Source organism: Melanerpes formicivorus, unplaced genomic scaffold (assembly GCF_026170545.1).
Source record: "Melanerpes formicivorus ecotype bairdi unplaced genomic scaffold, bMelFor1.0.p_v2 SCAF_47, whole genome shotgun sequence".
In the NCBI taxonomy this organism is placed as follows: Eukaryota; Metazoa; Chordata; class Aves; order Piciformes; family Picidae; genus Melanerpes; species Melanerpes formicivorus.
This window is the reverse complement of record NW_027142399.1, coordinates 1,811,035-2,054,827: the sequence shown is the minus strand read 5'-3', so window position 1 is coordinate 2,054,827 and position 243,793 is coordinate 1,811,035. Positions and strand designations below refer to the sequence as shown.

At 45.1% G+C, this 243,793-nt stretch overlaps 1 long non-coding RNA gene across 6 annotated transcripts; it reads left to right on the top strand.

Moving 5' to 3' along the window:
* Window positions 1-5,888: 5,888 nt before the first annotated feature.
* On the top strand, window positions 5,889-175,835 carry LOC137451986 (uncharacterized). Of its 6 annotated transcripts, XR_010989929.1 has the most exons (19): window positions 5,889-6,130; window positions 10,086-10,134; window positions 50,738-50,809; window positions 79,740-79,818; window positions 80,483-80,588; window positions 86,192-86,294; window positions 96,361-96,488; window positions 124,329-124,390; window positions 135,227-135,258; window positions 141,909-141,989; window positions 144,400-144,467; window positions 145,296-145,494; window positions 157,760-157,910; window positions 158,773-158,987; window positions 160,657-160,779; window positions 171,109-171,254; window positions 171,924-172,112; window positions 174,452-174,529; window positions 175,061-175,835. It is a non-coding gene; the product is annotated as an uncharacterized lncRNA (long non-coding RNA). The 6 variants fall into 6 exon arrangements; XR_010989927.1 differs by lacking the exons at window positions 124,329-124,390; window positions 135,227-135,258; window positions 171,924-172,112; XR_010989930.1 differs by lacking the exons at window positions 5,889-6,130; window positions 10,086-10,134; window positions 50,738-50,809; ... (3 more) ...; window positions 96,361-96,488; window positions 171,924-172,112 and adding an exon at window positions 118,033-118,819.
* Window positions 175,836-243,793: the final 67,958 nt, after the last annotated feature.

The window sequence follows — 243,793 nt, the reverse complement described above, 5'->3', positions numbered from 1 at the left end:
GATCTGGGTCCTGTGGGGCAGTCTCCTGATAGGAAGCCCACACTGGAGCAGGATTATTCTGAAGGACTGCAGCCTCTGGCAACCCATGATCTTTTTAATCTGATTTTTACCTACCCCCCATCCCTCTAAGGAGGAGGATTGAGAGAGCAGCTGGGTGGGCATTTGATGTGGGGCTAAGATTAACCTCCACAATTGGCTCTTAAAGTCACCCCTGAATTCTCCCATGTCAGCCAGACCATCCCTGGATGCCCAATAGCCTCTCATGGGGCTGTTAAAATTAGAAGTGGAAAGGACTGGGTGTTTCTCCAGACACTCAGAGGCAGAACATGCTTTTCTGCACTTCCAGCAGGAATCTGGGAACCCAACTCCTGCTGAAAACCAATAGACTTGAGGCTTCTGAGTCACTTAAGTCCTTTTGAAAAGCTTCTCCATAGCCAAAAAGCTAACATTACACTTAAGAAGAGCAGAAACGGAGCCCCACCCTTTATGGTCTTTCTTTAATTTGTCCTTTCCCACTAAGAATTGAAGGATGGAGACATTTGAACACCAAGAACAATGAAGATGAGAACCAGCAGACAAGCACCCCTTGGGAAATCCTGTTCTTTCTCACTGGAGTGCTTGGGGTGGCCACGAGGAATCGTCGACAGGTAGGGCTGAGCTTGCCATGGAGTAGCGCTGGCACATGGAGCACTGCCTGCTGCTTGCATATGGTGGAAAAAGCAGGATGAGTCTCCAATTCCTCTGGGCAAAGAAGATGCTGTAAATAGCATGGCCAAGTTTCAAGCTCTCACAGTACAGTGGGAAGCAATCCAGGCTTTACTGGTGTCAGGAAGGAGAGCAAAAATGCATTTTATGCATCCTAGGGGGAAAAGAGAAGCAAAGCTCTCCCAGCTGGATCTGTTAGCTCTGGGAGGGGCAACCATTTGGCTCTCATTAAACGTGGCATTGCCTGAAGTAACAATAGTTCCCTGTTGGATCTTGGTGAACGTGCGTTGGTGGGCTCTGTCATTCACCCCAGGAAGGACTGATGCCATGCCAAAGCCTGTTTCAGGTCTGAGCCTTAGGGCACAGCTTACTGGGTAAACAGAATGTGCAGGCACCATCCCAAACTCCAAGTGGTTTCTCTATCCAAAGCCTGTACAGATCCTTGTAGGCTTTTTGCTTACCCAGGCTTCCCCCAGCCCTTGTCCTGATGCCTACAGGAGACTGTGTTCCCCTTTCTCCATTGCTGATGGTCCATCTGGGAGTCATTTAATAGCTTCTAGGCATAGGACATTTCTCTTTTTAATCTGCTCCTTTGCAACCCTGCCCTATTCTTCACTCTTTAAAGGCCCTACTTGAGAACCTAAAGGGTGTTTAAAGATCTCATTCCCACTTCAGTTCAGTTTGCACTGTCACCTGGTAGGTCATCCTTCGAAGAAAGCAGTAATCCTGTGTCAGGACAGAATATGTATCACAGGATCACAGAATTGTTTTGGTTGCAAAAGACCTCTAAGATCGTTGAGTCCAACCAGCAACCCAACACCACCATGGCCACTAAACCATGTCCCAAAGTGCCATGGACAAAGGTTTCTTGAACACCTCCAGGGATGGTGACTTCACCACCTCCCTGGGCAGCCTGTTCCAATGCCTGACCACTCTTGCAGCAAAGAAGTTGTTCCTAATCTCCAACCTAAACCTTCTCTGGCGCAATTTCAGGTCATTTCTTCTCCTTCTATCACCTGATACTAGGGAGAAGAGAGCAAATCCCACCTCACTCCAACCTCCTTTCACGGAGCTGGAAGCTCTCCCCTTATCCTCCTTTTCTCAAGGCTGAACAACCCCAGTTCCCTCAGCTGCTCACCAGCCCTGTTCTCTAGACCCTTCCCCAACTTTGTTGCCCTTCCCTGGACACACTCCAGCAACTCAATGTCCTTCTTGGAGTGAGCTGAGCTCACCTTGAGGCACAGGCATTGCAGCTTTGGCACACACTGCTCCATGTAGTTTTCACATAATTCACAGGAGGGAATAGTTTTGTGGACTGGGATGCCCTGTGTGCTTTTTCCTTCCAGAAGAAAACTGGAGCTGGAGTGTTTTCCATTTGGACACAGGACTCGTCTGAGAGCTAGGCCAACACTGTGCTAAATAAATCATCGTGCCAACTGCTTATGGGTAATTAGGCATGAAGGGAATCAGCAGTCTGCTCCCTCTGTAGTGACTCACAGACAGCATATTTGCAATGTGCCTTTAGCTTCCAGGGCTGCAGTGCTGTGATGCTTGCAAGGAAAATGGATCCTGAGCGGCACACAGCAGCCTTCAGTCACTCAGTAGCTCTATCAGCAGTATTATGGGGAGGACATCTGTGGTTGCAGCTTGAGTGTCTGGATAAGTGAAGTTCATGGAGCAGTTCTTTTGTAAGTGCCAGGGAGGGCTGAAGCCATGGTCTAGTCATGAGGTCTGTCGTGACAGGTTGGACTGGATAATCTTTGAGGTCTCTTCCAACCTTGGTGATTCTGTGTGATACTGTGTGATTTGTTCCTTTTGTGGGTACCTGTGATGTTCAGGCTGTGACCAGCAGGTTCCCATCACAGAGTCATGCCATGATGATGAAGCACACATAGAATCATACGGTCAGAGAATTGTTTGGGTTGGAAAGGACATCTAACAGCATTGAGTTGAAATGTCAACCCAACACCACCATGGCTATTAAAACACATTCTGAAGTGCCATGGCCACGGGTTTCTTGAACACCTCCAGGGATGGTGACTCCACCACCTCCCTGGGCAGCCTTTTCCAATGCCTGACCACTCTTGCAGGAAAGAATTGTTCCTAATATCCAACCTAAACCTCCCCTGATTTCATTCAATTTCAGGCAATGCATACTCCTAAGGTGTTTCAGTGCTTTGTCCATTAGTCTGGTGTCAATTCAAGCTCCTGGATGCTTTGTCAAAGTAGGTAGGTGCCTTGTTCATCCTTGTGTCTAAAATCACTGCAACCCTTTGCTCAGTGAACCTTGGGATCATCACTTCAGAGTTTCAAGGAAACTCCTTGCAGTCAGGAATAAGTTGCACCATCCACTTGCTTTCAGTGTCTCAGGCTCAATGGACACCTCACTGGTTTAGAATAGAATAGAGTAGAATAAACCAGGTTGGAAGAGACCTTCAAGATCATCCTGTCCAACCCATCAACCAATGGCACCGAGCACCTAAACAACTAACCCATGGCACCAAGCACCCCATCAAGTCTCCTCCTGAAGACCTCCAGTGGTTTAGTTCACAGGAACACAGCATGTCAGGGGCTGGAAGGGACCCAAAGAGATCATTGAGTCAAACCCCTTGGCAGAGCTAATGAGAGAGAGTCCAGAGACGGTCCAGAGATAAAATTTCAATCTAGTTGCCTGTTAGGAAATTCCCCTGTTAGGGACTTTCCTGACCAAAGGAAAACTTTGAGTATGAAGGGGAAAAGTACCATAAGGAAAAGTTTTTTGGTCAGTGCATTTGGGTTTAATTAGCCCACCAGGGCTGCTTTTCTCAATTTGCAGGAAACTTTCTGTGGGGGATTTCCAACATGTCTTCAAGTTCAGTGTGCTGGAAATACAGCACAGCTTGGGTTTGTCATGCAGTCCTGGCACTTTTCCTTCTGTGATCTCGACTGCACACAGGAAGAGCAGGGATGTGTGGGCAACAAAACTATTTTTCAAACACCCAAACACTTGGTTGCACTTCAGAGAAAAGGACCCACAGTGGTTCTGACACCGCTGTGCGCTGATGACATTTGCAACCTACATTGGCTGTAGATTCTGAGAGCCTGTGCCATTTGGAATCCAGAGATTTGAACAGCATCAGAATAAGAGGACAGAGTCTCAAGCTGTGCCAGGGGAAGTTTAGGCAGGAGGTGAGGAGAAATTTCTTCCCAGAAAGAGTTATTGGCCACTAGAATGTGCTGCCCAGGGAGGTGGTGGAGTCACCATCCCTGGAGGTGTTCAGAAAGGGATTGGATGTGGCTCTTGAAGCCAAGGTTTAGTGTGTCAGATGTTGGGTGATAGGTTGGACTTGATGATCTCTAAGGTCTTTTCCAATGTTATTGATTCTATGATGATCTCTGCCTCTGTCTGTCCTGTCCAAATCAGGACCCACAGCCTTGTGAATCATAGAACTGTTTTGGTGAATAAAACCTCTAAGATTACTGAGTCCAAACAACAACCTGCCATGTCCAGGACATGGAACTGCTGGAATAGATCCAGGAAAGACCATGAAGATGATCAGAGGACTGGAAAAACTCTATGGGGACAGGCTGAGGGAGCTGAGACTGTTCAGCCTGGAGAGGAGGATGCTGTAGGGAGACCTTAGAGCAGCCTTCTTTCTAGTACGTGAAGGGGGCTACAGGAAAGTCAGGGAGAGACTTTTAACTAGGGCTTATTGTGACAGGACAAGAGGGAATGGATTGAAGCCTGAGGAGGGCAGATTTAGACTGGAGATGTGGTGGTGAGACACTGCAAGAGGTTGCCCATGGAGGTCAAAAATACCCCTTCCCTGGAGATGTTCAAGGCCAGGCTGGATGACACCTTGAGCAAGCTGGGCTGGTGGAAGCCCATGGCTGGTGGGTTGGACCTGGATGATCTTGAAGTGCCTTCCAACCCAAACCATTCTGTGAATTTATGAATCTGTGGGCATTAACCCAGGTCCCAAAGTGCCATGGCCACACATTTCTTGAACCCCTGAAGTGAAATGTGAGGTTGCTGGGTTGCTCAGACACTGAGGTCACAATTGGCTTCTAACCTATTTTAAAACGCAGAGTGATATTCATTACCTTAGAGGTCTTAGGACGATAATGACCCATCCAGTGCTCCTTACTCTCACAATATTATGGCTTTTGTTATTTCATTGTAATTCTTACAGCACTTTGTGTTCCTCTGAAGGCTGTGACACGGCTGCTGGGGCCAGCACAGACTCCATTACAAAGAGGCTGAATTGCTGGTCCTGTCATGGAGGAGAGCTGAGAGTTAAGTGTGACCTCAAGGAAAACAGCAGGAAAAAAACCAACTTGAAATGTAATGAAAAGCTTTAAAAATAACAGATGAAACTTGGTCAGATTGCTCTTCTTCAGCGAATGCTGTGAGGAGGGGGATTTCTGCTGCACAGCGCTGGAACACTCAGACGCAGCAATACCGTCGACTGCAAACTGAAGTGCCAAAACCAGTCTGTCCTGTACAGGTCACTGAAGTAGACACAGCTCTTGCCTGCAAGCATTTGTAATCTAAAACCCCAGCACTATTCCCACTGAAGGCAATGACAAAACTCCACGAGGTTGCAAACGGAGCAGGATTAGGTCCCTAACTAAAGAAAAGTCACTTCCCCCCCCTTCCCCCTCCCCTCCACCCCTACCCCCCTCCCCTTTTTCATTTTGTCACCAGATACTCCTTACCTATGACAAATCCAAATAACTTTTGTCCAGGAATCTAATGACCTAATTTTGTCTGGAAAGCTTCTTTCTGCAACGTTCTTTCCTCCCTTTAAAGTGGGTTTGGAAAGAGAAGATTTGCAAGAGAATTCCCATCTGTTATTGAAGCATTTAATCATTCTTTAAAAGCCAGTGCAGTTTTATTTTCTCTGGGGAGCGAGTAGCATTAGCTGAAGCATAAAGCAAACTATACCAAGTGGGGAAAAAACTCACCCTGATGTCCTGTTTGACAAACTGACCTGCAGGTCACAACCTGAGTTTATTGATCTGTGGGGCCTTGTCTGGGTGTCGGGCATGTTTTCTGGACTTTGGTTTCAGCTGCATTCCTCACTTCTGAAAGAGTAGGGGGTGTGGATTTCTACTCGGAGTAACCACTGGGAAGGAAGTAATGTTCATTAAGTGTGCAGGCAGTGCAGGACTAAGCATGCTCAGTGAAAAAGCTTTTCTCCTTTGCCTGTCAAGCCCAATGTTTGAACTCATTCCAGGATGCCGGATTTACTTTCCACGGAGAAACAGTACCTGGCTGGACTGCATTTTTCTCTCCCTCCTTAGCCACCGGAAGATCGGAAACAATATTCTTTTGATGCTCAGTGCAGGCTCAGTAATGCAGTGCGTGCCTGCGTGCAAGTGTGACTCCTGCAGTGGAGAAGGAAGACAAACTTTGCTACCTTGTGAAACGAAGACTTCTTAGGTCAGTAAGAGGGTGCAGAGAAACTAACTTTTCCCAGCAGCTTTTGCCTCCTAACTAACGCTTTTGTTCCCTGGCTCTCCGATCCTTTAGCGCAGCTGAACTTTGGGGAAAGTTGAGCAGCTTTCTGATTGCTCAGCCGCCCCGGGAAGGTGAAGTTGTTTTAAGTGAAAAATGTTAGGGGATTTCTAGCAGCTGAGCTGATTCTTTTGGATTATCTGAGTTACTGGGCTGATAGAGGTTTGGTTTCTTTACTTTTTCTTTTCTTTCTTCTTCTCTTCCCCCCCCCCCCCAAAGTGGTTTCTACAAACTCGATCCTTTGCTTCCAGCGTGTTGTGTGTGCGTGTGTGTGTTAAAAAGACTGCTCCCCCCTTCTCTCCCCGCCCTCCCTCCCCCTTTTAGAGCTGAAAATGAGACTTGTTCTTGAATAATAAACTCTGTAAGTTATCAAGCAAATCTTGTGGCTTGCTCATGTGATCACTTCCAGCCTTAGCAGAGATGTTTTTGCCTTTTAATATGGTCGCAGTTCTTGCTGCAATGTGAATTGCCAAAACTGTTAGCAGAGGAGTGGGAGAAAGCAATTTTAGTTTGATCACAACATGCTTTAATGGAGCAGACTGTTGCACTTTCAAAATTTTAAGTGCTGTCTCTCTCTCTCTCTCCTTTTGGATTTTAAAGGCATGTTTAGAACTCCTGTCTCTTGGGGCTTTGAAATATTCCCAACCTTGGAGGGGCTTTGTGCTTGCCTAATGGAGATTTTTCTGAACCTAGGCCAAATGGTCAAGAAACAAAATGACCACGGAATAAGAAGTGAAATGGACTCCAAGAATTAGAAACTGGCTGTCGTTAAGGATGGCTTGGGGCAGGTCAGAACCATTTGGCAGCTCCTGGTGTTAAATTTTGTCCCCTGATGTTCTTCAGAATGGTTAAATTGCTTATCAGAAGTTAGCATTGGATTTTGTGAGTGCAAAGGATCTGCACAGCCTTCAGTACCTGATTGGCAGGAATTTTGTGACTTTGAGATAACTGAAGCCAACCCCAAAGCAAGCTCCTTGTGTTTAAAAGCTCTGCATTTGTTATGTGCTCGTTTTAAAGTGGAAGTTGCTTTGCCATGTGGAGGATCTCCGCAAGGAAAAGAAAAGGGCAGCAGGTTAGTCACGATGCATGCTCCCAGTTGCAGGCTTAGAAGTGTGTAATATCTTTGCAAACTACAATAGGTCATGCTGCTGCTCCCCATCCTCAGCTGAAAACTCTGCAGAAAACCCTCCTCAGCATCACTGCTTTGCAAAGGGTAGGACAAGAGCAAAGTGGAAGTGGCTGGGTTGCACCAGGTCTCTCTGTTGATTCCCACCAGGGTTACCTGCCGTGTGTCCATGGAGGGATGGGGAGCAGCTAGGCCAGGCAGAAGGCATCTGCAAACGACCAAAGCTGAGGCTCTCTGATCTTTCTTTATGTTTACTCCCTGAGATCCAAGGGAGTTTTTGATAAGAGAAGTCTGGGAAAATGTCTTTGCTTTTTCCTTCCCCCTTGCCTTTGATTTAGCAACATGCAGGGGATTATGGAGGCAGTCAGGGCTGTGCTGCAGATGGACGTTGGCTTGGTGTGGCCACAGCTTAATCTCTCCCCTCTTTGCATGCAATACCTCCATTTCCTTAGCTGCAAAACAGGGAGGGTGACCAGGAGGGTCTTTTGTGAGGTACTTTGCATATTTATGGCAGAAAAATGCCTTATACATTCAGAGAAGTGATAAGCCCTGGCTGCAAAACTGCACATCCTGCTTGGAGAATTGAATGAGAACTTTTGGACCTCAGACCCACAGATTTAGATCCTTTTAGTTACAGTAGAAAAGCAGAATGTTGTCCTTACCCAGGCACAAGCAACATGGCCTCCTCCATCCTATTGTTCATTTCCAGGTATCCAAATCCAGCAGCTTTGTAGGAATTCCTTTCACATGTAAAATGTCATTAGGGAGAGGAAATTTGGGGGGGAATTATTTCACTTCCTGTCCTAGGGTTGAGATTTTGCAATTTATAGGCTTGCAGAAGCTATGAGTGGAAAACAACTCTTGGGCTACATAAGCCCAGACCTTTACAGACCTACCTGTGATGTAAAGTCCATTCAATGAGTATCAACCAGGTTTTGGCCAATCAACCATTTAACCTCCTGCTCATCTTTATCATCACCCTTCATCTTCCCAGCTATTCCCAATACAGTTCCACTGCTGTTTGTTGGTTGAATTGAAATCCCTCTCTATTTATTTTTGAAACAAGGGAGGGAAATTCCATGATTCCTGGAAAGGCACAGATCTTTCTAAGGTCTCTTTTACCTCCTGTTGCAAATGTGTGCAGCATAGTTTTCTGTCTTTCATTTGTGTGCTGAATCTTGGCTTTTTGAATAATTTAAAGGGGGGGGGGGGGGTGGGGGGAACTTAAAATGCATCTCTCCTCTCTGAGTTCCATATGTGAGCCTGCTCTTTGAAATGGAGGCACATCATCTGAAACCAGCCATGATCAATAGGGAGAGCTGAAATTTGAATAGAGAAAGCAGGAGATGCAGATTTGGGGTTGTCTTGAAGCTTGGCTGCGAGTCTGTCTCTGTCCTGGGATGTGCAGAGCAGAAGCACAATCATCTTGGGTTTTTAGAAGAGTTAATTGTGGCAGCTTCCTTGTTTCAGTGCTTACACAGAGACATCCTGCTAGGGCCTTTTTTCTTTTTTTTTTAGTGAAGATGGTGCTAGTTCAGAGCATTTTTAAAGTATCAGGATGTCAAGACCCATCTGAAACACCCTGGCTAAGTCACTTGGAAAAGGAAGCCAGCTGGTATCCAGCACTGCTAGGGAAAAACAGACCCCAACTGGGTGTATCTCTAATGGGTCATTCTTGACCTGCAGATGCTAAATGTGATCTGCTCAGATAATGTGCTCTTGTGATTATTGGAATGGTCTCCAAAGCTGGGCAGGACTTTTCCGTATCACTAAGGGCAGTGAAGTCTAAAACAAAGAGGGGATGATTTATTGTAGAGAAAGCTGCACTAGGTGACATTCTGTCTCTTTTGAGGAAGCACAGGGTTTGCACTACATGTCAAAATGCACAACTCTATTTTTTCCTGTCTGGCATAGAAGTGCAAGGCAAAAGCTGATAAGGGTCCTCCAGGCAGTATTTTAGAGTATCTCATGCAGCAATGTGGATTCTTACCCTGTGCTTTGGTCCTTGGGAAGAGGCAAGGAACAGCAGAGCAAGTCATTGTAGCCCCTTCTGTTTAATATTTGTTTTAAGGCAGATGATCTTGGTCATTCTTGGGAAGATCTTGAATGCACCTTTCTGTCCTCACTTCCACCCTCCCCAAGAGTGCCACGTGAAATTAGCTGCAGGGAACGAGGCAGGCAGGAGCTGGAAGTTAAAAACATCTTTGAAAGTTCATAGTAAAACTGTTCCTCTCACCTGTAACTTCTGGTGGAGGTTGCATGTCTACAAGTAACCTTTTCACCAGTGGAGATTTTTTAACTCCACTACTCTGGTGGAACCACATCTGAACCTGTCCCCCTGGTTACCTCTGTTTGAGGTCTGTTACTGAGCCAGTCACAGCCACACGTAGAGCATCAGTGCCCAGGATTATTGCAGGGCCAGCTGAAGAGCCAGAGGTCTGCTCTGCTGAAGAGCTGAAGTAGTGCCTCTGCCTTTGAGCAAAGTGGAGCAATCTCTGTGCACTGGTGGGTTTAAGGAGCCATCCAAGGACACAGAGGACTTCAGAGCAATGACACAAATGTTTTCTGAGGGACATTTTTCCTCAGGGTGTTGATTTTATTGTAATTTTCCCTACAAGGCAGAGAGATGCTGCAGGTATTGGCACGTCATTGCTGTGTGTTTGAGACACAGGGCAGTGACTGCAAGCCAAAGACAATCCTTCAGTGCAGCTCTGGTATTAATGGTCAATTCCTCCATGTATTTTTTCTTTACAGGTAGCAGTGGAACTGAAAATAATTCTCTTTGTCCACAGACTCCACAAATGTAAGTACAAATACAGTTCAAAATGACACTGGGTTTCACCCAGAGGTGGAATTGAGAGTCTTATGCTCTAAGAGCAGTGTGCCTGCTAATGTGGTGTGGGGTTTCAGACAAAGCAGACCAACAAGGAGGCTATGGGAAAGTTAAACATATTTGACATTTTCTTGCTGGCTTTGCACAAAATCAGGGTTCATTTGCAGCAGATCTTGCTGCATTTGGGCCAAAGTTGTCTCTGGAGAAGTCTGGGAGGGACAGAAGAGGGGAAAAGCTTTTAGCTCTGTCTATGGAGAAACCTCCTGGGTAGCAATTTCAGAAAGTCCTGAGGGACTGGGGAGTCTAATCCCTATTTTAAGAAGTATTGTGGGACCTTAAATCAGGCTTTAAATCTTTTTAGGAACCTGAAAACTTGAGTAGGAACCCTGTGGGAGCTGTGCAGTGCCTGAACAGGTTATGTGCCTCACTCTGAGAGTTAATTCTTAACTTGCCATAGGGGCACTGGTGAAAACCATGAGACTCCTGCATGGATCTTCATACATCTTCATAAATCTTCTGTCACCTCATTTCTGAGGAACTGTGATTCATAAAGCCTGAGCTGAAGGTTCTCAGTGGACATAAGTGATTTTGAATCTATTATCCATTGCTTGAAGTGAAAGCAAGGAATGCAACACACAGTATCAGTGTTTCTTGTTGCCTTGTGGACTCTTTGCTCTGTTCACCAAAGTTCAGGGGACATTTTAGTTTGGGGCTTCAGTTTCTGCCACTTGAGGGGCTGCAAAATCGAAGCTGGAGTTCAGTGCAGCTTCTGATCTCTGTAAAAGTTTGTGAGAGTTGTAACCTGCAGCAGAATTCTGCGTCTGGAACTCCTTCCCGGGCAAAGACGCGAACAGGCAAAACTTTTCTGCATCGAAATGCAAATTCCCCAAAGAAGTGGGGGCCTTTCTGAATTGCCTCTGTGTTGCTCTTGGGGTTCAGGTGGTTTTAAAAACGAGCTTTGTGTTCCCAAGGCAGCAGGGACTGGGGTTTCTCCAAAGTGCCTTTGTTTGGGTATATGTAAAGCTATCAATGCGTCATTCTTTCTGCTTCAGCTGTTAGAGACTCCCATCTTCTCTATTGATTTTACCCAGAATGCTTGCTGCCCTTGAAGGTGTGACCTGTACCTCAGGCTAATTTATTTCTGTCATGGCTGCAGCATTTTTTAGAGGGCAGCGGGGGTAGGAGAGAGAACAATGAATTCAACATGGAATATAAATCCCAAGTCTGTAGCCTTCAGACATTCCAGTACATAGCCCTCTCCATTCTCCCATTTGGCATTCTGCACGGTCTTGGATTAAAAGGGAGGGGGGTGGGGTGGGGGGTGTGTGGAAAAAGAAGCAGGCATTTGTCTAACTAATCAGGTGAGCCATTCTGGAGTAATCCCTTTGGTCACACATACTGGCATGGATATTAAAATTTTGCCAGTGTTCTAAACCATTTACAATGATGTCCTGGTTTATAAAGCCCAAATGAAAAGCCTCACCTTGATGGTCTTGGATCTGAGCGCTGTTGCTTTAATCCGTTGAAATCTGTGCTGTGGAATGTGGATGGACAAAGACTTGGGGTTTGTGCTGAAAACTTATCTTGAACCTTTTTTGGGGGGGATAGGGAAGGGAGTAATGGACTTTTAAAATGGGTTTTACTTTATTTCACTTTATATCAGATAGTCCTTCCTGGTCAGGTTTTACAGACAGCAAAGTGAAACAGAAATGATGGGGAAGCACAGAAGTTTAGGCTCTACAAACACTGAACTTAAGCACCTGGCCCCTTTCATTATCCTGTTGAAATAAGTGGATTTTATTCTCATGACCTGCCTCTGTAGGTCTTGATCCCTCCTGCCCCTCCAGGGCAAACATGTTGCTTCCAAATTCTCCCACAGAAAAGCTGAGCATCATGTGAGTCAGTGGGCTGTGGAGAACTTTGTTAAACTGGTGCTGTGTCCTCCTCTAGATGCATACAAACACTGAGATTAGATTGGGTGGTGTTTTACAGACCCCCTCCTCCCACCTTGCTTGGGTTTTTGATCAATAGCCACTCAGTCCCCTGAAATTTGAGGTACAAAGTAGTGAACCCATGATGATGATATTGATTTCCTGGACTGACTGATTAGACCCTGCAATTCAGACCAAAGTTTGGTGTTTGGTTTGGAGTTCATTGAGTTCTCCAGCAGAGGAGAGGCAGCTTTAAGGGGCTTTAACAGAACACAAGCTTCACATAAAGCAAAGCTACTGCCTTCCTTGGAAATTTAGGGCTCATGCTTCAGAACAGTTGACCCAGGAGTACCTGGCCAGGGGTTACTGCTGTGGGTCAGGGCAGGGAGGCCAGCTGGGAAGGTCAAGCTTCAGAGGAATGCAGAGTGCTCTGGAGTTGAAGTGTATGAGATTTCCAGGTGATCTGCTGGCAGCCACTGCAGCAGAGAGCACTAAATTAGCCTGGGATAACTGAATTCAGTGAAACTTCAACTGGTCTGGCCTGAATTCAACGTTTTTCATTAAATCTTGTTACTTGCCACAGGATTTGGGTTCCATGTGGGTTCACGTCTCACAGCCCTAAGTGTTCGGTTTTCTTCCCCCAGACATTTTCTGCAGTGAATCACTCAGAAGCATTTTTGCAGCACCTTACTGCTTTGAGGAGGAAAAGTGGGACAGGAGATAGCAGTTCAGAGGAGAACTGGGAACTGAAAAGCAGGTTTCTGATTTATGCAAGGGGCAAAGGGATGCCAGGCCATAGGCAATGAAACAGTCAGTTGGTATGAAATACATCTTGCCACACCTCCACTTTCCATTGTGCCAGATGTGTAGATATGACCTCAGCCAACATATTGCTTATTACTCATGGAACAAAGCAGCCAGGGCTTGGGCATTCAAGCATGTAGTCTCCTTGTGTCTTGGCATCTTTGTGTTTATAGGTCTCACTCTTTTTTTACTTTGCCCCTGCTAGCAATAAAGTCAAACAAGATCCGGTCTTTTCATAGCACTGTCACTCTCCTAAAACAGAGGGAGGGAGGAAAAGAAAGGCAGCTCCGATGCAGAAAAGACCTTGTGGTCCTGTAAATGATTTCTTGGGCCCCCCAAGGAAAACCTGAAAGAGAGAGGGAGAAATACCAATGCTTAACTGAAAGATGGTTTCAGGCACCCTGTGACTGAGATTCAAAGGATTCTGGCTAGAGCCCATCTCATGGTTGGTTGTTTGGTTGGGTTTTGCCACAAATCACCAGAGGAGAGTTACCCAAAATATTATTTCCCCAATTTCCCCATGAGTACTGCATTTTTGGTTGAAATGGGAAAATACTGAGCAGTTTACAGCTCAGAGGGAAGCCTTAAGACTTTGGTATCTTCCACTCTTGCTTAGCCACGATCAAAATGCTTTTGAGATTCAGATATAAACCAATGTGTGCAACTTGGTTACTGTTGTGTGCCTGTCCCTCCATGAAACTCAGGTCTTGACAGAGGTCTTTGGTTTTTACTGCAGAGGATGTCATGGATGGGATGGAAGTTTCTGCTGTGGACAAGTTGGACTTCTTCTGAGGTTCAATTTCACTTCAGCATAATTGTGGGCTCTCAGTTAATTTGTGTTTTCTCCCTGTCATGTGGGATGGCATCAAAAGAAAAATATAATAATTAGAATGCCTAGTACCCTCAGTTAAGTTCAGTCCCTCATTGTGTTAAATGTTTTAGGTAGTGAGTGCAATGAGTAAGAGTCCATGACCCCAAAGACATGCATGGCAGGCAGGAGGTGACAAGCGTCGCACATTACTGTTGCCAGTTTGCAGATTAATATTTGCCCAGGATGCCAAAACCACACAGCAGAGTGAGGAAGGGAAAATCAGATCTTAGGTGGGAAGATGACTAGGGTTTTTGTTTGCTCTGAGCCTGTGACAGGTCACCATCACTTTGGAGTCTGTCACCAGAGTAGGGATGTGCTTGCTGCCTTCTCTGAGTGGTGGCAGTGCCTTCCTGAGGAGCTGCTTTGCACTAGGGCTGTCCTCACAGTATCACAGTACAACTTAGGTTGGAAAGGACCTCGAGGATCATCGAGTCCAACCTATCAACACAGACCCCATGACCAGACCATGGCACCAAGTGCCACGTCCAATCCCCTCTTGAACACCTCCAGGGACGGTGACTCAACCACCTCCTTGGGCAGCACATTCCAATGACGAATGACTCACTCGGTGAAGAACTTCCTCCTCACCTCGAGTCTAAACCTCCCCTGGCACAGCTTGAGACTGTGTCCTCTTGTTCTGGTGCTGGTTGCCTGGGTGAAGAGACCAACCCCTTCCCAGCTACAACCACCTTTCCTTCTTTGGTTTTAGAAACCCCTCAGAACCATCAGCACTGAAACCATATCCATGTCCCATCTGCTGGCTGTCCTGGAAGTTTTGTGATTGTTCATCCTTTCCTCTCTGTCCTGGAGAGGTATTTGTGTGCCCAGTTCAACCCCAGAGGCAGCCACATGTCACTGGAGGGAGAAATGAGTCCCAGGGCTAATGGCAGAAACAGAGAGTAACAACATGTCAGAGAAATACTGCAGATAAGATGTATGAGGTGGAGTGGGAGATTCGGGGAGCGAAAAGCATTCCAGTAATGCAGCTTGGTGGTTAATATTTAATATCTTCTAAACTAAAAACATCAGTCAAGTCTTCCAGAGTGCAAATGAGGGAAAAATACCTAAAGCTAGGTCTGAGAGAGATGCTTTGCAAAGGAATTTTATCTGTGAGAAGGCCTCTCATATGCTTCCCAGATGTACCATCCCATCTGTCTGTATTTCTTCAGCTGATTATGGAATACATGCATTTATAGCTCAGAGCAAAGGGAGAGCTGATTTCTTTCTAGAGTGGTGTGGATATCACTGGGCTCAAGATAATTAACCATTAAAATATGCACACATAGCTCCACCCTGGTGTTTTGCTGTGAGGGAGGGTGGATGTGGCTCTGAGCAACCTGACCTAGTGTGAGGTGTCCCTGCCCGTGGCAGGGGGGTTGGACCAAATGACCTTTGAGGCCCCTTCCAACCCTAACAATTCTATGATTCTATGGAACATCTAGGTGTTAAGGAGTGCATATGTGAGAGGGTGCTGCTTGTGATGCTAGATGGCTTAAGGTTGTCATTTGTTGTGTCCAGTGCTGCAGGTATGTGTGTGAGTAAATTGACGCACAGAGCCACAAGGATGAGGAAGGGAATGGAGCATCTTCTATATGAGGAGAGACTGGGGGAGCTCAGGGCTCTTTAGCTTAGAGGAGACTCAGAGGTGACCTCATCAATGTTAATAAAGATGTAAAGGGTGAGTCCTGGGAGGATGGAGCCAGGCTCTGCTCGGTGGTGCCCAGTGGCAGCACAAGAGGCAGTGTTGGAAGCTGAGGCATAGGAAGTTCCATGTAAATATAAGGAAAAATTATTTCCCTGGAGGATGACAGAGCCCTGGAGCAGGCTGCCCAGGGGGGTTGTGGAGTCTCCCTCTCTGGAGGTACTCAAAACTCGCCTGGATGTGTTCCTGTATGATCTGCTCTAGGTGATCCTGCTCTGCCAGGGGGGTTAGACTTGGATGATTTTTCAAGGTCCCTTCCAGCCCCTGAAATTCTGTGATTGTGTGAAGATGCATCCAAAGAGGTTGCTTGCAGCTTTTGTGCGGGAGCTGTGTGCAGCTGAATCCCAAGAGAGATCCTGGCCTAAGCGTAATGTGTCTTGTACCTTCTGTGTAATTGCTGCAGAGAGCTCACTGCTCAGACTGACAAGACAAAGGGAGCATTATTACAGGTTTCCATGCAAAGAGCTGTGGGCTTGTCTACACTGCAACAGACAGAAGTTAATTCGTATTAAACTAATGATGCATGCACAAAATGCATCAGTTAAACTGCACTGAACCCCTTTGTGATCACTCCTCTGGATGGTGAAAGTGATCTCGCTGCCTTTAAACCTGATTGGCTTCCAAGTGAAACCCAATTAAAGCCACTTTGATTGCAGAGTTACAAAGGTCTATACAGGGATTTAAATGCAGCTCAACCAACTTAGCTCCAGAATTCATAGGTTTTAAGTTTTCTGAGTCTTGTGTATGCTTTATTCATTGGCTTCTGGCAGTGTTTGGATGTATTTTTTGCCTCTGAGCTGCAGGATAATGTGCAAACTTCAACTGCCCTAAAATAGAGTAAAAATGACATGAAAAGGTGAAACAAAATGAATAATAAGAGAAAATAAATGGAAAGGTGAAAGCTAATAAATAAAAAACAGAGTAAAAGGAAACAAAATCAAAGATAAAAGTTAATAACTGAAACAGAGTAAAATAAAACAAAGTAAAATGTAAAATTAAATCAATAAAGCAGAGTAAATGAAAGCAAAATAAAATGTAAAATTAAATGAATGGAACAGAGTAAAATAAGCAAAATAAAAAATAGAATTCACAAAATAAGATAAAACAAAAAGTAAAATAAAAATTAAATAAAAAAGAAAGAAAATGGAAGAAAATGAAAGAAAATGAAAGAAAATGAAAGAAAAAATCAACATTAAAACAGAATAATAAAATGAAATCAATTTAAAAAGTGAAATAAAAGAATGGAATAAATAAAACTAAAATTAAACTAAAATAATAAAAGAAAGAAAAGTCAAAGTAAACTAAAATAATAGAAAATAAAGGAAATAAAAAGTAAAATGAAATAACAAAATAAAAAGTAAAATAAAATAATAAAATAAAAAGTAAAATAAAATAACAAAATAATAAAATATAAAAAAAAGAAAGAAAATAAAAAGTAAAATAAAATAATAAAATAAAAAGTAAAATAAAATAACAAAATAATAAAATATAAAAAAAGAAAGAAAATTAAAAGTAAAATAAAAGAATATAAAATGAAGCAAATAAAAAGTAAAGTGAAGTGAAATAAAGTGAAATCATTTGAGAACAGAGAACATACATGAAAGTATTAACCCCAAAGGTGTCAATATCTGAATTCAAGTCATTTTGGACTAATTTTAAAGGTGCAGCTGCATTGGGAAGTTTGGGTTTGTAAATTCTCGAGATGATGCAGTACCCTGGAGTGATGGATGCTGAATTGTAGTCAGTGTCATAACTGGAAATCTAATCTCTGTGAAATCAAGCTCATGGCTTAGCACTGAGTCATTCCATATGGAGAGGAGAAACCTCTTGGCTGAGTGATATCCATGATGAAATTCAGTTAGGTGTGGGTTTGAACCTGTCCAAGTCCAGTTGAAACTCCTGAGCCTTAGCACAGCCAAGGAACTGAGGAGAATAGAATAGAATAGAGAATAGAATAGAACGCAACAGAACAGTATCACAGTATCACAGTATCGCTGAGGTTGGAAAGGACCTCGAGGATCATCGAGTCCAACCTATCAACACAGACCCCATGACTAGACCATGGCACCAAGTGCCACATCCAATCTCCCCTTGAACGCCTCCAGGGTCGATGACTCAACCACCTCCCTGGGCAACCCGTTCCAATGACGAATGACTCGCTTGGTGAAGAACTTCCTCCTCACCTTGAGTCTAAACCTCCCCTGGCGCAGCTTGAGACTGTGTCCCCTTGTTCTGGTGCTGGTTGCCTGGGAGAAGAGGCCAACCCCTTCCTGGCTACAACCACCCTTCAGGTAGTTGTAGAGGGCAATGAGGTCACCCCTGAGCCTCCTCTTCTCCAGGCTAAACAATCCCAGCTCCCTCAGCCTCTCCTCATAGGGCTTGTGTTCAAGGCCTCTCCCCAGCCTTGTTGCCCTTCTCTGGACACCTTCAAGTGTTTCGATGTCTTTCTTAATCTGAGGGGCCCAGAACTGGACACAGGACTCAAGGTGCGGCCTAACCAAAGCAGAGTACAGGGGCAGAATGACCTCCCTGCTCCTGCTGGCCACAGTATTCCTAATGCAGGCCAGGATGCTATTGGCCCTCCTGGCCACCTGGGCAACAGAACACAACAGAACAGAACAGAAGGAATAGAATAGAATAGAATAGAATAGAATAGAATAGAATAGAATAGAATAGAATAGAATAGAATAGAATAGAATAGAATAGAATAGAATAGAATAGAATAGAATAGAATAGAATAGAATAGAATAGAATAGAAGTACAGAGCATTTGGTGAGTCACCATCACTGGAAGTGTTTTAAAAGAGCCTGGATGAGGCACTTGGTGCCATGGTTTAGTTGATTAGATGGTGCTGGGTGATAGGTTGGACTCGATCTCAAAGGTCTTTTCCAACCTGGTTAATTCTGTATTCTGGAAGCTCCAGCTAACAATAAAACATGGAGCATGTTCCATGGTTTAGTGTGTGACCAACCTCTGTTCCATGCAGGGTGCAGACCTTGGGCTACAGAAGTTGGTATCCCCTTCCCATTAACACACAGGGGCTTTGGAGGCAGCATGGACCCCTTGAACCCGAGCCAACAGGGTGCACTGCAGACTGAAAGCACACACAACATGTGCTAAGGGTTCCTTGGCTGCAATTAAACCACAGATATATGTAGGTCTGTGTAATGGATAGCTAAAGTTTTGCTATTACTGCTGCATTTAGAAATGGAGTTTTTTGACAGACCTGTGATGGGTGGAGGTTTAATAATTCCATATAGATTGGGACCAAGAAAAACAGAGGTCTGTTGAGTTTCATTTCCACTTGTGTCACTGACTTTCTCTCTGCAAGCTTGAGGAGCAAGTAATTTAAGAGCTCTACATGTCTCAGTTTCTACACCTGTCAGCTGGGGGAATTACTTCACAGGGGGATTGGAAGTATCATTATAATGATACTTGCAATGTGCTTTCATATGCTAGGTAGAAGAGTGGGAGCGTTAACATGTACGAGGGAGAAAGAAAAAAGTAGGTTAGCTTGTCTGAGCTTGTCAGGCTTCTACTGTGTCAGCAAACTCAGGGAGACAAGAGAAAGGAGAGAAAGGGAGATCAAAAGAATACATTAAATTAAAAAGTAAACAGAGAAAGTTAAACTTGAAGTGGCAAGTAAGGAGTTGCACAGGACCTGTTCTGGGCTTAGCTGTGTTAATCTTGCTTTTCCGTCACATGCTAAGGCCTTTGGCATCACCAACAGGCCACCAAAACACCACAAATCAATCACTGTGTCTACCATGAGGTCTTGAGCTCCTGTCAGCTCTGATGAGCTGGCCAAGCTGAGGTTGCTCCACAAGTGAACAAAGACTTCTTGAAGGCAGTAGGGAATGATCCCTCTCCCTGTTCTGGTGTGGGACGTGGTACAGCTCAGATGCTTGGAGATCTCCACTTTCAGTAGGACCATTTGTATTTGTGACTTGTGGCACTTCAGGATGTGATGTGCAGTTGCCCCACACTGTGACAGTGACAGCAATAAGGTAGGGGCTGGGTCCTGGCCTTGCACCATGTCACTGGCAGTGGTGATGCCATGTGCTACGGGAAGGACGGTGTGAAAGTGAAGTTTCTGTGTTCTCCTAGCTCTGAGCAAGCCACACTTTAGGGACCCCTCAAAGCACAGGCTGCATCAGCTGCAATGTGTAAAGCTGATGTGGAACTTTTATGTGTTCTTGCTTCTATCACAGACATGAGAGAGTTAATTTACCTTTCTGTGCTTGCAGCCATACTTCTCTGAAAGCTGCTACACTTACACAAAGCAGCAGGACTGGGAAACAGCTTTCAGTGTCTGCATCCCACCCCCCACCCCACCCCTTTGTTGCGGTAGGAGCAAAAAAAGTCTCTGTGTGGGGTAGCTGTTTCCTCTGGGCTTTGTCAACACATTCACACGAGGCTGGGCTTCTGCACAAATGTTTCCCTCAGCTTCAAAGTCCATGTTTAAAGAAGGCAGCCCTGTAATGTGGTACTGTTGTGCATCATGTTGTGGTAGCTCAAGAAATGCTGCTGTCTCCTGCTGGAGGACAGATCAGGCAGATTGATTTGCTGCCTCCCCGTTTCTGTTCCTGCAATATGGATTCGTTTTTGGGAGCAGTGAATGTGTGTTGCAGTCCTTCAGAGCTGCTGCTGCTTCTTAGCATCTTTCAACAAATGTGCCACTGATGTGCTCTCTCAGCTGTTGGGACACAAGGGAGAGATATGGTTCTTCCTTTTATGTCTTTTCCTTACCCTCTGTGTTTTGAAGGTACACTTTCTTGGGTAGCTGAGGTGACCAGACCCGGATTTGAGCTGTGGTTATGTTCTGTTTAGCTTGATATGGTTATTTTCTGTTTAGCTTGATCTTTCTCTCTGGTCATGAAAGGTGTGATAGGATGAGAGGGAATGAATTTAACCTGGAGGAGGGGAGATTTAGAGTGGAGATTAGAAAGAAATTCTTCCCAGTGAGGGTGGGGAGACACTGGAACAGGTTGTCCAAGGAGGGTTGTGGATGCCCCCTCCCTGGAGGTGTTCAAGGCCAGGTTAGATGAGGCCTTGAGCGATCTGGGCTAGTGGGAGATGTCCCTGCCTGTAGCAGGAGGGTTGGAACAAGATGATCTGTAAGATCTCTTCCAGCCCAAACCATTCTATGATTCCATGAATCTAAGAAATAAGCCAAGGAGTCTTCTATAATATGGCAAATTTTGTGCATTGAGTAGCCTGAGAAGATCAAAAAGCATGTGGGCAAAAAATGTGTGACAGTCACATTTGTATAGAATTCTAGGTCAAACATTAGGCTGCTGAAAGCAGCCACAGCAGCTATAATCTTTCACTGTATCCAGTCAGAAAAGATGAAAAATTGTTCTTCTGCCTTTGAAGAATGGAAATACCATTTTCCATATTCCCTTTGCCCTGTTTTACTGCAACAGATTCTGGATCCACTCATCCTAAGCAGAGGTTGATGGAAACAAATTGCACCATAAAGCTTATCCTGAAACTCTGCCTTGTGCCCCTTCAGCAGCTGAGCAGTTGTGGAAGAAGTGGGCGCTCAGTTTGCATCCTAAGCCTCCTCAGACTGCCTTATCTGTGGCAAAGGAAAGGCCACTTGGACCCATGGGCTGGGTGGTGTAATCTTATTTTTACAGCTGGTCAGAGTGTTTTGCTGTGTGCCACCTGAAATGCACCCTTCCTTTTTGCAAACCACAACCAGCCAGCAGCTTCCGCCGGAGCGCCGGAGAACAGGAAGATGTGAAACAGGCCGAGGTGTAAATCAAAGAGTGGCAGCAATGGAAAAGAAACCTCATAGAAAACAAAAGGGAAGATGCCATCTCCCAGAGACCTTAGAATTGCCTATTCCTGCTCCTGAAAATCACCTGTGCTGAGATAAGGCAAGCCACACCCAGGAAGTCCAGCCCCTTTAAATGGGGAGGGCAGGGCTTGAAGCACACCCGGCTGAATGCTGCTAGGAACAGAGCATAGAAAGTGCTTTGGGACCTGCAAAATGATGCCGTGTAGGGGAAAGCAGGAGGGCAGCAGAAGCATTCAAGCTCCCTAACAGCAGTCTGTGTGCCACTGGCAAAGGAATGGGGTATGGAAAGGTAGACAGCTCTCTGTGTTTGTGTTTTAATGCAAACTGAGCCACTTGTATGTGCAGTGGCAAGAATGTCTTGGACCTATTTTTGTGGTGGTGGTGTTGAGGATGTGAATAAGGTCTGTAAAGGGATACAGTGATGAATCATAGAGTTGTCAGGGTTGGAAGGGACCTCAGGATCATCTAGATCCAATCCCCCTGCCATGGGCAGGGACATCTCACACTACAGCAGGTTGCTCACAGCTATCTCCAGCCTGACCTTAAAAACCTCCAGGCATGAGGCTTCCACCACCTCCCTGGGCAACCTATTCCGATGTCTCCCTACTCTCATAGGGAAGAATTTCATCCTAACATCCAATGTGAATCTACCCCTTTCTAGTTTTGTTCCATTGCCCCTAGTCTTACCATAACCTGACACACTAAAAGTCCCTCCCCAGCTGTCTTGTAGCCCCTTTCAGATATTGGAAGGCCACAATAAGGTCTCCTCAGAGCCTTCTCTTTTCCAAACAGAACAGTCCCAACTCCCTCAGTCTGTCCTCATAGGAGAGGTGCTCCAGCCCTCTAATCATCCTCGTGCAAGAGGAGGTTATCCATGTAAGGTTTTCCATACTATTTCTCTGCATTAGAATCACAGGACCTAGTCTAGGTGACCATCATCGCAGACAACAGTGACAGAGGGAGCTTGGCTTGTACAAATGCTCTCTGGTTGAGATAACTTTTCATCTTCTTGCCCAGAACAATGGACTTTCAACTTCTTGAGCCCCAGCAGGGTAAATCTTAACCAGCTATTTGTCAGATATTATGGAGACTGCTTATGCTAAAAAGTTTTTACCTAGGGCTCTTAGTAAGTATTAGAGGCTGCTTTAGTCTAGAAGGACATGGTTGTGCCACAGTTGTGAATGAAAGCATTTTAAAAGACATATTAAAGATTGCATCTGTGCCTTTACTCAATAATTTTCTATAGAAAAATGACAGTTTTAATTGTAAGATTTCGATGTGTTTGCAGGGGAGGGTAATCCAGCACTGACTTAGGGTTCAACAGCAGGATAAGCAAAATTCAGTGTTGACATCTCTAAGCTGCTCTGATTGTGAAGAAGGGGCAAAGCATGGATGGAGAACTGGAAAAAGGTGTGGTATGAGGCTGCTTACTATTGCTGCCCCCATTTTTGTCTCTGTTCTGGCAGTAGGCTTTTAAGTCTGATACTCCTGTAGGTGTTTCTTGTGTAGTAATACAATAATAGCTCTGTTACAATAGAGTGTGGGCTTGTGTTTGCAGGTAGGAAGCTATCAAAATACTGCATAAAATTAAATCTACTACCACGAAGTCCAGCTGCCTAAATCCTTGGAGGTGTTCAAGGCCAGGTTGGATAAGGCCTTGAGCAACCTGGTCTAGTGGGAGGTGTCGTCCCTGCCACAGTATCACAGTATCACTTAGGTTGGAAAGGACCTCGAGGATCATCGAGTCCAACCTATCAACACAGACCCCATGACTAGACCATGGCACCAAGTGCCACGTCCAATCTCCCCTTGAACACCTCCAGGGTCGATGACTCAACCACCTCCCTGGGCAACCCCTTCCAATGACGAATGACTCGCTCGGTGAAGAACTTCCTCCTCACCTTGAGTCTAAACCTCCCCTGGCGCAGCTTGAGACTGTGTCCCCTAGCAGGGAGATTGGAACTGGATCATCTTTAAGGTTCCTTCCAACCTAAACCATCCTGTGAATTTATGAATCTACACTAACAGCATTACTGAACATGAGAGTGATACAGAAGCAATACAGCTGTGCTCATCTTGTCCAGGGGCTGGCTTTCTTGCTGCTAGCTGAGGTGCTGTTCCTTGTTGTGCCGTCCAGACATGTGCAATGCTGTCTAACAGCTCGTGTTAGCCCCCTTTGCTTTTGTCCTACTCATCGTAAATAACAGCCTTAGAGGGGGGACTTGAGAAAGAAGGTTATCCTGAGAAAAAGGCTCTGAGGAGATAAAGGTGACATATCACTTGATACAAACCAGATGATTAATGGTGAGGCTTGTAGCTCCTACTTTGAAATGTTAGCACTGAATGCAAATGTGAGCTACAGCAGAGCAGATAATAATTTGGCTTTTACTTCAGCACTGCATATGGCCAGTCTGTAGTAGCTCCTGTATGAAATAAGATGGAGGCTGAGACACCCTCCCAGCCTCTTTATTTCATGAATGCATTCATTATGGTGTGCTTAGTTGGTTGATTGTTAGTGATGCCAGAAAATAGAGGCTATCTCTGGTGTTTACAGACTTCTACTTGGTTTCATGGTTCCCTGATTACGCTCTGTATCTGCTTACCCTTCGTGCCATCTCGTGGGGATGCCATCATCAGCTGAACAGCCTGATTCTTGTTCCTCTTAAAAGATTTCCACACCCCCCTCTCCCCCTTCTCCAGTGCTTTTGTGTAATCCAAATAGCAGCCAATTTCTATTTTACTAGTGGTACCTAAACATTAAGGAAGGCTGGCCACTAGCCAATTCATTTAAGTCTCTAGAATAATAGTTAGCTCTCTAATGAATAGTCTGGCTTTAAATCTCTCCATTCAATTGTGGTGGCACTCCTGAAGTTGACAGGTACTTATAAGACACTGAGGAAAGGTCATTTGTTGGGTGTGAGTTTCATTGATTTGTTCAGAGAACCTTCTAGTCATTCCCCTCCACTCTTTAAAAGGGAGGGAAAAAAAAAAGGCCAAAAAAACCTCACCCAAAACAAAAAAAAGGGCAGGCAGAAAATGCATTCATTTTCTTCTATGAGTTTCAGAAGTCACAAAAAATCCATTCTAGGTAAGCAGTTCCCTCCTTTGCTGCTGCTCAGTTAGGGTCTCTCCAGTGTTTCATGTCTTGGTGGCCCATTGTTTGTTATTGGTGGTGCAGCAGCTGACCTGGGGGCTCTGGCAGGTCAGCTTTGCAAGCGTATCCAGGAGGAGTCACTTTCTGGCCCTTGTAACACCACTAGCAGTCCCTGACAGGAATTCAAACCCAAGAAAAGGTGGATTGGTTTCCTGTTGTACAGATGGGGAAAGATTTGCTGATTTGCCTGAGCTTCCTAGCTGCCAGAACAAGGACCTGCAGGTAAGGCTGGGAAGTTAGAACCTGAAGAACAGCGCAGGAGAACGTCAGTGAAGGTAAGGAGTGCTGTGGGCAGAGTGGACCATGAAACGAATGGGAACGTTTCCCACTGCAGATAAGAGGAGAGCATGCCTGAGGTGAAGAGTTCTCAGCCCAGGGAAGTTATTAAGTGTCTGAATTCCTGGCGGCTGGCCTGAGGACATTGTTAAGAGAGGAATGAAGTCAAGCGTGGACCCCCACTATGACTTGCCTGAATGATATTTAATGTTTAAGCTTTTCAAAGTGGAGAGCACTGCGTAGGAGCACCTCTTAAAGAGGAACACAAGTCCTTATTGATGAACTGCTTGTGTTCTCCATGATTTTGGTTCAAAATGATACCAGCAAATTAGCTTAGTCTGAAAAGAAGCTTTGGAGAATTGGTGTTTTCCCTCTGATTCACAAGTCCTAATTGCCTCTTTTCTCTCCTCTCTTTACCCACTATGTTTCTGGGGGTTTGGTTTGGTTAGAGGCAGGGATGGCAGAGTCTGTGGCTCTCACGTGTTTGGGGATTTTTTTTCTGTAGCAGTTTTGCTTCCTAGAGTGAAAAGCATACAGTGTTATGCCTGATTGATAGAGGGAAGGGAAGGACTGGGGACAGGAGATGTAACCCAGCAATATGATAGTGTGGGCAAAAATGAAGTCAAGGTCTGCTCATAGGATAGGATAGAATTAACCAGGTTGGAAGAGACCTTTGAGATCATCAAGTCCAACCTATCACCCAACACCATCTAAACAGCTAAACTCTCTTGCTGGAGGGAAATTGGTCAGACTGCAGATTCTCTCCAGGATGCAGAATGGAAAATCTGTTGTAGAAAGTGGTGATTTTTAGAAATCAGACCATAGTGGAAACTGAAGATTATTTTGTAAGGAAACAAAGCCCTGGTCCAAAGATGAGTGAAGTCACTGGAATTTTTTCCATTGCTTTCCCTGGGAGTATATCTTTTTGTAGCAGTGGTTGGTAAGAGGCAAGATAACACCTGATGAACCATTTCCCATCTCAGTCCTCAGGCTCTGCAGTAAAATATGCTTTTCACTTAGAGCAGGAGCAGCCGTTGGATTTCTACCCAGAACATGGTCAGTAGAGTTCTGCTCAAAGGAGGAGGGAAGAAGAAATGGAGATGAGGGCAAATTGCAGCAACAGGCAGCACAAAAGTGAAAGAAAGCGGAAGCAGAGTGTATTTACTTCTCACCTGCTACAAATTATCCTGCAGCACAATGCCAGCAGAACGCAGGGAGGAGGAGGAGGAGGAGGAAAAGGAGGAGGAGGAGTGGTGGGACAGGCTGTGGTGCAGCCGGCATGCAGGGAACAAAAGGCTTTTCTGTCTCCAAATGCTGTGCACCGAGGTGGAAGCTCTGTGCTCACGCTGCAGCTCTGTGTTTCTCAGGGCTTTGGTTTCACCAGCCAGACAGGTACTATGGAAAGGTTTGGAAAGGCTGACCCACAAGTCTGGCAGATCTTTTGCTCCTTAATGACGCTCAGCCTGTGTCCTGCTATTGCTGGTCAGCATTTTGCTTGCAGGCTAATGTTACAGTGGTACCAGAACTCGTTCCATATTGGTGTTTGATCCTGGGAGAAGGGGAAAAATCTGGTCAATACGGTTCTCATTAGCCAAAAAAAAAGTTGTAACATGCTGGAGCCATTAGTAGTTTGTTGATTGAGTTAACCGTGCAAGGCAGGCTGCAATTGATCATCTACATTCTCATTAAATATGCCACAGCCTAGGAGAGTTTGTTATGAAACTATTTGGAGGACATGAGGAATCTTGCTTTCAGCCAAGAGCAGCAGTTTCAAAGTGAGAGCTTTTAAAGCTCCAACTGTGTAATGAATATCAGAGATGGGACTGAGGTGCAACAGAAAAATACTCTTCTTCCAAAACTGTTGCTGCACAGGGTTTTGTTTCAGCCCACCATGGGCAGAGAGATTGAGGCTGAAACTTGAATCTAAACTTTCTTAGTGCTGCAAGAGGCAAGAGATGAGGATTTGTGGCTAGACGACTTCCATTTGGAACTGTCTAGTAGGTGTTTAAAGGAAGAAAGCATACTTGTGCTCCAGTTGAAGATAATGAGGTAAACTTCAACCAAAAGCCAAATCCACCTTTGTGTTGCTTATAAGATAGGCAATAAGTTAATAAGATAAAGAGAGAGAGAGGTGATATAATTTCCCTTTTAAGAAATGGGTGAACAGGAGTTGCTGAGGAGTGTTACCTTGAAAATATATCATGATCACTTTAAACCTTCTCCATGTCTTTCAGCTTTTGAAATGCTGAAGATCACATCTTGAGGGAATTTGTTAGAGCCTTTGAAGTATTTTTATGTTAGGCCCCTATGGCAGAAGATTGTACAGATCAAGAAAGCACGGCGTAGATTTATTCACAGCAAATGCATTTAAATTACCCAGCTATAGGGGCACACATTCTTCATTTATATCCTGGTGTCTGGGCTCTGAAATCCTCCCAAGAATTGAGGTCATAGAATTTGAAAATGAGCTTCTGTACACCATACTTCTGGCCTTTCAGATGTAATGCAGTCAGTACTGTGTGGTAAATTGGACAGAATTCAGAGAAGAGCAACAAAAACGATTAAGGGAGGAAAGGAACTGACTTACATGGAAAGATTAAAAGCTTTACAAATTTGTGGCTTGGTGAAGCAAAGGCTACTGCAAGTCATTGGAAGTTTCTGGAGACAGGAATGCAGCTTCAAAATCCCCAGTCTTGCCTAAACCTGTTTTTGTTTGTGTGCTTCTTTTAAAGCAAAATCTTTTTAGAGCAATATCCTCCTCTGGTGTAACTTACCACAGTTCCAGTGAAAACAATGGAGCTGAGGGATCCCTGCCAAATTACACTGTCTAAAATTGTGCCTGTTTGAAACTGGTAACAGCAGGAGTGGGAGCAGTAGTTTAGGGAGACAACTGGTGGTTTAACTCCTGCGAGCTAATTCCTGGTATATTCAGTATGCAGAGTGGTTAAATCCAGAAGATATTTGCACATCTTTCCAGGGAAGCCTTAGAGCATCCTTCCAGTACAGGACAGCTGGGGAGGGACTATTTTACAAAGCCTTGTAGTGATAGGATGAGAGGGAAAGGATTGGAGGTTGAGGAGGGGAGATTTAGACTGGAGATTAGAAAGAAATTCTTTCCAGTGGTGGTGGTGAGACACTGGAACAGGTTGCCCAGGGAGGTTGTGGATATCCCCTCTCTGAAGGTGTTCAAGGTCAGGTTGGCTGAGGTCTTAAGCGTCATTTCCATCCTCACTGAGTTGATCAAGATGATGGCCACTCTGCAGACACAAGGAATGAATGGTTCCTGCTGGTGCATGGGGATTGAATTACAGGGAGACTGAGCCATTAAAAACATGGGATGAGTCTTAGGAAGATGAAGTGTGAAGTTCTTCATCCTGTGAAGCAGTCTCAGAAGGGAAGTGATGGAGGCCCTGCTGCTTTGGATCTGGTACATTTTCTAAGGTTGGAGTGTTAACTGAAGCAATTATGGCCACATTTCAATTGAGAAGTTAATTTCTGGCTCCCTTGCATGCTCTTAATTTCAGCTGAGTAGGGAGTTATCCTGTCCCACGGCTAAGATGTGGTGCTGGCTGCACATGGAGTTCAGAAGGTGCCACCTTGCACAGGAGCGATCACTTTTATTAGATGGCTGAAGCTGCCAAAGAGCAGAGGAAGGAGATGGTAGTGCAGTAGCTTCTGGATGGAAGATGCTGCAGATAGCACTTTTCAGCATTATTTGTGTGTGCTCTTCACTGAGAGGTGAAAGAAGCCAAACCTCTATAATATCATTAGGACTAATTTTCAGCCTTGCCAAGTTGCACCAAAGAAAAAAGCAAAAGCGCTGTGGAGGCCATGCTGCCCTGCTGCCTTCATTTCCCTGGGTCAGGAGTGGGGCAGAGTGACCTGCTGGACACCTCATCACTTTGATATCCAGCTCAATGAATGAAGAGAAAAGAAAGGAGAAAGCAGAGTCCTCCTGAAATGAGTGTGTGGGAAATGGTGATTTTGGGGTGTGTGAATGAGACGAGCAGTCAGACAGGAATACCGAATGTGGACCGAAGATGCCAGGGGAATTGTTTCCATAGAAACACAGCCATGGAGGCTCACATGGCTCCCCCATCTCAGACTTACAAATTCATATGATTATCTTAATGGTCAGCATAATGGATTGAAAAGAGGGAGGTGATTAGTAAAATTTGATCCGAGTTTGCCGCAGATGTGGGGAGCATTGTGCTGAAGTCTCCGTCTGATTGCAACTTAGAAGGGCTCATATGCCGAGCTTGTACCCCTCTGATTCGCTGCAGTAAATCAGGATTAACTCCTGAGCAGTGAATGGTACCCTACTGGTGTCAAACAAAGGGAATCAGACCTAGTTTCTTTTAATTAACTTGAAGGGAAAAAAAAAAAGGTCTGCATTTGTTTCTTCATGCATTCTTCTGTCACCTTTGTTGTCCAGACCTTTTGCGTGGCTGCAGACATAATCTTCTGCATGTAAATCAATACCGTTCAGAAATGCCTCAGGAAATATTGTTCTGAAATGTGCTCAATGGAAGCACATGCCTTCCTGGGCCAGAATTTATGAGGGGCCCTGGGAGCCTGTTTTCGCCAGCTTTTCGTGTCCTTGGGAAATCCAGGATGCTTAGTGCTAATTTATGTTGCTCCAGCCCCTTCAGAGAAACTTAACACCTGAAAGTGCTGGGATTGCATTGTGCTGTTAGGCTTCTGAGTACACTGTGTTGGTAGGGTTCTGAGTGTAATACAGATGATGCCATGTTCAAATGACTAAGCTTTGATAACATTAATAAAGGACATTTAACTTGCATTTCATGAAGTAAGAGTGTTCTAGGCTTTTGTGGTTCATTGCATGATCTGATCTGTCTTCTGGTGTGGACAGTGTTCCCAGCTGAGGTTTTTGTGTGGTACTGTTGACACAGGCACAAGCAGAGTGGGTTGCTTCAAACCTTCATGAGCAGCTGAAAAGATGTGTCTTAGGAAGGCTGAGAATCATCCTGTGGGAATTTCTCTCCAAAACATATCCTGTTAGCTCCCAAACAACCCCAAATGCAACATCCATAATGGAGAAGAGGCTAAACCCTCTAGTCTATGCCTGAGCATCCCCAAATGAAACCCCAAGGTTTCAAACCATAGTTCAGATATGTGGCTTGGGCTCCTCTCTGTGAAAACCTGCAGTGGCCTGGCCCATCTCTTGTGATTCCAGAGTTTAAACTGGGCTGAGCTGACCTGGTAAACTAGCTAAACCCATGGCTGTCTGATTTTTAAAGCAGCCAAAACTTCACTACCCACAAGCTTCATGTTTAATGATAGTCATTTGTGCTCTTTTTAGAAGAGGCTGTGTGGACAGGGAGAGATGAGCAGGAAGTGGAGGCAGGACAGTTTTGTACACGATTTCCAGTAACTGCTGTTTGTGAGGAACCTTCCCATTATCCAAGACAGAAATGTCTCTACAGCAAGAAAAATAAGTAGTGTTATCTTTCTGGGTGCATGTGGGGGGAAAGCAAAATAAAGTCTAAAATTATGTGGAAAAATTACTCCCATCTTCCTTTTAGTTTCCTCTACCTCTCAAAACTGTCAAAAAGTTGCTAAAGACCCTCAAAGCCTCAAGACCAGCCCAGCTCCAGGCTGGTGTCTTGATAAGCATACATAATGCTCCTGCAGCTCCAAGAGGAAAACAACCGAGGTTTGGGAAGGGTCAGCCAGGAATGACATAGCTGTGAGTATGAAAGGAAATCAAAGAACTGCAGGGTTCCACCCAGGAGAGGGGAGAGTGCAAGAGGCAACCAGGCCAGCCAAGGCTGAAACAAGATTAACAGGAAGAGACACCCAGAGAGAAGCATTCTCCTCTCAAACCTCACGTGTGTGAATTCAGTGCTAACCTTGACCCATGCTTGCAATTGCCTCGTTTGGAAATGCCCTCCCTTGAACTAATTAGTGAGGCTGCTCTCCCAGTGCTCCTGTGCTGTATGTTTTTGTGGTGAGTTGAGCAATGTTTGATATTTTTCTTAAGAACCTGGATTGTGGAGTGACAGGATGTGTCAGTAGCATTGAGGTGCCCTAATTTCAGCTGGGACCACTTCATGATACTAAACCCACAGAATGCCAGGTTGGAAGGGACCCCAAGGATCATCTGGTCCAACCTTTTCAAATGAAATTCAAATACAAATGAGAATGACCACAGCAAGCCCTAGGAGGAGAGGCTGAAGGAGCTGGGATTGTTTAGCCTGGAGAAGAGGAGGCTCAGGGGAGACCTTATTGCTCTCTACAACTACCTGAAGGGAGGGTGCAGACAGGAGGGTGTTGGTCTCTTCTTCCGGGCAAGCAGCACTAGAACAAAAGGACACAGTCTCAAGCTGTGCCAGGGCAAGTTTAGTCTGGAGGTGAGGAGAAAGTTTTTCACAGAGAGAGTTGTTAGCCATTGGAATGTGCTGCCCAGGGAGGTGGTGTAGTCCCCATCCCTGGAGGTGTTCAAGAGGGGATTGGACGTGGCACTTGGTACCATGGTCTAGTAGTCATGAGGTGTTGGGTGACAGGTTGGACTTGATGATCTTTGAGGTCTTTTCCAACCTTGGTGATTCTATGATTTACAGAAGGGAGTGGAAATGTTTCTGCATTCCCACACAGGAAAGCTGTGAAGTGTTATGATGCAGGCAATAGATTCATTCCTTGATGGTATTCCTCCATACTCTGAGTCTCTTTTCCATGCTGTAGCCTTCTATGAGTCTCCTCTTTGCTGAGAGCAGGGTGGCATTTACAAGAGTATGTAAATGACTTGGACTTCCAAGTCTTATTTAAAAAAAAGTACTTAAGGGCCAGAATTTGGAAGATACTCTGTTGGTAATGACAAGAATGGGTTGAAAATGAGATAAAAGCAAACCACAGAGCAAAGCCTTGGTGTCTAGTGTCTCTTGTAAGAAATGGAAATTTAGTGTTGCAGTGTTGCAGAAGATTCAGTTAGGTTTCTACTACTATTTTTAGGATCCTAAATGCCTTTAAACTGCTGCTGACTTGTAAACCTATGTAAGCATTCCAGGCTTTTTCAATTTTCTCCCTTAAGCTTTGATGCAGGAGGTAATCAGCCTGCCTAACTCCGTGTGTATGTCAAACCATCCTGCATCAGGGATGTGTGTGTGCTGGTTGCGCAGGCAGTATCACAGTATCACCAAGGTTGGAAGAGACCTTGAGGATCATCGAGTCCAACCTGTCAACACAGACCTCATGACTAGACCATGGCACCAAGTGCCACGTCCAATCCCCTCTTGAACACCTCCAGGGACGGGGACTCCACCACCTCCCTGGGCAGCACATCCCAATGACAAATGACTCGCTCAGTGAAGAACTTCCTCCTCACCTCCAGCCTAAACTTCCCCTGGTGCAGCTTGAGACTGTGTCCCCTTGTTCTGGTGCTGGTTGCCTGGGAGAAGAGACCAACCCCTTCCTGGCCACAACCACCCCTCAGGTAGTTGTAGAGGGCAACAGTACAACAGTGGAGGCACCCTGAGCTCCTGTTAAGCCTGCTCTTGGCACAAGGATGCTCAGCTATCCTGCCTCTGGTGCTCTCATCTGTTTGGAACAGTCAGAGGATGAGGAGGGGAGTGTGTGTGCAACGTGTGGGTGGGGAGGTAGTGGGGACTTGCTAAGTAGCCACTCCTGATTTCCCAAAGCAAGGAGACCAAGGGTGCAGCCACTACCCAAATCCTATCTCTGAGCAAACATCCACTCTATTATGAAACCCTATTGGCAAGTAGGATGTTGTTAGTTTACAGAAGGTTTTTCACTCATCAGTTAGTGAGGAGCATAGGTTGGACCAGCTTTGTCTAGCCTTTAATCTGGGGGGACTTTTTATTGCTGAACTACCTCTGCATACCAAATGTAATTGGTTTGCCAGCTCACACTTCCCTGACCCATTTCCAAAGCGATTTCATTTGATTGTGTAGGGTCATCTTTCTGAAATTATTTCTTGATTTTTATCTGAAATCCATTGATAATGGCTCCTTAAGTTCTTTCTGTGCTATCTGGTGGGTTTAATTTCAGGGAGTACATTGGGAGAGTTTAAGTGTATGTTAGTTATCATAGTGATGGATCAGCCAAACAAGGCACATTTGGAAACTCACATGTTCCTTTTCATTGACCTGTGATATTTGAAAGATAAGCCTTTTGCATGCCATTAGCAGTTTGAACATCTATAAACATTCCTCAGCATGTTTAGATTTTGGGTTGGAATAGTTTGGGTATGTATATGTGGGTTTTGTTTTCCTTTAATCCATCCAAGAATATTAATTGCCTGTTTGGTTTGCAGTTTGCCATTTATTTAATAGCTTCCCTTGAAAGCAGCATTGGTTTAGCTTGTGCTGAATCCAGCACACTGCTGAAAGCCAGTACTGCACTGCAAACTCACCTGAAGGCTGTGGATTGCAGTCTGACACTGACACAGACATGATTCATAGGATCAATATGGTTGGAAAAGACCTCAAAGATCATCAAGTCCAACCTGTCACCCAAGACCTCATGACTGCTAGACCATGGCAACAAGTGCCACCTCCAGTCCCCTCTTGAACACCTCATGTCCTGGGTCAGGCTGTGCAGCTCTGAATCTCACTTCATGCAACTCTGGAAGGGTGAAAGTAGCAGCGCCTGCCCCTTGTGAATGTGTGAGACTTAAAGAGTACTGGTACAATATGCTTTTAAAATTGTGGTGCTTGCACTTTATTAAAGGCAGAGCTTCATGCATTTGAGTGGGGCTTTTGTATAGGTTCTTAAGTATCTGAATTATTATTCACAGCTTTGTACTGCTGAGCAGTTCTGTTGCTGGTCAGAACTGGGCATCTGAACATCTTCAAAGGGGAAATGATCCCTTTCTATTGCTGGCATGTGTTTGAGCATCCCAGGTACATCACTGAGGTCATACAGTGGAGGTACAGAGGATGTCCTGGGGGTGCACCTGCCTTTGAATCCCATGCATGGCTCTGTGACTGGATGACAAACCCTTTGGTCTCCAGCTGGATGAAGTGGCGCCGTCTGTTGCAAGTTGTTTCGCCTCATTAACAAGCCTTGTATCTGTGCCAGGCCTTACCCTATTGAGTTTGGATACACAATCAAACTTTAACTATGTCTGGAGGACAGAAAGGAGTCAAAGGGTTGTGCTCTGATGTGACAAGTGTTCAGCTAAAGGGCTTGAGCAAATTTCATGTGCAAGTTCTGTTGTGTGTTATCATATGGTGAATCGGCACATAAACCATCTCAGTTTGGGTTTGTGCTGTTCCACTAGCTGAAGCTGAGGATGTGAATTGACAGTCTAGACATCTCTCTGCCACTTTTAGATGTGACACATTATCTTGTCTCTATACCACAGAAAAATAAATTGAAGTTTGTAGACCTAGTGCTCTACTTCTGCTAAGGCAACTCCATCGATTCCCAGCTTGCATAGGGGTGGAAAGGGCCCTCAAAGGTCATCTCATCCAACCTTCCTGCAGTTGTGCCAACTTTGGCATGAAATAATACCCAGTGGAAGCAGGAACAGCATCAGCACCTTGCTTGTGAGGCTGCTTGGGGTTGATACAGTGTCTCCAAACAAATCAGGAAAAGCAAAAACTGTGCTTAGAATCACCAAAACTAGATATGGGGAAAATTCAGTCATGTAAGTCATCCCAACTGCAGATAAATGCATCTGCCTGTCTGCCTGGCTATCTGTCTGTGTGTTTTCCATAGATACATCAGCAGGTCCTGCCATTGCTTCTAAATTGCAGCTATATGCTCCACTGTTACCAAACCATGCCCTCTATGGTCAGATGTGCTCTCAGTTTAGTGTCTGAGGATCATTTGACACAGACTGCTTTCAGCATGTGTGATTTTTCCACTGTCACCCCAACTTCTTTCAGCTTCAACTCTGTAAGCTGAAACTGGTTAAAACTTGGTCATGAATTGCTGACGATGCTTGATCCAAGGACATCTCTCCACTCTAACTTAGGTGATCCAGATGAGGAATCAATAGAATTACATTTATACCCTCTCCAAAAGCCCTGTGAGGCTCAGTTCACTAAAGTGTGCAAAAAACTTTGTGATCATTGGGTAAAAAAATAAAATCCAAGCGCACAGAGCTGTAGGAGAGGTAAAGAATATCCTTCTCTTTAAAACTCCACAAGCACCAAAGGTCTCCCTTGCACTGCATCCCTGGATTCCCAGTATCTGTGCTACGAGTTAGATCTGGCCCTCTGGCAGAGAGTTAATCTGGACTCTTCTTACAAAACACATCTCTCAAGTGAAACTTTTGCCTATATTTTTCCCAGAAGATTCTTCTCTTTCAGTCCAGAATTTTATCAGCAATTCTTATGCTAACAGGGGTCAGGAGATGAGATGTTTCTCACGTTACACTTGAAGCTTCTCATGAATAATGGCCTGTATCACCTCTATTGTCTGTCCAAAACATAAGCAACCAGACATAAGGCCAGAGGAGAAATTTAAAGAGTGCTGAATAAGCCAGCAGGACAGACCAAGAACTCAGATAGTCAGAGAGTGAAACAAATACAAGGTAGAGCAGATGGTTATTTGGGGAAATATCTGAGCAGATTAACTACCAGGCAGCTAGAGAATGAGTCAGTCCCTAGTTATAAAGTACCCTGAAATCTTCAGAGCGAGATTAGCAGAAGCACAGATGAAGATCACTGTAGCCAAAATAAATTAGAGGTCATTCCCTAGTGAATTTTCTTAAGTGTTAAGTAGAGCACACCAGGCTTTTCACAGAAATCTGGGGAGGAGGGGGGGAGGGTTGCCATACTTAAGACTATCACTTGCTCCTGTGTAAGGGCAATCTGTCCATTTGGAAGCAATTTCCCCATCTTTATTGTCCTCCTTTTCTTTACTCAAATGAATCTCTTTGCCCTTTTTTTCATGTATATATCTCTGTGTGTGTGTGTATGAGAAAAAAAATAGTATTTGCAGTTAGAGCAGGACGATAATCCCCAAATACATGGCCTTGGAAATTGCCATCGTGGAGAAGTTAGTTACCCCTTAGCCCTTCAATCTTTTTGGGCTTTTTGGTGTTTTCTGGGCTATTTTTTTTCTTTCCCTCTTCTTTTTTTTTTTTTCAGTAAGACTGCAGCTGCCATCTGATTTATATTTATATATGCTCTTTGTAGATATTAATGCAATAACAGATTAAACCTAAAGGAACTGTTACCACACAGAGAAATCTCAGGGTCTGATCTCGCAAACGCTAATGCCTCTGAATAACTTTAATCTTGTGCATTGTAGATTTGAATTTAATGGGGGGACTCTCACATGCCAAAGTTTCTCACATATGAGAATGTTTGCTGCAACTTCAGACTTCCCCCATATGTTGATGTCAATTTGTTTTTGCAGCCTCAAGACGGTTTAGAAACCTAAGGCTCTGATCACGGTTTGTGTGTGCTTGGTTCTTTGGGGGTTTATTTGTTTGTTTGTTTGCTTATTTTCAGTTCCACAGGCAGCATTGTATCAGATCTTCAACAGGAAAATAAACAAACAAATAAATGGTTCAAAAACTTCCCCACTGCTAGTGAAACCAGCAACTGATACCAGGCCAAACTTGCAAGGGGTTCTTCAGGCGTTTTCTTTGAGGGCTGAGCGAACTCATAGGTAAAATGGGTCAGAGAGTGGTAACCCTTTTTGAGGTGTCATCTTCTCACCACACATTCTGAAGGGGAATTCCTCCAAGAAACTGGATTGTAAAACTGGGGGGAAAAAAATCATATGATAGCCCAGTAGCCAGTTTTAGTGCTTGTGGAAATAGCTGCCAGTGTCCAGGGAACAGGCAGCGGAGTTGTATGGAACTTGCCTAGCGTAGCTGGCCTCTGATCTCTGTGAAGGGCTCAAGGTAAGCTGCAGAGTCCAGCTTCACTCTGTTTGTGCTGCAGGATCATCTCTTCTGGAAAGTGTCCAGAGAAGGGTCATGAGGATGATCAGAAAGTTGGAGTACCTCTCCTGGGAGGACAGGCTGAGAGAGCTGGGGTTGTGCAGTTTGGAGAAGAGAAGGTTTCGAAAAGTCCTTATTGAAAGGTCACAATACCTGCAGGGGACCACAAGAAAGCTGGTGAGGGACTTTTCAGGGTATCAGGTAGTGATAGGACTCAGGGAGAATGGAGCAAAACTAGAAATGAGTAGATTCAGATGGGATGTTAGGAAGAAGTTCTTCCCCATGAGGGTGGTGAGAGCCTGGCACAGGTTGCCCAGGGAGGTGGTAGAAGCCTCATCTCCGGAGGTTTTTGCAGCCAGGCTGGATGTGGCTCTGGGCAACCTGGTCTAGTGTGAGGTGTCCCTGCCCATGGCAGGGGGGTTGGAACTAGATGATCCTTGAGGTCCCTTCCAACCCTGACAGTTCTGTGATTCTCTGTGAGGGCTTAGATGCCAACAACTCTTTAGAGGATCTAAGTTTGATCCCATTTCCACTAGACTATCAAAATCCACTAGTTTTAGTGACTTTTGATAAATCCACTTTAGATCCTATCTGGTTGGTTTCAGAATACCTGGGGAGAGCCAAAATCCCTGTTTCTCTTGAACTCTAATACACAGGTATTTCAATTCATGCACATCCTCCAGTGTGCCAAAGCAGCATTATAATCCTTGCATTCTGCCCCTGAAGGTATGAATCGTACTCACAGTGCACGGTCAGCCTATTGTAGTCTGCTGCAGAAGGCTGCTGAGTTGAAACACCAGTGGTTAGTTTTAAGTTCAATAATAATGGTAATTTTCCAGGCTAATGCAAGGGTAATCAAGTTTTCTATAAGGCAACTACTGTGACCATCAGGAAAGTTTTATTTCTCCAGGTTCAACAGTTTACATGTGACTAATGCACTCCTGGAGAAGAGGTGACTTCCCTTTAAAACATGCAGCAGCTGACTTACAAGAGCACTGATAGCAGTTAGCAGTTAAGGCTTGCTAACCATTGGCAGAAAATCTGATAAGAATCCAATAGTACCTCAAGTTATTCCACTTCTAAGCTTTGGAGTGAACAAGACTTATTTCTGAGCCCACAGAAATGTAAATAGATGCTTTTTTCTTTTCTGTAACCTGACATTATGCAAGATTAAGCTCCTTTTTCTAAGGGTTATCTCCATTGCACAGAATCACAGAAACATTCAGGTTGGAAAAGACCCTCAGGATTATCAAGTCCAACCAAGAATCTTACTCTACAAAGTTCACCCTTAAACCACATCCAAATCACCTTTCAATGCATCCAGGGTTGGTGACTCAACCACCTCCCTGGGCAGCTCACTCCAATGCCTGACCACTCTTTCTGTGGGAAAAAAATGTCCTAATGTCCACACTAAACCTACCTATCAAGACGAAATGTGTGTGTGAATGTAGGTACACAGGCATAGCACAGGTAGAAGGACAAAAAGAAGGGGAAGACCAAGGTAAGAGACACAGAAAATGATGAAGCCCTTGAAATTAAGAAGCAATTTACCTAAGTAGCATAAATAACATTGTCCAAAACCTCTTGCTGACAGGTTGCCACTTCTGGAATGTAACAGCCTATGTCAAAAAGTTGTGTGGGACAGCTTAAGATATTGACTAGGGCTTTTGAAATGTGCTCTTTCCAAATGACATAGGATGTTCAAGAGTGTTATCAATTTTATGCTGCTGCATCCCTGTAGGAAATCCCAATGTTAGTCAAATACCTTTGGAGAGGATGATCTTGAAGGTCTCTTCCAACCTGGTCTGGTCCGGTCTGGACTATTCTATTCTATTCTATTCTATTCTATTCTATTCTATTCTATTCTATTCTATTCTATTCTATTCTATTCTATTCTATTCTATTCTATTCTATTCTATTCTATTCTCAAATGCCTAAAAATTACTGGTTTAGGGCTAAGCTGTCCAATCAGAATCTAACAAGTGGAGAGAAGAGTCCAAGTCCAGAGAGTGAAGGATGGTAGCTAGTTTAGATCCTGTGTTAGGAAGAAGTGCATTGCCTGTTGGAAGTGTTCCTCTTTCCACTCATAGAGGGAGACTCTGTGTTTTGGCAGCTGATTTTGGTTTTTACATCAAAAGTTATATGAGCACAGTGTCAGCCCTAAACATGCAACACTGATATGTTACAAGTGGTTTAGCTGTTGAAAGATGCAGATGAAGGCCCCTTGGATTATTATTTTGTTGTTGTTGTTCAAAGAGAGTGCCATGATTGGATGTTTCTGATCATCTTTATAGCATCCACAGGCACCTGCACAACTCTTGAAAGTAAAAAGAGGCATGTGCTCATTCTTCCTTAAAGACAAATTTACCCTACTGAATTGTTGGTGTTAATTAAACAACTGAGAACACACCCCTGGTGAGGAAACAAGCACTGATGATTTCTGTCTGGCTGATGATGGACTATTGGCTGCTCCTTTCTGAGCTGGGTGGGACTCAGCAGTGTGTAGGGTGGTTCTTCTGGCTCTCTGCTCCAGAGCAGCCTCCAAATTTCGCTGCCTCACAGGGCAGCTGTGAGTCCTGCTATGGTTTGGTCTTCCACCTCCTCTGATCCACCTCCAAGACTTTGACTCCAGGAGTCGCAATGGAAAAACAAATCCATTGGAGAGCTGATCTCACCAAGTCCCATGGCTTTGAGTAGATTCCAGCAGGAAGATTAAGAGCGGCCAATTAATAAACTCCTTTCTGTGTCTGTTCCCTCCGTGTGTGTTCTCCTCCTGTTTCAGATGAGCCTGAGGACCAGAGCTTGTCCTCAGAACACCACACATACTAGAAGCTGCATTTTTGTATAAATTGGGAACAGAACTGGCCACCAGAGATTGAAAATCTGGCAGGCAGAGCTGATTAGACGTGCTCAGAAGAGCTTGCAGTTTCACTGCCGCATACCCTTTGGTCTTGTGGTGAAAAACAAGGCAGGGAGCTTCCAATATTTGTATATGTGATTCCATTGTTTTAGCTGAGGGTGAGATCAGTCAGTGGAGAGAGACCAGAGCAAAACTCAAGTGCTCTTTTTTATTCCATGGCATCATGAGGAATGTGAGGCTGGGATCACCCTCTACCCCACCCCGCTCTTTATGACTCTATAAACAAGTGCTCCTCAAGCTTTATCCTTCCAGTGGCTATAGTTTCATACAGACCCTGTGCCTCATTTTGGTGCCTCTCTTGGAAATCCCTACCCTTACCTGTGAATGGCTTAGGTTGGAAAGCACCTCACAGATCATCCACTCCCTACCATGGGCAGGGACACCTCTTGACTTGGCTGCTCAAGGACACATCCAACATGGCCTTGAACACCCCTCGGGAGGATGCAATGATACCACATCTGACCTCTTGCAACTTTGTGATCCTATATGCATCTTCAGAGTATTTTGACACCTAGATGACCTTTAAAAGTCCTTTCTAAACCCCAAACCCTCCTTGGATTCACTTACTTCCAGGTTTTCCTTTGATTTTCTTCTCTACCTTTCAATAACGTGGGGTTGTCAGATAATTACTTGTAAAATGAAATATACCTACTTTTATTCTGATGGCAAAGAGCAATTGCAGCATTTGCTGTGGTTTCAATGAGGATTTGGAGAAGACTAAGGGTAAGATTTCTAGATAAGGAGACACAGGGGAGGTTTTATAGGTGGTGGCTGGCCAGCGACATCCTTGCTGAATTGATTGGTTTAATGCTGAAATGTAATTGTAGTATTAATCACATGCTAGAGCACCAGGAGCATTGCAAAGGGGTCCTTTTGTTTACCATTTCAGCAGGAAGGAGGAAAGTGAATAATGACTATTTAAATATTGTGATCTGTAGGGACTGTACCCAGGAGCTTGGTAGCTGAAGCTCCGTGTTTCTGTAGCTACGTTTCCAGAGGTGCTTCCCACCTCACGGGGCAAGGCCTGACTCCCAGAGCTTAGATTTGATTGTGACTTTGAGCAGCCCAGGTGGAGTTTTTGTGTGCCTGCCTGTATGGCAACAAGACAGGTATCTGGCTTTTTCTGTTGACAGGGTCTAACAGAGGCTCCACAGCTTTTGTAGACAGATGCATTACCACAAGGCCAGATGCTGCCTTTGCCGCAGCCACCGAACGAGACAAACAATTACAGAAGCCTTCTCTTTATCAAATTCATTTGCAGTGGTTGCTCCCACAGCTCCTTTGAGAGTGATGAGGAAAAGAATCCTGAGAATACCTACTAAAAGCTTGTCCATACCCATTACAAAAAAACAACCAAACAACAACAACAGAACAACAGAAGAAAAACAGCTTGAAAAAGAAAGAAAATATCAGTGTGTGAGTCTGTCTACAGCTACAGCAGAGGGAAGCAGATGTAAGCAAGCCTGCCCATGCCTTCTGAAGCTCTGTTAGTTCCTGGAAGGCAGCCAGTGCTGAAATAATGGCTCAAGGCGGCACCCCTTTCTCCCCTCTCCCTGACCTACTAGCAGACAAGAGATTTGTATGTTATTAGGCTGTGGAGCACACACTGTGCTCTGCAACTGGACAGTGCAAGGCACTGTTCAGAGCTGTAAATCTCCAGTCACGTATTCACTGTGAGCATCTTGTATAATGTCAGAAATATTCCCCCTCCTCCCCAACTCCTGCAATGTCCCTGGGCTTAAAGACACCTCCCTGTTTATAGATGCTGACAAAAGCTAGTTGGGGTTATTGTTGGTGTAATAGGTCCTGTAAATCAGGAGAGGTGGTCTGGGCTGACTTCTAGCCTGAGTGGCTAGTTGTACCATGGAGGTTACCAAGGTATATGTGCTGCATCTGTGCTCTGAAACCTGCCTTTTCTGAAATGTGGTGGGATCCTGAGACAGATATGATGCTATAGAGAGGGAGTAGGATGCAGTGATGTGCTAAATAAATTCTTTTCATTTGTCTTCCTAGTCAAAGTTCCTTTCAGTTTTACAGGTTTCTCATCCTAGATTGCTTTTTCCCTGTTTCTTTAGCCCACGTTTTATCTTTTTATAAACAAATTGCCTTTGCTTCTTACAAGATTTGTTTATTTATTGTTCTTTGTCTTCCAGTGAATGAGCATCTCTCACTGTGCTATAGTTGCAATTGTTTTGCAGGTCAGCTCATGGGCATTATCTAATTTCACTCATTGCCATGGTGCTTTTGGTTCCACTCCTAGGCCTGCAAGCTTTCGGGCCATGTCTGACTCCATGTGTGGCACAGGTGGATACATTCAGATGAGGCATTACCAAGGCTTTTTTTTGTTCTCTTTTCCCAAAGGTACTGCTGAAATTTGGAATTGCAAAATTTGATCATAAAAGATACTAAAAGGCAAAGCTAGGAACCGTCCTTAAGCACAGTCTTTGGTATTTGAAGGGATTGGTGAAGAAAACCAATCCCGTGTTTGCTGTTGCTCCATTTCTTGTTTTCTCTCATGAAGATTTCTTTTCCCATTCTGAAGATTCCAAAATACACAACCTCACTGAAAGTCCATGGCTCCCAGAAGAAGTTCTTTTTGTAGGTTTTGACCTGGGTCCTATCGCAGCTGCAGCTCTTTGCCTTTGAGGTGAAGCCAAGGCTGCTGAAATAATTGTCAGTGTTGGAGACTGAAGGCTTCATCTGCTCCAGAGGAAGGGGTTAATGTTGACAGAGGCAGCCCAAGTCCAGTTTCCTGTCCAAGGCAACACAAGGGGATCTTTCTGTATGTGAGATGTGTCTCTCATTGCCTGTGACCCACCCTTGTCTCGTGGGAGGTCCTCCAAATCACTCCTTCCTTCTAAGCTGCTCATCGGCCTCAAGGTGGTAAAGCCTTTTGGGCTGGGTTCTTGTTGCCCTGTGTGACCCAGAAAGGAGAGACTTGGCAGCTGTGTAGGCAACGCAGGGCTGCACAATATTCAAAGGGAGGGCGTTTTGTAAGTCAGGCATTTTAAGGTCAAAAAGCTACCTTTTGAAAGAAAAGATAGTTCTGAATTAAATGCTTTTAATAATCACCAGGTTCTGGCTAACCGCAGGTTGGCTTTTGTTGTGTTGCTGTTCTTTTCTGTAGCCTTCGGCTCCTCCAAACAATATCCACAAGGTCTGCAGTAAGGGAATTGAAATGTGCTTGGCAGCTCCATTCTGCAGAGCCTCCATAATTTTTGTCATCGATCCAAAAATCTTATGCCAGCTCACTGATGTGAGGTCACTCTAATTTCATCCCATGGTTGCTGGTAGACTTTTTTGTTGTTGTTGTTGGGGGTTTTTTTTTGTGTCCCGGCTGCCCTCACCCCCTGCCCAGGCTCTCTCCCCCACCTCATTTTGTTGGAGGTTAATCACTGCGTGAGGTAACTCCTTCCTTGGCATGTTCTGTGATCTGGAAATTTTGTCGCTAATTACTGCCTGTGCACCGGAGAACAGCTCTGCAGAGTCCTGCCCTGCAAGCCACCGCGCTTGTCCCTAGCTCAGATTGCACAGAGGACGTTTCTGCCTAACAGGAGCCTGGTGGGGGTTGACCAGTCTGAGCCTGGAAGAAAAATGGACTCCTTGTTATAATCTAGAGTGTCTACCTAGAAAACACTTAGCGCTCCATGTGCTTAGCAGCAAAAGAGAAAATACCTGTCTGGAAGGGAGACTGTCCTGCTTTTGAACAATAAAGCCTGTGTGATTTTCTTTCTTGCTTTGAGCGCTCAGGACCTGGGGTGAGACAGGAATGTAGGAGCAAGGCTTGTACAGAGTGGCTTAAACATCCTTCCCCCACCACCCCACCCCACCCCCCCAAAAAAAAAAAATCTTGCTAGGAGGATGAAATTTTCTTTTCTTTTCCCTTTCTGGTCACGTTTTAGCACTGGAGTTACTCAGCGAATTAATAGGTATAGAAATGCAAAGCTCTTTTCTTATTACACGCCATCGATCTGATTGCAGTGTCATTAATTGAAAGACTCGGGAAATGTGATGGATGGTTCAGTTCAGGATTCCACATTCGTTTTGGCATAGCCCTGCAGGAGAAAAGCTGCATGAAGCTGATTGAAGGGCTCTTTTTGTCTGACATGAATTATTCTTTCATTGTCAAACCTTGTAACAGCATTCAGACATAGGGAGATTTACAATGTGAAATCCTAAATGGGGTCTATTCTTAAAATAAAATTAGAAAGGGGAGGAAAAAAAAAGGAGAAGGGGGGAAAAAAAGGGGGGAAAGAAGAGAGAGAGAGCGAGAGCTTTATCTTGCAATGTTGAAAATAGCTAAGTTAAAAAAAAAAACCACCACCCCACAACTATTTCTACAGATTGAATCTCTTCTGCAAAACCCAAGGGGCTGATGTTTCTCACTTAATTTTAAATTATTCCAATGGTAAGGCCTTAAATGAGCAAAACAATTGCTTTAATCACATAACTGTTGTCAACCTTTTTATTACATTCAAATGTATTTGTTTGTCGGAGAGGGTGTGTTTGTTCATGCCACTGCTGTCATTTACCTAGCCAGACCCATTTGTCTGCTAATCTCTGAAGCCTGCCTGTCCTGGAAAATAAGAGGAGGGGGGGTTTTCTTCTTGTTTTCTTTGGGGAGAACCTAGGTGGACATTGTTTAAATGCTTGGGTTTTAAGGAAATCATTCTGCGGTTTAGGAAGCATAAAGATGTGTCTCTCTTGTATGCCAACAAGATTTCATCTTCCAGCTTGTGTCTGAAGGCAGATCTTATCAGATTTCCCCCCTCCCCACCCTGCTCTTAATACTGATCAGTTATGTTGTTAAATTCCTGTTGCTCTTTTGTCTGTTTAAAAATTGGTGCCGTGCTCCGAGAAGTGTCTGCGACGTTCCGAAAGGTAACAATTAAAGGAGTGGGAGAAGGCTGCGGGTCGGCTTCGCTTTTCCACCTGATGTGGTTTGCAAAGTTAATGAAGAGTTTTGAATGCAAAGTAGCCACCCAACTCGTGGGCTCATTTCAGAATAAAATACTGAAATAACATTGTACGAGATCTGAATCAATGTCATGCCTATTACAAATGCTGGGAGCTGGTAGAATAGCAAGATTACACAGCCTAGACAGATTAGATGAAGAAGAGCATTCGATTACATTACATCTGATTAGTGAGGTCTATTCATCTGGGGGGCTTTGGGAAGAAAGCAGAATTATTTTCTCGGAATGCGGCGTGTTTGAAGGAGCGAAGATGCCAGGGACTCGGAGCAGCAGCTAGAAGAACTGGACGTAAAATAGAGCAGTAAAAACATCCAGCACTCTGCTTTAACTGCCTTCTACCCTCAGCTCCCTTGCTGTCTGCCAGACCTGCGTGCCCAAGTGGTGCTAGCAGATAGATAGCCACGGGAGCGATTCCAGTCTGTGCTATTCTATTTAACCACTTTTCAACCCCAGATAAGTATCGAGCGATTAGTTTCTGTTTGAGCTCCTAAACAAATGCCCCCTTCCCACCTGAGATGTACATTTGCAGGCAACAAGACTGACCCGATAAAAGAGATGAGTAATTCACATATTAAAGTGGGAAAGAGCCTTTGCGGAGGCTAAGAAATAAAAACGCATTGATGGGAAATGTTGTTCTCATCCCCCCCTCTCCTGCCCCTCCCCCTGCCTGTTCTGCATGTAATACCCTGGCGTACGTAGATTTTAAGGTCTCATTGTTCAGCGAAGGGCGAGATTATTTTGTAGTTTTTGTTATGCTTTTGTCTGCCTGCTAGGACCTCTGGCAAAAGGGACGGCGAGAGCGTGGTTGTCTCTGGTGGAGTTGCACTGCTCTTGGTGTTGTGCTGGTCCTCTATGCGGTGTCTTTTCCTTTCAGGGCGCCTAGGATAAACTCAGCGCTTGGCACGTTGGAAATCTTCCGTCTCCATAGCACCTGCAATTCCCAACAGCTAAGTTTTGGAAATGAGACTGCATGGCGGGGCAGCACAACACCCATTTAGCACCGCTGCTTTTGAAAGCCCCTTCTTGCTTTCTCGAACGCTGTACAAGTCAGCTCTGGGACGCTTGCACTCAGAGGCTTCTCTGGGCAAAGAGATTGTTTTACTTGCAGCTTTTCTTTAATCTTGCTTCATTGTGAGCACCTTCAATGCCGTTAGGCAGTGTGGCTGGCTGTAATCTTCTAGCCACTAGCTTCGTTCTTTAAAAGGTGAGGGAGCTGGGGAGCTATTGCTTTAAGGAGGGTATTTCTGTTGTTTTAAATGTAAGGGGGTTTATATTCCTCTCTTTTCCTTCATACTGTTTAAAGATAAATAAACTGAACAGTTTCTTGGTGCCCCAAATTTGGGAGAATGTTTTTCCTTTGGTGCCACTAATTAGCTTCCCGTGGAAGCTGATAGAAGTAGAAAGAGAGCTAACGGTAGAGGGTTACGCAGCGTGCATCCTTGCAGGACTCTGTGAGGATATTGTACGTGAAAAAATGCTTCCCTCTCAGCAACAACAACAACAACAACAACAAAAAAGCCCAAACCAACTTCTTTCTGTCAAACTGCTTTAATTTTCAGAGTTTCCTGCACTTCCAAACGTGGGGTGTAATTCCTGCAAATTAAATTACGGTTCGGAGCCGTAGCCGCGCTTATCAAATCTGTGTAAATAACACTGTCCACAGAACGTGTTGTCACCTCTGAAATGCTCTCTGCTCATGGATAGCAACCTAGCTCTGTCTTTTCTTGTGGTGGAGTCAGGGTGGTGCTGGATTTTGGAGCTTTTCTTCTCGTTGTGTTGGTTTGGATTTTGTTCAAGGCATTTTATTGTTGTTGTTGTTGTTATGGGGGTGTTGGGGTTGTTTTTTTTTCAGTCCGTTTTGACTCTGAGAGTTTTGAAAGGTAAGGCTGATATTTTTTTGAGGTTAAGAAGGAGGAGAGAGTAAAAGGTATTGTATCTTTCTTCTTAATTGTTTGGCTTAAGTCTGAAACATCTGAGGGGAAGAAAAAAAAACAACCAACCAACCAAAACACCCTTAAAATGAGCTTAAAAATGATAGTTGCTTAATTACAAGAAAAAATTTAGCTTACCCTTTTTTATGGACTTAACTTCACAAAATTAGGCATCCACTCTGTCTCCTCTGGAATAATCAGTTCCTTATCTAATATATATGAACTGACCAAATACATCTCCATCGTTAGCATCTTTTAACTCAGGAACAGTTGATCAAAAAATGGAAGCAGGGCTACAGATGAGAGAATCTTTACGTTTAAAGCCTTGAAGTCACCATTTGTTTCCATCTAGTTAAGCTTAATTTCCTTTTATTGTGTTGTTCAAATGAAAATATACAATGCCATGTCTAATTGTGTTAGTATTCACATTAATAACCTGTAACTTTACATAACAATGAGCAAGAAGCATCGAAAAGGCAGAAACAGATGCAATTATTTGTTGCTAGCTAAGTTACTGTACGTGACCCAGGTGCTGTAGTACTATTTGCATGTGTTTCTCACCTTTGTTCACCCAGACACATGGGGATCTCAAGCTATTGCTGACTAATTGATAGTTGTAGTAACTGCTATAGGCTCCTTAGATTAGAAATGCATGCAGACGTGTGTCTTGATTCAAACATTAAGGAACACACACTCTCACTTACTTACATGGGCAGAAAGTCTTCATACTATTAGAGGTGTGTGATGGAGATAGCAGGACATAAAACAGAAGAGAGAGAGACACAGAGAGAGAGAGGGAGAGAGACAGAGACAGAGAGATGGCATGCAGCATATATACCCCTACAAATAGTTCTAAAATGCGTTTGCAAATGCAGAAGTCTTCAGAACCATCCAACAGTTCAGCACACCCTTTTTATCTCTTCTCTGCGGGACGTCTCCATCCAGATTACTCGAAAAAAGCAGAAAAGGTGAGAGCTCTGCCATCTTAGCTCTGAATTCATCTGATTTCCTTTTTTTTTTTTTTTTTTTCCCCTTCCCCTTCTCTCTCCCCCCCCCCCCCCCCCCCTTTCTCCCTTGTATTCCTCATGCCATTGTCCATTCTTATGATGGCAGCCGCCCTTGCTCTTGAATGCAAGTGTCACAGCGGGAGCAAAAAGGGTTCAGGGCTGCATTGTCAAAGCCATGGTTGCCTATTGTTTCTTAGCCTTTCACTGCTCTGCTTTTCCGAGCCTCTTTCCCTATCAGTGGCCCCTGTCAAGGGGAGGAGTAGGGAGAAAATTGCAAGAGTTAGTCGTCCTTTTTATTGCACACTGTTATGATAAACAGCCCCAGCAATACATCCCACAAAATTAGGAATTATAGCAACGGGACGGGGGGAGAGAAAAAAAAGAAAATTCTTTGTAGGTTTGTGTTTTGTCGCTGCCCTTATGTCAAAAGCTTGGTTTCTTAGGAAAGACTTTTGTATTGGTGTTTTGCCCAGCAAAAAATAGAGGCAGCTGCAAAGTGAACAGTGAGCTATTTAGCCACAAGGTAAAAATTTCCTGTTGCTATTTGGATACTGATGCTTTTCAATTTTAAAGGGGGGGGTGTGTGTAAGTTGGGAGGGTGTGTGTTTGGGGGGGGGGGGGTAGGAAGCATGACTGAAAGCATTTCTCTAGCTGTCCATTCATTCATCCATCCCTCCATCTCTATTTTATGTTTTCAAGCCATTGAAAATGATTTTTAAGAAGGCCAGGGAGACCGTTTGCAACTTGGTTTTAGCCGCAAGTATCTCAGCGTAGCATGAGGTTTGTGTTTGAGACGATCGAATCTTGTGCTGGGAAACGAAGTGTGGGGGGGGGATGATATGACTGTCCTGCTTCTTGTGCCAGAAAGTGCTGGTTTGTCAGGTCACCTAAAAGTAAAACCTTGTCACAATTTCTTCTTTTCATGGGGTGGGGGGGTGTGTTGAAATAAAATTCCTACAGGACTTTACTTGAGATTTAAGTATGTGTTTGATTGCCTTGTGTGAACAGGCCGGATTCTCCGGCGCTCAAAACTTTAGGGAGGTTACAATGTCACAGCCTCAAAAAGTTTTTTGGGTTTGGGTTTTATGATTATAATTATTATTATGTGGTGGTGGTGGTGGTTGTTTTAGTGCACTTGCTATTGAATTATTTAGAAGAAGAAATCCTTTCTGAAATGTGGCATCCAAGAGGAAGGAAATCATACCTGATTCTAGTTGTAAATAATCCTGTCACTTCACTTCCACTAGCTTGGGTTTGTTTGGGTTTTTTTTTTGGTGTGGTTGTGTGGTTGTTTTTTTGCTTGGTTTTGGTTTGGGTTGGGTTTTTTGGTCTAAAAAGATCAATCTAACAGAGTAAAAGAAAAGCAAAATGCAATTTGCTTTATGCTTTTCGACTTTTCGTGTGTGTAAACGTGAGCATCTTCTCAACCCTTTAATTTACAGCTCCTCTCCTAACTGTACAGTACATTTAGCAGTTTTGAGATGTCCTTTTTTCCCTCTTTTTTTTTTTTCCTTCTTTTTAAAGCCTCTGATTCCATCATTCTGACTGAGCTATTCCACTATCAGCTATTATAAAAAGCAAACGCTTCAGCCCGTTCGAATATGTGCTCCTTGAGTCTGAATATCTAAGTCATTGCAAATGTCTAGTGCTATTTTATCATGTCTAATAATAACAGGCAAAGTGCTTTCACAGATGCAAATGTGGCTGAGATGGTAAAGAAGCTTGCAGAGAAATGCTCCTTAAACTACTGAACACTGAGGGTCCTGTTTTGGTTCTGCTTCACAATCTCTGGTTGTCTGGTTGTCTAAATGTTTGTTGGGAATTCACTTTGAAAGAATCAGGGGAAGGTATTTCACCTGAATTAACTTTTAACTCTCAGAATGCTGAAACAGAAGCAATTTGATGAAGAAATTCTCTTCAGCTGTCCTACAGACAACTTGCTTTACCTTTTACTCTCCCTATCAGTCTGGGTTTTTTTTTTTTGGGGGGGGGGGGTTTGGGGTTTTTTTTACACATATATATCCCCTTGCATTGCCAAGTTCTAGGTCAACTCTGTGTCTGTTTGGAATATCTTTAGATTGGAAACTTTTTGAAGAAATGATGAAAGCACTCTGGCCTTGTTTTAAATCAAACTCCGAACGCAAGCCGAGGCCACCCTGGGAGCACAATGTTTCATTTCCATTCGACATCTGCCTTATATTTACCATTGCAGCCCAGTGTCAGCCTGGAAGGGGCACTTATCCTTGATAAAAGTTTGGTATCTCTTTTGTCAGAGGTTGTCATTTCTGGTCTCTCAATCTGGGCTGTCATTTTGTGAAATCTTTTGTCACTGGAGCTGAATGGAAAACCTGGAATGTGTGAGAGATTATAGCAACGAGGAGGAGGATTCAAATGGGATGTGTAGAGCAATGCTGGGCGCTTGAGACTCACAGGCAGATGGTGCCTAATCCTGATTTTCCTTACTCCAGTGTAAATACTGAGCTGTCCCACTGAACCCACCGCTGAATACTGATGCAGCATCAGAATCAGGCCTGGCTCATTTCTTTGCCTTTTCTTCAGACTGTGGTCTCATCTTGCAGTGCTTTATGCACGCAAAGCTCTCATTTTATACTTCTGCTGATAGATGCCCACTGAGTGACTTCATGCTGATGGCAAACACACGAGTGTGGATCCTGAGTTTCAGCCATAACTGCAGACTCCTGCTTGTAGAAGTCGTCTCAGGCTGACCTTCCAGAATCCAGGAATAAATACGTGAATAACCTGATGTACTTCCTTTGAGTAGGTCTGGATAGGGAAATATTATCCTCTCCAAAGAACTGAGATGGAATTTCATGTGTCTGGACATTCCACAGTGTCAGTGGGAACATGCTGGTGGTGACTGAGATGTTAGGTCCACCTGAGAGGAGAAAAAAGTTTGTTCAGGGCAAAGGCAGAATCATTTGGCCTCACAGATGTGTTTTGCTGTAAAAAGGTGGATTTAGGAGGATTAACTGGAGAATTGTTACAGCCTTGAGATTAAGAGAAAAGAGAAAACTTCACTCTAGGCTTGATTTTTAAACTGAATGTTTGCTCTTTATTTATGGAGACAACTTTTGTTCAGCTTGCTTTTAATATTAGAAAATAAAAAGCTGAGTTCCCATTCCCCTCCATCAATCCTAATCTCTTCTGTAATCTGAGTTTAAAGTGCTCTGTGTACACTGTCAGCTCAAGGCCCAGGCCCCTCTTCAACTTTCCCCTGTGGGATTTAAGTGAAGTACAACCCTTACAGGCATAGGAATAAAATTCTTTCTTTCTTTTTGTCTCCCCTGTAGGATTAACTTGATGATTCAGTGAGACTGGCTCATAAACAAGAAAGAGAAGGGGTCATCTGGGTTCTTCTGAAGGTAAGAGTCAAGGCCAGAAGTCTCCCTGAAAGTCCTACCCAAGACACAAGAAGAGGGTCTCATCTACTAAATGAGAGTACTAGATGAGTACCCATCCTGCACTGAGATCTAGGCAAGTGTTGGTTTTCCCTTGATTGGAGCATCACTGGTGAGGCATTTGAAGTGCTAGCTTCTCAAATGTATAAATGTTGTCAGTAAAGTTTTGTAATGGCTCAGAGGGCAGATTCTTGTACCCCAGTGTGTCCTTTCAGACCCTGCCCACTGGCCTGTGTGACATTACATGGTGATGAATACGGGGGGTTAGCAAGAAGAGCTACTCCTAGTGAGCTGTGCTAGGAAAAGCTGAGCCATCGAATCCTTAACCTTTACTACTTCTAAATCCATATCCTGTTACCACCTGAGATGCACATAGGTAGAGTAAAGTCACTTGAAATCACTGATTAGGTGACCCACTGCATTTACAAGCATCCTGAGTTTTACAAACCACCAGCAACAAGCCATTGCAATGAATTTTGTATCCAGGTAGGCTTTGCATGTCATGGGCAGCATCTTCCCCAGGGACTGGCACTGGTTTCCATGTGCTTGTTTATAGAATTAGGTGTTATTCAAGAGGAGCAAAGCTATTTGAGCTTGACAGGTAGAGAACAGGGTGGTCACAGCCCTGTTAAAAGTGGAAGCATCTGAAATAAGACATGGAAGAACACTTTCATCTTCCACTGGGAAAAGCCTGCTTGAATGGACTCATTTAGCCTTGGGAAGCTGGGAGAGAAGTGTGGAGTGAAAGACTAGCCAGGCAATTATTCTACTAATGGGTAAGATTATGTTGGTTTTCAGTAAATCAGTGCAAATCTGTGGTAAACTCTGTCTGTTGAAAAGATTCTGAATACAGAGAGTGTAAGGGGACAGACCCTTATCTGATGAAAACTGCCACAGTGTTCACCATCCATTGGAGATCTGCTTTGGCTGCAGGATGTGAGGCAGATTGAAGTCCTTCTATGAAGCTGCCAGGGACTCTGTCTTGCTTGGTTTGGTCTTCCCTGAGGTTGAGACAGGGTTGTGCTGGCAGATTTCATTCTTCCTTACTCAAAACATGTGACATAGTTTAGCAAAACCAGAACTTTGAAAGCCATTAAGTGTGTCAGCACAACAGAAAACTTCCATGTGACAATTTTTGGCAGGAAAATAAGAAAAGAATGACTTAATAATTATTGCTTTTCACTTCTAACTCAGGCCAGTTGCTGCATTTTGATGCCTCACATGCTCAGATACGTATTTTCATGCCTCCTATGCTCAGATGTGTATTTTGATGCCTCACATGCTCAAATATCAGCCTTAATTCAGCTTTGCCACAAGGTGATTTTGGTAGGAAAATGATTTGTGGTACAACTTCAGTTGTGTTTAGGCCTTTGAAATCTACTCAGCTGCTTTCTCCAACCTGTGTGTGGAATCCCTACTTCTGTTTATTTAAGTGCATTTTACCCAACCAGGAAAGTCAGTGTGGAAATGCTGTATGTGTGTGCTGAAAATTGTGGACATTATTTTGCTTCTTTCTGATGACCTTGACTGTGATGAAGGACTTAACTCTGGGGGTGAGTTAACAGGTTTACAAAGAGCAATGCACAGGTAGTGTTTCCACCTGCCACTTGTTCCTTTGGGTGTTCAACATATTTTTTCCCCCATGGTTTGAGAAGGGACTGAAGTGTAATGGAAGGCACTTGCCACCTTTTAAGTCTTGGTCTGTTTTTTTCAGTAGCTACAGAACATGCAGTCATTACTCTGAGGTCCAGAGGCCTGATCAAACTTTTATCAAAACAAACAGCAAGCTCTGCACTGGTAGTTGTTGGACAGGCCGGGGTTGGTCTCTTCTCCCAGGCAAGCAGCACCAGAACAAGAGGACACAGTCTCAAGCTGTGTCAGGGGAGGTTCAGACTGGATGTTAGGGAGAAATTCTTCACAGAGAGAGTGATTGGCCATTGGGATGTGCTGCCCAGGGAGGTGGTGGAGTCACCATCATTGGAGGTGTTTAGGAGGAGACTTGATAGGATGCTTGGTTGCATGGTTTAGTTGATTAGGTGGTGTTGGATGATAGGTTGGACACGATGATCTTGAAGGTATCTTCCAACCTGGTCTGATCTGATCTATTCTATTCTATTCTATTCTATTCTATTCTATTCTATTCTATTCTATTCTATTCTATTCTATTCTATTCTATTCTATTCTATTCTATCTTCATCCTCTATTACTTGCCAGAATGATGTGGGAATGTGATTAAGAGACTACATAATGTGCTGTGTAGAGGGAAGGTATTATCAGCTGAGAGGACACTGAACGCAGGTGTGATCAGGCCCCAAGTGCCTAAGGAAAATTCCAACCTAAGGTTTAAATGCTGAGAGAGCACTAAACCGTTGCAAATCATGCTCTTTACACAGAATTTACCTCAGTCTTTGCTCATGGTTCTATCTCCCTCCATCCTGCTGATGACACCTACCCTGATATCCCTCTCTGGCTCATATGCTTGCCTGTGTGTAGAAAATCCTTCCAGTCTTTGCCAAGTCATCACCTTCTCAACATGCAAATCCCTCCTAAAACCTCACTTTTCAGTATTGACCATATGGGGTGATTTATTCTTCTAATATATCAGCATATTTGTCAAGGCTCTGGATAGATTAGCTGGGCAGTAGGCACATATCTAAATGAACTGCATGATATTTTTCACTGTAGCCATGGCTTTCCCCTCCCCTTTCCCCCCATTTATTTATTTAACTTTCTCATTTTGCTTGGTTTGTTGTGAAATAAGCTGACAAACTGCTCGAGTTAGGACATGGTGTCAAGTTGTTTCATTTCTTCTTGTTCTACATTTTGAATCCTGAATAAATGAAAGATAAGTGGTTAAAAAAAAAAAAGAAAGAAAAGATAATTAATTCAGGTGCAAGCTGCAGCTCAGAAAAATGCCCAGTTGGCATTGAGCATTCAGCAGCAGGCAGTGGGCAATAGAAATCAAACAGTGCTGATGATCACCAGTGGAGGATTGCTGAAAGCTACAGAGTGGATGAGGGCGTTGGTCTCTTCTCCCAGGCAACCAGCACCAGAACAAGAGGACACAGTCTCAAGCTGGACCAGGGGAAGTTTAGGCTGGAGGTGAGGAGAAAGTTCTTGACAGAGAGAGTTGTTAGCCATTGGAATGTGCTGCCCAGGGAGGTGGTGGAGTCCCCATGCCTGGAGGTGTTCAAGAGGGGATTGGACGTGGCACTTGGTGCCACGGTTTAGTTAGTTATGAGGTGTTGGGTGATAGGTTGGACTTGATGATCTCTGAGGTCTTTTGCAACCTTATTGATTCTATGATTCTAAGGTGTCCCTGCTCGCTGCAGGAGGGTTGGACAAGATGACCTTTCAGGGTCCCTTCCAACCCAATGCAATCAGTGAACCTGTGGATGGGGCCTTGAGCAACCTGGTCTAGAAGGAGGTGTCCCTGCCCACGGTTGGAACTAGATGATCTTTGAGGTCCTTTCCAACACAAACCATTCTGTGAACCTATGAAGCATGCAACATTTCTTCATTGTAACAGTTGCCTTTATAACATAGCTAAAGCCTTTTAAAATTTAGTTTTATTTTACACCTGCAGAAGCTGTTTGAGAGGAGAAATGATTTGCCACGTTGTAGTAGTGGATTCAGTCTGAGCCCATGATCAAAAATAAGACTTTAATTTAAAGCACAAGCTGTCCAGGAGTTTTGCAGTAATCCATCTTTCTAATGAAAACTATAATGGGTTAGTGAATTAGATCCTGGAAGAGATTTTTTCCCCCCACCCTTCTTTTTAAATATCTTCATGCAAAGAAAGGGAGAAAAGTTCAGGTCTGCTATGTTTTAAAAAATGCTGGGGGGGAAAAACACTAAAACAGAGAGGGAATGGAAGAAATGGCAGCATGAGTTCAAAGAATAGTTAATCCAGTGTGCATTTCAATTCAGAAGTTAATAAAGTAATGTTGTGAGTGTTCAGCAGTCAGATATGTATGGAAAGGGAACACCTCATGTAACATAAACCCTCTTCCTTGAGTGCTGATGGATGGGTGTTCTTTGATGTTTATGTTCCATATATTCACAGATTGCATCAGGTTAAAAGGGACCCTCAAAAGTCATCCTGTCCAACCCCCCTGCAGTCAGCAGGGACGCTGCCAACTACGTCAGGATGCCCAGGGCCACATCAAGGCTGATCTTGAATGTCTCCAGGGATGGGACCTTGACCACATCCCTGGGCAGCCTGTTCCAGTATGTCACCACTCTGATTGTGCAGAACTTCTTTCTCAAGTCCAACCTAAATCTCCCCTGCTCCAGTTTCAAGCCGTTGCCCCTCATCCTATCCCTACAAACCCTTCTAAACAGTCCCTCCCCAGCCTTCCTGTAGGTCCCCTTCGTATACTGAAATGTAGTTCTAAGGTCTCCATGGAGCCTTCTCTTCTCCAGGCTGAATAGCCCCAATTCTTTCAGCCTGTCTTTGTAGCAGAGGTTCTCCAGCCTTCTGATCTTCTTTGTGGCCTCCTCTGGACCCGCTCCAGCAGGTCCTGATAGTTTCAGGCATTAAGACAATATTTTGTTTCTGAGGACACAGATCCCTCTTTTGGAAGCCTCCATTCAGAAGGCGACAGAGAAATCTAAACCCTGGTAAATGATCTTTTGGGCCATCTGCTTCTTACTTGTTTAGAAAGCTGCACTCAGAGGAGTAGATTAGATGAGGGACTCGGTGACAAACCTTCATTGTTCTGAGGTTTAAAATAAACTTGTTGCGGCTAAAGCTGACAGTGTGAGTTTCCCAGAATGCTTGTTGCCATTTCAGTGCAGTCTGCTTCACCAGCCAAGCCGTGATTAATTGCAGCAGGGGCCGCTCACAATTTGAACCAGACATCCAGTGCTAATCTTTGCCTCAATGTACAGATCAGATGGGGGCTGGCTGCGCTCACAGTTCGTCCTTCATCCTGCAGTTGCTGCTGCACACTCCTGTGACTGTGCTCATGGGAAGGGGCCAGTTGAAGCCACTGAAACTCCACGTGAGTCAAGGTCTGTAACCATGTGTTTGTGTAACCCGTCGGTATGTGTCTGGTGTGTGTCCTGGTTTACTGGCAGCTTAATAAGTGCTGCTGACCTGTGTCTTGCCCTTTCACGCACTTAAGCAGGCACACAGAAATACTAGTTTGTCTGGCCTGTTGATCAGCCAGCCTCCCCAGGGACCAGATTTTCTGCCTTGTGAACTGGATCTGGCCCCTGAACTCACCAGCTGGCTATTCCACTTGGTGGGTATCTGCAACCGATACCCAATCAGAGGACAAACTGCAAAGGGGTTAGTTCAGGTACTCAAAGCAGGACCAGCCTGGCTGATGCAGAGGCTAATTGTGCCAGGTTGATGTGGCATTATATTTTTTAGGTCCAGCTCTAGGTCAGGCTATAATTACTTGCGTGTCCTGGCCAGCACTGTACTCATCATAATTAGCGGAATCTCGTCAGAGGTGCCCCAGGCCAGCCTCTGCTGTTCAGAGAAGGGTATAGTCTGTGGGTTGGTGTGTGATGTGCATCCCTTGAGTGCCCACATCTCACAGGAACTGGATCTCTCTTGGCTCTTAGACTTTGACCTTGAAGCTCAGGTTGTAAAGAACTATTTGTTTAACAGTTCTCATATGAAGGCAGGCTGAAAGAATTGGAGTTGTTCAGCCTGCAAAAGAGAAAGCTCCAGGGAGACCTTAGAACTGCATTTCAATATCAGGAAGGCTGGGGAAGGACTGTTTAGAAGGGCTTATGGTGGTAGTTTGAGGGGCAATGGCTTGAAACTGGAGCAGGGGAGGTTTAGGCTGGACATCAAGAGGAAGTTCTGAGCAATGAGAGCAGTGAAACACTGGAACAGGCTGCCCAGGGATGCAGTTGAGGCTCTGTCCCTGGAGACATTCAGGATCAACCTTAAACCTGGGCATCCTGATGTAGTTGGAGGTGTCCCTGCTGACTGCAGGGGGGTTGGACAGCATGACCTTTGAGGGTCCTCTCTGACCCAATCCAATCTGGGAATCTGTAACTTTGGAGGTTCTGGATGCAGTCCCAGGACAGCTGAGCAAGGTAGCTATGATAAAGCAGCCAGCTAAAAAGCCCCAGGCTGCACCTATGTAGATAAAAAACATAGGAACTATCAGTATGATTTTGTTTCTGTGACATTAGAGGCTGACTACAAGAGGAGAAGAGGTGACTTTAAATGTGTTCATGAACTGATCCACTGCAAAACTGGGCACTGATTAGGATGCTCACTGGTTTTATTACAAGAGAAATGGAAAGAGTAAACCTAATTCTCGTCTCTCAGTGCTTTGTCTCTCATTGTAACATCATTGCCATGCAGGGGGATTCTCCACTACAGGCCATAAAACAAGGACATTAGAGTGGCTGCAGAAGTATGTGGGATATTATGGAAAATGGATCAGAGTGACACAGAAAGTCCTCCCCGCCCCAAGGTTGTAGGGAATTGGCAAATGAAGAAACAATCAAAAAGAGACTGGATTTGGTGCAAACTGGCATAGGGCAGTATAAAATCCCAGCTCTTTCATCAAGGAGGAATGTTACACATTCATTCCTCCCTGAAAGCATTTAGCTGAACCCTTCAGCTAAAAAAGGCAGTGCAGATTCTGCTCTTCAGCTTCCGTGGCTATACCTGCCATGTGAACTGGTGAACCAAAGACAAGATGCTCAAGTTATACAATTACTGTAAATTATGAAATTACTGTAAGTTATGAAATTACTGTAAGTTATGAATCTGTTCTTGATGTCTCCTGGATAGAGTTCAGTGAAGTCCAAAGCTTGGTGTGTTTGTTGGGAAATTATTTTGGCTGCCAAACACCAGCAATCAGTGCAAACTAAAAGTAAAGAGTGGGCAATTTATGTTCCAGTGTCTCACCACCCTCTCTGTCAAGAATTTCTTCCTAATCTCCAGTCTAAATCTCCCCCTCCCCAAGCTTCAATCCATTCCCTCTTATCCTATCACTGCAAGCTTTCATTGAAAGTCCCTCCCCAGCTTTCTTGTTGTCGCCTTCAGGTACTGGAAGGCCAGCAGAAGGTCTCCCGGGAGCCTTTTCCTCTCCAGGCTGAACAGCCTCAACTCTCTCAGCCTGCCCCCACAAGAGAGGTGCTTCAGCCTTCTGAATCCTAGCAATCTTTAGTAAATACATTATTTCCCTCTTAAGAGTTTTAAATGAGAAGGATTTAACTTCATGGTAGCTGATTACACAGCCCAGAAGCTGGCAGAGGTCTTCAGGGAGCTCTGATAGATTTTGGATCAAACTTAATATGTAGGTTATCCTATAGCTACTATTTAGAGTGGAGTTTTCACCCCTCTAAACAAGGAGCTGCTGGCTGAAACCAGCCACCAAATGGTACAGAAGAGCACTTCATTAGGTGGTGGATTCACCATCCCTGGAGATGTTCAAGAGGGGACTGGATGTGGCACTTGGTGCCATGGTCTAGTAGTCATGAAGTCTTGGGTGAGAGGTTGGACTTGATGATCTTTGAGGTCTTTTCCAACCTTATTGATTCTAGGATTCTATGATTATTTTAAAATGCACTGGGCTCTTTGGAATACTCCTCAGTAAGCTGATCCTGTGTTTTGCAGCACTGTGGTTCAGACAGCCTCTTTCAGCTACACCAGGAAAGTCACTGTCAGGTCAACAGCGTTCACTTCCTACTGAGTTTTCCTGGAGAGTTGCACCACATCTCCGATCAGTCCTCAGGACCGCTCACAGGAAGAGCTGCAGGAATACCTCAGCCTGTTCCCTGGGTTAGTCTGGTCCAGACAGATGGCAGTTAATTCACTTAGCACTTAACTGAAATTATGAAGGACTTTCTTATTATTTTATTTGGTTTACAGAATGACCTCAGTGCCGCTAATCCTCTGAGCTCAGGGATGGGGCTGATTTGAACAAAAGCCCTCGAGTACCACAAATGTCCCCTCCTTCCTCTTTATGGTTTCTTCTAATGCTCTTCTGGTCCCCTTTGGCTCAGTAGCTTCCCTACTCTTCAGAATTACGAATTAGTCTCGTTGATTTATTTCCCTGTTTCAGTGGCACTGGAGACAGATTAGAGCAGCCTGGTTTAAAAGGCAGAGAAGGAACCTACAAGCAAAATTTGTCCCACAATCTGTATTACCATTCTAGTACTTATCCAAAAGGTGAGGATTCTGACAAAAGGCCCTGATTAATTGGTAATGATGTTATTTTGCAATCATTTTATATAGGGTGAAAATGGGCTCATTATTCCTTGCCCATGACATCAGTCTTGGCCCAGGACCTTAGCTGTTGTTTTCTGAAGCAGCTGAGATCTGGGTGTGGTAGCACTGCAGTGCCTGTTCTCCGTGGCCTCAGGCAAGCCCCTGAATTTGAAGAAGTGATTTAGGAACCTATTATGTTCTCAAAAATAACATAGCTTCATCTCAGAGTGGTGCATTAATTTGAGGCAATTAACTCTCATTGCTTTCAAAGTTTTTTAGCCTCCCAGTAAATTACCCCTCAGTCACCCCTCCCACCTTCTGCATGTGCAGTAACAGAAATAACAAGGCCTGGATATTTAGGGAATGGGTCACAGGGACTCTGTGACAATTTTAGAGGTCATGCTCATTGCCTGTGCTGTATCTTGCTCAGGCAGAAGCCTTTGCTATCACCAGAACCTGTGTCTCTGCTCAGACTTCCTGCCCTGTTGCATGGTGTACCTGTGCTCACAGGTGTACAACCTTCCCCTTGTTTGCTGTTGTAGCTGCTGCTTTTAGGTGTTCAGTGTGCAGCAGAGTTACTATTTTGTTCTACCTGGCCTGATGTCAAGGACATATCAGCTTGGGCTTGAAAACAGCATTACTGTTTTAGTGGGGAAGTCTGTCCCAATTGCTAAATGCTATTTCTTTTCAATGCTTTTTAATCTGGCTGGTACCTCCTCCTAATCAGCTGTTTTCCATCCACTGTGTACTGGGCTGGCTGTAGGCTGAAAGTCAGCCTGGCATCAAGTGTCCAATATACGTAGACAGAAAACTCTCATGGACACTGGCTCAAAATGACACAACAAACTGCTGCTGAACCCAGTGACCACTGTGGAGCATCCCAGAGGGTCACCCTGGCTTCATTCCAAGAACAAAAATATCAGTGGAGATTTGAGGACAAAAGGTCACCAAAATGTCCTGCCAGAAAGAGCCCAGGAGAAGATTGGAAAAGCTTTCTGAAATCATCCAGTCCAACCATCAACCCAGCACCACCATGGTCATTAAACCATGTCCCCAGGTGCCATGGCCACACATTTCTGGAACACCACCAGGGATGGGGACTCCACCACCTCCCTGGGCAGCCTGTTCCAATCCCTGACCACTCTTTGCATAATGAAATTTTTCTTAATCTTCAATTTAAACCTCCCCTGGCACAATTTGAGGCCATTTCCTATCCTATTCTATTCTGTTCTGTTCTGTTCTATTCTCATAGAATCAGTCAGGGTTGGAAGGGACCACAGGGATCATCTAGTTCCAAACCCACTGCCATGAGCAGGGACACCTCACACTAGATCAGGCTGGCCAGAGCCTGGTCTTAAACACCTCCAGGGACAACCCACCTCCCTGGACAACCGATGCCAGGGCTTCACCACTCTCACAGTGATGAACTTCCTCCTCACATCCAGTCTGAATCTCCCCACCTCCAGCTTCATTCCATTTCCCCTAGTCCTATCACTACCTGAGATCCTGAGAAGTCCCTCCCCAGCTTTCTTGTAGACCCCTTCAAATACTGGAAGGCCACCTGATACTAGGGAGAAAAGACCAACCCCCACCTCTTTGCAACCTCCTTTCAGGGAGTTGTAGAGAGCAAGGAGGTCTCCCCTCAACCTCCTCTTCTCCAGACTAAACAACCCCAGTTCCCTCAGCCATTCCTTGTAAGATTCATTCCCTAGACCCTTCTTGCCGGGCAGAGCTTCAGCTGCAGGAGGTGGAAGGAGCTGAAAAGCACCAAAGTCCTGGAACAATAACTTGTTCTGCTTAAAAGGCAGAGGGAGAAAGATTATTCACTCTGATCTGCATCCAAGTTGTCTCTGTTTGCACATATTAAATGGCTGTGTTTGCTGTGGTTGTTATTTCAGGTCGGTGCTGTCTCCCTCTGTACAATGACAATTTTTTTCTGTGGGAATGAGCAGATCCTGGTCCCTGCCGAGTGATAGCAGCCCTAACCATTTGTAGCCCTGACTCCTGCCACATGAAGTGCTCTTACCAGCACTCCTGTGCATCTCACCCTTATTATATAGTGTATTAGTGATGGTGGAATTGGGCCCACAATATTATGTCACCAAAGAGAAAACACATGACCCTACACCAGCTGTAATAGCATAATAGGATAAGTGCGAGGGAGAAGCAGCAGGATATAATAATAGGTACTCAGCTGCTTCAGAGATGGGGCCTCTGTATCTACCTTGATAGAAGGAAGCTGGAAAACTAGGGCAGCATAAGAACAGAGTGACAGTGTAAGTGCTCCAGGAGGTGGTTGTGGGTGAATTGAAAATGCAGCAATATGGGATGTTTTATAATAAATAATAACAATAATATCTCTGCTTAGGCCTGCTCAACCTGAAATACTTTGCCCAGCTGCTTTACCCAGCTCAAAGTAGTGTTGGAGCTTCTTTGGTGTTAGCTTTCTTAATATCCTCTCTTCTCCTGCTCTGTAAAAGTCTCTCTGTGGGTTTTGTGCTATGTTATGAGTAAAGGGAAACATTCACCTGCCTTTCTCTGCCTGGAAGACCTGAACTTCAGTTGTGGGGTAGAGAAAACTGCATGAATGACCAAGCCTGGCCATGCTTTGTGATGTCTGAGGGTGGAACTGATGGAGACACCATATCTGAAGGGGACCTACAGGAAGGCTGGGGAAAGACTGTTTAGAAGGGTTTGTAGTGGTAGGATGAGGGGGAAGGGTTTGAAACTGGAGCAGGGGAGATTTAGGTTGGACATCAGGAGGAAGCTCTGCACAAAGAGAGTGGTGAAATCCTGGAACAGGTTGCCCATGGATGTGGTTCAGGTCCCATCCCTGGAGACATTCAAGATCAGCCTTGATGTGGCCTTGGGCATCCTGACGTAGTTGGCAGCATCCCTGCTGACTGCAGGGGGGTTGGACAGGATGACTTTTGAGGGTCCCTTCCAACCTGATGAAATCTTTGTGAGAAATCTCAGCATGTCTTGCCCTGTCTTCTTGGCAGCAGTACTCCATCCTGTATCCCAGGAGGGGTTTTGCTGCAGATTGCAGAAATCTGGGTTCCTGTCTTTGGTTTCTGTGATGGCAGCAGGCCTCTGTGTTGCACTGTATACTCTTTCAGGCCAAGACATGACTTCCTGGCACTGGTTACCATATTTAAGACGTGCTTCCTTATGCCACTCTTTGATGTACACTCTCATCTTCGCTCCTGGCTTTGCAGCTTATCTAAGTTACCCATTTTCCTTTTAACTTATTTGCTGACTTAGGTTGAGATCCTCCTGCTTAAGTGATGAGTCATTTTTACTTGCATAGAAATTTGCATTTTCTTCCACAGAGGCACTTAGGAACAGGTTAAATGAACCATTTAGATGATTGAGAGAGAGAGATGCCAGGGGAAGTGGTAACGTGTGCTATGAAGCTCTTTTGTTACTCTTTGATTCAGATTACCTCTATTCACTTGCTTCCCTAGATGTGAATTGCTGAGCAGTGCCTTCCTCCCCATTGCCTCCTTTTCCTGCATGTCTTGGTTTGAACTGGGTTAAACCATATATATCATAACTCTTCTCAGGTAAATGTAGGTTCTCACCTGGCCTATATAACAGTATTATCAGGGTGTGCCCTATTTTGCTTCTCATAGCGTTCCAAAGGCAGAATGCAGTGCTGGTGTCCTGCCTTACAAAGGGGAAACTGAGGTACAAGGAGACTAAGTGACCTGAGCCAAAGTTAAAGAGAACACAATGACATTTTAGGGACTCAGATGAGGATTCTTTCCCATTTTAGGCTCAGACATTCTTTGTGGCATACTGGCAACATCTGTATTGCTGGCTGAGGTTTAGGCTAAATGTTAGGAAGAAGTTCTTCATAGAAAGAGAGATTGGTCATCAGAATGGGCTGCCCAGGGAGGTGGTGGAGTCACCATCATGGGAGGTGTTTAGGAAGAGACTGGATGGGGTGCTTGGTGCCATGGTTTAGTTGATTAGATGGTATTGGGTGATAGGTTGGACTCTTGAAGGTCTTGTCTGGTCTGGTCTATCCTATCCTATCCTATCCTATCCTATCCTATCCTATCCTATCCTATCCTATCCTATCCTATCCTATCCTATCCTATCCTATCCTATCCTATCCTATCCTATCCTATCCTATCCTATCCTATTCTGATTTGGGTAGGTGCATATTTCCAGGGAGGTGGTGGAGTCACCATCCCTGGAGGTGTTCAAAACACTTGTGGCCATGGCACTCTGGGACATGGTTTAATGGCCACGGTGGTGTTAGTTTGATGGTTGAACTCAATGATCTTAGAGGCCTTTTCCAGCTGAAAGAGCTCTGTGATTCTGTGATTCCCATATGTGTAGTGTGAGCACAGAGACACAAATGCACAGACAGCATTCAGAAGCTGGAATGCACTTCAGTGGTGAGGGGGTGGTTTGGAAGTGGGGTTTGTTATTAAACAGCCTCTTTGAGTGGGCAGTATGAGTGTGTTTCTAAAAAATCCAGTGTCTCTTTGCTCTTCACCCATTTTAGGCCTTCTAAAAGAAAATGAAGGGGGGGGGGGAGGGCAGGGAAAGGGATGTTAAGCATCCATATTCAAACCTGCCTTACCCACGGCTCGAGCTTGAAAAGACATTTTCCCGCAGCTGTGGGAAAACCTCAGACTGCCAGCCCTGCCGTGTCACATGATGGGCTTCAATCAGATTCCAGGCTGCAGTGTGTGGAGCACAGAGGCTGTTTTAACTGCATTTGCACTGATTTGCTCCCTGCAGAAGACACGAAGTTCTTTAGCATTATTGATTCCTCCTGACTTATCGGGTGCATTAGTTGCCGTTGACCCTGGCACCTTGCTGGAACAGACTGGCGCGTCATGTGAGACTGTCTGGCTTTGTCCTTGCTCCCAGTCAATTCCTATTTTACTCAGCAGATGTCTTTTGTTCCTGACAAAGATTGCTCATCCGATTGTTTGGGAGGGGGGTTAGTGGGTGTGCCCCTTCCAGCCTGGGGTCCTGGGGCTCAGTCTTTCCTGGGCTCAGACTTGCCCTCCCTGCCCCCCCCCCCCCCCCTTCCCAGTCTGTACTGCGGCTGCTGGGAACAGCAGAAGGAGCTCGGTTTGCTTTTGCTTTTTTCCCCCTCTCCTTCTCCCCAGGGGTCTGGCTGGATTATTTCTGAAGCTGCCTTCTTCCTTCTGTGAAAGTAAGCCAGTGAAAATAGAATTGGGTATTTTTTTGCTAGGGTATTTTTTTGGGGAAGCACCTGGGGGCAGGGGGGGGGGCACCTTGACTAAATGAGCATGCATGCATCCCTCCTTGGGTTTCATTTTCCTTCCAGGAAGAATCTGTCCCACAGTGTCTAAAGAGACTTTTTTGTTTGGCTTTATTGACTGCAAGGGATAGGGGAAAAGTTGGGGACTGTGGCAGGGGTTTGTGTGGCAGTCTAGAGGATTTGGTTCACGAGTCACTTCCCTGTGTCACTGTAAACCAGAGTGAGAGTCCTCTGTCATTACAGCTGCAAAGCTTTGGGTGCCTTGAGGGCATTAGAGTACCTTGTGTGTATGCTGCTACAGTGAGTTTTTTGGGGTCTTTGAAAAGAGCAGGGATCTGACTACTGTGCAGTGTCCTGGCCTCTCTGAGTTAGGAAAATGGATGCAGGTTGAGGTGACGGGAAGCAGAGAGGGAGTGAGAGCTTATTGCAGACAACACACCACCTAAAGAATGGCTCCTGAGACTGCCACCTGGGGCAGGAAAAGCTGAGAAACTCTTCATTATCTGCTGATGGCTTTAGAGTTCCAGGTCTCTGCCTGAATTCTAAGACTTCTCTTTGGCTCTAGAGGTTAATTTGAAGACTTTCACTGCTCGTGAGGTACATGAAGTCTGGACCAGCCCAGGGGTTGGTTTCTCCTCTACTTCAGATGGTGCTGATAAAGTTTCTGCTCAGCTCCTTATGCGGGCTGGATTGCATTTTATCTCAAAAAAGGAAAATAAAATAAAGAAAAATATCAATGGGTCCAATCTCTGCACAGGTTTACTGCTGCCAGGCTCTGTTCCTCAGCGTTGTACTGCTCCTTCTTTGCAACTTTATGTGTGGAACCTGAATCAGGTCCTGTTCAGAAGCCTGTTACTTTCCCTTAATTACTCCTTTTTCTGTTCCACCATTAATTTGTCTCAGGAACTAAATATTTCCCCTTTTAATTGTTTTTCCCTTTGAATTTATCGAGCCTTAATTTGAACCTACACTTTCCCTGCTAAACCCACAAGAAATTATTGTATTATCACTTTACCTCACTGCCTGCAGCTTTGTTCACATGGCACAGGGATTCTTGGAAAGGGGCGTGGGGGGGATTTTTATTATTGGGTTTTTTTTTGGTCCTTCCCATTTTTCTGTCACCAGTGGGATCTGGAAAGGGGGGTGGGGGGTGGGAGGGAGGGGGAAAAGCAAAATTAAATTAATAATTAAAAAAATCTTGCTAAAGGAAACCCGTTTCTGGTGGCAACCTCACCTTTTGGTCAGCACTGTGTGTGATCCCCCTCTTCTGGAAGTCTGTGGAATTGGCCATGGAGCAAAGCGGGGCAGACCAGCAGAGACAACGGGGTTTTGGCAACGCCGATGGCAGAGGGATCGTTTTCATTACCCTTTTCTTCCTTTCGTTTTTTTTCCCCCCCTCTTTGGAATTATATAGCAGGATGTCATTTTGCTCTGTATCAGATTCACCCTGGCGTAGCTCACTTGCTGGTGGTAAGGGAGCTGAGCTGGTTCTGCCTGCAGACGGATGCTGCTTGGCTATATTTGGCCTGGCTCTATTTTTAGTGTGCCTTGCAGGACTGACAATGGGGGAGAGAGGTTCTCCCCTGTCTGGCACCTGGCACTGTCGTTTGTGCCTCTGAGAAGTCAAGGTGTGAAATGCTGCCGTTCTGGTTTGGTAGTGCTTTGAATGTTATTTGCCTAGCTCAAGCTCGTGATGGGCAGAAGGCAATTTAGAGCCACACCTAGAGCATCCTCAGGAGGGGTTGTGTGAGGCAGGAGTAGACAACAGGCAAAATATTTCACATCAGGTGCCTGATCTGTCTGCCACGGGCAATCTTGGTAGCTAAGAGCAAAGTCATCACTGGGGGAGCGGGGTGAGAAAATGAAATGGAAGATAAGGTTTGAAACTTCTGGGCTGGAAGTCTTGCAATCTTTTTCTGGGTGTAGGTACTGAGATTTTTGTTCAGTGCAAAGCAGAGTTAGGAGCAAGCAACCAACTTTATATCAACATCCCAGCTTCATCTTCCAGAAACTGAATCTAATCATAAAGGTCATTGAGCTACAAATATGTCCCTGACTAATTGTTTAACATCTGCCATCTTGCTCCATCATATTCCTCTCCCTTTTTTTGCAGCAGTAATCACATTGGAGTTCATAACCTCTCCTCAGACATTTTAAAGGAGGCAGGAAAAGTATTCTGGGGAAGGTATTCAATTACAAACTGTGTTTAAATTGAAAGAGAGCTAAAAGCACAGAGCTCACATCATGCTCCCCTGCAGCTTAAGGAAGTAGCATTCCCTTACTGTTAGCCATGCTTCCCAGGCAGAGTGATGAGCTGAACAGTATTCTCTTTCCTTTCCCCCCTCCTGGGCTCAATTTAATGTAACTCCTGGTTGCACATGGCAGAAGAGATGGGACATGGAAGTTGAACCCACTGTTGTGTATGAAATAAGTCAGAGTGTTTTCCTGGAAGAGAGGAATACTCTCTTTTTCCTAGGGCCCTAGATGTCCTGGCTGGAAATGGAACCCTTTGAGAGAAGGTTCACCTGGCTCCTGTCAGGTGTGGAAGTGTTGGACAGAATTTAGTTTCACACTTGTGTCAACTGGGGGAGACATTTTCCTTGCTGCAACGGGAGACGATTTCTGAGTGATGTAAATACCACGTTTTCCAGAATGTTGTAAGGTATCATTGTCCCATGTGCCCAAGGAAGGTGTCCTCTTGGCCTTGGGTAGAAGGAGCTGGTTGTAGGGCTACAGACTAAGTCACCCAGACTCAGGGTGTCTCGGTTTTGTTGCTGATGATGTCGGCACTGTGCTTTAAGTCACCTTGCCTCTCTTTCTTCCTCTCCCTTTCTTCTTGCTGTGTCTTTCAATTTAAATATTGAAATTTGTGCAGCAGAACGGGGCCTGTGTGCCAAATAGTGCCTCTGGGAAATGCTATAATGCCACCAACATCCACGTGACCCTTCAGATTGAACCTGCTGGTCTTAAATCAGGAGCCCTCTTACCTTCAGTGGAAGCTGTGTGGAAGGAGATGAGTCAAAAGTCTGCAGGGGAACTGCAGGAGATGCCTGATTGAAACTCTGGGCTCTGCCATAATGGATCCATCTCCCTTTCTGCTAGAAAGTTTCCGAGGAGTAATAAATTCACTGTAGGTCTGCACTGAATGCAAAATTGATCAGACTGCAGGAGCCACAGGGAATCAATTTTGTGTGTGTGCGCGCGTGGCGCCTGCGCCCTCAGCAGCGCAGTCTGTGCGTGCCCTGCATGTACATTTGCTGCCTTTCTCTGCTTCCTCCTGCAACTGGCCTGCAGATGCCATGGGGGCGGGGGGGGGGGGATGATAATAATTAACAAAATTATATTTTTTCCCCTTTTCTTTTTATGAAATAAAAAGGTGAACAGTGGCATTAGCCAATTCTGAGCCATCTGTCCTGCCAGGATTCTTGGTGGAGGGAAGGCAAACAGGATGGTGATTTAGAATGATTCACTATTAAAGAGGCACAGAGATTGCAAGCCAAAGATGTATCCTTCTGTTTGAGAGAGAAATTGTCTTTTGTTTTGCCTACAAAACCTGCCAGGAAGCACAGCTTCTCTTTCTCTTTGCACATCCAGTTGCAGGGGTGTTTTGGTTCCTTGCTACCAAAGAGGCTGATCCTGCTGAGGTGCTGAATCGTTCCTGAAAGAGCCAAGCACCTGCACCGTCGCCTGCATACAGGGCACATGGCAGCTTCCGAGAGCCCCTGAGATGCAATCAGATATGTCTTTAAAACTCCCCCAATGCAATAATCTGCTGAAACAAAGCAACAGATGCTGAGTCAGGACCCAGCACTTTTGTACTGCTCTGTTCGCTCAAAGGAGCTGGAAACCTGTTGACTTTCCTTGCCTCGGGAAGTAGGAGAGGACAGGAGGGTATGCAAAGATCTGGGGACAGAGTAAGGGGGTTTGGGTAACCTCTGTACTGTTTGTGTGTTTTCCAGCACTGGTGTGTCTTTGAGCATAGATTTTATTTATTTTTCTCTCTTTTTAATTTTAATTTCTCTCTTTTTTTCCTTGTCGTTTTAATCTTAGATTGGTTTAGTTATTGGGGTCTTGCTTTTCCTTTCTAAATTGCCTCAGATAATGGGGTTCGTTCTTTATTTTTCCCCCTTTTCTTCCTCTTTTCCCTTTCCTTCCCTCTTTTTCCTTTCTTTACCTTCCCTCTTTTTCCTTTCCTTTCCTTCCCTCTTTTTCCTTTCCTTCCCTCTTTTTCCTTTCCTCCCCTCTTTTTCCTTTCCTTCCCTCCCCTCTTTTTCCTTTCCTTCCCTCCTTTTCCTTTCTTTCCCTTCCCTCCTTTTCCTTTCCTTCCCTTCCCTCCTTTTCCTTTCCTTCCCTTCCCTCTTTATCCTTTCCTTCCCTTCCCTTCCCTCTTTATCCTTTCCTTCCCTTCCCTTCCCTCTTTTTCCTTTTCTTTCCTTCCCTTCCCTCTTTTTCCTTTTCTTTCCTTCCCTTCCCTCTTTTTCCTTCCCTTCCCTCTTTTTCCTTTTCTTTCCTTCCCTTCCCTCTTTTTCCTTCCCTTCCCTCTTTTTCCTTTTCTTTCCTTCCCTTCCCTCTTTTTCCTTCCCTTCCCTCTTTTTCCTTTCCCCTATTTTACTGCAATCTACAACCAGGTTTTCAGCTGCTGCCATAGTAGAGGACATTTCAGAATCACACCATGTACACAAACTGCTTTAAAGTAAAAAGAAAAAGAGATTCCACTCTAGCTCTTCTATATTCCACTGATGCTCACTGTGCCTTGAAGAAACCACCAAGTTTTTCGGGGGAGAGATTTGACTTCCAGCCTGCAAACCGTGCTGTTTGGCTTTCCAAGGGGCGAGCTGCATCTTCCTTTTCTTATTTCAATATTGTATCATGCTGAAGAGCCTCTGTTTTGAGATCATGTCAGAGATTACAAAGCCCCAGAACCCTCTTCTTCCCCTGAAGAATCAATCAACCTAAACTAATACTTTAATGACTCCTTTCCCTACCAAGGAAACAAATTCAGGCACACACACACACACAAACACACAAAAAAACCCTCTCTCTCTCTCTCTCTCTCTCTTTTTTTTTTAAAGAAGCTAGGGGCTGAGGAGGACCTCGTCTGGTCAATGAAAGAAAGAGACGGATGTCTGGTGCCATGGCAATGGAACAGGGATTACTTTGCACTGGAAAATAGGTTCCTATTTTTTTTTCTCTCTCTCTCTCTCTCTCTCTCTATTCCAGTGTTGGTTGGTTGTTTTTTTTTTTCCCCCTCTCTCAGGCAGCTAAGAGTTGTCACCGAGTCTGAGAGGCCCATTTAGAGGAAAACGAGCCTCTGAGTAGAATTGAATGCTTGCTTTCACCGGCTGCTGCTTGAACAGTCTGCTTTGCTTTTCGGGCAAGTCAGGATGCAAACACCCATATTTGTTTAGAGCACTTTCACAATCCCAGTGTGTGTGCATATGTGTGTGTGTACATATCTATACAAAATAAGAGGAACTGGCTACAGACTTGGGCTAGAGGAACATACACTGTGCAAACATTGGGTTGTAAAACGTATCTAACGCGGCCAGATGCGTGCTGCGTGGCGCTGTGTGAATCCAGCGCTTTACTGCCAGGGGTGTTGTGTCTGATCTGGGGGCTGGTTAGCGTTTTGTTGCCATTAGGTTAGGTTCTGTCAGGGATTAATTGATTTCCTTCAATGCAAGTCAAGAAGTTTTCAGGCAAAAGGCGGTTGTGGCGGGAAATGCTGCTTTAGGGAGTCTTCTCATGAGAAGCACTTCGCTTCTCTGCTCCTTCCCCTTTACTCTCAATTCAGAATGTTTTCTTTTGAAACAAGTGACAAAGTTTCAAACTGAAGGGAAATATTTTGGTCAGGACAGTGGTGTTTTGAAATTTCATCTTACGACCTTAAGTGTTTTACAGAGAAATTGACCGATGGAAACCTGCCCAAGTGACACTGTTTGCAGCATGAGTGGGTTGGGGTTTTTCTAACTGCACTTTGAGATTCTGTACTTTCTAGAGACTTTTAGAGGGTTTGGGGGTTTTCTTTGTTTGGTTTTTTTGCCCCCTCCTGGGGTGAAAGAAAGACTTGCTTGCAAGTGTGTACCAGCCAAGGCACGAAGGTATTCTCTGATCTGACCTGGTTTGTAGTGAAACCGCCTGCTAGCCTCAGAGAAGGAGGTACTAAAGTAGACCTTTTACAGCAGGTACAATCATAGAAAGGTTTGGGTTGGGAAGGATCTTAAAGATCATCCAGTTCCAACCTCCCTGCCACGGCAGGCAGAATCATACCACTTATACAAACTGCTTTGAAGTAAAAAGGAAAAGAGATTCCACTCTAGCTCTTCTATATTTCACTAATGCGAACTATACCTTGAAGATACTGCTGGGATATATCTGGCATGTGTGATGGGAAGAAACACTCCTATCATGTGGGATGGTAAACAGAGGGATATTCAGCAGGAGAGGGAAATAAGAACCATGATCAGGACCCCTGCTCTCACGCAGCTTCCAGTTGCTTCCCTGCTATGGGCAGGGACATTTTCCACTGGACCAGGTTGCTCAAGGCCTCATCCAACCTGGAATGAAAGAAAAGACCTATATATGACTTTTCTGAGCTAGCTGAGGGATTCCCAGATGATAGCAACTGCAAGCTGTGTGAGAGCAGGGGGTCCTGATCATGGTTCTTGTTTCCCTCTCCTGCTGAATATCCCTCTGTTTACCATCCCACATGACAGGAGTGTTTCTTCCCATCACACATGCCAGATTTATCCCAGCAGTATCTTCAAGGTACAGTGCATATTAGTGAAATATAGAAGAGCCAGACATATAACTCAGAAGTTAATTCCACTGTAATATGTGGCCCTGATTCTTCAGTGCTTTGGGCCTTCCCTAGCCATGCACTTTGGAGGGAGCTGGTTTGATCTCTACCATTTTAAGGGCTAGAGAGTGTATCAACTTTGCAGCCATGACTGCTGGGTCATGCAAACACAGGTTTCACTGGCATCAACAATGGCACAGGTTGCAAAATATTTACTTCCTCCTGGATGTTCTGAGATGCTGTTGCTTTTCAGCAGAGTAAAATTGTTTAAAGCATGAGCTGAGGTACGGTTTTCAGCTATGGCAATCTTATTCTAGACATGCCATAGTTGTTTGGTTTGGGTTTTTTGTTGTTGGGGTGGGGTGTGGGTTTGCAGAGCAGGACCACCTCAAAGCCTTTGAAATCTTACTATAATATTTTGTGCTCTCTGTCCTTTCTGGGCTGAGTAGATGTTATAAGCTATGTTGTTGTAAATGGGGTGTGTGTATCTCTCTCCCTCTCTCTCTCTCTTTCTTCTGTCTGGAATGAAAAATAGCTTCTCTCTTTGATCTTCCCTCATTTGCTAAAGAGTAACCCAAAATACCTCCCCCCACCCCCCACCCCTTTATTTTTCTGTGTTGGGGGTAGGTGGTGAAATGTGCCAGGACTAAAAACCAAAATATGTGACCCTCCTATTCAGTGATTACTAACTGTGAAACATAAAATCCCTGTCCAGGTAAAAAATTTGAGTTGTCATAGCAACAGCAGGATGGTTATTTATTTTTGGATTTCCATTTTCACTGATTTATTTAACACATTGACAATCCATTTATAATGAAGAGGAATTCAAGAGGGGGTTTTGTTTCGGGCTGGGTTCAATACCAAACCGAGGTTGGGTTACTTTGCTTCGCAGAAAACAAGCAAAGATAAAAGGGGTAAATAAAAAAGAAACCTTGTGGCTTTCAGGGGCTTTTCATGCAGACAAATACAGGTGCTGAGTGGTGTATGGGAGACCAAAAAGGGGAAAAAGACTGACTTGTTTATTTTATGTCTTTTAGAAGAACTTTAGTGCTATAAAGCAGAACAAAGATTTAAGTCCAGCGCAGCTGTGAGGCACAGGAGCTGTAGAGGCTGCCCTCCACCTGCCTTTGGTTGCATTCATACACTTGCTGCCAAGAGGTCATCCGAGCCATTGCAAGTGATCCTCCGGCTCCTCCTCCTCCTTGTAGAAGTCAGGGAGTGCCCCAAGGCCATGAACAAAAGGCGTCTTTCTCATGTTGGTTGTGACCTCTGCAGCTATGCTCAGTGCAGTTCAGTTCACTCTCAAGGCTCAGGATCTCAGGATCAGATTTGCCTTCTCTCCGCAGTGTTCATGTGCAAGCAGGCATCTGGACTAGGGCTTGGAAGGAGCCACAGAGCCTGAACACACTCCATGCTTGAGCATGGGTTGGGTCTAAAAGTGGTAAAGAGGGCCCTGTCTCATTTTGGGTCTTTGTGTTAAAACGGGCTGTGCTCCGTTTTCAGGAGTGTTAAATGTTTGCAAGTCCAGTAGCCCTTCAGGAAGGAGATCTGTCTGAAAGGTTTTGTGTCTGGCAACTTGAGCCATCCCTGGATACAGTCAGCATTGGATCTAAGCAAACAGGCACTCACAAAATTAGTGGTATCTGGGAATTTTCATGGGTTACAGCAGTCAAAGCATTTTGACAAGGCAAGCACAACAGGAAGCCAGCAGGTGATCAGAGTGAATGTTGCACTTTCAGTCCACTTTCTGGTCATTTGTGAAGCATGGGCTTGGGTTTGGAGCAGCCACTTCAGGAGAAGGTGGGCTTGGACCTGTGTTAGATAGAATCAAGCATTATTTCTGTGTATGCTCTCGAGTGTCTAGAGAAGAGAATATTGTCCATCAGTCACCGGTGCTTCCCTCATTTATCCTGGGGGAGGATTCAGCTTGCAAATTGTCTTTGGGACTGAGAGTGGGGGAAGGGTGGGAAAACCCAAGAAATCATCTTCCAGACATAAATACAATATGGACAAGTCATAAACATTATTAAAGCAAGTCTGTCCCTGCGGGGCAGGTTTTTCCTCATAATGCTTTCCTGATTACGCTTCCGCAAAGCTGGGGAAGTGAATAGTGAGCTGATTATCCATGGACCATGATCTACATCAGTGTAAAACTGTTTCCATTGTATGTGAGAAGAGAACTTTGCATATTTACTGGAAGGGAATAACCATCCTGCTACTTATTCCGTCTTCAGATTCACAGTGGGCCTGATCCAAAACACAGCTATGTCAATGGGATTCTTTGTTTGGGCTCTTCTTATGTCCTCACATTACCATTGCAAAACCTGCCCTGTTTATCATCTTAAATATACATGCCATAAATGCATCTGCTCTTGACATGGTATGTGATCAAACTCCAGACTGATTCACCAAACACTTTGGAGAATAGGTGGATCAATGGATGGGCAACTGAGAGCTATTTGTCCAAAGGCTGAATGGGGGGGGGGGGGGGGGGGGGGGGAGGATAAGAAAAAAGCCCGACCGAAAAATGACTGACTGTGACATATTAACAGAATTGTCTCTAATTGTTCTTTCTTACAAACCCAAAAGCCTGGAGGGAAATCCAAGTCCTTTCACATAATGCTTTCTTGGAGCCAGACTCCAGTTGTCTGGCTCATCTTTTTGTTAAAGATTTTTACAGCCAGTGTGGCACTGCTTGCCTTGAGAGGCCGAATCTGATCAATAGTCAGCAAGAACCAGCCTCTGCCTAAAGATTTCTGTTGGCAAGCCTGGCACAGCAAAGACCACTCCTGCTTGATAGTGGCAGGGCCTTTTTAAACAAATGCACTAGGTGCATTAGTTTCATTATTCAATTATGACAGATGTTTCCCCACCAGCTTAATTAGCTTTCATTTACCAAGTATGAAACCCATTTTTTTCCCCCCCTCTTCTTAAATGTAAAGATCACTGCTAGGAGCTATACATTCTGAAAGATAATTGCACCATGTAATTCTGGTGCTGTAAGAATTTATACTGAAATGTTGATGGATATGCTCCAACAGTCTCTCTCTCCTTTTACCCCTCCCTTCCCCCCCTTCTTCACAAGCACATTTCATAATCTTTTAAATATCTTCCCTGAAATTTGTAGTGTGAAGTACAAATCCTCTTATGTAACAGAAGTTTAATGCATCTGGCTATGGCCAACCAAACAAAAGTGGCTCAGGCTGATTTCTGCTCTCAGAAATGAAAGAGGTTGTTCATATAAAGTACTGTAAATATGAGTTTGTGAGGAACATGCAATAGCAGAAGGGCATGGCTAAGGATTCTTGAAAAGTTAAGGGCACCACTTTAATATTAGAAGTAGAGAGCAGCTCTTCTGATTTTCATTAGCATAACTAAGAATAAAATAATAATAATAATAAAGAATCTTCCATTTTCAAATAGAAATTTAATGCTAGATGGCACTTTGCATAATCTCCTTAGGAGAGTCACTCTGTACTCTTCCTGGCTGTGCTTTGGTTCTAGCAATGACCAAAGCCTTGGGTAATGAAGCAGAACTGTGAGGAGGTTAGACAGGGGTTGGAGCAACACTTAGTTCAAGTGGGGTTTGTGTTTGTCGTGAAAATAAAACTCTGATAAAGCAAATAATAGCCTTTATTAAGTAACCAGGGTACAGAATATGGTTGTGAGTCAATGCAAACTCTGCAGAAAGTGCTTGAGTTTGCTTTGGGAGGAAACGGTTGGAAGGCTCCAGAGTCCTGAGAGCTCTGCCTCAGGCAGTTGGATTACTTGAGACAGAAGGGTTGAGGGTTTACCTTTAACACTGCTCTTGGTTCCTAGTGTGTGAACAAAAGGTAAACCACAAAGACCTGTGAATTCTACTGAGCATTCCTTGGATTTGCTGCAGTGTCCTGCTCACTTCTGTACTCACAATGTAGTTTCTCTTTCTGATGACCTGGGTGTGTTCTGCTGTCCACTCAGCATGTCAAGCCAGGATGTTTCTCTGCTTATCTGCAGAGCTGTCTTTGCTACCTTTGACAGTATTCTTTCTCTTTTAGTACTTTCAAGCACTATATCTCCTCTTCCTGCATCCTGTCCCATCTACTAAAGAATTAAGCAGGACTTGTAGAGGCAGCAATTCTGAGCCCTGCTAGCTGGCCACTCTGTCCTGGAAAGTCCCCTCCGCTGACAATGAGACATAGATCAACCTTTCTTCCCATTCAGCCCCTGACTTCTTTGGTAAGACCACTAAGATGGATGCTTACTGTGATAATGGTGCTGACATTTGCTCACCAGGAATTGGAGTGAGACCATCATTTCATGTCATATAGGTCTCCAGTAACAATCAAATGCTAATGAGTGCCAGGCCATTAGAAGCCTGGTGTGCTCTGTAGCTAGTGACCTAAATGGGGTGTCCTTAGCCCATTACCCATTGTATCTGCTAGGTACTGCTGCAGTTTGCCCCGTCAGCAGAGATGTTACACAACCCACTAGTGACCACCCAGGGCTATTCTGTTTAGGCTGGGTGCCATCTTTTCTGGGCAAGTGTACAGATCATGTCTTGAGCTGTGCCAGACACGCTGCTTGTGGTTCATTTTCTGCTTATAAGCCTGGCTTAACAAAAAAAAAGGAAAAGGCTGTATGTATATATATATATGTACCAGTAGTGTTCACATTTCATACAATCTGACACCCAGTAGATGGTCCTTGAGGATTGTAATGAGGCACCCACTGCTCTACAGCGTGTTTTGGCAACCAGGAGGGCTGGCAAATCCCCTGCCTGTCTTCCCTTTGCAAGTCTTTGAGCTTCTTTTTGGCACATAGATGCAACGAAGCCCAAGATGCAAATAGCGCCAGAGCTTCTCGTAGAATAGATGACATTTATATTGTTATGCAGTTTGCTGATCTAAACATACCATTGCCTTGCCTTGATAGCCCAGGGCAAGTGCTAATCAGCTTGTTTGGTGGGCACCATGCCATCTGAAAGGGTGAACACAAATAGAGACAGTATGTGCATCATCTTAAGAGCTTTGCAAGAACACGATTCCCAGCTGAGAATATCCAAATGTGTCTGTCTCCTGAGCTTGCATGTTGGCATGTAAAAGAGAAGTGACAGCGTTAAATATAATGCATTTGGAATAAATCAAGGTTATATTCCTTAGCTGCTTCAAGCTCGTTCTCATTATATAGGTCACACCATCAACTGATGTAAATTGGCAGAGCTGCATTGAAAGCAGTGGGGTGCACCGATTTTGATCTGCTGAGCATCTGGCCCCCTGTATGTGTTCTCTGTGAGAAGCTTCCCTTCTCATTTTGCCCTCTAGGGCATCGTCAAAGGCTGTTTAGTCTAAAAGGTAACGTGTAAGATGAGAAGTTTGGGTTCCTATATTGCCTGCACAGCTCTGTTACTAATGCTCCATGCTGGGCAATTTGCCCTCGTGGTATCTGTGTGCCTTGCTTCACCTTGTGCATGTAAGAGTACTTTATTTAATGAGTAATTTGGTATTAAGGGCTTTAATCAAGGTTTGCTGCAATGGCAGGGGTGGCAGAATAGTTCATGTGACTGGAATGTTATGATGGATGGATGGATGGATGGACGGACGGACACAGCACTTCAATGAAGATGCACATGGAGAACAAGGACAGAAGGTTTCCTTTGTGCAGAGGAGTAGCAGTAGCTGCTGGGAGCTTGCACATCAGGATCAGAAGTCCACAAAGAGGGTGTCATGGTGGGCATGTAGTATCATAGTATCAGTCAGGGTTGGAAGGGACCACAAGGATCTAGTTCCAACCCCCCTGCCATGGGCAGGGACAGCCCACACTAGATCAGGCTGGCCAGAGCCTCATCCAGCCTGCTCTTAAACACCTCCAGGGACGGGGCCTCGACCACCTCCCTGGACAACCCATTCCAGGGCTTCACCACTCTCATGGTGAAGAACCTCCTCCTCACATCCAGCCTGAATCTCCCCACCTCCAGCTTCATTCCATTCCCCCTAGTCCTATCACTACCTGAGATCCTGAGAAGTCCTTCCCCAGCCTTCCTGTAGTCCCCCTTTAGATACTGGAAGGCCTGTCCTGTAAGCCACCCAGCTGAGAGGAAGAGTTTAGGAAGGCCTTCTAATAACAACAACAAAAATCTTCTGTCATAGCTGCAGCAAGGGAAATCCTGCCTGGATGTAAGGGAGGGGAACCCAAACCTGGGCGAGTGGTGCAGCAGCAGAGCAAGGCTCCATTCTTAGGGCTTTGCAGAGCTCAAGTGGACTACAGCAGAATCAGTTTTGAGAGTAGCCACATTTTGAGGAGAAGGATGCTTGGGTGACTTGCAGCAGCATTTTATGACCTCCATGCAAACTACCATTTCTCTATAAACCTCTGTGATTCTCATGAGTTAGTTCTGGATTAGCAGGCAGAGAAGGTGTAGCCTCATCCTCAATTTTCCAGTTAGCATCTGCAGCACCCTCAGTGCCATCTCTGTCTGGTTTATATAGTTTATTTCATAGTTTCATTCAGGGTTGGAAAGGACCACAAGGATCATCTACTTCCAACCCCCCTGCCATGGGCAGGGACACCCCACACTAGATCAGGCTGGACAGAGCCTCATCCAGCCTGCTCTTAAACACCTCCAGGGACGGGGCCTCGACCACCTCCCTGGACAACACATTCCAGGGTTTCACCACTCTCATGGTGAAGAACCTCCTCCTCACATCTAGCCTGAATCTCCCCACCTCCAGCTTCATTCCATTCCCCCTAGTTCTATCACTACCTGAGATCTTGAGCAGTCCCTCCCCAGCGTTCCTGTAGGCCCCCTTCAGATACTGGAAGGCCACAATGAGGTCACCTCGGAGCTTTCTCTTCTGCAGACTGAACAGCCCCAACTCCTTCAGTCTGTCCTCACAGGAGAGGTGCTCCAGCCCTCTGATCATCCTTGTGGCCCTTCTCTGGACATGTTCCAGCACCTCCACATCCCTCTTGTAATAGGGGCTCCAGAACTGGACACAGTACTCCAGGTGGGGTCTCACCAGGGCTGAGTAGAGGGGGAGGATCACCTCTCTCAACCTGCTAGCCACACTTCTCCTGATACACTGTCCCTATTCCTTTTTCTGTGCTTTTCTTTCCACCCATTTAGCTTTTTTATTCCTCAGATCGGATTTTTTTTTTACTGGTCAGGTTTTCTTGTCTATTCCATGTAAATAATTACATTTGAAAACCTCCAATGATGCACTGGAAGTGGATACTTGCATGAAATAACAGGGGGGAGGGGCTTTGGATGTACAAGTACAACTCTTAAGAGCTGGCTTGAATTGGTTTTGGTAATCTGGCCTTCATCCCAGCCTTTTTGAAAGACAATCATCATTCAAAGAGAGGTTTCCATTCACTATAGCAAACACTTTATATTTCACTATGTAATGTAACCCTCCATACACTCAAGGAAAACAATTTACAGAGCTAATTGCTGAACTCTGCAGATACAAGCCTTTAAATGGGTTATGTTAGATAAGAGTTGATGTGGGGGAAAAAAAAAAGAAGAGATGTTCTAGAGGAAAATTATTGTTTAGGGAGCATTGATTTGCATGAATTAATGTTTTCACTTGGGCTGGCAGTTAAAAATGGAAACTTAAGCTAAACCACATTGTGAGTGCAACATAAATGCTTCATTAGTGATGAACCCAGGGTGTGAGCTGAAGTCCACTGCTTGGTTGGTTTTTTAAGCCTTCAGTCTTCAGTTGGCATTGGGTCACAGAATCAGCAAGGTTGGAAGAGGCCTCAAAGATCGTCAAGTCCAACCTGTCACACTATGCCAAAGTTGTTTTGTTGTTGTTGTGTTTGGTGGCTTGTTTTGTTTTGTTTTGTTTTAATTGGAAAACCACTTCTAGATAGCTCAGAGATGGGAGGGTACTTTGGAGTTCTCATGATCTGGTAGTGATAGGGCCAGGGGCAACGGTTTGAAACTGGAGCAGGGGAGATTTAGGTTGGACATCAGGAGGAAGTTCTGCCCAATGAGAGTGGTGACACACTGGAACAGGCTGCCCAGGGATGCGGTTGAGGCCCCATCGCTGGAGACATTCAAGATCAGCCTTGATGTGGCCCTGGGCATCCTGATGTAGTTGAAGGTGTCCCTGCTGAGTGCAGGGGGGACAAGATGACCTTTGAAGGTCCCTTCCAACCTGATGCAATCTGTGAATGATTACTTACTTATTCACTTCAGAAAGTCCTCTCCACCCTTCTATCTCTGCCTACTTATCAGTAAAACTAGGGCCAGTGTTAATGATCCTACCTGCCACAGTTATGGCAGAAACTAGCTGATGACTGCCTGGACAGTACAATATTTGAACAAAGGTGGTGTATTGCTTGTACTGGAGAAGCAGCCCTCTGTCACACACAAGCATCTCTCAAATGTAAAGACTGCAATGAATATTTTGGGCCTGGGAAGTTAAGTAACTTTTGCAGAACTCAAATTTGTTGCTGCTGTTGTTCTAGACTTGTTCCTTAGATTTCAATTCAGAATACAGCCCAGCTCTGTAACTGCTGTCAATCACTGTGGCTTTACTGGCCCTGTAGGTTGGGGTTATAGCACCAAGTGTCTATGTAAGACTTTCAGTGTTGTTTAGAAGGTGTTTGTAATGAACTAGACATAATGTTTGAATTTCATTAAAATTCATTTTCTCCCATGTAGCTGAGTGTTGATGACAGATTGAGAGAGAGAAGGAGTAAACCACAGCACTGTGTTTAAAAGCAGCCCAAAGGAACAAAGGGTATGTAGATTTGTTTTCCATAGTTCTCTTGAATTATCTTGTAACTTCTGTCTTGCTTATCTTGATGGGGTTTAAAGGGAGGTGGCAGATTAAGATATATCTGAAAAAGGAGATGATATTCACATGGGTCTGGTTCTTAGCCCGTGAAAGTTCAAGTGTGAGCTGGAGCTGTGGAGTGCTGAGTGGACCAGGGCTCCAAAGGCAAGAATTTGACTCTGCTGATGGTCAGCAGAGCCTTGAGTTGAGGGCTCACAGCTGCTGTGTTAGGAAGCTCTGCTTCTCTAGAGTTAAGGGCTATGCCTAAAGGTCAACAAGTACCTTGAGCTACCTGCCTTCTGCCTGTGTGATTCTGCTGATCTAGGTAGACAAACACTGAAGAAGGCGGTGTAGCCCACTCTGACCTCAGGCATTGTTTCAAGTCAGAGGCTCTGGCTCTTGATTAACTTGTACTGACAGGCACATCCTCTGCAGTCAGCTGGACTCTCAGGCACTCACAGGTGCATTGAAATACTGAATTCTTCAGGCCTAGGCTCACTCACATTTTAGGCATGTATCAAACTTTCAGCATGTGAACAGAGCTGGGCTCTGCAGAAGTCAATGCCTCAGTAAAATGTGGAGATCACAACTAATTGCACTACTGAGTGTGAGTTTCCTTTTCTTTCAGGATCTACCAGCACTGGTGAAGTCCCTTCTGTGAACCACATAACAGAAGCTGCTCTCTCAGTCACTGCTTCCCCCTGGCAAACAGCCTAAGGAGGAGCTGTCTATAGGTGAGATGTTCAGCATCCAGTCAGCTGAAGTGATTAGCTTTTTGCTCCTCTGTATTCAAAAAACCTTACCAATTGTGGCTTGAATTGGTAATTAGGAGCTCAGAAGCCCTTTGCTGTATTTGTACAAAGGTATTAAAAGGCTGAAGTGTATTCCACAAGTCCCTTGCATCTACACTGTTATCTTTTTCTTTCTTCCTCTCTGCTCTGTGCATTTTTATTCTTTGCATTACCTCCTGCCACATCTTGTGATTTGTTGCAGCAAAAATTGATCTCACCTGTGAATTTACCACTGCAACTCCAAAGGCACTGCTGTGCCTCTGAGCGAGGGTCAGCATGGCACTGGCACTTGCGTGGGTCACTGAAAGCAAATGAAGAACAGCAGGGTGGACTCAGTGTTGAACAATCATGTAATGTGGAGGTAATTCACAGACCTAATCAGAGACAGGAATAAAAGGAAGTTATCTTCTGGAATGCAGAAAGTCTGGTAGGATGAAAAGCAAACCTGGAAACAGTGAATCTGTTTTTCATCAGTGAAAGCAGAGGAGTCCTACCTGGGATTACTTTGGCCATTGTCAGTGCTTGGAGCTGCAGATAAGATGAGTTCCAAAGCAACAAACTTTTACCTTGAAATTACAGGGTGTAAAGGTGAATATTAACTAGAGGATGGACTTGAGTTTCACTGAGATCATTAAAAAAAATAGCTTTATTTTATTCTCCACCCACTATCCTGCTCAGAAAATGGACTTATTGCTGAAGTCCTTAATTAAGGAAGAAAATTTAATGTTAGGCAGATGCTATCATTTTCTTCCTACCCCTCCAGCAAAAACCCACATGTAATGTGCTGCACTGGGCTCTTGAGGCTGTAGGATGGGTTGTCAGTGATAAGCAGCTGCAAAACCTGCAGCACATGCCCGGGGACTTGAAGTCAGATGAGTCATACGTTGCATGGGCCAAGTTTAATCCCAGAGAGAATGTTACAACACAGGAAGAAACCCCTGAAAATAACAGGAATTGGTACAGTATTTGGGGTGTAAACACAGGTTAGAACAGTCTGGCTATTTGCTTTAATCCTCTCTGATTCTATTTTGAATTGCAATGTTCCTGCTTGCTAAACCACTTTCCATTTTCGCTCTCTTTCACCGTGGCATAAGGAGGAGGGATATATTGGAAACTGGAAAACTGCCACTTGCACCAGAATGGCATGCCACTAATTTTTGCAGGTTTTCTTGAACTGAGCATTGCCACTCTGAAAGCTCTGTCAGCTTCTTCCTCTAGGATTCCCCACAGAGATCCGCACCCTCCTACAAGGTAGGACATGGCCCAGGTTCCTTTCTCTGCAGGCTGTGCTGTGTCACTTCCATCCATAGCAGGCACTTTGAAATGATGAGCTGAATATCTGAGAGGATGAGGGAGTTTGGAGGGCTTAGCAGAGCAGATGCAGTGGGCCCAAACATTGCCCAAAGATCAGGACTGTGAGTGCATCTTTAGTGTGGACAGGATGAAAATTACTCTGCAGTGTGTCTGGATGCAGTTTAGCATCATCACTGCTGTTGGGGAGGGACTTTTACAAGGGCTTGTAGTGATAGGATGAGAGGGAATGGATTGAAGCTGAAGATTAAGAAGAAACTATCTTCAGTGAGGGTGGTGAGAATAGGTTGGATGAGGCCTTGAGCAAGCTGGGCTAGTGGAAGGTGTCCCTGCCCATGGCAGGGAGGTTGGAACTGGATGATCTTTAAGGTTCCCTTCCAACCCAAATCATTCTATGATTATATTTCAAGCAGAGGTCAAGCTAAAAGTTCCAACCTGCCATGAGGCTACAAAGGCTTTGGCTTTGTTTTCATAGCAGAGAGGTGGCAAGGAACAATCAGGATATCAGGTAGTGATAGGACTAGGGGGAATGGAATGAAGCTGGAGGTGGGGTTAGGGTTAGGGTTCAGGCTGGATGTGAGGAGGAAGTTCTTCACCATGAGAGTGGTGAAGTCCTGGAATGGGTTGTCCAGGGAGGTGGTTGGGGCCCCATCCCTGGAGGTGTTTAAGAGCAGGCTGGATGAGGCTCTGGTCAGCCTGATCTAGTGTGGGATGTCCCTGCCCATGGCAGGTGGGTTGGAATGAGATGGTCCTTGTGGTCCCTTCCAACCCTGACTGATACTATGATACTATGAATCAGTATAGCATATGGGCTGGGATGGAAGAGAGGTGCTTGTGACAGTCCTAGCCAGGAAAATGCCTGATGGTGGATATTTCAGTGGCTGATGTAGTAGCTCATGGCAATGAAACCTGAAAGGTAGGTAAGAGCTGGAGGTGAAGCTTGATTTCTGCCTCCCCCCAATACAGTCAAATATTCCAAGGGTCTTGCTTTGCACAATTGCTGACTTCTGCTGTGCCGCATGTTTGAGTGTGGTTTAGTAGGCATGACAGGTAGCCAAGGCTGAGGGAGACTCAGAAGGTGTGCAGTGCCATAGCAAAGCCTCTTTTATAGAGTGGTAAACAAACCTCACATCTGCTTCTTTATTTTCCTTCCTTTTCCCTGGAGCTGAAATGCGGGAAAGTCATTTCATGTCACCTAGTGAGTTTTAATGGAGGCTTGGAAGGAGGAGGAAAAGAACCCTCCTGTGTGTCTGCTTGTTTCTTAGGTACACCACATTACCCACAGCTAGGCTCACCACTCCCAGAGCAAGTTTGTGTAAGGCCTAAAATAATTTCATTCCACTGGCCCACAAATATTCCCATTTGGTCAGCCTTATATAGAGTAATTACTGTTTAACATGGCACCACAGCTGCCTTAGGGCTTATTTTGGGTTAGGAGATATAAAAAGCTGTTTGTAAAATAAAAAATACATTAAATATATATTAAAAAATAAAATAAAATTAAGGATTGCTCTGTTGCTCTGTCATTCTAAGCAAATGAGTCAAGAAATTAGTTAGTTTGCTGCTGCCTTGCACTTGTTTGGCTTTGAGGGTGAGCGCTGACATTAGGACCAAAGGTCTCCAGCCATCACGTCCTGGCTCGTTTGGAGGTGCCTGCACTTCAGCTGCAAAGAAAAATGTAATTGTTGGGTAGCCAGGTGTTGTGGCAGCACTGAGTGAAGATTGTGGGGTGGCACATGCTCAGGAAAAAGGGGTCAGGGTTTAACTGGTGGAGACGTGGGAAGCTCATTTTCATGAGCAGGTGATAGGTGGGAAGAAGCATCTTGAGGGAAGGGTCTTGGCTCTGTGCTCTCCTCCAAATATGGCTTTGCTTTTTCTGTGCCTGAAGTGCTGCACACAGAGCAGGCAGTTCATTCCCACAGCTCTGATGGGGTGGAATTAGCATGGCTTTTTTTTTTCAGATCATGACAAGTCCAACATCAAAGTTCCTTCTGATTTTAATAACTTTGATATTCACATACATATATGGATGCATTTTCTGTTTGTGCATATATATATATATATGTGTGTGTGTGTGTGCAGCTAGAAAGGAAGTTGGCTATGTATAAGCATGTGCCATTTATATTCTGCTAACAAAATACAGGTGTCTCTGTGGTAAACAAGTTGCTGAGCTGTTTATTTGGCCTTCCAGTACCTGAAGGAGGCTGCAAAAAAGCCAGGAAGAGACCTTTTACAAGGGCTTGTAGTGACAGGATAAAGGAGAATGGATTGAAGTTTGAGGAGGGTAGGTTTAGACTGAAGAAATTCTTGACAGTGAGGGTGGGGAGACACTGGCACAGGTTGCCCAGGGAAGCTGTGGATGTCCTCTCCCTGGAGGTCTTCAAGGCCAGGTTGGATGAGGCCTTGAGCAACCTGGGCTGGTGGAAGGTGTCCCTGCCCATGGCAGGAGGGTTGGAAGCAGATGATCTTTAAGGTCCCTTCCAACTCAAACCATTCTATGAATCTATGAAGTTGGGAGTGTTCTAGTCACTTAAACGATTTCCCAGGCTGGGTTGGTGATTTCACCTCAAGAATTAGCATCCAAATCTGTTTCACAGAGGACCCCAATATTTTTAGTAACCACAAGAAAGAATGCTGTCCACTGGGACAGAGCAAGAGGCTCTGTGGATGAGGCCTCAGGATTTGGTTGTCTTTTTCTACTTACTTTATGGCCTGGGACAATTCTTAGCATTCTTCTGTGCCTCTGTTTCATAGCAAAATGGGGACTCATAACACTGAGTTACCTTGCAGAGAGCTATTTAAAGATTAGATTGAAGTTTGGAGACCTTTTTACTAGCCTTTGGCACCAGAGAAATTGAGCACTTATGAGAAACATTGCTGTGGTTTGGCTTTATTAATGATATGAACTCCTTGAGAAATTGTGCTAATGAAAAGGAGCTGGGGAACAAACCAGAAGCAGATAGTCAGAATTCAAATCCCTGCATGGACTGCAGGGATGCAGGGACTACAGTGGCTGCACCCTTGGATCTTTTCCTTGTGAAAGCCCTTGACATTCACATGGAAAATAGTTTCCTCCCTGTAACAAAACCAACAAGATGTCTGCCAATTCAGGCATTTTTTAAGGTGAGATGAAGCTGAGGAGAAATACCCTGGGAGCTATGAAAAAATCTTTCAAACTGGAAAGCTGAAAACAAAATTGAACCTGGGATCGCAGATTATTGACTCAGAAAGAGCTCTCAGGTTTCTTGGCTCCTCACTCTCTGTCAGCTATGCCAGACAGGTGGTAAATGGCAGCCTGGAAGCCCTGAGGTCCAAGCCTTTGGACCAGAAGCAGATACATCATGATAAGCAGACCTGGGGTGGGGAAACAGAGCAATAGACACAATTTTTCCTAGGATTGGGGTTTCTCATCAGCTCATCCATCACACTATTCCTTACATTCATTCTGCACATTGGCCACAACAACCCCATGCAGTGCTACAGGCTGGGGTCAGAGTGGCTAGAGAGCAGCCAGGCAGAGAGGGACCTGGGGGTGCTGGTCGATGGTAGGCTGAACATGAGCCTGCAGTGTGCCCAGGCAGCCAAGAGGGCCAATGGCATCCTGGCCTGCATCAGGAACAGTGTGGCCAGCAGGAGCAGGGAGGTCATTCTGCCCCTGTACACTGCACTGGTTAGGCCACACCTTGAGTACTGTGTCCAGTTCTGGGCTCCTCAGTTTAGGAAGGAGGTTGACTTGCTGGAACGAGTCCAGAGAAGAGCAACAAAGTTGGTGAGGGGTTTGGAACACAGCCCTGTGAGGAGAGGCTGAGGGAGCTGGGGTTGCTCAGCCTGGAGAAGAGGAGACTCAGGGGTGACCTTATCACTCTCTACAACTACCTGAAGGGAGGTTGTAGACAGGCGGATGATGGTCTCTTCTCCCAGGCACCCAGTACCAGAACAAGAGGACACAGTCTCAGGCTGCGCCAGGGGAGGTTCAGGTTGGATGTTAGGAAGAAGTTCTATACAGAGAGAGTGATTGCCCATTGGAATGGGCTGCCCGGGGAGGTGGTGGAGTCGCCGTCATTGGAGGTGTTCAGGAGGAGACTTGATGGGGTGCTTGGTGCCATGGGTTAGCTGTTTGGGTGGGTTGGATTGGTTGATGGGTTGGACACGATGATCTTGAAGGTCTCTTCCAATCTGGTTTGGTTTATTCTAATAAAGGTTTATTCTAATATTTCTTCTCCCTGTTCCCCCAGGTTGTGCCTGCTAAGCATTGAAGAAGTGCACACCCAGCCTCCTTTTTGCCCCTCTTGCTGAGGCCAGGTACACTGTGGTCCTTCAGGATGGAAGGCATGGCAGGTAAGGGAGCAAACCTCCCTCCCTGGGTGCTGGAGTGAGCAGTCAGAAGTGAACTGTCCACCATAACAGTCACAGCAGTGTAGGTTATAACATCCCAGCTCTGCCTTTCTGTTAGGTATTTCCTGCATGTTCACAGTAAGAACCTAATTATTTTTCCATCTCCAGCAAATCTACCAGCTCCAGGTAAATGTTGTTTAGTTACTAACAGTAAGAGGAAAACAAGTCTGATCCCAGGCCACCAGGGACCGAATATTTTTCATTGTGAGTTGCTTCTTGAATCAGTCTGAAAGAGCTTTCATTTTATTTAAGAGCCTTCTATTGATCAAAAAGGTTTCACGAGTGGCTGAAGCAGGCTTAACTCGTGATAGAAGTTCTTACTTGAGGTCATTTTTTTTCATCTTAGTTGTTAAATTTCATGCTTTTCTTCTCTGCAAAGGTAACTGGGATGGAGGCACATGGTTTAGAGATGTGAAGGGGAAGAAAAAAAAAGTCTAAGTTTCCTTCCAGTCCATTAATTTCCTTTCATGGAGCTCTGTACCAATTTGAGTGTACAATTGGGAGGAATCAAAACACAGACATCTAGGCTATTACATAAGATCAAAAAGAGAACAGATTTGTTTTTGAAGCTGGAGATAATGTATTTGTCCGAAGCCATGAACATTTTTGAGAGCTCAGAGTGTTCTTCCTGTTCAGCCTCAGGATGAAACTTAGATCATACCAACTGAAGAGAGATCCCAAAATATTTGAAGCCATTTAAATAACTACAGACCTAATTCAAAGGCCTTACTGAGTGAGGCCAAGCAGGGATTTGAACCTGATTTGAAATGCACACCCTCTCCTTCTTTTTCCTCCTTTTAACTTGAAGTTCCACTTATGTGGAAGAAACCATCCCCATGGATTTTGTGAAAATGGAATTATTCAGGTCAGACATTTAGATCTGGTTTAACTGAGCCAATGTCTTGTGTCCAACCACTCCCACCCCCCATATAAACAAATAGATTGGCTGTGGAAATTTCCATAGCAAAGTTTCCTGTCTTGCCTCATAACAGGTTGGGCTTGATGATCTTCAAGGTCTCTTCCAACCTTGGTGACTCTGTGTGATTCTCTGTGTGTTTGTGTGTGTGTGATAATTGCATTATTTTACAACAGTTCAATTCTCCTTAACCAAACCTCTTGACAATGTAAAGGAGAGAGGGAGCAAGTGGATTGCCCAGGCTAGCAAAATGTAGTGTTTAGGGGACAGCGTGCATCCAATATGTGTGGATCCAAGAGCAGTGGATGGCTTTGCTGGGTTCATTGACCTCTTGTAGCCTGTATACATGTCCATTAGGAAGAGGCTAGAAGCTGGACTGAGCTCCTGCTGCTGCCAGTCACTTGCAGTCCTGAACAGAAAAGGAAACATCAGTTTTCCTTCCCTAGTCCGGATGCTGACTCACCTGTGTGGTGAAAGAAAATAGCCAAGGGGTTGCTATTTCACCAATGTGCCTGGGGATGTTTCATCAACTGCTTTACTTGGGTGAGTTAAATTGCAAAGCTTTGAGGTCTGAGGTCAGTTCAGTAGTTACAGGGGGGGGTTGGTCTCTTCTCCCAGGCAACCAGCACCAGAACAAGAGGACACAGTCTCAAGCTGTGCCAGGGGAGGTTTAGGCTGGAGGTTAGAAAGAAATTCTACACAGAGAGAATGATTGCCCATTGGAATGTGCTGCCCAGGGAGGTGGTGGAGTCACCATCACTGGAGGTGTTTAGGCTGGAGGTGAGGAGAAAGTTCTTCCCAGAAAGAGTAATTGGCCATTGGGATGTGCTGCCCAGGGAGGTGGTGGAGTCACCATCCCTGGAGGTGTTCAAAAAGGGATTGGACGTGGCACTTGGAGCCATGGTTTAGTTAGTCATGAGGTGTTGGGTGAGAGGTTGGACTTGATGATCTCTGAGGTCTTTTCCAACCTTATTGATTCTATGATTCTACACTCAACTTGGTCACGCACTGGTATGTGGTGTCTGAGGTTTCCATCACCCAGAAGTCAGTTTTATTTCACAGTTGGTTTGAAAGCCATTGAAAAGGTGTAGTTGTTTTGCATTGGGGTCTCATTGATGCAGAGTGTCACTCCAAGCCCATTTTGCTTGTAGCTGGAAAGCTATTCTCACTCATCTGCCTCTTCTCAGTGACAGGACAAGAGGAAATGGCCTCAAGTTGTGCCAAGGGAGGTTCAGGTTGTATATTAGGAAAAATGTCTTCCCAGAAAGGGTTCTCAGGCATTGGAACAGGCTGCCCAGGGTGGTGGTGGAGTCACCATGCCTGGAAGTATTTGAAAGATTCATAGATGTGGTGCTGGGGGACATGGTTTAGTGGTAGTGGCTTAGCAGTAGTGATGGGATTGTGTGCTCTAGGTGAGTGGTTGCACTTGATAATCTCAAAGATCTCTTCCAACCTCAACAGTTCTATGGTTTTCTGTATCCAGGTCCAGGCCTTGACCTGGGCTGTGGTAGGACTGGGGAGCTGTCCCACAGCTGCTGTGTTCCACTGTATAATTAACAAGGATTTGGTGGGGTGGGGAGACCCAAGCTGAAAGGGCTGCTACTAGATGAAGGAACCACTGTTCCCACATTCCTGAAAGCTGGCAGTGAGCAAGCAGTGCTGATTCAGTAGCTGACTGTCATTGGCCATCCTGGTTCAAGCCAGGGAAACTTTCTCTTGCCTTGTGGGGTGTTTCCATGCTCTCTGCCAGCTCTAGAAGGCCTCCAGACACCTTCAGATCAAGCAGCTTTCTGAAAGCTTGCTGGAGAGGACATGATTTGTGATGCTGCAGGAAGGATTTCTTTCCTTTTCCCTTATTTTCAGAGCCAGCTGTCCTGAGGAGTAGATGAGCTTGAGACACTAGTTCAGACAGGCTACCAGAAAGGAAGTTTGCTCTGTGCCTCTTGTTCAGTGCTCAGGCAGGATGCTGATGGTCTGTTTTGCAAAGTTGGGCCCTGAGCTTGTCGTCAGGTAGAGCCTGGCCTGAAGCTCAGGACTGGGAGTGCCTATGCTGACAGCTCCCTGCAGCCACGCTTCACATCTGCGAGCGTGGCCAGGCCACACTTATCTGAATGCATAGCCATGGGCTGCAGGAGCTGTAATGCAAATGTAGCACTGCACAGCCCAGCTCCTTCTCACCAACTATTGATTACGTGTCTGATTTGCTGTCCCCTGATAGTAAGCCATAGGCAGAAGCCAATAGAGTAAGGAGGAGGAGAACCTGTCATGATCAGTCGATGCTGCTGGTGAGCCAATGAGAGGAGAAAGCCTGTGGATTGGGCTGGAAGAGAGCAAAGGTGGGGGAACTGTCTTAGCAACAGCAGAAAGCAACTCTTCCCCCCTCCCACCATGCAGCTAAGCTGGAAAGTTCCTGATGATGTTCCTTAATGTTTCTGTCTGGCTCGTGCCAAGTCTGTACGTGATTTGTGTGACCTTGCCCAGTGTGCCAGTTTACCACTTCTCTCTGTAGTCCTTTGGAAAAGGTAGAAAGGAATTTTTCCTTTGTCCTGCTAAAACCAACTGGTGAGCTCCAGGTAAAGGGATCTGCAAGCCCTAAGAACAAAAGTGAATTTTGTATTGTCTTTCTGGGGTTGGATATCTTCCTCTTGACATCTTTCCAAGGCAGTCTGTTGTTGACACAGTCAATTTCTTAGCAGTCTGTTGTGACAGTGGGAGCTGGACACCTTGACTACACTGTCACCTCTGCTCAAAAGCCCTTATATGAAGCCAGGTGAATCCCTATCCCTCAAAACCCACCTCACTTCATCAGGTTGCTGGGCTCCCTGGTCTGGGAATTAGCAGAAAAGCTTCCTCAGCTGAGCCCTCCCTGTGATCTGTGGCCGGAGAAAAGCCAGTCCAAGGCACCATATTGCTTTGCCTCTTATGTTTTATTTGCCTTACAGCAGGAAATGTCCTTTCTGTCTCTCTGCCTCTCTTGTGGTCAATCTGTCATTGGTTTAACCACCTGAAACTGCAAAGGGCACTTAAATGTGTCCGAACCATTTGAACGTCTCTCGGAACCAAACCCTGGCACTTTCAGCACTCCCTTGGAAATGACCTTCCTTGTCCTCCCCTCACCTGCTGCCTCCTCCTCCTCCTGCTCATAAGCATGCACACGTTTAGCTCACTATTTGCATGCTGATAATGGACATAGATTTGGTGAGTCCTGCATCTGTCGAGACGGCGGCGACGGTAATAGAAGCACCGTCGGGACCAATATATATTGGGCTTAGGAGTGTGTCCAATAATGTCTGGGTCAGGGAGCCTTTAACTGCAGTGTCAGGGAATTTAGTCAGCTGTCATCACTTCTTAATTAAAAATAGCTGGGACTCACTCACATTCCATTGCTGTGTGTTAGCTCATTTGTCATCTTGTCCTCTGCTCTCCGGCAACCCCTCCCCACATCCCCCCTAGACACCTTCAAAACCAGACAATGGATAGAAGTGCTTGCAGCAGGTAAGGAGACAAGAGAGCAGAGAACTCGTACCATAAGCTGATCTTAGGGGCAGGAGAAGGACAACAAAGTTGGTGAGGGGTTTGGAACACAAGCCCTATGAGGAGAGACTGAGGGAGCTGGGGCTGCTTAGCCTGGAGAGGAGGAGGCTCAAAGGAGACCTTATTGCTCTATACAACTACTTTGTTTGCAGGGAGGTTGCAGACAGGCAGAAGTTGGTCTCTTCTCTCAGGCAACCAGCACCAGAACAAGAGGACACAGTCTCAAGCTGAGCCAGGGGAGGTTTAGGCTGGAGGTTAGGAAGAAATTCTACACAGACAGAATGATTGCCCATTGGAATGGGCTGCTCAGGGAGGTGGTGGAGTCACCATCTCTGGAGGTGTTTAGGAGGAGACTTGATAGGGTGCTTGGTTGCATGGGTTAGTTGATTAGATGGTGTTGGTTGATAGGTTGGAAGTGATAATCTCGAAGGTCTCTTCCAACCTGGTCTATTCTATTCTATTCTATTCTATTCTATTCTATTCTATTCTATTCTATTCTTTTGCAAGAGTTCAGCAGGATTCAACGGGGTGGGGCGGCATGGCTCTGCAGTATGAAATGTACTGCATGTATCCACGTTGTGTCTATATAAATATATATAAACCCAGCCCCTGCACAGGCATGTGTCAGGAATATAAATCAAACAGTAACCAGCCTGGGGTTACAAGAATATTTCCTTGTGGACAAACCAACTTCTGTTTTCCCATCTTGAGCTTCCTGCATCTTCCTCTGGTCCAGCACTCACAAAGAGACCTTTTTTCCCCCCCCTTCTTTCTATATGATCCAGTCAGCCCTTTCCTACGTACATAAGTGATTGGATTCCCAAATCCTTGCCAAATGGAATTTACTGGTATCTGTGATTGCTCTCACCTTCCAGTAGATTTCACTAATGTATTTGTGATATTCCTAAGGGGACAGGAAGATTGGAGGTTATGCAGAGGTTCAGGAGCTGCAGAGGGAAATAAATAGCACACTGTAATATCATTGCAGGAAGAAAATGTATCCCTTTCTCCCTGCTCCCTCCCTCCCTCCCTCCCCCACCCCCAAGAAAAATAATTTATTGTGATTCTAGTTAATGCTTGGAGCCAAGGGAAAGCTTTTGGCATGGGAAGAACTTTCCTGGCTTCCTTTTTTACAAGTAAATCAGAGGTGGAAGGGCATTAGACCGACTAACTTCCTGAGCTGGAAGTTGCATCCGGATTACCATATTTAATTGTCTGAGATTGGCCTATCTTCCATGAATTTTCCTAATCCATTTTGGAACCTCTTTCTATATTTGGCCTCCACAGCATTGGGTGATGATGCATCCCACCATTAAATCTCATATTGTTTGAAAAAGTTCCTCCAGGATGTCCTGTACAATGCTATCAATCTGTCCCTGTGAGTTAATGGATGGCTGTTGCCAGGGCTTCAGGTTCCCTCAGCCCAAATTGCTAATTCCCCTTGAGACCACATCCATCCCTTGCACTCAAGGAGGGGAAGCAGCACCAAACCACCAACACCCAACTTGGGGCTGCATGGAACCAGTGTTACTCCCCCAGAGGGCAGCTTCTGCAGTCCCACCTTCTAAATAGTGATTTTTTTTTCTCCTCTCACCATACAAAGTGATTCCCCTCAGGACTGGGTCCCTGCTGACTTGCCTGAAGATTCAGTGATTTTTGATGATGTTTGAAGAGTGTTCTGTTTCCTGTAGAGGAGAAGATTCACATGCAGCTTGTGGGACATGGGAGAATTTCAGATACTCTCTCCAATCCAGGCAGTTGTTTTCTGAGTCCAGTCCAAGAAAGCTCAAAGGGATAAGCAGGGAAGCCCTCTGGTTTGGCTCATTATTGTGTGGGGATTTTGAGGGATTTTGAGGTGTGCTGGTTCAGAAAATCATCAGCAACAGCTCGTCTGAACCCCCAAAGCATCAAGCTAAGGACAGACCTTCATGTTGGCAGAGACATTTTCAGACTGCAGAATTGTTTGAGAGAGCCAATTAAGCTCTGATGACTTCAGCTGCATTTCCAGCCTCTGATTAAGGCCACAATACTAATTAAACTCCTGAATTATTAAAAATGCAAATAGTCAGACCTGTGTGCAACAGCAGAGTTGTGTTTCCATGCTCCAGGAATATTTGGCAGAGTGCTCTGTGGCCACAAGTTTTTTCCTTTTCCTTCTTTTTTGTGTTGGTTTGGTTTGGTTTGGTTTGGTTTGGTTTTAATGGCTGCACTTCACTTGATGCAGAACTCAAAGTGTCAGCTGCTGGGGAAAATGTCTCAACTGCCTTGCAGACAGACAAGCAAGTTTGATTAAAACACAGCAAAAAACAGTTGGAAGGAACTCTGGGTCTCTTGACATCCAGACTGTGGCATTTTCACTGGATGGGCTGTTGGGATTGAAATACCATTTGGTCCTCAGAGAGTGACTCTGCTTTCAGTAGCAAAACTCTTAGAGCTGCAGTTAAGCTACCTATTTTGTTGTCATAGTTCAAGAGCAAGATAAATTATTTAGACCTCTAGCTGTTCTCCCGGATGCTACCCAATGAGTCCAGAGGAGGGCCACAAGGATGATCCAAGGGCTGGAACACCTCTGCTATGAGGACAGGCTGAGGGAGCTGGGGGTATTCAGCCTAAAGAAGACTCCAGGGGGACTTTAGAGCTGCCTTCCAATAGGAATAGGAATAGGAAATGGAATGGAATGGAATGGAATGGAATGGAATGGAATGGAATGGAATGGAATGGAATGGAATTAACCAGGTTGGAAAAGACCTTTGAGACCATCAAGTCCAACCTCTCACCCAACACCATCTAATCAACTAAACCATGGCACCAAGCACCCCATCCAGGCTCTTCCTAAACACCTCCAGTGATGGTGACTCCACCACCTCCCTGGGCAGCACATTCCAATGGCCAATCTCTCTTGCTGGGAAGAACTTCTTCCTAACCTCCAGCCTAAACCTCCCCTGGCATAGCTTGAGACTCTGTCCTCTTGTTCTGGTGCTGAAATACCTGAAGGGATCCTGCAGGAAAGCTGCAGAGAGACTTTTCATGAAGTTGTCTAGAGATAGGACAAGGGGGAATCATTTGAAGCTGAGGGAGTGCAGGGTTAGACTGGATCATGGGAAGAAGTTCTTCAGTACAAGGGTAGTGAGACTCTGGAACAGGCTGCCCAGGGAGGCTATGGATGCCTCCTTCCTGGGTGTTTAAGGCCAGGTTGGATGAGGACTTGAGCATCTGAGTTCACTTGAGAGGTGTCCCTGCCCAAGGCAGGGGAGTTGGAGTAGATGATCTCTGAGGTCCCTTCCAACCTAAGCCATTCTATGGCTCTGTGATTCAGTGCTGCATGCACCTTCAGTGAGACTTCTACCCTAGAAGGTCTGACTGTGGCCTTTCCTGCAGTGCAGCTATGGTTTGGTCACGGCACTACTGAGCAGTAGGGGACTGACTACCCCCTGGTCAGTCTTTTGGATATTGCAGCCATTCTTCTGGTGGGGGGCAGTGGCCTCTGGGTCTCAGAAGTGTCTGTCCCATCCTGTAGCCCTTTTGCCTTGCCTTTTTGGAGGCTCTGCTGGATCTGGCAGTGTTTGCAGCCAGGATCAGCTGGGATGTTAGAGGGATATATCAGCAGGCAGCCTAGTTATAACCTGCCCAGAGGGAAGTTTCTTCCTAGTGCCTATTTAGTTCATAATAAAGACATACATTAAAAAAAAACCAAAGCCCACAAGCTTGCACAAGACACTGTTCAGGTGCAGCAAGTGGATGTCACGTTCTGTAAGTGGTAAGCCTTGCTAGTGTGAAGTGACAACAATTTATTGGAGTCACTTACCAGGTAAAAATATGACCCAATGTCTCCAGTTCAGTCCAGTCCATGGCAGGTGTGATGGCAAAGCTATGCCATTTTTTTTGCTTCCCCTCTCAACTGCCTTCTAGTGAGTTAAAACAGAGCAAGAAGTGGTCATTACTTTACCTATATGAGAACTGATTTGTTGTTGTTGTTGTTTCATCCTCCTGCTCTAATGGGCTGCAGGTGTTTCCCAGGCTAATAAGGACAGACATGCTGGCCACATGCCAAAATTATAACACTGTCCAGGGAGAGAAGAAAAGAAAAGACAAAGGCTGTGGGTGGAGGGGTGGGGAGGAGAGAGAAAAAAAAGAAAGCAGGGGAGTCACTCCATGCTGAGATTTTGTACTTTTGTGTCTCCTGGAGTGAATACATTAGTCAGAAATCAAAGGTTTGAAAAGTCATTCAACCCCTCCAAATTAGAAGGTGAACCATCTGCACGCCAGGATGGAGCTGCCCTCAAAGGCTGCAGGCCAGGGCTGATCTCAGTGAGACCAGGGTGAGCCTGGAGTAGCCCTACCAGAGTTACAACCAGCTCGCCCAGGAGCTCAGGTTCTGGCCTGGTGCATGTGACTTGCTGCCAGAATAGCATTTTGGACCCAGCCCTTTAGTGTTGTATCACCATAGAGACAGGCTCCTCTGTTCCAGAGCTGAGGGGGAATCTCTGTGGGGTAGTCCAGTGTTAATTAATCCTCTTTTAAGCAAAATTTGAGCTCAGTGGAAACTGCAAAGACAAGGCAGCCCATTCAGAGCTCTGCAGCTTCTCATCCTCTTCAGCTTTAGCAATATGTCTTGCTCTCAAGTCCCACATGCCACAGCAAATGCTTTCTGTCTCCTGGAGTTAGAGCCGTGCTGGAGAGTCAGTGGGAAGGCAAGCTGTAGTGTATGAGAATTGAAGATATGCTTGTGTCCTTACAGCTGTACAGATAATGCTCTTGGGAAAGACTGGGTTGTGATGCAGACTTCCCAAGGTGCTGCATTCTTGTGTGTGAGCCAAGCAGCAGCCAGGATAACCCAGCACAAAGGAAGAGCTGGATCTGAGGCACTGGCTGCCTTAGACCATTTGACTTGAATTGCCCTAAGGCATTGTAGCTAATGGTGGGAGATAGGTCTCTAAATGTATCTCTCTTGCTGGTGATTGCATGAATGCCTTGGGGTTGTCCATCACCTGAGCTACCTTAGGCTGGTCCCTAAAGGTAAGTTAGATGTGTCCAGGCCTGAGGGCATGTCCACAGGGAGAAATAGATCCCGAGGCTAGTCCTTCCTAACTACAGTCAGCCATGGCACAGGGTCACAGAGATGCTCTGATCCCAGTAGCTAAATGCTCTTGCTGAATTCTCAGGTAAAACCAACCTGAGTGGATCTCCTTGTGCACTGCTCAATGTTTCTGGGTCTGGATTAGCCCTCTGGAGTGTCCCTGACCCCCAAGCACAGACATAGCCTCTGGGCTGCATCCTGAATGATTACCCAAAACACATCACTCTATCCCCCAAGTGATTTGGGGTCCAGATATCCTAGTAATGGACACATCTGAGGTGAATTTACCTCACTGGATTTAATATGACAGATCTCAACCACAAGTTTCTTATCCAGATTTGGTTGGAGCCAGGATTTGGTTCAGGCCAAGTGTTTTGTTTTGCTTGTTTATCTAAGATTAGGGTTTGGATGTTCAGCAGGGGGAAAAAACAAAAGCCAACAACAAACCCATAACTGATGGATGATAATTATGTTCATTTCAGATCTGCCTCTTGGCAGCTGGCTGAGAAGGGAATGCCACCACGAAGCATTACTGAGGCAAGGCTCAGGTTGTATTGGAAGGCACCACAGGAGCTGTGCATGACACACATCACCACCACCACCACCACAGGTCAGTACCTTCTCCCAGGAGGCACTGTCAGAGCTCTCTGAGAAGCATCTGTGCTAACTCAGTCAGACTCTGCCTGTGGACTTAAAGGTGATAAAAGTGCCACAACTGAAATTCACTTGTTCCAGAAAGGAATGACACAGTTGTAAGGCTTAAATGATCTTAATAAATGGGTTTAGATCAAATGTTTTATGGTAAGCAAAGGACTGATGAAAAGAAGCTTCAGAAAGTGCTTTGCAATGAGGCAGACTGAGATGGCTTTGATTTTTTTGTTTGGTTGGTTTGGTTTGGGGTTTTTTTTTGGATAGCCTTTGGGTTTTTGCATTAAGCCTATTAGATAGTTTGCTTGGAGAAGTCTCTGACTCCAGAGAAGGGCAACAAAGCTGGTGAGGGGTTTGGAGCACAAGCCCTGTGAGGAGAGGATGGGGGAAGTGGGACTGCTTAGCCTGGAGAGGAGGATGCTCAGGGGAGACCTTATTGCTGTCTACAACTACCTGAAAGGAGGTTGTGGCCAAGTGGCTGTCAGTCTCTTCTCCCAGATAACCTGTGACAGAGCAAGAGGACAGAGTCTCAAGCTGTGCCAGGGCAGGCTTAGGCTGGATTTTAGGAAGAAATTCTTCCCAGAAAGAGAGGTTAGCCATTGGAATGTGCTGGCCAGGGAGGTGGTGGAGTCACCATCACTGGAGGTGTTTAAAAAGAGCCTGGATGAGGCACTTAGTGCTATGGTTTAGTTGATTAGATGGTGTTGGGTGATAGGTTGGACTTGATGATCTCTGAGGTCTTTTCCAACCTGGTTAATTCTGTTTTCTCTATTCTGGGTCATTGTGTGCAGAGTGCTGAGGACACTCTGACATCTCTGCAAATACAAATAATAGTGCTAATGAGCAGCAGCTTATCAACATTTGTGTGTATGTGATGGCTTGGAAATCTGTGAATTCTTTTGCTCCCTGCTTCACCCTTTGAAGTATCCTGTGATTTGATTTCTGTCTTTGGATGACAGCAATGTGCAGCTAAGCTCTGGGGCTGTTCCTAAGAAGCAGGATGCTGCTTGCTTTCTTTGAAAGAGTTTCAGGTCCGCAGGTGGTGCTAACCTGTCTTGGGTGGCTGCAGAAGAGGTTATTCCCTAGCCTGGCAGTCAGGGTTTGATCCTCCCAGTCAGAAATTTAAGCTCCTTGAGCAGCTATATGCAGCTTTATGATGGCTTCCTGGTGCTGTGATCATTCCTTTAGTTAACTTCAACATGGTTCATTCATACTCATAGAATAGTAGGGGTTGGAAGGGACCTCTAGTCCAACCCTCCTGCTAACACAGGTATGCCCAAATCAGGTTGCACAGGAATGCAGCCATCTGCTAAGCAAACCAGGTGCCAGTGTAAACCATTCACACTTCTTGCTTGTGGCTTACTTTGAGGCTGAAAACTTTTCAGGTGCCTAGAGTTTTATAGTGCAAATGCTCTGGAGCAACTCCCAGTCTCTTGTACTCTGTGTGCAAACCCCTTAGTTGAAGACAGAACAGAGGAAATGGTCTGAAACTGTGCCAGGGGAGGTTTAGGTTGGATATTAGGAAAGTTTCTTTCCTGCAAGAGTGGTCAGGCATTGGAACAGGATGTCCAGGGAGGTGGAGTCACCAACCCTGGAGGTTTTCAAGAAATGTGTGGCCATGGCACTCTGGGATGTGGTTTAGTGGGTATGGTGGTGTCAGGTTGATGGTTGGACTCAATGCTCATAGAGGTCTTGTCCAACTGAAACAATTCTATGCTTCTGTTATTAGTCATAGAGCTCACAGCATACCTTTGGGTGAGTGGAGAGAAATAAACACATGGAGAAGGCCACTTAGATTTCAGGAAGATTGAATATTGCTCTGAAAGTATCCAACTCTCCTGCTGACCGTGGTGAGAGCTGAAGACAGCAGAAAGAGGACGGATTCAGGATACTGCTGTGCAGGCTTTTAAACATGCTGCAGAGAAAGCTGCCAGATCTCCGTGTGGAGTGTCCTGGTTTGGGGACTGCTGTGGAGATGGGATGCAGAACCACATGTACATTGGTTGGCAGGGGCATGGCTTCATTTTCTTTTCTTCTGAAGCTTATCTGAGGGGAGGAAACTCTAGACATTATCTTTTTCTGAGTGGAAAAAGTGATCTCAAGTACATATGCTTGAAACTAACAGCAGCACGAGCCAGGTTAACTTGACTGGGAGGCCACAAAATCTGACTGAGCCTAATTAGAAACCAAGATGCCTCCCAGCACTTAAAGTCTCCTTTTAAGATTATGATGAGCTGACAAAACATATTAGTGAGAGGTGGAATTGGTATGAGCCATGTTTGGCATTTTACTACTTAGTGGCAGCAACAAGAGGCCCTGCACAGAGATCAGAACCACACGTGTGCAAGCCTGGATTAACTATCCCCACCTGCTCTCTGGTGTTTAACACTGGTGGCTAAGTCACTTGCACAAAGCTCTCAGAGCCAGTGGAGTTGACTGAATCATCTTTGGAGATATGCTGCTGATCTGCTGTGGAGCCCAAGAAGACTATGTTCTAAACAAGGGGGCTCAGTTAACTTGCCTACACCTCACTGGGAACGCAAGCCAAGGTGCACTGCACCCATCACAGTGAGACAATGCACGGCAGGAGAATGCCAGGCTCTCAGGAATGATTTGCAGAGAAGAGACATCACAGCTGCATGCTGCTGGATAGATTGCAAGCACACATGAGGATTTAGAGAGCTGAAGGAGGGCATGGTAGCAGTTCTACATATTTCTTTCCAAGGATTTATTTTGCTTTGAGGCAGTGCTCCCATCACTACTAGGCTGGATTCCTCTGCTCTGCTTGGAGCACATGGCATTAGCACAGGCAGTGCACTGCCCACTGTTGAGCCCCAGCCATCAGCCTGCTGGGGAGATCCAGACAGCCCTGCTGGAGCAGGGCCGGATCACTGTTGTGCCCAGCACAGCCAGGCTGCCAGCGACAGGCAGGGCTGATGGATGCTGCCTGGCAGTGGGACCTATTGCCTGCTAAATGCAGTCCCCTCCTTCCATGCCAGCAGGTGCTTTGCCTGGCCGGGCACTGCCAAGCTTCCTCCTGCTGTATTCTCGTGAGTTCCAGTTTTCCATCTTTGCTTGTGCTGCTGCTGTTCATCCCTCTGCCTCTCTCCCAGCCCTTGGAGTCTGCTCAGAGACTCGGTCTCCTTTGCTGCTGTCCTGGTGCCAGAACTGTAAGTCGGATGCGATGGAGCTGCCTGTGCATGGGGAGGACTCGTGCTCGCTGGCTCCACCGTCTGGACCTGGCCCTGAGCACAGAGCTCAGCAACCCCTAACAGGTCCCCTTGCTTTCCCTCCAAGAATATGATTAGAGGTTTGAAACTGAGCAGACAGCTGGTATACTCTCCCAGGGTAGCCTCTGTGTCTGGGCCTCCATTGTTTTTGTCCAAATCATATCTGATTCCTTTCCAAAAGCGCTTCACTCCATAAAACCAGACCAGGTGCCTTTGGTTGCACTCATTCCTGACATACTAGCTATGAACAAAAGCATTTTGGGTTGGGCTTAATATCAGTACAAAATTAATTTCAACCTGGATTTTTTTTTCTCCCTCCCAGTTAAAGTCTTTGAATCTCCCTTTCTGCTTTTCCAGATAGGAAACTGCCCTCATTCACCTGAATCCTTGGTCTTGTACCTGATTTACTGCATCCTCCTCTGCTAGATCTTCAAAACTGCTCCGTGCCATGCTGCAGTCTTTGAAACCTGACCCCTGTGTACATTCCTTGCACCTTGGCCTCTCGGGTTTTTTACACAGAGTAAAAGTACCAGCAGGTCAGGCAAGAGGTTTTGCAGCAATGTGCTTTCCCATTCTGCTCAGTAATTTCCCAGAACAGTGCAAAAAGCAAAGTAAACCGAAACAGCCTCGATTGGTGGAGGTGTTTAAAAGCCCAGGTGGCCTCTGAGCTTTGGTTTAGTTCTGTATCCCTGTTAACTGCCAAGCTCGGTGCTTTGTCCTCCAGATTGCCCTTTATCTAACCATCTTGAGCAGCACCACTGGCACCAGGGCAATGGAGGGGCTCCTGATGCTGCCAAGAGGATGGGCCCTGCTTAGGAAGCAGAGATCTGCCAACCTTCTGTGCTGGGGAGTTTGCAGACTTCCACAATGCATCTGTTTTGTTTCAGGTCATGGATTGCACTGAACAGTCCCTTTGTGTGCTCGCTCTGCAGCTACTAAAACTGGCTCTGAAGAAGCCAGAGATAAATATGACAGCTACTGTTATAGAGTATCCCCTGGATACTACAGCCTGACCTGTACCCACTGTCTATCTTAACATTGTCAGTATTAATGTTTATATTGCTGTGTCAACTTCATTTCTTATCGTGTAACCAGAGATGGACCAAATGAACGTGGAAAGCTTTTCTGTGCCTCTGCATTCAGGGTCATTTGGAGGTCCACAGATGGGACAGGCACTTTGCCACTGAACTGTTTACTCTGATGAGTGCCATGATATTCCATGTATCATTCAAAGGGAAAACAATACTGTTTGACATGACAGCAGAGCATTACAAGGGTAGACTGCAGATTGGCAAGTCTGCCTGCCCACAGTTTGTGTTGTTACAGAAGGTTTTGCAGAGGTAGGCTCTGTCCACAAGAGGAAATGGCCTCAAGTTGCACCAGAGAAGGCTTAGGTTGGGCATGAGGAATAATTTCTTCCCCAAAAGGGTTTGTCAAGCCCTGGAACAGGCTGCTCAGGGCAGCGGTGGAGTTGCCATCCCTGGAGGGGTTTCAAAGCCATGGAGATGTGGTGCTGAGGGACATGGTCTAGTGGTGCCCTGGCAGTGCTGGGTTAATGGTTGGACTTGATGAGCTTAATGGTCTTCTCCAATTGACATGCTTCTATGATCACCTTCCAGACTTGCTCAGGTTCTGGGTGGTGGTGGGGTGGTTCAGTAACACTAACCACAGCATTGTGTCCTGTTCATGTGCATTGCTAAAGGGGCTTCATTTTGAATTGCAGAAATCCTTACACTTCAGTGGCAAGGGAAGTGGTTTTGTGTACCTGTCACTGGATAAAGGTATGTTTGCTTATGGCTGTATCAACAGCAAGGGAGTGTGAGTGCTCCTGGCATTACCTGCCTGGGGGTGCCAGGTCCCAGCAAAGTGCTGTAAAGATGAGGGCTATTTCATTGCCCCTCCGAGCAGCAGGTCTCTGAGGCCTGAATAAGGGTTTCCTTTGGTTCAATCTTATCTCCAGAGAGTGGGCAGGTTTGAAAATGTGACCCATTTCATTTGCATCTGAGCACAGGAACCAGACAGAAGTGCTTGTGTCTCTAGTACTTGCAGTTCAGTTGCTGGAGTGTCACCAGTTCAAGACATCACCCAGGCAGAGCTACTGGGAGCACAGCTCTCTCGGTGCTGTCTCTGGACAGTGTTTGATTAGACTGCTTTTATCTCTCTGGTCTGTCTGTGGGAGTTGAATCTTTGTACAGAGACTGCATTGCTTGGCATCTAATCTGCACTAGTTGACTCAGTCAGCCTCAGAAGGCAAGGGGGGGAAGGGAGATAAGTAGGAGGAAGAAAGGTGGGAGTGGAAAATAACATATTTGAGGGGACAGCAGGAAGCCTGGGCTCATTCGCATCTTGGGAATTGCTCAGGACATGACCAAGTGAGTGTTTCCTGATCCCCTCTTGTTCTTTGGTCTTGTTTTGTTCCCCTGTGGGCCAGGGAGAAAGGATACCTAGCAGAGCGCAGCTGGGGGAATCCCAACTTGGGTAATTCCCTTAGCAAATGTCACTCTAGAAAGCCAAGTGTTGCAGGCTGGGTGGTCACCTTGACCTGCCAAGGTAGCTCAGTGACAAAGATTTCCTTGATCCTCTTTTCTGTGGTGTCTGAATTTCCACTGAAGATGATCTGTTCAGTCCAGTCCCTGCTCAAGGGGTTCTCTTTGGGGAGGATATTTTTGTTTGTCTGTTATTGTTTGCTTTTGCTCTCTGGGAAGATGAATCGAAGTGGAGACTAAACGAGGTTCCTCGGTGAGGGAAGGGGGAAGTAAGATTAAAAGCCTTACTGTTTTTGGATGAAAGGGATGGGCATTGTTTCAGCCTTGCAGGTTGAGAAGAGAGAGGCCATTGTGGAGGTGGAGCTGTGAAGCAGGACAGGAAGGAGGTGGTGTAGAGCTGTGTTTCTTTTCAAGTACTTCAGGACACTCCAACATAAAAGTCACCACGCAAATGTCAGACCCAGCTATCTACTGTTATTAAACTTGGGGTCCTGCTCACACTTTTAGAGATCAATAATCCCACATTCTCTAAACAGCAGAGCTGAGATCACAGGATGTTCATTGCATGTTCCATGTACTTCAGGGATAGATTCTCTCTTTTCTTTGTCTGCCCTAATTAAATCAATAAGTGGCCTTTATAGTCACCTGTGTAGCGGGTGACAAGTTGAGCTGCTTGAGGTCACCAAAGAGGGCATCCTGGCAGCCTTTGAAAAAGAAAAGGATTTTGATCCAGAATAGTCATCATGTCCTAGTTTCCTACTCCCTTGAGCCAGCTTGTTCCTAGAACAGGGCTCTGAAAGCAGATAGAAAAGAACAGAAGTGAATTGTCTTTGCTCAGGGATGATCTAAGAAATCTGGTATCTCTGTTTCCTTAAATCTCTCCCCTATTTACTCCAGCTGTCACCTGCTCTGTTTCTTCTCTGCTTCCCTTATTTACATGTTAGCAGTGCTGTGATGATTAGGTGAGCAGGGTATGCGCTAACGTTGCGCTACACATTTAGTTTCTGGTTGTAGTGTAGCGACTCCTGGGCGTAAAGGCATTGCTGGGGACTGCGTTGTGCAGGTTGCTCTTTCTCAAGGTGAGACCATTTGAAGTGGAAGAGGGTAGAAAGAAATTGTGATCCTGATTCCTCTGGGCCATCTGGTCGTTTGAAATCCGGATCAGCTCCAAATGGATCCAAATTGTACATGCAATCCATGTTTCACCTCAATTCAGCCCCAGTCTAAGGCTTGACACAGCCTCATTCTCAGAGATGAAAGCAAATGCAAATCCATGTGCCGTGGTTTGTTCTCCTGGATTAGCCCATTTCCCCCTCCCCACACTGATCCAAGGGCATTTGCAGGTGCTTTCTCTGTGGTAGATCTTGTTTGACATGGGGTGTTGGCATGCAGATGTTAGGAGAAGCAGCCACTGTGGCTGAGCTAAGGCTGCTACTCACCAGCAGATTTTTGCCAGCCTCCTAGGATAACAGGGGGTGTGCAGCAACCTCACCCTTGCCATGTCCTTCCTTCCCTGGCACTCTCTGAGGCAGCTCATCACTCCTACAACCTCGTGCCCTGTTGCAGCGCTTGAAGGTTATCAGTATAGTGTAAAGCAGCACCAGCAGGATTGGATTTGGGGGGTTTGGGGGTGGGTTTTTTTTGTTATTTGCTCAGGGGTATAAAAAATGGTATCTTTTAGCTTCTCAGTGTGCATTTACAACACATCTGAGGTTTGAAAGGGCCTGTCCAAAAAGAAACCCAAGGGTAATAAGAGTGTGTTAGGAGAGCCAGTAGGCATTGAATAGTCTCTGTGGTGGTAGAAAAGCCTTAGGCTTCAACTGATTGCTAATTATGTGGCTCTATTCCTTATTAAGAAAATACCAGGCAAGGTTTGTGAAGGAAGTAAAGTGTGGAGAGTTACCAAGTTTGGGACTGGTGGGGGTTGGTTTTATTTTGTTTTTCTTTTTTTTCCCCTCTACTCCCCCTCCCCCCCCCCCTATTTTTCCCCTTTTTTTCTTATTTATAATTTTTTTTCTCTCTTTCCTCCTCTTTCTTTCCTCCTCTTTCTTTCCTCCTCTTTCTTTCCTCCTCTTTCTTTCCTCCTCTTTCTTTCCTCCTCTTTCTTTCCTCCTCTTTCTTTCCTCCTCTTTCTTTCCTCCTCTTTCTTTCCTCCTCTTTCTTTCCTCCTCTTTCTTTCCTCCTCTTTCTTTCCTCCTCTTTCTTTCCTCCTCTTTCTTTCCTCCTCTTTCTTTCCTCCTCTTTCTTTCCTCCTCTTTCTTTCCTCCTCTTTCTTTCCTCCTCTTTCTTTCCTCCTCTTTCTTTCCTCCTCTTTCTTTCCTCCTCTTTCTTTCCTCCTCTTTCTTTCCTCCTCTTTCTTTCCTCCTCTTTCTTTCCTCCTCTTTCTTTCCTCCTCTTTCTTTCCTCCTCTTTCTTTCCTCCTCTTTCTTTCCTCCTCTTTCTTTCCTCCTCTTTCTTTCCTCCTCTTTCTTTCCTCCTCTTTCTTTCCTCCTCTTTCTTTCCTCCTCTTTCTTTCCTCCTCTTTCTTTCCTCCTCTTTCTTTCCTCCTCTTTCTTTCCTCCTCTTTCTTTCCTCCTCTTTCTTTCCTCCTCTTTCTTTCCTCCTCTTTCTTTCCTCCTCTTTCTTTCCTCCTCTTTCTTTCCTCCTCTTTCTTTCCTCCTCTTTCTTTCCTCCTCTTTCTTTCCTCCTCTTTCTTTCCTCCTCTTTCTTTCCTCCTCTTTCTTTCCTCCTTCTTTTCCCATGCCTCAATTTGGTATTACAGACTGGGCTCTGCTATTAAAATGAAGCCACATTCCCCAGTTCTGCCATCCATCTCTTAGAGGCACCATGTGAAGGGCACAAGTTATTCCACCTTAAAAAGAAAAGAAAAAGGTTGGGGGGGAAGGAAAAAAAGAAAAGGAAAAAAAAAAGCAAACCCCACGCTGTGCTGAGAGGGAGAGAGTTACAGAAAGTGGGCCCCCTGCTTTTTTCAGAGGGGGAATGTAAGCAGATCCTGGCTGAAACTGCTGCACTCAGCAGTTTTCAGCTTGTTTTAATTGGCCTGGCCTGAAAGAATGCTGAATGCTGTACCTGTGCCAATGAAAATGCAAATGTTTCCCCGAGACGAGGCACTCGGAGTGCCTGTGCCCCAGCTCTGATAGCAGCAGCAGGGGCATGGAGACATATATGTGATGGGAAATGGGGAGGCCTTGATCTAACTCAGCTTAGAAAACAAAGGGCTTTGGAAAATGAAGTGTGAATAAAGGCAGAGCAGGGCAAGATGTAAAGGACCAACTGGAGCTCCTGCAAAGCCAGGAGCTTTCCTGTGGTGGTCCCTTACCCTCTCACCTGGCATTGAAACTTGATCTCTCCTTCCTTCTGTTTTTATTTGCTTATTTGTTATTTACTGTAGATGGTTTTCTTGTCAGAATGAAGGTTGTTCTTTCATGTGCAGAGATGCTGTCACTGAGTGCATCCTTACAGCCAGTGGGTACGGTGATGTGAGGTACCACTCGGGAGACTCTTTTGCTGCAGGACAGCTGAGGTGACAAACTGATCCCAGATGCTTCCTACTGACAGGAATGAATAGGGTGAGCTGGGAGATACCAGAGATGTTTCTGCATGGATCTGGATGCTCCCTCTGTAGTCCCATAGTCCATATCCCAGTTTTATGCTATTCATTCCCTTGAGATGAGGCCCTACACAAAGCTGTCCTTGATCCAAACCCTTATTTTTTGCATATATGTACAGCTCCCTGAGGTAGCTACATGGAGACAAAAGACTTCGAACTAAACCAAACAGTCATCAAATCATTTTGAACTACTGAGTCTCATGTATGTCCTGTGTCTTGATACTCCCCACATGGCCCTGGGTACCAATATAGAATAGAATAGAATAAACCATGTTGGAAGAGACCTTCAAGATCACCGTGTCCAACCTATCATCCAACACCACCCAACCAACTAACCCATGCAACCAAGCAACCCATCAAGTCTCCTCCTGAACACCTCCAGTGATGGTGACTCCACCATCTCCTTGGGCAGCCTATTCCAATGGGCAATCACTCTCTCTGTGTAAAACTTCCTCCTAACCTCCAGCCTAAACCTCCCCTGGCACAGCCTGAGACTGTGTCCGTCCTCTTGTTCTGGTTCTGGTTGCCTGGGAGAAGAGACCAACCTCTGCCTGTCTACAACCCCCCTTCAGGTAGTTGTAGAGAGCAATAAGGTCACCCTTGAGTCTCCTCCTCTCCAGGCTAAGCAACCCCAGCTCCCTCAGCCTCTCCTCACAGGGCTGTGTTCCAAACCCCTCACCATCTTTGTTGCTCTTCTCTGGACACGCTCCAGCAAGTCAACCTCCTTCCTAAACCGAAGGGCCCAGAACTGATCACAGTACTCGAGGTGTGGCCTAACCAGTTCCTCATCATTTCCAGTGAGAGTGGGGAGACACTGGAACAGGCTGCCCAGGGAGGTTGTGGATGTCCCCTCCCTGGAGATGCTCAAGGCCAGGTTGGATGAGGCCTTGAGCACCCTTGGGCTGGTGGGAGGTGTCCCTGCTCACGGCAGAGGGGGGTTGGAACCGGATGACCTTCAAGGTCCCTTCCAACCCAAACCATTCTGTAACTTTACGAATCCACTGAAATTCTTCATGTGCTGGGCACCTCTCAGCATGACCACTCTCTCTCCACAACATCTGTATTACAAATTACAGCCCCACAAAAGCACCTTCTCATGCATCCATCAAACATCCCTCCTCAGAAAGGGCACATTCTAAAGTTCTGGAATGAGTGACTATGAAAAATTACCTGGCTCAGCTTATTTTTTTCTTTTCTTCCCTGCCTCCTGTCAAGTTCCAGCCCAGTTGTGAATTGGGACAAAGAATTAATTCTCAATAAATGGTTGATCAATTCTTTTCTGCCTTTGTGCCTCCCCATCCAGTACTGAATATGCATTCCTTGCATATTTTTTTTCCCAGATAAATATCCAGCATCTTAGGGTATTTAAAATTAGCTCTGTATACATTTGCAGAGCAGTGATTATTCTGAATTTCATCTGAGGCAATTAAAAAGCATCAGGATGACATTTAAGGTGATATTTTTCTCCCCTATGTTAAATAATTATAAATAATAATAATGATTAAAAGAAGAAAAAAATTATTCTGTTCCTCCCAGCCTTGGATCAACCTTTAGGTTAATAACCCAAATCATTAAAATTCATCTGTCTCTCCAAGGGTTGAGTGGTTAAAAAACAAATTGGAGGAACCTTTCAGCAGAAGGGTGATTGATAATTGCCAAAGCAAAGGTGTTTTGTGCTTAAAGAATTGTGAAAGGCTGAGCAGATTGATCGGGTTAGCTATTGGTCAGGCTGGGGAGAGATTGGCAACAGTTAAACAAGTCACAGTTTTATCAGCTGATGCAGAGGAAGTCCAAGCTTGCTTCTTAGCAGATTGGCTCTCAGGAATTTGTGGTTCACAGCTGCAAACTCACTGTGTGACCTTAGGTCACTGATGGCCACTTTTAGGGATTATTATTTAATTACAGTGGGAGTTAGGCTCTTGCATATCATTCCTCCCCTCCCCCCCCCCCCCCCCCTTCTTTCTTTTCCCCTTAAATTGCCTCTGTGAATGAGATTTTTCTTGACTAAGTTCAGTCATCTAAACTCCATCTGTCTAGACCAAGCTACTACTCCTCAAGGGAATAACTAGGAGTATCTATCATTTCCTTCTGCTTTAGGGTTGGTTGACTTGTCCCCACATCTCTTTATTTGTGATACAAAGCACCCAAACAGTTGAATCATCATAGAATCATAGACTGGAGATCATCTGCTCCAACCTCCCCACCATGGGCAGGGAGACCTCTCAACAAAGCTCAGCTCCTCAAGGCCTCATCCAGCCTGGCCTCGAACAAACCCAGGGAGGAGTCTTCCACAGCCTCCCTGGGCAGCCTATTCCAGAGCCTCACCACCTTCCTACTGAAGAACTTATCCCTAAAATCCAGTCTAACCCTACTCTCCCTCTGCTTAAAACCATCTCCTCTTGTCCTGTCTCTAGACACCCATATGGAAAGTTCCTCTGCAGCCTTCCTGTAGGATCCTTTCAGGTATTTGAAGGCAGCTCTAAAGTCTCTCTGGAGTCTTCTCTCCAGGATGAACAACCCCAGCTCCCTCAGCCTATCCTCATAGCAGAGGTGCTCCAGCCCTCGGATCATCTTTGTGGCCTCCTCTGGATACACTCCAACAGCTCTGTGTCCTTCTCATGCTGGGGACACCAGAACTGGATGCAACTGGATGCAATTGGATTCGAGGTGGGGTCTCACATGAGCAGATTAGAAGGGCAGAATCCCCTCTCTTGCCCTGCTGACCACACCCCTCTTGGTGCAGCCTAGGATATGATCTGCCTACTGGGCTGTATGAGGGCACTGCCAGCTCATGGTGAGCTTTTCATCTCTCCGTGACAATCAAACCCCAACTTTTAGATATTTATGCCTAAAAAGGTGAATATGTCTCCAAGTCATCTCTCAGCCTCTATAACCATCAGCATGCTTTTCCCATCCACACTGCAAAGATCATGTGGTAAAAACTCTGAAATACTCTTCAGCTTCTCTATTGACAATAGCAGCCCAAGATGACTACCTGAAAGGTACATGGACTCTTTTGGACTTTACATGTCTTGAGATGATTAGAGGCTTGCTTGGCTACAAAAAGCTAAAGAAGAATGGATTTCCAATGCAGAAAGGAAAGATAAAGCTTCCCTGTGGGGTTTATTGGATTGTGAATTGCTCCACCTATTTGCAGAGTTTCTCAGAAGTAGCCTGCGTTCATCCATCTTTCCCTGCCTCCCTCTGGGCTATTAAATCTCTTCCCACTCTGCTCAAACCAAGCCTTCATGTTGTCTTAATAAATTGCTTCTCTTGCTGAACGTGATAATGCTTTGGAGGAAAAAGTAATCAGCACCAAATAGTTCCCTACATACAGAGCACAGAATTAGAAGACCCTCTCTCTTTTTTCCTTCCATTCTCTCTTTTCTCCTTCCTTTCTCTCTTTTTTCCTTCCTCTCTCTTTTTTTCCTTCTTTTCTCTCTTTTCTCCTTCCTTTCTCTCTTTTCTCCTTCCTTTCTCTCTTTTCTCCTTCCTTTCTCTTTTCTCCTTCCTTTCTCTCTTTTCTCCTTCCTTTCTCTCTTTTCTCCTTCCTTTCTCTCTTTTCTCCTTCCTTTCTCTCTTTTCTCCTTCCTTTCTCTCTTTTCTCCTTCCTTTCCCTCTATTTTTCTTCCTTTCTCTCTTTTTTCCTTCCTTTCTCTCTTTTTTCCTTCCTTTCTCTCTTTTTTCATTCCTTTCCCTCTTTTTTCTTTCCTTTCCCTCTTTTTTCCTTCCTCTCTCTTTTTTCCTTCCTTTCTCTCTTTTCACCCCTTCCTTTCTCTCTTTTTTCCCTTCCTTTCTCTCTTTATTCATTACTTTCTCTCTTTTTACCTTCCTTTCTCTCTTTATTCATTACTTTCTCTCTTTTTTCCTTTCTTTCTCTCTTTTTTCCTTCCTTTCTCTCTTTTTTCCTTCCTTTCTCTTTTTTCCCTTCCTTTCTCTCTCTTCCTTCCTTTCCCTCTTTTTTTTCCTTCCTTTCTCTTTTTTCCCCTTCCTTTCTCTCTTTTTCTCCTTCCTTTCTCTCTTTTTTTCCTTCCGTTCTCTCTTTTCCCCTTCCTTTCTCCCTTTTTTTGTTTTTATTTGGGTTTTTGTTTATTTGTTTTTCTTTTACTCGGGTTTTGCTTTGTTTGGTTTTATTTTGTTTGGTTTTATTTTATTTGTAGGGTGGGTTTTGTCTGTTTTATTTTGTTGGTTTATTTGTATTTTCCTAGTTCTCAAACGCATTTGCATACTCCCATCTAGTTTTGCTGCTCACACCTCCTCCTTCACTTTCCCCCCACCTCCCCTGTCGCCTTATCTTCCTGGGTGTCCCTGGCAGATCCGCGCTGCTGCAGCGGCGCTCTCGCATCTCAGCTTTAACGTCCACCGAGACTCCTCACTCCAGCCCCAGCATCCAGCGGTTGCTTGCTGCAGACGGGCTGGCGTTCCCTGGAGAACAGCCCTGCTCAGGAAATGTAGCTATTTCCGCTCTCGGCTGCAGCCAGGAAATGAGGAGGCAGCAGTGAAGATATTTTTTGAATTTGACAGGATTTTCTTTTTTCCCTTCCCCGCCCCCCACCCTCCCTCCCTTGCTTTGTCGCAAGGAATGCTCAGGCTGAGCGGGTCCCGCAGCGACGGCTCAGTTTGAAACCCCGTGGCCGAGGGAGGTGGTTGTCTGAGTTTGGGTTTGTGTCAGACTCAAGTTCAGGTGGAGGCTTGGGATTTGAAAGCAGCAAAGACATAAATAAGTGAGCAAATGATCCAAAGACTTGAAACCAAAATAGTCAACATGACCTCATAAAGCGTTTCTGCTTTCTGCTGCTGCTGCTCTTATTTGCTTGCTTGTTTGATTTTTACTCTGCTTGGGCTTTGGGCTGGTTTGAGTTTTGGTGGGTTTGGTTGGGTTTTGGTTGATTAGTTGTTTCTTGTTTGTTCTGTGTTGGTTATGTTTGGGATTTTTTTGTGGGCTGTTTTTTGTTGTGTTTGTTTATTTTGTTTTGTGTGTGTTCTTGTTTGTCTCTTTTCATTTGGGGTTTGGGTTTTTATTGACACAGAATTAAAGGGTTTCAAGTCCCTTCAGAATCCAGAGCCTTCTGGATGTTGCACTTAGAATCATAGGATCAATAAGGTTGGAAAAGACCTCAGAGATCATCAAGTCCAACCTATCACCCAACATAAATCATAGAATCAACCAGGTTGGAAAAGACCTGAGTCCAACCCGTTACCTAACACCTTCTGACTAACTAAACCATGGCTCCAAGTGGCACTTGTTGCAATTCCCACGTGGGTTTCAGATCCCACGCTCTGCTCCTGGCCCAATTCTACTTTAATTTGAAATAGACTTTCTTAAAATGAATCTCAGGAGAATTTAAAGCAGTGGAGGGTTTTAATGGAAGTTTTAATGGAAGATGTGTGGCTAATCCCCTAGATTGTTTGAAAAATCTCTTTCTTATTAGTGTCAATATCCTGCAAATTTCTGCTGCAAGCAGAGGTTAAAGCACTGGAAGTCAGCATTTCCAGTCAAAGTGGAAAACTGGCAATCATTCTGCCCCTGTACTCAGCACTGGTTAGGCCACACCTTGAGTCCCGTGTCCAGCTCTGGGCCCCTCAGTTTAGGAAGGAGGTTGACTTGCTGGAAGGTGTCCAGAGAAGGGCAACAAAGTTGGTGAGGGGTTTGGAACACAAGCCCTGTGAGGAGAGGCTGAGGGAGCTGGGGTTGATTAGCCTGGAGAAGAGGAGGCTCAGGGGAGACCTTATTGCTCTCTACACCTACCTGAAGGGAGGTTGTAGCCAGATGGGATTGGTCTCTTCTCTCAGGCAACCAGCACCAGGACAAGAGGACACAGTCTCAGGCTGCACCAGGGGAGGTTCAGACCGGATGTTACAAAGAAATTCTACACAGAGAGAGTGATTGCCCATTGGAATGTGCTGCCCAGGGAGGTGGTGGAGTCACCATCACTGGAGGTGTTCAGGAGGAGGCTTGATGGGCTGCTTGGTGCCATGGTTTAGTTGATTAGGTGGTGTTGGATGATGGGTTGGAGGCAATGATCTTGAAGGTCTCTTCCAACCTGGTCTGGTCTGGTCTGGTCTGGTCTATCCTATCCTATCCTATCCTATCCTATCCTATCCTATCCTATCCTATCCTATCCTATCCTATCCTATCCTATCCTATCCTATCCTATCCTATCCTATTTGGTGAACTTGGGTGGCATTTTAGAGATGTGTTTTTTTCCAGAGCTAAACAGAAGATAATTCTTGCAAAGCATTTCAGAGTTAGCTCTTTGCAGAAACTCTTTGGAGCCTCTGAAATTTCCCTTTGAGAAATTTCTCTTTGAAATTCTCTGGAGGAAGCTTTTTCCTCTGCTTGTCCCTCTCCTCAAATATATTTGAACAGAATTGTCCACTCCATCAACATGTCTACTGTTTAATGGAACACAGTATGGATCTACTAGCTGGATTAATACAATTCTGTGTTGATAGAATTTTGGCTTAATCTATGAATCTGCTGAGTTTTTGTTTCATCTCTGAAAATATAGAACTAACCTAGTAAATGTCAAAGTAAAAATAGAGCGATTTCTAATGAGAAAGAAAACATCTGAGATTTTTTAATGGCTGTTTATACAGTATTTAAAGGGTTTTTCCCTAGTTTGTATCCACACACAAAGGTTGTTGCAGCATTAGCCTGATTTTTCTCACCGTTTCATAGACTCATAGAATAGTTTGGGTTTGGAGAGACCTTGAAGGTCACCTCATTCCAACCTCCCTGGCACTGGCAGGGGCACCTTCCACCAGACCAGGTTGCTCAAGATTCTCTGATGACAGATAAAATGTGAGCTACCTTTGTTAATGTGTTGTCTTTTGGTAATGCTTCAAACCAGAGTCACAAACCATGGGGCAAAATCCTGCCACAGCCTTGCAAGCACAAACGGGAGCTGGCCGCTGCCCTAAGCGTGCATCTTGCAAGTTTGCTCTGAATCTGTGACTTACTGTGGTGCTCTGGCACTGCCTGCAGTGTGGTGTTTTGCTTTCCACAGGTAGATCTGTGTTTAGCTTGGCAAAGCACACTGGGTGTCCTCTTGGTGCAGCTCTGTTGCTCAAAGCCTGCAGACTGCATGCCTGGAGGGACAAAAGGGAGGGAGAAAAGGGAGGAGCGACTTGCTTGTAGTCATCCAGAAGGAAAACATAAATCTTCTGACCTGCAGCACAGTGCTTGTTCCCTTAGCACCCACTGCCTCACAAGCCATGTCCCAGATCTTTGCTTATGTGATAGTCCCACTGTGTTCAATTGTGGCTAAGGAAACACAAATATTGTTGCTTACATGTGGCGAGTTGCTCATGCACTAATCAGATGGAAAACAGAGATATCCATCTCAGCCCTAATAACTTCATCACCCAACTCATCATTGAAGTGGGTAACGAGGCTCAATTAGGCACTTGTGAGTTTGGCGAGGGCCTGCAGGATAGTGTTGCCTTGTGTAATTCTGTTTGGTTTTGGTTTTATATAGTGAAGCACAAATAACATTTGCTCATGAGACAGACTGGGGACACACTGCCAGAAATAGAGGCTCCCGACAATTATACAGGATGTTGCTGTGGTGTTATCATATGATTCATCCACTATGAGTATGAACAATCGTTAACCTCAAGACACTCTCACTTTCACGCCCTCTGACACACATACCACTGAGGACAAATATCCTCAGGATGAGTACAACGTTAGGACTGCAGTGTTAACTCATGAGGGTTCAGCTCATTGCAGGTTCATATGGCAAGCCTTAACTTTGCTGCCCAGTCCTTGAGCGTGGAGGATTTTCTGCAAGTGGCGTGTTGTGCTTGCTTAGTAAATCGCAGAATCACCAAGGTTGGAAGAGACCTCAAAGGTCATCAAGTCCAACCTGTCACCACAGACCTCATGACTAGACCATGGCACCAAGTGCCACGTCCAATCCCCTCTTGAACACCTCCAGGGATGGGGACTCTACCACCTCCCTGGGCAGCACATTCCAATGGTGAATGACTCTCTCAGGGAAGAACTTTCTCCTCACCTCCAGCCTAAACTTCCCCTGGTGCAGCTTGAGACTGTGTCCTCTTGTTCTGGTGCTGGTTGCCTGGGAGAAGAGACCAACCTCCTCCAGGCTACAACCTCCCTTCAGGTAGTTGTAGAGGGCAGTAAGGTCTCCCCTGAGCCTCCTCTTCTCCAGGCTAAACAATCCCAGCAATCCCAACTTCCTCAGCCTCTCGTTGTAGGGCTTGTGCTCAAGGCCTCTCACCAGCCTCATTGCCTTTTGGGATGCTGATTGACCATAGTAATAGCTGTTGATAGAGGCTGTTAAAGTGGTTTCCATGGTGGAAACCACTGAAATAAGAAACATAAGAAGGACATTGAACTGCTGGAGCAAGAGCAGAGAAGGCCACAAAGATAGAGGGATGGAGATCTTCCCCTGTGGGGACAGGCTGCAAGAGATGGGGCTGTTCAGCTTGGAGAAGAGAAGGCTCCAGGAAGACCTTTGAGCAGCCTTCTACTACCTGAAGGGGCTACAAGAGAGCTGGAGAGGGACTTTTGACAAGGGCTTATAGTAATAGGATGAGAGGGAATGGATTGAAGCTTGAGAAAGGCAGATTTAGACTGAAGATCATAAAGAAATTCTTTCCTGTGAGGGTGGTGAGACACTGGAGCAGGTTGCCCAGGAAGGCTGTGGATTCCCCGTCCCTGGAGGTGTTCAAGGCCAGGTTAGATGCGGCCGTGCGCAAGCCGGTCTAGTGGGAGGTGTCCCTGCTTATGGCAGGAGATTGGAACTAGATGATCTTTAAGGTCTCTTCCAACCCATGCCATTGTATGAATCTATGAAATCAATTAAAAAGAGAATACATTTGGCCCAGATGGGCTGATACAACTGAGCTGAACGCAGGAAGTAGTAATACTGAGGGAAGTCTCTGGTAAAACTGGAAGAAACATTGACTAAAGGCATTCAGGTGCTTGCAGTAGTGTTGTTCTGGTGAAAGATTTCTGTGCAGTCTTTGTCTGGATTTAAGCTTGGCAGTTATGCATTGGTAGAGCAGTAACAGCTTGTATTAGAGAGCAGCTGGACACTGAGACTTGCAGTTGCCAACTTGCATGTCCTGAACGTCCCCTGCCTTGGACAACAGCTGGATAATGGATGAGCCTCTATGCAAGCCCTTCTGTTTGCAAGCATTTTGTTATCTTGTGTCCCAGAACGCTGATCTTCCCCGTGAAAGGCTGAGGACCAGCACTGGGGTGAGGTTTGCAATTCTTTTTGTTGAATTGCATGGAACTGCCTTCGGGGCCCTGCTTGCAGAAGTTGAGGCAGGCAAAGTGCTCTTGGTCAGCCATCTTTCGCCAGCCGCTTTGCCTTGCAAACTCGCAGCACTAGATGGCAGTGCAATGGCAAAAACCTGCCCTGCGCTGCCGGGAGGGGAGGCAAATGCCACCTGAGACGGTGAAAATTGGAATGCAAAACAATCACACCTTAAAATGCCTCCTCGACATCCTTAACGTCCTGGGATGCTCTCCATGAAGACCTGGGAAAAGGTCTTCACTTGTGACCCGAAGGAGCGTAGGAGCTCCACCAATTGATGCTACACACAGATTTGGCCCACAAGAGTTCACACCATAGTGGTGTGGTTTGCATGCATATGATATCAGATCAGGAAACATGGGGATGGTTTAAAATGCAGGAAGAGTAAACAAAAAACCCAGGCTGTTTGCATTCAAAATTCAGTTTTTACTCACAGCTCCCCCCAGGACAATGTTTGGAGTTGCTTTGCAGTCACAGACTTTGCAGGGGCAAGAAAATTAAGCTGCAGGTCATCTCATTTCAGTTCTCTTGGACTGAAAAAAATAAAAAAGGGCTGTGCAGCATGCAATCCTCTTTTGTGGCCCAAAGGGGAGTTTAAATGGCATTGGTTTGGTTTTCTGCAGGGAGAACTGCATCCTGTGAGCCCGTGTAATTGAGGTCTATGGAGTACGTGCACCGGCCTCTGTTTTCTTAGGGCTGGATTAGCACCCTCATTTATGACCAAGTTTTTAACAAGGAGGAAAATGTCACAGTATAGAAAAAATAAACATGGTAAAAATAAATGGCAGAAAGGCAGCCTCCACCACGCTAAACATCGTCCTTTTTGGACGTCACCAAGACAGCTGTTGACTGAGAGTGAGATCTGAAGGTCTTTGTTAGGAAACGTTATTGCTGAGATTTTCACTGTTTGGATTTCCTGTTTTCCTCACTTCTGAACCCTTTAGCTTTTGTAATCTAAGCAGGGTCAGGTCTGGTCATCCGTGGGGAAACAGACTGACTGTGAACAACAAGGCTATGTGCTGCAAGAACAGCGCTGGGCAGTCAGTAGGTGACCGGCTGGGTAGGTTATGGAGGCAGCCAGGAGCCTCATCAGAGTCTGCTCTGACCTTCTGTGTAATGCTGGCCATAGGACTTCCCTGTCTGGGTTAAAAAAAACCACCAACAACAAACCTGTCCTTGATTTTAACATGTTGAGTGATGGAAAACCACCAACTGTCCTTCAGAAGCCCTTCCAGGGGTTAATTGCCTTTGACTGTTAAAAATTAGTGTCTCATTTTGCTCAAAATCTACTTGGCTTTAACTGCCTTGCCCCTGCATGTGGTTATACCTCTGTCTGTAGACAGAAGGGCTCTTGTGGAAGTCATTTGTAGACATCTCGATGCCTACAAATGTGATATGCTCCAGAAGATTCTCCAAGAGCCATCATCTTCCAGAAGAGATGGGAAAGTCAGATTGAAACCATCTGATCTCTCTCAAAACCCATACTTTTGAAGGAATGTGTCAAGATCCATTGTTTGGACTACCCCCAAAGTCCCCCTCCAGGACCAGTGTCATAACTTTTAACAGTCCTGATCTGAAGCTGGGCCCCCCTGCATGCACTTGCCTTTGTGTCCCCACACATTTATGGAGCAAATCATTGCTGTCTGTCAGTCCAGTTCTTTGTGTAGAGCCTGAAGGAATGACTCCTGTGGTGTACTGAGTTCATTTTGACTCCTGCCCATGCGAGCTAAACTTGGTCTTGTTTCGCTATCCCTGGAGTCAGACCAGGCGTTCTGCTTAACCAGCATCAGTTCTGCTTAGTACCACTTCTGCCAGCATCATTCTTTTCCTTTCCACCATTCATTTTCTTACTCCAAACACTGATTTATTTTTTCTTCACCAGTGGATAGGTTCGATCTGCTCTGGAAAGTGGTCTTCACAAAGCTGATGTGTTTCCTTCTCTCCCTAATTTTGCATGGCCTCTTTTCCCACAGTGATACCTTGGCTTTTCTCAGGGTTATCATGGCATGGCTCATCCGTGTTCTCAAGGTCTTTTGTGATAGTGAAATCCTTAAGCTGCAACTGTGACTGAGTTCAACTTTTTTTGAAGGTCAGCTGGGAGGACTTTCACAGGGTGGCATTGAATGGTTGGATTTGTCCCAGAACCTCCACCCAACATCTTGGTTTTCACTTTCAAATTCATAGCTAGAGAAAGTGCCATGCAGGCATTTTAGGACTTGATTCTCTTCTCACTTACAGTGCTGTCTTGAAGAAGGGCAGGGAAATCACCTGGGTTGTATCAGTGTAATTTGTGTGTTTGTAAGAAAGAGGACAATTGGGTTCTTGGATGGATAGATTCAGTTTCAGTCAAGTTATCAGGTATCTGAAGGTGTCAGCACTATTCTGCAAACTCAAGCAGGATGCTGAATGAGAGGACCTGGGGTGCTGCTGTCTTCTCAGTGTACATGCCTGAGTGGGGCAATGCACCCCATCTCTCCTTCTCCAGACAAGGTGGACTGGGCAGCAGCTCCAGTTCTCCCACTCACTGACCCTCTTAGCAGCGTTGCTGCAACAGGACATTGTGATTTACAAGGCCAGGCCAGCAGGAAATTCCTACCTCCGCCCCCCGGAGAAAGGAGGAAGCAGGAGAAGCTCTGTGACTCAGAGTCACAGCTGAGTCACAGCATACAGGGTTCCTGGGGTGGTTGGTGGTCAGCTCCCACCAGCCTTTACCCTGACCCTGAAATGCAACTGGAATGAGCTTGCACTCCTGAGCTGGTGCCTGCTGTTATTTGAGGGGGACAGATGAGAAGCTGCTGGTTCAGTTAGTGCTGAACAAACAGCTTAGGGCAGGTGCCTAGCAGCTTGTGATCATCAATGGGGCATTTATTTGGGAGCAGAAAATATACTTACTTGAGCAAGTCTCTCATCTGTCTTTGGCTTACCACAGACTTGCTGAAATTGGATGGGGTCATTTGCTGTCTAGTTCCAGATAATAAATCAAAGGGCTGAAGAAAGTGCAGCAGAAAGGGCATGAACTGCCCTAACATTTAGCTGATTGTAGTAAGCGTCAGCCCAGCCAAAGTGAAACTTTCCCAGCACATTTTCACTTATCTCAAACCCCGTTATTCCCTGGAGGCAGCTGAGTTGTCTAAGTAAATAGAGGTCACTTTACCTTGACTAAACAATGACTTTGCTATAGTCAGTGCCAGCTATGTCACAGTTACAAAATGTACTTTAAAGGCTCGTTGGTAGCAGGCTGCCAGGCTGAATGAACCAGTCAGTCTGGTCTACTTTGGGCAGGATTTAGGATGCTTAGTTAGATGAAGCTGTGGTCGGATCAGCTGATCCTGTTCTTTGAGTGGGGATATAGTATGCAAACGAGCAGCCGTGTATAAGGAGGAAGCGAACGGGAGCTGGGGGAGTGGAGAAGGGATGACTTTCCTCTGATGTCAAAAATCCCATCATTCAGTGCTCGCAGTGAAAAAGACAAGAGGAGAAGAATGTGGAGAGAGAGAGGGAGAGAGGGAGAAGAAATGAAGGGAAAGGACACAGTCATTTTTCTCCCTAAACCTGTAGGCTAACACTGTCCACCCTAATAGGATGGAGACATGAGCCTGATCCCGAGTGCCAAGTTCTGAACAGCCTTCCAAGCCCCAGGGATTGTTTCACAGCCCCATCCTGATCTGGACTTGGTTAGTACTGTCTTGATATAAATAATCAGGTAGATAAAGATTGTCAAGAAACTTACTGCAGTTTCCTCAGGGCTCTCTTTTGTGTTATCTTTTATTTCTGGCAATTTTAATTTTCTGCTCGTTGTCTGTGTTTGTCAGAGGCGTTAGATCTCCAGCTCTCCTAGGATTTCTGCAGCGCTGTGGGAAAGGACCAGAGCTGCCTGGAACTGAATTAGATCGAGCACCAGGCGCAGGGGAGAGCTTGGGGTTGCCTGGAGCTCCGTCCAGGTTGCTAATTCTTCCTTTCCGAGGGGGTTGGTTTCGAAAGACGCCAGATTCGTCCTCGGTGCGTTTCGCTGTGTGCCGCTGCCTGTAATTAGTTTCTCAAGTGAAAAAGCTTTCTCAACTGGAAAAAGGAAAAGGGAAAAAAAAAATGAAGAAGGAGGAAAGAAAGAAAAAGGGGGGGGAAAGGTGGTGGTGGGGGGAAGCCAAAACCCCTCAACCCCCCACATTTTTGGCAAAGGGTTGTTTTTCTAAGCGATTAATTAAGCGCTGATTTTAAAAGAATTTGAATGAATCCTCTTCCACTCTGTGTCAAGCATGGATTTGGTATTAATCACTTCACTACTTGCTGACTGAATAAGGACTGGAGGGGGGGGGTGGGGGTGGGGGGGGGGGAAATAAAGGAGAAAAAAAAAACAACCAGAAAGATGCATAGAGTAAAAATTTCCTCAGGAAATGAATCAGACAAGGAACCTATGCTTCATCTTGCCTCCTACAAAATGAGGAAAGAGAGGATTTTTGTCAATGGTGGGTCAGTTTACAAATGTGTCCTTTGCAGTGTGAGTCATAAGCAGTGATCCATTTCACAGCAATGCAACCCCAGATGCAGTTTAAATCCAGGAGTGAATGCCAGCTAAAGATAAATAGAAATGAATCCTCATGCCTGTAATAGTAATGGGAATGAAAATGCAACCTGTCAGATCTGCTTGCATGTCAGCCAGCCCTTGCTGCTTTTGAAACCAGTGTTCAAACTCTCGCTTTCATGGGAGCAGAATAATCCCTTGGGACGTGGTCTTGTGATTTCCATTTGCTGATAAGCAAGGCAGGGATGTGGATTACAAGATGGAGATGGTAGAGTACCTACCCTGCTGTGGGCACCTTTGCTACACAGGAGCCTTAAGGAGAGGGCACAGCATTTCTGCAGAGTACAGTCTCTCCAGCGGAATGTGAATTGCTCCCAGGGAAGCATCACTCCATGGCAGGGAGGGGATAAAGGAATCAGGAGCAGGTGGGAAGCAGTGCTGTCTCTGGAACTGGCTGCAATGTGTTACTAGCATTGAGATCTCCAAAATGCTGGATGAGTTTGTATTTCTTTCTTATTTCCCAAGAGCATCAGCCTTTGTTAGTGTTATAACTGTTAAGAGATGTGTAAAAACTGTTGTCATGAAACTACTCCCAAGATTTGTTGTTGTTGTTGTTTTAGCTGTGGGTGAGATAATGAAATTTAACAGAAAATCTGAGCTGAAATGCAGAAATTTGAATAGTTTTCCCTGCTGCCACTTTCCCCAGTGTTTCCTGAGACTAACTCTTGTGTGTCAGCACTGATCTTTTTATTTTACATTACTTGAGTTTCCTTATAGTCATCTCTAGCTCACCAGGCTTTAAAATGTTAAGCAAGAGAGAAGACATTGATCACAGTCTTAGTGGGTCCTCCAAAATCAATGATCCTGTCACAATTGGGTGTCCAGAGAAAGGCCATGAGGGTGATTAGAGGGCTGGAGCACCTCTCCTGTGAGGACAGACTGAGGGAGTTGTGGCTGCTCGGTCTGAAGAAAAGAAGCCTCTGAGGATGTCTACCTTCCAGTATCTTAAATGGGCTACAAGAAAGCTGGGGAGGGACCTTCTAGGGTGTCAGGGAGTGATAGGACTGGGGGGGATGGAAGAAAAGTAGATATGGGTAGATTCAGATTGGATGTTAGGAAGAAGTTCTTCCCCATGAGGGTGGTGAGAGACTGGCATAGGTTGCCCAGTGAGGTGGTGGAAGCGTCATCCCTGGAGGTTTTGAAGGCCAGGCTGGATGTGGCTCTGAGCAACCTGATCTAGTGTGAGGTGTCCCTGCCTGTGGCAGAGGGATTGGAACTGAATGATGCTTGAGGTCCCTTCCAACTCTAACAATTCTATGATTCTAATTCATTACTAGCCAAGATCCATCCATTGGTGTCCTAAAGTGTGATTAGATGAACAGCTGAGATGCTGGAGGTCTTGTTTGTTGTTGCTGTTAAGGATAACATCCATCCTTGGAAAGCTCTTTGTATTAAACAAGTTTGTAGTATATTGTAGTGTATTTCCACAGATTACCACAGATTGTAGTATATTTCTTTATTAATGTATCTGCAGGCTTTCAGTCTCTAGGCTCAAAGGCCATCATCACAGCTTGCAAATGTTGGCACATTGCTTTGTAAAAGTGATGCCACTGGGGTGGCACCAAAGCATTTTGAAATGGGGTGGAGCAGAAAAGGGCAGACCTGGAGTCAAATTGAAATTTTCTGAGTCACTGGCCAGCACTTTGACCGTAAGATCAGTCCTCTTCTCTTCAGGGTAAAGTGATTCTCCTTACAAAAAAAAAAAGAGCCAGAGGCTCTTGATTATCCATGCAAAACAGGCCAGGGCTTTGATTTGTAAGGTTTTGTCTGACACAATTTAAATGGATGAAGCTCAATTTAGATTCCAAAAGGAAAATCTAAATGTGATGGTTGAGAGCCATAGCCCCACTTTTCTCTCTTATCCTGAGGCACCATTCTCCACCCTTCCCCTTTCCTCCTCCTCCTCCTCCAAAGAAATAAAAACCCCACCAAAATGATACCGCCTAATGCTTTGAACCAAGAAAGCATATTTCAAGATCAGTGTGGAACAATTAAACCAATGATCTGTATGCTTCAAGGAGAAAACTGAGCTGCAGTAGCTCTGCTTTGACAGGTCTTTGGAGGATTTCAAGGAAGTTACACCCACTTCATTCATGATAATCGGCTGTTTAACGCAGAGCCGCTCAGTGTTATGAATGAAAGGGAGCATGTTTTGGCTTGCAGAACAACTCACAAATCTAATGCTTCACTCATCAAATAACCAACCACATTTAAAAGGGGGGGGGGGGGGGGGGGAGGTTAAAAATCACCAAATAAAATAATTAAATATATCTGAGTTCATTCTTGAAATGAAATTAATGAATGCAAGATTCAGTAAAAACCAACCAAAAACCCCCAAAACCAAAAACCAACAAACCACAACCAACCACCCAAAACTACAGAGAGATCCAGAAACATTTTACCTTTCCTTACTGTCAATTTGTGAGTCACTGTGGCTGGACAAGTTGGGGGGCTTGGGGGGAAGGGAGGTGAAATATGCAGCCTCTGAATGCAGCTTTTGATCAAGCCAAGGCCAGGTCTTGGTGGGGTTTATGCATTTGATTAGAACAGGCTGAATTGCTGAATTTCATAACATTTTGGTGGCAAAGGGGAAACAGAAGGAAATAAAATGTGTGTGGAGTATATGGATCTATAGAAGTAATCTATTTTCATTGGGATGGGGTTGTAGGGGCTCTGTTCTGTGCCTAAATAGCCCTGCTGATCAGAAATCCATTGGTTTCTTACTTATTGAACCCAGCTTTCTGGAATACCATGCTTTTCCTAGGTGTCTTGCAGCTGCTGGAGCTGCCCTGCATTCAGATTCATGCTTTCTGGCAGCACTGGGTTTATAGACTCTAGAGAGCCTTGGATGATAGCAGGAATCCTTGGAGGTTACTGTAGGTGAATTCAGTTTAGGACCTCTTGAATTGAAGGCAGGAGCGAAGAAGAGTTAAGGCTGTGTTTCTGCCTTCCAGTGTTCTCAGTTGCTTTGGTAATCAAAAAGCTCATTGAAAGAGCAAAGTGCACATCCAGCCCACTGTCTCCTTTACCAGGCCATCATCTGCCTGCGCCTGGGCAGGAAGGAGCACAGTTAGTTGCTTTGATCAAATAAACACCCACAGGAGGTTGCAAAACCTTTGACGTGGAACTAAACTGAATGTTTGCTAATTGTAGTTTTGGAAGAAATGTTTATAATCATTTCCCTTTCTGGTTCTCATCTGGATTGGGGGGGGAGGGAAGTGTCAGATTAATAGATGTTATTTTGAATGGTATTTTACAAAGCATTAATTGTTTTCACCATCTTTCTCCTGAGGGAAGTATATCATCAAGTTTATCTGAGAAATACATGGTGATATAGGTTGAGTAAGTGTTTTTACCAAGAATGGGTCGGTGGTAAAGACTGGGATTAACTTTCTAATCCAAAAACCATTACAGCAGATGTGTCTTTTGAGCCTAGGAACATCAAAGCATATCTTAGTGCCGGGGTAGCTCCCAGGTCCGTAGTACTCAGGCACCCCACAGCACTTCATCACCATGAGCTAGGGCAGTGCTTTATGTCTTACCTTAATAGATGGGGGACTGATACACCAAAAGAGTCCATGCCTTACCCAAAGTCTTGGGAAGAGTCTGTAGAAGAGGTAGTGTGGCTTTGATGGTCTTTGTATCCACTTGATTGCATGCTGCCCATTTATGGTCCAGTGTAGTAGCAATAATTAGTATCCAAAATTAACAGCAAGAAAAAAGGAAATGGGGAAAACTCCTAGAAAATGGGACAGTCCTGGAGCAGCTTAAAAAACTAAGGCCTAGGTTTCCCCACACTTCCATGTTAATTATTCATAGATTCATAGAATAGTTTAGGTTGGAAGGGACCTTAATTAGGAGAATAAATGATTTTTCAAGACGTTTAGGAGAGTGGGATGTCTATTTTGGTGTCTGCTGTGCTGTCACTGCTGTGTCATATGGACAGAGATCTTGAGGGACCTCTCTTGCATCTGCAAAAATCCCAGAGAATCAGAACACAGAAGCAGCTGACTGACTTTTAATTATGCAGACAGGGCAAGAGGCTGAGGAGGTGCAGTTTGCCTGTAGGTTAGAGTGATTGGGGAGCCATGCATCCCTTCATTCTTAAATACTCCAAATACTCAAATCCAACACAGGCACCGCACATTATGCTTCCATTTCTTGAGCTGACCTTTCTCTGCCAGAGTGAATTTTACTCAAAAGGAGGCTTAAACAAAATCAATGGGAGAAAAGTCAATTCCACGTCTGGACCTTTCAACTTTGTTCAGCAGCAGAGAGTTTCTGCTGGACGGTGGGAAAACAGTTTCTCTCATCCTTTTTAAACCAAAATAATTCCCAGACCAATATTGAGCTAAAGCCAGGATCTCACTACAGCCCTTTGCATTTAGCAGTACAGAAAAGAGCAAACCTAAAGCAACAAAAAAAACCCAACCAAACCTAAAGCAAGGTGCCCCGTGGGGAAAATGGTGAAGGCAGAGCGAGGCAGAGCGAGGCAAAGGTGGGTTGGATGGTGCCTAGGAAGGGAAAGAGCGTGAGGGATCACTTCTTTGTCTGCTGCATACAATAAACTAATGTCCTTCCTTCTTTCTTTTTCTGCTCTATAGAGCTGTGTTTGGGGAAATCAAGAACTGAACAGATCCTTTTTTTATTTCCACTCATTTTCAGGGTGAGTGAACTCTCTTGTCTTCACTACTGCCGTCATGTCCTCTGCAGCTAAGAAGTGTGACTTAAGGTTCAGGGGAAAATCTCTCCTTTTTTAATCTTTGCACTGATAACACTGTGCTTAATTTAGCAGCAGTGAGGCAGAACATTTGGATTTGGTCATCCATTTCCAAAACTATTGTTGGCTTATTTCTTTGTTCCTACCCTACTCCTTGGTTTAGCTTTACATTGTAGTGTAGGTGCCAAAAGATAAGTTATTGCCAGGGTGATGATGAATTAACTAATACTTTCCTCTGTCCTAAGGTGGAAAGCCTTTATCTAAGCAACCTATTAATTATTGTTTTATTTATTACTGCATGGGTACATCTAAATGGATTGCAGTTCTGCCCTCCTGAGAAATTTGGGCAGGAATTTATAGTCACAGGGTGAAAGAGCACCAAAGGAACCTCAAACTTGTTATCAGAAAGTGTGTCTTAACGTTGGGATAATGTTTATCTCTATTTTGCAAGCCCCCAGCAATCTATTAGTGTCATTGTCAAAAGTGACTGGTAATAGTCCTGAGGCTTTCCAGCATGCTTGGAAATGCAAAAATCAATACAGAGCTTGGTTTTCAAGAGGCTGTGAGGATTGCTCAGGCATTCTAAAGGTATCTCAGCCTAGCTGCCCAAGGTTAGAGACAAGCTGTAGAAAAAGCACTCCTAGGAGACTTCCAGCCTACCTGACCTATGCCATGAGGATACTTTATGTAGGTGTCCTTACCAGAAGCCTCTTCTCTGCTAGTAGGTGGTACAAGTGCCTTCTTTCATGAGCTGGTAACTGGCAGCAGACATCTCATCACAAGTTAGCATCATTCCAGCAGGAGATTTGGAACTCAAGATGGAGTTCAGAGCTTCCTCCCACTGTGGGAAGCGTTATTCAAAGTGTCATAAATGAAGAGAATAGAATAGAATAGAATAGAATAGAATAGAATAGAATAGAATAGAATAGAATAGAATAGAATAGAATAGAATAGAATAGAATAGAACGGACCAGGTTGGAAGAGACCTTCAAGATCATCGTGTCCAACCTATCATCCAACACCACCCAACCAACTAACCCAAGCAACCAAGCACCCTATCAAGTCTCCTCCTGAACACCTCCATTGATGGTGACTCCACCACCTCCTTGGGCAGCCCATTCCAATGGGCAATCACTCTCTCTGTGTAAAACTTCCTCCTAACCTCCAGCCTAAACCTCCCCTGGCGCAGCCTGAGGCTGTGTCCTCTTGTTCTGGTGCTGGTTGCTTGGGAGAAGAGACCAACCTCTGCCTGTCTACAACCCCCCTTCAGGTAGTTGTAGACAGCAATAAGGTCACCCCTGCATTAACACCAAACCATAGAGGGGAGTAGATGAAGAGGAAGGAGGGAAACCGAGTTGACCTGGCAATAAATTTATTGGTGGTGAGATTGGTTACCTCATTCTCTTGAAATGAAGGTTAGACAGTAGGAATGAGGTAACTGCTTACTTCATGGCACTGCTGAGAATCTTGCCTATGGGCAAAAATTAATGCTGTGGAGGTGAGAGAGATTACACACACCAGGAAAAGTTCCCACCCTGAAGAAATGGTAGGGCACCATGTAACAGCCAATGCTTAAGGCACCAGTTGTAAAGGGCTTCATCTTTGGGGATTTGACATCCTTCTCTTTGCACTGAGTATCATCCCCTTCTGCTTCTCCACTTATGTATGTTCTAAAAGATGGATCATATGTCTACTTGATGTCCCCAAGTTAGGTTAGGCCACACCTCGAGTACTGTGTCCAGTTCTGGGCCCCTCAGTTTAGGAAGGAGGTTGACTTGCTGGAACGAGTCCAGAGAAGAGCAACAAAGTTGGTGAGGGGTTTGGAACACAAGCCCTATGAGGAAAGACTGAGGGAGCTGGGGTTGCTCAGCCTGGAGAAGAGGAGACTCAGGGGTGACCTTATCGCTCTCTACAGCTACCTGGAGGGGGATTATAGACAGGCGGATGATGGTCTCTTCTCCCAGGCAGCCAGTACCAGAACAAGAGGACACAGTCTCAGGCTGTGCCAGGGGAGGTTCAGGTTGGATATTAGGAAGAAGTTCTATACAGAGAGAGTGATTGCCCATTGGAATGGGCTGCCCGGGGAGGTGGTGGAGTCGCCATCATTGGAGGTGTTCAGGAGGGGACTTGATGGGGTGCTTGGTGCCATGGGTTAGCTGTTTGGGTGGGTTGGATTGGTTGATGGGTTGGACACGATGATCTTGAAGGTCTCTTCCAACCTGGTTTGGTTTATTCTAAATAAAGTTTATTCAAGTGCTATTGCAGATTAAATATTGACTGCACACATGCCTGCTGTGTAACACAGTGAGTGGCACATATTGGTGGAGGTAGCCTGACAATCACAGAACTGCTTTGATTGGAAAAGGCCTCTAAGATCATTGAGCCCAACCATCAACCTAACACCACCATGGCCATTAAACCATGTCCCCAAGGTGATATGTCCACGTTTCTTGAACACTTTCAGGGATGGTCACTCCAAATCGATGGCTTGCATACTGCATGCCTCTGGAATAAGCATAGCAGCTTTGTTCTGCTGCTGTTGAATCCTGGGCCCAAATGCCTTCTGCTTTTGGTAAGCCCTGTGCATGAATACGTTGGCACCTGTTAATCTGCCTAAATTAGAAGTGTACCAAGCTTTCAGAAGTCTTATAACTACTCTTGACTTCAGTGGGATTGTTCTATTCCTGCATGAGGTGAACAATGGGCTGGTTTTAGCGGGGAGTGGCTAAGGGAGATCAGTAGTGGATTCAGGAATTTATGGCAGAGGAGTCTACCTTTTCTCTTCTCCCCAAAAGAGGATTTTTTACAACCACACCATTTTAAACACATCCTTACCATAATATGTTTGCCTGAGCTTTCATAAAGCAAAATGCAGAGCTTTAAAGACTGGATTTGACAAGATGAAGGAAAAGAGATAGGCAGCAGCAGCAGTCGTGGTAGCATCTTCATTTCATGGAGTGTCTGAGGAGTTAGTGCAAGCACCTCAGATGTGGGACACCCTGGTTCAGTTACCTCCCCTGCCTTTGGGAAATTTGAACCACATCCAGCTTGCAGGAATGTGTGCTCAGCTCCAGCCTACCTTAATCCTGTTCCACTTTGCATGAATAACTAAGTATTGAGGGTGGGTATTCACCTTCCTTCCTCCTCCAGTGGTTGCAATGATCTGACTAGTGAATTGGTTTATTTCAGTGACTATTCATATTGAGATTTGAGGACTGTTTGTGTATTTAATTGCTGACTACGTAATACAGAAGGGATATGTAGCCCTTGAAGCAGGGATTGAAGCCCTGCTGAAACTTCTGAGCCCTTTCCTGCACCAGTAGATGGTGAGCAGAACAGCAGTGCTTGGGAGAGATCTTCCACTGTGATTGAGCAAGTTTCTGTTCTTCCTGGTAGGGAGAAACAACTCCTATTGCAGGAGTACCAGTACCTCTGTGCTGAAGTTTTATGGAGGTATCTAATGCAGAGGTTTGAGGTGTGCTTTTGGGGTGAAGTGGGGATTAATCAGGGTAGGGAAAGCCTGAGGAAGAACTGTTAAGGGGTTTGATCAAAGTGTCAGCAGGATCCCATGAGCCTCACCAAAAGGGTGAGTCTCACCAAAAGGATGAGTGTTAAAGCAGCCTATTCAATCCACTTCTAATGAAGAAAGCCGACAGAGAGATGGGACTCCAGAGAGGCTTGCCTTTTTTGAAGGGGTCTTTGACCAGGAGGAAGAGGTGGAGATGGTAGCTTTGGATCCATCTGAGATCTGTCCAAGGTCTACATGCTCTCCTAGGGACTTAAGTCTCTTGTAGGAACTGGTTCTCTTTCTTTAGGTCCATGACCTTTCCTAAGCATCTATCCTTTGCCCCTAAGCCTGTGCTCTTTCCTAGAGATCTACACTCTGGATTCTGCTCTTGCTGAGGATCAGCTGAGCAGGCTACAGTAGCATAGAGCATCATCACTGTTAGTGTATTTACAACATCAGAGAGGGCAGAGTTACACACTGCAACAGCTATTGAGGCACACAATTATCATGACATTTGCAGCATCTGAGAGAGGAGGCCTGTGGCTGCAATAACTGGACAAGACTCAAAGTTATTAGCATCTTAATAGCATCAGGGAGGAAGTTTGGAGACTACAATAGCTGTGGAAGCTCACCATTACCAGCACATTTGCAATATGAGTGAGGCAAGGCTCATGATGTTTATTATATTGCCCATCAGTCCGTGTCCTGATACTGCTCAGTCATGCATGCTAGGAACAGCTTATCCATGGTGCTTAGAGAACAGTATGCTAAAATCCTCTTGTAGTCCATCAGCAAGGCTGTCAGAAGACCTCACAAGGCTGTAAAAGGAACAAAACTATATTAGTACCTGTCTCTCCTTTTCCTTTCCAACAAATGGGGGTATTCACCACGATTAAATTGTTGGGGCTTTGTGGGAGGTTAAGAACTTAACAAAGGGACCTTATCACACAAGGAGGCCTGTCAGGAGAGATTCCCCAGAGAAGATCTCCCTCTGAGATGTTCACATACCTGTATTCTGGCTGTCACAAGCCCATCACAATACAGTCCTACCCAATGGAAGAAGGAAAAGCACATTAAGTTTGTCAGCAAGTCACACGTGGTTTGGTCACACGTGGTTTCCTCACTTGTGGAAATAAGATGAGAGTGCCACACATGAATTTTATGCTCCAGATTTCAGAATAGAATACAGAATACAGAATTAACCAGGTTGGAAAAGACCTTTGAGGTCATCGAGTCCAACCTATCACCCAACACCTTCTAATCAACTAAACCATGGCACTAAGTGCCTCATCCAGTCTCTTTCAAGTGAAATAGTCTCTCTGGGCCATGCTTCTGAGCTGTCTGCATGCCATAAACTTTGTGCCTTGCTTGTTTGTCAGTGAGTTTTCCAGTATCCTTTGAGCTAGATACCGAGAGGACAAGCACACTTAGTGCAGCAGTCAGGTATGGGTGTGGGACCACAGAGACACTCGCCAATAAAGAGCCTTCAGTGTAGCTGTCTTTCAAATGAAACACAGACTTCCAGCCTGTGCCTGAACCACAAGACTGAAGGGAGGTGAGAGTATATGTTTTATTTGAGCCTCTTGTTATGTTGCTGGCAATGCATTGCTAGTTTCCATCCCTGTTTTTCTGTTCTCTTAGCAAGCCATTTGCTTTCGCCGCTTTCTTCCTCGCTCAGCCGGTAATCAACACACTCCGAAACACAATGGATTCCTTTTTGTGGCGAATCCCCTGCTTGATGCAAACATTTGCTGCCCTCATTTCTTTGGGGTACATTTCAATGGGAAGAAGAGGGGAAAGTATTCCTTGTTCCTGGTGAAAAATTGCACTGGCAGCCTGGGTTATTTTGTCGGACGTGTGGCTTTAAGTGACGCCTTTGCCATCTGTTCTGTCTGCTAATTATGAATGCAAAACAAACGTAGCCCACAATTGCTTCATTTAGAATAAGGGAGATGGCAGTGACCAAAATAGTTTTATTTTGGTGTCAGATGCTCTTTTTATTTCTCCTGTCTCTTCCTAATCTAAAGCAGGTCTGAAAGCGCTTCTCCCTCTTCCCGTTTGCAGCAACAGGCATCACTGTGCTGAAGGAGAACATCTTCTCCCTGTTCATCTTTCAGGCCTTTTTAAGGGACAGTTCCACACCAGCAAGGAAAGGGAAAATTCTTCATTTCTTCAGCTGTGAGCAATGGTTACAGAGTTCTTTTTTTTTTTTTTTTTAACTTCAATTATGCTGGTCTAAGAACTGCAATTATCTCTGAGAGACATCAGGATAGCTCCAGAAATTTTGACAGCAGGGTGTGAACCACTCTCTCAGTCTGTTCCATCCCTCTTCCCTCTTATCAGAGGCAAGTTCCACCATCACTGGAGGTGTTTAAGAAGAGACTGGATGAGGCACTTGGTGCCATGGTTTCGTTGATTAGATGGTGTTGGGTGATAGGTTGGACTTGATGATCTCAAAGGTCTCTTCCAACCTGGTCTGGTCTATCCTATCCTATCCTATCCTATCTTATCCTATCCTATCCTATCCTATCCTATCCTATCCTATCCTATCCTATCCTATCCTATCCTATCCTATCCTATCCTATCCTATCCTATCCTATCCTATCCTATCCTATCCTACCCTATCCTACCCTACCCTATCCTATCCTATCCTATCCTATCCTATCCTATCCTATCCTATCCTATCCTATCCTATCCTATCCTATCCTATCCTATCCTACCCTACCCTACCCTACCCTATCCTATCCTATCCTATCCCCATACTGGAATAGCATGGTGACAATGAATGATGCATTCTCCTATTGCTGTGTCCAGCAAGCAAAGAGGTGAATTCCTTTTGATTGTGGGCCTGAAGGCTTTCCTCCACCAGGGTAGGTTTAGGCTGGAGGTCAGGAAGAAGTTCTTCATAGAAAGAGTGATTGGCCATTGGAATGGGCTGCCCAGGGAGGTGGTGGAGTCACCATCACTGGAGGTGTTTAGGAAGAGACTGGATGGGGTGCTTGGTGCCATGGTTTAGTTGATTAGATGGTGTTGGGTGATAGGTTGGACTCGATGATCTCAAAGGTCTTTTTCAACCTGGTTTATTCTATTCTATTCTGTTCTGTTCCTCAAGTGAGCCATGGCTGAACGTAGGTGAACCATCTCCTTCAGTGGCTGTGTGGAGACAGGGTTATAAGAAGACCTCTCCCTTTGCTAGTGAGACGCTGCCTGCTGTTTAGCATTTCCTAAGTTGCTGCTGACTTACTTCAAGCCAGGGCTGTGGCAAATCACAGACGTATCACTAGTAGCACAGCCACAGATTGAGGTGACCTAGATTTAGAAAATGGAGATGAGATAAAATGCTCCCTGCACTCTGTTCTAAGGGGACATGCAGCCAAAAAAGCTGAAGTGCTGGAGCAATTTCTCTTTGAGTTGTCTGAAACTGAAAGAGGCAGGTTTTTTTCCCCATTAGGTGACTCTATGATGTGTGCTAATCTGTGACCCCATTTATTTCACTTGTCCTTTCTCTATGTCTCAGGCCACAGAGGAGATGAACAAGCTGCCATGGGTGTCGTGTGTGTGTGTGTGTGTCCCACCAGCAAGACTGGCTGCGTTCAGATATACATCTGCTTTGTTTCAAGCCTCCTTGCTTTGATATTGAGCATGTAGACACATGTCTCTCATCCCTCCTCCTTTCCCTCCCCAGCCATCACTCTTGTGGTGATAATCAACATGTTTCATTTTTTTTTTCCCTGGCTGCTTCTGTGTTGAAGGGAAATGGGATTACATTATTGTCATACCTACTGCAAAGCAGTGGTTCTGCACGGTAGTAGTCCTCCCTTCTTCCTCCCTACAAATCATCTCCAAGAAAGCTTGGTGGTTTGGTGCTTAGATATTTTCTTTCCAAGTGATTTTGAAACTCCACTCACTGCTTTCCAGTTTTCCTAAAGTTCTCATGGTTTCATATTTTTCCCATTTGAGGCTGTCCAGTGAAGGAGAGCACAGGCTCTGAGTAAGAGATAATTGATCCAGAAAAATCTCTTTCATCATTTTCAGCTCCCAGCAAACTGTCACAGCACAGCTGTGGCAGAAATGTGTGGGCTTCCACGTCATGTCCAGGGTGTGAAAAGCCCAAGTCAGATATTACAAACAGTGTGGGTTCTCATCCAACAGACAGGGCTCAGGCTCTTTCTGTCTGTCTTTGAACGCTGGGCAGTCTGATCAGGATCCTGCCCCAGGCTGGAGGCCACCTCTCCTGCAAAACAATTATTGAAAATTCTTCAGGATCTTACTGCATAGGAGTTAAAGTCTTTGTTGATGTCCTAGGCCTGAAGGATGATCTTGTGGTTTAAGCATTTGGACTAGACCCAAGAGATGTGAGATAAATTCCAGGCTCTGTTGTGCACTTCCTCTGTCAGCTTCTGAAAGCCACTTCTCTCCATGCTCCCATTCTCTGCCTGTAAAACATCACACTCTGCTCTCCCAATTTCACTGGCAAACATGTGACACTGAAAGCTCCTGATTGATGACACAGGTAATGTTCTGAAAGTCCTAACTTCAGGGTTATAACAGTGCTCTGACCCCCATGCATCTACAAGGGGGAATCCATTTGAAATGGGAAAGTAAGGGCACAAAAGCTCAGGCAAGTTTGAAGGACACAATGATTAATGCTATTTACTCAGCCTGATGACAGAGAGAAACAGCCTGGTTCTGAGTGGTTGAGGGGTAGCAAAGCTGGGAAAGGAAGGTAGGGTGCATTTTTCCCTGGGTTCAATTAGATGTCCGTGAGCAACACTAAAAGGCTGGTGAAGAAGAATCACTTTTGTATGCCCACATAGAGATATTTTAGTGAGTTTTAAATGCAGCAGTTCTGATTGTTTGGGTCCATTTTTATGGAGAAGTGCTTTGCAAATGGCAGTCACAATCTGAAGGAGAAGCCTGAGATGAAGGTTTATCTCATTGGTACCTGATGGGGAAATATTAAGGGAAGAGGAAAAGGAATTACTGGAGACTTCTAGTAGGAGTGTCAATATCTATTATTCTGTGGTCCTGTGATCTATTTTATACTAAATGAATATGTACCTACTTGTAGATTTGTGTATCCAGAGTAACACACAGTTGTCCTGTTTTGAATTCAGCATTTCTTGTTTCAAGCTTTGGAGTCACTTAAGCATGACAGCAGCCTTTAACAAATCATCTGCCTCTCACAATTTATATCTGACTTTCAAATCTGATGCCATGCCAGTCAAACTTTTTTCCTTTGCACTGACCCTCAGAGGGCTGCTTTGCTTGGAGCTCAGTGATTCAGGGGCCAAAGGAATGAGCCTTCCATGGAATAATGCAGAAGGAATGTGTAGGTGTGTGCACTCGTTCTTCCCGGGAGGCACCGGCAGGCAGTGGCAGCTCCTGGTAGGGCTGGGCAGACTGGGTGAGCTCTATGTGCACCCACTCTGGTCTCAGCACCCTGCACACCTCCTGATCCTCCTCCTAGGATGTGCTCATTCCTAAAGAAGATGCCTGTCCAAAGGGCTGTCCATGGACTGACAGGTTGTGACTCCATGTAGCTCATTGTCTTCTGTCTTACAGCCAAACCATGAAGCAGTTTCATATACCTCTTTTTTCTTCACTCCTTGGTAGAAACAGAACTCGCTGTCAAAAGTGTTTCCAGTGGAAGCAAATATTTGCACAGATTTTGCTAGAAGGCTCTACCTTGACTACAAGCTAGGAACAACCTGTTGGCTTTCCCAGAGGTGTTGTATGGAAAATGTGGGTTTATGGCCATAGCAATGGTTGAACTTGGTGATTTTTGAGGTCTTTTCCAACTGAAACAGTTCTATGATTCTATTCTCTTCTGCTAGGAATTCATCCTACTCTTTGGATGCTTCCAGTTTCTTTTTCTAGGTGGCTTTAACATCTGACTTGTAAAAGGTTTGCTTTTCCTTTCCTTGGGGGTGCACTAGTTTGTGCCAAATGGTAGGCATTATCCCAAAATATTTGCTTCAGGGGAAGCAATTCTCAACCCCCCTGTAAGGATTTTATCTCCTCATCTTCAAATTACACAGTTGAAATACACAGATAATGACACATGTAATGACAATGAAATGTAAGTGTGACTGCAAAGAGTAACAGTTAAAAATAATGAGATCCCTCTAACTAGGTCTTATAAAAGGAGGTCTTAAATAGCTAGAGAGAAACAGATGCTTTGAGGGACTTGTGGATAAAAATAGTGGCTTCCAGTTTGCAACCAAAACAAAACTATAGCCCCACTTAGTCAACCTCAGCACTAGAAATTCTGAAAACCTTAGAGCCCAGGACTGGGAAAGCACATGATTCACTGGTACTGCATCTGCAGATCTTGGCCTCTTCTGCTTTGCCTTATTACTTCTTCAGTTTGTATCCATGTTTGTTCCTTGCAAACGCCCTATGTCACTGGGCCTGGTGTGATTTAATAGGTGCCTAGTGGTCTGAGAACTGTGGATTCTGGTTTCTTTGGAGAAACATTGCAGTTGTGGGCAGATTCTGCATGCAGGGTTTGCTGCTTGGGGGTCAGTATGGATTTGGACAGAAGCAGTGCAGGTACAGTCAGTCACTTTGCTCAATGCTGAGCATGTTCCTTTAGGCAGGGCTGCTTGGGGCTCCATTGTCTACCTCAGTGATGAAAGACTAGCTCAGCCTCAGCAGAGCCAGGTATGTCTGCTCTGCAGTGGAGATTTCCAAAGGCAAGTTACAGATGGCTTGCTAGAGGAGAAGACAAATATCCTCTTCCCAGCTTAACTGGACTGGTTGAATGTCTGAATGTCTGCAGGCAGCTGTCCCCACTGCAGCTCACCCAGGGCAAAGAGTGTGAGCAGTCCTTAATCCACTGCAGCGACTGGTTAACCACCTCCTTTGCTGGTTTGAAGGTAAAATGTCTCATTTTTCAGTGACACTTGTGAGAAGCTGTGGGCCTTCTCTTGGCTCTGCTGTAGAAGCAGTAACAGTAAAGGTGCAACATCTTAAACCTCCTATCAGCCATGTGTAAGGATGTGGACCCTGTAAACTTGGTGTCCTGCAGGCAGCTGCTTCTGCCCTGTATTGTTGGGCTTGGAGCATCTATCTGTACAAAAGAACTGAGCAAGCTAGGGAAAGGGAAATCTTTATTTTATGTGCTTTTGTTTAACTCAGAAAAACACCAGTGACTGAGGAAGAATGTTTTTAATGAAGATTATCACCTTTTCACTCTCTGCTAGGGCAAAAGCCAAAGCTTTCTCTTAAATTAATAGTTTTAACTTGTTCATTTGGTATTTCTGTTTCAGGTGGTTCTTCCCAAACAAAGATAAGCAGTCAGGTGAGTGAAATGTTTCACTTTCCAGCTGATGTCTGGTAAAGGGATGAGAAATGATGAGTGGAGGCAATGCCAGACACTTCTGAATTTCAGGGAGTGAAGCTCAGGGTGTGTCTATAGCCAGCTGAGCACTAACCCACTGGGAGGCATTTTTTCAGTCCATACCTCACTCTCTAGCTTCTCCACTGTGACTCTGCAGTCACCTGCTTTGGAGCCCAGATTTAGTGATTAGAACTTTGTAATTTTCTCCTCTGTTGGTAATGCCCCCACACTGTCATTTGGAGCTGCCAGAACTGGCCCCACCAGGTGCCATGATAATAGTCTTATGAGTGAGACTGTCATTAGGTTAAGTGGAAGATATCAGTAGAGTTGTTCTTGATGGCCAGCCTCTGCTTTCTCCACGTGATGCTCGGAATCCAACTGTACCTTTTCTCTCAGATTTCCATTTTGTCCCTCCTTTATGCTTTGTCAAGAGTATTAGTCACAGTTATCCATTTGCATCTTACACTGCAACTGAGCCAAAGCCCATGGGATATGTGGCTGCTCAGCACCCTCACCCCTGCTGTAGCACAGGGTTTCAGTCCCTCACATGAATAGCAAGTGCTGGGGTGGGGAATGAGTGTCTGATCCTATACACCTGATGCATGGTGATGTTTCTCCTGGGTGGAATGTAACCATGGTGTGGCACCAGCAAAGCTGAAATGAAGGCTCTCAGCTCTGGCATGGAAGCCTCTGAGGCTGAGCAAGTAGACTTGTTTCTCCTGGGAGTTTGCTGGCCTCGCTATACAGTGAAAATGGTGCTGGTTAGGGCAGTCTGGGTTCCCTTTCTGGACTTTCCGCCTTCAGTGAGAGCCCTCAGTCAGGCCTGAAAGCTGGGTAATGCTCTAGGACTAGCTCCAAGGCACAGCCCATGAAATTGGCTTTTCCTGTATGTGCTGCTGTTGAATTTGCAGCTTACTGGGTTCCTCATGTGAGGATTGAAATCCTTGTCTTGTGAAATGCCGTCTACAAAAAAAAAGTAAGCAAAAGGCAGGTGTTGAATGATTGTACCGAGCTGCCTGTCAGTGAGGAGGATTTGAGATTGTAAGAGATGGAAGAATAGCTTAAAGAAGGAGATTTCCTGCACCCAAATAACAAGGAACAGACCGGGGGGAGGGTGGGGGACATTTGTCCCAGCTAAGACCTGGTGCATTGTTATTGAGAGATTGGTTGTGCTGTGTAGCAGCAGTCACCTTCCACAAGCAGTTCAGGCTTTGATTTTAATCTACCCTTTGCTACAAGCAGAAGGTGAAAACATTCTCTCTAAATATATGGTTTAGGACCACGCTCATCAGGGACTGGGGAGGGGGGGTGGTGAAATAAAATTTCCATCTTTGTTTAATATGTATTTATGACCCCACTGTGCTGAGAGAATGAGCTAGTCTGCAGCCCCAAATGTCTGGTGGCTGCGAGTGGGTCCGACATTGTTAGATCTGGCAGGGTTTCAGACATCTGCCAGGGGACGGATGGGGGATTTTGTTAGGAGAAGTGGGAGAGAGAGAGGAGCAGGAGAGACAGAGCGAGGGAGAGACGCAGGAGAGCTGGGGAAGGCTTGCAGCTTTATATATATATGCCTGGATAACACTTCCTCTTTAAAATTCCCTTACTAAGCTCGGCTCCTATATTTTATATTCAGCACGAAGGTTCCCGCCCCCCCTTCTCTCCCCCACCCCCTCCCCACTCCAGCCCTCCCCACCCACCACCACCCTCTCTCCCTTTAACTTGTTAAGTTTGAAAGATGATATATACACACAGTTTGCTTTGCCAGTCAGCCCGTTTAAGGCCAAGATTAATGCAGTGCATTGGTGCAATCGTGCCGCAGTGGTGCGTGATCGGAATACGAGATGGAATATAGGGGGAAAGGCCAGAAATGTGCCTGCATTCTGAGTTTACACAAGTCTCCTTAGCAACTTGTCTGATTTTTTTTTCCCCTCTTATTTCCCCCCCCCCCAAATTTCTGTTTTGGTTTGGTGTTTGGTTGGGTGTTTTTTTTTCATGGGGGGTGGGGGTGTGGGGTGTGTGCATTTGTGCCCACGTGGGAACGTTGTCCCAAATCACCACTGAATAAAACATTCCCTGACTTTTTGAAGAGCTTTGCTTGGTAGACTTGTTGTGGTTTTGTTGGGTTTTATTCTTTTTTTCCCCTCCTTCTCCTTTTCCTTTTGTTAAATTAGGGCCTAATTTTTTTAATGTTATTATTTTAATTTGTTTTGTTTCCCCCTACCCCCATCCCCCCCCAGAGGCAGGAGGGTACAGGCTGCGGAGGGGGGGGGGAGACCCCAAAAGGAATGGCAATGGGGCTGGGGGTGGGGGCACCGTAATAGTTCTCATTGTGACTTCCAGAGAGTTGGTTTCTTTCCAGTGGTTCACATCTCAGCATGTGGAATGATTGTGCTTTCTCCTGATTTGCCACAGAATTGGCAGCAGGCTGACTTTGTTAGTCATTTGAATTGCATTTTGGAGCTGGGGTTTTTTAGTTGTTTATTTAGTTAGTTTGTTGTTGCATATTTATTTCTTTCTAAGCAATTTCTTTTTTCATTTTCCAAATATGCACAATGCATTTTCTTAGGCTGTAAAATGGAGGAGAGACCAAAACGGGGGGGGGGGTGGGGGGTGGGGGGGGGGTGGGGGGGGGGTGGGGGAAATAACTAAAAGAGGGTGAGAGGATTGTGGCAAGACTGTCTCCAGAACCATCCCATTATTCCCCTCCCCGTACTATGGTTTTTTTTAGTTGCCTACTGAAGAAACCCCCTCCCTCCCTACAGGAGGGAGTGGCCTATTAGTGATCAAGGTAGGTTGGCTTTTTTTTTTTCCTCCTTCCAGTTTCTCTGATACTTTATTAATAGCATGGGGCAAGAGAAGAGGCTGTAGGGTGGGGAGAGCAGGGGAGGAGGTGACGGCGGATGGAGCGAGAGAGAGAGAGAAAGAGGAAAGAGTTATCCTCGAAGTACTGTACCTTGAAATAACTCAAGGGAAAATAGTTGCTGCCTCACTTGAGTCGCTTTCAAAACCTTGCTGTGCACTTTTACTTTTTCTTTTACTTCTGTTTTATCTTTTTTTTTTTTTTTTTTGGCGGGGGGTGTGTGTTTGCTTTTGGGTTTTGTTTGGTTGGTTTTTGGGTTTTTTTTTGTTGGTTTGTTGATTATTTTTTAAAGAAAAGCTTTCTAGAGGGAGGGTGTAAGGGGGGAAAAAAACAACAACAAAGGAAAGAAAGAAAAGAAAAGGAAAAAAAAAAAGAAAGAAACTGAGCCAAAAAAAAAACCCAACAATATTTGAAGGCTTGATCTTGGCTTCTCTACAAACAGATGTTGCCTGTCATTCCGTTGTTAAGCAGGCAGCAGATTGGAGCAAGCAGCAGCAGTTTAGGGGGAACCGCAGCAGAACTGGAAAGTGGGAGAGATATAGGTATAGAAATATTTTTGTTACTGTTTTCTTTGTTCTACACATAAATATTTTTCCCACCCCGACCCTGGAATTCTCTCTAACCACAACATCTCTATTTGATTTTTTTTTTTTGGGGGGGGGATCTTTTTTGCCTTTTTCTTCTTCCTTTCTTTTTCTTGTTTCCTTTTTGTTTTCAAGTGGGCAAAACAAATCCAAACCAAAATGGAAATAAAGCTCTAGGAACTCTCACTCAAATTCTACCAAGGCAGCTATCTTTTGGGTTATTTTTGAGAGCTTTTCAGTTTACTTTTTTTTTTTGGTTGGTTTGTGTTTTGGTTTTGTTTTTTTATTCAACATAGCTGAACACGTGTAGGAAAGGGGGTTATTTTGGAAGTGTTTAAGGCATTCTCGGTAAGTGAATGTTTGCAATGAATTAGGTCAGGGATTCGGTTGTTTTTCTTGCTGGTAACCCTGTTTCTGTTGGGTTTGCCCTGGAGTTCTTGCTGTACGTGGAATTGTGAAGGTTGAAGGCCTTTCTGTCTCCTTTCCAAGTTATAGCAATGTTGTAAGAACAAGAACCACGTTGTTTATACAGTAGAAGTTCTAACGAAGCACCGATACGCTCCATATCGTGGCTCTTTTGTGCTCTGCATGTGCTTGTGGGTTTAATTCCCCCATTCTTTTTATGCTCTTTTTTTTTTTGTTTGGTTGGTTGGTTGGTTGGTTTGTTTGTTTTTATTTCCCACTTCATTTTTAATGTCTGCTTTCTGATTTGATCGTAATGTGCTTGGGAGAAGAGAGGAAACAGCGAAACACGGGGAGTTTTGAGCCGAAGGAGTTAAAAGTTTCTTGGCACGAGAGCAGCAGTTTAGCAACAGATCAATTCATTTAAATGAAAGAAATCACAGACCAAGCCATCTGATTTTGAAATTTCACATCTTATGCTTCCACTTTAGAACAAAGCTTCTGTTTTTCTCCCCCCACCACCACACCCCCACCCTTACTATTACATGCTGCTTTTGTTTAAGACTTGGTTTTCATAGAAACTTGAAGTTGTCTGTAGTCTGTCTCTTCCCCCCCCCCCCCCCCCCCCTTAAAATATTAAATACAGGAGGGTATTCATCTCCTGCTAGCTGCAGTTAGTTCTGCTGTAAAGTCAGCCGTAAAGCTCTGCACATCCAACAGCTGGTGTCAGAGCTGTTTGCACCCTCGATTATCCTATGTTTGAAACAGCTTCCATTTTCCGTCTCGCAGGCTGTATAAACAGTCACCTATGTACTGTGAATAATAGTCCTATTTCCAGCCATTCTGCTTACCCTGCCTGGAGGTCTGGGGAACTCAAGGAGCCATGTCTGAGGGGGGAATTTTCTTTACACAGATAGGAAGTCTATGTCCCTCCAACATCTGCGGCCAGAAGCAGTCGTTCAGACTGACTCTGCGTGTGTCTCATGGAAGAGGTCTATCATTCTATACTTTAGAATGCATACTGAGCATCAGCCGTCATCATGCTTCTAATAGTCAAATTCTGAGGAGGATCACAACTTTTTGCTGCTGCTTGCTCATTTAGATGCGTGTGAGCCTTGATTCCAGTCCAGCAGTCCTATTGCTGCATCAGGTCAGATAAAATAAATCAGCTCATACAGAGGGAAGTTAGGGGTTTGTAGAAATTGAGTCTCACCTTCCTTTTACACAATTGCGTTAAAAAAAAAAACCAAAACAAACCCAAAACAAACCAAAAAATCGGTTGCTTACAATAAATGAAAGTGTTTGATGAAAGAATTCGCAGCCCCAGACTGAATTTGGGTGGAAGCTTTGGCGCCGTGGTGCTGAGCCCCTCCAGGGTGGCATCGCGTCCAAAGAGAAAGGCCGCGGCGTTTGGGCATGGGCGAGCTCCTACCAGAGGGAAGCGGTGAAAAGGTGGTGTAGGAGTCCATGTGCGGGGGGAAATCCTTTTGTCAGGCCGCTTCCCTGCACCCCCTGGAAGAAATCCTCAATGAGAAAGAATGGTCTTAAATCCACAGAAAAGTGGATTTGGAAAAAAAATAAAAAATAAATAGATGGGTGGTGGGTGGTGGGGGTTGGAAGTCTCAACCTCCACCTCTAACGTGACTACAGCTGGTCGCAGGTCTGGATGTGTTTTATTATTCCCTTCCCTTACATCAGATCCCAACCGCGTTGTAGGGAAGCACCAGGGTTCTGAGCGGCGAGTTCATCCCCCCCAGGATTGGAAATACTTCTGTGGGTGTCGTTGTGGTTACATCACAGCGCGCTCCTTCCTCATCTCCATTCTCCTGCAAAATTCAAATAATTCCCCCCCCCCTCCCCTTCTCTTCCCTCCAATCCCCCCCCCCCCCCCCAACAGCAGCTGTGCATGGTTTTTTTAAGTCGGTCTTTAACGTTGCGAAAGGAACAATAAAATGAAAGGCAAAACCGGCATCTTAAAACTTGGCAAGTGAAAGCAGCTTGGACTGGCAGCCAAGAATCCTGCTGTGGTGCAAAAAGAATAGCATCCACGAAGCCACCACAATCCGGGGGTTTCTTCTTCTTTTAACAATCGCATCGGCAGAGAGAAATAATTATTCCTTGTATCAGTGTTTAAAAAAGAAAAGAGTCAAAAAGCTTAACAAAAAAAAACAAACAAAAAAAAAGCCTTGCTTGGGGGACCTTCTCAAAAGCAGGTAACGATATCCTCCTCTTTGATTCCATTTTATCAAAGTTTAATTGGATAAGGGAGCTGTCTCTGATAACTAAGCAGTTTAAGAAGTTGGAGCGTTGGCGCTAACTAGCAAGGATTGCCTTTGCTTGTTGCAAGCCTCCACGGTGCTTGCTTTTTGCTTTTCTGGCTTTGGTGGTAATAGAATTGGCAAACTTCTGAACCGTTTGTGTTACAAGAAAATGTTTTTCTTTCCACAGATTGAACTCATGGGGGTGGGGTGGGGGGGGGGGTAGGGGGGGAGGGAGGGCAGGAGTGGATTGTGGGGGGCGGGAGGGTAGGAGTGGATTGATCCAAGGTGGAACATGGAAAATAACTTTTCTTCCCCCTCAAAAAAAAAAAGGGGGGGAAAAAAATCATAATTAACAATTGGGATATCAGGATGGGGGAGTAATTTCTCTCTTAAGAACTTGCCTGTTCCTTTTGCTTCTAAAGCTGTAGCCTCTAGATGGATAAAGGTGGACTCCACTTCTTGATAATATACCATGAAAATACCCATGAATATTTTGTCTTCCAGAATACCTTCCTCGAAGAGTTGGGCCTAGCAATATGGCAGCGCACGTTGGATAAGAAATCTCAGTGAAATGCTGCTACTCAGGTAATTTGGCTTCTCATACATTCTCCCCTCAGTAGCTTCCTTTTCCTGATCATTCCTTAAATATCATTGGAAATACAGAAATCCATCAATGCAGGTCTTTAAACCTGAGATGCAGTTGTTGTGTGTATATGTATAGAAATATATGCATATTTATAGGCCTAAATAGATTTTTTTGGTTAAAATCAGAGGGGAGGGGGTGGGGGGAAAAGAATGGGAATTATTTAGCAGTTGTGTTTCTTATTTGTCTTATTTTTGTGGCAGAAGTATGAAATGGCTGCAAACAGCTTTTTACTCAGGCGCACAATGCATTCCATAATGATCGATTTTCCTGGACCAGGGCATTTATGCTTTGGTGGTTTGCAAGAATACCACCCACAGACCAAAACCCAATGTTATGTCTTTAGAGATTTTAGTTCTCCATGTTTCCTTCTGTACTTCGTTGGCTAGAAATCTATCCAATGCCAGTCTCATACTGGATTAATACTAACGAAAGTGGATTATGTTTTTTTGGCCGTCCCAGGTTCTGGTACCAAAGCCTTATTGATCCTGTGATCAATGAAATATTGTAAAATTGATAGTGAAGCAAAGTAACCTTAGGATAAGGCTATCACAGTCCTTAATATCTGATCCTTAATGTACAGATTGAAACTTTTTATTTGTGATCTTAGCATTCAAGGCAACTACAGTGTGAAGATGATTGATTTGTTTGCTTATCATGGATTTCCTGCCACTGTGTATATGTTCATCAGGTTTTCAAAAGGTACAATAGCTGGATGATTAATCAATGTAGGGAAATGTTTCAGAAGCCAGATCTTGTGATAATCTACAGCTCTCTTTCAGTCTTCCTGAATATATTTGAAATTAGTGAAATACATCTTAAAAAAGGAGGGGGGGGGTGGGTGGGGGGAAAAGCAGTGCTCATTCCAAAAAGAAAAAGAAAACCAGCACCAAACCTAATTCAAACAATAATTCCCTATCCTTGGAAACATAAAACTGTGTGTGTTTGCTGCTGACTTTAGCAGCCCACTGGCTCAAAAACCGTCCATGAGGTTGTCTTCCCAAAATGTATGAAAAGGAGTATGTTGGGTGCTGGGTGCTTGTAATTTACAGCATACAGGTGCCACTAAACAGAATCTCTGTGCCACCGAGCTGCCTTTTCTGCCGGGCTCCCAGGAATGCAGAAGTGGTCGATCAGATTTGTAGCAGGGATGTGCTCGAGTGATTTATTTGGCATGCATAGGTGCTTTGCTAGAAATAGCTATTGCTGCTTTCTCTTTTTCCCCTCTTTCCTTTTTTAACAACTGAAACTATGGCGATGGATCCTGCGACTCCTTCTTCCCTTTTGTTTTGTAAAAGCCAATCAGGTAGCAAGGGAGAAGGAGGTGGTTGCCCAGAACTGCAGCAGAGATCAGCCCTCCTTTAGGCAACTAAATAAAGGGCGTATTTTCTGTGTGGGTCAACACCTAACAGCTGCCCTTACAAGCATGTGATGGGCTCTCAGAAGGTCTGGCTTAGTTCTGTCTCTGAGAAGAGCTGCAATAATTCAGTAACAAGGAGCAGTTGCTGGAGTGTGTTGGGTGCCTGCAACTTCCATTCAGACCAGTCAGAATTGAGGACACGTGTCCTATACCACAAGGAGGTATGTACAGGCCACCCAAATGCTACATCTTGGTTTCCCTCAAGGACTTGAACTATCCCAAGTGGTTAGAAAATGAGCTTGTGAGCTATTAAGGGGGGGAAAGTAGTTTTAAAGCTAGGAAAACCTAGTGAAAATATATCCTCCGCAGGTTATAGGACTTCAGTGAGATCTCTGCTTTTTCCCTGTCCCATGTGAAAGGACTAAAACCTTCCTTTGCCAGCAGAGAGACATGCAAATTAGCTTACCTTCCTATACATGCATTGCTATAAATAATACTATGCTCATAAAGAAAATACTCTGCCTTGCATGGTAGCATGAGAGTGACATGCAAAAAGCCTGATGGAAAAATTCCTTGCCATTGTAAGAAACACTGGGTACACGCAGCAGCAGCAGCAGCGGTCCTGGCTTCTAGTGCTGTGCCCTATCAAGCCCTAATAGAAGAATTAAAAGACAGTTTGAATTTTAATCTGAGGTTCCCTTAAATAAATGAGCTTTGTAGTTGGAGGGCTGGGGTTATTTTTGGTAGGGTAACATTTGTTATATTCCATTTGCAGTTCTGTTCCAAAGGAGTGCACAATACGTGTATTTGTGCAGGATGTGATTCTGTTCTGTCTGCAGGACCACGTGCTCCCTGACCCATTGCCTTGACCGCTGCACAATGATTGCAGGGCTAGAGCCTTCTGAATGCTGGGTGCTCCTAAATTGCATTTAGGCTCCAACATAAAAGTTGTCCTGATATTTTGTTATTATTTTTTTCTCCCCTCCCCAAAGATGCTGAAGCTCTGCAGCTCCTTGTGCTTGGCATGAATTCTGAGTGCTGAAAACTGGACTCTTTTAAGGTAGGTATCGGGGTATAAGCATAGGAATCTAAACTTAGATGATCACTTTTGCTAACCTTTTGGACAGATGGTGCAAGTTTAATGTCTCTATTGCTGGATGGGAGCAGGAGTTTCTTGTGAGCCAGCCCAAGCAGCAATACCAATAAAGGAAAATTGTATTTTTTTAATTGCCTACTTACCAGGCTGGAAAGGTTGAAGTGATTTATTTTAAGAACCTGCACCAGAAGTGGGGAAACTTTATGAAAGCATCCAAATAGCAAAATTATTTTCCAAGTGTTCACTGGTTTTCATTTTATGGAGGATAAAGTTGGCTTGCATTAGTAGAGTTTACCTTCTGAAGAGAGGGAAGAGGCAGAAAGAGAAAAAATTGGGACAACACTTCAAGCAACAATTAAATCCACTGATTTTGTCCACCGGTTCTACGTGGAGCTTACAGCCAGGTTGCTCTTCAGCCTCATTCCCCACCAGTCGCCCACCCAGTAAAATTTCATCAATGGGAGATGTTAGTTATGCAGGAAAGAAAACTTGGAGACTTCAGGGGAAGGAGAGGATGCTTCTTGCTTGCAGTGGTAAAACTTCACTCGATGGCTGTTTTTCAGACAGAAAGGTCCTAAAGAAGTTTTGTATTTGTCTCTTTTTAGCAAGAAATGCAGTGAGACAGCAGAGAGCTGGAGCTAGGAGACCTTTCTAGATTGTTTAGCAGAGACAAAGTTTTCTTTTAATTTAAAAAACAAAATAAAATAGAATGAAAATAGAACTCCAGAGCAGCAACAACTTCTCTGAAAGTTAGAACAACTCTTATCCAGTTGTTTCTTCTGTTTTAACCAGGCTGCCAGAATGGAAACAAAACAACTTATCGCCTGTGCGCTGCAGCTCAGATTACACACAAAATAACTTTGCTGTTGGGATGATTTGCTGCACTGTTAGCTGTACACCTCCAATGTTGGCTCTTCATTCTTCAGCCCCGTGTGTTCAGCAGTAATTCTGCCCAGCCTACCAGCGCCTACCAGAAAGAAGCACAGAGCTGGTTAGTTTTGCTTCTTTTAAAATGTCTTTCATTTTGCTGATTTTTTTTCTTTGTCTTCAAAGGGTTGCATGGGAGTGAAGGAGGCTGTAGCAACAGAGCTAATGTTGTGAGCAAAGTCAATAAGAAACTCTTTCCCACCCCCCACCCTATCTTGCAAAGTGCTGAGGAGAATGAAGGCTGCTACTTACTAACAGCTCTGAAATTCCATCCGCAGAAATGTTTTTTACCTCTTGGCATCTAAAATCAAAAGCCCCAAACCTAGCAAATTGCAGAAGAGATCCCTGCCTGTTGCCACAAACCCGTAGATCCGAACTTGTGGTCATACTCCACACAAGCTTGTATCTATAGGTATGTGTCTGTCTGGCAAGTGCACAAAGCCTTGTGTTGAAGCATTTAAACTGACAACGTTCAAGTGCTGGTAATCTTTTGTCTAATGCCTTCTTCCTTCCTCCCCCAACACCCCCTTCCTTTTATCATTTTTTTTCCCCCTTCTGAGAAATATAGTTAGAGCTGCAACTCTTGTCCTACAATTATCATATCAGCTTTCAGCTTTGGTTAGCCTTCAAATACACTCATGCAAGCCAGCAACTCATTTGTGCCTGAGTAGAACGGGCCGGGGCCGGGGAGGGGAGTTGTTTGACATCAGACCGGAGAAATGAAATCTCAGCTACGTTGTGCAGAAGTCTGTCTATGGAGACATGGCAAGGACTGTTCTTGGGTTGTTTGCAGCTTGAGGTCGTTGGGAAAGCAGATAAAAATGGTTTCATTTGTCAAGTGATGTGGATCCATCCTTTCTTTGCTTAGTGGTGGCAGCGGGTTTGTGAAAGGAAAAGACACTTCTGCTCTCCTTCCTATCATGTAACTTGGAATCGCTGAGAGCACTGCAAGCTCAAAGCTCTGTGTGTGACAATTGCCCTCCAACTCTTATTCTCTCTCTCAAAAAAAAAACTTAGTTTGTTGCAGAATTCCATTCCTTCCAGTTTCGTGGCATTTGTGTCTTTAAAAGTAGTTTATAAAGGGAAATAACCAGACTGAAAGCACCAAAGAACTGGTAAAGCAGGGGGGAGGAAAAAAAAAACCACCGCCGTGCAAGCAGGCAGCAGAAAACCTGCTGCATGAAACTAACATTTTGAAAGTTGTGAAAGTGGAACAATTATTTTGGAAGCAGTCATTAAAAAAGAAAGGGGAAAAAAAATAAAAAAGCCCAAACCCCACCAATATACAGATTCTACATGAAAATAATTAGACTGTAAACTCAAAATAAACTCTGACTGTTTCTTTCCAGCAGCTTTCAGTGTTAATCCTACCAGAGATTTGGTCTGCATTTCCACTTTTAAATTTCTCTGGGTTTGAACTTGGCTGCTGTGACGCACACTGCTGAAGTCCAAAAAAGGGTGTTTTTTTTTTTCTTCCTCTCCCTTGCTGAATTTCCAGCGTTTTCTACGTGTTTTCTATTTACTGTAGAAGGCTTCTGCTAATAAAATTGTGGTTGAACTCTTCTCCTTTCTCCCCGTGAGTTGGAAGTAGCTGTTGAAAAGGAGAACAGAATGCACGGTTTGGCATTCTGCGTGACCAGGCAGCTGGGGACGGGAACCAGTGGTCACTGAAGCTTGAGGAGGGCAGATTTAGACTGGAGATTTGGAAGAAATTCTTTACAGTAAGGGTGGTGAGACACTGGAATAGGTTGCCCAGGGAGGTGATGGATGTTCCCTCCCTGGAGGTGTTCAAGACCAGGTTGGATGTGGCCTTTTGCAACCTGGGCTGGTGGGAGGTGTCCCTGCCCATGGCAGAGGGGTTGGGACTGAGTGATCTTCAAGGTCCCTTCCAACCCAAACCATTCTGTGAATCTATGAATCCATTGCCCTCCCAGATATATAGGAAACTAAGTTATCAAAGCTGCAGGGTAGTGGATGTGTGGCTTCCAGAAGAGCTTTGGCTGCTAGGCTGTCTCTAGGTGGTAGTATTTCAGGTGTGTGCTCTACCTTTGCCATGGCACAGAACCAATGCTGGGCATCACCACTCTGGGTTCAGTCACACAACTATGAAAGGCCTTTGATGCCATGTCCACAAGTAATGCCTTGGCTCCTCAGAAAACAGACAGTGAGAGGTGACTGAAAAGGGGGAAGCATAAAACTCTTTCAAGTGAGAGTGCTGCAAGGCCACGCTGAAACCTATGTGTGGGATACTACCCAGGATATGGACCTTGCATCAAGATCTGCTTTGTGGTGTGGTATGGTTCTGCTTTTGCTTTGGCTTTCCTACTGGTCATTATATCATCCATAATGGAATGAGTAGTGTGTCATCATAGAATCATAGAGTGGTTTGGGTTGGAAGGGACCTGCAAAGGTCATGTAGTACAACCTCCCTGCAGTCAGTAAGGACATCCTTCATTAGATCAGGTTGCTCAGAGCCTTGTTGAGTCTGACCTTGAATATCTCCAGGGATGGCACCTCAATTACCTTCCTGTGCACCCTGTTCCAGTGTTCCACCACCTTATGGTGCAGAACATCCAATCTAAATCTGCTCTTCTCTAATTTCAAACCATTGCCCCTCATCCTGTCACTGCAGGCCTTTGGAAACAGTCCCTCTGCAGCCACCTTGTAGCCCCCTTCAGGTACTGGAAGGCCACTATTAGGTGCCCCTGAAGCCTTCTCTTCTCCAGCCTGAACAACCTCAGCTCCCTCAGCCTGTCTTTTAGGAGAGGTACTTCAGTCCCTTGATTATCTTCATGGGTTCTGATAAGCAGCAGGGAGAGTTTGCATCAAGTTGTGACAGCAAAAACTGTTCTGCCCAGAGGGGCTGTTAATATTCTGCATTGGGTTTTGTTGTGGGGTTTGGGCTGGATTTTGTTTGTTTGGTTTAGGTTTGGAGGGTTTTTTTTTCAATGCTGTGAGTATTCCCTGCATTAGATTCCTATATTCGTGGCTATAAAGGAAGTATTGGCTCATTTAGTCTAACCACCAAAAAGAAGTGAGCTAGTCAAACACAGTTCCCAATATAATACATATTTTTCCCTGGTGGTCTCCTCTCTGCAAAGCCATGTGGAAAGATCAGGCTTCTGGCAGAATATGCTGAGAACAGCCTGGAATTTATCACAGATGTTTCTGGAGGCTGGCACTTCAGGTGACGTTGCTTTGAGAGTGCCAAAAGCCCATGGCAGGGGAATTGGGCAGATGTTTCACAAAATGAGACACCACAGCTGGGTTTGAAAGCTTATTTTTGGATTATAAGATCAATATTTCAAGCAAAGAAGAGGAAACAGATTTATCTTGGTAAAACATTTTAGTGTAGTTTCTTACCATGTTGGGGCCTGCTAACCAATATCCAATCTGTGATGGAGAGGCACTGGAACAGGATCCTCAGGAAGGTTGTGGGTGCCCTCTCCCTGGAGATCTGCAAGGGCAGGTTGTAGGAGACTGAGCAACCTGGGTTAGTGGGAGGTGTCCCTGCCTATGGTGAGGTGGTTGGAACTGGATGATCTTGAAGGTCCTTTCCAACCCAAACCATTCAGTGAAGCAAACTTGGGAAATGTGCAGTCAGAGGTGGGAGTAAGATGCAGGCTCTTTGCTGCTGTGAGTAGAACCCTGGCATTGTATTCTGAGGCTAAGCATGTTTTCTGGTTGCTGCTGTTTTTCTGCTCCTTGGCAAATCAAAAAGGGTAGCTGTGCCACTGTGTGGGCATGTGTCAGCTCAGCCTGACATGAGCTTGGTGATGTTGTGGCCTCTGCTTTATGGGACAGGGTAAACATGCCCAAGGAAGCCTCTCGAGCACTGTTGTCTTCTGCAGCAAGAGGTGCAATGGTGTGACTGCAGAGAGAATGCCAAAATGGGCATTGGTAGAATCAGCACTGCTGTCAGCAATGCCTGCATGGCTTCTCTGAGCACAACAGAGCTGTGGTTTCTGCCACAACACTGCCTGTAGTCTGAGTCTTTGTATTGAAGGGCTCCCTCACTCTACCTCTTCGTTTGACGTTGCTAAGGCTGCACTGTCTGAGACAAAGTTAGTGCTTGGAATGGCCTGCCTCCAAATTTTGCCTTCCTTCCACTATCTCCTGTGCCTTTCTGCTCCAACTTCTGCCTTCCTGCCACTAGCTCATGTGCCTTTCTCCTCCCCTTCCTTCTCCTTTTCATTTACTAGGTGTTATAATTTGTTTGGGGTTGTTTCTTGTTAAACTACCCCTCTTCTTTTTAGCTATAGCCTCTAATATTCTCCCCCACCCCTTTGTTTCTCAGCTCAGCCTTTTGAAAAGAACTGCATTGTGGTTTCAGCATTCATTTGTGTTTCTTTTCTGTTGGTTGTATTCACTTCATTAAGTTTTAGAGTGAAACTGGAGTCTGACAAAACGATGTGAAGAACCTTGAAATGTGTCTTTGCTTTGGGATGGGAAAAAACCCTAATTGGAATCTGTGGTGCTTCTACCTGTATGTTCCTTATGAATTCTTTCTTCCACCCCACCCCCCTCACTTTGCTGAGAAGGAGCTTACATTTATGCAGCAGCTTTGATCCCAGTGCCATACAGAGTGCACAGAGATCTCTTCATCTGTCACTGAGGCACAGTGACTGCGTAACAGTGCACAGCCGTGCTGCAAAACTGCTCAGGGCAGGAAGTGCTGAACGCTTCACCCAGTTTGATGTTGCTGGGGAACCTAAAGAAATAGAGAGCAGTTACTGTAGCTGGAAACAAATCAGAGCACCTGAATGTAAAAGTACCAGGAAGGCCCCAAGGACATGAACAAAAAAAAAAACACCACAACCCAAATCCCAATATCCTCTCCAAAAAATTGGGACCTTAATTAATGCAGACCCTTTCCCTAGCAATAGGCAGAGTCATTGCTTTGGTACCTCCTGAGAGGAAAAAATGCCTACATGGCCCTGTCTGCATCTGAGGAGGCTTTGCTGCTGCAATTCCATTCCATTTGAGCAGAGTTGCAGTTTGAAACAGAAACAATAGTTCCTGCCTGAAGAAACCACCCAAAGCTTTTCCCAAGCAAACTCCTCTATTTCCCCCCCCCCCCCCCCCAGATTAGATAAACCATATCTTTCTCCCTCAAAATAACACACCCATTTCTCATTTCTGTTACTGACATCATTCACTGAAAGCACCTGTGAGGTCTCTTGCAGACAAGTACGTTGCATGGTATCCACTGGGCCATGAAAATGTTTACATTTGTGTGTTCCTCCTTTATTTCCAGCATTGCCTGGTGTGGAGCACAGTGAGCCCTTGTCAGCAGAGGAGCACACAATAGCATTTGGGTAATTAGAGTAACCATATGCAGTGGCAAATGGGATGGATGATAAGCAGAATGGAATTGTGTACCCTGGAATTTGAACCATATCCAAATACTCTTATTCAGATAATCAAATCTGGTTAAACTCTTAAAAGGCAGATAAATAACTATCCCAGTAATCTGATTTTTTTTTCCCTCCTCCCTATTTGTTTATTTACTTTTAATCAGTAAGGAGAGGATGCTCTTAAAGGAGGAATCCAAGATTAAGTAAGACACCTGTCCTTGAGTCAGGAAGTCTCCATAACTTAGGAGCATGGAATAAGTAGTATTAGCCACAGGGATCTGAAGGAGAGATGAGCCCCAAGATGGAATAAGTAGTATTAGCCACAGGGATCTGAAGGAGGAGAGATGAGCCCCACGAGGTCTGCAGAGCCTTTGGTTGTAGGTACACAGTATCATGATGAAATGCAGCCTCACCATACCACCCTGGAAATGACACCAAGCTTCAGCACAGCTTCCTGGCAACCACCTATGAGCTCCTTTACTTTTCAGTGTGCATATGAAAGCAACCCTGCTCTGGCTCCTCAACATGCTGTCCAGAACCCCAAACAAGAGCATTCAGCCTGGGTTTGCGGAGCTCACCAATCACAGAGCAGGCCCAGGCTAAGCAAAACTCTAAGTTTTGGGGTCATCTGGAGTAATCAGCCTTGCTATTTTGTGCCACCTTGCCCACCAGCATCCCTGATCCACCCTTAGACCCTGCAAGGAGCATCTATGCCACGTGTGGTCTAACCCAGAGCTGATGCTGCACTCCAGCTGCTGACAAAAAGCAAGATGCTGTTCAGGAGTGAGGGCATGGCTACCCTTGCCCTAGAAAGTACCAGATAATGGAATGCAACATTGAGTAAATCTTCAGATTGCTGAAACTCCTGCTGAAAGTTGAGGCACAGACCACATTTGTAATGTGTTGAAAAATTTTGGATAGCTTTCAAAATGTTTGCTTGACCTCAATTTCAGCTGAGCCCAGATGAGACTTCATTCCTTGTTTTGCAGATTCTTGAAGTTCCAGCCCTGTTTAGTGTCTCTGAAAGAATTATAGGAGAGCTCTGTGAGCTACAGTAAGCCTTTGAACCTCTTGAGTTTCCTCATCACAGGCAAGTTCTAATAGCAAAGCTTCATCACTTAACGCTGAATGGGTGAGATAATCAGCAGGGATCATGTCAGCATTCCCATGGTAAAATCTCTTCTGTCTGAGGTTTATGGAAGTCAGCTGTAAAACAGATCACTCTGGGCTGAAATTTAGCAAACAAGATTTCAGACCTCAAACTGGAACAATATCATTTGTGGGTTTGGGTATTTCATGTTATTTTTTTCTCAATGACTTAGGGCAATATGTTTGCTTCTTGAGTGTTTGCTTCTTTCCACCCCCTCCTTGGCTAGCCCAGCAGCAGTCTGCTTGGGATCTGAAAGCGAAGGTGGCTTCTTCTGCCTTCACAGCCAGAAGGATTCAAAGTCAAGCTTCAGCTTGAGATTTTGCAGATGATAATGACCAAACAGAATTCAGCTTTCTTGAGCAATTCTGTGCTGAATTTCCATGGTACCCTTAATGTCTTTCTTGTGTCTGTAAAGTCAATAGGACTGGTCTGTAAATGCACAAGAAGTGTGGTATAGCTGCAGGAGATTAATGTGTGAGGCATTGATTTCTGTGTTATTATTTGGGAATACTCTGCCTTCTGAAACCCAGCTGTTCCCTGGATCATAACTAAATTGCTGCTTTGCATGAAGGGTGTTTTGAAAATAGAATATTCCCGCCATTCAATCCCTGAAAAACACTCTGGCCTTGAATTCTCTCCTCTTTCTCAGGCAGGGATATGAAATTCAGGCCCATGTAGTGTAGAGTAGGGGAAGCAAGTGTCTGGATTACCATTTCTGAACACAGGAGGTTCCACTTATAAATGAGGAGACACTACTTTATGGTGAGGGTGATGGAGCTCTGGAGCAGGCTGCCCAGAGAGGTTGTGGAGTCTCCTTCTCTGGAGACTTTCAAAAGCCACCTGGATGCATTCCTGTGCAGCCTGCTCTAGGTGATCCTGCTTTGGCAGGGGGTTTGGATTTGATGATCTCTGGAGGTCCTTTCTAACCCCTGAAATTCTGTGATTCTCTCACTTGAAGTCCATGAAGGGAATAGGCAGTAAAACGTGTGATGCTCCTGTACAACTTCCCAGTCCCGACTAAACCTTGCACTGCGATCTCATGTCTTCAGAGGTCAGTGGCTTGGGCTGTTGTTAACTTCAGTGATAGAGACCCTATATCTGCCTGGGAAGAACTGATGCAATGCCATTTCTTCTCCATTTGAAAGCAACTATCCACTGAACCTGAATTCTGTCTCCTCTGTGATAGGACAGCAGTCTTCTCCAGAAAGCAGAGGGCTACACTAAGGAAAAGGACACCAATTTTTGATGACACTGCTCCTTTACAATAAAACTGGCTGGGCTGGGGCAGAGATTTCCCTTTTGTCCACAGAACTGTGAAATAATTTCTGTGATTCTGAAGAAAAAGACAACCCAAGAGGCCTAAAAGGGTTCAGTAATAAGAGGTGCTGGGGTACACGAACTTCCATAGGAGCACACAGCTCCCCACATAATGCAGTTCTCCCTACCACAATATGTGAGAGGAACTTTCCTGACACCAAGATGTATCGTAATTGAACATTGTCATTAAATGACATATTTACCCTAATTACATAATTAGGTATGATTGTGCTAATTGGGTAAAGACATAATTGACAAAAATCACCAGAAAACAAACACAGAGATTCATGCCACCAAAAGAAAGTGGCTTAATAGGGACTGGGGCTGTGGATCTCTCTTGCTCTCCTCCCAGAACAAGAATGTTTATAGTACACAGCTAGTTACCGGTGCCAGGCATTGATAGATGTTGTGAAGGTGCAGAAGTAACAGTAATTAGATGATTTCTGGTTTAATATTTGATCTCAGTCCCTAAACTCACTACTTTGTGTCAGTAATAGCAGCAGATACTCTAACTGATGGAATGACACGGGGTTTTTTTTCTGCTTGAAATTACAGTTCCTCTGGGATGTAAATACACTTTCATCTGTCCAAGCTTCACAGGAGCTTAAAGTGATGGGAACAAAATACCTCTAATTCTGAAACCAAGCTCTCATAAATGGGGGAAAATTTGCTAGGATAATCTGTGCAGCAGGCTGCACAGGAGGTGTCTAAAAATTGACCACAGCCTGAGTTAGGCATCAGGCCCTGAGAGAGAAACCACTTTAGTATTTACAAAAAACTTTTGTCTTACACTCTTATTGCTGTCTACAACTACCTGAAGGGAGGTTGTAGCCAGGAGGGGGTTGGTCTCTTCTCCCAGACAACCAGCACCAGAACAAGAGGACACAGTCTCTAGCTGCACCAGGGGAAGTTTAGGCTGGAGGTGAGGAGAAGGAGAAAGTTCTTCACTGAGAGAGGTGCTAGCCATTGGAATGTGCTGCTGGATGTTAGGCTGGATGCTGGATGTTAGGCTGGATGTGAGAAAGAAGTTCTTCATAGAAAGAGAGATTTGCCTTTGGAATGTGCTGCCCAGGGAGGTGGTGGAGTCACCATCCCTGGAGGTGTTCAGGAGGGGATTGGACGTGGTACTTGGTGCCATGGTTTAGTCATGAGGTCTGTGGTGACAGGTTGGACTTGATGATCTTTGAGGTCTCTTCCAACCTTGGTGATTCTGTGATTCTGTGTGTGATATTGCTCTGTGAAGCTAGAATAGGTTTCACACAGGTCCATGTGAAAACTTCCTTATTACTAGGACTTTTGTTAGAGAGATGTTGGCATGTGTGGGAGCTTGGATGAGAATATTCCCTCACTGAGGACCTTCTCTCAGCCATTTGTGCTCGGACGCTGCCATGGCACCTTGGAGCAGGTCTTGGTGCTAGCAGTGGAAGCACAAATGGGGCACAGCTCCCAGGCTCAATATAGTGACGGGGGAGGGAGTGAGAATGCTCTTTGGATAAGTGCCAGCATGGAGCTGACAGCTCAAGGATTTGTAAATGTGGTGATGAAGAGGAAGTTGAAGTTGTGACGGAGGAGCAGCAAAGAGAGGTGGCAAGTCATGAGCAAAATGGTCACAGTGGCATTCGCCAAGCTGGGAAGAATTTAGGTTGTTTAGGCACAAGTTGAGAGTAAGGAATTTATTCACAATGAGTGTTCCATTGTACTGTATCTATGAATTTAGGGTGCAAATCATGGAATCATAGAATGGTTTGGGTTGAAAGGGACCTTAAACATCACTGAGTTTCACCCCCCTGCAGTGGGCATGGACACCTTCCACTAGACCAGGTAAACATTTCTTGCTCCACCTTCTATTTTAAAGCCAGCTCTTGGAGAATTGTTTTGCTCAGCTCTGCTTGGTCTGCAAGATGTGCCTGGGTTAGTCTCAAGGCAGTGGTGATGTTAACCATAGTGGCCTTAATTAAACTTATCACACATAGATAGTCACTTTTAAATGTGACATCTAATATCCATTACAAGATTGAGATACAGGAAAATATTTGCCAGGACTAATTGTAGGGGAAAAAAAAAGGGGGGGGTAGGGGGGAAGAGTATCCTAGCTGTATGAGACTGAAATGATCTAATTTATAACTGCAGAAGATGGAATAGGATGTTTTCAAGGGTTTAAAAGGAAGTTATGTCTCCTGTGTCACACAGAAATTGGGTGGGATTTGAGATCTCCTATCACCCTAAATGAGCACACAGGTCGTTGGCTTCCTTAGAGCTACCCTATTTCCATCACTGGATTTCATGTCAGAGGACAGATGTCCAGTGGACAAAAATGATGATGTTTCATTAAAGAATTGGGGTTGGTTAGGATGCTTTTAGACACTAACAAAGATTTGTGGTTGGATCACAGCTCTATACTTATAAAATGGTTAACAGTGACTCTACTGTCAGGGTACTGCACTGTGCTGGTAACTAAAACAATGTGTTGCATTTCCACACAGCCTATCAGGTCACAGTAGACTTTACCAAATATGGAGTCATTAGAGGCTCCACTGATACTATCAACATCATCTACACTTAAACCTTGCAAAAAGACTGGGGCCTTTCTCAAATATGCCTCTGCTGCTGCAAGGTGAGGTCTGCAGCGTGGTGCTGTTTCTCAACTCCCTCCTCTCTTTCTCTCATCAGGGCTTTGAAGGTAAAGGTGGATTTTTCGTAGTCAGCAATGCTTTTATCCTAAGAAAATCAAACCAACCAAGGTGGCATCTATTCAGCACAGCTCAGCATTCATTCTGAGGGTTTGATTCCCTGGTAATCCTCTTCCAGCACGAAGCTGCTGTGCCTGAGGAGGCATTCACCTGAGAGGCAGGATCCCAGGACTGGTTTAGTTCCACTGTCTGCACTGGCATATTTTAAGATGCTAATCCCTGTTTGTAAGCCATCATAAATAGGCAGCATACTGTTTTAAGTAGTGCCTCGGTGGGTTAGGGGAATGACTCACAATGATAACATCCTGGGGTTTTTGACTGTGAACTAACACAAGTTTAAAATGTACCGTGTTCCTTGTTAAGGGAACACCATCTTATTTGGGCTCCTGAGAAGAGGCTTCAGTGCTGCATTTCTCAACTCATTAATCTTACCAAGTCAGAGCTACGTGCGGGAGGAACATTTACTGCAAGCTTTCTCCCCTTTTGCAGCTCTTCTCCTAATTCCGCTTCTGCAGACATTCTTTAAACATCCAGGAGCCAAGGTGCGTGTTCCAAGGTCAACATTACATGTGTTCACAAAGGAAGAGACATGCTAGGACAAGTTGCATCCTAAGCTTTCTTTAAGTGCTCTAAAAAAAAAAGATGTATGTGTGTGTTCTGGGCTGTAGTGCAGATGTGTCTGCTGCAGAGGGGGAGAAGGACTTTTTATGGCCAGGGACAAAATTCCTTCTTCTGTGAGACGTGACCGTGATCTTGCCTACATCTAGCAACAATAACCATGACTTCTGGTGTCTTATCTATCAAAGTATACAGTGGGGGGAGCTATGTTTGGCTTTGGTGTTGTGTTTTCTTTCTCCCCACCAGCAAAGCATTTATTACTTCTAAATTAGCACACTGAGAACTTTGAGGACTGTTTTTAACTGGGCTCCCCTGACATTGTGTCTGCTGTGAAGTGGTGGGTGGCTTTCAGCATGGTTTTGTGACTGCATGCATCCAGGTTGAGGTAGTAGGTTGTATAGTTTAGAATTACACCAAGGGAGATAACTGTACAACCTCCTAGCTTTCCTTGGGTCTTGCACAGAACGGCGTGAGGAGCGACCATAATTGCTCAGCAATCTTTGCTCTGGACACATGGAACAGGAAAGAGCAGGTAAGGCAAGCTGGAAAATGTTTTGGTTTGTGGGGTTTTTGTTTGTTTGTTTTCTTCTGCCTCTCCAAAAGTTCAGAAACGTTCATTCCCTGAGCATTTGTTACCTGTTGGTGCTAGGTTATTGAGCGTTTAGCCAATTCAGTGGGCTAGTAATGCTTGTCTGTCTTTACCAGCATTTGAGCAGCACAAAGTGTAGGTTGGACTTGATGATCTCTGAGGTCTTTTCCAACCTGGTTGATTCTGTGATCCCTAAAAAGCACCATGGCAATGTAGCTGTGTTATTGTCTTCATGGCCAGCAATCAGAAGTCTTCAAAGGTAACATGAAAAGCATCCTGTATTCTATCTGGTATTGAGGTGTAGGGAAGCAGGCTTCCCTTTCCTTTAGTCTTGGACTGGATCAGTTTAGGTCTGCACTAGGAGTTAAACAAGGCTGTGCCCTGTAGCAGTATGAGACCTGGCAGGCTCATTGTCTCTCAGGAAGCGTAGGAGGTTGGTGCTGATGCTTCCAGATAAAGCCTGTAAGGGTTTTTTTTTGAAAGTACCTAAATCTACACAGAAGTCCTCAGGAGAGCTGGTCTTAGGGAATATCCATTAGTAATCACGAAAACAGTCAGCTAAAACCATAATTATTGGGGGGTTTTGTGTTTATTTATTTTTTTTCTAGGCTTGTACTGTTACCTTAGGTGTTTCAAAGGCTGATGCTTCTGGACACATCCAATACAGGTGCTCTGCTTCTCCCTCGCAGCATTTTGGATTAAGGAGCTGTGGAACCACCCCAAATTTTGTGGAGGAGCTGTGTGGAGAATGGGCCCATGGTGAGCCAGCAGTTCTGGGCAAGAGACCACATTTCTAATGTATCTTACATCTCTAAACTGCAGAGAATATAGCAAATACACCTAGCTGCTTATGAGAGCTGCAGTTTTATTTTGCTTAAGTATTTGAGGCCTAAAAACCTCCCTGAAACTCTGGCTTTTATCTAGCACAGTTTGAACACAAGAGTCAAGGCCTTCATGTCAGCAGAGCTCAGGTCCCCTGGCAGCCTGGATGAAGGTGGTGGCTGTGATGCTTAATCAGAAGCCAGAAGATGAGCCAGCTTACATCTTTGTACTACATATATGTTGAATTCTGGCAAGAGTTTTTGAGATCCCAGAAACAAGAGAGACTGTTTGATGACTTTCTAAGTTAGCAAATATAAGTAAAGGGTAGGCACAGGGTTCATTTTTTTAGGCTAATCTAGAAGTGTGAAAAATGATAACACTAGTTCAAGGTACCTGAATAACCCAGGGGAAAACAATAATGGGGTTTATCTGGTAAAATAGCACATTAAAACTTTAATATCATCAAATCCTTGTTTACTGAATGCAAAGAGAAGCTGCTGGTTTCTGGAGTGTGCTCAGTTATTAGTTATTGAAAGAGTGGATTAGTGGGATTTTGTTTCATCTTGTTTTCAGTGAGGTTATAGATATCACTACCATGGTTTATAGCTCTGCAGTTCCTTAGGACAAGGCAAGGATCCAGGCTAACACAACAGTGCTGCTGTGTTTCATCAAGGCACAACATGCATTAAACACATGCAGGTAGTGGGGAAAAGAAAAAGAGGACTCTTTTTGGCACATTTTAGGCAGTGCCTTATTTCCACCCCCCGCCACAAACCTTTTCTTTTTCTTTCCTTTGCAGATGGAAGTGCACATTTTCAGCTGTAAATCCACAAGACTCACATCCTATGTAGAGCTGTTGCATACCTAAGGGTTGATTTCTTTTTACCTGTTTGGTGCTTCTCTGGGAATAGATTCAAGAATGGGTGGTGAAAACTCCCAAAGGAGAACAGTCTGCGTTATTTTTGGTCTGTCCTGCAGAAGTCTTCATGAACTTCAGGAGGTTCCAAACCAGAGGTTAGTTATTCTGGCACACACGTTCCCGTGGCTGTCAAACTTAATCACAGAATGGTCCAGGCCAGAAGGGACCTCCAAAGGTCATCCTGTCCAACCTCCCCGCAGTCAGCAGGGACATCCCCAACTCGATCAGGTTGCCCAGGGCCTTATTGAGCCTCACCTTGAATATCTCCAGGGCTGGGGCCTCAATCACCTCCCTGGACAACCTGTTCCAGTGTTCCACCACCCTCATAGTAAAGAACTTGCTCCCAACGACCCAATCTAAATCTGTTCTTCTCTAGTTTGAAGCCGTTGCCCCTCATCCTGTCACCACAGGCCTTTGTAAACAGTATCTCTCCATCCTTTCTGTACCCCCTTCAGGTACTGGAAGGCTGCTATTAAATCTCCAGGCTGAACACCCCCAGCTCCCTCAGCCTATCCTCATAGCAGTGGTTCTCCAACCCCCTGATCATTTGCATGGCCCTCCTCTGGACCCTCACCATCGGGTCCATGTCCTTCCTATATTGAGGGCTCCAGACCTGTGCACAGTACTTAACTTCATGTTAAGTGTGTTAATTGTGTGATGTGCACATAAAATAAGCTCTCTTGCTCCAAAGAACAAGGGATAATAATTTAAAAGGAGGATGGTCAGTGGCACATTGGAGCTGACAAGAAATGTAACTCAGTGTGCATATTTTTCTTCTGAACAACACAGCATTCCAGCTCTCCCTGTGATGAGAGGAATGTATTGTCAATTAATTAGACTTCCATCATATGTCCTCGGATGCCCTTCTATCATATGCCTTCCATATGTCCTGATGTCATATGCCTTCCATATGCCCTCTATGTAATTAAGCTTCTATCATATGGCTTCTATCATATGCCATTTAAATAGATTTCCAGGAGAATATGGCGATGTTACAGTTATGGACCTCTTGCAATGAGTAAAGGAGCAGCTCGTGAACTGCAGATTAAAAGAGGAGGAAGCGAAAGGAAAGTGGCTTGCCCTGCACAGTTCCTTTAATTGCCAGTTTTGTTTCTCTCAGCTTAGGCAATGAATGGACAAAAGTGTCCTATTTTTCCTTGTTTTCCATGACTGTTTCATTCCCAGTTTTTATTCAGTTAAGCCCTGCAAAGAGTCAGAGAGATAGCAACTGTTTTGCAGAGCGCATTTTCCACTGGAATGTGAAAGGAGAGGAGAAACAATCCACCTCCCAGAAAACTGTTTGTCCTACGATAATGAAATGTAAACTCTGATCTTATTTTTGTTCCCTTTGAGTCTGGAAGACAAAGTGAAGCACTAGAAATACCATGGCGAGAGAATTACTGAAAATGAGCTGGTTCACTTGCCTTAAGCACACATCCTTGTTCTCCCTCATGGACAATGGGTGCAGATGGGATTGTGCTTTTCTTGGCAGGGTGATGGCTTGGTGGAGAGTGGCCTAACGTAGGAGAACAGGGAGGGAAATGGATTTCAGATTTACTGGGACTTGTTAAGGATAAAGACCCAAAATAGGCACTGATGCTTATAGATGTAATGAAGCAAACTGCAAGCATCCAAGGAATGATGAGGTCTTGGAATGGTTTCCAGTGAAGAGACAGCTAGTGTGCTCCTTTGCCTTGTGTACATTTGTGTGTGTCTGTGCCTGCTTTCTTCCCAACCGTTTCTGAGACTGTTTTCTAATCCCAGTCAGATCTGATAGAGGAGCAGTGGCTTCTGAGATTATTCTGCTCCAGCAAGCCTTCCAGAAATGACAGAAATCACAGCCACACATCCAGCAGTCAGGAAGAAGGTTGGAAGGACAAAGAAAAGGTAAAATGCTAACATGTGCTGAGCTATGAAAAGGAGAGCAGTTGGTAGCATATGCCAGTTTACCTGGATTAACTGCACCCAATGAAGTAATGAGAACGGTTCCAACAGCTTCCCACTGGCTGGTAACCAGTGTGTCCCTGAAGACTTTGTAGTCTAGTTGCTAAAGCATGCCAAAACCCATACCGTCATGACTTCACTGCTATTTTTATGTGCTCTGCCTAGATTAAGCCAGAATATACTGAACAATGCTCCTGTATTTTGCTGTGTAGGCAAACTGCTAGCCACTATTTGTAATATAGATGAATTCCTGAAAGATAAGGGGCAGGTCTTATTTTGTCTTAATCTTTTCACTTTCAACTCAGTGCTCACTTGAAGCACACAAAACAGAAGCAGTCCATCTGCAAGCTCTAGGCCATTAGGGAAATGATATGGAAAAATTCATGTTGTGGTCCTGCACCATGATTAGTTTGCTGGTGCCACAGTTGTAAACTGCACACTAAGGGAAACCTTGAAGCCACTTGTAGTATACCACTGAAATTATCTGTCAAGAATAATTACTGAAGTGTTGCATTCAGAGATGTGGGGTTTTTTTTTTCCCTAGTTTGCTGGGCAGCATGAAAATACCCTTGCAAATGCTCTTTTGCTTCTGTGTGTTCACATGGCTATGATACTTGTGAAAGAAAGTCCACTAGCAGCCCTGAAGAGGGGACTCTGCTTGTCCACAAAATTATACCTGATGGCTTCTGACCCCATAAGTGTCTTCTGATCATTCTGTTGTGCTGCCTCACAGTTCTACTTGGAGAGAGCCAGCCTGTGACAGTCATAAAATCATAGAATCAATAAGGTTGGAAAAGACCTCAAAGATCATCAAAGTCCAGCCTATAACCCAAGATCTCATGACTGCTAAACCATGGCTTCAAGTCCAATCCCCTCTTGAACACCTCCAGGGATGGGGACTCCACCACCTCCCTGGGCAGCGCATTCCAGTGGCTAACAACTCCCTCTGTGAAGAACTTTCTCCTCACTTCAAGCCTAAACTTCCCCTGGCACAGCTTCAGATTGTGTCCTCTTGTTCTGGTGCTGGTTGCCTGGGAGAAGAGACCAACCTCCTCCTGGCTACAGTCTCCCTTCAGGTAGTTGTAGAGAGCAAGACGGTCTCCCCTGAGCCTCCTCTTCTCCAGGCTAAGCAACCCCAGCTCCCTCAGCCTCTCCTCATGGGGCTTGTGCTCGAGGCCTCTGAGAAAGCTGAGGCAAGTGTGGCTTCCTGGCACCTATTCATATGGAAAGGCAGCTGAAACTCAGAAACTTTCACTGTTAGAGAGATTTGTTTGTTTCTTTCTTTCTTTCTTTTTGTTTAGTTTTGTTGGTTTTTTTTTTATATTAAGAGGAAACAATTTCTCTAATCTTTTTCCACACCCAGCTGAAACTCTGCTTGCAACACTTCTGCTGCTAAATTAAATGCATTAAGTAGGGTCAAATTTGTACATAAAAGTTTTGTAAGAACTGGAAGTATGAAGTAGAATGGAATGCCAGAAGCAGCCATTGTTTAAGGAATAAGGCCTTAAGTGTTCTATTGGTGCCATTTATAAATCTCTATAAAATGTATAGGATTCATGTCACAACTGGAATTCCAAGCACAGCAACCTTGTGAGCTGAATTATGATGATGACAGGATGCTGCTGTGCAAATTAATATGAACTCTAACAGGCTTCTGCTTGAAAACTGCTCAGACAGTTAAATAAAAAAGAAAAAGGACAATTCCATCACAGAGATTCAAAGGTCAGACCTCAGAAATGCTGCTGCTCTCCCCTTGTGGAGTTGTAAATTACTGGAGAAATTCTTTTAGTGCATGCTAGAGCCAAAAGGTATAAAATATAAGGGAAACAGACCTCCTTTCAATGAGATGCAGATATCAGTTACAGTGCAAGGTGCAGCTGGAAAAGAGAAGAATTAGCTGGTACAGAGCAGCTTAATATTTGGAGCTCTTCTGTCAGAAATGAACAGTCTGTGGTAGGTCAGAGCAGAGAAGTCTTATTGACTAACTGGAGCACGCAGCCCAGGGGGATTGTGGAGTCTCCCTCTCTGGAGATACTCAAAACCCACCTGGATGAGTTCCTGTGTGACCTGCTCTAGGTGACCCTGCTCTGGCAGGGGGGTTGGACTTGAGCTTTTGAGGTCCCTTCCAGCTCCTAATATTCTGGGATTCTGTGAACATTTTTCTTCTCATTCTGGCTTTCCCCTGTCCACAGCTTGGTGGCTAAGATATGAAACAAAGTGAAGCTTGACATTTCCAGCATGAGTTTTTGAGCCAAGTTCTACATCCATTCCTAGCTCAGTCAGAGACAAACTCACATATGTGTGGTGTTGGGCTACCAGGATTTAACACTGCCATAAATAGAATAGAGTGGAGTGGAGTGGAGTGGAGTGGAGTGGAGTGGAGTGGAGTGGAGTGGAGTGGAGTGGAGTGGAGTGGAATGGAACGGAACGAAACGGAACGGAACGGAATAGAATGGAATGGAATGGAATGGAATGGAATGGAATGGAATGGAATGGAATGGAATGGAATGGAATGGAATAGAAACTAACTGAACCAGACCAGGTTGGAAGAGACCTTTGAGTACTTCCAGTCTGAGCTGGAACAGAAAGGAAATCTGATGTTTGGAAATTTCCCACAGCAGAGGAAGATCCAAAATACTTTAGCTGGGGAAAACAAACAAACAAAACCACCCAAACCCACCCAAACCCAAACAAACAAACAAAAACCCCAACCCAAACTAAACCAAGCCAAGACAAAACAACAAAAAAGCCACACACAAAATCCCAAACCCCTTCCTTTATGTTTCTTCCTTTCTTAAACAAGGCAAAACTTCTACCTGTCCTGACTCCACTAATGCTCCAGACAGTCCCAGTTGCATAGATTCAGATTTCTATGGTCACAATATAAAATGTATTCTCCCTGAGCAAGTAACTTTTTTTACATGCAGTAGGGTGAAATTGGCCTCTTTGTACAATGTCATGGCCCTGTTTCTTGGTTAAATAAGTTCATGAATCAGGTTTCTGGGGCACATATGGAAAGAGATTGAAATTCTGCATTCTGTTTTACATGCAGTGGCACTTCCTTACCACCACCTCTCCCTGCTTCCTTCTCAAACTCATAGACAACAGCTTCCTCTCCTTAGGTGATCCAAGGTTGTCTGAGGTGTACTGCAAATGAAATACCACTGGCTAAAAGCAGGAGGGAGCTGCTACTACTGTTAGGGATGAAGTCACTATATGGGAACAGGCCAAGAGAGTTGGGGCTGTTCAGCCTAGAGAAGAGAAGGCTCCAGGCAGACCTTAGAACAGCCTTCCAATAACTGAAGGGGGCTACAAGAGAGCTGGGAAGGGACTCTATAAAGGCTTATAGTGGTAGGAAGAGGGGGAATGGACTGAAGCTTGAGGAGGGCAGATTTAGACTGGAGATTAGGAAGAAATTCTTGACAGTGAGGGTGGTGAGACCCTGGAACAGGTTGCCCAGGGAGGTCATGGATGTCCCCTCCCTGGAGGTGTTCTGGGTCATGTTAGATGAGTTGGACCCTCAAGATCCCTTCCAACCCAAACCACTCTATGAATCTATGAAACACAGCAAACATAAAGCCCTTGATTTCCTTTTTCCATCTACATTCTTGTAGGTTCCTGCATTCAGGCAGCCAGCCTGCTGCATCCTGCAAGAGAGGAGCAAACATTGTGGTGCAGGGTTCTCCCTTGCTCCTCTCGGGTCACTGAGGATAAGTCCGCTCCAAGCATGAGTCACCTTGCTGCCATTTTTCCTTCCGCTCTTTGCCAAGGTCTGATGACAAGACTGTGATTCCTCTCAGCTTCTCTTTGTTACAGGTGTGACACACAGCTCAGAGGGTTTCATTATGGCTTTCATAATGTATTAAGGAAATGTCAGGATCAAGTCATTTATAATTAACAGCAGCGTGTACCTGTCATGTCGAACAGTTGTAGTGTGAGGGGATTTTTGTGAATGGGCCACATTTTACACAAGCAACTGTCAATGACCAAAAAAACCCACCCCCTAACCAATCAGGCAAATGTTTAGTGACTGCAGGGTTGCTTTTTTTCCCCCTCATTTGTCTGTCTATTTACTCCTTCTTGAATTCTTGATAGGCAGCTGGAAAGTTGTTGCCTGTTGCTCTTAGATCCAGTACAGCTATAAAGCTCAAACCATGAATGGAAGCCTCTGTGAACATTTGGATGTTTGACCCTATTATAAATCTGGAGTGGATAAACCTCTGCATAATGCAGATGTGTGAGCACTGGCTGTATTGTTGAGACCAGAGACAGTAAGACCTGCAGCATAGGAGCTGTGCTATACAGTAATAGAATCATAGAGTGGTTTGGGTTGGAAGGGACCTTAGAGATCATCCAGTTCCAACCCCTCTGCCATGAGCAGGGACACCTCCCACTAGCCCAGGGTGCTCAAGGCCCTGTCAACACCTCCAGGGAAGGAACATCCACACCCTTCCTGGGCAACTTATTCCAGTGTCTCACTATACTCAGTGGAAAGAATTTCTTCCTAATATCCAGTCTGGGAGAGAAACTGGAAGCCTCAGTCTCTGTGGTCCCTCCACCTCCAAATACCCACTTGACAGCCATGTGGTGAGACTCAAAACACCCCTACTGTAAAAATATCTTCTGAAATTTTGGACAAATGCATTAAAAATTATAAAATATCAGCAGCCTGGCATGGGCAGGGCACACAGATGGAGAGTGGCTTAAGAGCAACAAAGTTGGTGAGGGGTTTGGAACACAAGCCCTATGAGGAGAGGCTGAGGGAGCTGGGGTTGCTCAGCCTGGAGAAGAGGAGACTCAGGGGTGACCTTATCACTCTCTACAACTACCTGAAGGGAGGTTGTAGACAGGCGGATGATGGTCTCTTCTCCCAGGCACCCAGCACCAGAACAAGAGGACACAGTCTCAGGCTGCGCCAGGGGAGGTTCAGGTTGGATGTTAGGAAGAAGTTCTATACAGAGAGAGTGATTGCCCATTGGAATGGGCTGCCCGGGGAGGTGGTGGAGTCGGCGTCATTGAAGGTGTTCAGGAGGAGACTTGATGGGGTGCTTGGTGCCATGGGTTAGCTGTTTGGGTGGGTTGGATTGGTTGATGGGTTGGACACGATGATCTTGAAGGTCTCTTCCAACCTGGTTTGGTTTATTCTAATAAAGGTTTTTTATTCTAATAATCCATTGCCATTAATTCCAAAGGCTTAACACTGGAGCACAGCTTCACTATCCTGGGATACTCAGTTCTGAGAAGAGTGGCTTCTCCTGAGAATAAGAAAAAAAGAGGCCAACAAAAATTCTCTGAAGCAGGGAGATTCCTGAAATTGAGATACCATTCCCATTAGAAAGGAAGACTAAATTGCTGTTATAAAGAACAGAAAAGAAAGAATGAGGAGGTAGACCGAAACATTTTCTAGAGCTTCACAAAGTGCACCTGAGGAGATGTGCAAGGAAACTGAATGGTGGCAAATGGAAAATGTTTTAAGAAGTTTTTTCTCCACTAGTATTTCATTTAAAAGTGAACCTTATTGCTTTTAGAAGTTAGTGGGAAGTTTGCAAGTCTAGAACAGATTGGATGCCTACAGTTTTATTAACCATACATAGAAATATGGTGGTTGATTATCAGAAGAATAGAATAGAATAGAATAGAATAGAATAGAATAGAATAGAATAGAATAGAATAGAATAGAATAGAATAGCAGAGGATAGAATAGAATAGCAGAGGATAGAATAGCAGAGAATGGAATGGAATGGAATGGAATGGAATGGAATGGAATGGAATGGAATGGAATGGAATGGAATGGAATGGAATGGAATGGAATGGAATGGAATGGAATGGAATGGAATGGAATGGAATGGAATAGAGCAGAGCAGGCTGGAAGGGACCTTTGAGGTCATCAAATCCAACCTCTCACCTAACACCATCTAATCAACTAAACCATGGCACCAAGCACCCCATCCAGTCTCTTCCTAAACACCTCCAGTGATGGTGACTCCATCACCTCCCTGGGCAGCATATTCCAATGGCAAATCTATCTTTCTATGAAGAACTTCTTCCTAACATCCAGCCTAAACCTCCCCTGGCACAGCTTGAGACTGTGTCCTCTTGTTCTGATGCTCCTTGCCTGGGAGAAGAGCCCAACCCCCAGCTGGCTCCAACCTCCTTTCAGGGAGTTGTAGAGAGCAAGAAGGTCTCCCCTGAGCCTCCTCTTCTCCAGGCTAAGCAACCCCAGCTCCCTCAGCCTCTCCTCACAGGGCTGTGCTCCAAACCCCTCCCCAGCTTTTTTGCCCTTCTGTGGACACATTCCAGCAACTCAACATCTTTCCTAAACTGAGGGGCCCAGAGCTGGACACAGGAGAACTGGTTTAGGATGTTTCAAAGTTTAGGATGAAATGCAGCAGTTCAAGACTGGGGGGGGGGGGGGGGGGGGGGGGGAACAACAAGTGGGGAAAACAGCTCTTGTGGGTGCAGCAGCTCAGGCTGATGCTAGGTTTGGGGAGACTACAGTCAGTCCCCTGGGGAGTGTAGGCAGACCCTTTGTATTCCTTAGCTTAAGTGAGATTTAAGGAATTGCTGTAAATAGCAGGTCAAACCCATTCCCAGCTTAATGCCACTGCTGGGGCTTTCTTTGAAAGTTTGCTTTTCTTCAGTTTGAAGTGGCCTCTCAAGCAATAGGAGTTGAGGCAGCAGGGAGTGGTTTGCAGCAGTGGTGGCTGCAGTCTGTCAGAGGCCACTGTTTCCCCTTGGCTTTCCAGCTCCTTTCATAAGTGAGGCTGCTAGATTTGGAAGACAGAATTTTTTTAAAGAGTGAGGAAGAGCAGGGGGGGAAAAAAAAGGGAGGAAATGGGAAGGGAAGAAAGCAAAACAGGATTGCTCTCTGCTACAGATCTTGTGGTTTGAGTTCAATTTGAAAATTGCCCTCCCAATAGCTTTTGAAATGTGAAAGGAGAACTTGTAAGAGCCCTAAGATATTTCAGTCAAGTGTTTCTCTTCATTTACTGAATGAGGAGGTAAACACTCAAGTCTAAATGGGAAAAACAAATCAGAGTCCACTACTTGCTGCGTTAGTAACGATCTAGATGCTGAACCACATCTGTCCTAGGGTAGAAACTACTGGTCAGCACTCTAGAACCACGCTGCTGTCATACATTCAAAGGACTCTGTGCTGGTTGCTGCATTTCACTAAGTGACCACTCAGGGTTTTGCATCAGAAGTAAAGAACTGAAGTGTGGCTAGCAGGTCGAGGGAGGTGATCCTCCCCCCTCTACTCAGCCCTGGTGAGACCCCACCTGGAGTACTGTGTCCAGTTCTGGAGTCCCTATTATAAGAGGGATGTGGAGGTGCTGGAACGTGTCCAGAGAAGGGCCACAAGGATGATCAGAGGGCTGGAGCACCTCTCCTATGAGGACAGACTGAAGGAGTTGGGGCTGTTCAGTCTGGAGAAGAGAAGGCTCCCAGGTGACCTAATTGTGGCCTTCCAGTATCTGAAGGGGGCTACAGGAAGGCTGGGGAAGGACTTCTCAGGATCTCAGATAGTGATAGGACTAGGGGGAATGGAATGAAGCTGGAGGTGGGGAGATTCAGGCTGGATGTGAGGAGGAAGTTCTTCCCCATGAGAGTGGTGAAGCCCTGGAATGGGTTGTGCAGGGAGGTGGTTGAGGCCCCAGCCCTGGAGGTGTTTAAGCCCAGGCTGGATGAGGCTCTGGCCAGCCTGATCTAGTGTGGGGTGTCCCTGCCCATGGCAGGGGGGTTGGAACTAGCTGATCCTTGTGGTCCCTTCCAACCCTGACTGATTCTATGATGTGGGGTGCTCAGTGGTGCAGTTCTGTCAGCTCTCAGTACCAGGGAACTCTCAGTCATGCTGCAGTGAAGGGCTAAATATTTAATCCATAAATTAGTGCTCAGAATTAAGGAAGACTACTTGACATCTGAAATCACAGGGAGGCTTTTTTTTTCCCTGTGTAATGAAAAACCCTCTTCAAATTATTTAAAGCATGCTTCTCTTGCATTTTATATCGGGGGGGAGGAGGAAGATGTGCAAGTGAGATGGGGCAGTTTTTCTCTTGCTTAGTAATAATTTAGTTCAGATAGATGACAGCAGGATCTTTCTCTTTGTCCTGCCAGGGCTTGAAAAGGAGCTAGATTGCAAAGAAAATGCTTCCAAGCTGCCATTTCCACAAATCTGAGCCTCGCTCATTGAATCATTTCATTTGGTCTGTGAGTTAGCTTGCAGGCAAGCACTAGGCAACAGGACCCCAGCATATCTTTAACAGCAATTGCTCAAGTAGAGCCTTGAGACCCAGGGAGGTGCTGGATTCTGATGTAACTCTTCACATTTTTGTTCGCTTCTTGCCTGACGCAGGCCTGAGACTGCAACAGTAATTTGCCAGAGTAACAACGAGGACAAAATGAATCTCTCTCTTTTTTTTTCTTGCCTGGGTATCTGAGTGTGGCATGTTTAGGTTTTAATATTGGAGTGTGGGGGGTGTGTGTGTGTAATTCCAACCCACCACACTGAGGGAGCTTTAAAAACTCCAAACAGGGCAGAATTCACTTGGGAAGTTCAACGTCTGCAGCGCGCCTCCCTTCCTTGCTGCGAAGCTCTCGGTCTGCCTCGTGCCACATTGCATTACATCTCCACACAGGCTTTGCATTAGAAATTAATGTAGATTTGTCCTCAGATACCCTACTGTGGAGAGGCCATTTTAAAGTCTTTAATAGGGCATTAGAGCAATTTGTCTGCGATTTAGTTTTAAGTGGGCAAGGAGAGTGGTGACAAACGAAGCTGGGAGGCCCTAAAATTCTTTGAATATTCCATGTTTTCCTGGAACTGTTGGGGAAAGGCTGCCAGAAAGGTCTTGGCAGGTTTTCTAGGTGGCTGTCCAAGTCTGAAGCAAATGTGGATAGTGAATAGGCTAATGCAGTACACAATGCAGTCCAAGTATGCATATATAACATAAGTTTTTCATTTAAGAACTCCCATTGCATGGAGGAGCAAATGTAATGCTAATATATCTTCCTGAAAGAAAATAGCAAGGGGAAAAAACGCTGTCATCTTGTAACAATAGAATGGGGGATCTTTTGCCCTTACTTTTTAGGGACTGTGTGTTGTCAGTTGAAGGAGAGAAGCCTTAGGAAATGAAATCAGTAGGCAGGCAGTGGCTTTCCCATGAGGGCCCCCCCATTAATCAAGAATGGCTTACATGGCAATAGTTTGTGTCAAAGAAAAAAGCCAGAAGTTGTTCAAAGAATGGATTTCCTTTGCTGGATTGACTTTTTGTTGTTACCATGCAAGTAATTAAAAATAGCAATTAAGCAGGGAAGTAAACAAATTATCATAGTATCATAGTATCAGTCAGGGTTGGAAGGGACCACAAGGATCATCTAGTTCCAACCCCCCTGCCATGGGCAGGGACACCCCACACTAGATCAGGCTGGCCAGAGCCTCGTCCAGCCTGGGCTTAAACACCTCCAGGGACGGGGCCTCGACTTGGGACCTGCTGCTGCAGTTGGTTCCATGCAGACAGATAGTTCCACTCCCAAGCATGAGGCCATCTGTTTGGGTCAAATGGTAAGAATGCAGTGCTGCTGCTGAACCATCCCAGGTAAAGGCTGCTTTGGGAGGGCTTTCTCTGTGCACCAGGGTCAGAACCATGGGGTTCTGTGGCCACAGGCAGCCAGAGAACGGAATGTTTACATTGGGGGTGTTTAGGAGGAGACTTGATGGGGTACTTGGTGCCATGGTTTAGTTGATTAGATGGTGTTGGGTGATGGGTTGGTTGTGATGATCTTGAAGGTCTCTTCCAACCTTCTCTCTTCTCTCTTCTTCTCTCTTCTCTCTTCTTCTCTCTTCTCCCTTCCCTTCCCTTCCCTTCCCTTCCCTTCCCTTCCCTTCCCTTCCCTTCCCTTCCCTTCCCTTCCCTTCCCTTCCCTTCCCTTCCCTTCCCTTCCCTTCCCTTCCCTTCCCTTCCCTTCCCTTCCCTTCCCTTCCCTTCCCTGGTGAACAGACATCTATGAAGAAACTTTTCACAGGGACTACCTCCATGCTGACATACACCTACACAAAGTTAAAACTGACAATGTTTGTCATCTAATATATACTTTTATAGAAGCAAAATCAGCTTACAAAAGTTTACTATTACATTTAAAAACCCTAATGAAGGTTTTTTTCCCCCCTGGTCACAAGTGATTTGATATTCAGGTGGCTTTCTCCATGATGTATCTCACAAAAACATTGCGCTGTCTTCTTTTTTTCACATCATAAACCCAACTAAATTGAAGTTTGAAGGTGTATTGGAGCCTGCAGTGCAACATTAAGTGATGTGGAAGTGTGGCCTGGCACCAGGAGTGTGGAGACTGGCTGCTGTGCTTGCGTCCCGCTGCTATTTCTGGCATACAGAGACTGAGCAGTGTTCGACGGGCCAAACGTAAGTCCTCGGAGGCTGCCGTGCCATCCTCGCCTTCTGACGCTCATTCTGTCTGTCACATGCCTCTTGATATGTGGCTTTCTAATTTTTAATACACTCTCAACTGAAAAGAAGTTCCTGTGTAGTAAGACCTCTGCATCTGGTTTCACAAGAGATAAGGGCACCTGGACTTGCATTCAGCTTGCCCCTGTGTTAATGTGCCCAAGCCTGTTATTTCTTTGACAGCAATACCTAAATGGCTTGGCATCCCATAGATACCCTGTGAGAAGAGACTCCCTGTCCCCAGGAGCTTGAAGTCTAAATAGATAAGGCAGGCAGAAGAGGAAACAAAAAGAGATGGAGGGACTTGCCCAAGCCACTTAGCACATTGAGCAGCAGGACTGGGAAAAGGAAGAGGTCTTTTGAATTCTCACCACTATCATCACCACTGGTTTGGGATTCCTCTGCCTGGTTCTGTGCCAGCTTTTTTCTGTCCCTGTGCAGGAATCAGTGGCTTGGGCCCACTAACCAGCTGGAGAAAATATTTTGGTGCCCTACCTTGTGGTATCATTCTTAAGCAGTTTTTTTGTTTGTTTGGTGGTGTTGTGTTTGTTGGTTGGTTGTTGGGGTTTTTTTTTGAGGTAAATATGCCCTCAAGTTGTTTATCTTTTTCAATTGTGTCAACTGCAGGGAGCTCTGTAGCTGGAGTACTGGTTGTTTAGCCTGGAGAAGAGGAGGCTCAGGGGTGACCTTATTGCTGTCTACAACTACCTGAAGGGAGGTTGCAGCCAGGAGGGGGTTGGTCTCTTCTCCCAGGCAACCAACCCCAAAATGAGAGGACACAGTCTCAAGCTGTGCCAGGGGAAGTTTAGACTCGAGGTGAGGAGAAAGTTCTTCACTGAGAGAGTTGTTAGCCATTGGAATGTGCTGCCCAGGGAGGTGGTGGAGTCCCCATCCCTGGAGGTGTTCAAGAGGGGATTGGACGTGGCACTTGGTGCCATGGTTTAGTCATGAGGTCTGTGGTGATAGGTTGATGATATTTGAGGTCTCTTCCAACCTTGATGATTCTGTGATTCTACATTTCCTGCCAGGTCAGATTCCCAAAATGCCCTTAAACTTTATGCATGTTTCTGAAGCTGACTCTGGGTTCAGCAATTCAAATTCCAGTTGAACATCTCAAATATGTAATTTTTTTTTCCTGGCTTTTTGAGGAAAAAAAAAAAACAAAAGGGAAAGAAAGAGCTGGATGAAGAACATCATCTCTTTTTTTTCTCTCATGCAAAGATCCTATTGAAACTTCAAGTAAATTTCTTAAAAGCAGTAAAATTTGACCAGACAGAAAGCCTTTGTAGCAACCTTGTAGGTTAACATATTAATAGAGTTCCTTCACTTAGGAAATAGAATATTTCATGATTTGACAGATTTTTCTGTATGAAACCCAGGGGTCAGTTCTGGGCCCTGTCCTCTTCAACATATTCATCAATGATCTGGATGAAGGGGTAGAGTCAGTCATCAGCAAGTTTGCAGATGACACAAAGTTAGGGGCAGATGTTAGTCAGTTAGAGGGTAGAAAGGCTCTGCAGAGGGACCTCGACCGACTGGACAGATGGGCAGAGTCCAATGGGATGGCATTCAACAAGTCCAAGTGCCGAGTGCTGCACTTTGGCTACAGCAATCCCATGCAGAGCTACAGGCTGGGGTCAGAGTGGCTGAGAGCTCCCAGACAGAGAGGGACCTGGGTGTGCTGATCGACAGCCGCCTGAATATGAGCCAGCAGTGTGCCCAGGTGGCCAGGAGGGCCAAGGGCATCCTGGCCTGCATTAGGAATAGTGTGGCCAGCAGGAGCAGGGAGGTCATAGTGCCCCTGTACTCTGCTTTGGTTAGGCCGCACCTTGAGTCCTGTGTCCAGTTCTGGGCCCCTCAGTTTAAGAAGGACATCGAAACATTGAACGTGTCCAGAGAAGGGCAACAAGGCTGGTGAGAGGCCTTGAACACAGCCCTGTGAGGAGAGGCTGAGGGAGCTGGGGTTGTTTAGCCTGGAGAAGAGGAGGCTCAGGGGTGACCTCATTGCCCTCTACAACTACCTGAAGGGTGGTTGTAGCCAGGAAGGGGTTGGCCTCTTCTCCCAGGCAACCAGCACCAGAACAAGAGGACACAGTCTCAAGCTGTGCCAGGGGAGGTTTAGACTCGAGGTGAGGAGGAAGTTCTTCACCGAGCGAGTCATTCGTCATTGGAACGGGTTACCCAGGGAGGTGGTTGAGTCATCGACCCTGGAGGCGTTCAAGGGGTGATTGGACGTGGCACTTGGTGCCATGGTCTAGTCATGGGGTCTGTGTTGATAGGTTGGACTCGATGATCCTCGAGGTCCTTTCCAACCTAAGTGATACTGTGATACTGTGAAACCTCAAGCTGAGCTTAAAAACGATGGCACCAGCTCCAGACAGGTTAGATTTATCTGAGGTTTCAGTGAGGTTTTTGGAGCTTTCCTTATGTTTCAAGTGAATGGAGTTGAACATTTTGGTGGACCTGAAACCATGTGAAATGTGAAGGCTTTCAGGTGCTTTGTGTGATTATGGAAATGGCAAGTCATGCCAGAGGAGATGTAATACATTTTTGTGTGTGTGAGTTCATCTACATAAATTCGAGTCTCACCTGGAGTTTCAAAGTTAAGTCTGGTATGTAGAGGAGAGCTCATGGAGAAGGGCAGATTGTTAACTCCCCACAGAGAAAACACACATAACTCTAGGTACTGCACTCCCACTTCTCCTACTCTTTGATAGCAGATGAATTCATCTCTGTAACCTTTCTTTTCAAATCCCTCTGTTATATTAACTCAACTTTTGTTGAACTCTTCTCATTTCCCTAAACTTGCTTTTCCATCAGAGCATCGAATGGTGCAGTGCTCCAGAGCCTTGCATCAGACTCTGGTCACTAGGAGGTGAGCAGCACTGGTTTACTTTTGGTTGCTTCACTCACTTTGGGATTGTTTTATGGCTTGCTCACCTTAGTATTTTCATTATTCTCCATTATCCTTGGGATTGATCTAGTTGGTACTCAAAGATATGTCAGGATAGTGGTTGGGTGAGGTAATTTCCTAACACATGCCTTGTTGGATTTGGAGGTGAGAGCTGATGGGTGAGTCAGCTTGAAAGGATTTGGTGGTGAAAGGGAATTTACATGGTCTTCAACCACATTCCATCCTCTGTGTTGACTAACAGGGTATCAAATGAGGATACCAAAAGTAACCTGGACATAGCAGCTTTCTTCCAAGGACCTCCAAACATTCCAAGGACAAGGTAAGCATTGTCACGATGATTCTATGTTATGGGGAAGCAAGGTAGGAAGTAATTCTTTCATCACTGACTTGGTGTGGAATTGGACAATGGGGTACCAAACAGTGAGGTTCAAATAAGAAGCTTCTGTTTGTCAGATTCCTCACTTGGCAGGGCACTGAAAGCATTTGATTTATTTGCAAACTATTCTCCTATATTATCATATATGCAGTCCATGGAGCTGAGATAGAACTTGAAAGATGTTTCCTAAATGATGTCTGTATAGTTTGTCTAGAGGGAAGTTACTGAGTTGTCTCAAAAAGGCCTTAAGTTTTTATAGTTAATGCATAGATCCCTAAATCATCCTCTCTGGCTGAGCATCCCTTCTCCTTACATGTCTTCTCCTTTGAATTGCTGATTCCAGTTGGTCTCAGAATAATTAGTAATAGTTTGTCTTCCCTCTGCTTCCTGCTATAACTGTGCACCTTCCAAGGTCTCTTCTTCCTCTGAACCTGTCTCCATGATTAAAATTCATTCTTCCTTTCTGTTTTCCAGCTTCTCTCTGCAAACTTCTTCTCACTCCATTTCTGCAAGGACTTCTCCTGCAAGCCAGGTCCCTAAGAGGATTAGTGAAGGGGATACCAATGTATTTATACCCACCTCAGCACGGTAGCAGTCAAACATTATAAGTTCCTGGATTATTAAATGGCCTGTAGTGCATGAAATAAGCTTCAGTCTTCAGGTGCAGTTCAGAGTGGACAAGTATGTACCTCAGGGCTGCTCTGAACTTAGCCCCAGTTCCGGTGTTTGTGTTTTTCCCTTCTTAATGTGTTCACATTGGCATGCTCAGGATTAAGTGGGCAGCAAAGCCATGGCCTCTTTAAATGTGAGAACAGTTTTCAGGCCTCTTTCCCTTGCACTTATTTCAGTAAAAACAACACCGGCGAAAGCCCCAAACAAACAAAAAACCAGAACGAAAGGGAAGCACAGATGAGGTGTAGAAACCCCTCAAGCTTCCCCAGTTTAAATTCCAGATTCCTGGTGGTTACAGTGCCAGGTGATGTTGGCATTGGTGTTTGCTGCTGGAGTGCCCGAGTCGAACAATCCCAAAGCAGCGAGTTAAATACACGGCTACGATCAAAAGAGAACGATGCCTCCAGTTTATTTTTTGTGGGGTTTTTGTGGGGGGTATTTTTTAATGCCAGCCTGGAGGCCCTTAGGTGGTGGAACTGAGTCTTTGAAAAAACAAGGTGACTGGACTCTAATAAAATGAAGTGTCCGGATGTTAGTGATGATTCATAAAAGCAATTAAAAAGGGAAAGTGCTTTTCCGCTGAGCGTAATGTCTTGGTTTGAACATGCCCTTAAAGAGTGTGTGTGTGTGTGATGCTGCAAAGAGTGGTCAGTGGATAGTGACCACTCTGCATGACTCTCTTTCCAGCATAACACTTCTCTTTTTTTCTTTGCAGGGTTCTGATGATCAAAGCCATTTTTTAATTCATTGTTTCTTCTCCTAGTTGAATCTTTCTTATTTAGCTTCTATTTCAAAATAGTTCCCATCTCTTCTTAAATCTGTGGGGGACAAAAAAAAAACCCAACCTACTGAAGATATAATATTTTCCATGGGGTTTGCAATGTAAATACTGGAGGTGGTTGAGGCCCCATCCCTGGAGGTGTTTAAGCCCAGGCTGGATGAGGCTCTGGCCAGCCTGCTCTAGTGTGGGGTGTCCCTGCCCATGGCAGGGGGGTTGGAACTAGCTGATCCTTGTGGTCCTTTCCAACCCTGACTGATACTATGATACTATGATAGATGGCAGATAACTGAAACTCATCAAATATGACTTACTTTCTCCACCCTCCCCCCCCCCCCATCCCAATGCTACTCTCTTGCAGGTCAGCCCTGACCTTCCACAGGCACAAAACACCTCATTTGCAGAGCTTTCAAAGCAATTTGCAAGAAGCAACTCAGTGGAAACATGATTAGGGTTATTGTTGTACACAAAGATCCATCAGCCCAACCACATTACCTAAGCAAGAAGTAGACCCTGAGGCATGCTCTGCAAGCTCCTTCCTAGGTGGCTTTTCAAGTCGTCTCAACCAACCTGTTAGCTGTTAGTGCTGGCTGTTAGGCTCTGCTGCTGTTCTAGAGCAACCACTTCCAGCCTTCCTGCCTTCTCCCATTGCTTCTCTTGGGACATTTGCATATTCCAAAGGCTGGGCCTTCAATTTGCTTTGCCCTCGCCCATCGCCCTTGGCTAGCTCATGAATATATGCTAAGGGAAGCAAAATAGTTTAGTGATGTATCATGGATCATTAGGTGGAGTATACTATTCTTAAAACATCACTGGTATGGATACAATAATTAGAGATGTGCTTTTGTTAACATTGCCAGCCTCTACCCTCTTGTACGGTACCCTTGGGTACTAAATAATTACCCACTTTTGTGTGGTTATCTAGCTCACTAATTACCCACAAAAATTGGGGTCAGGTGTTAACTGCTCGAAATAAGTATCCTCCAAAGACTTGGTTACATGGCATAAAGAAATTATGCATTTGCAACAAAACTTTTAAAAGAGGAAAAAAAGGTCTAACAGGTCTTGGGGGGGAGGAAGGAAAAACAAGGGAACATGAAGAGGACAATGGAGGTAGATCGCTCTGTGCGATGGCGAAAGCTTGCAGGCTGCTGTGGTGGTGAGGGAATCTGCGAGAGGAGCGAAAGGATGGTTGGCAGATACAGCCTCTCTAATCCAGTCTACTTCTCCCAAAGATTAGATCCTTCAGCACACAGGGTTTGATTCTTCCCCTATCTAGGCTGGTGTCAATCAGGATTATGTTGGTATAAATCAGAAAATTTGTGTCGATGGGTTTCTGGGCTGCCTTCACTGCGTAATCCCACCTCTCCCATCACCTAGGAACCTCTGCATTGCACCCAATAATTTAATTAGCTATTATATATTTATTTCCATGCGGTCTGCTCCAGTTGTTCCCAACTCTGCAGGCATGCAGAATTTCATTCTAAGGCTGCTGCTCATAAAATGTAGCTTGCTTTGAGTAATAATTTAATTCCTGTGTTCAGGGAGTTACCCCAGTGAGTCAAAGATTTCTAGATAGCCCCACCCTCCCCAACTTCCCGAACACTTACACTGCAGTCACTTTCTCTTTGCCAGACCCACACAAGTTGTCTAACTAGCCAAAATCCCAGCGGGCAGCTTCTCCTGCCTCCCCCAATATGAGCCCCAGAAAAACCAGGAAATGAAGCCACAGGAGCCCTAAAACACCCAGCACATGTAACAGAGGGGTATTTAACAGCCCGTCTTGCTCACCTGCCCTCCTGCATAGGTGCTTTCTGTTTTCAGTACAAAGGAAGCAGGTTTCAGGGGAAGCTAAGAAGGTGTTTCTGAAAATCCCACTATGCACCCATCAGGGTCTTTGGATTCTCAGACACCTTGAAGTCCTAAGCATCTGTGCAGCACACAGCATAACAAAGAAACTGTCTTCCCTACTTATTTCTGTGTTCTGCATTAGGTGCTTCCTCTCCTTTCTAGCAAGTACCACCTTCTGTTCTCACAAGCAGCTTTTTGAAGCTTATGCAGAGTCAGGTATTTAGGCATTACCAGCCTCGGCTCCCAGCCCCATTTCCACCGTGGGGGTTCAGGTAAGGCCCCACATGTTGGGTATGTGCTGTCTTTGGGGGCATACCTGCGCTCCACATTGTGTAGCACATCTCTGGAAAACGCAGGGATCAGCCTCATAAAGCACAATGCAGATTTAGTCGTCATCTTTGTCTCTCCCTCCCTCTCCTCCCCCCCTAGCTCCCCGCTGATGTTAACTGTCTGTATTATTATTTATTGTTATCAAGGGATTTGGTTTGATCAATGAAGTGTATATGCGTCTGACGGACATTGGGAGAGGAAATGCTTGGAGAATGAGTAACATGTCTGCAGTGAAGGGTGTGTGTGAGGGAGAGAGAGGGAGCATCGGTACTAGAAACATTGACTGATGAGTTCATTTTAAAATCCAAGGGCATATAGCTGGTAAATTAGCACATATTGCAAATATAGTCTGGTGTGAGAGGCAGCAGTGCTGCCATTGAGCAGAAAGGGGGGGGGGGGGGGGTATTGGGAGGGATGGGAGGGGGTGCGTCGAGGAGAGGAGATTGTCAACTCTAAAGTCATCACGGGCATGAGCCAGGCAGTCTGCCTGCCTCTATGCAGACGTGGGGCGTGCGATTTCCACGGGCGGCTGCGGGCTGCAGTGTGGCGGAGGGGCGGAGGGGGGAGCGGAGGAAAACCGAGATAGCAGCGGCGGATTTTATTGTTTTAAAATCCAGATCCAGGCAGAGGGATGCTAGGCGAAGGGCTGCGATCCCACCACTTTCCCCCACCCCTTCCCTTCTCAACACTTTGCACCCCCTTAGGAGGGCAGCGTGAGGCTGCAGTGGGTGTCCGGCTGCCCGGGAGGGTCCCGGGGCCGGTGCCCGGCGGGGACTGGGCAGCCGCTCCGGGGATGCGTCGGTGGCCGCGGCGACGGGTTTCTCCCGAGAGTTTAAGAGCTTACTGGGGAGGGGTGAGTGGGGCTGGGGGTGTGTGTGTGAGAGAGAGAGAGGCTGGCGGCGGCGGCGGGGGGAGCCAAGTCCTTATTCTGTTAAAGATTTAAGTAGGCATGCAAGGAATCTCTAGGATAGTTGGCAAAGGGCGAGGGGTGGGGAGGGGGGGGAAGGATCCAAAAGAGTCTGTAACCAGACACTGAAGCTTTCCAGGAGTGAGAGTGTGTGAGAGAGACGGAGACAGAGCGAGAGGAAGAGAGGGGGCAGTGTGGTCTAGTACATTTTCATCTGGTCGTTGATTTGAGCCTGATGCTTGCTGTCCCTCAACAGCCTCCATTGCCTGTATTTTTTCTTTCCCCTTCTCCTCTCCTCTCCTTTCCCTTCTACTTCATCGAAGCCTAGGGGAGCCAGTAAAGATTAAATGTGCTTTCTAAAAGGCAGCCACCTCATGCAGCTATGTCTACTACCCACCTCCCCCCTTCCCCCCGCCAGCTACCCCCCGTACTCCCCCTTTTTGAAATAATAATAATAAAATAAATAAAAAGAAAGGGGAAAAAAAAAAAAAAAGAGGGAGAGACAGGGAGAGAAGGAGGAGGAAGAGGAGGACGGGTTAATGATATCGGGACTGGCTGATCCAGAAGGAGGGGGAAAAAAAAAGGAAAAACAAAAACAAAAAAAAAAAAACAAAAAAAAAAGGAAAATGTTTGAGATCCTGGACGAGGAAGGACTTTGGTGAATGGGCTCAGACTCCTGAGGTGAGAAAAGGACGGAGTGAATGATGATGATGATGATGATGATGGTGATGATGATGATGATGATGATTCCGTAATGGTGCCTGTTACCGCTGCCCCCGGCCGTGCGGTGGCGGGGAGCGGCGGGGCGCGGAGCCGAGCTGGCCGCCGTGCGTGGCCCGCCGCCGTGCGGGGCCGGGGCGGGGGGAACCTGCTTTCGGCAGCGTCGGGCCGGCAGCCGAGGATATTTCGCATTTTTAAACTCGGGCCCTCCGGTACGTTTCGGCTTCTCCCCGCTTATGCCGCTGGGCCTAGAGCGGTTGCAGAGATGGGTGGAGGGTGCAGATCCATATTATTTATTTGGGGAGGGTTGGGGGGGGGGGTGGGGAGTTTGGGGGGAAGGGAGGGGGGGAGGTGGAAAGAGGGAGGAAAGGGAGGGAGGAAAGGGAGGGAAAGGGAGAAGAGAGGAGAAGGAGGTGGCAAGCTGGGGACGAAATCCTGCTCTCGGTTATGGCCGGCGTAAATTTCCATTGGCTGGGGTTGCACAAGGTGCTCGGAGAGGAGTCGGTGCAGGATGGAGTCCCTTTTGTGTGTGTGTGTGCGGGTGTGTGTGTGTGCACGGCGCTCGGGGACCCTCCTCTCCCGGGGAAGCGGGTTTTTCTCCAGGTTTTTCTTTGAAAGCCCGGCCGGCGGCTGGCAGGGGAGGGCGGCCAGGCTGCGGCGGCGCTGCCCGCACCCTCCCTCCGCCCTCCTGCTGACAGTCGGGGCTCGCCTTCCACCGGGCTGGCCCCGACTCCAGCCGCCCCCAGCTGATGCGGGACTTGGAGCGGGCCGCAGCTTGCAGACCCCCCAGCCCCGTCTCTTAATAATAATGATAATAATAACAGCGACAGCGGCGGCATTGGTGGGAGCGCGGAGGGAGGAGGGCGGCTGGTGAGAAGCTGCAGAGGAATTCGGTTCCTTTTCCTTTTCCCCCTTTTCTTTTCCTTGATATATTCCCTTTAAAAAAAAAAAAAAAAAAAAAAAAAAAAAAAAAAAAAAAGAGAGAGAGAGAGAGATGTTTTAAAAATGCAAGCGGCTTGCCCAGCTGCACACACCCACCCTCGCCTCCCTCCCCCGGCTTGCGCACACCGCACGCTCGCACTCGCTCGCTCGCCCGCGCCCGCTCGGGTGTCAAAACCCGCCGGGCACCCAGCCTGGTTCGGGCACTGCCCCTGCCCCAGCCCCTGCCCCGAACCCGCCCGGGGGTCCCGCCCGCCTACCCCCCCCCACCCCCCCCCCTTCCACCCTCCACCCCCCATCCCTCCATCCCCACCTCCCCACCGCCGGGCTTTTCCCCCCTGCTCTTGGCGCTGAAGATCGGAGCCTCCCCCGCTTCCAAATGGTGAGTTTCTACCTGATTTTCTCGAACTCGGGTTTTTTCTCCATCCCCGCCGGCCGCGGGGCTGGCGGAGGGGGCGGGGAGGCAGCGCCTTTATGCTGCTGCATGCTTTGTGCCAGGCGGCTGGAGGGAGAGCCTGCATATTCCTGCTCTTATTTCTGCATTCCTTTTCGTTGAAACAATGAAAATAATTCCGTCACTGCCCCAAACTTCCCTTTCTTTCTTCCTCCTCGTTTATTTAAATGCGGAGACTTTTCATATATTTGTCGCAAGCGACCTTGTGGGGAAGCTGTAAGGAACCTGCCGCGCCTTGTCATTTTTTTTTTTTGTATAAACGATTAAAAATGGAATGTATTCTCTCAACAGAGGGTCCTTAGAGAAGCTCTTTCCTTCCACCTGTCTGTCCTGTTTTGTAATCTTGAGCCATGAACTGAACTTGCCTGCTATTCTTTTCCTCTTTCTCCTTCTTTTATCTTTCATTTTTGATCCCTGGTTTTTTTTTTTCCCCTAGTTTTGGGGGGTTCGGGGGTTTGGCGTGGGTTTGGTTTCTTTCTTTTTGGTTGGTTTTGTGGATTCTTTTTTTTGCTGTCGTGTTGGTTTGTTTTGTTTTGTTTTGTTTTGTTTTTTTTGCAAGAACTAGTTTGTTGCGCCCCTCTCAATCCCTGAGACCCTAACTTGTGATGTTTAGCTTTTAAATCCACGGGTTAGGCTCTTGGGAGCTGTGAGTTGTGCTTTGACATCTTTATTTTATTTTATAGAGATATATCCTCTCTCTACGTGTGTACAAGTGTGCCTCTGTGTGTGTGTAGAGATATATATATATGGAGAGAGATGTATACACACGCATACAATAGTGTTTAGTAGACCTTTTAAGGGTAAAAACAACAAAAAAAAGTCTCTCTCTCTCCTCCTCAGGGCTGCTCGGCTCGTAGCAGGGCGGTGGTTATGGCCATTTACTGTAAAATCAACCCCACCACCTCACCTCAGATCAAAACTAGAGTCTGCATGACAGCGAGATCTGTTGGGTTTTTTTTGGGGGGGGGGGTTCGGGTGGTTTTTTTCCCCCCCTCTGTGCGTATATATTCAAGAGATAATTTTACAGCTGATACAGATATGGGGGTGTATGTATGTACACATCTAGTGATTATTATATATGCGTGTGTAGATAAGATATACACGATATGGATGCATGTAAATATAGCCGTTGAGGTGTGTGTATAGACACATATGGATGCTACGTGTGTATGAATATGTATGTAGGTAAATAAAGCCCTAGACATGTATATATATTTATATATGGAGCTGTATGGATATACATGCTTGTGTTTGCAGAGAGAGAGAGAGAGAGTTGCCTTGCTGCAGGCCACTGCATATAGCATCTCTCCCTCTCTCTCCTCTCCCCCCCACCCCCCCTTCTTGAGAGCAACACAGAGTACCCTGAGAGCGTAACAGTAACAGCTCGGTACATTGGTGCTTGACCTCAGCTGAAATCCCAGCATGCCTCATGCTTCCAAGTTTAAAACTGAACGATTAATCTTAGAAATGTGCTCTATGGACGCACAGGGGGGGGAGGCAAAAAAAAAATCGAGGGGGGGGAAGAAAAAATCTGGGGAGGGGGGAAAAAAATCGGAAAAAAAATAGATCTTAGATTGGATCTTACAGGTCTTTAGGTGGAAAAAATAAAGACGAAAATACTGAAGAATAAAATACTAAAGAATAAAATGGTTGCATGCACTGTCGGTTGGAAAACTGCTAAAGAAAAGGAGGGGGGGGAGGGAAAAAAAAAGAGAGAAATCCTGAGCAAATGCTGAAGTTTTGGTTTAGTCCTTTTCTAGAACTGAAAACTTTCCTGCTTTTCCGGTCAAAAATGATATGTAAATGACAAATCAGAAATGGTTGGGGTTTGGGGTTTGGTTTGGTTTCGTTTCGTTTAGCCTTTTTAATGTTTCCTGCTGCTGTTTTGTTTTGTTTTGTTTTTGCTTTCTTGCTTAGATTACTTATTTTGCTGTAAAAAAAAAAGAATGCTGGTTGGAACTGTATTTCTTATCTGTGTTCTGCAAGGTAATTGATCCTCAAGTGACTGTACCTTGGTATGGCACCGAATTGCTGTCTGAAATTTGAATGCAAATGCTTTGACTTTCTAAACACAGTGCACCAAATAATAATAATATATTTATATATATTTATTAATGGATGGTATAACATTTTTTTTTGGTATTTAACAGCTTAGGATGTGTTTGATGCTTCCCGTTGTTCAACAGTTCTTGAACTGGAAAAGGTTGATTGTTTGATTATTTAACTTTTTCTTCATCCTTATTTTTTAAAGCTTCTTTTTATTGCCGCTGTAATTTGCTTGACTATTTTACCTCCGTGGAAAAAAAGAAAAGAAAAGGGGGGAAAAAAAAGGAGCCAACAAAGCTTTTTTCATGTTTTTTTTTTTTTATAATTAACTTCTGAATTTGTATATTCTTGCAAATATTTCACACTGAGAAACTTATGCCGACTTGCAGCTATTTTCTGTTACCTGTTTGGCGTTATAAATCAGAACACGATACGCCACAGCCCCAACCACCTTTGTCCAGCCATTATCTGCACCTCAGAGACGTGGGGGGAAAGGAAAATAAAAAAGTAGATTTTTTTCTCCCTTTTTCCTTCCGAAGCTGCTTTTAATCGTTTTTTCCCCCCACCTCGAGCAGGGCAAGGGCCAGCGCTTTTGTCTCGGCACGCCCGGGACCCCCTTCTCCGCGGTCCCCCGCACCCATCTCGGCGGGGCTGCACCGGGGGAGCCCCGGCAGCGCGGCCCGCACCCCGCCCCGCACCCCGCCGAGCTCCCCCCCTCCATCTCCTCCTCCTCGGCCCTTCTCGGGGCCAGCCCGCCCGGCTCCCCCCCGCCTCCCCGGGGGCTGCGGCCCCGCTATTGTCTCCGCCTCGGCTGCGCGGTGCGGTGCGGAGCGGAGCTGGGGAGGGGGGGGGGAGTTGCGCGGGGCTGCGGCAAAACAATGGCCGGGGGCGGGGTGGGGGGGGTGGAGGGGACCGGCGGCCGGGCTGCTGCGGGGGCAGGGCCCGCTCCCCGCTCCGCTCCGCTCCGGCGCAGCGAGGAGCATAATTGGGAGCTGGTTCAATCACTACCAGTCTAGACTCGCCCAGACACATCAATTAGAGGGGCTGGCGCTTTAAAGGGATCGCGGCTGGAAGGAGCCGGGCCTTCGGGAGACGCAGCGGAATAAAATGCAATGGGAAACAATTGGCAGGGATTGGAACAAGGAGGAAGACTAAAAAAAACCAAAAACCTGGACTCCCCCCACCCTCCTTTTCCAGTGGTTCCTGCAAGAAGAAAAAGAGGGAAGAGCAACTGCACTAGAATGCGTTTTCTCCCCGCCAGCCATAGCCTCCCAGCTCCCTAGCTCAGGGCAGGCAGGTTCAGTGGGGTTCTCAGCCAGCTCCGTGCCTGTGAGCTGAAGAAATGTCAGCCTTATTGAAACTTAATTACGCTATAAATATCCAGTTGGAACCATTTCTTTGTAAGCAAATGTAAATCAATCCAGAACTACTCCTGCAGTGGATTTTTTTTTACCTTCTGCAGACAAAAGGATGTTGCCTTTTGGGTTGATTTTTCTTTCCTTTCCTTTCTATTTTATTTTTGCTTTATCCATATTGCTGCAAGGCTTTCTCGTCTCAGCCTTGCACAGTTCCTTCAGTGACAATTTCATCAGTCTCTGTAGTTGCACATTTTTCTTGGAATGAAAGGAAGCTGTGTCCAAATAAAAAATACCAACCCGAGATGGTTTCTCATCTTGAGAGGAAAATGGCAGGGAAAATATGCAGTAATTTAATTTACAAGCAGGATAAGCAAGTCAGGCTCGGTAAGGACGGGAGAACTGACATTCATATAACTTATATTCACATCAGCACTAAAAATAATACTAAAATACCAAATTTGGGGCTAGTTTCAATTAAAAGTACACCTAATATGCTTCAGAGTATACCTAACACGCTTCAAAGCATACCTAACATCCTTCAAAGCATACCTAATATGCTATCAATGGCATTTAATGTAACACACTCCCGAGGATTCTGTGCAATATGTGATGCAAGTAATGTAAAAAGGAGGAAGATAAACAAAGAAAAGGCTCTTTTAAACATTATTTCAACCCTGCTTTTTAAGAAATAATGCAAGCTTTAGCAAAATTCTGGCACCTTGGAGTTCTGTCTGAGCAGCAGCCGCAGCATTTAGCTCTGTGACTTTGGCCTTGTGGTAGCTTAGTTGGAGCTTGCTTTCCCAAGTTGAAAGGCGTGGGGTTTCGGTGGCAGGAAAAGGTGGAAAAGGTTCAAGGCATTCTGCAGTTTCCCCATTGTTGCTCTTTTATCTCAAGGGCTTCAGCAGTACCTAAAGTTGCATAGTGCTGCCCCTCACAGCGAATGGAGATGATTTTTGCTGTCTTTCTTTCCGTGAATCATTTCCAAAGTGCTTAAGAATGTATCGGGCCGGCTGAACCAAAGTATAGTTGAGGTGCTAGGTGCTGATTAATTTTGAATCAACTTCCAATTCATTCACATCACAAATCCTTGCTATTAAAAAGCAGCTTGTGCTGAAATGGCACTGCAGTCTCTTCACCAGGCAAAGTCACATCAACCCAGTTAAAATGATAGCTGAAATTGGCATAATATACCTCTCTTGGGTTTTTTTTTCTGGTCCCAGTTAAAATGTTCTTTGAAATGGACATAATCTACCTCTGTTTTATTTGGTCCCAGTTAAAATGTTAATTGAAATTGACATGATCTACCTCTCTGTTTTATTTGGTCCCAGTTAAAATGTTAGCTGAGATTGACATAATATACCTCTCTCTCTTTTTTTTTGGGTCCCAGTTAGAATGTTAGCTGAAACTGGCATAACACAGCTCTCTTTTTTTGTCCTAGTTACAAGGTTAGCTGAAATTGGCATGATATAGTTTGGGGCTTTTTTTCCCCCCCAACTCTTTGGTCAAATTTGTTAACTCTTTAACTTCTCCACAATGAAGTCTTTGGCCATACTTCAGCCCTTTAAAATAACAAAGTGCTTCCTCGTGGTACATTTGTGCACAGCCCCAACAGTACTCGAAGGTGCTGCCACTCCCTAGAGTGGAAGTGAAATCCGCACCTCCTAACCATCATCAAACAATTTTTGGGCTGCTCTAGCGGCTACTTTCCTTTTGTGCTGCCCTAATTTCCTTCACTTTTCTGCGCCTCAGGTGGAATGCAGGCACACAGTTCAGAAGTTCAAGCCTGGGGGGCTCACCAAAGGTACCAGTTTGCAGGAGGCTGGTGGTGCTCGCCACGCTTGGAAGAAGAACCTCCCTGGCCAACTGTCCTGCATTCCTCCTGCCCTGCCTTTTTTTTTTCCCAGGGCTCAGAAGGAAAGAGCATCCCAGTTCTTCTTCACTCTTGGGAGCGCACACACACATTGTTTCAATAATCCAGGCAATAAATGCTAATTAGTAATGCTTAAGGACCCTACCAGTTGGAGTAATTATCATAATTTACCTCTTCCTTGTTAAAAAACATTCCTTGCTCATCTAAATTTTTTTTGGTGGGGGGGAGTGATAGTTTCTTTCCTTTTCCTCTGGAGAGCATTCCTTGTTATGTTAGCAGTCGCTGTGTGGGTCTGCTGTGGCACTGAAACACAGTTCACATAGTGCACAGGATGCTGACTGGAGCTAGAGACAAACACATGTAAAGATTTTTTTTCCCCACACATAAAAAAATAATTAGTTTAAAGCCAATCATTTTTTTTTCCCTTTTGCCTTCCCTCTCTGCTCTCCTTCTCTTCTCCAGCACCACCAAAAACCACTTACCAGAGGGGAGAACAAAGGAAATCACTAACTATCAAGGCATCATTAAGTATGAGCAGCAACAGCAAGATAGAGTGTGATATGACAACATATTTTATTGCACAAAAGTAGAGATAATTAAATAATTCAGTGGTATTCTTAGTTAATTAGCACAAAGATCTTTCAGAAGCCATCAAGAAAATGGATCTCATCAAATCTAATAATATGCTGCATTTCCCAAAGATCCTTTATTTTTCCAGTGTTGCTGCTGCTTCCCTACCTGGCACAGGAACACAAAAGCTTACAAACAGTTGCACGTTGAATTGGGCTGCTCCTCAAGATAGTATGTTCTGCATAAGGTGATTAGGTATTTAGGGGAAGGGAAGATGTTCAGCTGGAATTTCCAATATTGGTCCATAATAGAGAAAAAGATCAGAGCTTCAGAAAAGCCAGATCCAGTCTGAGTGATCCATTTAAAAGATTAAGTTATAAGCTAAGAGCCGTTCTTGGGTTGATTGTGGTGAGGCTGACTCACTTTGATTTGGAGTTGGTGAATGAATGCTGGAGTCCCAAGATCTTTTTGTAGAGCTAACTGGGCACCTAGATTGCCTGTTTCCAGCTTTTCCTGACATGGAGGAATGCAGGGCAGAGTCTAGGAGAGGTCTGGGACCTCTCATTTAATGGGGGTCTCTAATTTCAAGGCCAAAGAATTGTCTCATTTACTAGTGGTATCAACTGGGAAGAGCTCCATTCTCCTCAGTGGAGTTGGGTTTGGTCTTCAGCAGGATGTCTACAACTATCCTGCATGCAAACACTTTTTCCTCTGGATGCATGAGGGTTTTAGCTGGAATCAGTCTATGTAAATTCATCAGCCCACTCCAGGTTTGCAATCTACAGATCCTATGCAGGGGAACAGGCTGCATGAACAGGTACCTGCAGGGCATTGATAGTGTGGCTGGAAAGCTCTGTCAGGCATGTTCTCAGTAATTAGGTGCATCAAATATTACTCAGAATATCTCATGGTATTATTCAGAATATCTCATTATGCTCCTTTGATCTAAATGTATCCACAAGTTCATGTGATGCATTTACAAACTCTAATTCACTGCCTCTATATTTGATAGATTCAAGATGACTTTTTCTCCCCTGCCAAACAAAGGCTTGTCTGAAAATTTGGCTTTACCAGTTAAGCATCTCCTGTTTCAAGCAGAATGTCAGCATGCAGCTCACCCTTCAACTAATGAAAGGGGATGGGCATAAGTCTTTTAGATATGACATTAGTTCTTGTTTTTAACTCTGGGCCCAAACTGAACTTTACCTCTGTGTTACAGTTGTGGTGTATATTGACTCCATGGACTACCCAGACAAGTAATGCTGTGGGGTAAGATGCTTTGGTTTGTCATTGTTTCTTATGCATGTCAGGTAGAGCTTCCAGGCTCACATTAAAATTGCACAGTGTCCCAAGCCCATGGAAAGAGACTTTTCCCTGCTCAGAAGAAATGGAGACTGGTTTAATGCAAGGTAGATGGAGGGACTTGGAGAATAAAAGGCAGCCATAAGTGATCTGCCCAAGGAAGCACAGCACATCTTGAGCAAAGCAGTAATTCATGCCTCCTGCTTCACAGGGCTGCTGTACTCAGTAGTATCAATTCTCCCTCTGTGGAACCTTCCAGGTTATGAGGAAGGCTACTGAAATGCCAGAGGACCCTCTCATGTACCCCCCCAGAAGTAATGATGAAAAAAAAAGATGTTACTTCTGTGAGCAAGCCATGCATTATTTTTTTTGGTTTCCTTTCTTTTCTTTTGGTGTCATTCACCCAATGCTCTGGCAACTGAATTTAATGTGTGAAGGCAACACAGCCAATGTAAAAAAAAAAGAAAGAAAGGAAAGAAAGAAAGGAAAAAAGGTATTTTTCAAGATGAAAGATGAGTCTCTGATTTGCATGGTAGTCAAAAGTGGCTGTGGAAGACTGAGGGCCACTGCAGTTGTTTTGATTTAACAGCTCTTCCCGCACTGTAGTCAATAAATCGCTAATCTCCTGACACTTATTTGCTGGCCCTTACGTCCATGATCGACTGTGTTGTGCTCCCAGAGCTCCACCTACAGCTGATGGTACACTGGATATAAATTGTATGTTCTTTAAGGAGCAGGGTGGGGGGAGACATAAAAGGATGAGCATAGGCTTTGCTGTGCAATATGTGCTCCTCCTTGCTGTCCTTTAAGTAAGGGGTGGTCTCCAGCAGCAACTGTTGGAGGATGGCTTCTGAGCAGCACAAGGGGTAGATTAACTCTGGCAGAATTTGTTCCTTGCTGCTGACTCTCAGACCGTGGCTGCTCATGTCAAACGGCCAACGTGCTGACCAAAACTTGATGCTGTTTGCTGTTGTGTACCTTTGCAAGAGGGGACAGGCGGGGTGCCCTTTGGTGTCCTGTATGCCAGAGAGGAGGATAAGCTAAGTCAGCTCCCGAGAGAAGTCTCCAAACAGCTCCCTCTGGCTACTACAAGAAGATGAACCGGTGGCTTCTGTTCCCTGGAAGCTGTGTCTGATGATCACAGGCCATTATATACTTCTCACTTGACTGCCCTGCTGCTAACTCCACTTTTAAGATGAATTATGCAAGAAATGGTGTGAAGTATCAGACATTCGGGAGCTGAGGATTGGGAAGAGTCCTCTCTCACTGTGTGGATGCATTTTGGCATAAAGTCTGAGACACAGCCTGGATTCCTGCTTCTGTGGAAAGGACAAAAAAAAAAAATGTGGAAAGGATCAGAAACTAATCAGTGGACTTTGGTTTTCCTGTGCATGTGTGTTTGTATCATGTCTGAACTTGCAAAGAATATACTTGGTTATTCGCAAGGAATCCAGTAAATGGTGAATCTGTAAATCAGTGACTTCAAGTGTGTTTGTCTCATTTGATCAACCCTTTCTCCCCTTCCCCCAGGGTATCCCCTTGCCTTTAGAGCACCTGGTTCCTCCTGAGGACAGGATGGAGTGGTTGGGGCTGGGTTCTTCCTGGGGCTCAGAGAGGGGGAGAATTCCATCTTGGGAAGAGGGTCGGTGGGCTCGCGGAGCACCTCACACACGGATTGACCAAAATTTGCCTCCAGACCTTTTGTTTAGTTGTGGTTTTGCTTCACAAATACCTGGCAGACTAAGGTGATGAAAAAGATGTGCTGCATCTCACCGCTGGGGGCCCAAATACACTAACCCCTCATATTTCTCCTGTGTTTCATGGACAATTCAGAAGTAACAGTAAAGTTCTGGCATAGTTTCTGTTCTCCTTCATCCCCCTTTGACCTAGCATCAGGTATGGATTTTGGGGCTATAATGTAGATTTTGAGAGGTGCTGAAACACAAGTGGAGGAGGAGGAGGAGGAGGGAAGCCCTGGTTTTGAATTAGTGGGATTCTGCTTGCTGTCCTTGCATCAGCATTCAGTCCCTTTTGGAATATATGAATAGAAGAGTTAAAAATAGTGATCAAAACCCAGTTAAAACCACAGCTTTTTGGTACAATTGCCAAAAGTATTCAATAAGAATCTAAAGCCCCCATATTCCTCAGGCAGCCAAATGCTTCTTTTTCTTGGCATGCAAACTGGCACTGCAAAGGCAAATAAAATTGCTCCTTTTCTTTTTTTCCCCTCTCACTCCCTATTTTGGGACAAACCTTCCCCAAATTCCAGCCCCTCAAAGCCTCTGCCTATTGTGCTTGCTTGGAGGACTGTGCTAGAGCACATGTAGCTGGTGCTGGAGCTCTGTGAGCTGGAGATAGGCGAAAGGAGACTCCAGTGGCAGAACCAAAGCTTAAATGACTACTTGTCCTGAGGGATCTCTCCTAGTCCACACATGAAGCTGCAGTGGGACAGTGGGGGAGGTGTGTTTCCACATTTATCTTTTCAGTTGAGATATAAACCCCAAGGTCTCTTCTGTTGTTCAGGGACAGATGTCCAGGGAGAGGTTATGTTCCTCTGGCACATGCCGTGTGAAACTTTTCCCTCCCTTTCCCTTTCCCTTTCCCTTTCCCTTTCCCTTTCCCTTTCCCTTTCCCTTTCCCTTTCCCTTTCCCTTTCCCTTTCCCTTTCCCTTCCCTTTCCTTCCCTTCCCCCTCCCTTCCCTTCCCCTTCCCCCTCCCTTTCCTTCCCCTTCTCTTCCCTTCCCTCTCCCTTCCCTTTCCCTTCCCCCTTCCCTTCTCCCTTCCCCCTTCCCCCTTCCCCTTCCCTTCTCCCTTCCCCTTCCTCTTTTCTTCCCCTTCTCTTCCCCTTCCCCTTCCTCTTTTCAAAAGCAAAATAAATAAAACAATCTTATTTTGGTTTCACTGCCCCCAAAAAGAGACAACAGTGTTGTTGGAACTCTCTCCTCACCTCAGAAATAAAGAGACAAAATATTCTGGGATGTGTCTGGTCCTCTCCAGGTTGGAATGTATCTGTCTGTTGGAAAACAACACAGGGCTTAATGTTACAAAACATATGGAGCAATATGTGTTTTGTTCACATATGATGGTACCTCATTATTTAGTAATGCAGCACTTCTACAGCAAGTTCCATCTGTGGATCTCAAGGCACTTTCTGCAGAGAGCTGAATTAACTCTCACAAGTCCCTTTGTGAGGTGGGTATGGAAATGTTCCTGGTCCTTGTTCACATGAGGGGAAACCACAGGCAGAGAACTGAGGCCCTTGTCTTCAAGATTTTTGACCTCTGTGTCCTTTCCACATTTTCATTTTCCTGATAACCACAGAGTAAAGCTATTCATTTTCAACCCAACTAGCAAAAGATGTGTGTCTCGAGTACAGTGAGGTCAAATATAGCCTGATTTGATGTCTGTTTGGTTATTTTCTTTGGGCAGGGTTGGGGAGACTGGTTTTCAGCACAGAGAATTTGCTTTTTTTCCAGAGGGCTGGAGAGCTCTCACTCTGCACAGAGCTTGTGGGGTGGGGACATGCTTAGTACCTCTGAACACCAGCCTGACCTAAAAGCACTGATTAGGAAGTTTGGCTTAAGCATTTTGCCTGAGATGGCAGAGCTGATAACTGGATTTCAGTTTTCTGAGATCCAGTCCATTACTACAGCTATAAATCACAGTGCCTGCAATCACCTGTCTAATGCACCCTTGGTTTTAAAATGTTTCCTTTACAGCCTTTTCCATCTGTGCCTCTGAAGACACCTCCAATATAGGTAATACAGCAGAAGAGGGATAGAACTGTGCCTTCAGCAGCTCTTAGTGCACTGCACTGTAGCCTGTTGACTCCTACTTAGCATTATCTCTCTCCATAAAGCAGTTTTGGATGTTTAGTTGAGTATGCTACATTTGGCAGCTGGAATAGATTTTACACCTGTAAAGATATTACATCCTAGGCAGGAGAGTGACTTCCTTACATTTATTGGGTCACATTAGGCTAATTTCAACACAGACTCCCTCATCATCTGCACCATTTGCTTGCTCTTAACTTGAGCCTTCAAGACAAAGAGATTTGCTCTCTGCAGCAGGTTCAGGCACAGGATGGGGACCTGCAGGCTCCATCTACACCACTTTCAGCACCTGACCTTAACCTTGGGTTTAAGCTGGTGAGGTCCTGTGAACTGAGCCAAGTGCCAGATTCAGCTGGGTTTGCAATGCCAACTAGCTCCCATTCTGTGGGGAGCATCTGGGGTTACAACTTAGCAAAAATAAAAGTTGCTGCATTAACTCACATTAGCCTGTATAGGACAAGCCCCACAGAAAAGGTACACACACAAATCATTGCTCATCAAGACTAACTTCAGAGCCCAAGCTGATTCTGACCTCCAGCTGCTGCCTGCACACGTGAGAAGTCCTGTTTCCTTTTTTGTTCTCCTTTTGTTTTTAATAGAGCATGATCAAATCCTCACTGACTGACTCTCTTCTCTCCCTGAATTTTGCCTTGCAGGTTAGATTGACAGCCAGGCCTCTTTTTAAATAAACACAACAACAAGGTAAATCTGGGAGAAGAATGCAGGATCAGGGAACAGCCCAGCTAAGGTGGTAGCTGACGAATAAAAGTGGAGTTTGCCAAGGGGAGCGTGAGCCTAGATGAAATCCTGGGATCCCTTGCACTTCATACCTCCATCTCTGCTATGGTAGAGTCAACAGAGTGGCTGCAGAGCTCCATTAAGTCTTACCAGGTGGTCCAAACCAGCCTAGCCCAGCTGGATTTGGGAGCTGTGATTGGGGGATTAAGTGGGAGGGGTGTTCCAGGAGAGAACATAGCTTTGAGGTTTGGTATCAGCCTACTCCTACTACTGTTTACGTTGCCTGGGCCTCTACATCCTTGCGTATGGACCTCAGCTTCTCCCTGCTTGCTGCTAAAACAGAAGACAAAAACCTTTCTGGTGACCTTCCCTGCTGCTATCTCTAGGTAACTCTTCGTATCTTCAGCTTTGTTGATGCATATATGTGTCTTTCATAATACCAAACATTTTTACTGCTTTGGGAGATGAACACATAGAGCTATTGAAAAGAATGAGCACTTCCACATGCTGGATTTTAGTTCCCTCTTTTAATGATTTCCCCCCCCCTCCAAGATTTGACTTTTTCCTCTGCTATTGCTACCTTCAGAGGGACCTGGGTTGGGGTAAAAAAATAGACATGCAATGGGAGAAATTCTTTCTTAAGTGCACACTAATGGTATTGTCAGAATTGTACCAGACATGATTTTGACCCAGAGACAGCGAAATCAGATGTTAAAGCACTGAACCAAGAGCTGATCAGCAGGAGGTCTTCTTCCTGCTGAGATTAGTCAAGCCCACTCCCCTAAACATTTTTTTATCCATATCAAGAGGGAGCTTGGAGCTAGATTTAATCTATTTCCCAGAAGCTGCTGATGCTCTCATGTAAAATGTGGAGTCTGTTGTCAGGACAGGAACGAATTTTTGGAGCCATTAGGCGGCTTTCCCTGATGGATGTCTCAAAGAGATGGACTGACTTGATATGTGATGGCCACAATAGTTGTTACTGTCTTTCCAAACACACACAGCAAATTCCTTTCCTACCTTCACACACCAACAGCTCCTGTCCCATGCTCAGGAGCACACATCAAAAATGAAGAATTAGGCTCTACCTCCCCACTCAGTGTTCCTAAAGAGATCCAGCTGAGTAAACCAAAGCAATTGTGTTGATTTTACCACTTTCTCCTCTTGGCTAAATGAAGGAATTCACTGCAGCAGTGCCCAACCGTTTGTTGTCGTGCCACGTTATTAATGAATTATTCCAGTTTCATGCTTCTTTTTGTGTTGGCACATAGCCTGTGTTAAAGTATTTGTAAAACAAAAGAGAGGAACTTGGGCTTTCCACTTCCTGCCTGCCTGTCTAGAGCTGTGCATCCCAACAGTTTCCAGCTTTGAGAATCCAGCCGATAATTTATGGGAGCAAGGGATGGAGTGAACCAAGAATTTGGTCTCCATAGGCTTGTGTGTGTGTTCTAGGCAAGTTCTAATCCTGTTCCTGCTCTGTGGAAATTATCATTACTGGCCCATCCCTAGAGAAATGTAGCAGCTGGGTCTAGTTGAGAGGCAGGGAGGTTGGGTGGAGTAGATGATCTCTAAGGTTCCTTCCAACCCAAGTGATTCTGTGAAAGCCAGAACCCACGTCCTGAGACTCCTTACGCTGCAGGCAAAATTTGGACTTGGACTTAATTTATCCTGCCTGTCATTCTTCCCTTCTTTTAGTACACCCAGCAAAGTGTGTTGAGAAGGGTATGTCCAGAGAAGGGCAATGAGGCTGGGGAGAGGTTTGGAGCACAGCCCTATGAGGAGAGGCTGAGGGAGCTGGGGTTGTTTAGCCTGGAGAAGAGGAGGCTCAGGGGAGACCTTATTGCTTTCTACAACTACCTAAAAGGAGCTTGTAGCCAGGTAGGGGTTGGTCTCTTCTCCCAGGCAACCAGCACCAGAACAAGAGGACACAGTCTCAAGCTGTGCCAGAGGAAGTTTAGGCTGGAGGTGAGGAGAAAGTTCTTCCCAGAAAGAGTAATTGACCATTGGAACGTGCTGCCCAGGGAGGTGGTGGAGTCCCTGTCCCTGGAGGTGTTCAAGAAAGGATTGGATGTGGCACCATGGTTTAGTTGTCAGGAGGTGTTAGGTATTAGGTAATAGGCTGGACTTGATGATCCCTGAGGTCTTTTCCAGCCTGGTTGTTTCTATGGCACCTTTTGATGAACAAAATCCTGTCACTCCCAGGCCTACCCAAACCACTTTCCAACAATAAAACACAGAGGTAACATTAAGCAGTGTTACGTGGTAAGGCGAATTCCCCTGCCTCTTCAGCCCCAGTGGATCAGTCCATCTAATATTGCACAAACTGGCATCTCCACTCTAAAAATAGATGTCTGAACATGCAGTCAATGGAGTAATCCAATTGCCTAAACATTCCTGGGTGCTTATCATTTAAATGGTAATAAATCTCCGTGTGCCCCAAGCTGCATTGAGCTGCATCAAGTTACAGTCCCACCACTAACATGCGGTGACCAGATGAAATCAGTGTGACATGATGTAATTGAAGTGAAAATTCAATGCATGCACTGTTTTGTCTTCAAAAAAAGTTGGCTCCAGCAGATCTCTCTAAAATAAAAAAATTAGGGGGGATTTTATTAAAAATCACTGCCCCTGTCACATTTTCACTCAGTGCTTCTCCCTGGTATTACTTTGAATAATGAGCACATGGGGCCTGCCCTTCAGTCCATTGGAATCTATTGAAAGGTTATTATTGATTCCAGACTTTGGGGCTGGCTGATTGGGGATTTTGCAGTCAAATACAGAAGAGTAACTATCATGCATTTTGCAGGGCAACTGGGCTAGCACATTAATACTCCCCTGGCTTCCCCAGGGTTATGCTTCCACACGTTAATGCCTACCATTGTTTGAAAAACTTTCCTGATGTTTAGGATGAGAGGGAATGGATTGAAGCTTGAGGAGGGTGGATTTAGACTGGGGATTAGGAAGAAATTCTTTACAGGGAGGGTGGGGAGACACTGGAACAGGTTGCCCAGGGAGGGTTGTGGGTTCCCCCTCCCTGGAAGCATTCAAGGCCAGGCTGGATGAGGTTTTGAGCAACCTGCTCTAGCGAGAGGTGTCCCTGCCCATGGTAGGAGGTTTGATTCTAGGTAGGTCCCTTCCAACCCAACTTGGTGCCGTGGGTTAGCTGTTTGGGTGGGTTGGATTGGTTGATGGGTTGGACATGATGATCTTGAAGGTCTCTTCCAACCTGGTTTGGTTTATTCTAATAAAGGTTTATTCTATTCATTCTGTAATGCTATGATTTTCCCCCCTGCCTTGTTTCTTAAGTAGTTGTAATGGGAGAAATGAATTTTAACTCTCCTAGGCAGTCCCTTATTTCTCACAGCAGTATTTCTGTGGACCACCTTAATGAATTCCCTTTTCTCCTTGGTTTTATACATGTTTCAGCTATTTATACAAGATGTCTGAACTTAAAAGGATTATTCATAACATTGTTGTTTCTGAAACAGGAGACTAAAGCTAAACATAATCTGCTTCAGTCCCCAGCTGATGTAAATCATTCTAGCTCTCCTGGAAGTTGCTGATGAATTCTCTTTTTGTGCACCCGGTTACGAATTGTTTTCTGCAGGGAAGGGAGGAGGGAAAGCACTGAATAAAAGTAGCAGGAGAAAGTTGTGCCACCTGTGATGATGTCTGTGGATGCCCAGTGTGCTGTAAATTCGTTGCAGAGCTCGGCTCTGCTGCCAGAGGTGGAGGTGTGATGAGATTATGGCTTGGTCTACCAGAGCCAGTATTACTGCTAACAGGTAACAGTGGGGTAGAAATGCAGGAGCATAGAAATTCGACTGACCCAGTTACCTGAATAAATATGCAGGGCCCTTACTGAGCCAGCTCGTGGTGAAAAGCATGCTGCGTGTTTTGGATGGAATGTTACTAAGTAAGCTAGCTCAGGCCTAGCTGCATGTCCTGCTCTCAATTGCTGGGGCCCTTAAGCCCCTTAAATTCCCCTAAGCAGAATTTAATTCTGCTAAATTTATTGCTGCAGAGATGCAATGTCAAAGCTGAAACCCCTCTGGGGTTGAGGTTGGTTGGTGCAAGCTTGCAGCGGAAAGAGCTGAAGCATAAGGGGGGGGGGATATTACACCTGGCTCATTTTCCCCAAGGTAAGAGAGCTAGAACAGATCAAGAGAGGTAGTGACATCATAAGGAAGATGAGGATTACATAGGAAAGCAGAGGAGAAAAATGTATCCCTTGCTGATATGCTTCCCCCCTTTCCCACATCTCCATTATAAACTCTGAGCCCACCTTTAAAAAGGTTATTAGCCCCTTGTGTGCAGCTCATTCTTGAAGTGTAGGGTCACTGATGAGGCCCTGGAAGTGCCCAACTATGGGAGCAGAAGTCATCCCTATAGTACAACTATAACAGAGGGCAGAATTTGGCTTCCTCACTTCCAGCTGAGCAACCCTGGCAGCCCTGATGCGGGTTGCAGCCATGACTTCCCTTAGCCTGCTCAAAATGCTCCACTGCATATCAAACTTGTTTGGTTTTGTTTTAAATAGGACTTTTAAACCCAGATTAAGAAAAAGCTAGTGTATGCAATTGTTCTGGCCCTCATAGTGGGAGATATCTCCCCTGTCTCCTCCCCACTGAAAGCTGCAGTGAGCAGCAGCTGCTGGCAATAGCCTTTGAGAGAAGCTCTGCTGCAATCATAGCTCATGAGCATCCATGAGCTTAATGTTCTACCCTTAGAAAGAGAGATTGGCCATTGGAATGGGATGCCCAGGGAGGTGGTGGAGTCACCATCACTGGAGGTGTTTAGGAAGAGCCTGGATGGGGTGCTTGGTGCCATGGTTTAGTTGATTAGATGGTGTTGGGTGATAGGTTGGACTCGATGACCTCGAAGGTCTTTTCCAACCTGGTTAATTCTATATTTTCTTTGCCTGCTTTAGAAAAGTTAAAGTGGGCTAGGATTTGGAAAGTGAGAAGTGCCACTGCCAAATCAGCTCAGCACTGTTCCCTTCTCTCTGACCAGAACATCAGCACAGACCTCACTCCTGCTACTCACGTACTGTATTTCCACAAGCTTAATGATTACAATGTGGTAATGAGCAGTAGATGTTCAGATAGGATGGATCCAACAGCTGTGCTGCAGCTTGTGGGGGGAAGTACAAACATTATTAACATCCCCTCCTCCTCCCCCCCCATTTTATGGGCACAAGAAAATGGAATTATTTACTCCAAATCTTGCATTGTCAGCAGCAGAGTGAAGGAAATGGCTAAGGTATTATTGGCAGCAGTGAAAACATGCCAGGATTTCCTCAGGTAGCTGTAGATTCTAACAGGTAGGGTGTGTAGTGAGGCAGTGAGTGTGCCAAATTACTGCAATAAAGAGAAGATGCAGCTTAGACTGCAGCTCCTTGCCCTCCTGCACCGGATGAGAGTGTGTAAATATCACCTTGTTGTGGAAGAGATTTCCAAGACCTCTCACATCCTGCAAAGTCCCAGCCAGTTGTAATGCAGTGAAGCAGCAGAGACAAAATCTTTTAACAAGTGGAGCCAGGAAGGAAACAGCTTTAATTCTCTGGCCAGAAAGGCTCTCTGATGAGCAGTGGTTTACATGACTACAAACAGACAAGAGCCCTCTGGGCTTTTTTTTTGCCTCTTTTTTTTTTTAAGGCTTGTGGTCTTCATATTTATAGGAGAAAAATGCCAAGAAATATCAAAGCTGTATCTTGTCTTAGTTTGTTAGCACAACTCCCTAGCCTGCAAAGTTGATTCTTTTTATTGGCCATAAGGAGCCCCTCTTTTCCTGCCTGTGTTCAGCGAGGGCTATCTAAGCTTGGCACCGAGGCCCTCCAACAGCTTTCAGTAAGTTCTTCAGCCTCTGGCCTTGAAGCTGAGAGTTACCATGGTCCTTTCATGCTTAAATTCCTGGTAGGAAGTTTGGTTTTCATGCTTTACTATGGTTTTCGTACAGACTTTGATCTTCACTCTTGGGAGTCTCATTTACACTCAGCTGCATCCTCATCCCTGGCCTTAATCTTTCATAACGGAGTGGCCTACTTATCAAAGTGTGACAGCTATCTTAACCCCCCACCCACTTGCCAATGGAGATGTAGGAGACTCTCCAACTGTTATGAAAACAGCTAAGTTAATTGACTAGGCTGTTTCTTGTCATACTCCAAATATTTGCTCTCCGTTGTCACTACAGCTTGAGTCCCTCAATTCCCTATCAATACAGTCCCACATCTCCAAGGCATCTGAGAGTTTGGTCTTTTTTAGAGGAGCGTGTTCCCATGAGCAGCTGATTGGTTTGCACTCACCACTTTGTTAGATGTTGCTTTATTCTTGAAGGGGCCATCCTACCACGTGTGAAGACTAATGATGACTGTCTTCTGACCATGTATTCATAGAATCAACCAGGCTGGAAAAGACCTCAGAGGTCATCAAGTCCAACCTGATTCCTAACACCTCATGACAACTAAACCATGGCTTCAAGTGCCACATCCAATCCTTTCTTGAACACCTCCAGGGATGGTGACTCCACCACCTCCCTGGGCAGCACATTCCACTGGCCAATTACTCTTTCTGTGGAGAACTTTCTCCTGGTATTAGTTATCTCAGCCTGAGTCAGCAATGCCATCATACTGGGATGTGGTAGATGAGTAATAAACCTGCTTCTCTACTAAGTAGAGCCTTGGGCACTATCTTCTTTTTCAAAAGACTTGCCCTGGTGAGACCACACTTAGAATACTGTGTCCAGTTTGGGGCTCCTTAATTCAGGAGAGACAGGGATCTGCTGGAGAGAGTCCTGTGGAGGCTATGAGGTGCCATGGTCTAGTCATGAGGTCTGTGGTGACAGGTTGGACTTGATGATCTTTGAGGTCTCTTCCAACCTTGGTGATACTGTGATGGTTAAGGGACTTGAATATTTCTGCTATGAAGAAAGACTGGAGCTGTTTAGTCTGGAGAAGAGAAGGGGATCTAATCAATGCCTATAAACAACTGAGGGGTGGGTGTCAAGATGAAGGTTTCAGTCTCTTTTCAGTGGTACCCAGTGATAGGACAAGAAACAATGAGTACAAGCTGGAACACAGGGAAGTTCTAGCTGAACATGAGGAGAAACATCTTGACAGAGCACTGGAGCAAGCTGTCTAGAGAGCTTGTGGAGTCTCCTCTGGAGGATTTCAAAACCCACCTGGATGTGTTACTGCCCTAGGTGATCCTTCTTTGGCAAGGGGGATGGACTCAATGATCCCTGGAGGTCCCTTCTGACCCCCAACCATTCTACAATTCTATGATTCTTGGGTCTGTGCTTCACTAATGGCATGAAGCAACCATTGTGTAGGAAAAAGCAGCAAGAGTGGTTAGAGGTTTATGAGTAATGGCTTTTTTTTTGGGGGGGTGGTGGTGGGGGAATATCTGAGAGAACTGGGAGCTTTTATTCAAGCAAAGGATGAAAGTGAAAATTGCCTTCAAATACATGAAAGACAGACACAGAGAAGGGAGCACATTGTTCTCAGTGTCCACTGGAGATGAGGTCCACAAGACAGTTTTGTGATTCCTCTCAAAGGGAAGAAAAAACAAGCCACATTGTGCCAATACAGCCTGACAGAAAGAGGATCTGCTGGACTGCAGGGTGCAAACACTTTGCCTGCATTTGTTGGTCTGCTGTGGACTAGTGACAGGGTTTAGGGTTTTTTTTTCCTACCCTAGCTTCCTTCTTGACAGCCCATTTCAAAGTGGCTCATGTTTTGTTATTACCTCTGATGGTCTGCAAGCAACCATATCTACAAGCTAACTCTCATTTCATGATCTTCTCATAATGATAAAGTGGCTCTTTTAAGAGTCCTGTTGCTTGCCAAAAGCTTATTATTGCAGAAGCCTGAAGCCATTTCCAAAATAATTTATTGGATGACTGCACTCAGAGTAAGAAGCACCGGGAAGGCTCTCATTTAATACCAGCATTTAAATGCATTTTAATGTACCCAGAACCAGAGTATCCAGGTGTCATCTATGTAAGCACAACATTGTGTCTCTCCAAAAGAACCATTTTACTCAGTCTCATTTGTATGTACCTGAGCTGGCTCTCAGCAAGCAGTAGGTAAGGATTTCTCTACTTAAGGTGCAAAGAAACCAAAGTCTCTTTTCCCTGTGTCCAGAGCTGGCCAAACTGAACTGACTGTGATCTGGAAGCCATGCAGCCTTGTTAACATATTAGGATACATAAACCAGGGTTGGGTCACATCCACAGCACAGCAGTGTAAGTCCCTGCCCATGGAGTAGCTGATCTCTGAGGTACCTTCCAACCTAAGCCATTCTATGAGCAAATTCCATGGAAATTAAAGGAAGATATGAACCTTGCCACAAGCAGATTGTTCATAGTATCAGTCAAGGTTGGAAGGGACCACAAGGATCATCTAGTTCCAACACCCCTGCCATGGGCAGGGACACCCCACACTAGATCAGGCTGGCCAGAGCCTCCCAAAGACTCTCCATGAAGTCAAAACCATGCAGGGTGGTTTTGGGGACCAGGTACACAATTAATTAGGTATATGAAGATATGTTCTTTGTGAGGGTATCTATAAATCACTCTCCTTTAAGCACAAGATCATTCACTAAGGGGAAATCCTTGCTAATGGAGTTATTTCCTTTCTCTGAGCCTCTTAGAGTAAGAATTAGTTGGGGCTTTTTTTTTTTTTTCCCCCCTCTCTCTTCTTTTTAAGCCATCACATGAGTTCTGTGACTCACAAGGGTTGTAGGTGGTATTATTTGTTGTGGTGTCTGGAATCCCAGTGTCAAACGTGTCTTTGTCAGGAGATTGATATGACGTTGGTTTTGGCGAGAAGCAGGGCAGGAGAAAGGACATCACTTAACAGATACTTAAAATGTGGTCAGGCTCTGAAAAGTGACTCTTAGAAATGACATTGTGGTTTTCCATATTTATTTTCTCTCAACAACTTCCAGAAACAATCTGCTGAGCTCACAAATCTAAAGGTGATTCGTTGAGCTGTCACCTCTCCAGGCTCGGCAGAGGGGTTTGGAAACCCCACCCTTCACCATGTGCCTCTTCCATCATCGCTGCTAATAAGGATTCCACAACTGGAAACTAGCTGACATGTTGCTGATGGATGCATGAGGCCAAGTTAACTCCAGTTTGCTCTCCTACAGCTCCCTCTGCTTATCAGGGATAAGAAAAGTCATGATTCAGCTTCAGCTTGAGTTAACAGAGAGGTGCACAGAAAGAAGGTTATAAAGCAGCAGTAGGGTGGTCCAGTGGTTAAGATGTGGCTTTGAAACTCAGGAAGCCTTAATTCAATTCTCATCTCTAAAATATTAGGTAATCATGATGGCTGTGTTCCATACTGCCTCAGCAACCATGGGCTCAGCCAGAGCTAGTAAAAGCAGTTTAGAATTCATAGATTCATAGAATGATTTGGGTTAGAAGGGGCCTTGGAGATCATCTAGTTCCAAGCCAGCTGGCATTGGAAGGGACTCCTTCCACTAGATCAGATTGCTCCAAGGCCTCAAGCAACCTGGTACTGAACACTTCCAGGGAGGGACCATCCACAACCTCCTTGGGCAACTTCTTCCAGGATCTCACCACCCTTCCTGTAAAAAATTGGTCAATGTGACTAACATGCAGGTATTTTCTTCTAACACAATTGCTTTTCCATTTGACCACAGCAGGTGTAAGGGGTGCCCAGTGCTTAAAGGAGCACTTCCCAAAGCCTGGTTTCCATAGTTGTGCCCTTCAGCAGCAGGATGTCCCATGTGGCAAATGATACCTCTGCTAAGTGATGATATGTGACAGTGGAGGAATAGAATTGGCATGCAGTAGCTGGAGAAGTGCTGTACTTGAGTGTGTTCTCCAAATCTCCTGATTTTGTGGAATTAGAGTCAGATAAAACAGAACTTTTTTTCCCCCCATTCTCATGATGCAGAAACAGGAGGATGCAGAAAAGATGGAAAAAGCAGGAAATGAAAAAATTTAAATGCTGCTTTGTGGACATGAATCAATTTAAGAGTTACAAGATAACATCACCAAGAGTAAGACCTTCACATTTTGTAAGTCCAGTTGGTAACAGCCAAATTATAATGAAGATTCCTATTGCCTCTTGAAAACTAAATGGAAAAGCTGTGCAGGAAGAATAAGGCAGCTTTCAGATGAAGGGTTTAGAAAGCAACACGCAATAAAGACAACTTTGGGTGACAGAGCACTGGAACAGGCTGCCCAAGGGGGTGGTTGTGGACAGGCAGAGGTTGGTCTCTTCTCCCAGGCAGCCAGCACCAGAACAAGAGGACACAGTCTCAGGCTGCGCAAGGGGAGGTTTAGGTTGGATGTTATGAAGAAGTTCTATACAGAGAGAGTGATTGCCCATTGGAATGGGCTGCCCGAGGAGGTGGTGGAGTCACCATCATTGGAGGTGTTCAGGAGGAGACTTGATGGGGTGCTTGGTGCCATGGTTTAATTGATTAGGTGGGTTGGATTGGTTGATAGGTTGGACGCGATGATCTTGAAGGTCTCTTCCAACCTGGTCTGGTCTATTCTATTCTACCTCTCTGGAGATATTCAAAACCTGCCTGGAGGAGTTCCTGTGTGATCTGCTCTAGGTGATCCTGCTCTGGCAGGGGGGTTGGACTGGATGAGCTGTTAAGGTCCCTTCCAGCCCCTAATCTTCTGTGATTCTGTGAACTTTGTAATTGCTCTTGTGACCACGTGCCTGAACAGAGACTGATGGAGTAGCCAGACTCCTTCAGCCCCCGACAAGCAGTTGCTGGCTCCCTGGTACCTGTGCAGGATGTCAGCTAAAGCTGAGTGTGACATGCAGATGATACTAATCTGTCTCCAAGAACTTAGCATAACTGTACTGAATGCACCAATCTTGCCTGAAAACCAAAGCTAATTAGTCCATGTGGAACGAAGCTGCTGATGCAACTAGACTGCGGCTAATGCCAGAGCTAGCAGGGGTTCCTCTCCTCGATGCCATGCCGACACAGTCACAGGATACTAGTCAAGCAAAAATAAATCAGGATAGCTGAAATGTCTTGCATTTGTCATGGCAAAAGAGAAAAAATAAATAATAAATCCACCATGTAAGTGATGATATTGAGAAAAATCACTTCATTCTTCCACGGAAAATATTCAAAGTCAGTCAAGATGCCAAAGAATTACTTAATGCTTCTATAATCCATCCTGCTGGCTGTCTATGGAGAAACATTAGGGATGATCACTTCCTTTAGTTACCTTCAAAAATCAGGCAACTGCTTTCCCCCTGTGAAGACATGCATAGGTTAGGAATTTTTATTTTAAGAACATGTCATCTCTATGACTGACGTGCTTAATTTGCCTGTGCAAAGGTGGAGTAATTTGGGAGAAGCACCATTTATTGCTTTGCATTCTTACTTAATTGAATTAACTCTCTTTTAAATCATTGTGTTGAGAGAATGCTTGTTGGGGGAGAAATTTGGCTTATTGAGGGCTGAAGTTGTGAGCCAGGAATACCGAGGTCGTATTTCACGGTGCTGGGGGAGGCTGTTAAAGCCTGGTCCAAACCCAGCTGAAGTACAACCAAAGAGTCTCATCGACTTCAAAGGGTCTGACCTGGGCAGGTTTTCTGTGTTGGTTTCCTCACCTTTAAAGCTGGCAGAAACGCCTGCTGCTTAGGTCTGAGAACCTACTGATTCACCCACACCGTGCAAAGATCATGGGGAGTTTTGCCTGAGGGACAGCAGTGAAATTACAGGAGGCTTATTTCATCAACAGTTCTTCCACAGAATGGCAGGAGCAAGGTTTTTATCTGATCAAGAGGTTGGTAAGAGAAGACCTCCATAAAAATCCAGGGAAACTAGGGAGGAGGGTGGCTCTGAAACACAAATATGACGAGGTTTCAGGTTACAGTGCTGAGGAAATGTGCTACAGGTTTAGCTGACTTGAGCAGGCAGAGTTTTTTGCCTCAGCTATGAATGCTATTGTGCATTTGTGGAGCCAGTGGCTGCATTACACTGTGCATCAACAGTTTGAGCTTTGCAGGTTAGCTATTTTGTCTAAACCCAAGACTTATGTGTGTTTTCACTCTGTGTCATTTTGGGGTACAAAGGAGAAGGTAGAGTGGTGCAATTTTAGCTCGTCTCCAAAAGGTCTAAGCCTAAGCAAAGTCCAGATCCAGGCACCCTGTTGTTTAAAACCTGAGCATGGGTTGGAGTTTGGTCACTGAACGATCTTCAGTCTGTCTTCTTTCAACCCATTGCTGAATGCCCTCTAGCTTTGTGGCTGTGAACCAAAACTAGTAGCTCTATGGCTAGGTCTGACCTGGGAGGACTTCACAGAAACCATGACAGAGACTTTCCCAGACAGGTTGGAGGTATTGCATGAATCCTTGAGAAGTCCTTGGGTTGAACAACTCTATGGTCAGTAAGGTCCCACTGCCCACCATAAACTACATAAATCAGTGTTGGTTCTCTATCCTCAGCTCTCAGCTGCAGCCTCTTTGAGGCTGAGTGGGACTGGGAGGAAATGGAAGCAACTGGTTGGGATGCTGCTGGGTGCAGGACAGAGAGCAACATTGGAAAGCCCTACTGTAAAGGTAAATGTGCTGGAGAGGCCCCTCTGAAAGGTGGTACTTAAAACTTTCCCTGTATTTTTGGAACAAAGAGAGTGGCTGGGAAAAGAGGGCTGAAAGCCTGTTGACAAACGCTATCTGAGGCTGCAATACAGACATATGCAGACACACATATACTACATATTACAGTCATTTTAATTGCTTGTAATGTAGCCCCCTCTCCCTCCCTTGCTCTCTCCTTCCTCCTCCTGTGCTCTCTCTCTCCCCCCCCCCCCCCACCAATCCCCCCTCTACCCCCCGAGTTAATCTGTCGCTAGATTCTCAGCTTTTCTTTTGCTTCTGGTTTCATTTTCAGATGACAAAATTCAAGGCACACAGCTCTGCTGTCTGGTTGCCCTGGTAACGGCAGCCTATTATCGTACCTTGTCATTCATCAAGAAAGAATTGCACTTGACAGAGATAGACCAAAATGCCTGCAGTCTGCAGCATAAAAAAAAATAAAAAGGAAAAGAAATAAAAAGGAGGAGAGAAAAAAAAGGGAAGGAGAAAAGAAAAAAAACTGTTTTCTTTTCTTCCAAGTATGTAAAATGCCTTTAATGCCTATTTAGCTACATGTTTTATTTAACATTGCTTATTATCCACTAAAGTGATTGTCAATAGTCATAGAAACAGATATTTCCTCCTCCTCTTCCAATAAAAAAAATGTATTTAAGGCAAATCTGCAATTCTGCCCTGCTTTCAAACCCCCTTCCACCCTGCTGCCCGCCACAGAGGAAATGGTTAACTGACGAGCGTTTCGCGTGTTGAATTCACCAAGTGACCACACAAACGCTGCCTTTCTGCTTAATGATGCCTTGTGTTGGTTAGCTTTCCTGCTCTCTGTATAGAGCTTCAAAAATAATTAGCAGGATATGTAATAAATAATTGAATTTTATCTTTAATTAATCCTTCAAGTGCAGAGTGTTACGGAATACAGATAAGTGGACGTGAAGTCCGCGTGTAGCTCGAGTGTGTACCCCTCCATATGTTGTATGCATTAAAGGGGGGGGGGGAGAAAGGTAGAGGTTTGTCTGGGCATTAAAAAAAATCTGTAATCACTCTTCCTGAAGTTGGACCAGTCCCAAGTTCATTGTTCTTCAAAGGCAGGAAAAGGTAATTGCTTGTTATTTTGCCCACCTCATCTTTGCCATTTGAATCAGCCCAAATGAATTCCTGAAATCTGTGGCCTCGTACCTTGTGGTTAGCGCAGTGCTGCTTGCTCCCAGTCCTGGGAGGTTTTGAAATCTTGAGGGTTTTTCCTGGGAATTCTGTGGCCATTGAAATAGCTGTAGTTGAGGGATGAGGGGTGGGATATTTTTGGTCTGGCCCTCCTTATAAAAGGGTTTTGGGTCAGTTTTTGCTTGCTTTGGTCAATTTGCTTGTTAAAGGTGAGATATGTTGTAAAATAGCTTTTATTGGCCATGTGGTATTTTAAGTACATATCCTCCTTTGCTTTGGGGTTTTTGCATCTCTGATTGTTGAATCTTTTGTCCTGGAGATCAGAGGAAAAAGGGAAGAGAGATAGCAGGAGAGGAGAAAGATAGAGAGCACATTAGAAAATAAAAAACAGTAAAAAAAGGGAAGGAGAGGAGAGGAAAAAAAACCCTTTTCCATGCAGAGCCTCTAGTGCCAGCTCTGTTTATCCTTGGTGTTATACCCAGCCCGCAGGGTGAGCAGCTCTGAACTTTGGAAGTTCTCTGTGCACTCCCCCACCAAAAATAGCAACCTGTGTGTTGCTCTCTTTCCCTGAGCACTCTGTCTACACAAACTCCCACATGGGTAAGGGATACATGGGGGTGGGGGGGAGAGGGAAATAGAGGCGGTTGCAATGGCACCAGATCAAATGCAGAGCTTTTCATCAGAGGGGTCCCTGGCGCGCACGGGCTCGGGGAAGGCTCCCGAGGACACATCCTGACCGCTTGGGATGCGCAGAACCCAAGGCGTTTGGCCATGAGGAGTTTTGGGTTTATTTCCAGCAGAGACCCAACAACAAAAAGAGCAGAGGTGGGGGGAGAGGGGGAGAGAGAGAGGGAGAGATGGCACTGAACCCACCGACTAACACACCCAGTTCCTAGAGCCACTTCTGAACTTTCTGCTTTAATAACGCCGCAGCACCAGTGTTCATTTCCTGTTCAACCTCGGTCCTACCTTTTGATTTTTTAAAATCTCCCTTAGGCTAGTTGGTTTCAGAGGACAAAGAAATGAACAGGCAGAAGCAATTAAAGTAGCAGATACAGTGAAAACCAACACCGCAGCTCTTTTGCAGAAATTGCAGCGTACGAGCGGATTCCGTCCTGTATTTGATGTCTCAACGGCCGGTCGTATCCTCGCAGTTTCTTCCAGCCCTTCCTCTTGGCTGAAGGAATTCTGCTGTCCCTTAGGACCTCATAAATACATAGAGGCAGTGGAAATAATATGATTTAATTTTTTTTTTCTCCCCCCCCCACCCCCTCCCATCTCCCCTCCTGGATATTAATATTACATGATAATCTCATCTAAGGAAAATAAAATGCTCGATCTAGATCTCCTCAACTGCGGAGTGGTCCTTTTAAAGCCCTTCTAAATGTTCGCATATGTCTTTATGAAAAATTGGGATTTGGAATGTTTATACAGCCCTGAATAGTGCAAGTGAATAGCCTTAAATTAGCTTTTCAAGTTGATTTACAGCCTGAAAATTCTGTAACAAGACACGAGTGTTATCTGTTAAGAAAGGGATAGGGGTTGGTGGTGGTGGTGGTGGTGGCGGGGGTTTGCTGTTATTGTCTGTGCGTCTTTGCTGGGAGACAAAACTGGGAGCCAAAAGGCCGGCTAGGAAATGAACTTCCAGGAGGAGGAAAGGTTGTGTGGGAATTAACAAAGAAAGAATTAACTTAGTAAAAACAAAACAAAAAAATAGATAAAATGCCTCTTGATTTTTGATGTAGAGTATTTTAACCAAGATTTATTGATCAAAACCTGCATCTAGGGGAGGGAAAAAAAAAACCACCCAAAGGCCCTGAGAGTTGATATTTGTTTTACTCGAGCAAAGACCAAATATCCATCAGATCTAATGAATTTGTTCTATCTATTGATGTGTGTATCCTTTATCTCACTGATTTTTCCAGACTCTTATTGTTATGCATCTAGTCTTGGTATCTGAGCATGTGACAGATGAAGGAAATAAGGGCAGCAGGACAGAGCTTTATGTATTTCTGAGCATTTTTAACCTTATGTTCTGATTCAGCCTCACAACAACAACAACAGAAAGGTGGTTGACTGAAATTTCAGCTGGGTGGATGGAGGTGTATTTGTAGATGGTAAAGCCATAAGAGACCCTCATAAACAACTTGTCTGGCCCCTTCTGTAAGGGTAGCCAGGGAACCTCACTCAGTAAACTCCACACGCAGTGTTTCAACAACTGCTTCAGCTTTATTTGTGCTCTGGCACATGGGGAATCGTTGGTTCTCCAAAGCCAAGTTTTTAAAGCACACTTGGCACATCCCTTGGTTTGAAGTCACCTTCCATCCCCAAAATAAGTGTAAGGCAGAGGGATGCTTTTTATGGCTCTGACACAGTAAACAGCCCTCTCCTGCTGCAGCAGGAGGGAAGCCCATGCAAACCCTCCCAGGCCTCCAAAAATTGACTCTGGAGGTGAGGAGGGCTGCTGCGAGATATGAGAGGAGGTTGCTCTGTGTGAGAGCCAGATGGAGATTTTATTGAATCCAGCCTTTGGGTATCGACACAATAAAACACCTCCTGTAAACCAAAGTCTTTCTCTTTCTTCCCCTTTCTTTCTGCACCCCCCTCCTCCCCCCCCTTTTTTCCCCCCCCCCTCTCTTTCTTTTTCTCTTTCCTCCTACTGCAGTGAAAATTTAAGGAATGTTGTGAGTAGACCAAAACCATGGCACGGTGCGTGCTTATCTAAAGTTCAGTCAGAACAGAATGACTTTCCTACCTTTGAATGTGTCTGAAATTAAAATGTCATGGCTCAGATTCCCACTTTTGCTCATGATGAGTTATATCCTGTCCTGCAAATATTTCCTTGCAGTGACTGCTATTTTTCTGTAAGTGAAATGTGATTGTGAGACAGATAGAGGAGGGCTCATATTAATGTCTCCTTGCTTCACATGGATATAAAGTGTGTACTTTTTTTGGTCCTTTTTTCTTCTTTGCATGTAGAATTATCATTTTCAGCAGCTCCACTGAAGGTGAAGGTCTAGAGCTAAGGAAGGGACTCAGAGAAGTCAGCTTTTCCAAGCCCTGTTTCAACCATGACAGCTGTGACCTTCCTCTGGACAGCTGAACACTTTTTATTCTTATTAATTTTAAGCTTAGTTAAAAAGGAATGAAAGGAAGTGAGAGATGTAGTTGGAGAGCTGAGGAGCAGTACGGTGACAGTGGCTTTTTTTCTCTTGAATGCTGAGCAAGTAACCCAGTAACACCATTGGAGCAGCACTGGGCATCCAGAATCTTGCTGGGGTTATTTGCATCAAGTGAGAAACATAGATTTTTATCTGTTGTCAAGTATTTTTCTCCAATGTGCAACTTTATCCTTTTAGATTCTGGCATGATGACCTCCAGATTTTAGGTCTGATTTTCAGCTGCTGCCATGGGATGGATGTGCCATAGGAATTTACTTCTAGCACAGAAAATACTTTTCCATTAGTGGATGAGGACATTGTCTGCTCCCTAAGGACTGCAGCGGTTTTTACTTACTTCACACTAATATATTAACTCTGGATCTGGCTTTTCTTGGGCCTCTCTGGCTTGAAGTTGTGCTTTATTTGTGTGCTGTCGTGGTGGCTGAGGTTAGTGGGGAGGGCTTTCCTGGCAGCTGCTGTACCAGAGCAGAAGAGGCTGAAGCAGCCACTAGAATTCCCTTTCTGCCAAGCGGATGCCGATTTGCCACCGGGCATGCAAAACAGATTATTTGTTTTCTGCTTGCAGGGACAATTGCAGGGCTACCATGCACTTCACTGGCAAGTGCTCATCTCTAAAGCAGCCTCTGAAATGTCTGAAGTTAGAAAGTGCTAGTGAAAGGTGGTTCTTCTGTAGTTCTTCCCAGGAATACTTTTTTTCCTGCAGAAGCAGCAGTGGCTATGGCTCATCATTAAGGATCTTGGTCTTACGGAGTTCAGTGATGCACTGTAAACTCTGAATGGCAAATGTGAAGTTCTGAAGCTCTGCAGATACATTTGCACCCTCAGAAACAGCTTGAAGAGCTGAGATAAATCTTTCAATAATGTTCCTGTGTCACAGTGAAACCAAAGGAACATCATCTCTGCCTGTATGGTGGACAGTACCTTTGTTCCTGGCTGGGGGTTATTAAATCCTTAGAGATAGCTCATTTTACATATGGATAAGATAGATTGTTCTTATATATATATTTTCTTCCCAGGGCAATTTTAAATTGAATTAATCCAACTAGGGAAACCTTCTTTCTTATAGCAGGACTAAGCAAACAGCCCCATTCAGACACTCTTTCGATTTGCTTCCCCACGTGGACCAAGGCTCAAAATTTCTGAGTGGGGAATTGGTTTAATGCTTAGGTGCAGTGCATTGCCAGACTAAATATCCACAGCAGTTTAGCGAGGCATCAGTGGGGTGTTTTGCAGGCTCTCTTCATGATTTAATCTGCAAAAGACTAAATGTTGCTTTGTTTCATTATCATCAAACTGTGTTGGCAAGGACTTCAGCCAGATTTTGCAGCCTTTCCACCTTTTCCCCTCCAGTTCCTGCAATCAGGCTATTTTCAGAGCTGGTATCTGGTTATCCCTCTCTTAGTTTCTCCCCAAAGCACATCATCTCAGCAGCAAAAGGTGATTAGAACTGCTAATGCTGTTGAATTACCCCACCTTTACAAAGCTCCTGTTTAGAAAACGAGACAAAAGTCCAAAATTGGATGAGGATTTCAATTATGGATAGAACTGAGCTTATAAAAAAAATGCCTTTAATGTTCTTTTCTTCTTCCCAAGCTCATTTTAGGTGTGATAAAATGGACATGCAAAGGATAGAAATTTCACACCACCAATAAAGGGCATGTAGGAGCTTAAAGGAGTTAGAGCTGGCTTTTGCCACCCAGCTGCTTGGCTGCTAAATAGTTCTTAACTTTTGATTTAATGACCAATATGGGTTTGCATAGAAAGAGAAAAATAATCAATGGAGGAAGGAAAAGTGCTGAGATTTTGATGCATGTATGGCTACTACAAATGTTTCCCCATGCACCACAGACCAAGGGTGAGTGTGGCTCTTTTGGCTGATATTTTAACATTATTTTTCAGTATCAGCCAGGCTGCTCTTTTATAATCCTCCTTTTCCTTGCCAAGCACTTTCTTTTGGCACCTTTGCAGCAATGAGGTGTGGGTGTGGTGCTGCTGGCTGAAGCATCAGGTGCCTAACATCATGCCTCTTGTGGGGCTACAGGGCTGTATGGGACTTACTGTCACTGCCTTCTGCCTTTTGAAATTGCCAGTTCTGTTTAGGTTACATTTTACCAGATCATCTTCCCTTTTCTAGAGCCCTTTTAATTAGCAAGGATATTGTCACAGGTTTTTGGAAGCTGTGCTTCATGGCAGACGCTGTGAAAACATCGTTGAGCTTGTGGTAAGAGCATGGTGGCAGGAAAACTGTGTCACTCTCTGGAGTTAGATGTCTCTGAGCTGTTAAAAGCATTTATAGATTGTGGGTGAGGGACACGGGGTCAAATATTGCAAGTCTTACCTCATCTGTACTCAGATGAGTCTCTTGCAGCTTTGGTGGGAGCTCAGCTGGAGTGAAGAGATGAAGATGTGTCCTACTTAGAAGGAGCGACCCTGTCTTGTTGGCAGGGAGTTGTTTTGTTTAGTTGTTTTGATTTGGGAAGCTACAAGAGATAAACACTGCTTGGTGAGACAAAGGGAGCTATAACCAGGCTGTGCTCATTACAAAAGCGTGGTGTTTAATGATGGGAATTAAACAGAGCAGAAAATACTTTCTCTTTATTTTTTTTTCTGGTAGTTCAGGTGCTTTTTCCCCTACTCCTCTTGCACATGAGTGTGTGAGAAGCATTTAGATGTGTTCAATTCAACCTGTGATTTTAGGGCAGGATAATTTCTCCTCGAGTTTTAGCGAAGAAAGAAACCAATCTAGTGTGGCAAAAAGTGGGTTTGCCGGGGCGAGTTTTCATCTCAGGATTTCAATGGATGTAAGATCTGTCTCAAGCATTTCTATCAAGGACCCCTTGAGGAAAGTGGGGGGAAAACAAAAAAAAGATAAAGGCAATTTTAATAACTACATTTTAAAGTGCTTTTTAATGAGCAACTCTGCTAAAAGCCTCTGTAATTTACTTCCAAATAAGTTATCTGGAAGGTTTGGTGGGTGCTTCACAACAGTTATTTGCAGTACAACCATATTGTGTGTAGTTCTAAGCACTCACAGTTTCCAGCAGAAATCCTGTTGAAACCCCTTCTGTGAATCCAGGTTCCTCCCAGGAGCAGTGGGTTTTGGACATTTAGTCTGCCTGGATGTAAATAACGCCATCCAAAACCTCTTGCTCAGTGTAGGGACTGAGCAAAGCTCAGCCAGAGCTGTTCTGACAGCAGACCCTTTGACCAGCCAGACATCACCCTTGGCTACGAATGATAACCACTTCCAAAAAAAGCAAACCTTGCAGCTTCTTTGTTGGCTGCAGAAACTGGTCACTTCCATGTGAAACAAGGAGGGGTGAAAAAAGGGCAGACTCTAATCTTCATTATTTCTCTGTTATCCTGGAGAAATACTGTTAGGTGCAGAGCAGCAATTGTTCCCCAAACTGAAAGCATCGAGGAAGGCACAGGAAATCTTTATTATTCCAAGCAATCTGATTTATAGAGTAGGGATGAGTGCTGAATAGGTAGGTAATTATTGCAAAGAATTATAGGAAACATTCCTCTCCTTCCCTGTGTCCTGTGCAAGTCTTGTCTCCAGTAACTGCTTTCTGAGGTTACTGCACATGTATCCATATTCTGCCACGGACTGGGTATATTCTGCTTAGTTGAAGGACAGAGGGAAAACTCAGAGCAAAGGGATTTTTGGTCTTGTTTGAACATACACACCCCCCCCCCCCCCCCCTCAAAATATGCTTCTCTCTGTCTTTTCAGCATCTTGGTTTAAAATAAATGGCCTAAACCCTATGATTCTTTAAAACAAAGAAAAGCTCTTAAAGGGAATGCTCTTAAACATAAGGATATGAGATAATGAAACTGGCTACTGGGATAAGCATATTTATTGGGTTTGTTATGTATCAAATGTAACAAAAGTGAAGTGTCTGAAGAACTCCATGTGTGGTTCCTTCACACTCTTTGATCACACAATTCCCCCTTTAATTCAGATGCAGTAGAGCTTAAGTGGCTTCATTGATGTGTTAAGTGTGGAATGATTTTTGTATAAAATAAAAAAAGAAGGGGGGGGGGGGGAAAAAGAGGAGGAAGACAAGAAAAAGACGGGGGGGGGGGAAGAGGGAGAAAAAAAAAAGAGACCCCATTATGTGTCCAGAAAAGCCTTGTGTGCACTTGTTTATTGAGACAGGAAGTCGGTTTCCCACACCGAACAACGGTGCTGAAACACTGGAAAAATTGTGTAGGGAAGAAAAGTAAAGGAAACTTAATTTTCTACCTGGCAGAAATCGGCCTCCAGAGGAAGAAGTAGACAATGAGATTGGGCTTAAACTGAATAATAGAGCCTGATTGATTTTTCTTCTCTTATTTTTTTTAAGGAAAATGCTCCACACCATTTATATGGGGGGGTTGGGGTGTGTTCATGTGCTGCTTTTGTTAGTAAAATGCAAGGCTTTGCCACAAGCCTCTTTGTAGTCAGCCTGCTGCTTAAGTATTGCTTCCACTGTTGCATTGCCCAGAGGAGAAAACACCCAGAGGAGAGGCCGTCAGGTAGAAACCCAGCATTTAAATATATATTAAAAAATAATAATAACCCACACCCCCCCCCCCCCCCCCAATACACACCACAGTGCACTACTTTTAGGTTGTTTCTTACCAGTTTATTGCTGACAGAAATCTATGTGAGGGCCTTCTGAACAAAGGCTTGGATGCTGCGGTGGTGTAAAGCGGGATAGTTCCTCTCTGATCCGAGACAAAGGAGCTGCTCGCCGCTCCCACACCTGACGCTCTGGGCCAGCCTTTTCACACAGCAGCAGAGTGAAAAATGGCAGTTCTGGAAGACCTGAATGTTAATCTTGAAAATGAGAGCAAAAATAAGTACATAAAATTCACACGTGGAGGTGTTCAGGCTGATAGCTGAGATGTATTTGCTAACACCTAGGAATTTGGGCGTGATTAGTAACAGGTCCAAATGTTCTGATGCAACTCTGTCTCTCATTTGGTCAGTTATGGGCTGGAAGTGGACTATTGGGTATGGACACTTTATTGGTGTTTTGAGAAGCAGATGTAAGTCCCCAGAAAGGTCAGAAGTGCAGCAGGCCCAGTGCTGCGGGCTCAGAGCCCAGGGTTTTAATCAGAGGAAACAAACCCGAGGTCTGAGGAGCAAGATGGGCACAAAAGACATCAAGTGACTCGCCAGAGGTCAGATAATTCTTTGGTGGCGGAGAGCAGAATAAATAGCAGAGTTTGCAGGTTCTGTAGCTTGCTGCAGTCTCATACTCCTGACTTTTCTTTGGTTTTATTCAGCAAATAATGGTGCCTTGCTTTTGTGCTCGGCGCTAAGGTCTCTCTTCTCCTCTGGAAACTTGTAAAAATGTGTGGTTTCCTAGAGTCTGGTGCCAAAAATGAGGCTATTCAAAGCAAACAAATAAAAAAAGCCCTCCAAAATGCAGACTGGGCCTTTGAAAATCCCTCAGATGGATTTGTGCAAAACAGTTACAGGGGAGAGGACAACCCTCTTCCCTTCACCTTGAACCAGTGGGATTGCAGGTCCTCGGTGACCTCCGCCATCAGAGGCTCTTCCTAGCTGAGTCTCTCCAGAGGTTAGCAGTAGTGCACAGCACTTCAGCACTTGCTCCTTTTACCTGAATGCCAAACCTCCCTCACAAATGCCTGCTTGTATGTAATCTGAACCTAAGTATTCTTTACCAGCCTCTTTTTTTTGTTAATCCTTGTAAGGCAGGATTTGGAGGGAAAGTGCACATTTTCCTGATGGCCATGTGCTCTCCCACTGGCTCCCTCAGCTTCCCTTTCCACAACATTGCTCACTCTGAGCCTTTTCCAGCCCGTATAAAACTCTTCTTCCTTTCAGCACCATCTCCCCACACCCAGCACATTCCTTTCATGTGCACAGACCGATGGCCTTATCTCTCACTCTTGCCCTAATTATGAAATGTGTGGTATGTTGCTGCTCCATGAGAACAGGGAGAGCTGCAACCGGGCAGAAGTTAGGCGACTCCTCTTAGCGCTCCCCAGGCAAGGCAGGTTCAGGGCAAACTGTCAGTCCTTGTTTGCTGGGTAGTGTTTGTTTTTTAACATTTCTCTTTCCTGGAGAACACAAAAAGGAAATGGGAATGATCACTAAACCCATGAGCTATGCCTGGCTCATAAGGATGGCTTAGGGAACATTGCTGGCACCGGGCTAACCTCTCTGGCACTGAATATGGGTCTGAAAGGTTCCTGCATTTGTTTGGCACACCCGACAGACTGCAGATGATTTGGATGCTGAGCTCCTCAGCTCGACCTGGAGCCCAGGCTGTTTTGGTCTTGCTGCATCTTGCCATCAGCACAGGTCACCACAGACATTTCTCTCTGTTCTTGAAAGCTGCAGGACCTCAGTACATAGCAGGAGGCTTTCTGTGTCTGGCAGGCATGTGGTCCTTAAAATGCAACTGTCAGACGCTTTGCAGGGGGATTTTCAAAGCGAATGACTACTGGCTTATGTCTGCTTCCACTGAAATTGTCTGTAGCAGCAAGACAGCTAGGCCAAGATAAACGCCTTTGAAAATCCCACCGTGAAACACTGTGTCTCTGAGTGCTACACCTGAATTGTGCAGAACGCACTTCCCCCCTGCTTCCCCAATTATCCAGAAACATAAGCTAGACTGCGCTGGCCTGGTCATCCGTTCCAAAAGAGGCACATATTCGTGACCTGCCATCAATTGTCAGCCCTTAGTGAACCCAAAACTGGCTTTTCTGATTTGAATCACGGTTCGACCTGATGCGATTTGAAATGCCCGAGTTCTTAACCCCCCCTGCCCTGCATGATGGGGTTTTGTCTAATGGAAATGCCAGCAGCCTTTAAGTCAGGCATGGCAGTGCCCTGCCAGCCGCTGCAGCCAGCATGCTAAATAAATGATAAATATTGTTGCACATATGTTGCATCTGCCAAAAAGTCTCAGTGGCACGCAAGCGGCGTGTGGCCTCTCTGAGGTGATGAAAGGAGCAAACCCAACAACAAACAGCAGACAGGCATTAGGTGTTCTCTGCCAGTGCAAATGAAATAGCCTGCGAGTGAAACACGCTTGCAGGAAAGTTGAGTAGCAGTCACAGCAACATTCAGGTTGGAAAAGACCCTCAGGATCACTAAGTCCAACCCAGAACCCTACTCTACCAGGTTCGCCCCTAAATCATAGCCCCAAGCACCACATCCAAACCACCTTGAAACACATCCAGGGTTGGTGAGTCAACCACCTCCCTGGGCAGCACATTCCACTGCCTGACCACTCTTTCTGGGAAATCTTTTTCCTAATGTCCACTCTAAACCTACCCAGTTGTAGCTAGAGGCCATTCCCTCTTGTTCTATCACTGATTACCTGGGAGGATAGACCACCACCAGCCTCTCTACAATGTCCTTTCAGGACAGGCAATGTGTCCTCCTCTTTTCTGAACTAAACATCTTCTGTTAGCTAAGGTGAAGGACTGAAAACAGCAGACGTGCTCTAGGTTCAGAGTTCTCCATCAGGTCAAGCAGCCCCCAGGTTCCCTGAGTCCCTTACTCTGCAGTGGATATGGTGCTGTTGCTCTTTTCATGCAGGAGGTCCCAGGTTTTGCTTTTTAACCATCAGGTTCAGGTGTGGGAGAAGAAGGGAAGGTGAATAAAGACAGCTCTTAAAGATCTGAAGTGCCCACGTTGCTTCTGAATGTGTGATGTGCAGTCCCACATCACACTGAAACATTTCTGTCTGCTGAAGGCTGGCATATGCTGTTTTCCTCAGGACAGGAATTTTTAGTGTCTCTTGCTCTATAAGGGACATTTGGCCAGTTGCAGAGAGCATGAAGGCAAGGCTGTGATCAGTCTTAATGTCACAGTTCAAGAACATGCAAATTCCTAGCTTCTCTGAGGTTTTGTCAGGGTTACCTTGAAGGGCACCCCACTTCTGCAAAGGCCTTGCTCTGCCTGCGGGAAGGAGAAAGCAGGGAGAGGGTGAGCAGAGGGAGAAGGCTGTCAGTATGCTGAGCCATGACTCTGCTCCTCTGCACCAGCTGGATGCCGGGGAGGAAGGTTGCTGAAGTGCTAATGCATCTTCCTCCCCTCCAGCAGAAATGAATCGCTGTGGAGGAGCAGATCCTCAGAGGAGTGTTTCAGAGGCAGCATCCCTCCTGAGGGGAGGAGTGGAGGGGAGGTGGAGCTGCTCCACCTCTTGCCCAAGGCTCTGCCTAAAGGCAAAATCTCAGCCCAGGAAACATATTCCTCTCTCTCCCTCCCTCCTTAAAAATAAGGGTCACAGTGGCATTTACCTTGAAGTCTATTAAAAAACATTGAACTCCCAGAGTGTGGCATGTGTGTTTCCTATTAAGAAAGCAGTTCCAGACTAATAACCATTTTTAATGGCTGTTGTGCTTTGCACTAAATGATATCAGCCATTATTAAAGGAGAAAGGAAAAGAAGCCCAAGAAAATGAAATTAAATCTTTCTGTGGAAATTTCAAAGGAGATCAAAGATGCTCCCCAGCTTTTGCCTGAGCCTGAGCGGAACATTTCCTAGTCCCATTAAGAAAGGAAGGTACTTCTGCACAAAGCAGGTCTAATTTTCCCTTTCCTCCTTTGTCTTAGCTCAGGTAAGTATTGGAAGTCAGATAGTGTACTTAATTAAAAGTGAGAATATAATCTAATCCACTGAGGTTTAGGAAGGTCAGTGAGCATGGCTAGTGTCAGAGGGCAGGAGGAGCGGTGTTTGGTCAATCCTTTGAGCAGGAGTGCACGCACATGGAAGTCCCAGCCCCAGCCAGCCTCACTGGCTTGAAGCATCCTCCTAGCATTGGATATGACACATTCATCATCCTTCGCTGATAGAGAATGGTGTTAGTTGCGACTTATAATCAGCATGTACTGACATCTAATTTTCTCTGTGTTTACTCCTCTGCTCTCACCGTGTGGATGCTTGCAGGAGTGAGTGGATGTGACAGGTCTTGCAGCCTGTGGCTCTAACACTTGTGCACTCTCATATAGTGCAGAGCAGCCGAGTGATGGTTTCCCTGCGTAAAGCATGCAGACAAGGTCCCTGCTCTTGTGGCTTCTCTCACTCAGAGGTAACCCAGTATTAGAGACCAGGGTAGAGCTTGAACTAGTAAATTCTGCTGGGTATGTCTGCATCTGACCTAAATGTCTAGAATCAAGGGTGCTCTGCAGAGGAAATAAATGTAGGATGTGATTCACCTTCTCCTAAAGTGCTTGCACAGAAGAGGTCTGCTGTAAAATGGCTGTTTCTCTTCTTTGGCTGCAGCAGGAACCCAGAATAACCAGGTCTAAGAGTAAAGAACTTACCTTGAGAAATGATGGGGAGTCAGGGATGGGTTTGTTGACCTTCACAATGTGTTTCACATTAGTTGTAGACTATGACTGCAAGTGGAGAAAAATTCAAACCAGCCTGATGGTATTGAAGCAAGTCAGGTTTGGTTGGGGCCAAGTGGTGTGTAATTTAGTTTAAAACCATTACCATGGTCTTAAAAATTTCAAACCGTGCATCTTGCTGGCAAGTTGAGCACCTACTAATAAATAACTTGGCAGGGAAAGTAGAGAGAGGTTTATCCCCAGTGCCCAGCCCTTCCAAAGTTTGAGCTCCCCAAACCTCCCACCACTTCTGTGGGCAGTGCACATCACTTTGCAGGATCTGGCCCTAAAGATGAGCTGCACGCTCAAAGGGATAAATCACCTTTGTCCCCTTAACTTCAGCTGAGTTGCCTCCATTTAAACTGCATGCAGAAACACAGAGAAACTCTGCAAGTCAGGGTGATTCATTTTGATTATCCTATTAAAAGGATGCAGCCTGCTTTCAAATGCACAGAAATCGAACTTAGTTGCTCTAATTAGTCCCTGCTGCAATTTCCACCATGCTATTAAAATATGTTATACTCCAATGCAATGAAATGCTTGTAAATCAAGTGAGATTAAAGATCCCTTTGGCTGCAGAGAGGTGTTCATCATAAAGACTTGAACATCCTGGGTTTTAACATAATGCTGCACACAGCTAAGGGAATCAGGGTTCACAGGCAGGAGCGGAGTGTTCTTGCATCCTCTCATGGACCCGAAGAACAAAACAAAACCCAAAGCAAAGACCAAATTTTCAGGCACGGAAACCCTGGACCCGTGCAGGAATGATCCCAGATGGAATCACACAGGAAGGAAATGCTTGCTGTAAAGCCAGTTTGGGAGTGAAATGAGTCCAGCTGCCTGTGTGATTTCATTGTAGAGGTTTGGACCTGGCTTCACATGTGCTGTGCCCAATACCACCTTCCTATCAGAGCTCTTCAGCTGTGAGAACCATGACTGTGCACACCCAGCTTTGTTGTGACTTCCCTTCAGATCCTGCTATCATGTGCTCCTTTCTTTAGCACAAGATATGTGAAAGTTGTGCTGTTTAGGTTGAAGGGAGGTGTTGTTTCGTGCACATGCAGAACCTCCTTGCTGGTTTTCATTTCCTGGTTCAGGGTTGGGTTTGAATGATCCTAGGTCTGAAAGGGAACTGGAGAAGATTATTACCTGTCTTAATCTAGTGCTTTTAAGTACTGTTATGTTTACATTTGAGGAAGGAAAGGAGACAGATCCTCATTTAACAGAAATTACTTTGTCCTTTAAGGCTATTTCAGCAAGACTGAGGTATGACAGGTGAGACCCTTATCCAAGAATTTATGCTGGTCTTTATGCATCATTTATCAAGCTTATATTTAGTTATATTAGTTATATACTACTAATACATTACTATAGATACATAGTATTACTATATATACTATATATGTACTACTAGATATGTAATATGTATATATGTGTTACTATATATACACACTATATATATTGCTAATTATATTAGTTAGTTACATATTTAGTCTTTCTTTCCATGGATTCATAGAATGGTTTGGGTTGGAAGGGACCTTAAAGATCATCTAGTTCTAACCCCCTGCCATGGGCAGAGAAACCTCCCACTAGATCAGGTTGCTCAAAGCCTCATCCAGCCTGGTCTTGAACACCTCCAGGGAGGGAGCATCCATGACCTCCCTGGGCAACCTGTTCCAGTGTCTTCCCACCCTCACTGGCAAGAATTTCTTCCTATTCTCCAGTCTAAATCTACCCCACTCAAGCTTTAATCCATTCCCCCTTGTCCTATCACTATAAGCCCTTGTAAAAAGTCCTTTCCCAGCTTTGTTGTAGGCATCTTTCAGGTAGTCTTCTTTTCTTTTGGATCTGTTTGGTTACATCCTATTTGGGTATACAACCTCTCTTGCACTCCCTTCTCTCCTCCCTTTCTGTGTCAAGGACATGGAGGAAACGGTCCTCATATGTCCGAAATGTGCGAGGAGCTGGCAGGATTTCTCCCAGGTCCAGCTGCTGAAAAATCAGTGGGGGAAAGGCTGTGGCTAATCTTCAACCAAACCTCCCTTTCTAACACCTCAGAGAGCAAACTGGTTAGGTGAAGTTGCGCTGTTTATCCCAGCTGAGCACTTCCCTCCCTCGCCCGCGCCTCGGCAGCGGCGGCCGGGCGCGTTGCTATGTTGCTGGAGAGCCTTCCTCTTCACAACAGTTGTGCAGAAATCGCTCTCCTCTGCCGTTCCTTCTCGGCAGCAGCAACTTGTTCTCCGCCAGAAATAGCTGCAGCTCAGCACCTGTTGTGCAGCCCGAGAGGCTATCATCTGGTGCTGCACAAACAGAACTTATGTTCACAGGACTGGACCAGGATCCTCTCCTTTTGTTGTTGTTGGTGTGTCCCTCCCCCCCGCCCCAGAATTCTCCTTCTGTTTTACCAGACAAATAATCTGTTGCGACTCTTATTGCTTCTTATCTTTTGCAGCTTGGACCAGTTCCATGCACCATTTTGTTCTCAAAGATGCCTAAGCTGATTCTTCAGTGCTAGCCAAAACAAATGAGAGTCTTGGCTGCCGGCATGGTAGCAGCAGCTGGTTTTACTATGGCTCTCTACACCTAACACTGGGGCAGCTTTGACTTAAAGATCCTTTTTCCTCATTAGGGGAGTGGGAAGTGCTGGGGAGCAGGCAGGAGGGAAATGAAGTCCTGGAAAGTTGTTTGGCTGATCTTGTTTTCAGGGGAACAGTGGAAGTCTTTATTAGAGGTGCTTGTTGATTATTTGTTGTTCCAAGACATCTGTCACGATGGCCTCCCAGGGAAGAGTAGGGTTGAATGGATAAGGCACAGGACTGGGGAGTGAGACACCCAGGATCTGTCCCAGACACTCACCTGCTGTGTGACTTTGAGTTTTCCCTGCTTTGCCTTGCTGTCCCCATTCAGACTGCCACAACTTCACAGCTGGAGCTGGCTTCTGTTGCACGTCCCTACAAAGTAACATAAAAGGAGCTTGGTCCCAGCTGGGCCCTACAAGCATTGGTACAATGCAAACAGTAATATATTTTGTCCAATTTATCAGTCCTGGTAGATATAGTAGAAACAACAACATCCCCAGGAGATTTTAATGCCTACAGTGAACACTATTTGAATTAAGAAAAAACAATGAGGAGGTGTAGAAGAGAGATGGTGGTTCATGAATAGAGACTGCAAGAAAAAACAAGGTCCAGCAACTTTCTGAACTTCTGAAAAGTTCCAATCTAGACTCAGTTTGGATCAGAGCTCCCTGATTCTGTATTACCAGTCACTACTATATAGGTGTGAAGGAATGATGGGAGCTGAATGAGGTCTCAACATCTGTTTTGCAGATTGAAATCCTCCTCTCCATGCTCTACGTGTCCCTTTATCTTTGCTGGAACAGTTAGGAAAAAAGCAGAGCCTTTTAATAGGGAAGTCCACAGTAAACCAAATGGGTTTTGGGACTCCCTGTGACTTTGGGCAATTTTCTGGTCTCATTGATTCCCCTTAATGCCCCATCTGTAATAATAGCATCTTCCTACAGGATAAAGATAATAAAAGCAGCAAGGTGTTTGACTGCATAGGGACTGTGAAATTTGGATGGATGGATGGATGGATGGATGCAGTATGGGAATGCCAAGCCAGTTCCAAACTTCTAGACAAACTCTCTCTTCTGAGCCCAAAGGGCATTATGCCACCATGACAATGCCATGCATTTTATTTTAAGAGGACATTATGGTAAGGTTGCCACCAAATCTCTTAGTGCCTTAGCTTCAGGACCTGATTCAGTAAAAACATGGCTGGACTCCAGCATTATGAGGAGAAGCAGGCTATCTGTGGAGACTCCTCTCCACCTGTAAACCTTCTATTTCAGAGCACTTCTGAGCCCGGTCAGAGCAGGCTTCTGTTGCTTGCTGTTGAACAGGGAGTTTGCGAGGGGGGTCACCAAAAAAAAATATAGCCATGTGAGATGATGTTTGGGTGGGGAAAGCTAATTGATTTGACAGTTAATCAAAAACTACTAAGGGAAAATCAATATAGAGTAAAACAATCTAGTCTTCTGTTCTATATCCTATTCCCAGTGGCATTGTTGATTGTATAGCATCAATGTCATCTATTTTAGATGGAAATGTTACCAACTATAATGCCACTGTTGATGTTTCAAAACGATTCTAATCTCATTTCAATAATAGCTTCTGTCTCTCTTAGTGACACACATGCCATAACATCCTTGGCTAAATTGACAGCACTAATAACAGACTCACTTTTTAGATTATTCGGACCACTGTCTGCATTTTCCAGCACTCACAATATTGCACAGCGCAAAAGGGCTTCCATCTCCCCCCACAACTCCAGGTGAGGGAGTGCTGCTAGCACCCTCACAGCCCACCTGGACATTGCCAGTGCTGAGCTGCCACTTGGAGGGTCAGCTTCCCCACTAAGAAGGATTTGGGGGCCCAATGGAGGCCCCCAAGCTTGAAAGTTCTGACTCGAGGTGATTTGTTCAAGGGCACAGGGAGTAATTCAGGAAGGGCAAGGTTAGGGCTGAGCTGATGGTCAGCTTGTGGTTTAACTGCTGCACCATGAAATACCTCCCAAGGTCTTGAGTCTTTCAAAGTAGACTAAAAAAATGTTCCACAAGGAAATTCCTTACTGGCTTTCTGGAAACTCTCTTCCTTTGCTTCAAAGCCTGACAAGCCAAACTCAAAGCCTCTGGTGTGGTTTTGTGGCACGTTTTTTTTTTTCTCATCCTGCTCGCACTCTGGAGCTGACAACCAAATGTGCCAACAGCCCAGATGCTGCAAGGATGGGCAAAATTTGAGATCGACACCTCATGGTGAATCAGGTTCCCCAGACAAAGCAAGGAATTTTCAGTTCCTGGCTGTCTCATTCAGATGGAATTCAGAGCGCAGCTCATAGTCCTCTTTTGGGTGGACCAAGCGATAGTTTGATCTCGGGATTTAAGGAGGTCTCTAGAACTTTTTGTGTGGGGAAAATTCTGGTCTCTCAGCATGTTTACTATCTTCCCTCAGCCACCTTCTGTGCCAGGTTGAGCAATAAATGCACTGACCAGGAAAAACACTTAAGCAGATGCTTAGCTACGCACTTCAAGTCTGCTGAGCACAGCTCAGGCTTAAATTTTAGCAACCAGAAAAGTCTCCTTGGAGTCAATGGACTTAAAGTCTGTGCTGAATGTTAAACACGGGCTTTGTCAGAGCCCTGCACTTGAACCCCTTTCTGGAATATACAGTACATAACTTGGGAACTCAGAAACAAAATCTTCCAAGCAGATCCTTCATTTAAAGCAGCTTTCCTCCTCAATTATCAGCTGTGGATTTAAACGAGATGAACAGTCAGTCCTTTTCTTCCTGATTTTTATCTTCTCTCTTCTCCTGCCTTTCGCAGGGGAATTTTCCCTTTATTAACTTTCTGAGCATAAAACGTGGAAAATAAACGAACAAACAAAACCTGGAGCAATATGCAAGGGCCTTTAAACTAATTCAGCAGTCATTATTACTGACATCAGGAGAGAGAAATGCAAGAACACAAGCCTATTGCTTTAAGCTGGGATTTTCAGAAGAGTCTGTTGGAGTTTGGCACTCAAATCCCATGAAATCCTCTTTATACTTTTCACTTCTCTTTTCTTTTCCTTTAATTTCTTTTTCTTTTGTTTTTTTTTCTTTGACATGGGAAAGGCCTTGGTGTGTTTTGTTAGTGTGCATTATTACACCATGTTCAGGATCAGCATCTAGGATTAAAGCAAGTTCAGGGCCCTTGTAGTACACAAAGTAAGAGACAGCTCGTTCTCCGAGGATGTGATGTCTGCAGATGGATGTGGAGCCACGTTTAACTTCCCAAGCTGTTTATTACCTCCCAGTGGCACCAGAACAAGGGGACAGAGTCTCAAGCTGTGCCAGGGGAAGTTTAGGCTGGAGGTGAGGAAGAAATTGTTCATAGAGAGAGTGACTGCCCATTGGAATGTGCTGCCCAGGGAAGTGGTGGAGTCACCATCCCCAGACGTGTTTAGGAGGAGACTTGATGGGGTGCTTGGTGTCATGGTTTAGTTGATTAGATTGTGTTGGATGATAGGTTGGATACAATGAGCTCAAAGGTCTCTTCCAACCTGGTCTGGTCTATTCTATTCTATTCTATTCTATTCTATTCTATTCTATTCTATTCTATTCTATTCTATTCTATTCTATTTTTTTTCTTCCATCTTGGCTGGATTTGGACTGAAGCAGACCAGGAGTCTTTCTTCAGACATTTACAGCTCTGGGGTGGAAATGCTGAGGGGAGGAAACAATAACTGAGATTGTTTCTCAGATCTGTCTCTGCCACTGCTAGATAGATAAGAAGGAGGGAAACAGGACAGAAGCGATGCTTTTCAAGTAGAGAGTGAGAGAATGGAGGAAAGGTAGCCATGGGTGGTGACAAAGCACCTGTAATGAGGCATAGAAGATGAGAAAGGCAGGAGGGTAGTGTAAAATATGGCCACTTTATAGACTTGAGTTCAAGCCCACAGCCTTGCTGCTATGAGGTTTCTCCAGGAATCCTTTCAGCCAGAACACACAGCTGATGCATCAGGCTTCAAGGTGCCGAGCGGTGCTGATTAGCAGTGGCCACATCAGTGTGATTTCCTGCCCTGCCTTGGAAGATGTTCTGAACTGTTTCATTATGCTGCTTCTTTGTTATGCCTGGTGTAGGGACCTGCAGATCCCACGCTGCAGCTCGTGATTGAAGTGAAGAGCCCTATCCCACTATCCTAAACACAGCTTGCTGGGCAGCGCAGGGGGCATGTTTTCTTATTTCCCAACTGGGGAGAAACTTGTGTTTGTGTTACAGGAATATTTTTGTCTTTTGTGGCAAAACATCCATCCTGTTGGGACAAGCCACCCTGAATCTTCTTCTAGTTAGTTTAGCCTGCCCTGAGCTTTATTTCCCCTCAGTTTCCTGACAGCGGAAAATGTGTGTAGTAGAATTTGCATGGTTTTGCCTCTCACTTTTGTGTGTAGGAATTGCATCTTCCACACAGACCAGGGGCACAAATTAGTTTCTCTGCTCAAAAAGATTTCAGGACTGTGGCCTATCTCAGCTTTTTGGTTTCCTACACCACTCATTCCCTCAGCCTGGCAACCACTGCGCTGATTTCTGACCTCATTACAGTATCTCTCATGAAGATGAGGTACCCAAATTTAATGCCTGATGTAGCCTCTGCAGTGTGGTTGTGTGTTCTGACCTTTTCATTATCCTGCAGTTTGACTGGCTGGCTACCCCAGCCCTTTCCCATAAGTTGAGGAGGCTGTAATCATTTGAGGAATGGAGCTGCTAGGTAATCAGCATACAGCACTCAGAAAAGGTCAGGACAATCCAGTAAACATAACAGATGGATGCATGGAGAGGTAATACACAAGCAGAACTTCAGGACTGGGTGTGTGTTTTCTAACCTTCACAGGAAGTTGTGCTCTTTCTCCTGTTCCCTCCCTGCCCAAAGAAACCCACAGACTTGTTGTTCCAAATATGCATGTGGTCCTTACAGTTTCTCATACACCACAGGCAAAATGCATTTCCTGCCTGCTTGTCTGCAAGACAGAAGCAACAACATTGAGGGGGAAAATGTTAGCCTGGAGAAGAGGAGGCTCAGAGGAGACCTTATTGCTGTCTATAACTACCTGAAGGGAGGTTGTAGCCACGTGGGGGTTGGTCTCTTTTAGGCAAGCAGCGCCAGAACAAGAGGACACAGTCTCAAGCTGTGCCAGGGGAGGTTTAGACTGGATGTTAGGAAGAAGTTCTTCACAGAGTGATTTGTCATTGGAGTGTGCTGCCCAGGGAGGTGGTGGAGTCACCATCACTGGAGGTGTTTAGAAGGAGACTGGATAGGGTGCTTGGTGCCATGGTTTAGTTGATTACATGGTGATGGGTGATAGGTTGGACTCGATGGTCTCAGAGGTCTTTTCCAACCTGGTTAATTCTGTTCTATTCTATTAGAAACCTTTCAGCATTGATACTTCTAAAAATAAAATCAAATTCAATCATCTCCTGTTCCCTCAGTGTTCACTCTTTTCATTAAAAAAAAAATAATAGGAGAGGGGGAAAAGAAGATATTGGCATCCCTGACCGTGGCAGGGAGGTTGGAGGAGATGATCTCTAAGGTCCCTCCCAACCTATGCCATTCTTATGCTGATGATTCCATGTATTAAAATAGATGTTTCTGATGGAAGCTTGTTAAAAATGCCATCTGGAGCATTGTGAATGGATGGGACAGGTCATTTCTAGGTGATCACTCCTGGCTGGTACCACATTGCAGTGTTGCATCTGGCTAATTCTTATGAAGACTGACTAGGTTTGTTTGGAGGTTGGCTAGACAGCCACAGATAATTGGCTGGGTTGATCCCTTTTAGTGCTGCAATAGCACTGTGCATGGCTTTCCCCACACCAAATTGCCATTTGAATGCATCTTAATCTTCCCTTTTTCTGCAGTGTCATTTTCCTGTGAGGGCAGCAAGGCTTGAAATATTCATGTGTTTGTCTCTTTCCCTCCAGTCAGACGTACCATCCCAGCCTGCTGTGGTAGGAGGGCAGATATCACCTCCTGCCACCTTTTTCGTGAGGATTGATGCCCCTTCACTGCTCTCTTTTTGTGTAACTAAATATCCACTAAACATTTAGCAGATGTAGAGCTTCATAGTCTACCTGGCGAGGGTGAAGCTTCAGGCAGTGGTACCGGTGATCAACCTGATAGTGCCAGGACAGAGCAGGATAAATCTCAGAGAGGATTGTCTGTCTGATAGCTCTGGACCCGGTCTCAGTTAACCACACATTTAGTGGTGAATGTCTGCTCTGTGGGGAGATATGAGCACTTCTAGAGATGATTTATCCTCTCCTAACAGAAGTGCTCAAAAGCAGTGGGATGAATTGCTGTTTGGTAGTGTCTTTGCCTTCCTTGTGTGATGACAGGAGACTGTAGGTAGACATCCATCTATCTTGCAATCTCAGCTGGCTGCAGTGATGTGTGTGTGTGTGTGTGAGAACAGTGAAGGGAGGCAGGTTGGTCCTGCTGTGATTCGTTCCCCTTTTTTTTTGATGCAATTTCTCTTCTTCCACGTCGCCTCTGACTTTGGGAGAAAACATAGGTGAGGTTTATTACTGAGAAAAGACATCAAATTGCAGTGATTAGATCCAGGTTAAATCTATAGTTTCTCTTAGCCCCACAGCCTCTTCTTGCCTATATTCCAAACACCAAGGGAGAACAGCTTATGAACTCAAAACTCAAAGGAAAATGAAGCAGCTTTAGGGAGTGAGACCTGTGCGAGATGGGACCTAAATTAATCTCTGCTGTAAATCCACTGTAGTCCTAGACAGACTGGGCTGAGAGCAATGCAGGTGATGAGCAGTAGGCAAAGGCATAGTACAGGCTGACTTATTTTTTCTGCAAAACCTAGCTTCTATCTTAGCCATTGCTGATCATGTTATAGACCCCCTGTATTTAATAACACTGGGACAGAGAGCAGTAAATTTCCAGGCTCTTACTCCTCAAGGTAGTCCTTAAATCTCAGGGGCATTGCTCTGCCCAGTGCAAAGCAAGTTTCCAGAGCTTTCTGCTGTCTTTGATTGACAGCATCTTGCCTTACTACATTTTATCCTGCAACATAAAAGTATCAGCACAGCAATGTTTCATGAGTGAGAGGGTGAGGGATGAATGTAGTTAAAGGACATGATTTGGGAGACAGGGAACATCCTCTGCTTCCCCTGGACGCATTTTAGGGGTAGGAAAAGTGAAAAGTGGAGCTCCACTATTAATGTTTCATGGGGAATCTGCAGCAGCAGTAAGGACAGATCTGTCTCCTGAGAGTCCTGTGTCCCTTCCTCCTCTGAAGGGGTCTACCTCTGGAGCTTCATCTTGGCTCACGTGGCAAGGAAAGAACAGCCACAAAACTTGGCTTCACATCAGTGCTCTGACCAGGAACATCCCAAACCCTGCTTGGGAGATCTGCAGTACTTTTGCTGGAGCTTATGTCTAAAGAACAGTTTGTCTGCCTGAAACAGGGGCTTTGCCTTGGCACCTTCCTTTGACCCCTGCTCCATGACCTCTCTTTCTTTTTCCCCTCTTTCAGAGCAATAACTGTAATTGAAGAGAACAGGTATGGCACACAAATTATGAGTGTTACAAATATGGCAGGCAATTAATTGATTTTAATTTAGCCCCTACTGCCACTTAGCTATAATTGAAGTAAAGATACAGTCCTCAAAGCACCCAAAGTGACTATGCAGTATACTTTATGTGACTGTTTTCCTTGTTTGAAAGCAGTTGAGTCTCAGGAAGCAATTACAATGAACTGAATGCTTGTGCAGGAGCCAGGTAAGAGAATGCTCAGGTGGTGATGTGCTCCTTTCACATAACAAAGTAGAGAATATAGGTTATTAATCTCACCTGAGCAAGGCCTTTTTAATCCATCCCCACTGTCCAGACTAGAGTTAAATGTTGCATAGAACAGCTAAAAGGAAAAAAACCAAACAGTACCCATTTCTGGACAGTTTAAAAGCAGGAGCTGGTACTGATCCAGAAAAGGGAAACAAAAATGATGGAAGGAAAGTGGTTCATCACAGGTAGATCTGCTGAACTGCTTCAGTCAGCTTTGTACACTGCTGCTCCTTCCCTGCTCTGGTGGGAAGGAGCCAACGATGTTCCAGCCCTAGCTGCTCTTGCCCCATCTCAGAGGATGATCAAAACAATGTTTAATTCTGCAACTTTTCTGAGGACAGTTGGAGTTTAGGCTAGAGAGGGTAAAGCCAGGTCCAGCACACACCAGACCTAGTTCCACATTTTCTTTTCTATTATCTGATCCATCCTATAAGACCATTCCAGCACCTCAACACCACTAGAGAACATTAGATTCCAGCCTGTCAGGTTTTCCCCTCCCATTGCCATTACCTTCTAATGTTTTATAGACCACAAAGCACCACGTTTTCCTTGGGCAGCCTGTTCTGGTCCTGTGCAGAGAAGAAAGCAGAGAGATGAAAGCAATGCCAGCTCTCCTGGCTCTTCCCAATCCTGCTCATGAGAAATAAGGAGGACATTTCTTGAGAGAATCAGCCCCACACTTTCTTGTTTTGCCAACCTCCCTCAAAAAAACCCAAACCAAACACCCTCCTGCTTGTCTGATGTCCTCCATGAACACATTATTGGTTGTGATCCTTTCCCCCAGTTCACCTGGCTGCAGTACAGTTAAAAAGAAAATGACCATTTCTCCCACAGGCAGATGAATTAGTCCTCGTGGCAAATCCCAGGCAGTTTGTACCTTGTAGGGGGCTTTGTTTATTCCTTTTGGCATCCCTGCATGAACTCATCTTTGGGTTACCCATTCACATGGTGAACTTGATATATAGCAGCGTGGAGAATCGTGTTACTGAATCCAGGGCCAGCTACAGGGGAGGACCATTAATAGCTGCCCATGCCGAGACAACATGGCTCCATCCCCTTGCCATGAGTCATTCCAGCTGCTTGAAAATGCTATCTTTGTAGATTCCCCTTTGGTCAGGAAGAGGAGTATGGAGATTGCCCTGGTTCAGCAGTGAAAATATCTCACAGTTTGTAGACAAGAGAGCTCTTTCAGAGACATTCTTGAACAAAATACCTAATAGTGCTGTGCATGGCACAAACACACTCCAGTTCCCAAGGCCAGTGGATAAAAGACACATATGCTGTCACAGATTAGATATGAAATGAGCACATGCTTCTGCACAGAATCAACTGCAGAATTAAGGTTGCTGGTCACAGGACAGGCCCCTGGCATATGTACAGGGTGAGAGTGCATAGGTACGAAGTCAAAAGGCTTACCCTGCTCTGGAGCTCTGAATCACAGGCAGGGTTGGAATGACAGCAATTAGAGATGGAGGTTAACGCTGCTAGGCCTGGGAACATAATTTCAGTGGAGTCACTTCTGATTTACAAGAGAAAATGCAGGTCCAGCAGCTCCACAACCTTGCAGAGGTCTGCTTCATATTTTCCCTCCTGCCATAACTAAACAGTACAAGACACATACATACATGCATGCACCCACAGAGAGGACTCCAGCACAGCGTTTCAAAGAGTGGGTATGTTTTAAATTTCATCTAAGTCCATGTCAAACGCTACCTTTTGCTTTCCTTGCAGCAGAAGTGAAACAGCTTCTAGATAATCAACTATTAAGTTAGCTCTCCAATAAGAGGGCTAAGCCAAAGTGAGCTTTATTTCCATTACATCAGTTGTTACTGCCAATTTGCAAACTCAGGTCACTGTTCAAAGTGGGCTTTGGATTAGGTCATTCTCACTTTCCATTTCCATTGTAGACAGCCAACAAACTCAGCTGCAAGATGCTGACCATCCCATAGATAGATTCTAGTGTTTCAGATCTTAGTAACTGAAGGTAACCCCAACTTGGCCAGTCCTGTCATGCTTGCTTTCTCTGCTCCAGTTGCTGCTAAGCAACTAAGGCACTTCTGTCTACTTATGTAATCCTTTTATTTCTTCTTAATTTCAAGGAGCTGTTTGCAGTTAAACACAACTCAACATTTGACTTTAAGATCATTAGAAACAAAAAAAGACCAAGGGGAAAGCTGATCTCCTGTGCAGTGGAAGAAGAGTGGTGCTTGGTGCCATGGTTTAGGAGTCATGAGGAATTGGGTGACAGGTTGGACTTGATGATCTTTGAGGTCTTTTCCAACCTTATGGATTGTATGATTCTATTCTATGATTCTAAGAGACTTGATGGGGTGCTTGGTGCCATGGGTTAGCTGTTTGGGTGGGTTGGATTGGTTGATGGGTTGGACATGATGATCTTGAAGGTCTCTTCCAACCTGGTTTGGTTTATTCTAATAAAGGTTATTCTAATAAAGATACTATGCAATGGTGAAAAATCTCAGGGTAGTGCCTCTTCTTGCTTGTTTTTGCCTAGTGTTGGAAAGCTTGACATCTGAAATGCATTTGGCCTGATGAACTTCATCTTCCATTAGTTACAGACCTCTGGGTGCAATCTCTGTACTATCAGCAGCTATCTCTGAGGGTAGGTGGAAGATGAGGGAAAGGGCACGTGTGATACTTTGGCTCCAAAAAAGTTGTGAAGGGGAAGTGTGAAGTTCAGGAAGGGAAGAATCACAAACTGATCTTTACACTGTCAGCCCATGGAAAAAAATAATTGACCCAAGTATTTGTTCACAAGAAAGGAGAACAAGATAGCATTGATTTGTTGAGCAAATTGTGTGTGAGCAGACTGACCTCCTGTTATGGATACCCAAAGCTAAACTGAACTGAAATCAGGAGTTACAGCCAAGGTTTCAGGCAGGTGATGTAGGATATTTTGTGCTCAGGGTGGCTCACAGCAAAAAGGAGAATAAGATGGCATTGATTTGTTGAGCAAATTGTGCGTGAGCAGACTGACCTCCTGTTATGGATACCCAAAGCTAAAATCAGGAGTTACAGACAAGGTTCCAGGCAGGTGATGTAGGATATTTTGTACTCAAAGTGGCTCACAGCAAACATAATAACAGTATCTGCCTCCAAAACCACACTGTCCTGTGCTTGATTCCATTTCACTATCAGAAACAAGCAAGGACTTATTCTTGAAGGTCCTCTGTGAGTCTGGGACAGCTATATCAGAAAATCACCTCCTGATTCACAGATGGCTGGGACAAAATTGCTCTTCCCAGGAAGAAGCACTGAAGAGCCAGAGATTTTAGGGGGGGGGGGGGAGGGATATTTGCTAAACCAGTGAGTTTATGAGGTTATCCTGAAGTGTTTCCATTTAGCCACACACCTTTGTTTCAGTGCTGAAGATCCCCTTGTGGTTTTTTTTTTTCCCCAAACAAAAAATGATTTGATCAATTAAATGCTACCAATCTCTGGATGCCCTAACCACAAATTTGCTAAATTCCTGAGCTAATGAAAGGCTGCCTCGCTTTGACATGAATGGGAGGTTTGTTTGAGTAACAATTGAATAAGGACTTGGCCCAAAGACAGCAAGGAAAACATTTAGATGTTAAATATGTATCCAGAAGACCTTTCTCCAAACCTCTGCTGCTGCAGCAACAGGATAGGAATTGTGTTCAGCCACGGAGGGACAGTCCAGTGAGACATCCAGCACCTCGCAGGGTTTAGCAGAGTGAGCAAGAAGCTATGCAAATATTTTAGTTTAGGAATACTTGCAGCTCCTTTGCAAACAATGAAAGCCTCAATTAAAGCCAGATCTCTGCTATTTAAAAATTCCAGGCAGCAACTGAGAGAGAAAGGGAGTGAGTTTCATTTTTTTCATTCCCCCCCCTCCCCAACCCCAAACACAGAGTGCAAGGGATTGGAGGGTTAGCAAAATTGTGGCTGACATTAAAACTGTGAGAGCTGAGGAGTCTGGAGCTGTGATTCTTATCTTCTAAAGAATTTTGCAGTCATCAATACCTGAAGTAAGCTGAAGCAAAGAAATAGGTGACCTTAATAAATATAACTCTAGATGGGTTCATTGTAGCATGAAATTAAATTTTTAATCTGGATTGATGAACAAAAATGCTGGTTTGATTCTCCCCCCCACACACACACAATAGTCCAAATAGCTTGGTGAAGATTTCACTTCCAGAAGCTACCTTCCCAACGAGATCAGTAACAGAATAATCCACGTCATGGACCGTGAGCTGGGATGATCCAGAAACAAAAAGGTCTTTTGAGACTTCTTTTTTTTGATTTGTTAAATGATTGCAAGGGAGGTTGAGGATTACTGGGGAGGTGGAACATGTCCAGAGAAGGGCAACAAAGCTGGGGAAGGGTTTGGAGCACAGCCCTGTGAGGAGAGGCTGAGGGAGCTGGGGTTGCTTAGCCTGGAGAAGAGGAGGCTCAGGGCAGACCTTATTGCTCTCTCCAACTCCCTGAAGGGAGGTTGTAGCCAGGTGAGGGTTGGTCTCTTCTCCCAGGCACCCAGCACCAGAACAAGAGGACACAAACTCAAGCTGTGCCAGAGGAGGTTTAGGCTGGATGTTAGGAAGAAGTTCTTCCCAGAAAGGGAGATTGGAATGTGCTGCCCAGGGAGGTGGTGGAGTCACCATCACTGGAGGTGTTTAAGAAGACTGGATGGGGTGCTTGGTGCCATGGTTTAGTTGATTAGATGGTGTTGGATGATAAGTTTGACTTGATGATCTCAAAGCTCTTTTCCAACCTATCCTATCCTATCCTATCCTATCCTATCCTATCCTATCCTATCCTATCCTATCCTATCCTATCCTATCCTATCCTATCCTATCCTATCCTATCCTATCCTATCCTATAATGATGCTCTTTGGCTTCTGGCAATTTACAGACATAGGGAGGGGCTAAAATCTGACGTCACTGAAATCAATAACCATTGAGTCTTTTGATGAACTTCAACTGGCTTTGGATGCAGGTCCAGGCTTCTGTCTTTTGCCAGTGGAAGCCATCAGTTTTGTGTACAACCATGTTCAGCAACACCTCAGCCTCTGAGCTTATCCCATTTCCGCAGGCTTCCCTTAAATGAAGCACTTCTTAGAAGCATGCCCTTAAAATACTTACTGCCAGGCTAAATTCAAAGCTAATAAAATCCAAACATACTCTGGCAAAGGAAAAAAAAAAGAGAATGAAAAATAAGACTTTATCTTCTGTATTTAATTTTTAAAAGCCAACTTATTGACAATTATTTTTTCTTCCCCCTCAAAGTTCATCAGTATTAAAAATGCCTCTCAAGCCATGATTGATTTATTTTTTTTCATGGTTTCTTTTCCCTTGCTAAAGGGATTTGACAGAAGACTGAGAGGGGATTTAGTGAATGTTTATAAATATCTGAGGGCTGGGGGTCAGGAGGCAGGGGACAGGGACAGGCTCTGCTCAGTGCCCCCGGTGATAGGGAGCAATGGATGTAAGCTGCAGCACAGGAGGTTCCACCTCAACACAAGGGGGAACTTCTTTCCTGTAAGGGTCACAGAGCACTGGAACAGGCTGCCCAGAGAGGTTGTGGAGTCTCCTTCTCTGGAGACTTTCAAGGCCCATCTGGATGTGTTCCCTTTGTGACCTGAGTTGGATTGTATGGTCCTGCTCTGGCAGGGGGGGTTGAACTCTCTACATCTCTCTACAACTACCTGAAGGGAGGTTGTAGACAGGCAGATGTTGGTCTCTTCCCCCAGGCAGCCAGTACCAGAACAAGAGGACACAGTCTCAGGCTGTGCCACGGGAGGTTTAGGTTTGTTGTTAGGAAGAAATTCTATACAGAGAGAGTGATTGCCCATTGGAATGGGCTGCCCAAGGAGGTGGTGGAGTCACCATCACTGGTGGTGTTCAGGAGGAGACTTGATGGGGTGCTTGGTGCCATGGTTTAGTTGTTTAGGTGGGTTGGATTGGTTGATGGGTTGGACGAGATGATCTTGAAGGTCTCTTCCAACCTGGCTTATTCTGTTTATTCTATTAACTCCATGGTTTCTTTGGGTCCTTTCCGACCCCTGCCACCCTGTGAGCCTGTGACAGATAAAAACACACAGGGGAGGGGGGAAAAAATGATATAATAAAATCCTCTCTTTCTCATCCAGCTTCATTGGTAGCAAAACCTGAACTTGGATGTGTTGGTCAGCTGAAGCTGTCAGCATGGCTGGAGGAATTATCTGCTATTATCTGCCGAGTAAACAGCATCCCAAAGTGAAAACTGATGCCATAGCATTTTTTATAATGCAATAGGCATGGCCCTCGCTGCCGAGTATTGGAGCCAAATGTTCTGCCATGGCCCCTATACAATAGCACTCTTTGACAATAGCTCAGCCTTCGGTTTGTTATGAAATCCAGGCTATTTTGGGAGGGCCCTATTGTTTCCATTTTATGTGTGCTGCAGACTTGCGTCTCGGAAAACACGGAACCAATTGCAGCAGAAAAAGCTGAAGGTTTTATCCCACCAAGAGTGGAGGAATGCCTTTCTGCCAGCTACAGCCTTGGAGGCAGCTTGGTCCTGCACATGCTTTCATCAGTGCCTGGGGGAAGCATCAGTAGTGAGAGCTGCCCAGCAAAGCTGATGTTCGAGTACTGTGTCCAGTTCTGGCGCCCTCTGTGTAAGAAGGACACAGGACTGCTGGAGCGGGTCTAGAGGAGGCCACAAAGATGATCAGAGGTCTGAAGCACCTTCCTTATGGGGACAGGCTGGGAGAGTTGGGTCTGTACAGACTAGAGAAGAGAAGGCTTTAGGGACACTTCTAGAGCAGCCTTCTAGTACCTGAAAGGGGGCCACAAGAAAACTGGGAAGGGACCTTTTACAAGGGCTTACAGTGGCAGAATGAGAGGGAATGGATTGAAGGTTGAGAAGGGCAGATTTAGTCTAGAGGTTAGGAAGAAATTCTGTCCAGTGAGCGTGATGAGACACTGGAACAGGTTACCCAGGGAGGTTGTGGATGTCCCCTCCCTGGAAGTGTTCAAGGCCAGGTTGGATGAGGCCTTGAACAACCTGGGCTGGTGAAAAGTGTCCCTGCCCACGGCAGAGGGGTGGGAACTAGGTGTTCCTTAAGGTCCCTTCCAACCCAAACCACTTTATGACTATAGAATTTCTACAAGTTCCAATGTCTATCTTGAAGGTATCTCATCTTCTCTGATATTTCTCAGAGAAGTATCTCACTTTAGCACTAGTCCCTGAAGGAGAATATAAAACAGTAAGAGTAAATATCTGTCTCTTAGGACTCTTCCTTTCCTGAAATAAGGTGGTTATGGTCCCATAATGAAGCTGACTCATTGCTGCCATTAAATAGGAGAGCAACTCTGTTCTGCTCTCTCTGATCCTGCTCTTCTCTCTCTCACAAAGACAAGGTCATGCCATTAAATGAATACAGAAGTGAGAGGAACATGAGCTGATTGTGCATTCTCCACTTATCTTTCTCACGTGCACCAGCTCCCTTCTGCTGTTATTTTCACCATGGAAAGCAGGATCCTTATCAAGAAATGACTGCAGCATCAGATTGAATGCTTTTGCCAAAACAGGTCATTGGGCAGCTCCTGTGGGATGCTTCATTGCTGCAAGAGACCCCTGTGTCTGAATGTGTCCATGTGCCTACTCGAGTCCCAAAATGCCTGTGGCTCCTTTCTTGCTCTTCTCTGTAGACCCATTGCCTGAGCCCACAGCTGTGCTTGCCTCCCTGAGAGACAGATCAGCTCCACAGGTCAGCTTCACAGATCATCTTTTATCTTTCTCTGGCATTGAAGCATTGCTTCATTTAGCAGTTTTGAGTAAATCAATGACCTAGGGGTGTAGTAGGTTGCTCAGGCAATCCCAGCCCTGGCCTGGTTTTGAGAGAAAACAAAGCAGACAAAGATTTGGTGGGGTTATGAGAAGCAGAGAATATCAGGAGGAAAAAAGTCTATTTCCTCTGCCTGGTTTTATTAGTGGGCAGTGATGCCCAGTTGTTGGTGAAGGGGACTGCTGTTAATATTTCAGATATTCATTAATATTCTGACTCATGGTGAAGCACTGGACTAGTTACTTCACTTCTGCTCTATTTCTAAGACTATGAGAAAAGAGACATTAATATTCAACTCTAGAAGATCACCATCAGAAGCTAGAAATTTATTTGAGCTCATCAAGATGAATAAAAGGAAAGAAAAAAGCCTCATTGGCTCCTTTCTTTAGCTTTCATTTGATTTTGCTTTAGTTAGTTTGCTTGTTGCTAGATAATTACTGACTTCATAGTCCCCTGTATACTTATGCAGACACCTTTTCCAAACCTGGGCACTCACAGTCAGATGAACAAGTGGACAGAGGTTGGCAGTGAGACTCATGAGGGCTTTTAAGCTTAGTAATAGCTCCACAGAACAAAAATCTTTCATTATTTTAGGCTTGAATGCTGCTCTCTTCCCTCTTGCTCTCCTCTTCCCTCTTGCTCTCCTCTTCCCTCTTGCTCTCCTCTTCCCTCTTGCTCTCCTCTTCCCTCTTGCTCTCCTCTTCCCTCTTGCTCTCCTCTTCCCTCTTGCTCTCCTCTTCCCTCTTGCTCTCCTCTTCCCTCTTGCTCTCCTCTTCCCTCTTGCTCTCCTCTTCCCTCTTGCTCTCCTCTTCCCTCTTGCTCTCCTCTTCCCTCTTGCTCTCCTCTTCCCTCTTGCTCTCCTCTTCCCTCTTCTTCACAGTTACAGAAGTTCATAGTAGAGATGGGAGCACTTTGAGGTCCAAGCCTTTCCTAGTCCATAGAAAGTGTGTTTGTGCATCCTCATGCCCTGCTACTCAAGTTACTGTAAGTTTGAGCACTCAGCCTTTCTCTGCTGAGATCAATCTGAGTAAATTTAAAGCTATCAAACCTCATGAAATATGTATTGATGTTTGTTATATGTGTATTTTTTCTTCCCCCCCCCAAATGATCCCAAGTTTGTGCATTGCATGCAGATCAGGAAATGAGAGCTGACACAGAGTTTGCAGACAAATAATGTTGGTGCCTGTTTCATGCTTGCATTTTAGAAGGCTGAAGAAGTGACAGGTAGCACAGGAGTGGTTCATTCTCCTAGTGACAGAATATTCTGGTGGACTGTGCCCTCCCCTGGATGCATCCTGTGAGCTTTAATGGAAATTCAGGACACATACTGAGGAGAGTGGAGGTGGAGCATATGGAAAGAAATATTTGTTATAAAGTGTTTGTGTCTAAAGTGGGTACAGGTGAAAGGAGCTGGACTGACAGCTCATGGGAAGCACAATATGTTCTCACATGCAACCCAGCATGGTGGTAGCAGAATGCAGGAGGAAACTTCTCCTGATTTCCAGCAGTGATGATGTGGAACAGTAAGATCTGTGGTTTAGCTTACTCATGGGCTGTGAGAATCACCACTGAGTGATTTCAGGGATGAAAGCAGTTTGATGTGCCCATGTATGTGTTTGCACATGTGGTAAACCTCAGTTCTCCAGGGATGTACTCCATCTGTAACATAAACTGTGTTGTACTCCACCCTTACCTGGTAGGAATTGGGGGTACTCTGCAGAGGATCAGTCCCAGAGGTAGATGTAAGTGTGCTATCTATTTTGTAGCATTGTACAAGAAATGGTTTGCTTTGGAAGCTCAACAACCTTCCCATTCTAACTTTGGATTGCTTACGTGCACCAAAGCATTTCTAAATGAAACATCATAGAATCAACAAGGTTGAAAAAGATCTGAGAGATCGCCAAGTCCAACCTGTCACCCAACACTTCATGAGTTCAAGTGCCACGTCCAATCCCTTTATAAACACCTCCAGTGATGGTGACTACACCACCTCCCTCTTCCAGAAAACATTCATATCCTCTATTGACTGGGCTGGTGTAGCCCCAGGTACTTAAAACACAGCTTAATCTGCAGCATCTGGGCATTTAATGTCCATACATTACCCTGAAAGGCAGGCATTTTCCATCTCTTCCTTAGGCCTCCCAGTACAGAGAGCAAAACCCGAGAAGACATCGCCTGAAGGGCCCCTGCCTTCTATCTAATCATGGGAACTATCGCTTGCTATTGATATTGCCTTATTAAAGCAATTAGCCAAGCATTTCAGAAGCTTGTTAATGTTTCTAGAGTGACTTCTAATGAGGGATAATGGTAACAAGCATGGAAGGTCTCCGGTGAACTTTAGATAATGATGTAAATCTGAGAAAGGTCAATGGTGTTCGTGGATTCAATGTTGGCCATTCCATTTCCATCCATTTCCATTCGTTACCCAGTCCAGCTTTTATTTTTCTCTTCCTGGGCCATTTGCCTCTGCAAGAACACATTCCTTACCCAGTCTGGAACCCTACCACTTGGTTGACCTAGCTTGATTGACCTAGCTGCAAAGTAAAAGACTCTGAGCCTTGGCATTCCTTGTAATGAGCTCAAGTCTGTTGATAGAGGGAAGCAGATACAACAGGAGGCACTGTGACAATGTTCTGCTATGTAAATGCAAAACGTTCCCCCAGGAGATCCCAAAACAGGGATCTGGACATTAGGAGGAGTATTGTGTGGCTGTAGAAAGGATAATGGCCAGGGGAAATGTGATCAAACAGAAAGTTATACAAAGGTCCTAGGGGGGGAGTAAGAAATGGAGCTTCTTTGCCAGAATTCTAATGGAAACTTCAGGTAGAGGAGTAAGGTTTAGAACTCTAAGAATAGAATAGAATAGAATAGAATAGAATAGAATAGAATAGAATAGAATAGAATAGAATAGAATAGAATAGAATAGAATAGAATAGAATAGAATAGAATAGAATTAACCAGGTTGGAAAAGACCTTCGAGATCATCAAGTCCAACCTATCACCCAACACCATCTGATCAACTAAACCATGGTACCAAGTGCCTCACCCAGTCTCTTCTTAAACACCTCCAGGGATGGGGACTCCACCACCTTCCTGGGCAGCACGTCCCAATGGCCAATTCCTCTTTCTGGGAAGAACTTTCTTCTCACCTCCAGCCTAAACTTCCCCTGGCACTGCTTGAGTTTGTGTCCTCTTGTTCTGGTGCTGGGTGCCTGGGAGAAGACCCCAAACCCCACCTGGCTACGATCTCCCTTCAGGTGGTTGTAGACAGCAAGAAGGTCTCCCCTGAGCCTCCTCTTCTGCAGGCTAAGCAACCCCAGCTCCCTTAGCCTCTCCTTCTGGGGCTTGTGCTCCAAACCCCTCACCAATTTTGTTGGCTTCCTCCGGATGCATCCCAGCAACTCAACATCTTTCCTAAACCTATTTGCATTGGTGTTAAACAGACATAGAAATATCAAGTATGTTGGCTCCATTTGTAATCTATCCCTGTCTCTGGTCAAGGACTATGGGCCTGATCCACAGCTAGCAGCATGGTTCTAACTTTGGACAGGACCACAAAACAGCCCTGCAAAAGCCATGGAGAAATCTGGAAGGGAGCTTGAAAAGGCTGCCAGGGTCAGCCTGGGCACTGCTTCAAGCAGTCACATCAGGTTTTGGCTAGGGTCTCAGGCTGGCTGTAGGAAGGGGAAGGGAATTTCCACATGTACACAAAGTTATGGCAGGACCTGGCACCACACACAACTCTGATATGAACGTTGTGTTTTTAAAGAGCCGCAGAAGTAGTTGAAGGGGTAAAGGAAGTGCCTCTCAGTGGCAGACTGAAAGAGCTGTCTATTTAGGAAGCAGAACAGAGAGAGATGACTTGATTGCTCAGTGCTGGCTCTCCATTGGTACATTCATGAGAGGAAAATGCCAGATACCAAAAGGCCATTTAATCTACTAGAGATAAGTGTAAAAGGCTGTTACCAAGGCAGGAAAACTCTAAATGGAAATAAAGTGCACTTCCCCCCCGCCCCCCAAAGATGACAGCAACCAGCCAGGGGAAGAACCTTGTTAGGAGGCTGTTAAAATGCCATTTGTGGTTGGTTAGGGACCTGAGAGCACCAGTAGATGTTACCTAGGACAGGGATAGATATCCTGCTGCTCCTGACCTTCCAGTATCTGTGGCCTTCCAGTATCTGAAGGGGGCCTACAGGAAGGCTGGGGAGGGACTTCTCAGGATCTCAGGTAGTGATAGGACTAGGGAGAATGGAATGAAGCTGGAGGTGGGGAGATTCAGGCTAGATGTGAGGAGGAGGTTCTTCACCATGAGAGTGGTGAAGCCCTGGAATGGGTTGTCCAGGGAGGTGGTCGAGGCCCTGTCCCTGGAGGTGTTTAAGCCCAGGCTGGATGAGGCTCTGGCCAGGCTGATCTAGTGTGGGGTGTCCCTGCCCATGGCAGGGGGGTTGGAACTAGATGATCCTTGTGGTCCCTTCCAACCCTGAATGATACTATGATGATACTATGATGACCTGTACACTGGTCTTCCCAGATTGATTCTGGACCTTCTGTCACCTCACCTTCACTAGAGCTGTGGTGAAGCTGCCCTTCTTCCTTTCCTGTGCCTCAGTTTACCCATCTGTTCAGCAGACCCAGTTGTACTTCTATTGCTGACCCAATAGGTGCTGTTATGAAGATTAATAATTAACAATGGGATCTGTAAGTCTGGGCTGACTCTGCAGAGCTTGGAGAGTTGTTCCAGGCTTGTACAGAAATCAAAGGAGGCAGCAGGTAATTGTAAATCATTTTCAGGAAGTAGTTTTATGCCTTTGGTGGAAAGAAATATGTAAGGGAAATATCTTACACAGAATGGTTTCCATTCACACACTCTTTACTGATATTTTGAGTCTGTAGATCACCTTTTGATTCTTAGTGCAAATATTTGCTCTTTGTTTATTATTCTGCATCTCTTTAAGATTGAAAAGGAAGGGAAGGAGGAATGGCAGGTGGGAAGGACAGGCAGGAATTATTAAATAAGTAAATTAAAGGCCAGGCATCACATTAATCACTCCAGTCCCCACTCTGTAAATATCCCCATGCTGGTGATCCCCTCTCCCCAAGCACAGTGCCCATGCTGGACATGTTTGCTCTCTGGCAGGAGCTGCTGTACTCCTGGGACCAGGCTCTTCACCTGCATCTGGCACTCCTGTGCCTGTCCCTGTTTTTCAGCCCACAAGCCCCTGTGTGTTTGGGCAGCACTGAGCACAGTAGGGGAGCTGACTCAGTCTCATGGCTACTGAGATGTGTAGCAAGAGAGAGAAGGTTGTTTGGGGAAAGAAGGGGTATTGCTGTGTGCTCAAGCTGAGAAAAGACAAGCCACCAAGGCACTGTAGAAAATGAGAAATTTCATGTGCTGGAGACAGAAGAAAGCTTGAAGGGGAGATGCAGAAATGAAGTGACTTGCCCAAGGATATTTGTTTGGTTGAGCTTGAGTAAACCACACCCCAAGGGGATCCCTGCTCCTTGGGCTACTGCACTTCTCCAGGTATGTGATTTCCCAGCGATAAGCTTCTTCCTCAGAAGCCTCCCTCGGCCCTGCTTTCCTTTGAGATTTCTTTCTTGGCTTATTCATTTGAGTGCATCACAGCCAGAGGTTGCCTGAATATGTGCTCTATTTGCCCTCTGCAACTTTTACACTTCAGAAGTTCTTATGGAAAACAAATACCCAACACCCCCCCCCCAAAACCACCCCCAAGCAGCTCACAAAGCACTGCTCAGCTTTGCCATAGAGCACCCCTTGCCTGCTCCCCGCCCCCCACCCCCCAAGTTTGTGAGGAATGTGTGAAGAATAGGAGTTACTTCATGCTTTTGGATGAAATTATGTATCTTTATTAGCTTTCTGTTCTCAGGAAGCAATTTATTAGGCACAAGAATGTTGTGTTACACTACCTCCTCCTCCTTTTCTTCTCCTTCTTGCCTGGGAATTTACAGTTCACACACTGCACCAGCGCATAAATCCAGTTTTATTTCTCAATTTATTCACCTGGAACTAAGTGGATTAAATCTTTTTATCTTTTTCCCCCCTTTCCCCCCCCATCCCCCCCCCCCCCTTTATTTTTTTTTAAGGGGACCAGCACTGCATTTTCAAATAGAACCACTGCAAATAACCACGATTGTTAGGCAGACAAATTAGAGGTGGCTGTGGACATGCAGTCGCTTTCTATGCAAACTTTTATGCTTACCCAGTTTAAATGGTGATTCCCCCTCCCCACCCCACTCCCCACCCCCCCTGCAAAATTTACCTTTAATGACCCTCTTTCCCCTTAATAAACCAGGATTG